We start from the raw sequence: 228,343 nt of genomic DNA, 5'->3' as shown, positions 1-228,343 counted from the left end.
CCACAAAGGCGGTTACCCACAACTACTAGTAAGGCCTGCCCAATACTCTCCCGTACCGCGAATCTGTGGATTCCAACATCACTTTACATTTTCTCACTAACCCGTCGCGCACTCTCCAATATACCAGTGACCGCATTGCATTTCCCGCACGCCAGATATTCAAACATCATTCATGAACAATACCATCAGACACTTACTCACTATACCATGAATATCGGCCTTTCTATAATGTCATAAGCGATATGGCGGGTCAAGAAGTGCTTCCGTTCCCTGTCAAGGCGGGATGCTCTGACTTCCCTATGATGCCATGTTACAAGTAGCCATTCATCGACAGGCCACAATGTGCTAATAGCTTGCTCAGTCGAGCGAAACAACTTGTTAGAAGCATAGGTCGTTCTAGCCGTCGTCCTATTCTAACAGAGACCTTCGTTAATTCATGGAGCTTGGTGTGCTTTAGTATGTCTGTACCATATTACTCATTATCGTCAGGCTGTGCGTCAGGCTCTCAACACACTCGAATCATGAATCCTGAATCCCCTGCCGCTTACAGTGGAAACCATGAATTTAAATAGACCAAGGCCATCCAGATGCTCCTCCCACCCTCGTGACAGACTCATCCTACAAGTTAAGTGCGTAACCAACTCTACCAAACTCTTTTACGATCCAAGCACCGCTCCACGAACGACATCGAATAAGCCACAGGTCACGCCATTGAATTTACATACTCATACAAAGTGATCTGATAGGAGTACTACATCACGCCGTCGAATTTACATACTCATACAAAATGATCTGTTAGGGGTACTGCATCATTTGCAAATGACATGTTGGACATTGGCACGAGGGTGCTAGTAGTGTCGTTTGGATGTCGGTTCACCTCCCAAAGATGGAGGTGCATGCGCGTGGCAAGGATTACAAGCATGATGAACTGGAAACTGTACGTTTCGGTTATTATTAGCAGGAATATGCAGCAGGATGTGGAGGTGCATACTCATACAAAACGATCTGATATGGGGGGTCCTGGGGCGCATAACATCAACGGCTCAAACATAAAAGGAATTTAAGATATTCACATACCTGGAGGAGTAGCGATATCAAGATATTCGTTACCGAGAGCACTTCAGGAAAGAGAATGATTACGGGAAAACAGCGCGAACAAGTGTAAACTCACCAAAACCGCATGCATAATAGGATATGTTATGGCTCACCAGGACACCGTACATGCGGCTCGAGTTCATCCGCCAGTTCTGCACGGCGCGTATGAGCGTGAGTATCATGAGTCCTGGGGAGAACACCTGTCAGCGCGTGTTTATACATATACATGCTCTCCTTGTTACCCACCCATTTGGAACACGGAAAGGAGAAGAAATGGTACGAAGGACTGGAAACTGGATGAACTCCGGGAGCACCCTGTGATTCCCGGGATTGTGCTAGTTGCATCTGCGAAAGTGAACAGAACATTTAGTTGTCATGGAACTCAGGGGGAAGGTGAGAGCATGTACATGTTGTGGTACTGTCGAAAGTAACGCTGAAGGATATTGCGATAAAAATCTGGCTGATGGCATCTATCACTAGCTTAGATATGGCGAGTAGAATTGGAACTCACGAAAGAGGTGCACACCATAGCTGCGAGCAAGATTCTATTTCTGTTCCAGAGCACATATGTTCTAAGGATAAAAAAAGCTGGATGAATCAGATCAGAAACACACATAATACGAAGGGACGAGAGATACTTTCGGAGACAATGACTAGTACTATTCCAAGACCTGTGAGAGGAAAGTAGTAGCCTTCAAAAAGGACATCCATACATGAATGTACCACGCACGCACCTGATTCAATATTTTCCAACTCCCGGCATTTCTGGCGAATTCATGCAGTAAGTCATTCGTTCTCATTAACTCGAAACAACATCACATACACCTGTGTTCTCATTCGGAGTAAAGTACACTGAAAAAAAAATGTTAATTCATAATCGGGGCGATGTATGCCGAAGCGGGACGAACAATATAGATCCGTGGCAAGAAAGATAAGGGGATGTATCGTGTGACGATATAGAGGCATTTCATCTTGCCCCAGCGTGACTGAAGCAAAAATGACCACTGTGCATAGCAATGATATTGTCGATATCAAAACCGAAGTGCATCATGGAACGAACAGGTGTATTACCTCTTCATGAAGTGAACATGCATAATCATAGGTCTGCATAACGAGTTTGGCAGCGGACGTGTATAGATCAGAATAATCCTACCCAGAATGTAGCCATCCACACTGGGCTGTGTTAGGAAAAAGAATGTGGAGCTCGCACAGTACGCACCATATATGTACTGATAAACACATGCTTTGTCAATTGTGAATCACCCTCATATCAACGAAGGAGGCGCACCGAAAGGAACTGCAAGCTCCTCGCTACTGCGATATCGTCAGTCGAATACGCCATCTGGAGGTCAAAATTTTGTTTCACACATACATAATGCGCCTTCTTAGCTCTTATGAATGAGTCGTGAACCAATCAGGGTGGCGGCGTAAACACTGGATACGATTATTGGATTTAGTTAGGGTTTAATCTGGGAGCTTCTTGCTGTGGTCGTGATAGAACGTTCCTCGGTTCACCGGATGTACGTGCTGGGGAGCGCTTGATAAAAGATACAGCTGCACCTCCGATGCCCGAGGCAGTAATTTCAATACTAGCCATACTTCAAACTACATGATACTTGCCAGATTCAAAACGCGTGGCTGGGCGGGTACAAATAGCCAACCCCGAGTAAAGGGCTATAAGTCCGTTGAACATAGTAGGGTCTACCCCAGAGGACAATGAATACAAATAGCCAAAATTGGCAATCGATTTCGATATTTATTTGGCGCCGTGGCTTTTTGTTTTACCGAGTAGCGCTTAAGACTGTCACTTGACAGTTACGCCAAGACGCAGCGCTCGATGAATTCATGATTATGGGAACTCGGGTAAGCAACGAGCTTACAGCAGCATTGACAGGAATGTTATTGCGTCCTGACTCGATAATTTTTTTTTTCCATTTTGCGTTCTGTCTTGTTATGACCGCCCGCAGGTACCGCCGCACATCGTGCATTTATTTGTATGGGTTGATTCCTGCTGACGTAGTGCCTCGGACTTTCGTCCTTACCTCGGAATGTGCATGTGAGTGTTCGTATATGTGCTCAGATTTGAATTTATTTCTCTGATAATCTTGCAGACTTTGCTGTTCGTGATGGAAATACTGCTACCCAAATGTGGTTCTTCAAGTCTTGTGCAACATGGTGAGACTGAGCGATATCTTACAGATTTATTTATGGAATCAAATATGAGTTTTATCTTTGAAGTAGAGCACGTCCACACCGTTCGCAGGCGGGTGGATCGTTGCAACACTGGTTTACCGAAGTGCTATCGCATTAAAGATGGAGAAGTGGATCCTTGATTACTAGATGAGTCAACTGTCAACTTCTTCTCCGGCGCCGCGTCCTCCTCCCAGGTCACTGATTTTTGTTCCAGTTCAGAGAACGTTCAAGGGAGACCAGGCATTGAGCGCTCGAGCTTGAACGTCAGCTACACTTTGTTATCCGACACGATTCTGTAATGCAATGGCACCTGATGCTGACGATATGGGTAGCAAGTAACTTGTATTTTCAAGGGCTCAAAAAACCTTGCGAGGGTCACAACAGGTCTAACTTCTTTAAGACGTCGTCATCTTTCACTCCACTAGAAGAACAGCCGTTCATTCCACCATCTCCACGACCATGTAATGCGCTGGATACTTAGAACCTGACCCAACCCTTCATTTGTACAGACTGAGACTGCAGTCAAAGGCATGTACAGAAACTCGAGTTGAGGAGCGTACAACTTTGTCGTGAACAACTCCATGGTTGTATGCGATCAAGTCAAATTTCTCGTAATACAAATATACATGATTATGTGTAGCAGGCAGAATTAGATCATCCTTTGATTTTGGGTCCAGTACACTTAATTGCAAAGTCTGGATCCCTCCGCCGCCACCGCTTATACTGAAAAACACAGGTCTCAAATAGACCAAGGACATCCAAATGCTCCTACCACCCTGCGACAGATTCATCCTATAAGTTAAGCACGTAACCAACTCTACCAGATCCACTCCCACCAGTCATCTTGTACGATCCAAACCTCGCTCCACGAACGACACCGAATAAGCCACTGTCGCGATGAGACAATCACGCCGCGGGATTTGCAAAGGAAATGTCGGACATTGGAACATGCACGAGGGTGCTAGTGGAGCTGTATGGATGTCGATTCACCTGCCAGAGATGGAGGTGCATGCGCGTGGCAAGAATTGCAAGCATGATGCACTGGACGCTATATGTGGGTGTACATTGCGGGTATTGCTAATAGTAGGATGTAAAGGTACATACCCATACAAAATGGTTTGGTAGGAGTAGTACTGGGACGCAGAACATCAACGGCTCGATCATAACAAGCATTTAATAGATTATCGCACCTGGAGGAACAGCGATGTGATGATGATGTTCGTAACCGAGAACACTTCAGAAAAGAGAATGATAACGGCTGAGTACGGGAAAACGGCTCGAACGATTGTAAACTCACGAAGACCGCATGCGTAATAGGATATGTTATGGTTCACCAGGACAACGTACAGACCACCTGAGTTTATCCGCCAGTTCTGCATGGCGCGTATGAGTGTGAGCACTATGAGTCCTGGGGAGAACACCTGTCAGCACGTGTTTGTGGATGTACATGCTCCTGGTTACTACCCACCTAGTTCGAACACAGAAAGGAGAAGAAATGCTATGAAGCACTGGAAACTTGTCGAATTCTCGTAGCACCCTGTGATTCCCGGGATCGCGCTAGTCGTATCTGTGAAAGAGAACAAAATGTTTAAGTGGTCGTGGAACGCCAGAGGGTGAGAGCGAGTACATGTTGCGGAGACGCCAGTGGCGAAGACAATGCAGAAGGATGCTACGAGAAAAGTCTGGCTGATGAATTTACCACTAGCTTAGGTATTGTGAGTCAATTGGGGACTCACGAAAAAGGTGAACAAGATGGCTACGAGCAAAATTTTATGTTTGTTCCAGAGCACATATGTTCTAAGGATAAAAAAAACTGGATGAATCAGATCAGAAACACGCATAATACGGGGGGGGGGATGAGAGATACTTTCGGAGACAATGACTAGTACTACTCCAAGACCTGTGAGAGGAAAGTAGTAGCCTTCAGAAAGGACGTGCATACATGAATGCATTACGCACGTACCTGATTGAGTATTTTCCAACACCCGGCATTTCTGGCGAATTCATGCAGTAAGTCGTTTGTTCTTTAACCTTCCACCACATCACATACACCTAGGTTCTCATTTGGGGTAAAGTAAACTAAAAAACACGTGTCAATTCACCATCAGGACGATGTGTCCTGGAGCGGGACGCACTGGATAGACCCATGGCCAGAAATATAAAGGGGAGGTATCGTGTGATGATATAGAGGTATTTCATCTTGGTCCAGCGTGATCGAAGCAAAAATGTCCACTGTGCACAGCAATGATATTGTCGATATCAAAACCGAAGTGCATCATGGAGCAGGTGTATTACCTCTTCATGAAGTGAACATGCATAGTCATAGGTCTGAATAAGCGAGTTTGTCAGCGGATGTGGACAGATCAGAATAAGCCTACCCAGAATGTAGCCATCGATGCTGAACTGTGTTAGGACAAAGAATGCGGAGTTCGCACAGTACGCACCATGCATGTACTGATAATACATGATTTGTCAATTGTGAATCGCCCTCATATCGACAAAGGAGACACACCTTAACGGACTGCAAGCTCAACGCTTCTGCGATATCGTCAGTTGAGTACACCATCTAGAGGTCAAAAATGTGTTCCACGCACATCATGCGCCCTCTTAGCTCTTGTGAATGGGCTGTGAACCCATCAAGGTGCTAACGCTAACGCGGGGATATCATTATAATCAGTGAGTTCAAACTTAGTTGACTTGCTGTGGTCGTGATGAAGCGTTTTACCGTTCACTGGATGTACCGGCCGGGGAGTAACTTGATAAAAGATGCATTGGATGACCAGTGCCAGAAGACTTCGCACAGCTTTTAGAACGACGTTCTTGTTCTAAACAACTGTTTCAAACGCCTCATGTCAAGCTGAGGACCCCGTGTTTGTGACCATCCTTTTTGTATTCATGGATGAAACTATCTAAAAACAGGCGAAGTGTTGGTATCAGGTTGTTAGTATCAACCACAGCCACATGACAAAACTCCATCTTCACTTGAATGTGCACACACACATCATGACTATAGGTTTCGACGCCTGTGGTTTCGCGAACGAGGTCCGTGCAAGGGAGGCCAATCTCAGGAATCTAGATTCAGAGATGCTGAAGGGGAGCGTATAGGTGCTCCTGAAGTTGACGCAGACTTTCGCGCCAATAGGGAAGGACAAAGAGACCAAGCCGTTCCCACGAAGAAAACCCCAGGCCCTGCGGGGAAGTGGTCGATGTTGGGATTGAAACATGATGAAAGCGTGATGCCCTGTTCTTGCCATTCCCTTGACAGAATCGTGCCTTATGCACAAGCTTCGATCCATACGTCCTCCCCATCATCGAACCCTTGAGCAGCGCTCCATTTGGTAAAGCCACTTTAAGCACTGGAACAAACTGCAAACAAGCACCTGGGTCCTCGGGTCGGAGGCTGTGTAGTAAGACTGTTCTTCCGTTGCGACTCGTTGAAGAAGTTCTGGTGACTTGTCGACGAGTAGATCTTTAAGGCTGTGTGCGCTTGTTTGTTATCGAGTTAGAACGGCCGACGGTCCGCCCTATACGCTGATGTCGATATTTTTACTTGCTCACGGTATTATGCTACTAGTAGTACTTATTCTTGTATATTTTGATCATCTCTGCAATGCTGTACAGATCATACTGATGTCTCCCAGTCTGTTTCCTGTGTACCTCCGTTCCCTGGATCACCACGACCGCCACGGGGGTTGCAGTTGATGACCGGTGGTGCAGTTGTGTGATGGTGTGATGAGTGTCTCTGGCAGTGCATGAACGTTGAACGTCTATGAGAAGCACTGCATTGAATTGAATAGTGAGTTGCATCTCGTTGGTCAACGATTGAACGAATTTCAATTCCTTCTCCACACGTGCAAGCAGTCTTGACAACGCACAAAACTTCTGATCATACAGGACGGCAGCAGGTTCTCAGGCATTGGGCCATCTGAACAGCCGATCACCGGTATAAGTATATTGAGAAGTGAGGTTGGGTCTTTACAGATGAGTGGCCTTGCGTTTGTGCTGAGAACTTCTTATGCTCCGAATGTATCGAATCTGATAGAGCAAGGTGAGTAAGATGATGGTCCCCCTAGGTAGGCCGACGACAGTGCTCTTCTGTATGCGATGAGACAGATTTCCCATATGGGTGTGTTCTGTTACTGTCGCGCTGGCGTATTCTTCTTCGAGTTTATCAACTTGACAGGCATTTTCGATGTATCTGCGATATGCCCTGTTCCATCACCTTATCATGTCCAGGTTGAAGCGACGGTCTCCCGACCCGACACGCTGAAGGAGGTATTAGTCTGATAGGGGCCCAACACCCGCAGTTCGACGGCACGTTGCTGATTGGCTGCCAATCGCATGAAGCTTAAAATTATCTTTACCTGGGAGAATGTGTTTAATACGCAATGTCAACCAGGGAGCCCATTCACGTCTGCATCGCCTGACCACATAATCGAGATTAGGTGCCTCCGCACTTCGCATCGGATGCTCGAGCCTCGGACATATCATGTAGGTATGATCCAAGAAGCTGGCCGTGGGTGATATGCGTCGGCTTGCACCTCAGATGGGCAAGATTTTTCTTCATTTCCGTAAGAGAGATCTGCGCGTGGCTGATTCATTCGCAAGCTTGACTTACACAATGATTAAGATTACCGGCATGACGACTGAGATTAGCTGAGACTCCGCTGGACGCAGTACGTGGTTCGATTGGTTCACAAGACCCAATGACCGCCGAGCTCCTTATCGATAGATATGGAAAACGTAAGAGTCAATCGGAACACCAGGGATGTCTTTGATTCGGATATGAAAGATAAGCTTGAAAAGATTTATCGTTGGTAGAGAGAGCGGGCTTGGTGTACCGTTAGCGACGCGAGTCAGATCTTTGATGTGATTGGGATTAGGTATCAGAAGAGTAAGAGCTTATCAGCGCGAATAGGAGGTAGGCGCGGAAACCGGGACACCGGCGCCCGGCCCAGGACGTTGATAAGGGCAATAAAGCCAGACACACTTGATGACCCTGCTCTCATGTGCCCAATCCAGATTCTGGGTCGTTTCGATCTAAAATTTACCACAAATGCTCAGGCTATACTTGATTACGAGAAGTAGTCCATTACCCTGCAAACGTGAGGCGTAAGTACACAAAATGAATGACCAAGGGTCAGGAACATACTGCAATTGATTCAAACACTCCTTAATCCAGTTTGATTTCTCCATTGCTGATATTTTTTGATCACATCTGGCGTAATTTGCCTTTGTATGGCACCTGCGGCTGCGACAAAGGCGCTTTGGGGGATCTGCAGACAGCTAAGAGGAAAGTTCGCCAAACTAGGGACTTGGAAGAGCTTACAAATGGGGCATTGATATCTTTCTGCATAGTCAGCAGAGCAGCCTCCTGGCACAGTGAGCTGATTTCTGCGCCACTGCAGCCGTCGGTCTGGATGTAACGTTATACTCTGCTCAGATGCAACCGAACCGTACTCACCATGGCTGCTATTGCACGAAGATCTAAGTCAGATTCAACGCTCATCGTTCTTGTCCTTATCTTCAAGATCTCTTCACGTCCGGCGTGATCGGGAGGTCCAACGTACAGGATACGATCCAGTCTTCCGGGACGCATCAGAGCCGAGTCCTGGCAATCCATGGTCAGAAATACAACAATGATGATCAAAGCAGATAGACTTGCAATGACGTCGGGGCGATTCGTGGCTGCAATAATAGTCACCCCCACAAGCTCCTGAACACCGTCCATTTCGTTCAAGAGGCTGGTCAGAACCCCTTCATGTGCAGTTCCGGTATCCGAACCTGAGGAGCGCGACGTTCCAAGGGCATCAATTTCATCCTGTATTTGTCAGCAACGACTCCTTCATAATAGGACAGCGCTTACGAAAAAGATGATTGACGGTGACGCAGCTCTGGCTTTACTGAATATATCTCGCACGGCTCTTTCCGACTCTCCAACATATTTGTTTAGAAGCTAATTGACAACAGTATATCGTGAGTATGTTGCCTGAACGCGGAATCAAAATCTGCACCTCGGGACCTTTCACAGCAACAAAATTAACACCACTTTCTGTTGCACAAGCTCGAGCCAGAATGGTTTTACTACACCCTGGAGGTCCGTACAATAGCAGGCCCTTTGGTGGTCGGACGCCCAGCCTGTGGAAAGCCTCTGGGTGTAATAATGGCCACTCGACTGCTTCCCGAAGTTTTTGTATGATGTCGGCTTGCCCACCTATATCTTCAAACAGAATGGGCGGTGTCTCGATGAATAGGGAGCGCATTGCGGACGGCCGCACAGTAGGAAGCGCTTCTGAAAGGTCCAATGGCGTCAATTTCAGGGTCATTAATGTAGTTGCTGGGTCAGCATTGAATGCCGGTGGAGTGTATGTCATCCATCGTTTGATGGCAAGGGTTCCAGCCTCTCGAACTACAGCACTGAGGTCCGCACCAACATATCCATGAGCGCGGCGCGCGATAGAATGGAGTTCTGCGTCTGTTATACAATGGGGGGTTTTGGAGAGAAGAACGTTCAGAATGGAGTGGCGAGCGTCTGCGTCCGGTATACCTGAAAGTAATAGCCGTTAGTTAAAGTTCGGTGGTACTGTCGGCACTGGTGCTGACCTATCTCAAATTCTCGATCGAATCTCCCGGGTCTTCGTAGCGCCGGATCGATGGCATTCGGCCGATTGGTTGTCCCGATAACAACGACCCTATCATCAAATGTCGTGCTCGCATTGTCAATACCATCCAGAATCGTCAAAAGTGTCGCCACAACTCGTTTTTCAACCTCGCCACCTGCGCCCTCTTCCCTTCTCGGAACAAGAGCATCAACCTCGTCCAAAATGACGATACATGGGCTCTTAGCTCGGGCTTCCTTGAATACATCCCGGAGTTTTGATTCTGTTTCTCCGTGATAGGCTGAAGAAAGCTCAGGTCCGTTGATGACAAGCACCGATGAGTTAGTGGATGATGCAATAGCACGTGCAAGGTGTGTTTTGCCTGTACCAGGCGGACCATGTAATAAGATTCCCCGGGGCGGTTTGAGACCTGATTGAAAAAGGGTATGGTCATCAAAACTTCTCTACGGGGATGTTTGCCCATGCGCACCGAAATACCCAAAGAGCTCTGGTCTATTGAGCGGTATTTCGAGAAGATCCCGTATCTGCGTGATTGTCTTGTCAAGTCCTCCGACAGCCGTGTATGCATCAGAAATTGATGTGTGAGGCAATGTTTCGATGTCAGACTAAGTAGCCATCCGTGATTATTATCACAGATGTTTCCCAGAAGATGTTAGAACGTGTACCTTTTGCGTGAGGCTGACGTCATGGTCGGCCACATCTTCTAGTACGGAAACAATAGTATCCCACCCTGCCGTCCAAAGTGATGGCTTGACCTGAATTGCAAACGAGTTCAGGTCGCGTGTTATGGTATTCACGGAACCAACTGATGCCGAGTGATGGGCTGACACAGAATCAATGGAGAATGTTCGAATTTCGCCCTGATATGGGACTTCGATAATCTGAGTAGAAAGAATATATTTGAGACTGACTATAAAGAAATTCCACGCATTAATGGAACGGCGCTGTTAGTGACATTCTACGCCACCTAAAACTGACGTACTAAGGTATTCTCGCAGTAGTAGAGTGAGCCAATCTCTACGCTTTCCTTTGCCCTGTGAATCGGCCATATTTTGTATTGTCCGTGTTCTTATGGAAATTTCTCTCAAAGAGATGGTGCCAGCTTCTTGAACATCTCGTATAGTTGGTAAGCCGAGAGGGGGTCTTCCAGCGCCTTGATCGGACACGTCAAATACTTGTACCGCTGCACCTTCCTTTAGGCGTGCCGTAAGAAAAAGCGAGGACGATATCAGAATGACTGGAAGTAATGTTATGTAACCGCAAAGTCGAACTTAGCCAAAGATCTCGTGTCATCTGATGCTGTACATACCATCTTGCGGGATATCTAGAGACGGCCACAATGTCCCGATTGCAAAATCCTGCCAGAGATGATTTGAAGTAATTCACGATGAGATAGAATGACCGGATGAGCTGTAATGGAGACGCTAGCATGCAGGATAGATGTGATTCTCACCTTCTTGGTGATTTTGTCATCTGCACCTGATAAGGCGACCACATCACCAGAGCACAATTGTGAAGCTTTCAAAACACTTGCGTGCACCACAACGCGCCGGATCGCGCGTACCCCCATTCCAATGGCAGCAGGCGCACTGCACCGAACTGTCAACTTAGGCATCGACATGGATGCAGACGTATTTTGACGCATGAACCAGGAATCGCGACGTTATGGAGTTTTGAACTCTGTGATGATTCGCTCCAAGACTACAGGCGAGTGGAATGAGAGATGCCTGCACTCACCGCCTAAACCGTTTCTGCGAGCAAGCCAATTTTATCAGGTCAAAACAAAACAAAACAACAAGTAAACAATTTATGACAGCTGCAAGGCTCGATGGTGCGACGACTATTACCGCCACTGTCAATGCCATCTATTATTGTTCACATATCCTGTCACATCTCGTCGCATGCTGTATGACCTTGCAAGCAAGGTGCCGGTGATTTACTGTGAACCCTATAATAAGATTTAGTATTCAGACCACTGTGCAACGCGGGTATGATCCACTTGACATCCACAAACATCATGATTCTACCCTCAAAGACCTTCCTAGGATATGTTATTTTCACAAGCACCTGGATCATAATAATAATCTTCAACTCCGATGCATGTAGGTTGTCGACGTGGTTTTAATATCAGTTAATATAGGTTAATATCCGCTTAGAAACTCCGTTCCTTCTCCCCAATTGCACACTTGAGAAAATCAGCCAGGCTGTTTCAGATAACTCATCAGTGAGCGATCTTTTGAGCGACCTACGTACACTACGGTGAGTGCAATTAATGTAATTTAATGTGATACACCTAACAGTCGGTTTTGCTATTCCATTCAGGTATCTGTGTTCTGCACCACCATGTCTCGATCGGGCAGTCTGACATAGCATAGCCCAAAGTGCGGGATCGAGATGTTGGGACAACACTTCCCATTTTCATTATAACACTTCTCAAGAAAAACGAGGTGTTGTCCTTTTTGTGGAGCTACCCGAGATGGTATCGAACGGCAAAATCATACCGAGACACGATGCTCGAATCCATCATATAGCCTTTCTTCGATTACTCGTCACTCTGACTCACTCACTCGAGGATCAGCACACGGTATTTTTCAGCTCTTCGACGCGCAAAAATTTCGTAACGCATCTCCGAAGATAAGCAAAGATCGATGGTTTACGACAACAGCACAGCACCCGTCAGCAAGATACAAGACCCTCGAGAAGCAGGCCCTTGTATATGTGCGCTACCACGAGGCATGAACAAGAGAATACGGAAAAATCAATCAACAGAGATGTATTACATGCGTCGTGATATGACCTGCGGCAGTCCTGCTCCATATCTTCACCTGCACTATGGCAGCAATAACATTCCTGCTGACTGAAAATGAAGGTACTATCGCAGAATGTACATTCAATCTGTCCTTATTCTCTCAGCTGAATCACTCAGCAGGTACCTGGAATGACATTTGTTCCCGGTGGCCTCGGAAAGCAATAACGAATTCCGTTATTCCTACTGGTATTAGAATCAGTGTCTGCACCTGCGTGTGAGTACACTGTCTAATGAGACCTCGACGTTGACAACTTAAAATCAAGCTTTCATCTCTACCAACAATCCCATATTTCGCCAGATCTATGACGTACGGTGGACACATACGTGTATAGATTAAATCTAAAGGTACGACTGGCACTACTGAATTAAGACTTGGGCCGAGTCGTGGGTCATTTAGCATCATATTCCACATCCCAGACTACAATAACCTCAAACATGATCGGTCTGGCGATATCCGGGATTAAGTAGCATCTATGCGTTCCCTCGTGTGCACTAAGCTACTTCGAAACACTGGTAGACTAATTGCTTGGAATTCTGTTGATTGATAGCGTCAGCCCACATCACATCGTGCCCGTCCAATCCACAATTGTCTGTGGAGAAGGAAGTATGTACCGCATTCATGAACGTCTTCGTCGCCCGGTGCTTAGCCCTCAGGAAGTTCTATAATTCTATTTATGCGACTTAGGGATCAAGGAAGTGATGGGCCGTCGATGACGTTAGGGATAAGCCGGGCACCTAATAATAAGACAATAAGATGATCGATCACGCAAGAGATTTGATTCTGTTCGTGCAAGCACCTTGCAGTCACTCCGATGATGAAATTTGGGTAGTAGGTGGTCTTTCGAGCGGTCCGCCTATGCTCTTGTCACACAAAACAACGTGATCAGTGCTCACCTGCAGCATATTGTGGCGTAAGGGTAGGACTTGCCAAGAGTCACATCTTTCATTCTGCCGCCCAGGAACTGCCACACCGTGAGACTTCGGAGGGCGATCCATGCCTTACTTCGCCGGCATGTTCCCAAGTAGTAAATGCTGCCAGCAAAGGACACTATCACCAATATACACCAAGCCGTACTTGGACGGAGTAAATCTTATATCCTTCTATTGCACTTCGGATGTCATTTTACTGAGCGTCCCGGTAAGCAGCAACCACACCTGCCAAATCGGACGTGCATCCCTGACGAGGCACTCGCTTCTGTACCCATGGTAAATAGACGGTTTTACATCGAAGCCAGCTGAGGACAAGTACAGCTGTCATTGAATACTCAGCTGTATTCATTGGCTTATACACATGTGAAGGCTATGTGATGAGCTTTGAGATATTTCTGATAAAGAATTATCACGCACAGCCACATGACAACCTCGTCCTAATCAAGCTGTGAACCGAGAACCAAGGAATCCCAGAAAGAACCATCGCACATCGTCCCTCCGACCCGTCACACAGAAACCACGATATACAGCATGGGATGCTGGCATGTGGAGATCCTGCTGACAATCATCATACATGTACAAACCCTACTAGAACCTTTATGGGCTATTTATTCAGCTACTCTCTTTCTTGGTATTCCGACCTCGGGAACGTATAAAACCGGGCGGATTCAGCTGTAGGAGAACTATATCTGCCCATCGACATCAGTACACTCTTGTCTTATTGCATCTCAATCATCCATCAACCTATCTGACTATCATGTGCAAACAAGTAGCGTGAGCAACAGATCATATCTGCAGAAATTCTCGCTCACAACGCCCTGCGCAGTGAAGGAACGCGCTGGCTAAGATGCGGGGTACGAAGATAATGCAATGCTCTTTGTTTGGACAGACTTTGACGAGAGCCGCAGCACTTTCAAAGGCATCTCGTCATTGCCATCGTAGATTGCAATTCAACTCGCTGCGAGCGCAGTTACAGACATCCGCCAAACTGTCGGCAACCAAACTGTACTAAAGTAGGTGATGCGTATAGCAACATACCATGCCCATAGTTGATACCTTTCAAGAACTTCGGACCCGAAATCCAGCGCTCGATCGACGATGTCGATGAGATTTGTCTACAGTGTCGTACAGCACTGGCTCGCAGGCGTGGTTGACAAAGCTTGAGCATCGCATCCGTCCTTAGAGAGTGGACAAAATATCTTTCCCCACATTGATACTCTCACCTTATTCATGTTAGCATTATATTGCACCATACTTGTAACATATGCATTTCATACCTTCCGCTCTCGGGATTAAACTCTCCGCTCCCGAAGGCGTTCGGTTTAGACACCACTTTAGTCCGTATCAGGAAAAAGCAGGTAAGAGCCGGAAGGATGGCAACCTACTAAAAGAAGCCACAAGCGTAGGTCCCATGATTGCAAGAAGGCACAGCTCCTGCGTCACCGTGAGTGTGCCGTTATCGTGATAAAAAAGGACGGTCGCGGTCGTCCCGCAAACCCATGCGAACAATGCAGGCTTCAATCGGCAATTGTGCCTTGATCTCCAGGTAGTTATCTCGCTCACAATCGATTTGACATGCTCCAATGAGCATTAACAGCAACAACATTCCAGCTGTTTGGCATGACTCTAGAATAATCTGTGGAACCAGCAACAAGGTATATGCTTGTTCCTCGACCAACGACCAATCACCGCATTTATCTCGCGGACACATCGGATTGTTCAGACCCATCGACAAGCATCGAGAACACCACTTGAGATGAAATACCTGGGAAGTTGACGAAGCAAGGCTAGCACGTGTTATGGAGTCGAAAGAAGATCACGTCGACCGCAGGAAGGCTGTCAATAGAAACACGACTGAAACTCATGTTGAAGCCGGACAACGTGCCTGCGTTTTAGATCGCATGGAAATCTGTACCTTTTGAACCCCCGATGCATTCGCGGCGCCCAAGGAGTTTTGTATTTGATGAATATTCACTTTTCCATACAAATGACAGGGGTATCATGATCATCCCTTTGTCGCTGAGAGTGGTAGAAAGTTGAGATACCAATGCAATCGGGCACTTGTTCTACTCACCGGCGGTAGCTTTCACAACACCAGGGCGCTAAATATGGTCAAGTCCACACAAGATTTACTTTTTTTCTATGCACATTTGGGGAAAATGATAGTCTATTTCTCGTGCATACAGCAAGTTCTGTGGCAACATCTCCTTACTTCCGCGATCACGATTAGTGCGGGTGGTTCTTGTGATGTTCTGATACACGCTTAACGAAGAATATATTGAGGTGAACAACAGTGACTTACTCAAGTGCACTGAAATGCCATGCATCAAAATTTGAATACACGTGTAAGAATAGATTACTCACTCTGGTAGTCGATGGTGTATCCGAATGTGAAGAGACCCAAAATCGTCCAAACGAGTGGGGCAGCGGATGCGTTCTTGCCGTTGAAGTATCTAGCTTTAATTCCGCCACCAGAAACCGCGGATGCTGGACCCTTGGGCAGTTTTGAGTAGAAGTTGACAAGAGGCGTGAGGCTTGAACCAGAGCCCGACGTCTTAATTGCAGAGAAATGGGGAAGAGGTCACGCGAGGCGCAGCGCTGTAAGAATTAAGAACGCACCAAAAGTGACGGAGTAGCAATCTTGGGAGGAACGATACCCCCCAACTGACGACGAATAAGTGACGCGTGCATGGCGAGAACGAATGAATTGTCGACGTCGGGATGGCTCGGACAAACTTGGTTTTCATGTTGGAGTGTATTTGGTTGTCAACGGTCACATGACGTGATCACGTGTGTGAAATCCTATTCACGTCCAATTGTGAAACTTCAGGTTTGCACAAGTCCTTGACATACTTATACCCCATTAGAACCTGAAACCTACTAGACGCCACTAGCAAGACTCCTTGCGGTGCCCTTGATACCGAACTCGTGCCAACACGTGGGTGTGGAGGGTCAACAACCGGTTTAGACGAGTCCACTTTGGATGCAAACATTTAGTTTCCTCTGGACCATTCACAATCTCTTGGTATAATAGACCACGGACCAGTCAAGTTCGAGTCACCTCTTCTTATATACTCATCCTTGGCTTTGCAAAGTACTCGTCATGTACGGCAACACTAAACCATTCCTATCTATCACATCTGCCCACTTGTTGTCTGGACTCTTCGCCTTTATCTATGTCGGTTCCATTTATGCTTTCAAGAATGCTCGTCTTCGGTTCTCCAAGAGGAAGGTTAACCTTCCAGAAGGGCAGGCTAGGCTCAAATTGCAAAATGAACGTTGGAGAGATGATCCGGATGTTATCAAGGCGCGACTACTTGCCGTTACCAGCGCCACTTTGATCTGCTGTCTCATCGTATTCGTCGTGATGAAGAATTCAAACCGCGATGATGAATTTGTAGGTCATCAAGTTGCCTCAATGGGGAATGTCTGCCTCACTACCGTAATGTGCAAAACAGCATAACCTTACCACAGATGCGTGGCTTCACCTTGGATTCACATGGTCCAACGCACTTGCCCTCCTGATAACCCCATTGTTATTTTCTGGGCCGCTCTACGTTCAATTTCTCGAAAAGACACTACCATTCCAAAAGGACTGGAATTTTGAAGATGATGTCCTGTTTCGATTTTTCTCGATCGTCGGTCTTCGAAATTATTTTGTTGTGAGTGCAAGTCCTTTGCAAAGTATTGCTTGCAAATTACCTTACATTGATTGTACCAGGCTCCGATCACCGAAGAAATCGTGTTTCGCGCTTGTGTTCTCACCGTCTATCATTTGGCAGACGCCTCCAGGACGAAAATGATTTTTCTCAGTCCTTTGGTCTTTGGTGCAGGTATGCGTTGGAGTGATTTTTTTGGGCTATGAAAGTTGATCGTCATGTTCTCAAAAATTTTAGCACACATTCATCACGCCTTTGAAACATACCACAGGTATGGCCGTACGGCCACTGCGGCAAAACGTGCACTTATATCTACTAGTACGTACGACCGTCTCATTCCTAGCGAGTGGCACTGACACTTCACATATAGCCATACAATTTACATACACGAGCATATTCGGATTTTACTGCTGCTATTTGTTTCTTCGCTCCGGATCATTGCTCCCACCCATTGCAGCTCACATGTTCTGCAACATTATGGGTATACCCCAACCTAACTATGAAATAAGTCTGATGCCTCATCGAAAGCTATGTGGGTAGCTGCTGTTATACTGTCTACTACAAGTTGATTGCCTTCCTTTTTCTGCTTCTAGCCATTTCAGCCGCGTATCTTTTCGGTATTATCGGCTTCGTTTTCATGCTCAAGCCTTGGTCGTACACGGATGGCAGCTTATACTGGCAGCGAAACTAGTTTCCTCGAGCCTCCGACCTATGCGTGCTGTTTGACAGTGATTGCGCCCTTGTCCGCCTGCATGAACCTTAACCTACCTACACCCTACAGGATTGGACATATTTTATGCGGCTTGGTTGGATTCCACTATCTATATCAATAATCACCACCAGCTCTGATCATTTTGTATACCGCGACGCTCTTGAAATCAAGCGCCGTCATGATCACTCAAAACCCTTTTGACGAAAGTTGGGCCGTGCAAGGACTTGAAGTTGTTGTATCACTGACTTGCTACGTGTCACTACCTGGTCATGGGCTAAGCAGATTCAGGACAGCAATGGTCTAGTTTCCGGGATGCATTGCGGCAATAAATACAACAAGGTTCGACACCAGCAAGTGACCATCACATTGGCATACTGTGTGAATGTAAGTAACTTACTAAATATGAAACAGATGCTTCTTGGTCTGAATTTCCGATTGCCTCCTCGACATCGAGCGATACATTGAATTGATCTCGTTATTCGCTACCTTGAGACATGCACGCGGGACTGATCTGACTCAAAGTGTCCCAAAACCCATGTGATTACCACACTCAAGTTGCGAAATCGAGTTTTTGCATCATGTACAACCGCATACCATCATGACTTTGTTGCTCCAGGCCCTTATGTAATTTTGTGATCTCGTGCAAGTTGAGTGGAAGTACCAGACACTTTACTAGATGTACCCGAGTGTTCGTGCTTTTTGACGGTCTCACACATTGCTCTCGATCCACAACACAAAACAAATATCGGATAGTTATTAGTAGATAGAATACCATCTCAATAACATGGCCCAAATTTTTATATACAAAAAAGTTGATCTGTTGTGTTACTACAGCATGACTGAGCACCACTAGTCTATCACACCTAGTGTTCGTGCATTCGTCACACTGTGTCACAGGTTGCCGACATTGCTGATTAGAAGTCCGCTACACACACGCAAGTTCGAGTTCATGCTTTGCTTTTGTGGCATGGCGGGATTTCAAAATGATGTAATGTCTTGTAGTAGATTGTCATGCCAGATAACATATCCTTCACTTGCACATCAATTATAAGGCGTGTATTGAGTTCGATGAGGGAATTGCCTGGCTCAAGGGAAAGGACTGTCTTAGGATCTGGCGCGAGCTCATAGTGGGGAAATCAACCAACATTCAAAATGAGTCTACAAGGCCGTATTTTATCTACGAGAGAGTAAGGGTTCTTGGTTATTACGAAAGTGAAGGTTTAGTGAGATGGAGAGTGGTGGCGCTGAGCCTGACAGGGTAGGAGTAACGGAAATGAGTAAGAGTATGTTAGTTTTGAATAAAAGATGGTAATATGCAGCTCGCTGTGCACAGGAATGATGAGAACCATTGGGCACTTGACTGTTTTTGGAGCAAAGGAATGAAACTAAAAGAGAGTGACAAGAAAGAGTTTGGTGATAAGTCCAGGGTATAGTATGAATGAGGGTGAAAGACCGAGCTGGTCATTGAGAATAACGAGATAGTGAAGGTAAGAACAGAGAATGCGTCCGTGCGACTTGGACATGAAGCGTAACACTTCTTCGCGTCAGTGAGTTACACGGATGTCAGGATGTAAGTCCTTAAGTTTTATTATGAAGCGGTAGTCGGGGTGTAGAGGATATGGAATCCTTACACAATAGTCTACCAAATCAACCTCAGAAGTTGTTATTTTAGCTAGATATCTGTCAGGATCAATGTTCTAAGCACTTCCAAGGTTAAGATTGGTGTGAGTTTGCCTTCCCAACACTGATCAGTGTGCCAAATTGTCTTCAAATGGTGTATATTGCATCATAACACTTGCACAACACATTTATTCAAAAAATTAAAGACATAGAAATACTTATTGATAATGCAGGATCATTCCATTTCTATATACCAAAATGATTTGTGATGATTTGTATGTGCTGGAGCAAAAGCACGAACACTCAGGTACATCTAGTACTATGGACACTACCAACTGCCGCTTTGGGTGTAACTGATATAGGGAGAAAACCATGCCATGCTCCTGGGAACGAGCTGTAATGTATTTCTTATCAGGCTTTATGTGATAAATAAAAACTTTATTGAATAAAGAGTACAAATCTGGGATATACCAGGGAAATTTTCCTGATCTCCTTGTATATGCATAAATAATATCCTGTATGAATATTGTGTGGTAAATGTATGAGTAGTGTTGTTCCTGGCTTGGCTTGGCTCAAAAGCTAGGGCTTGGGCTCAGCCTGACATGGCTTAGGCTTGGCCAGGGCTCAGCTCAGCACAGGTCGAGGCTTGTCACCAGAAAACCTTCATTTAAATTTTGTCTAGTGTTAGTATGTGTACCTCTGCATCTTCGGTATCATCAACATTGCTATCTAAACCATCATCTTCTACATCTTCAATCATGGTATCCCAGCTTATATCAGTAACTTCAGTCGCAATACATCAGTCGCCTGAGTCTCGAAATAAGAGATCCCTCTTCATCATGCACTTGAGAGACTGGAGAGCTTCGACAATGTCAAATTTCAACCGGTTCTGTCACTTACTGATTGTAATGCCAGCAGACAAGAAAGGAAGGCCCACTCACTTGACACTGAAGATCCCATTATTGAGAGGAAGTCTCTTGCTATTGTGGCTCAGACAGGGTAATGAGGAGCATTAACTGCCCACCACTGGACAATAGATTGTCTGCCAAGGTGATCCTTCAAATTAAGGTAAGTATTGAAGTCTTGCAGCCATGGCTTTGCAGGATTGTAGGTGGAACTTGAAGCTGCAGAAGTGGATGACATTGTGTCATCATCATCATCATCTAATAGCTCCTGCATGAGGTTTGTGAGCCTGCGGCTCCCCCTGACAATATTGTTCACTGCTGCAGGTTTCAGAGCACTATTGCCTTACATCTCTTAATAATACTCTTTGTACTCATAAGATATGAGATGTAATCAAGCAAACATTATGAAAAACCTACTATCTCTTCCACATAAGCAAGAGCATCATAATACACATGTTCGCCCCAATACAATAAATATGATTTGCCTTTTGAAGAGGATCGAGCACTGTAGGTTTCTAGTTGAGCAAAATCAGCTTTACACAATATATCACATACACATTGCGATGATGTATGCATCAGAGTCTGCAGACTTTTCATAGTATGCAGAAATTTTGGCCACTCCCACAGCCAGTCCATTTTAAACATGAGGATACAGTGTTTGCAGCACCATGAGCCCTTCTGTGGGAATGCAATTCAAGGTCAGCAGTGTTATCTGCACTGATTATCTTTGCTGATGGCACAGTAACCATTTTGGTCATCTTGTGGGCACTTCCTCCCCATCAGAATTGATGTGTGGAGCCATGTGGGGCTAAGGGGACTTGGAATATTTATTTGCTATGGTGCCCAGAATAGAGGCATGATGAATTGTGCAGTTATCCAGTAATTGCTGTATAGATACAAAAATGAGTATGAAAGCCATGACCTGAGGGCCTGGCTCTGGCCTGTACATAACTGAGGCCGGGCCTTGAGCCCTACTAGGCTGCCCTTAAAGCTCAGCTAGGCTTGGCCTATATAGGCCCAGTCAAGCTCAGCTAATGGCTTGAGGCCAGGCCTTGCATATCACTATATATGAGGGGTATCAACACAAGTTATGTGGTCAAGATCAGGTGTGAGATATTAGTTAGACATTTGCCAGATATCCCACAGATATCTGAATGTCACTGCAGTGCTTAAGCTGTCCCTATAATAACACCTAAAGCCCCTAAGGCTGCAATGACATCACAAACACCTTCAATGACACAGCAGTATTTTTGATGCAGCTGGTTGTTCAAATTCTTAACCTTGTACAGTTGTGGACAAGCAAAGTCCACAAATTGTATGGGGCCTGCTAGTGATTTTTTCAGATCAAACTGAAGCCAGATCCAAACTCAGGCAGTGAAAATATGTCTAAAAACACTGCTCTGATGTTTTTCCCATGATATTTCTAGTGTTCTGGATTTTTGAAAAATTCAAGTGGTGTTGTATATGCTGATATAACAATAAAACTATGACAGTGTCTTCTTAGATAAATGATCTATAGATAAACTATAAAACCAAATATCTCCATGGTCAGTGATTCAGACAAATACTAATGACTGATTATATGGTTGTTCGTGGGTAGCTTGTCTTTGCTCCTAAGATACAGTCAACAATCAATAATCAACAGTCAATCCAACAGAATAGATATGAAACACAATGATAATGGAAACAGGACCCAATTGGTCAGCAATCAATAATAACAACAACACAACAGAAAAATATCAAGGACACAGTTACTCTAACAATATAGAGAAAACACAAAACAAACAAATACTCCTCCTAATACTTCACACAACAACAATGATTTGTATACAAACTTAGTGCAGCAAGTTGTGTGGAGTTATAATGACCCTCCTCAAAACAAAACAGGTAAGACTACTGTCAGACCTAGTCAGAGCTACCATAGCACTCTGAGCCTAATATTGAACCTGCTGCCAAGGAACTCACAATGAGTATTTAAATAGACTTAGGAATGGACAATGTAGAGACTCATGCCTCTCATGGCCTGATATGGCAGTTTTCACTAGGGAGTACATAGCACGAACTTGTAGTGTCACTCTGTGCACTACCCACAGCTATCTCTATATGAGGCGCAGCTTTCCCGCGCACACTTCCCGCGCTTCATGATGTATATGCGCGCGCACTTTCCTGCGCTTGATCGCCCTATAGCGCCAGCCATCCAGGAGCATCCATCCACTGTCCACCAAGCTCTCTAGTGCGTGTATTTCCGTTTCCCTTATTTGCATATCATTCCACCTTTATTTTTATCATGGACCCTTACTTATATATATCTTTACATACTAGACCTTACTCGGTAGTGCTTCGGCTCCACATGACAGCGCTTAGGTACCGTATTTAAGCGCCAGCAGTACCTTACCACTCCTCACTTACCACCTTACTTCACCTCTCACTTTACCTACTACTTACTACCTAGAAAGTTGCAGTAGAAATCTATTCCTTGACACTTTGCACTCTCATCTCTTGTCTTACATTATATCATCACTTAAGCTTAATCTCTCTCATTTCCGCATACCTGCGTGCACTTTCCCGTGCTTCGCGCATCACACACACACGTTCCTACGCCTTTGTGCCTTGCGCGCACCTGCGCTTTCTCGCTGTCTTCTTAGATAGATGATCTATAGATAAACACCTATAAAACAAATATCTCCACAGTCAGCAATTCAGACAAATACCAATGACTAATAACGTGGTCGTTCATGGGTGGCTAGTTGTATACTACCCAAGGTATGTTCAGCTAAGGATACTTCTGCAAGATCAGTAATACGATGGTCAATCCAATCTATGGACTTTGACAGGAAAACAAACAAACAATGGTCAGCCCGACAGTATGGCAATGACCAAAAGAATATACGGGATTCTTCCTCAAGTTCCCTTTCAACAACAGTGCTTCATACCAACTATACTCCAAAGAAATGGTGCAGAATTACAATGATAAACCCCCTCAGCACAAAACAGGTAGAATCAAAGGTCAAGACTAATCAAATGCTTTATTGTAGAACTCTTAGCTCAATATTGAACCTGCTGTCAAGGAACTCTTCTTTGAGTATTCAAACAGACTCAGGAACAGACGTCCTTGGGTTTACTACCAAGTCCCCTCTTCAATGGCTAAAGCCTAGCAGGCACAGAATATCTTGGCTCAGTATCGCTACTCAGATGAGTGAGGTCAAGCTTCACTATCAATTCCTAAAGTCTCCCCACTATGCTACTTCTGAGTCTTAGGTGGACGTAGAGACAACACGAATATTTTCGAAATATATTTCTGGACAAAGACCACCAAAGGTTAGTGAAAGTAAAAGAAAAGAAAAAGAATAATAGAAATCAGAATATAACTGTGGCTGTACCTTGCTTGCTGGTTGTTGCACACAGTGAGCTCACAGCTGGTCATTCAGTATGATGAGCTTGCAGTATTACTGTCTCTTGAGAATGTTCCTCTTAGTCTTAAGACAGTTCTTGACACTGGTACTGACACTTATCACACCTTACTCACAACTTAGTGTTGGATGGGCTGAAAAACACCCTACTATCTGCTGCTGTTCGCTTATTATTATTTCAAAAACTGGGGTCATTATATACACAATAAATGTGGCTGTGCTACTAGTGTATTCAAGAGTCATCAAGAGTCATAATGAGTCATATATGCAAGGTGAGTCATAGTGAGTCATTGGGTATTGCTAAGTCATGTGACCTGTCTAACCCCTGATGACAAATCCAGAAAGAGAGTAAGAAATGTCACATGATATGAATCCTGTGTGTGGCTGTCTTTGCTTTGCTTTGCTTGAAGGGTGAAAATGACGCAAGCCTAGTATTTAGGGGTTTACTAATGTTTTTCCAGGACAACATATGTGGGAAATATTTTTCACAGTCACCTGACATGCGTGGGATTTTGTCTGAGTCATCACCATGGCTGACTAAGCAAAACTCATCGCAGAATTAAATGTACTAAAATATTCAGGCTGCTGGCATACAGACTTGAAAAATAAAAAGAAAAGCAAAAAATATTCCCTTAGCCTCAGTCCAACTTCAGATAAAAGGAAAAGGACTTCATAATGGTATTTCAGGGTATATGACTCATGAAAGAGTATTGGTCATCCATGTACCGAACTGGTTTGGTGCAGGTCATCGCGCTTCGCTTTAGCGCACACTTCTAGATCCTTGCTGCACTCACTTCCCCTTTAGGGTCGAATGCACTTGTCTTCTCAAGTATAGCAGACTAGGCAATGCACGACCTACAACATCTACAGATACAGTCAGGAGCCTCATTTGCGCCTTGCTGTATTGTTGTTTCTACAACGACCTTAGACTTCAATACCAAGTTCCCTCTTCAATAGCTAAAGCCTAACTCGCAAATGACCACTTTGGCCCAGTATAACACACAGATGTATGAGGCCAGTGATTCACTGTCAACACCTAAAGTCTCCCCACAAGACTATCCTAAGTCTTCAGTAGACAAAAGAAACAACACCAAACTTCTGAGTAAGAATGAGACTGAAACTCTGGTACTTGAGAGAAAGTTGATAGAAAGAAACAACATCATAATTATGGAGACTGTTAGCAACAATGATTACAACACACAGAGACAGCAATCACAGAGATGGTCAGCACACACAGTCACCAATACCCCACACACACTTTGAAAGACAGAGAGAACGAAACAGAGAAACAGATATGTTAGTTTCATAGTCACAAATCTCAAACACATTTTCAGAGAGACAGAAAGAAAGAAACACAATCACAGAGACAATCTCAAAGGGAGACACAGACACAGACACAGAGAGAGAAAGAAACAGAGAAAAACAGAAAAACAATCAGGAGAAATAAAAGAAAAAGAAGACTAGTCTTACTAGTCATCAGACATGGTAAGCTCCGATATGTTGTGCTGGTTGTTGAACATAGTGAGCTCCAACCTTGAACTGCACTTGCTGAATGCCAATTCACACTTTACTCACAATTTTATTCTGAGAGAGGAAAAAGCATCCTTGGAGATTGTATTTATTGGGCAAGAAGCAGCTCCTTATATAGACAAATTAGTGGCTATACTACTAGTTTCTCGTACTTAAAGTTATAACTTTACTTTGATAGTACTAAGTTATACAATATCTTTGAGTCAAAAAGTAAGTATTCATAACTCTAGTTGGTATAATGATGAGTCAGCAAGAGCTGTGTATGGCCCATGAGTCAGATGACCTTGGATGACTCAACTAGACAAGAGTGAGAAAATTATTAATGTTTGTGAAAGCTATGGCTAATAAATTAATTAGTAGCATAATGACATAAGATGTGTATTTAAGGATTTGTAAGCTTTCCCATAGGGTAACCTTATGCAAACATATTTTTCACAGTCACCTAATATGTGTGAGAATATTTCTGAGTCATCCTCATGGCTGACTAAGCAACACTCATTGCAGAATCAAATGTATGAAAATATTCAGTCCACTAGCGTGCAAACTTGAAAAATAAAGAAAAATATGAAAAATATTCTCTAGCCTCAGTATGACTTTAGTTCGAAGGAAAAAATGGTTTCATAGTGAACTCTGGGGTATAGGACTCATGAAAAAGTATTAGTCGTCCATGCACTAAACCAGTTTGGTATAGGTCAACGGGACTACTTCAATTGCTATCATCACATACTATAAAACCTGATGGTGCTGTCTCTGTTTGTGCACAGCCCATTTGACCACTTTCCTTGTCAAAGCTATTCTGTATGCACTCATAAAATAGTATGACCTATCAATAAACCACTAGATAACCTCAACTGAACAGGAATCAAGGATTTCTCACACTGCTTTCTTGGCTGCTTCAAAGTTTTGTTTTGATATCTTATGGTAATGGTACTTGCACCAACCTCAGTACTACCTCAACAGTTAAGGCTATGAGTCAACCTTGTGTATACTGTGGACCACTTACTATCTCAATTGGATTGAGTTTGCAGTAAAACTTTGGCAGAAAAATACACTTGTAAGTCGTGACCCTTGCTTTTATTTAACTCCTTGAGCATTGATATTTGATATAGGAAATCATTTTATTGACTGAGGAGTTGCACTATGCAGCAGCTTTCATTATCAATTGGACAGACAGGATATCACTTGGCATGCAAGTTTTGGACATTAAATCTACATTTCTTAAAAACAGTTTTCAACCCCTTTGGTTCATCTTTTGCATTGGTCATCCTTTGCACAAGTTCATGCTTTGAGATATCAGGGTTATTCAGAGGGATAACTGTGTCATGTTGCCGACGCTGCTTGCCATCATTGAATTTGTTCATGCTGAATGCTTTGAGAACATCAGGAGAAAGAGATGCATAGGCTAACAAATTATCAAAAATGAATAGTGCTTGGCAATCTGGGCCACTAACTTCCTCATGGATTTTGATTGCTGATTTGATCTGTTCAAGTTGGTTATTGTGTGTCCACCAAGGATCACCATTGGCACTGGGATAGATGATTTTTCAAGCATCTTTTAGGATTGTGCTATCAGAATCATGCAAAACAAGCTATCCATCTTTCTCATTGACAAAATTAAACACATGAATCAGACATTCGTGTCTCTTCTTGCATAGAGGCTGCTCACCAGGTCTTAACCTGGTAAAGGAAAAATGAGCTGCAGAACAACCAAGACTATTGCAAAAGACTCACCAAGCATTTCAGACATTATTGTTAACATGAAAACAACATTCATCATGTCAGTATGGCTTGATTTGATGTTCTCCTTGATTCAGTGTTCACTCAACTCTTGTCAAATCTGGTCCTTCAAATCAAACCATCTGTCCCTCAAACTTTGCCATTACAGGCAGGTAAATCTCCTGTCGATACTTTACAACATCCTCTCACTCATGACTATCCATGTAAACACCTTTCCTTATCACAGTTTTCCATCATCTAAGCTTTATTAACCACTGCTAAGCTGTGTATTCACTGATTGGGTGCTTGAGAATTACACCCAGCTCAAGAAAGATTATTGTTGTAACTGCACTTTACAGAGCTTGTGCATGATTTTGCACTGACTTAGCATACAAGAAGGATTGAATATTCTTGCTACTACCTTGCCTTTCAACAGGAAGCTATTCAAATATTTGATAGTGATGGGCCAGTGCACAAACTTGATGTGCAAACCAGTTGCCATTGCTATCATGCCACCTCAGACTGAAAGTATTTTCCACATGCTTATTGACTTGAAAGCCAACTCATTAAGAGGATCAATGTGGATATAATAATTCTGATGGTGATTTAGAATAATATGTTAGGTCTTGTATGTAGAACCTAGCTGCTATTTGACCCTAAAGAGTTTTTGGACCAGACTCAAGGCTCAGAGGAGAGGAAATACAATAGCAACTTACTGAAGACTCAGACTCCTACTGGTAATTGGTGAAAAGATAACTTTATTATGTAAGCTACAAAAATGCAAACATAATACTAAGATAAGAATAGTCTCTGCAAGCCTAGCCAGGAATCAGTCCCTATACCAATAATCTGGAAAAGGCCACTTTTATAGATCTAAAAGAACTTATGAATTCCAAGGACTTCAAGGACACTATTATTTACTTTCTCAGATGGTATCAAACTAACTATATAAACTATAGTTGACACTTCAGAGTCGTCTAACAGTGTATCTCCTGTCACCTAACCTCACTGCATATATTGATGACACCCATATGAACATTATGGTATGTATACTTCCCCATTCATGCTACATGGGAATTGACTCTGCAACAGAAGTTCATTAAGAACCATCAAAAGGTATTCAAAATTCTAGCTGCATTGATTGATGTGGAGCTTTTGGCACAATTTCAAAAATTGCCAGTAAATTACTCTTACTACAGGCATTTCCCCATTTTCCTCCACCAAACATCCAAAAAACATTGATTGAGAAGATAGAATTTTCCCCTCATTTTGTCTGTCAAAACATTGAAAAAATGTAATTCATGTTTCTTCAAGGATAATGCTATATTTTCCATCTATTGTCATTTAAATGACAGGCTAAAATAATGTTAATTTTCTTCTCTATGTTTGTCAAATGTTCTGTGTGTATTTGAAAAATGCAGAGAAGAAAATTAATATCATTTTAAGCTGTTATTTGAAAGACAATAGATGGAAAATATAGCATTATCCTTGAAGGAACATCATAAATTTTTGCATTATATCCCACACACATTATTGAAACATGAATTACTTTTTTTCAATGTTTTGACAGACAAAATGAGGGGAAAATTCTATCTTCTCAATCAATGTTTTTTGGATGTTAGGTGAAGGAAAATAGGAAAATAGGAAAATGCCTGCAGTGTCTCTTCAATTGGTGGCAACCTCAAGGCAAAGATTTGTATGTTATCGGGCATGTAGACTATCATGATACTAACCACCCTTAAGTTGGTCATATCACTTGTTAAGTACATGAGTATCATGGACACAGCCAAATCACTTGCTCACAATATAATAGAGGTTGATTCAGCTCATTGGAACAGATATACATTTTTAGTATGTTTTCATCTTGAAGCAATTTGTCAAGTTCATAAGATAAGTCTAGTAGCACTGCTTGCATATCTTTCTTATTGGCATTAGCAACTACAGAGCCATCTCACACAATGACCTTTATTCAAGCTCACTTACTTCCTCTCTTCATAAAGACCTTCACATCAAAATCTCAGAGGCACTCGAGTGCAACATAGACATGGAGGTAAGCAAGAATGATGAGCCACAGCATGCAGATAATGCCAAAAACAACATGGACAATTCAGATGAATAACTCCCCAAAGAAGACTATTGTAGAGACTGGTATCTCTGTGGCCTTGCAGAGGCTATATATGCGACCTGTCTCAAAGTACAGTTTGATACACAACTTGTGCCAATACCTCTCCAATCATTCCCTATGCAAAGTGCAACTCTTCCATGCCAAGCGACAAGCACGCACTACCTTCCTGCACATTGGCTGCCCCAAGTGCTGCATTCTCTCGTGCATGCTAAGCACACTTTCCCACGCTTGAAGTGCCCTATGTTGCACATCCATCCATTATCCAAACTAGCCTCACTGGTATGTGTTCATATTATTTTCTTCATATCAGACCATATTATATTTTACAGCTGTTTTAATATATGATGGCAGTGACATCATTTTTTTGTCAACTACACGAATTAGGACTTAGAACAAATTTGACTGATCATATCAGTGCTTGACTTATACCCAATGCACAAACGTCTCATGCTCGCGACACAGAACAGTTTCGACAGTCTCGATGATGATACCAATAGCGACTTGCAAATGACACACCATCACAATACTATTCTTGATGCTCTCGATGAGCTAGAACTCATGGAAGTTGACAATGATCCCAATGCTGATCAAACAGATACCGACGATGATGAATCACAAGAACTCGAAATACTAGACTCTGCTACAGGCCCTGTTGTACCACCAAAGATTCCTACCCCCCCTCCGACAGTGTCAAAGAAACGAAAATGAGGTAAGTCGATGCATATAGTCAGTGTTTTGTGCTGACTCGGATCCCTAACAGATAAGAATGACGAACCTACTACTCCTGTCACAAGGGATATCTCATACATGGTCTCTATCCTCTCGGCTAGTGAAATGAAGAAGGCCAAGAGCAAACGAGAGCCAGTCAACACATCCATTGACCTTTGCACTGATGAACCATGGGACACTCTCAAAGCACAGATTCTTGTGAAGATCTCGACAGCAATCAATCCCTGCATGCTCCATTTTGACGACTACTCACTTACCTATCACATCTCTTGGGTTCTACCTAAACCTGGCCTATCTCTCTTGACTGAGGCTGACTACAATGGTATGATGAAACGGGTCGACGGAATGGCTGCGAAGGCTCCGACTGTCAACATCAATGTTATCCAAACACAGCCGGCTAGCAACAACAATGAAAACCAGGGCGAGGATGAATCAGAGCTTGCAAAGTCCAAGACGAAGAAATGAGTATGTATTCAATAACCTTATAGATAATTACTTCACGATTTTTGCACAGAAAGAGTCAGCTGTGATTCTTCCAGGAAACGAAAAGAAAGTAGCAAACATTCAGCTTTTACGAGATCGCTGGATCTGCAAAAAGACCGATTCTGCCTGTGCATCAACCCATTGTTATGTGATTCCTGGATCTGAAGAACACTTTCTGCTCGGACATCAGCAGCTCGACTGCTGTGCTTCTGCAATGGTTGATATTTCCTCTCTGGTGTTTCATGTGTAGTTGTGATACTGATTTTGAGCAGTGTAAGGAGGCGAGCAATGCAATGATTGATAAGCCCCCAAACCACTGACTCTTCGATCTGAAGGCCATCAGCCCAGTCTTACAGCGCCGACTCGATGCACAGGCCAAGACAGTGACAGAACCCGCATCTTCAACTCCTGTTGTCAATGTCACATTCAGCAATGAGTTTGCAAGTCTTTTCAAGTCGAACCACACAGCTCTGAACACAACAACCTCAGGAATTGGGCCAGCGCCAATCTCCACATCTTCGCTCATTCCCCCATTGCGCAAGCCTGGCAATGACATTTCCATTGTGGCTTTCTGTGCCCTGTACCAGCTTGACGACAGCATCGCTACAAAATTTGCTTCTCATTCATTCAAGGAAGCGCGCTTACTCTGTTATGTGACTTTTTCAGACCTCAAGGAGATGGAGTTCAAGTTTGGTGAGATAGCTGCATTACACGATGCTGTTGAGAGGTGGTCTATTCCTACTAGTATGGCATGATTGGACATTATATTGTATTATAGTATTCGTGGTGACGACGAAGGAAATGCTTGATCTTCGAAAATGCTTCTTCGATGAGATTGAGATCGGGGGAGTATGGCAAAAGGAATTCAATGCGAACACCTGGTATATGCATCCCATCATGATAATCATTGTAGGAACAAGAGGAAATCACAAATAGACTGACCAAAACGGTCTGCAAGTTCAAGAACATCAGCACCATGGTGAATTGAAGTGTTGTCCATCACAAGGACACTCAACGGGCCTGGATATGCAGAGCACTTCGGTAACTAGAAGGTTATCAGACTTGTCAGATGTCCAAGAATGTAGCTTGATAACTCACAACAGTAAATTCCAGCCACTCGAGAAAGAGCTCTTTCATCATAGAACCCTCGACAGCAGTGCATGCAACAATGCCATCAAGAGTCAACAGTGCTTCCAAGCTGACACGACGCCCACAGACAAAGGGTTGATGTACATGTGCCCGTTTTCCTCTCAATGAGCGCCCATAATGCCGTCCGAGTGTCTGCTCGTCTTTTGAGACCTCGTCAATGAACCCTATTTCTGTAGCATCATATTGAGACATGTGAGCTACAAATGCAGCACAGAGTTCTTCATTGCGTTCCGAAGCAATATGTTTGAGTTTCTTTCGGCTCATACCAGCACGTTCGAGTTCATTGAAGACAGTGGTGAAATGAATAGATATGAAGCAGTTGGTTCTCGCGAGGCTGATGAGCTCGTCAAGGAAGTAGTCGGGGTTGTCATGAACAAGTTCTAGGAGATATTCAATGTCTTCACGTTCCAGATGATGCACGTGGCCACAAACTCCCCTCGGGTGATTGGTGACATCACCAGTGTCTCTCCACAGCCTCAAGACACGGTACCACATCTGTTGTGAGAACCCGCAGCAGTCGAGAATGTTTTGGAGGTTCAGTAGGTTGTGTTCATAAAGACGGATGGCTGCTCGTTTGATGTCGTCACTGATCTTGCGGAACACCATGATGTGGCAGAGGCTATTCACTACTAAATCGTATTTTGTGTAATTTACAAAAAAAATGACGCCACTGCCATCATATATTAAAACAGCTGTAATGATTGCTCAATTCTCATGTCATGGACTCTTATTACATACTTTACCTACTTGCTTCAGGGGCACATTTTTAGACATATATAAGCGCCTGTAGTTCATATTTTACATCATCAAATCATATAGAAGCTCCCTGCACCTCACTATTAGTGTAAAGCTCATCTGTCACATGCCATAGTCAGTAGCCATTGGCAATAAGAATATCCTTAATGTCTATTATGAACCTCTCTTATAAACCCACCTTGCGCTTCTCCTATGCTTTGCACTGCTCAAGCACTCCATAACGCGCTTCGCAATACTCAAGTGCTCCGTAACGTGCTTTATGTCAGCTGACAAGTGGCACCCTCTGTTACGCACTCAAATAGATCTGTTATGCGGAGCCCTAAGAGGGGCGTCGTCCGCTAACGTTCGTGACGTAACCGGAAGGGTCCGGTGTAGCGACTGAGACTGGCGACGTCGAGTCGGCAGATATCAGAGACGCGCGTGTCACGTGACTTCTAAGACGGATGTCTTCAAAGTCACTGACGATCTCAAAGTAAGGACAGTCTTGTCCGAACGATGAGGTGGTCGATCGAGGTGGACTTAGGCGCGATGAGCACCTAAGAAAAGATACTAGAGACTGAAGCTGAGGGGGCTTCAGAGGGAAGTATGTTCGAGGGAAGATTGAGTAGATTCAAGTTAGGGAATCTAGTACAGAGTGACCGACTACTTATACTAAGTGGAAAGGGTTAAGGGCAAGGCTACCGTACTGTAGGTAAGGGCAAAGGGGAAACGGAAAGGGTATAGGTACGATGGTGGCAGAGCCTGATTAGTGATGTAAGGTCGAATGCGGAATGAGACCGAGAAACGTTGGAACAAGCCAACGGTAAATGATACAATGTGCAGCATGCACGAGTCAAAGGAAAGATAAGACAAGATAAGGAAAGCCACATTGGTGGCACGAGTCAGAACGAGTCATAGCCCGAAGGCACGTGCGCACGTTGGTGCGATGGGAGGGGGAGGCGAGGGACGGGAACGGTCCCGAGGATCCGGTCAACGGATAGTCGGTAGAGAAGTACGAGCCGGAGGCATACAAGGGCGAGGACGAAGGGGGAAAATGATAGGGGGGCCATGTAGCCGATGTTACTTGTAACACCCTCCACACCAATCTTTAGATCTCTACTGCACTTGCTTCCCCTTTAGGGTCAAACACACTTGTCACTACAAGCATAGCAGCTTAAGTAAGCAAGACCCAACATATAGTTCAGTATATCACCATCTGAATTGTTGTTTCTACACTGTGAAGTGGCTAATGATCATGGTAACAACCTTGGAGAAGGAGAGCACACCATAGATAGTGGAGAGCAATATGAGCTCCATGTGAACAGAGATGATCATGAGGAGGAAGAAACTAGCCAGCAAGAGCCTGAGGTCAGCAACAGTGGTTCTGGATTCAGCAAAAGGGAAAATAGCAAGGGTCCCAAATTCACCTCATCAAAATTCTGAAATTTATTGATTGCTCACTGCAAAGGAGGAGGTCTTAGATTGTGACAAGTCCAACCATAGAACATATGAAAACACTATGCAAAAGTAGGTGTATTATTATCATCATGTGTACTATTGCTGATTGTTCTATAGCATACTCATTAAATATTTCCAAATGGACCTTGCTGAATTTCCTGGTAGCATGGTTGCTCCAAAGCTCCTCACCACAACCAGTCCTTAATGGCAGGCAACTATTCAGAACTTGCTACTTTGGACCTAAGTTCCCTGGTAGCATGCTTGTTTCAAAGCTCCTCACCACAACTGGTACTATCCAGAACTCACTCATTTTGTGAATACCTTCACTATACCTGCCTTCTATGCATCCCCCATCACACATAACTATGTCTTAATTATCAGTGTATCTACTCCATCAGTATTAATGCAAAAGTGCTTGTGTTTCATTTGAATTTTTACCTGCTTGATTCTGAACAGCTGAGGTTTTAATGTGACTGCATATGAGACCAATACCCTTCCATCAAAAATATATACTCCCTACCTACATATGAAACAACACATCTGCTTGACCTATGAAATGAGATATCTATGCAGCCTATGAAACCAGATATCTATGCAACCTATCAAATGAGATATCTGGGTGACCTAGAGAAATCACCTATTGAAAATATCCTAGTCCGATATACCTAAGATAGGCCTCGCTCAAACACCACTAACATCACATGATGTGACAACTGTATGACCATTGAGTGACCATTGCGCTGAGATATTGTGACACAGTGTAGAAGTTAGAATCTAAAGGACTGTATCGTAAATAAGTAATGCTATGTATATGTTGTGTATATGTATGTATAACATAGATAGTATGGATGATTAATTGAGCTCACTGAGCTCATCAAAAACTGATAAAGGGAGACTTGGAGTGTGGTGACCACAATATTTCTTCATGACATTAAATACTGCTTGTTTCCCATCTAAACCCTTGTGGTGTAGAGACTCATGCCTCTCATGGTGTGATATGGCACTTTTCACTAGGGAGTTCATTGTACAAACTTGCAGCACCACTCTGTGTGCTGTCCACAACTATCCCTATATGAGGCGCAGCTTTCCCACGCCATGCACGCACACTTCCCATGCTTCACGATGTATATGCGCGTGCACTTTCCCACGCTTGAGCACCCTATAGCACCAGCCATCCAGACGCATCCATCCACTGTCCACCAAGCTCTCTAGTGCATATAATTCTGTTTCCTTATTTGCATATCATTCCACCTTTATTTTATCATGGACCCTTACTCATATATATCTTTACATACCTTACTCGATAGCACTTCGGCTCCGCATGACAGCACTTAGGCGCCATACAGTGGCTCAAAAAAGTGTCTCAATGTTTGTAACTTTTTATGTAATTGCTTTATTATGAGCCAGGGTGTGGGAATATGACTAAACTGTAGGGAGGTGTCATAAAGCTATACTTCTTAGCCTCATTGAAGTTCCCTATAGCGTGGGAAGCTGATGTCATCATGTGCATATATGGCTATTTTAATCTGGTGACTTATTGAGACACTTTTTTGACTTTCAGTTTAATCAACATCATCTCTATAATTATGATACTTCATGTGGCCTCCTGTTGCTCTAATCACTTCTGCCACTCTTCTAGACATGCTATCTATCAATTTTGAGTATTTCTTCTTAGCACTCCTTTCTCACTCTGCTGCAACTCTGTCCTACAGCTGAAATAGCCCCTATGATGAATTTTGATAGGCTGCAAGCGATTTCTTGAATATTTTTCATACATCAGCCCTATTGAATATCTCTGAAAAATATTCAAGAAATCGCTTGCAGCCTATCAAAATTCATCATAGGGGCTATTTCAGCTGTAGGACAGAGTTGCAGCAGAGTGAGAAAGGAGTGCTAAGAAGAAATACTCAAAATTGATAGATAGCATGTCTAGAAGAGTGGCAGAAGTGATTAGAGCAACAGGAGGCCACATGAAGTATCATAATTATAGAGATGATGTTGATTAAACTGAAAGTCAAAAAAGTGTCTCAATAAGTCACCAAATTAAAATAGCCATATATGCACATGATGACATCAGCTTCCCACGCTATAGGGAACTTCAATGAGGCTAAGAAGTATAGCTTTATGACACCTCCCTACAGTTTAGTCATATTCCCACACCCTGGCTCATAATAAAGCAATTACATAAAAGTTACAAACATTGAGACACTTTTTTGAGCCACTGTATATAAGTGCCAGCAGTACATACCACAAGGCACTTTTTACTTACTGGTTACTACCCACTTACTACTTAGCAGAACATAGTAGAAATCCATTTGTCTACACTTCACATCTCTCATCTCTTGTCTAGTATCTCATTATCACTTAAGCAAGCTTATTCTTACTCTCTCTCACTTCCGCATACACACACTGCACTTTCCCGCGCTTCATGCAGCACGCGCACGCATTCCCATGCCTTGCGCGCACCTGCGCTTTCTCATGCTTCGCATTGGCCAACCAGTAGCGCCTTCAGTGCCTACTTCTAGATCCTCGCTGCACTCGCTTCCCTTTAGGGTCAAATGCACCTGTCTTCTCAAGTATAGCAGACTAGGCAATGCATGACCTACAACAATTATAGATACAGTCTGGAGCCTCATTCGTGCCTCACTGTATTGTAGTTTCTACAGCAGTAGGCATCTATAAACTATAATGAACGTGCAGCAAACCTATGCATGGGAGGCCGAGTCTGCACGACTCCATTTACCCATGTCTGGCAATGTATTGATTCATGATAATGTACTTTGGCTCAGCTTAGTCAGCTAAAGACTCAGTACAACTCATCTTATTTCTCCATATATTGAACAGTAAATCAAATTCTGCTTCTGGGGAATGGTGGGGGAGTTATCTTAGTTGTCACGCCTGGAAACTGATTTTTGTCTAAGGTTGTGTAGCCTACGAAATTAGCCAATGTAACACTTTTCTCCCTCAAAATGCTTGCAGCATGACAATTTCTATCATGTGATGTTGGTGGTGTCTGAGTAAGGCCTATCTTACTAGCCCTGATTGTCAATATCACATCAAGGTCTCATAAATGTTGTCAGGTCTCTACTGAAGATCTCTTAGATCTGGCATTTACTGGCTCACTTGGATAAACATTCAAATTGTCAGCAATTGCTAGCGAAGAAACCCTTCAAGGGATATTATTATAGGTTTGCCACATGGTACTCGTTTCGGATGTGTCAAAGGTTTTCGGCAGTTTGCAGTGTAGGCGCGTAGTACCTGTAAGACCGTTATGGGAAATGCCGCCGGTAGCTGTCAAATTTACGAAACATTATTATTTGAAATCTTCCATCCAACTTTTTCGCCTTACCAATATCTTGTGCCGTCTACATGCCGCACAAACGTGCCAAACGAGTTGTTCGTGAACAAGAGAGATCCCTGAAGTAAGTGTTCATATTACATTATATGTACCTTCAGCTCACTTATGAGTCTCGAACTCAAAGAGGTCATAATCTGCCGCCAAAGCACCTTGGAAATGAGGAGACGGTGCCAAAGTCTGTAGCTCGCATTCTTAATGCCGAAAAAATCCGCCTGGAATTCAGGGAGAAGAAGCGGAAGATCGATGAGCCCAACGGCGATGAAAGCCCTCAGCTGAAACGAAGACTGGCCGTCCAGTGATGTAAACAGTCGGAAAGGGGAGATGCTAAAAATTCAGCCAGGGGAAACTATAGCTCATTTTAACAAGTGAGTTTCAGAACGAATCTGGTTGCGGCGTGTCACCATTAAGCACGCGTGCAGGCGAGTCGAGAGTAGCATGATGCCGCTCATTAGAACAGCTATGCAGCAGTCATCGGCCCAGGTCCGGAGAGTCCAGAAGCGTGAAATTGAGCAGGGAGTCGCCAAGCCTGGTGCACAGGTCAAGACGATGATTAATGACAGTACTCGTGCAGACGTTTCAAATCCATCGCTGCCCCCTTCGACCAACACACCCCTCAGCCGCACGGACGCTTTAAATCTATCACCGCTCGCATCGACTAGCACACTCCAGCGGCAGCATCGTGATAAACCTAAGGAGTTTCGTGTATCTTCAACCTCAGCACCGCGCCGCCTCAACGATATTGCACAAGAACCGCCACGATTTGACAGACTGCCTCGGGGTGCCCGATCAGGCAAAGACTCTTCGAAAGAAAAAGTTACGGGGATACTGAGCATGGCACAAAAGGCAATGATGGAAGAAGAGAGAGAAAATGTCATCAAACGTTACCGGGAACTTAAAGCTAAGAAGTTGCGTAGTGATTGTAGCGGCGCAATGGGCGAATGAGCTGAGTCGATCGCAGTTCTCATTGACTACGTTTCCGATCTGGCGCAGTAATTTTGCCTGTCGTCACTGTCCTGTTGAGTGTCCCGTGGCGTTGATTTGATCTCTACGTTGACGTTGACGCTTACTCTGCAGTGCGTTTCTCCGAGGAATGCTCGATTCCGTTCCCGCTCCCGTTCGCATTCTGACATACTAAAGAGATAATTCGTGTTTGGTTTTGCTGCCAATACGGCTTATCCATTTAATTCGTTCAGTGAGATAATCCTTTGGAATTCAAGATCCGCCCCAGCACTCCACAGGAAATCTTTTGTCCCAACCTAGGCGGCGGAAGACCAAATTTCCGAAGCCCTCGGATGACTCTATTTGAATCCCTTTCCGCTATAGACGGTCCCTGGTACTCCTCCATGTACCCATTCAGGGTATGCGGCGGTTAGTTCTTACCCTGAGAAAGGAGGAATTGTTATCTTTCATCAGTCCCTCTTCGGCTTGCATCGTCATGATGAACCACAGGGAGGCGCCCGATTGTATAGCGGGTGCTATGCTGTGCTGTTGCCATGATATAGGGTGTGCCGAAAATGCACTGATCACTTTAGTTTTTCTTGATAACTCGATTATGAGTCTATCATTAATCATCCATGTGCATGGGCACTGGGCAATGATGAAGCTCAAGTCGGCCCTGCGGAGACTCGTGTCCACGAACCACGGCCCCCACCATCATTCAACCGACTTGCCGCGATGCCTACGTGCGATCACGTTCCGCGCTGAAGACCGAAATTACGAGCTTCCTTTCACCATGCTCAAAAAGATACTTGCCTCCCTCATCCGGTATATTCGGAGGAGCCTGCGAAAGCGGGGATCTGATTTTCCGTACAGGAAGTCCTTTATAACGGACACACGATCAGTTGCCTGTAGCTGTCTGCTGATACCCTTCTTTCTCTGCCCACCTTACTTCGGCTCTCGTCGTGTTGGTGAACTGTATCCTCCATGGAGGACGTGGAGAAGCAAGCGGACTCCTCGTCGACTCGAGGGCCAAGCATTGAAACAAGTGCATATGAAAACCTCAATCGACACAGTGCTTTGCAGCCTACTGACGCGCTATTACTGCCCACAAACATGACAAACCGAGATAGAGGATGGGCTGGTTGGTTGGCTGTCTTCGGAGCATTTCTGGCCCTTTTCTGTTCGTTCGGTCAAATGAATGCTTTCGGAACATATCAGTCGTGGTATTCGCATCATCAGCTTTCAAGCCATTCGCAATTCAGTATTTCTTGGATTGGATCCCTCCAGCTGTGGACATTCTTCTTCATGGTAAGTTATATTGGCTAGCCAAGGTCGTTGTTGCTCGATGATATCATATGAGACTAGGGAGGACCTATAGGACGCCTTTTTGACGCCTACGGGCCGTCGCCCGTGATGCTATTCGGGACAGTGCTATTAACTTTCAGCATGTTGATGACAAGCATCTCCACGAAGTATTATGAATTCTTATTGTTCCAAGGCTTCTTCTTTGGCCTTAGTGTCGGATCGCTGTAAGTCCCTTCCTGAGCGCTGCGCGTCTACTTTTAAGTTTATCGCACAGCTTCTATCCCTCCTTAGCAGCGGTTTCCACTCACTTTGATGAGTACCGTGCATCGGCTCTTGGTGTTGTAGCCGCTGGCTCCGGTGTTGGTGAGCGGTCCGCTATTACCCGTCCAATCCAGCTGAGTTCGTCTAGGTGGTGTTGTTTATCCCATTATGCTCCGCCAACTCTTCTTGCGCACCGGTTATGCATGGGCCGTTAGAGCATCGACGTTACTTTCTGTGGCATGTTGTATCGTGGCCCTTGTTACCGTAAAGAGAGTAGAAGGTCCTAAGAAATGCTCCGGATGGATGGATGTCAAGATGCTCAAGGATGCATGCTTCATGTTACTCGCTACTGGGTCCTTCTTTATCTGCCTCGGTAAGAAAGCAAATTCTTTCATGGGGCTATAGCTTACAAGGGCAACCAAGGTATATTTACACCATTCTTTTACATTGTGAACTACGCCGAGGATCGAGCACTGGTTTCTCAGAATATCGGGTTTTACGTTCTGTCAGTAATGAATGCTGGAGGTGTATTCGGCCGCATCGTTCCCGCGATCCTCTCCGACAAGATGGGGCGATACAACCTCCTTATGCCCACATCCTTCTTAGCAGGCCTATCGTGCCTCGTATTTTGGATGCTTGCGAAGACCATGATCGCTGTAATGGGTTTTGCAGCGGTATATGGTTTTCTATCTGGTGCATTTATATCCGTCATTACTCCGTGCGTTGCACAAATATCAGATATCAACGAGATCGGGTCTCGAATAGGTGCATTGTATACACTCATATCCATCCCGTAAGATTATAGTTGGATTCGTTTGACCTGTGCTCACCGTGTTTCTTTCAGCTCTCTTATTGGTGGGCCCATCGCAGGAGCTCTCATTCAATGCCAAGGCGGTTCATACACGGGAGTGATTGGGTTATCAGGAACAAGCATCATCATCGGGTCATTGTTTATTCTAGCTTGCAGGCTCAGGATAAACCGAAACATCTGGGCAAGAGTGTAGCGAGTCGTATGCCTGCAACCCTCGTATCCTTATTTTCTAAGTTCTACGACTGGGAAAATTGCATCTTAACGACGGCTTTGATTCTTGCAATACTATGTATGGTGTAATTATTCTGTATTTTTATCATTGCGGAATGCACAGGGCGTTATCAATTTATCATGCCAGGGTCGGGTAGTGACTAGTAACTGCCGCACGTTCCATTGAACCATCCAATATTCGATATTACGTACGTGTCTTATGTGTGCACTAGGGTGTGAAGATGCACACTACGAGCGCTGTCACATGTCCACCATGAGCGGAGTGATTGGCCAAACTTGATACAACGATGGGTAAAATGCTCTGAAGCGACAACCGTGTCTGATTTCAACCGGTACTTATATATATGATTAGCTAATTGTAAATTTCCCCAGTTAAACAGATTCAAGTTTGGGTCTCAGTGAATCACACGGTAGTACCTCCTATAGTCCATAACCATGAACATCCAAAACCCAAGCGCTGAACGCGACTACATCCCTATCGCTGATCATGGTTTGTGCGTAGCTTCCTAATTAACGTTATACACATGTTCTGATAAGATCCTATTAACTAGGATCGGGAATCTGAGGACTGCTGCGCTGGTGAGTTAGGGCGCCAGATCGTTCATTCTGAGCCTCTTTGTTGATCCTCGATGTTCATGTAGGTCAGTCTCGATGGATCTAGTAAGTAATTCTAGTTTCAGATAGTTTGGGACAAGAAGAATGTTCTCTTGAAGTTGGATTCCAAGTCGGATGGCTTGGACAAGCGCCGGGGCTCGCTCGCCCGGAGCTTCTGTAGTTCATCCATATGAGTTTTATCTAATGCATATCTCGCACAGTCGAGAGTTATTGTGTCCCAAATTTCGACTCTCCATCCATCTTTGCGCGCATCTTGGACAAAAACAAGGTTTGAGCTTTATCATAATACTTAGGGGGCTTCCCTGATTGTTAATGGGGCTTACGGTAGGGCGGCCATTTCTCCATTACACCGACGGTTCCTTTCAGCACCAAACACAATTACTTGCCGAGCTCAAACGTATTACAGACTAAGTTTGTCTATCTCCTTATCCATATGCGAATCATGGCTGAACAACATGGGCAGGTTTCTCAACGAGAAGGGCGTGGTTAGTGTCACCGGTAAGTCACCCATGCCAACTTATACCGACAATTGCAGGAGCTCATTGGACACACCCAGACTTCCTTCCTCGCCTAGAAAATGGCGAATCTACGCACCCGTTACTGTTTTGGCTAATCAGACGTGTCGAGGTGAGCTGCTCTCTCTACAACATCCCACTCAGGCTTTATATCGCGATCTTCACTCGTTAGGTGGTCCGCGGTGCCGTCCCGCTGCGCGTCGAATGCGCCCCCGCCTTCAACTATGCTCGGGACCCCCACGCTACCCAAATCGTCCCCGACGATACCATCCCACTCCAATTTTCCAAACAAAACAAAGTCGTCTTCACTTCGAGGCCCGCCGCTTCCCAATATCTTGCGAAGGGTGCGAGCCCACAGAACATGTCGCATAGCCCGCTCACGCTCGATTTGCGATTCCTCCCCGAGTCTTTGCTTGAAAATGTTCCTGTACCTGAGGTCTCTTTGGAGACACTGGATCTCAGTGCAAAGGGTCACCTGGGCTTGGCCGCACAGGCGGAGTTGACGCTTGTGGAGGGTCAGCGGGTGACGTTTGTATTGCGGATTGCGCCTGAGCACAAAGGTAATGGTGGGTCGGGTATAGATGAAGAGCAAGCAGAGCAGCTAGGACTTAATTATCAGAGTGAGCACTTCTAGTCATTCCATATTAGATTGATGGTCATGGTAAGTAGAACTGATGGCGGGTGCGCACAAGATGAGGCCAAAGGATGATCCGGTCATTACTAGCGTGCGTTTTGGTGACCGTTAACCTTTGAGCTTGCTGACGCTCCCTTTTTAGGAGCTCCTCGACCATCTGTTTGTTGTACGTCTCTTGTTTGAATGTTGTTTAGTCTCTGTTTTACCCGCTCATCTGCGCTCGCAGTCTACCAATAATTACTGGAACTCTTGGATCAGGAAATCAACCTACCAGGGTTCTTGGAAGGAGGCCGTGCACCGAAGTGCATTAGCACTAAAATTACTCATATATGAACCCACTGGTACGTGTTTCTCTTGTTCGGATATTTTTGTATTTGGGTGCTAACATTACTTGTACTTACCTCTGCGCGTAGGCGCCATTGTCGCGAGTCCAACATTCAGCTTGCCCGAATACATAGGTGGGACTAGAAATTGGTACGCTTGTCCTTCTTCACGTACTTCGGTTTTCTCACTAACGTACGATATATAGGGACTACCGGTATGCATGCATGTAGTATCCCCATAATTCGGTGATTTATACCATGCTACTTATGCAGGGCCTCCTGGATCCGTGACTCTTCGTTCACGCTATATGCTCTGATTAGACTCGGGTTCACTCAGGAGGCTAATGGAATGTCTCTTCTTTACATGCTGCCCTCAGCCCGTGCTGACCCCGTTAATCAACAGCATATATGGACTTCATCTTTGAGCGGCTGAAGAACAAGAACCCAGATGGTTCCTTACAGATTATGTACGTTTCTGACCTCTCTCAGATCGCTTCGTAGGCTGATTGTACATGAAGGTACACGATCCATGGTATGTCTAATATGATACGATTCACAAGGCGACTCTGATCGCCCTTCCGTAGGTGGGAAAGATCTGGAGGAGATAGAGCTTCTCCATCTTGATGGACACAAAGATTCTAAGCCTGTTCGGTTCGTTCCGCTTATAACCTACGCAGTGCTCGCAATCTGACTAATGCCAAAAGTATTGGTAATGGTGCAGCTGACCATGTCCAACTGGTACGTCTCGCGTGTAGTTGCAGTATGGCCTGGGAAGCTGATCTGATTGACAGGACATTTACGGTGAATTGTAAAGTTTCCACCTATGCTCCTTGGTTGGTCAGCGCTGATCATGGTCAAGGATGGATTGTATTTACCTTGGACAGAAGGTATGCTCCGAGGCCAATCCAAAACGAGTCCATCTAATATCATTTACTTTCAGTTCGGTAGACCATTGGTGAGTCTTATTTAATTCCCCTTGCTGTATCAATATCTCAATTATTCTGGAAGTCATATGACACATGGTGCGTATTCGGACCAGGCCACTGGCGGCCATACTGACTAGGTTACATTTGATTGAAGGGTATTGGTTCGGGAACTGTGAGTTATCCGGGTTGATGGTTGCACACGGCTGCTGATTCTGCTCTGATTCAGTGTAGACTGTACGTCATCTATGATCTTTATTTTCCGACGTACAACCAATACTTTGTAGTCGTTGTCGCAAACTACAAGAAACCCGACTTGTGCGCCTCACATAATTTCTCCAACTATCCGATGACTCAACTTGTATTACAGATCCATATGGTCAGTACGCGTCAGGCAGGAGTGTTTTGAGACTAAGTGTCAATGTCCATGTCGCAGGGAAGTTCGGGGCAAGGAGCGCCATTTTACTGTGTGTATTCTCACTGCTACCTGGAAAAGTCGGTGCTGATCCATGCTCTTATTACCAGTACTCGAAGGTGAGTTTTTACTGTTGAACTGGACAATATTGAGATGGCATGTGGAAGATTATGCTCTGGTATGTCACATTGCCTTGAAATAGACACAGCAATATTCATTGAAGATGCAGGGTCGCAATTGATAGAGGTGCGAGTCACGGAGCATACAGATGCACTCACACGTTGATGAACACGCACTCGCACAGGCCTTCGGCTTGCGGACAAGCGTTCTCTCCCTTGTCCTCGCCGCCTAGAGTGGCTTGCCGCACGCGACGACCTCTACGAAGAGATCATGCACAAGGCGTGGAATAAGGACCTGCAGGTCTTCGGGCAGAGTTATGAAGAGACAGACGTGCTTGATTCGTCGGTGCTCATTATGCCCCTCGTGTTTTTCATGACGCCGGTATGTTTAAACCCTTATACCTGTCTGTTCAGGGAATGTTAATATGTTCGCGAAGTCCGATACACGGTTTGTGAGCACACTGAAGCAGATTCTCAAGACGCCTGAAAGGGGAGGATTGACCTCTAATGTGGGTCCCACCTCTATTTCACAATCAACATGCTGACTGTGGACCAGAACCTCGTCTACCGGTATGATGTGAACAAATCTGATGATGGCGTAGGAGGCGAGGAAGGCACGTTCTGTCTCTGTACGCTATGGTGCGTTGAGGCTCTAACTCGTGCCGGTGAGTACGAGAGGCCACTTTTGCAGCGTGCAGTGGCGATGTTTGAGGTATGTCCTATTTTTCTCTAGCCTATCAGGTTCAGTGAGACTAGTACTGAACGGGATGAAGGACTTCCTGTTGTATTTGAATCACGTGGGCTTGTGCACTGAGGAAATCTCGGAGTCAGGCGATGCGTATGTGAAATTCCTTTTTTCTTTCAACTGCGGAGCCTGACATCCTGCTACAAAGGCTTGGAAATGCCGTCCAGGGTTTCACGTACGTTCTCGTTCATTCATTTTGATTTGTGTTAACATTTCTGGATAGTCATGTAACCCTCATTTCCGCGGCGTACAATCTTTCGAGGACTCTGGCAAATCAGCGATCCGTATAAAAGTCGAAAAGAATTCTGGACCTCCTACATAGATCAGCGCAATGTTGTAATCGTGACTGTAATCGTTGTACTTATAGCTGTGGTTGTTCTTGCATTCCATTATGTAATAGATCAGATCATAAAATGGAAGTTCCAGCCAGGAGGAGCGGCTATCTTCCCTTTGTGTGCAGCACACCTTGAAAATTGCATTGAGCTTGCGGTTCTAATCCTTTAAAACTGCCGTTGATGACTGTTCCTTGTCAAAGAGATTCCACAAATGCATAGAGATACGAATATTAGAGCTAAGTGCAGGTAGACTCCGATTATAAGGAACGACAGGGATGGAACAAGAAAATGTGTAAAATGAGAAGTTAATGCTAATGGACACTTGGTTTTGAGATATCATAGGATATGACACGAAGACTTCTTCCTATACTCCAGCGGCATGCACAATCAGAAAGTTTCCTCTTCATCGACAGGAACATTGTCAGGAACTTCAAAACCATCCTGCTCAGGCCGGTGAGTTTCGGATAAGCTAAAGAAAGATGAAGATGATTATGAAGGTGGTGCCTACCTCTGTTGAATAGAGGATCTTTTGAATCTCTTTAAGGTTGTCATCTTCCTTGCCTTGACTCTCCAGTGTCTCTGTTTGTTGCTGAACGAGGATCTCGATATCCCGAAGCTATACAAACGTTAAACTGTGCGTCCGATAGGGATGGGTGCCGACCCACCTTTGCAAAGTAGAAGTCCCTTTCCTTCTCTAGGCCTTCCATATGCGTCGACATTTCGCGGAGTTGAGCCTGTAATGCCTGCATGGCTTCATTGGGTTGCGTAGAGCCTGCCCGATGTCCGCTGATGGGCGTCTTTCCACCGGATCGACCGCCAACCCCCAGAACGGCACTGGCGCTGCGCGCCCCAGTTGAAAGCGGAGCAATGGTCGCTGGTGGTTCGGCTGGTGCACCACGCCTACGTCCGACCGCATCATAGCCCTGTCCACCGTAATTGGAATCCCAGAATCGCTTCATCCATTGCAAGAACTCTAGATTGTCCCTGATGATGCGTACATTGGTCAGTATCAGGGTGATAATGTTGTAGGCTCCATAAATCAACGCACTGCATCTTGCACTTGACAAGCTTCTCGATGGGTATGGGCTACATTAGAAGAACGAAAGATGAGTTTGAATGACGCGTTGACGGGATGAAAAACACGCCTTATCGATCTTCTTTGCTTTGAAGACGTTTTGCATGACTTTGAAATTGGCGACAAATTCATACTCGTGCTTTGCGTTCATTTTAACTCGCGCCATTGGAAGATCGCCTGCAAAAGAGCTTTAGAAATCATGACGAGCCGACCTTCAAAACGATCTGGGTGAGGTTGATGATGAGGCTTGCACGAACCATAGATGGAGTCAAGGATTTGACAGTAGGCTCCTCCAGTACCACATTGTTCAATCTTGGTATAGTTCAGCTGAAGAAGCTCGTTCAGCCAAGCTAGCAGATCTGAGCGCGAAACAGCCATCATGATGTGAATGCAGAAATGTCTAGTGAGTGAAGAAAGCAAAAAGCGTGCAGAGGTTACGAAATCGTCCAAAGGACAAAAACGTGTGGCTTCGATTCTTGGGTTCGTCTGCCTTCCTTCTTCAGTGCCACACATTGCTCTTGCTCTTGATCACGACTGCTCATCCTCTTGAGTGATTTCCCTTCCAGATCAATTATCACAGTTTGTCCAGGTGAAATTACTTATTATTCCACTATCATGTTCTGACCTGCCACATCCGGAGCCAGGTTGACATTTCCCCTTGGGCCTTGGACGTCTGGACCTTGGTCCATCCGAAAGATACCATATTTTAAATTTCAGTCGCATCGTACGTAAATTCCAGTGTCGGGGTGGAGCTGGTTAGCTGACATGCATACACGCGATTTCAACGTTTGTCGCGATTAGCAGTCGTTCATTTGGCATTTGATGTCAAATATAACAACAATGACACTGCCTCCTGAAGCATGTCATCGAATAGTCCATTGGACGCGTCGATGCGATCTCACTGCGCTGTGCCTGACTAGCAAGTCGCTTCAGAAATCTGCAGAGATCAGGCTATACGAGGTTATCATGTCCGGTGATATCAATGTCATTTTTCGAGCGTGCGAGAGCATCGTATCGCAGGAGCGCCTGGGCCCATACGTCCGCTCCTTCTATCTCTACCTGAATGCAAGGCGCACTCAAACAGAGCTGCCCACTCGCTTCTGGAATATGGTACAGAAAGCACTTTGGAAAATGCGTTGTCTGGACGTGCTTTACATTGATGATCCAGCCCGTGCTAATTCTTGGATTTTGAATGACATCCCAAAAATTCCGTTTCAGCTCCGAGAAGCAAACTTTCGCCTCCCGTGGAATCGACACGTCATAAAGTTCCTGGAGAGCCAGAACAAGCTTAGGCAGTTCCATATTTCGGGCGGCATCGATGAAGATGCTCCACAATTTGAAGATGGTAGCTTGCCTGACCTGTGCACCTTCGATGGACACCTCGCTTCAGCCATGCATTTACTTTCTCTTCCTTGCTGCCTTCGCCATCTTCGCATACCTTTGGATAGAAGCACTAACAAGCAGCTTTTGGATTTTATTCCCAAACTCTCTACCCTCTCGCGAACTCTCCGTTCACTGAATATCATTCATATTCCCGAGGAATTGTCGGTGGAAGCGATCAAGCTCATTTCGTTTGTGTGCCCTGACCTTCATTATGTTGGAATTATCCCATTACCAATGACTTTTCCCCACGTAAGTTGAGTTCTTTACCTCTTTTATATAGCTTATCTTTATATCATTACCTCAAGCGCAGCATGATTCATGACGCTCTTTTGGCTATGCATAACCTACGAGATCTCGAAATCGATGTATCGCGATGGTCGCCTCTACCCAATACAGGTTCACTGCAACGCATGCTTGCAACTGAACTCCACACATACTGCCCTTCTATAGAGCACATCGTTCTCCGCACAGGAAGCAACCGAACATTGTGGTATTTCGACGGAAATGAGTGGAATATTCGTTCAGAAAACGGGCAACATCTGCTCGTCGATGGATTATGGAAGAATAGATGATGTACGGCAGCATGCTTGCAGTTAAAAATCTACTTACGTGACGAAATAATGTAATCACCAAGTGAGTTCATCGCCTTGGTGGTGCTTACATGCTTACATGCATGTTTACATGACCCAGCCACGCTGATACACACCCGGCGGATGTATTATAGAAATGCTTGCGAAATACACGCTATGCTTATGTATTCAACCTGATTTGGTAGGGAGTTGTCACCACCGAGTCAGAACGTTCTTCATAGGATGCGGCATTTCCAGGGCGCCTGAATCGAATTGACTACGAGTACGCATGAAACAACGTGGCCCAGGCCTAAATCTGTTCAAACCGAGTTAGCTTTTGCTGCTTACGTCTAGCCCCTCATTCCGCCCCTTGATCGCCTTTGCACGGGGAATTCATAATATTGACAAGATTCCCGTTTCATGGTCTAGTCAACCTGCATCATGGCTCGGTAATATCCGTGCCAACGCTAAGCTACTGTGGCAATACCGGCGTTCACCAGAATGATATAAACCTTGACTGGCAACAAATTTTATCCAAGCAAAAGTGACTTCTTATGCAGTACCAGCGTACCAACTCTAATTCATCGATGGCATACTCGGATAGGTCAATCTCATCGAATTCCTCTGTATCATCTCCTCCTCCTCAGCTTGTTGCATTACCGTCCATGACCCACTCTCTGGCGGCCCTGCCAACTATGTCTGCGGTACCACACGATATGATGCATTATTCGAATTCACATAGTAGAGCGAAGGCAAGTTCTTGAGATGTGCCTTGCGCAGCGCACAGCTGACACAGTTCCAATAGATGGAGTATGCTATGCAAAAACAGAGGCAGCATGCAGCCGCGCATCCCTTTGCAGCGCTCAACGTACGCTAGGCCCACCATTCATCTGTATAGATTCTAACACGTGTTCCCTCAGGCACATGACATGAGACGCACACCCAGTCCATCGTGTGAAGATGGGCACATTACTGTCCGAAGACAAACCAATAGCAGACGTTAGACAGCGACGTGACGGTGTGGATCATCGTTCTGATGCATTCCACGCCCACGCTGATTATGACTATCTCCCCAGACACGCGGCCGCTAAATTGTCAGTTGATTACTGCGCCGCCACTGCAGGACGGAATGGCTATGCATGGGACGATAGGATCTACCATAACTCCGGACGTTAATTTTTGGGACTTATTACTATTCGCGATCGAGGGAGGAACCCGAGATCAAAACAAAAGTACTGCGGGTTCATCAGCACATACCATACTAATGTATCTATACTTTATATACATGGCTCCTTTTTCAGTTTTCTTAGCAAAAGTTGTTCGTTACAGTACGGGTAGGATCGCAAGCCGGTCCAATAGGATGTTATGTAACATTTACTGTTCGTTGTCAACGAGAACACTCTCACTCCACAAGCTGGAAGAGGAGGTGAAGGCGGAGTCAGCAGACAGCGGTGCGCCGGCGACTTTGAAGTGCGATCTCAGCGGTAGAAGATCGTGTCCAGCCTTGGCGAATCATCGACTTGACTCCGCCTGACTGCGGCAGTAGGTCCGAGAACCAATAGAAGAAGAAAGCAGTTTGATGAAGCCTTGGTCATCAAACTGACTCATCTCATTCGATCCTTGCTAATACCGTCGGGCGCTCAAGCGCTCATTGATGTATCATCACTGGAGTGAACGCCACTTCCGATGGACGGAACCAATTTTGGGGTGCACTGTACGACAGCTTTAGTTTGTCACGGTAGTCTCTTGTGGCTGCAACACAAGTCTTACACGTGAAATTGTCCTGGAACGTGTGAGAGGTATGTTTTGTGTGTGTTGCTGGTCTCCCTAGATACGTGACAGTCGATTTACATATTTCAAACTAAAGTGGGCGCAATAAAAAGGAGGCTGGAGTTGCCTATAAAAAAAAGTTATTTGTTGGCTGCAAGAAAACACGTTTCTTCTATCCGGGGCCGAATCTGGGGTATGGAGTTGAGGTGAAATACAGAGGGGCTGGTCTCGTCTTGAACCACATTGGCAGGCGAATAGAATTATAGGCCGGACCTGGACCAATGCAACGCGGTGAAGTAGCTATAAAGGAAACTTAGACCCAGAGAAGTAGAGAGGCGTTTGATTGGACCGGACGGTGTCACCGTGGGATCACTGAAGCTTGATGAATCGATCGATGGCAACTGGGGTAAGCTGATGCGGCTTCTTCTTGACATCGCGCCCATGAAACCAACCTGAAATTTTCAATCGGGCGTCACGGTCAACTAGCATATAGATTGTTTAATACTGTTTACGTCTGTTTGACAAAGACTTCAGAATCAAACAACCATCTCCCAATTGGCAAGTTAGAGTCCAGACTCCTCTATGACCCGATATTATCATTGTCAATACAATCCTCTGCGATGCTCCTTCCTCTCACATTTACCGCTTATGCAAGCATTCGGGATGCTAGCGGCCCTCCAATAAACCTCATTGAGTCTGACTTTAATTCGGAGCAGACAACTTCGTTCGTATCTTGGAGAACCGAGAATGGCCTAGATCATACTGCTGTTGGCAACTCTAAGGGTTCCATTAGCATCTTCAGCTTTCACCCTACCAATACCCCAAATTTGGACTCCCGTGCAAGACTCACTATCACACCACCTTCTGAGCACAATCCACCCACGGTCCCATCTTCATCTCCCTCACACTCTCGTCGGCACTCTCGATCACTCCAGTCACCCTCATCCTTATCATTCAATCAAGTTCTCCTCAATGTATCCGCCAGGGCGCGAGTGGTTTCTGGCGTATCACATGAACAAGTAGAAGCCCCAAAGAATTACGTTGACTTCGAAGACGAACCTGAACGATTGAAGGACATGCTCAGGAGCAACAGCAAGCACAAGCGCACTCTCGCAGACTCAATTCTTCCTAGCTTTGATAGAGGCGTGGTAATAGAGCAATCGCCTGCTCCAAATTCTCCAACGCTTCTGCCCACTTTGTCAAACTCACCTTCAGGTGCTGCTAGCACGAGCAAAAATAAGGATGATCCCAGATCGCTACTTCCAGAGACAAATTTCCCAACGTTCTCTCCGGGATCATCTTCGGCACCACCGTCTCCTCGTCCGCTATCCCCCTTCGACGGCTCGCCGTCTCGCGGAATAGTTAAAGCAAGTATCATCCTTGAACCTTGCGGACATGGGAATGCACCATCTGCCATGCGGTATATAGAGACGATGGACCTATTGGTAGTTCTTCAGGAATCAGGGTGCGTTTTATCGCCACCAACCTACATTACTAGCCCATTGAGCCTCCTAGCAATTTATCTGCCTTTGACATGCGGGACAGTACGTGTGTAGCGACATGTGGATGCATGACCACAAGATCATATCAGGATCAGCTCTGGAAATGGGAGAGTATTCGGATAGTGCCTGCGTGGGATGTACGTCATTTTGTTGTTATTTTGTGCCTCCACCGCAAAATTCATTTGTACGTCGATGTAGCAAACATACCTCATTTTGGCATGTGCATCACCTTCGCAGCCTCCTTTTGCAGAGACCTTTGGCCTTGCAGATGAACTTTGTGATTCCAAAGCGCGTCTGAATTTGTTTGAGCTTTCTGTGGGGGACCCGCATGGTGTGCATCCAACAAGGTTCGAGAGACTTGCCTCCGATGCCTGGCAAGTCGATGGGCAAGCCACTGGAGTGGAGTTGCTTAGGAATGATACCGATGGTAGGACGTATCTTGCTGCTTTAATTTTGTTCATCCTATCTTCCTTCAAGGTTCATTTCAGTTAGTGTATATTGACTCAACGAACTGTCTTGTCACTCGGTGCTTGACTATCATTCCTGCATATGAAATACGAGCTCGCGGACGGTCCTCTTTTTCGGCTCCCTCTCAAGAAGATAACAGATCATTGGTGATCCCGATTCCGTTCAAAGTGTTTGGTAGTAAAAGTGTCGAGAGTGTTGCTCTCCCAGGTCAAAATTCTAACTCTGGAGCAGAGCTGGAGAATGTCTCTCCTGCAATCACGACAAGTAGTCTTGGGCGAGTCCGGCTAGAGGAAGAAAAATCCCATGGTGCTGTGATCTCATCTTCAGAGTGTTTGCTTGAAGGCATTACTGCCCGCTATGCTGGTTTGAATGGGAGGATTGTAGGACTCGTATGGTCGAATACAGGTATCACGGTTAGTCTTTGGATCTCATCAGATGTTTGCACCGAGAATTGAAGGTACCGTCAAGGGATTCATCACAGGAGAGCAAGAGGGATCTTTTACAACTTTCGCTGTTCCTTTCAAGAGCCGAGCTGAGATCCAAGGCGTTCATTTCATGGATGACGAAGCGTTTGTGGTACTTAGTGTCAGTACCACCTGGGATACTATTTAATCAAACGCTAAATTAGAAATGTGCTGCAGGACACAATCTCTTACTACTGCTTGCAGCGTGTTGATGCCGATAATAACATTGCAACTACTTTTTCTGGAACGTCGATAATTACTCAGTATGTGTTTCCTCATATTTCTGCAGTCAAGAGCTCACCGCAAGAATCACAGAGCAATTCAAACGATGACGATTTCTGGTGGCCCTTCATTGATGCTGTCATGGTCAAGGTCGTCCCCTTACGATGTCTTTGCGCTTAGGCAGCCTCGATCAGGGAAGAAGGAGATTTTGGTTCATACTATCAATCCCAGGCAGGACGTATCGATTAAGCAGCGGCGCCGAATATTGTGGAGAGTACAGAGTCCGTCTAGTGGTACCATCCCAGGAGGAGCAGCATTGACATCTGTTCTGCCCGTAGAGCTCAACTTCGTCTTGCTGGGTTACAGTCGGTGCTGATTGCGCTTTCAAAGTCCTGCCTCCTAATTCTGGGTTCCAGGTGATGGCCATATTCGACGAACTTCATTACCGTGCCTTTTGCGCCGAAGGTACCATGCACAATCTGTGCCTCTCTCCGCCATTTCTTCCATATCTGGTAGTGATGTGCTATTTGACAAAGTATCAGACATGAGCTTGCCCTCATCTATATTGAACATGCATCTTGTCCGAAATGACCGCACGGGAGAACGATATATCTTAGGAGGAACAGATGATGGTGGCATTGCTATCTGGGCACTGGAGTGCGTTCATCACCTGCATGACCGGGCTATGGCTCAATTTTACATCTACCAGATCCCTGAAACTCCAGGCGCGATTTACTCCATTTATCGTACCTCTGATGCGTGTAGCGCAGGTGCTACAATCCAACGAAAATGCAGGGCCTCTGCGGGGATCGTTACTATGCGTCTCAGGCGATGGAACCATTGCTGTCGTATCGATAGAAGGTTTCGAAATGTAGGCTTCAATTGACCAGATACTAGTTCTGTGACCTCACGAAATCGATCTAGGCTTTACCTCATTCCTGGGGCATCCTCTCCGATAGCCCACATCTATGCTGGTGGGGATGATAACAATCGTGCAGTGTTGATCTACGCAGATGGGAGTGCGCGTGTATGGGACGTTGAGTCGGGTGAATTTCTCCGTGCAACGACTGAAGAAAAAGCCAAAGAACTCGTCGATGCTGGTGGCTGGATCAACATGTAAGTCACGCCTTGTCAGCTCAGTATAGACCCTGATGATGTCTCAAGCTCCCTCGACAAGTCGGAGCTGACCTCAATCTCCGTTTCGACGCTTAGTGGATCTGCTGGCCCTGTTTCATGTACGTGTTTCATTCAATCAGCGTTACTTTAGTAATGTGGCAGTGTTAACGATCTTTACCCCTCAAGTGTGCACCCTGTTACTGAGTCTAGATCGCTTTCTAAAATACACCTCCGTGAACGTTAAATCTTTGGGACTTGCGACGTCGTCGTCATCTGCCCCTTCAAACGCTACACTTTCGCAGCTTCGTGCTGTATTGTCTGTGTTGTTGACACCTGGACTCAGTCCCGACATAGACGAAATCTGCGAAAATAGGCTTGGTACCAGCCCATCGCTGAGCACGGTAGGGTTTGCATCGTATGTCAATCATCATTCTGCGTCTGCATAGAATCATCTAATTCATGCATTATATCTAGTGCGCTTGCCACCACTATTTACCACCATGATCACCCTATTCACGTTTGGTCGATGTCAGCAAAAGTTTCTGCCGATCGCGTCCTCGCGATCGTCTCGGTCTTGAAGACTTTGTCACTTGCCGAAGGTTTGTGTGTTTCGTTGATGCTGCTAAATCTGCCTCTGAATCAGCTTGTCTAGAGCTTTCGCATGACTGCCAGACAGTAATAACATTCTACTCTACTTCCCTAGCCCACGTAGTAGGTGCGTCGTACCAAGCTCCGGACGTCGCATATTTGGCTACGCAGTGGTTCAACTCATCCAGTGGGTCATCTACTACTGTCTTAAAGAACTTCGAATAAAGCGTTTTGATCTTGCAGACGACGTCCGGCAAGCCGCAAAGACTCTTTTTGATGCAGGGATTGTGCGTCTTTCGGATGAAGAGAGCGGTGCCCTTGTTGATGCATGGCAACATCATCGTAAGTTGGCGCACATCTACATCATTTAGGAATCATTTGACGTCCATGTAGTGCCATGCTTGCAACCTTCCATCGAGAAGGAATCTGCGAGATCATCGCTCGCTTTATTCATCTGCGGATACATGGCAGCTGAGAAATACAGTCTATTATCCACCAGGTAACAATGGCTCCTCTTCGTGGTAGCCAATCTTAATGACTTCCCAGTTCACTCATCGACATCTCCAAGTCCATAGCGTTGTATTTGCATGACGAATCATCTGCGTACCGTGGTTTAGCCATCGACTTGTGTGCACGCGGATTTCAGATATGGCAGCATTACATCGATGCTATGGCGATGCTCCGTGCATTGTACACCCTCGCTACAAACGCACGCAAGGAAAACATCCCGGCTCAGAACATCGGGCCCCAAGCAAGATTGGCAGTCTTGCAAATCGCATCAAGTAACACGCCTTTGTTCATGACCACGCTTACACTAGACATCCTCAATCCAAAGACGCTGGACCAACGGAAAGCAGTCATGCAACTGGTAGCGTTCATGATCAGGAAGGTGCGTGTTGGGACTGCATGATGGTTCGTAGGGTTTCTGATGTTCGGTGGTTTATCAGAGACCCCTGATTCTGTACCCAAATCTCCCCAGGTTGATGGAAGCTGTGGTCAAATCGCTAGATCCCAATTCCACAGCGAGCCGGGACGCCGTGCTTGATAGTGCAACCGAGATCATCGGCCATGTGGTTAAGACGTGAGCCAAATGTTCCATAGGCTTCTGTCATATCGTGACCCCTATAATTCGACCAGGTTCCCCACAGTCGACTTCCACATGGCGACTCAACGTCTCGCCGTCGGAACCAGTGAAGGCGCTTTCATCATGTATGATCTAAAGACAGCAACACAGCTATATGTTCTCGAAGGACATAAACGGCGACCGGCGGCATGCACGTTTTCACCTGACGGACGCCGCCTCGTGACTGTGTCCCTTGAAGAAGGCGTTGTGCTTGTCTGGAAAGTTGGCTCAAGCTTCACGAGTTTCTTCAACCCTGGAGCTCCACCCAGGCAAGGTCACGGTGGATCTTTGCCGTTCAAAACACTTAATTTTAATGTTGGAGACGAAGGCATGTCACGGCGTGTTCGTTTTCTTTCTTTGCTCACGCAATCTTTCTAGCTAACATGACCGTCACGGGCACGTTGGAGTGGGTCAAGTTTGAATGGCCGGCCGAACGCACTGTCCGTCTTCACATACGAGAAAGTGTCCTAACGTTCAGTACTTGAGCCACGGAATGTCTATGTCACATTGCAAATCAAGACATCGTTGTAACGTTATCGATTGTTCGTGAAAGTTCTAACTATCAAGCCGTCAGGTCGCATGCGTCAGGCCTGATCGCACACCAATAAGGCTGGAGTGCGATGGGTCTGAGCCCGCGCTGTACCATCCTAAAGCGGAGGTCCTGGATTGTTCATGTGCAATCAGTCATCTGAGTAATGAACTAGAAGCAGTACTGACCTGCAAGCGAGGTAGTGCCTCTGTGACGTTCAACGGGGCGCCTGTAGGCTGTTGAGCGCTCCAGAAAATCTCTGCTGAAGATGCAGCACGGGGCCACACGATAGGGTCGAGATTATCGGGACTTGACTGCTCACTCCACAAACATTGCTCGCCTGCGAATTAGAAAGTGTCATTTGGCAAAATCTCGAGACTTTAGCAAGCGTGTTTACCTCCGAGGACGAGTTCGTACTGTGCCTCCGTTAAGTTTGCCAAGGGATCGAAGGTGTATGACTAAAATGTTATGAGATGTACGGTCATTGGAAACAGTCATGAGGCGGTACCTCAGACCAGGTCTTGAAGGGGTCGCACCAGCTATTTCTATTCTCCCAAGACGTGTCAGTTCAGATTAAACAATCGATATGATGGGAACGAACCCAGTTGGGTCACCTCCCAGCCATGCACCGGCACCACAATCCTATGATGATACGATAAGGATGTTTTGACTATGGGAAGAATGCAGGGACTAACCAAGTAGAAGTAATTAGATGGTGCTTGGACGATCCTGAAGCCTTTTTCTGCTACCGCTAAAGCATCCTCAGAAGAAATCCAGACCCTGTCGGGTACAGTTGAATCAGCGGAACCCGATCATACTATCAATATGCTCACATTACAATAGTCTCATTGGAGAGTGTAATGTTCCAGTCGAGGACCATCTCTGAGTGGCCGGCTTCATCGAGTGCTATTATTCGAAAGGAGAAATGGACGGACCTTCCCACACAACCGGTGTCTTTCCCTCGGCGATAAGTGCGCCATGTGTCGCCAGCGTAAACGTGTTCAGAGCATCGTTCAACGTCGTGTTCGGTACTATTGAGCTGTAGCTGTGTAGGATAGTCGTTGGTGTAACATGGCGTATTCAGTTCATCACCCCCCGTGCTGAAGTAGGACGAAGACACGGTACTTGCGATATCGGCAAGCAATGACGCAGTGAAGTTCACAACCTCGGGGAGTGCGAAACGAAGCTGGCCGGCGGGGGGCTCGTTGGCATATGTGGCCCATGGAGTTTCATCAAAGCATGCAACGTAGTCGGGGTAAGTGGCCGCAATTATGGAAGTGTGGCCGGGTGTGTCGACTTCCTGGTGAAACAATGAGCCCATTTTGCGAAGTTGACTAATAAATACCGACCAGCAGAACATCGATACCTCTCTGCGAAATAATCATAAGCAGCCAAAAAGGATCGATGGAGAGAAAAACATACTGCACCAGCATACTGAATGATATACTGGACATCGCTAGGGGTGTAAACTTCTTGCGGAGAGTATGCACCGTTGATAGCAAGCTCGGGATACTGCGCAACTTCAAGCGGGAAGCTCTGACTGTCTGTGATATGCCAGTGGAAGGTGTTGATCTGTCTAGGTTGTAAGCGATCATGAGATGACAAATAAGGAAAACACTCGCCTTGACCCAGCTCATTGCATCCAAAGTTCGCAGAATGTCACTCACGGGGTAAAAGTTCCTTGCGGTGTCCAACGCGAATCCTCGGAAAGGCTACATGCGTGGGTTTCAAGTAACTGACATCAAAAATAGCTGCTCACATATGCAGGAGTGTCCGTAATAGCAATTGGGGCAAGTAAAGTGTAGGTTACACCACTGTAGTAGTAGAAAAGCTGATTGAAGGTTGTGAGCCCTCTGTACAGACCCAACGTCGAGTTCGCCACCAAAGTAGCAGCCGAACCGTCTGCTGGGATTGTCAATGTGTACTCCTCGCTACGAGTGCCCAATGGCTTCACAGCTTCAGAAGCAATAGGTTCTGCAGTAGCCCCGCTCATGAGAGACAGGGTCAACGTCGAAAGCGTGTTCGCGCCAACAAGAGCGGTAGTATCATTTGCGCCACGGCCGACGACAAGACGTCCAAGTTTATCATTCGCAAGATAGAATTGCGCTTGGGAAACTGCCTCGTACAAATCCAGTGGCGCGCCTTCGACCTGCACATCAAAGTAGAAGAAAGGGGAGACCGTGAGGGCGGTGGTCCCTGTCTCGAGTTTATTTGGGATGGGCCAGAGAGCCTGGACACCAGAAGGCAGAAGGCATCCCGCGACAAGCGCGAGTATGCCAACGTAACGAGAAGGGGCCATTGATACTGTGTGGGTCAAAGACGCGACTGATTCAACTGCGGCTGCTTATAAAAGTTCAGCTAGAGTATCATGTGGATGTGCAGCACGCGGGTACATGGCGCCAAAAATATTCAAAATCGCCGCTGTGAGAGCGGCGCCGAGTGGGGAGTTACGTGATAACCGGAAAATCAGTACCTGCTTTGCATTAGCTGGCAGTGTCAACCATTGATCATGGACTTGTGATAGGACACTGAAGGACAGACGGTCAATGAACCCGGCAGACTTTACTGAAGCAGGATAAAGTTTCCATATTTCAAGTTGCTGGCAGCGAATAGGCTTTGCTTTGCAACGCTGAACTGGGGCGAAGGCTATGGACTGAGATCTCTGCGAGAATGGATGGTGTGCTACTACAAGAGCTGTGCGTGTGAGTGCATGCTGTCAGACTAAGACCTCGGATAGCCCAGGGCTGCCTCGGGACCCCTGGCTCGACGTCGCGATCTCGAGTTAAACGCGTCTGTGGCGGGTCCCCACATAGATCACGTGAGTCTGTAACAGTGAGAAAATCATTCCGGAATCCGCAAGTCTCCAGTTCTCAGGGAAGGACTGATGGAGGCAATGTCGTATGCGTCAATGCGGTAAGGAACAGATACGTGGAACTTATCGAGCAATGCACATATATAAACTGCAAACCTCATGGCTAAACAGAGCGATATCGATGATGACAGCTCAGTGAAAACAAGTACTATTTACGAAAATAACACTCCCAAACAGTTTGCGCTCCCACAATGACACTCCGCATAGACCGCATCTTTATTCTTTTTCGCATTTTTGGCCTTGGATATCTTAAAAAAGGCTGTCAGTTTGATTGGATTGGATGCTTGTAATAAGCGGCATACCGTGTCTTTATCTATGCTGCCAATGTAGGAAAAGGACAGCTCCTCGGATGGTTCAACATCTCGTTTGGTAAAGATCGTCAACAACGGCTTCTCCATATTGGCTTCGTTGATGTAGCACGGAACAATTTCACAATTCGGGTCGCAACTGTGGTTCTGCAAAAATCACGTCATCTCTGTGCAAAGACTTGAGATAAAGTAAACGTACAAGAAAACGAGTGAACTAAAGAAAAATCGTCAGAGAATGAAGGAACAATCATTAGGGAGACGAACATTTCCGGCGTGATAAGCATCCACAGAGTATGTTGCTACTGCACCCATATGATGGAAATCGATATCGAAGAGGTAAGTTCGTCCGAACTTGTTGTATAGCCTAGCCAACAGTCAAGACCCCATGTCTCGCGCATATACTGGGCACTCACACTCCACGGCGGTCAGACTCCTCCACGGTCAACAACTCGCCAGCATAGATGCCGACAAAGGATCCTCTAGGAATTCTCTTCGGCCCATTAAAGACACCTGGAAACAGTCAATAACATTGCACAGGGGAGCGACAATACCAAAAGCGCACCCCATCCTTTGAATTCTGTCCTTTTAATGTTTATGGCATATCTTCTGCCCCTCTGAACAACCTGAAAAATAAATAGTCAACACCATCAAGAACGCACAAACAAAGGGTCCTTACTCGGTTGGGACAATCCTCATCGCACCCACAAAAATCATTACACTCAAAGATCGGGATCTCGAAAAACTGCAGAGACCCCTTGTTGTCATACAAGAACGGTACACCGTTCCAGGTACTAGGTATAGTACCGTTGGCAATATACCGCTTGAGATGTTGGCGCTGCCGCTTCGCGCACCCGCACGTCTTCGACTTGGGATCGCATCGCCCAACACAGCCACAGCTCTTCAGATTCTTGATATCTGGCGCCGGAACGCCTTCGCCATACCACATCTGGTTTGTGTATACGAATTCCCAAGGCGGCGCACCTTCATCAGTCACCTCGTTAATGATTGAGATGGGAGGGGCTCCGAGCTCGTCATCCATTGCTTCATCAATCATAGCCTCGAAGAGCACGGTTGCCTGATGCGAATGTCTATACGACTGAGGGAGGGCATTGACGCGGTCCTGGAGCTCATGCGGAAGGTCCTTTGCGAGACGGTACTTGGGAGGCAGCAGCCGCTGTGCTTGCGAATACGAATTCCACGTCACAACAGGATATCCATCCATATAATAGTCGACACCCTCTTCGAGCTGCTTCATGGATGCAACATCACCCCCATCTACCACACCGGAGACGCCCAAGGAACCGGCAGACACAGGAGACCGAGAAAGCTGTCTTGAAGAAGTGTGCGAAGATACCGTCCGGCTGCTGTTGATGGAGATAGGATGATCCGCATCTCCTGCCTGCGATTAGAGGATAAGAAAAGGTCACATAGGCACCCTGCCATGAACAAGTAACGCACCTCTCCATCTGAAACTTCCAATTGCATGAGCACTGAAAGGCACTCTTCGTCGCTGTCTCCTGACACAGCCATCGATACAGGTCTTGAACTTCCCTTCGTGCGTTTTCTCGCCAGTTCCCGTGTTCCTCTCATACCTACACCACTGTCGTCTTCGTCAACATCGAGGCGCTCATGAACAGTGACCGAAACTTCCTCCACACTCTCAGCCGAAACGTCATCTACCAACATCCCCAGTGACTCTGACTCCTCGTGTTCCATCAATTCGGCAGACACCGGAATGCCTTCAAGGTACCCGTCTTTACATACACTCTCTAGAGGCGAATCGGCTACCTAATGAAGCATGTTAGATTGTCAATTCGCCTGGTGAATTCCATGAGGGCTATACGTACCTGATTGACATTGATATCTACTTCAGGGGATCGACCGTGTTCATGTAGATCCAGCGATCCAATACTCTCAGTGACACCCTGCAAGCCTTCCGATGGAATCATGTCGTCCATTACGTCATCTAGGGGGACGTCCTGATGCACAGAGGTGTTCTGGACTTCCATCTCTCCTTCTGCAGGGATAGCAAACGGTGAGGTGGTTGGTGTAACTCTGGGACCCTCAAGTGGTTCAGGCAGTACATGAGACTGATCATCAAGTTGCGCGGCAACATCACCAGCGCCAACACCTAGCGGACTGGATGGCCGAACAACACGCCTGGTTCTCCGACCCTCAGAAGGAGACCATGAGGGGCTGCGCATAGATATCTCTGCCGTAGGTGTAATAATGCGCCTAAAAATATCCGCATTACATGAGGTTCTCTTCACAGTAGGCGTCGTCGTCTTCTTCGTCGACGCGGACTCGGACTGGGACCAGTTCGGGATGGGTGAGATGAACATTTCAAGGCTTGCCATGCCTATTGAGCGGGTCTTCTTGCGCAAGCTAGATTTCGAGCTGCTTTGGTTGCTGGATGATGTTGAATTGGATGTAATGGAATGAGGTGGAGATATGTTGGGAACGAGGGCGCTGGCGGCGGATGCTACAGACGAGGTGCTTGGATTGCTAGGCTGCTGAAGATATGCTGAGTTTACTGCTCAACGGACGCTGACGCATTAAATCGCGAATTTCTTGTATACTCGGCGTACGGGTATCAACAGTTGGCGCCGGCTGACTGGCGGGGACTGGGGCAGGTAATGAAGATGCATTTTGAGATATAGTATGTAGAGATTGGACAGATTCCTGAGGCTTGGACACACCGGGCGCCTGACTACCATCACGTGAAAGGAGACACATCGTCCGTGAGGTCGATGCATTCGCCAGAAGGATGTAACCTGAGGTGCTCCTCTCGTCTCTTGTTAATCAACTCGGTAAGCGAGAGTCCTTTAACGGGCCGCTGCACACGTGGTGGGACAGGGAGGGGGGTGGATGAGGGAGGGGCGGTTGCTGGTGGTGGTGGTATGTCCGATATGGAGATAGGGACCTTCACGGTAGTAGATTCACGGGTGGAAGGCTGGTCACTGCGAGTCGGAAGAAGCCCTGATATCGTCGCGAGAATCTATTTGTGGAAGCTGTTGGAGTGCCTCTACCGTAGCTTCATCCACAATGGGTGAAAAAACACTCCTATCACCATCACAAGATAGCAAGTGATCAGGAGAGGGTGATGAGGCTGGGTTGTTTCTCGCTGTGGGTGCGTCAGAAGCCTGCTCGTCCATCAAGGGCTCGGGCAGGATCTTTGCTATGGACGACCCAACAATAGCTGGTGAAGCAGCTGGGGCGGCGAAAAAAGTAGTTGCGTTCGGTTCATTGGATACCTGTGCAACTAAGGGTAAAGGTTTTTTCAGCGCCTTTGCATTGAAAGCAAGCGCCCTAGCGAAGAACGGGTTGGTGGTGGGAGGTGTATAATTCCACGTGATCGAGGGTTTAGCTATGGTGGGCACGGTAGCATGCGTCTGGGAGGGAACTTCTGAGGCAACCATTGGAATTTTGGAGCTTGGTGAAGACTCTAAATGAGAAATAGTGTCGACTACAATACGTTGAGAGGTTATCTCGACCGGAACAGCGTCACTTGAAGAAGTCCCACTTGCTTTCTCTGAGGATGGAAGAGTGGCATGGGTAAGTATGTCAGGGGCTGGAACATGTGTGTCCTGAGCAGTGTTGCAGTCATCATAGGCAATCAGACTGGTAATTGGGTCAGCGAAATTTGGTTCTGGGGGGTCCAGATTAATGTACGAAAACAATTCTTCCGCTTGACGCTGGAGTTCTGATCTTGCTAGTTCTTCGTCAAAGTTGGACTCGGGTTCCATTAGTTCATAGTACGAATTTTCTGGAACTTGCTGTTCTAAATCGACCACGATTTCATTTTCTGATTCCACGATAATCGAAGGCGCCGAAGGCAACGTAGGACTGGGCTCTAGGATGTGAAGGACAGCAGTCGCTGGCGAAGGAGCGGGAACATTGTCGTCATCACTGTCAGATATGCAAATAACTTCAGCATTAGAAGGAGGTGGAAGTTTCGGGCCTGCTTTGCGGGAAATTGGCGTCTGTGAAGGCCGGGGCTGTCTCGGAGGAGTGTCTGCATCTGAGCTCGAGATAATAATGGGATCGTCAACGCGAGCCCTTCTTCGTCTTGCAGAACCCGAAGAGTCAGTGAGCTCGATGACGCTTGTACTGGGAGGTCGTCGACCGCGCGGAAACCTTCTGACGGAAACTAGGTGGAGACATTAGCGTCGTGTAGTAAAAAAGAAGGTCATGAGTCTGACCTCTTCGCACGCGAGTCGCAGCGGAAGAAACTTCAGAACCGCCTTGACACGCCGCATACTAGTTAATACACCGAAGCATAGATAAGGCGGGTAAACGCACTGCTGGGCTTCTGTACAGCACGAATAAGATCTGAATTAGATACTCTGCGACTTCCAGTGGTCTTGCGAGCAGTTTTGCGAGCTATCTCTGCGCGTTTGAGCCGCGCAGTCTGCTTCTCGAGCATGGTTGATATATGATCACTCAGCGAGGAGCTTGACTGTCCACTTGACGCACGATCCTTGCCTTTCTCAGGACGCACAGGCTGTGCACGCGCAGGCTGGGACAAAAATGAAGGACGGGATGTCTTGGCGATTTTAGGAGGTTGCGTTAGACTACTAGGAGCGGTACCATTCGTTCGTTTACCAGACTGTGATACCTCAGCCCGTTTCTCGTGTTGATTATTATCATTGAAACGCGCAAGCTTCTGAGGCCTCGGAACAGAAACAGGGCTCTCGATAGCCTTCCTCTTTCCTGGGGGTGCGTCAAAGTTATCCTCTTCGTCGTCACCGAGATCACTGGCAGGGTCGGATCGTGGTGTTGGTGCAGGGGAAGTGTTTGGAGGCTCTTGCATCAAATGAGCTGTAGAAATTTTGACGGTTGGAGGACAATTACCTGGAAGGACGGTCCAGCTAGGGCCAGGGCTGAGTCGCGACATCAGCACTACCAAACTCGGTCAAGTATTCCGATCCAGTGCAGAACAAGTCCCGCGCGTATCAATTTCTATGGCGTTTAGCCTTGAAAAAATCGAACAGCGCGATTTCAAAATCTACAACAAACACAACTGAGCGGTCCAAATCGTCGAGCTTGAAGGAGACTATAAACAACATTTTCGAAGCGACTCATTGCCTGGACCTACATTATGTAAGTAGCCCATGTTACATGTAAACTGCTCATCCAAATTTAGATATCCTCGATGTTGAAACGTACCATATCGACAGTACTGATGGCATGACCTTCCATCGCATTCACTTTTCGCTATAACAAACATGCCGAACTTACAGTCAACGGGTACTGATGCCAATCACACCGTGAATCCGCAGTCGCCAGATGATGCCAACAGTAGCTTTGACGCCCTGATAGATCTTCTCGCATCGGACGATATACACGATATTGCGGTAGCAGGTTCACATCCCATCCCGACATCCTGCTACGGGACGCATCCGGCAAACTAGCTTTTGATAAGATCCGTCTCATGTTCGCAACCAAAAATTTAGGCCCTGAAAGAATCGATAACAAATCGCCCGATATCCGTCCAGATACCTACCATTTGGATGCGCAGCATGCGAACGATATACAGGATGTACGTGCGTCCATTGCCACAGGATTTTTCCGTTGATGGTCCAATCAGGTTCTTAGAAGACGCGGTCTCTCTAGGTCCGAATCGCCGTCAAGCCAATCGTCTGATCGGAGACGGCAGGGATCACGCTCAACCCCAGCCGGCTCTTCCGCGCGATTGGATCAAAATATGCGGAGTGCGAGTACACAGACACAGCACTCCACATTTTCAGTTCACACATTCCCGGACGAGTTGGTTCGCATCAGATCTGACGAACAAAAAATTTCATCGCGGGCGTCGGACGAGCCAGATGCGCAAATAAATTATCTGCCCTGTCATGATATACCGCTCCCTCCTCAGGTACGTTATAAACGAATTTAATGTGGACCCCCAATTCATGACAGTAGGGTAGTTCCACAGAGAAAGTCGTGACGAAGCCCACAGACCTAGCTACACCGCTCACGGAATCTTCATCTCTACGTGCGGTACGTTGATCACAGTCCATTTTCACGCCTGATCCTGATTCTCCCCATTTGCGGTCTGGTAGGGTACGGTCAAAGATTTCACTGCACCACTTGACTTCGAAAAACTGAACAGCGCGCTCTCACACTACTACCTCTGAGATCCACTCCCTCCGCGATCACTATGAAAAACTCCGCACCTTGATCACGGAACGGCATCTTCCGCTAAATGGCTTACAAACAGCAAAACCTTCTGCTCAACCCCCTCCGGCAATCACGCCATCCCCTTATATCAGGCACAGGGTTCTGATCTACAACGAGGTCTTGAACCCGCTCACTTGGAGGAAATCTCAAACCTTTCCGAATATGAGGCAAAGGATATTCTCGCTGTGAGTTTCTAGCTTAGGTTTATTGTAAAGCTCACGCTGACACCGCAATCTCATCAGGGACTGATCGCATCACTACGACTGTCCCCTCGTTCTGTCAGAAACCTAGATTTCTAAGTTCTTGGACGAAGGTCCGATTTGTCCATACCCCAGTAGTGTTGACGACGTCAGGTCTTCTATGGAAGTTCCTGGCGCGCATCGATGAGCTAGTGTGGAGACGCTCTGTGCCTATGAATATCGATGGTCCGGATCCACTGTATTCGAGAGCGAATACGGATGCCCTCGTTCAGCGGTTGGTTTTGTGGGAAAAAACTATCAGAGCCCATCACAAAGGCTAGAGCTGCGGCCCGTAATGGCGTTTTCGCAAAAGGACCGTATCTTACTCGGTTGCGTAACAGCTGCTTCTCTATGCAATTTTTTATTCCGCGAGTCAGGCTTCTCGCACCCCTCCTGCGTTCTGTCAGGCTGGTGCACAGGTTAGTTCTTCTCCCGCGATACATCGTTCCTATTATGAACAAACTTGTCATATTTTTGGAGGGTCCGGATCAGTATATCACTGCTTTTATGTCAGTTTAAAACTCAGTGCAGTCACCCCCTTTTAAGCATATAAAAGTCTACTGAATGCAACTCACTCCCCACATATCGATCATGCCCCCCGTTCGTGCCCCCCTCCTTCGTGTCATGCTCAGCACTCGCCTTGCCGAAAACAATGCGGCGCCATCTAGTAGTGACCTGCAGTGGCAGCCTGTTATCGGTATTGTAGCCGGTTTCCGTAAGTCACCGCTGTACTGCCGAGCATCAAAGCTGACTCTGTTAATGTGCCGATCCCATAGTGTCTATTCTCCTTGCCGTCTACCTCATTCATTTATTGTTCCAAATCCACGTTTCAGGCATCTCCCCTCGTATCCTCGGTGAATTGTCATGTTCCTTATTGATGTGTGTGTACGAACTAATACACCCATATATCTTTTGGCGCCAGGATACGTACTCCCTTCAGGCGCTCGTCGTGTCTCGCATGCCGTCACTGACAGCGGAACGTCAGGCTCGTGGCCCGACCTTTCGAGTCCAGCTCCACCTCCCCCCTACACAGCAAGATCAATCGCAGCTCCCCTCTACACAATTACAGTACCACCTCGGTCACTGCAAGGTGGGCCAGTCCGCCATCCGCCGAATTACCTTCCTCCGCCACGCCGCCATGTAGATGAACCAATTTCAAGAGGTTGACAATGTGCTCGAACAAGCTGCTGCGGACGCACAGCATGTCCGATTTGTGACGAGTTTTGAGATGCTGTGGATCCGTCCGTTATGCTGAGCGAGCTCTCGCTCCCTCTTTCCCGAGATTGATGATTCTCACTGGGTAATACTCACCCTCGCCACAAGACCAAGACCATCATTATTAATGATCATGTATGGACACGGATTTCGTCGGATCCTACTAGATGGCCGGTAGATGCCTTGACACGTTTCATTCGTTTGCTTCGCAAGCGTTGTTTGATGGCACATGCGCGTCGGGCTTTTTCTTCCGCGCTCCACAGGCTTCTTCTCGCCGCATACTCCAATTTCTTGCACTTACATACTTGGCCGGCTGACGCCGCATCAGAAATGTCACGTATCTGATTCTTTTTGTTTCTATACACTATTATGGGACTGCTCTTGATCATTATGTTCCGCTGTACCCTAGCCGAACGAGGCGTCTCTTTGTCGGACGATTCGGGAATTTCTTTCAATATGATCAATGTCAGTATATATTGTGGGAGACGGTTCCGACAACCCTGTGCATTATGACAGAGCGCGTTGTTCTTAGGATTCGACATGTAATACGGAACATTGTCAATTTCGCGATCACAAATAAGATAAATCTCGTATAATTCTCACAGGAGTGATAATAATGCGACGTGAGTGCGGCCTATTCGTAAGAATGGGTTCTTGCTGTTGTCGAATAAGCTTACTAGTACATATATAGACACTATCTTCGCCTGAGCCCCATTCACCGGTGCACCCCCCATTTACTCGGTTAAATACGCCATGGAACTTCCCTCGACATGTGCAAAGGATACGGAGGCATCGGTTAGCCCCGAACTGTTGCTCCTGGAGAATATTCTCAAAACATCAGCTTGACATTTGAACAGGACTCGTCATCGGGTCACCGGTTAATAGTAGTGGCCGCTGTTGCCGGATGGTGATTCAGGGTCACATCGAGGCAGCAGTCCCTAGCGTCGCACCTCGAGGATCTAAGCCAAGTGCCAAATGAGGTGCACGTCTAGTTATATTCGAAAAATAAATCAGAGCTCACGATCGCATGCACGGATTACACATTGCTAGGTACTAGTATTACCAGAGAGTTGATAATGCTAATAAACTAGGCATACTAGTATCCAGCCGGCGCAAGACAAAGATATTCTGTTGAGCCGGTCGAAACAAGTTCTGCGATACTGTCTAAATGTTAGCTTCAGGGTGAATCTTATTGTGATCCAAAGGGAGTCTTTTCACCGCGAAAAATCAAGTCCAAGGCCGATCTTGGATGTAGTAGTAGTTTCTAGTGACAATCTGTGGCGTCGTGCTGTGTCCGCTTCCATTCTTGATAAGAACAGTGCAGTGCCAGTAAGGTATCTAGTGGATAAGCCTGAACAGGTACACCGCACGATGAGTGTGATGTGATAAATGAAAGAAAAGACGTGTTTCTGGCTAATGGTCCCAGGGTAACTCTTTGTGCTTTTGATAAATTTTAACGTACCTCAAATGGTATAAGTAATGCCGCATTGTCATCGATTTCACCGCAATTCATGTATATTGCAAGATGATTGCCAGTGACCGGTGTTTAATTGTGAATAACCTCCACGTCATTTGTGTATGACGAACTGCACTAAAAACGGGCAAAACATGCCGATAATAACTTATATCCCATGCACTAAGGTGGACGACATTTACATTCAACCACTGCGCTCATGTGATCACGTGACCATTCCCACGGCCAAATCTCAAAGCTCGAAAATTCAAAACCACCATTTGCTTTGAAAATCACTTTGGCAACATCAAAAAAAATGATTTTTTCAATCAAATTAACTTTTGTTCACTCTGATAATACAACCACACTTGTAAATAACCATGCAGCAAATAGTACTTAGAGTCTGGTTACAACTGATTACCGGCAAGTAATGCTAGCTTGAGGCCAGGTGTTATGTAAGCTACCATATATGGTTATATTAAATCACGTGATGTGGCCAAATCCACAGGGTAAATATTTTATTTTCCGCCTATAGTGTCGGAAATGTATTTGGGGAAGAAATAAAACAAATACAAAAAGCAGAAATAAGTCTCTCAAATCTTGGTTTTGAGAAAATTTAAGACCATCGGTCTATGCAGGGAGGTCTTAGGAACAGATTAGTGCAAAAAGAATGTCCGGAAAGTGGATGAGGAAAGTGCAATAAGTTGTGCAAAACGGTGTCTCAAAATGTGGTTGGATTTGGATGTCTTCTACCTTAGTAGAAACTGATCTAAATCGCGAGTGTACTCTGACGGAAACAGAACAAGACATGAAACTAGGTTGTATGTACCACTGGAGCAAACGGTAATTAAGACCCAACCAAGAATCAAGTCTACACAGTCTCGCCAATCAAAGCCACTGACTTTATTTTTGTTCCGCTTCAAATCAGCGCGAGGTACATCAATCTGATCACACGATCCCGGATAGGGGTGTAGAACGGCTGACGGAAACGGCGGACCGGGGGAGAATATCCAATGAGGCGGTTCACGAAGAAGGGCCGGGAGACACAAGCATCCCCTTCTCAGCAATGATTTCCTATATGTGAAGGCACTATGACCCACAACAAGACGAATAAGTAGACGAGTAAGCAGGAACAAAAAACCCGCAATCAACGTATCATAGGATTCCATATCTGCATTTCGATCACCATAGGCGTTATCGGTCGCTACTTCTCCTGAAAGTGCACCGCAATGTCAGCACCAAACATATTTCTTTCGGAGTAGAGCACTGTGTCTATCCGATCATCAGAGGCGCTCGGACTATAATAGCTTGAGGCCCCACCGTAGGAAATAATATAGACCATGACAGCCAAGTTAACCGCCGTCAGACACACGAACATCTTGTAGCACCCCCAACCAATTTTCGAGCACCGAATGGCCAGCTTCTGGAACACAACGGTTGACACAAATGTTCTGGCCATCAAGAATGCTGGTCAAAATATGTCCACAGTACTGCAGAGACTTACAACGCCATCCCACGAGAAGCCCCGTGAGGAAAGCGAAGGAGCCTCCGTTCCCAAAATCGGAATAATTTCCGACCATCACACCTGCTGCCCGGCCGGATGTGAAGCGCACCACAAAAAGCATGGCGTCAATCACGGACCCTGCAAGGAGGACATTAGCTAGAATTGAGAACACGGAAGCGGTTGCCATCGTTATTTATCTGCTGTATCAGTTGCACATCCAACCATCAGCAAATGCACCGCAAACACCACTTGCAGAGAAAATTTCATGGATTGTGCCTATCATCGCATTTGAATATGCTGTATATTTTCTGCCATGTTGAAGTAGGTCAGGAATCCTGGCTGTCCGAATGCATATGTCAGAACGCTGTTCGCATTACCATGTCTTATTTATGTCAGACTGCCCAGCGTCAGGATAAGGATCCTTATGTTATATCACGCGTAGTGAGCAGTCGTGGTGGATGTAGGCAGTGACTAGGGCGTCTAGGATGCATCTATTCCAAAGCATATTATTTGTCCATGATGGTCAGCTAGATAGGCGAACCTAGTATTTTTGGATAGAACTTGTCATCTCATGGTGCACGGTGAGTCGATATAGTCTGACGTGTTGCTAGAATATCATTATCAAGTAAAACTTTCTTCCTTGCCAAGGAGAAACACTCACAAAATCGATATTAATAATTCACAGTAACCATAAAGGAATCCTGAGTCTTGCCGCAGAGCTCCTGGTTGACCTCAGACAAGCAAGACACTGTAAAATGGTATGTGGTGTTGAAGCCAGGCTAATTGATCCAAACAGTACTGCTGAAATACTAAGGGTAAGCTCCTTTCGAATTCGTGATGTTCCATGCTTTTGTCCTCAGCTAAACAAAGATTTGTAGCGAAACAGCGAGCTCGAGGGTATCTCTGAAATGGCTGGTCTGGGCCAAAGTACCTGGAACATCGGCACGTCCAAGCGGAGTATGAATGTTTCTGTGTCCGTCCCTGTTGCAACGAAGATATCTTGGCAGTTATTACCAGTCAGGGAGCGGGAAAAGAACAGAGTGTTGGTGGGCACGAAAGAAAATGGACAGCGAGAAAGGAGGGCGGGCAGAGTTGAAACGCCGCGAGCATGAACATGCAGCGATGTTAGGCGGAAAAGCGGGCGCGGGATTGATTGGCATCAGCTGACAGTCGTTCGAAACATCGAGCGGAGTTTAGACTCTGCTTAGACAGTCAGAGCGGCGACGTCCGCCGGCGTGTGTTCTGATTCAAACTAACCCTAACCCCATAAAACGTCTGACATGGTAAGCGCGGGGTTCATGACCCTTTGGTTGGCACTTCCCACCTAGCCACCCTTTTCTTCGTTTCCTTCGTTTCCGTTGCTTCGTCTCTTGCCATGGACTACGACAGAAAATCGACGGTATCTTCGTTCTATGGAGGACGCAGAGGCTCATTTGATGCCCTAAATCATTCACAATCTCCCGATTACGCTCCATCTGGTCGTCCACGAGACGATACTTCTTCTTTCTATGCTGATCGACAAACACGGACGAGCCATGATATGTTAACGGGTGGACAATCCGCAGGATACAACGCATCATCTTTTTTTGCCGCTGGACGCCTAGAACCGCTGAAAGGCGGACGTGATGAGGAAGAAGAAGCTCCGGAAGCTCAGACCTGGGATGTTTTTGCAGACTTTAACAACGCCGGCCCAAGATACAGCACCGCTTTCGGCATTGGGCAACATCAAGAAGCAGGGTATGCACGTGAAAGAGCTAACATGTCCTACCAAGCTAACCAATACCCAGCTATCACCAGCTTCCCCCACCTCCGCCTCCGCCTGGTGCCAAGACAGACGGTGATGCCGACAGTGCTCATACTCCGGTCGAGCTGGTTACAGTACCTGCACTCGGTCCAGAATGGCAGCTATCCGAGATGAAAAACATGACTAAATCGGGTCGACGAGAAATTAAGAGTGAGAAGCGGAAAGAGAAGTGGAAAGCCTGGCATCGTGGGGAGACGGGTTTGTGTGGAAAGTGGTTCACCAAAAGGTTCCTTGCCTTCTTCATATTTATATGGGCCGCCATGTAAGTCATTCTTGTCTGCTCGAGCACGAAGATATTGAAAGATTATGTAGCATCGGCTCTATCCTCGCAATCACCATCCCTCGAGTACCTGGTCTGTCGATCAACAACTCCACACCTCTAGTTGCTGCCACTGGGAGTTATAATGCTTCAATTCCAACTCAATTTTCGCGGTACCCAGCCAATTTCTCATTTCCAGCCTACGCAGATATTCAAGTTGATACCACCGCCAATATTATTCCCCTTACCTTCAACTACATCTCCGCACAAGTATGGGATCCGACCACGAATCTGCAAGTCGGCACCGGTTACTTTGGAAAAGACACTCTCCCCGCCAAGGCATATCCCAAGATTCAGATCCCGCTCAACTTCTCGTATGTTGCATCAAATGACACGGATCCGACGTGGAATGAGTGGTATAATGCCTGCAAGAATGCTGGGATTTATGCTAACGGGACAAGGCCAGGTCAGTGGTACAATGTCATGATTGCTTCTGTTTGCTCATCAGAATGACAGGCGTAAATTTCCAGCTCATTCTTACGATGGATATTGCCGGGCTGCCGTCAACGCAGTCCCAATCCACACAGGTGGATGCGGCCCCTTGCCCTATTGAGCTGCCCATCAATGCAGACTGATGGCTATTTACTGGACTCATTTACGTGTCGCCGCTTGTCTACCTGCTTATTCTGGTTCTCCTGTGTCATGGGACGTTGCACTATCTCCGCTATTACATAATCTTGAATATCGGACAAGATGACTATCCGTCGTTATTTTACGGTCTGCGCATTCGCCTTACCACAGTCTGTCTTTATTTTGTCTTTTCATTTTAGTATTCGTGGCGTTACTCACCATCACGATGTGCAAACAGACTGGTATTGGATTATAATTAATGCTGGCATCGATCAATGATTCTGGTTCTATTTACTGATTCTCACTTTGGTTTTCGTGGTGGCTTCAGGTTGCCAGCTTATAAGGCAGGTCCCAGGGTTTACAACTCTGGATGGTTGAGCACAATCGCTTATCGCAATACCGCACTATACGTACGCCTCGCACTCAGATTGACGTCGGTTACTTTCCAGAACTGGAGCAGCAGAAGCTTCGATTCTCGATGACGAGACTTACGCACTTGACCTTCTTCCTGCAATACTCAGTGCCCACGTTGCGCCCGGAGCTTGCTCGTTTCCCTGATCATGTATAAGAGATAAGAAGATGCATGCCGTGGAATTTTTACGCGCGAAACCCATTTTCCGCGTCTCAACCAGATGCAAGCGGCGTATTCGGCCAACGATATCGTAGCGGCAAGGAGTTTGCAGGTCTACACGGTGCGTTCCCTTGTCAACCCGACAGTCGTTGATAATAATGGATAACATATGCACCGCTAGTGCCTATATAGTGCGTATCACTGTCCAAAGTTCTTCCATGTTCTAAACACAGCTCAGCGTCAATGGCTACATTCTGGGTAGGATTGTCCCAATGTATTGCGGTTCCGTTTGTTGTTAAACTCTCTTGCTCAGATCTACGATTATGCTTGTTCGTTTCATCAGGAGGTGATTTACTCGTTCAATTTCATTTTCATATTAACAATCCTCTTATAGTGGACGTTCCTGTTTCGGTCACGCTGGTCCAAGGTGAAAGGCCTTTATCTCGTCGCACGATACGTGCCTTTTCTCCTCTTAGCCGGACATTTATATAGTGCGTTCGGCTCCTAAACTCGTGTCATGAGTTGACCTGTCGTGCTGCAGTGAACTTCATCCCAAATGAGAACTCTGATGTATGTGAACGCGCAGTGGATTTGTTACCTCAATGACGCCGACCGCATGATTTGGCCAGAAATGCCAGTTGTTGAACAATATTTGCTCATGTGCGTGTATCGTGCATACATTCAAATACATCTCCGCTGAGCCATACCTCTCACAGGTTTCAGCTTGATATCAGTCTCTTGTTCTGAATGTATATCTCCCTTCCCGGCAAAAGCCTCACGATCCTGATCACATCCATACAGGCTTTTTTGTCCTCAGGACATATACGCTCTGGAACAACAACAAAATTGTGCTTGCCACCATGATCGCTACCTTCTTTGTGAGCCCCATCTTCATTGTACCTCGAATTTGTGTAAATACATTTATCAGGCTGTTGTCGTATCATCTATAAGCTATGCTTTCGCCACTACTGCTACTGCACCATGTACGCGCTCCTACCTTTGCCTTGGCGTTTTACTACTATTCACATTGCTCTTTCACAGGGACGACCAGCGGGATCCCGGGCATTACAGGCTGCTACCAGAGCTCGTCCGTCGTCCAGCTCTTCATACCATTTCTACTCTTAATTGGGCTTGAATTTGGTACGTTACCTGGGATGGGGTGTCTACATGCGCAGACGCGCGCTAACTGACGCTCTCTAGGTCTCTTGTCCCTCACCCTCATACGCGCTATACAGAGCTGGCGGTCGAGCAATAGCCGTATCTACGCCGTCCTGGTGAAGCATAACATATTCTACTATGCATGCGGTCTGTGTGAGTCAGGACATACACAGGTTTTCATGCCATTATCCTGTGCTCATCAACAATGTTCCTCTTTACAAAAGTTTTCTCGGGGGTAAATGTCCTCACGTTGCTGCTCTTCCATGTGCGTGAACCTTCAAATTTCGCTACCACCGAGTCATTGATCACCAGTACTCATAGTACGGATATCAAGCCATGTTCCAAGAGTGCGCATTTTTATCATGCCATGCGCAGACTTATTAATAGCACCCCTAAACTATATGCAGTTTTCAATTCGTCATTCTTGCGATCCTTGCCACGCGCATGCACCTCCACCTGTGGCATACAGACCGACATGCACATGGCTCTAGCGCCTTCGTGTGCATTCCTATGTCTGACATTTCATCCGCGGGCAGTCCGACGTGACGTTCGGCGTCGATCAAACGTTTATGGAGTGGTATTTGAACTGTACGAGGTTAGCAAAACTGAGCTTAGTCAGATCTGGGATCCGCGCGCTTAAAAAATGCAGTTTCTGTTGTGGGCGGGAGCTGCAATGGACTTCAAGTGGATTTGTTAATAGATATCGAGCTTCCACTGCTTGCAGTGGTAGATAAATGTATTCAGATCAAGATTTTGGGTGTGCTGAAGTCAGAACTTGAAGCACTCCAAACTCGAGCAATCGAGAGGGCGATGAATGTTTACATTTTGACCGGTGACACAGGCTATGATTTTGAAACGTCGGTGTCATTCATTGATCGTTTGACTTCAGAATTTGCTAACCTTCAGTACCCAATCCGATTCTTTACGTACTCACTTCCGGCGGGGTGAGTGCAAATTCCGATGGGACTAGCTCTATTCGATCGACACTTGACAAAGGGAGGTCCAAAGGGGGGAAACCAACTCAGGGCAGTGCAGTGGTTAATTTATATTCGCCAATGATGTTGGTTGCATAACACCGCACACCGTTTCAAGTTTCAATGTCACTGAAAGTGAAACTCCGGGGGTTTTCAGCTGGAGATATATAAGCAGGTGCATGTGTATCCTTTGCGTGCAAGACCAAATTTCTGCCTCTTGACCGAATGGAGACGAAGTACTCATCTGAAGATATCGCAGCGGCGATGAGTTTGCAGATTTACGCAGTGCGTCTCTTTGTTTTCGATACTTTGAAGGGCTAATAATATCACATGTCATCAGCGCGTATACAGTGAGTACTTATCTGGATCACTCTTCCTTGTCCTTACACAACTCAGCGTCGATGGCTACACTCTGGGTGGGCTTGTCTTGATGTCTTTCCATCCGCTGTTAAACTTGCTTGCAGATCTATGAATATGCTTGTTCACTTCAAGAAGAGGTAACGCTTCGTCATAAGCCTTATTTTTTGTATATATTGATCATCATATGTTGTTTGAAGTGGACATTCCTGCTTCAATCGCGGTGGACCAAGGTAAAAGGTCTTTATATCGCTACCCGATTTGTGCCTTTTCTCCTTTCGATCGTACATCTATATGGTACGTTCGGCTTCAGCTTCAGCACAGATTGTTCCGGTGATAGTCTGATTTGCCATACTTCAGCGAACTTCATTCCGAACGACGACCCTGCTGTATGTGAACTTGCGGTAGACTTACTGATTACCATCTGACATTGCCCTGCAGAAATGTAAGGTCTTGAATAGTGTTTGCTCAGGTATGTACACAGCACAAACATTTATGCACATCTTTGCTGAGAGTCCCCCTTTCTCCTACAGTTCTCGGCCAGATATCAGTCGGTTTCTCCGAATGTATTTCTCCTCTTTCTCAACATGCCTACGTTCTTAATCCAATTCATTCAGTCTTCTTCCTCCTCCGAACATATGCACTCTGGAGACATAATCGATTCGTGCACGTTTTCATACTGGCTTTTACCCCCGTGAGTCCAATGTTCTCGCGCCTCAAGGCCATTGTAGATGTATCAGTCAGGTTGCCATCATAGCATGCGTCGGCACTACCTATGCCTCTATTGTCACCGCATCTTGTACGGGCTCTCGCCTCCTAATCCTGCCTACCATTCACATTCTCTCTCCACTCTCACAGATGAGGTCAGCGCAATCCCAGGCATCACAGGTTGTTATAGCAACAGCAACCTCTTCGTATCTTTTCTTCTCTTTTTTATATTTGAACTGGGTTTGTCAATTGGGACATATGTATGCACAGATGCCTGACCAATGTTTCTTTAGGTCTCATGTGTCTTACGCTCTTACATGCCATACAGAGCTGGCGAATGACCAACGGCCGTCTGTACACCATCCTGGTGAAGAGTAACATTTTCTACTATTCATGCAGTATGTGTGAGTCAAAACACACATATGTCACCCATCTTTCCCTGCTGAAACGATGATTCTGGTTTCGGAAGTTTTATCGGCAGTAAACGTCTTTACGTCGCGATATCTCCATGTGCGTAAACCACTCATACCCTGTATGGCCAAAACACTGATATTCCCCATACCCAGTACCAGTACCACGTCATATTCCAAGAGTACGCATATCCAAATTTGTCTGTGCATTCATACTGATGACACCCCAAACATACAGTTACCAGAGTATCATCCTCGCGATCCTTGCCCTGCGCATGCACCTGCATATTTGGCAGATCGACCAGCAGTCACACAACATAGATGCCCTCGTTTGGACTTCTCTGTCCGATATATGATCTGTGGGCAGTACGTGGAAGGGATTAACATAGGATCTTCAGACGTCGGTCTTTAATGAATCAATAGTGAAGTGCACACATCAAACGGATATACAATGTGGATACAAAAGAAAATACACGTGATGTCGGGATAATCGCACAGAAGATGTTGGTGTCAAAATGCATATGCAGCCGCTTGCAGGGAGGGCAGGGTCGCTGTTGGGAGAATATATCACCCTACATTCTACCTGAAAGCTAAGTGGAAGGCGGATGAGAACCGTAACATGGGTGACATTACTGCAGACTCACCAGCGAACCAAGCACGTGTGCTAGCTTTTGTAGCTTCATCGCTTACCTCCATCATGGATAGGTACAATTCGAGGCCTTCTGCATATTTACCTGTCCGAAGGAGTACAGTGCACAAATGCCTGTTGGCGGATTGCCACAGCGACTTGAGGTCCCAGCCGAAGAGCTGTAAAAATACGGAGTTGAGCAGGAAAAATATTCCCGGCTGCATCGAAAAATGTACCATTGTGAATTCCTCGTACATAGTATGGATTGGCAGGTTGGCAAAGAACTTGCTGGCCTTCGCAGCGGCAATGAAAATTTCAACAGCTTCGTTGTAAAACTTGTTATTGAAGGCAATGGTTCCCAGTTGGACTTGCAGATACGCCTGATGCGCGAAGCGCAGACGAATCAATTATGCACGAACCAGTGCATGATCAAATGGATGATACTCACCTCCACGACAAGACAGGCAACCTGATCTACACTGGGACCGGCAGCTAGCTCTTTGACACGCATCATTGCCGCTTCGTGTTCATTTGCATTGAACAATGCGATAGCCTGAAACCATTTATGAAGCTTGAAGCGTGGTGGATCCAAAACAAATTTAACCTGCCTTGATCAAGAAAAGGAGAAGGGTGGTCTTCGAGTCTCCGTTTGCGAACGTGAAAGCGAAGTCAAAGGCTGCCCCGGCGTCGTGGACATTCTGTTTGCCGCAGAAAGCCATACCTTTGGTAATATATCCTATCAAGGAAGGCTTTATGCTGAGGGACTATGTCGAGATGATGGTTAGCATATTTTAAGGAGGTATGATGCGTCATTGTCACCTTGGCCGCATTTTGAAGGGCGCGGTCCCACTCGAGTTTGCGAGCCATAATGAGCGAGCAATTAGCATAGGAGATGTGGTTGGTGGCATCAGCTTCGATCTCTTGCGTGAGTAGCTCTTCAGCCCTTGACAAGTCTCCCGTGATAAATGCTTCACGGACGGCCGTGGTGACAGGGAGGATCTGCATGAAGTATGCTCGTATTACAATTACATTATACGATCATAGGGTGGTAACATGCCTTTAGATCAGTGCCTTGGTCTTCAGGGCCTCTCTGACGATTTTCGAGGCTGTAAATGTGCTGATCCTCGATGGAAACCCGCTCGGTAAGTTCCCAGACCTGACTGTCACCAGCGCCACTTTCCCAAATGTTTGTGTTCTTTGTGGCGGATAGGTCTAGGCTGAAATTCGTGCCATGGACCAATATCCTGCCGAACAAAAATATGACAAGAACAAATTCACATCCAGACATGTGCTGTATGAGAGACGTGCGCACCTGATGCCTTTAGCGTTTTTGACGTCTGAGTCTTCGATATCCCACTTGAAGGGGTTTGATACGGCAACAACTACAAGGCCATTTTTGGGGTTGCCTTCGATCCCAAGATATTTTTCAGTGCGGCAAGACTTTATGAACCACCCGTTCTGGTCGCCATCACGCTGGAAGGTCCACTGCAAACCAAGAAACTAGTCAACGCATAGCCTGTCCGCGACGGAATGATAAATTACCCCCTGGTTAGGGCCATCGTAGGGGGTAAAACCGATGACTAAGGTTTATGCAATGTCAGTGATTTTCCCCTGTAACCTGGAACAGGGATGATGCTTACTGGAGTAGCTATCATTTCCCGAGAGGTCGACAGCAGTGCCTCTCCGACAATTTTTAAGGCTGTAAGTGTGCTGATCCTTAATGGAAACCCGCTCGGTAGGTGCCCAAATCTGATTGGCGTTATTCCCACTTTCCCAAAGGATAATTTTCGTGTGATTTGCTGATTTTCCATAGTCTAAGTCTAAGCTGAAATTTGTGCCATAAACCAATATCCTGCCGACAGAAATCAATTTATGACCAGACATGCGCAGTATGAAAGACGTGCGCACCTAACGCCTTTAGCGCCATTGACATTTGAGTCTTTGACATCCCACTTGAAGGGTTTTGATACAACTACGACCAGGGCGCCATTTTTGGGGTTGCCTTCAATCCCAAGATATTTTCCAGAGCGAGAAGACTTTATGAACCACCCGTTTTGGTCGCAATCGCGCTGCTGGAAGATCCACTAAGAACCAAGAAGCTAATCAGCAAAACCTATCCGCAGTGGGATGGAAAGTAAGCGCATTACCGCCTGGTTGGAACCGTCGTAGGGGCGAAACCCAGAGACTAAGTTAAGGGAACATTAGTACTGGCTTGAGATATCCTGAAGCAGTGATGATGTGCTTACTGGAGTAGTTATCGTCACCCGAGAGGTGCATAGCAGTACCTCCCTTACAGTTTCTCAGAGTGTATGTGTGTTGGTTTTTGACGCGAGCCATCGTAATGTTTGCTTGCTGGAATGCAACTGTCAGCTTCAAGTGGAACACTGTACTTATACCAAGTACCTGTCCAGGGAATAAGGAAGCTCAAATTTTCAACGCCCGATGCCTAATACCCCAGCCTCAGGCTCGCGGCCGAAATGAGTATTGACACGCATCGTTGCATCCTCGTGTTCATCCGAGTCCGGATTGAACTTGAATGCAACAGGCTGAAACCCATGATGAAGCTCGAGGCGTAAAGGATGCAAATCAAATTTACATGACCTGCCTTGGAGAAGTTTGCACAAGTTAGATTTCAATCAATCTAGATTTAAGGTCTACTCGCTACTTACCAATTCATCGATCTCCGTCCGAGGGTGATGCCCAGTGAGAACCGGACCTCACCGTATCGACGGAAAACGATGGATATATTTACAAATATTGTCAAAGCTACGCAAATCGTGAATTCAGCATATTATCGAGAAAGTTGACGTGCGTCGTCTCGATCAAAAGAAGCAAACACACAATTTTGTCAATATTTTCTTGCACATTTTTGCAGACATAGGTCAATCAATCAATCGAACACAGCGAAATTCGAATCACTTGTCACTTGTTTGTGTTGTTTTTAACTTGATAAGTGTACGCGACGCGCGTCCTTACTTTCAACCACATACTAGTACGATGGCTTCATCCCAGGTTGATCTGGTCCTGGGCCCGTGTCTCTTCCTGTGCCCTGTGTTTTGCTGATTATCAATTACTCATGACGCGAGCAACTCTCTGGAAGCTTCATACATGCAAACACAGCAGATACCACTCCCCAAGACCGTCTCGATCATGGCAATGACACTGTCGACACGAGCACCGAGGACACAGAAACACCTGTATAAGTAACATGTGCAACCATGGTAAGTCGCCAACTCGTGCTTGTATTATGTTCACAGATACTGATGGGATTGTAGACCTCCTTCCCCATAACAAGAACCCTCTGTAAGTCTTCAAAGACCTTGTTCAAACTGGCACTGACTTGGGTACATGCAGTGCGAAGCTTGCTGAGCGAAAACGCGAATCTACTGTCCCCAATCCTGCAGTGACCCAGTACATTGAAGAATGGAAGGTATGTCATGTGTTGATCTAGAACATTGTATCAACCTTTGACCTGGAATTTTGGGCTTAGGTCACTCTGCGCACACCGATGGTTGAAGCAGATTGTCGCAAATGGCTCATCAGCCAATTTCAGGATTTACTGGTCTGGCCTGATGAAAGAGAAGCAGCTGGTACGTACTCCTATGCTACATGTTTCACATGATTGATTTATGTCTTGCAGGATTATGATCCTGACGCGCTGAAGCTGGTAATGAACTCAACTAAATGCGCACTCATCCTGATACAGCTGTTTACATTTTTTTTCTCAGGTCAAGGACAATATATGGAATGGCAATGCAGTCGACATCATCAGCAAGATCTCTTCCGGCAGCCTATACTAGTTGGCATCCACCATGGGTGCAGCGGTTGACATCAGGTGGGTTGCTGGCGAGGACCAGGTGGACAGACTGCAGCAGGTAGTATAGTTATGTACAGTTGAAATGCTCATAATGCATATGCTAACAATGCATAAGTCTCATAATGCATGGACTTTTTTGGATCCCGACGGCGTTCCCATGTAATTGACCGCATAATGCATATTGCATAATGCATAACCTTTGCATAGCCAATATGCATTATGAGGTACCAAATTGATAGGATGGGACAATAGGTACAACAATGTATTGCATAAATTTATTGTTCTGCTTCAGTGGTATTGTCTCGTTCGACTATGTATAGAAGCTAGCAAGTAATCATGACAGTACGATACCACACAACAATGTCCGTAAACCCAAAACGCAAACCCCATGACAAGCCCGCTGTCTATAACCGACCTGCGAAGCGGCAGAAAATCACCAAGGACACTCCTCGAACTTCAGCTCATTCTCCCAAATGCACTTCTTGCCGCAATCTTACACTCTCTGACTGGTTAACAGTCTATTCATTTGTTGATTCTCATCCTACTGTATCACAGATTGAAATTGTTGAACACTTTAAATCTCTCAAGTCGGGTGCACTCAATTTCACGCAGTCAACCTTATCACGCAAGTTGCGGGAACATCCAAAAATGGAAGCACGGATCAACGATAATCCTAATGCATTGTCATTGAAGCAGCCAAGGATTGTCACAAGGCCCGATGTTGAACGTGCCTTAATTCTGTGGGTTAGGCACATGGAGAGTAGACATGAAACAGTGACTGGGCCTATGCTGCGAGAGAAACGGAAAAGGTTTGAAGATGAGTTTGATGTCCCGGAAAATGAAAGGCTGTCGGGGGAATGGCTCCAATCATTTTGTACTGCCTACAAGATTCGCGAGTACCGACGGCATGGAGAAGCTGGGTCTGTTGACATCGAAGCTGTTGATAAAGAACGAGAGCGTTGTCGTAAGATCTTGGCGAAGTTTGCTCCCAAAGATCAGTGGAATTTTGACGAGACATCGTTCTTTCCATAGTGAGTGTTCATTTATATTAATCTATGTCACCTAATTTTTTTTTTCATTTTAGTGCACCTCCAGACCGTGGTCTTGCAACACGACAAATGAGTGGTAAGAAGAAAGAGAAATTCCGTATCTCCATCGGATTAGCCTGCAACGCAGATGGAAGCGAGAGGCTCGAGCCTTTTTTTATTGGCAGGGCAAAGAAACCCCGATGCTTCAAGAAGCAGACACCGGAACAGCAGGGATTTTATTATCGGAATAATAAGAAGGCTTGGATGACAGCAGTCATATTTGAGGAGTACGTGGACATGATGATATGATTGCTGTTAATATCTAATCAGTGGCCTAGATGGATCAAAAAACTCAATCTTCAGATGAAGCAACAAAACCGGCACATTTGCATGTTTATTGATAATTTCTCTGCCCACAGCATCTCGTATCAACCATCAAACATTGATCTTGAATTTTTTGGGCCCAACATGACACCATTTGTCCAACCATGCGATGCTGGAATCATCCAATGCTTCAAGGCACTATATCGCCGTAATTTTTGCGCGCGCGCTATTGATCTTGATGAAGCTGGCGAACGGGATATTTGTAAAATTAATATTCTCGAAGGCATGACAATGGCGAAGCAAGCATGGTATGCTGTCACGTCCGAAACCATCAAACATTGTTGGGATCACACTGACATTCAAGTGTAAGTCATCTTTTGACCTCATTTTTTTCGGTGCTCAAGTCTATCACAGTGATCCAACGACTAACGCTGACACATGGCCTCACACAGATCCACTTGCGTGGAACATCGTCCACAAATTCGCAACTACCGAAATGTCCCTTCCCAATGCGGAGAACAAGCTACAGGCTCTTCTTGGCAAGCACTACATAGATTCTGATTGGAGACCGGCCCTCAAAGCTGTAATGGATGCTGAAGGAGATGTGGAGATGGCTTTAAATGCCATTGATGCACTTATGCAAGCTGCATCTCGTCGTACCGGCCTCAAAATTCGTATTCCTGCGCGCTCACAACAAGCTGCCCAGCTATCTTCTACCGAAGCTGCGCTTATGCAATCAGTCCGAGAACTCCAAGCACGCAATCGCATTTTTGGTACCTTGCCAACTATCGATGAACTTCTGGACCCCACTGAGGAGAGAGATAAGGGAGAATTCTCTGCTTTTGAAGGTGGTGACTCATCCATTGCAGACACGGTCCGCCACGAAATTGCCGTTGCAAATGGTGAAGTTATCGAGGTTGATTCTGATGATGATGACGACGACGAAGCGGATCCATCAATCACTCGTCAAAATATTCTCAATTTGTGCCAGCAGCTTGAAGTTGGATGCATGCAATATGGTGATCCTCAATTTTCACTTGATTTATCATCACAACTTCGAAAGTTTTGCGCGAACCTACGACGCGAAGAACTACTTAATGCCAGACAAACTTCTTTAGAACAATTCTTCTCGGTATAATACATGTACTTCTGTAGGACTATGGACGATTTTCTGTCACACTTTTGGCGGAGGTCACATGCGTCACAATAGTGTGACACATATGCTATTGCATATGTCTCATAATGCATAACGTTTGGGCGGTCCCAACGGTATGCATTATGAGCATTTCAACTGTATATTTCATTTTTGCAGTGTCATTCGTTTGTTCTCGCAATGTATATTAGCGTCGTTTTCATGCGATTTCCGTAGTTTCATTGTGCAATACGACTACATTTAAGAATCTATGATAGTCGACGGAAATATCATATGCGAGAATCGGTGCGAAATCGTGTCGAACAGCATCGCTAGAAAATCGACTATAAGTCCCATTCTCTACGCTCATCTACGGAAATCTTACGTCTGTGGCTCATCAATATTTCGGCCGTTTTCCGTCGATACGGTGAGGTCCGGTTCTCACTGGGGGTGATGATCCGACGGTTCCGACTGGTTTTTACTGATTTTTATTATTCAAGCGCTCAGCTCTGTTGAACACAAAAAAATTCCCACCACCAGCAGAGCTGTGCTGTTTTTTTCCACGGCCCGATACTTGTCGATTGTCTCCGTTGCACGTACTCACATCGTTACAGTCGAGCTAGAAATTTGAAGCACTTGGACTCTTTATCGCGGTGAGTATGTCGGCGTACGTGCTTACTATCGGGGCATGTCAATCGTGTGCTTATGCTGCTGACAGCAACTACGGTGGGTCTACTTGTAACCGGATGATGCATGACAAATTTAAATCACTGATCCATCATGCATCAGATCTCAGCCTTGAGCGACACCACACGGGGCAAACTAGTAAAATCAATCAGCGATATCGGGGAGTTGAGGCGCAAGCGCCATTACAAATCATTTAAAGCTGAGTTGAACAGTCCAGTGTCATTTGTCCCCGTACGATAGGACGTCGACACGTCATCCCAAACCACCTTCTATGCCGCAGCTGGCATCATAAAAATACTAAATCAGCTTCAGTGTTACCAGTGATTGGCATGATCGTAGCTCTCCGCCCGGTAAGAAGTTCTCACAACACAGATGGACAGCCAGTATCAACACACTAGTCGTTCATCTCAAATTTCAAATGACATCGTAGCTCCGAACAGTGCATCAGCATCTCTCATGTCATGGACCCCTCCGAGATAACCACTAACCAGAGAGACAAAGGATAAAGCCTATGACTGGATAGAAAGATTTGAAAGAACCGTCAAGTACAAAGAACAACGACCAATTTTTCGGATGCAAAGGTGTGGGCTGTGTCTGGCGTTATCCAAGCACACTTAGATCAGTTGGTCTAAAATAGCGTGCGCTCAACTAGCCCGCATTATTCAAATGCATATACTACCTGAAGAAGCATGACGTTCGGTGAGGGGAGGAAACAAGGTTTTCTGAACAAATGCTAGAATGGAGTCATGATGGCGAGGACAGTTAGGATTCGTGATAGGCATCGGCGAGGTTTCCACTGACTCGGAGGAGCGGTTCGGAGGCGCAGGAGGTAAGGCAGCGACTCTAATGCTATGATGCTATACTTAGCGAAATGATGAGATGCCATAATCGTCCTAGGCCTGCTCAAATCGGTGTGTCAGTGGTGAGCAAGGGTTCAGGTGAAGGGTTCAGGACAGACTGGATAGCAAAAAACATTTCATCTCAGTCGATGAAGCGCATAGTGCTGATAGTGCACTGGCCAGTGGATATTGTGCACGTTCTCGTATGCTGAACGGCCATCCTGAAATTAAAAGTTACAATATTTTGTACAAGTTATTATTTATTAATAGCTCGACTTTTACGACCACTTTAAGTTTGTCAAGCTCCGTAGTACTGCGATCACTGTGACCTGAACCTATGTTCCTAATAATGATGTCTACGCCCCCATCTTAATCTGCTCCCGGCTCATATATAAGATAAAAAGCTCACGATGTACATTCTGCAGAACCCTTTTCACATCTCGAACGAATGGTGACAGAGACGGAGCATTTGACCAATGCTTTCGCAGCAGGGAGAAGTCTGCAGATCCTCGCGGTGCGTCTTTTTCTCGTCAATACGAGGATCGTTGATGATAAAATGAAATACATGTATCATCAGTACATCTACAGTACGTTCTGTCTGAAATCCTTCTCCTCTGTCCTAATACTACAGCTCAGCGTCGATGGCTACATTCTGGGTGGGCCCTTCCCGATATATTCTTTTCCGTTGTTAAACTCGTTTGTGCAGGCCTACGAATATGTTTGTTCACTGCAACAAGAGGTAATGCACTTGTTCATAACAAATGTCGATTTTTCTTACTGATACTCTGCTCAAAGTGGACGTTCCTGCATCGATCGCGTTGGACCAAGGTAAAAGGCCTCTATATCCTTACACGATATGTTCCATTTCTACTCCTCACCACGAATCTATATAGTGCGTTTCGACTCCCGAACACACATCTCAGATAATGAATTGATATGTTATGCTTCAGCGTGCCTCGTCCCATATAATAATCCAGGTGTACGTGAACTTGCAGTGCTGACCAGACGAACGACGCTCACCGTATGATGTCGCCAGAAATGTCGGACGTGGGTCAACATCTGCTCAGGTACGTACATCTTACATGCCCGTATGCACACATCCTGATCGAGAGCTATCGTTTAGGTTTTAGCATAATATTAGGCATTTGCTCCCAAAGTACATCTTCTTCTCGCAGCATACACGTCTTTCTCATCCGATTCATCAGGCTTTTTTATCCTCAGAACGTGCGCGCTATGGAACAACAATAGAATCTTGGTCGTATTCATGCTGTTAGTATCTATCGTGAGTCCTCACGTGTTTACTACACCCAAGCTGGTGATAGATTCCTCAGTCAGGCTTTTGTCGCATCATCCATCAGCATTTCCTTTGCTGCTACTGCCACAGCACCATGTACGCGCTTTCATAGACACCTTGCTTATCATTACCATTCACCCCACTTTCACAGTTGCAACCAGCCATATTCCAGGCATCACAGGCTGCTACCAAGTTATGAGCAGTGTCTCACTCTTCATACCGTTTCTTCTTTACTTTGCGCTTGCACTGGGTGGGAAACTAGGGGCATGTCTATGTTCAAATCGGCGCTGACAGATACTATCCCCAGGACTCATGGCCCTCACACTCATACGCGCCATCAAGAGCTGGCAGACGACCAACGGCCATCTCTATGTTGTCCTGCTGAAGCACAACATATCCTACTATGCATGTGGTCTTTGTAAGTCAAAAAGCGCGCACGCCGAGCCATATTTTCGTGCTCATCCAAAATCACTCTCGTTCCTACAGTGTTCTCGGTGACGAACATCTTCACATCGCTGCTCCTCCATGTGCGTAAATCCCCCACATGCCTTTATGATCGAGCTGAAAACATTGTTATGCATACCCAGTACGCATACCACGCCATGTTGCATGAGTACGTACTACCGCAATTTGCGCATTCTAACTAGACATGCCCGAAACTTACACACGTGTAGCCTCCAGTTTATTGTTCTTGCAATCCTCGCCACAAGCATGCACCGCCATCTCTGGCAAATGGACCTGCATACACACGTGTCTGACGCCAATGTGCGTTTTCTTTTGTCCGAATTTTCAACCGCAGATCGTATGGCGGAACATTTTATTCCATGGGGCGAACTTTGAGCTGCACGATGACTGGTGGGGGTTAACTAGATCGGTTCCGGGATACGTTCAACTTATAGGAATATATTTTCTGTCGTGGAATGTATTTGGGCGGCTTTGGTATTTTCAATACCGATAGGTGTCAGGCTTCCTCTGCAAGCAATGGCGAATCAGTAGATACCGATCAGTACTAGTATTTGATTGTACTAGTTTAATCAGAAGTAGGGCCTGACGACGATGAGAATCAATGCATTGAATATGAGCCCTTGCGATAAGTAGTGCACTCATCAAACAGGGCAGTATTAAGGTTTGCACATCCAAAAAGCTGTGACCTGCACAGATCAGTACTTAGTCTCCAGGGTCGACACTAGCTTAGGGCAGAGCTCAACGTTGCAACCGCCTCCGGCAGGTCACGTAACATTTACAATCCATTTTTGCCTTTCAAACGAATAGTCTCTGATGCAGTTTCTGCTGATGCGCGTTGCTACTAACAACGTCACTCACGTACAGTTCCCAGTTCGCCACCTCGCTGCGCGCACTGGCATGCATATCCATCTCTGGAATCTGGACCGGCACAAACATGCCCCAAGGCCTTCGTGTTTATTTCTTTGTTAGACACGCCCGCAACGGACCGTACTGCGTAACCTCTTATCGCCCGGCTTATTCGGTGTTTGCGGAGGAAGGTCCAAGCTGTCGATGTCACCTTGGATGTATTCTAGAGACCTGGTTAGGGCGCATGGGTCAGATTCGGGATCCACGCGCTTCAATGGAGATTCTGCTGCGGATCATGGACGGGAGGTGTTGGGGAGTTGCGTTGGGATTGAGGTTGTTTTGACATCGATAGGTACCAAGACGTGAATCAAGCACAATCGGGGTTTGAATGTGTTGGAGTATGACTTGCGAGCAAGCCCGACGGCAACAAGTGTTAAGTAGCTTTTGTTTGAGTACAAGTTACCACTGTGCATTGGGGCGCTTCATTCCAATTCTAATCAGACTTATTGACGCCGACGGATGCTCCCGAATCCGGTAGCACTTCCTGTTGCTCCTAGTAAGTACCCTGAGACAACGAATCTCATAATAGCCCTATGATATAAAGGAAGCTGTTCAAATCTGGCGCCTTCATTTGCTTGTCTGCTTGCGATACTACCATTTACCCATGCCTCCCCATGATCTTCCGCCCCCGCCACCTTGGATAATCCCCAATTTCGTGTTGAGGGTGGAAGACTTATCACATCCTGGGGCATCCGTCTTCTTCGATTGCGTCAAGCCCAAGGAAGCACTCAAGCTCGCAGTTGAAGCATCTTATACCTGGCTGTATACCCCGCTCACGGCTCCAACACAGTGAGCACTACGCGTTCTCAATTCACTATAAACATGTTGCGAATCATCTGTATTTCCAGCGTCAAGACAATCACACTCGTTCTCAGACCATTCGATGGCGTAGCGTACACTTGCGGCACGCATGAGATGAAAGAGATTAATTTCTCCCTAGATTGGATCAAATCATCAGAGGCTCGGGCACGAGATGAAATACTAGGCGTGCTGGTTCACGAGGTCGTGCATTGCTATCAGTACAATGGAAACGATACATGTCCGGGGGGTCTTATCGAGGGTGTTGCAGGTGTGCACGTTTTGATACTATCCTTTGAGTTTTGTCTTCAGAACTACTCGTAGATTTCGTGAGGCTACATGCTGGTCTTGCACCACCACACTGGAGGCGTAGAGCTGAGGAGAAGTGGGACGCAGGGTACGATGCTACGGCGTACTTCCTCGACTGGATTGAGGAGCGTTGTGGCGAGGGGACTATCCGAAAACTTAATGGATCCATGAAGGATTCGATATACAAAGTGGAACTCTTTGAGAAGGTGACCGGAGAGAGCGTGAGTTCCCTGTATGCACTGTATTGTGAACACGTGAAAGAGACGGGGTAAGGTATCTCATGCATGAACCTTGATATATAATATGATACTAGTAGAAATATTTCCGTAGAAGCTACGGAGAAGTCGTAGTGATAGATTTTTACATATAATGAAGTGCACTATATGATTTGTTGTACAGGAACCACGATAACCTCTATGGATGAAGACCCCGTACAATCAACACGCTTGAAGGATCTGACGAGGTTCCATCAAGGTTAAGGATTTGTCACGTGTTTTCCGGTAAGCACCGAAAATAATTAGAGACCAAGTAAGGCCCCTAACTTTCAGCTGAAGAATACGAAAGTGTCCCATCACAAGACCAACACACTTTCCCTTAGTGATTCGCGCTTCTCTCCTATCCACATGCATTACTCTGAGTCGCACATACACCAGCTGCCCGTGGAACTTTTACAGCACATATTTTCACTCATCGTGAATGACATCTCAGACTGTCCTAGTATCTTCAATTCGAGCAATCGCCGTATCTCTGGGAATTTTTCCAGCCCTCCCCTAGTCTTCACCCGGGTGTGCCGCCTTTGGCGAGTCACAGCACACTCAACACCGGACCTTTGGTCCCGCATCCAGGTTACGCTTCCCGGTGGAGACGAATCATCGGAGCCATTTCTTCCATGTCTCCTTCAATCGTGGCTCGCCTGTTCTGGTGGCCAGCCTCTCACCCTTCGCATCGATAGAGTCTGGGTAATCTTGGATTTCTATATATTTGATGCCATTTGCGGATCCACACAAAGTTACAGGTCACTTTCACACGCAGATTATCGACTTCTCGAGATTCTTCAAGCCGAGAGCAGGCGGTGGGAAACGGTCGTCTGTGCGTTACGCGGAGACGAATGGCTCGATTCCAAGTTGGATACGCCACACCTGGGAACTCTGGAATGTAGCTGGTCAGGTCTTAACAGATTCAATGCACCAAATCTCCGTCAGCTGCGTATCAGCAAGGGCATCGAGGATATCGCTACCAGTCCTACTCTTACCTGCAAAAATTTACGACATCTTCGTGTCCAATACACTTCCTCCAAGATCATCCGTTCCATTTCCATGATTTTCCCTCTTCTGCAGACAATTACGGTGGCGGCCGTAACTGGTGATCACGATGACGCTAGAAGCCACTCGGTCACGTATCCTTGTCTCGAATCATTAACTCTGCCTCTGCCCTCGTATGATGATGTTTCGGACTGGCTTACCGAAATATTCGACGGCCTTCATCTTCCTGTATTGCGGAAATTAACTCTGGTGGGATACCCATCCAAATGGATGATTGATCGCACTATGGCTGCGTTGGCAGTCACCGCAACTTGCAACTTGGAAGTGATAGACTTTCACACGTCCGCGCTGCAGGGCGAAATCGACGTGGATGTTGTTGAGCCGTTGCTCTCAGTTGTGAAGGAGATTTCGGTCGAATCGGTGTTATTCCGATGTCGCTCCCCGCGCAATTAGCCAACAGACCATACACGCCATACTGTGTTGAAACATGTTGGGGACTGGCAACAATCTTCTTGTGAGGGTGAGTGGTGGATTGTTGCATGCATAACGTAGTTCATGGCGAGTCTAGGATAAAAAGGCACTCCAGTTCATCCAGGTCTTTGGCATGTATCGGTACAAGGACACCCCTTCAGTTGGCTGCAAGAAAAAGGACATTGACAACAGTTGGAGTAACTCTTACTATATATCACATCGCAAGAAACTCTAAGATCAATGGAGAGTACTCCGGGAACACCGATTTAATTGCGAATTTAGTTATTAGCTTTCCTTCTAGTTTCGTCATCGTTTATTACCAACTCAGGAGCGCCACAGATGCGTTTTATAGCTTTCCAAGGAGTTCCTGGTGATACTTCTTGACTTCTTCCATGACGTCAGACTTCGCGGGCCATCCAATAACGAGCCCCTCCTCATCTGACGCATCAGGTTTGGGAATGACATGAAGTGTACGTGGTCGACGACCTAGACGTGTAAAACAGTGTCAGTCGATACTGTCTAAGCCCAATAAAGAAGGCGTAGACAAACCTGGTGTGCGATGCGGCCGTTATTCTTAGTGGTGGGGTCAGCTCTGCAGTTTAAACAGCAGGGAATGGGGAGAGGGGACGATAATTGTATATGGGAACGCACCTGGAGGATGTTGTAGTTCTCAAGTCCTTGTGCAGTGGCGATCTTCTTCGCGATAGGGAGCACGTCCGTAAGGTATTCATCTGGGAGCTCGTGTAGCTTTGCCGCGTGGTCTATTATGCACATTAGCGCCTTCACTCGCGACATAATCCTTTTTTCCCTTTCCGATCACGGCTGACGCACCTTTAGGGATGATCAGAGCATGGCCCTTGGAGAGGGGGCCAATGTCAAGGAATGAGTAACTGATCTTTGGTGAATGTGTGCCAATGATTTGACGGAAGAAAAAGGACGAACGAAGTTTCTGTCTCGAGGAGCTTGAAGCTTGGGATCTCGCCTAGAACACAATAGCGCCGTGAATCGTGATAAGGTGGTGTAGTTGAATGACGAGAAGAAGTCAACATACCCTTGATGATCTTGCAAAATATGCAGGTGCTGAGTGATCTAGAGGATGTTTATTATACCCCAAAAGTATAATGGAAGGGAAGAATCTGACCGTGCTGCTGCCGCCATGGTAGTTTGAGTTGAGGCAAATAGCGAAGGCTCTGTTATGGATGCCAAGGTGGCGTGACGCGCCTTGATCTCACACGTGACCAGGCTGACAAAGCACGCGTCTTTCGGTTCCTTGGTTAATTCTCCAGTTTTCGCTTCATAACTTCAGTATGCAAGCTGCCCAGTTGAAGCGTCCACAACATCACGGTCCCGAAAACCTGCATCCCTGCGTTTCTCTATTCGCTCAATGCAGTTTTGTGATTTTTTTGTCTATCTTCTCCCAACGCTTTCATTGAACGTCTACTTACTCCTCTTTCCGACCTTGGTTCTCAACATCTCATCTGCTTCGTGTCCCTACTGGTCAACTCGTAATCTCAGTACCCTGATCACATTTTCCGACTCTTCGTCCAATCACTCATTTTATATATCTTTCAGATCCACTGCCCATACTCATAGGAACGTGTCGAGGCAGACTAAATCTCGTTTACCGTTCGTCAGCGCTTGAGAGCAATGGGAGGCACTGGAAAAGTGTCTTGGTGCGTGTAAGGCGGGTCTAGTGAGCGTGCTGGGGGTTGTTACTAGTGCACAAAAGCGCAGTAATGGTTCGGCTGTGAGTGAAGTTGTGCAGCAGGTCACGCAGACAGGTGAGAGCGTTCAGGTTGATGCCGTGTAGCCTACATTGGGGTTCCTCCGTTCAATGAATCAAAGTCATGGATGTTGACCGCAATTTGTGGGAAAGTGTAAGCACGCTGGCTTACCTGAGTTCTCATAATCAGTACATATACCGTTGCTGATACTGAAAGCTAAGCTTTCAGTATTTCACCTTTTGGTGTAACGGTTATGCGTGGCGGCGGTCTGACCATGTTACAGAAAGCTGACGAAGTTCGTTGTCGTTCATTTGAACATGACTTTGGCTTTGATATTGAACGTTCAAAACTCTCTGCTTATTAAGACGGGAAGACAATATCAACACCCGGGGATGTTCATTATAACAATATTGTGCAGCCAACTCGTCAAGCGACTGAAGGTGAGCAGCTACCTTGTGATATCCACCAGCTTATTCAATCAGAATCAGGTGGGAATGAAGCGCTTCCTCCTATGTGGCAGCAGTTTAAGACGTCCTCGGATGGTGGAACACTATATCAGGATGATACGCTCATGGTTGCCTCGGGGAACCGACCTTTACCAGGAGTGCGACTAGGTGAGGGATAAAATTGCGACAAGGAGCGACAAACTCACCGTTGAACATAGATGATCCTGTCGCTCAGGGTGTTCCTGGATATGAATGGCACATCTCACCACTCGGACGGTCCTACTTTGTCAATCACAATACTCGGACCACATCGTGGAAGAAACCAAAGCCAGAACGTCCGGCAGGAAGCTTAATGCCGGAGTGCGTCATAGAGGGTCACTCCGAACGCATATGGAACCTTGCCTACTTGGGTACCAGTGGCAATATAATGAGTGCGTCTGAGGATAGTTTGATCCGCCAGTGGAAAAGAGACGGAGACCCAGTGGGAAGAACTTTGAATAGCGATGGGGGAGGGATATTTTCGATGGTAGTATCCCCGGATGAAACAATGGTCATTTGTGGAAGGGTAGACGGCAGACTGCGGCTGTGGAATATAAACAGCATGATCGGCGACCTGTGGGAGGGGCATAATGATACAGTGAGGTGCCTTGATTGGTCTCGCAACTCCCTGGAGATAGCAAGTGGATCGCATGATGGCACCATACGACGCTGGAATCCGGATACTGGTCGACAAATAGCACCACCCATAGAGACCAGTCACGGATGGGTCAGAGCCGTCAAATACTCTCCAAAAGGCGATAAATTCATGAGCGGTGGGAACATTGGTCCAATCTGCATATGGTCAAGGGACAGCAAGCTGGTTATGGAGATCAGGGGACATGACGCGGACGAGTGGGTGATGTCTTTGTGTTGGTCGAAGGACGGCGCACACGTCTTCTCTGCATCAGCTGATCGCACCATTCGAAAGTGGCGGGCTATTGATGGACAGGAACTCGTTGTTCTTCGGGGTCACACGTACAACATCACATCGCTCTGTCTTACTCCTAATGAAAGGTATATTGTTAGCGGATCGTATGACTACACGATTCGCATCTGGGATCTCGAGACCAATCAGGCTGTCGGAGATCCACTCTTACATGATGACCAACTCTGCGCTGTTGCCATGTCCCCCGATGGAAAATACATTGCTCGCGCTGGAATAGACAAAAAAATATACGTGTGGAATCTGGAGGCGGCGCTCAAAAACGTTCTGGTACGTATGCCCTTTGTTGTCTAACTTTTCTCCCCAACGGTTTTCACTATCTAGGGCGCAGATGATGACAATGTAAAGCTCAAGGCAAGTATTCTCTGCCTCTCTTTCACACTACATCTCACTTTTCACTAGGGACGTTCAGCCCAACCGAGAGTTGTGCGCCCACCAATCGTGAGCATCCCCCCCTTTCCTCATATATCTCGCTAGACCTTTGACCCCCGTCTTGCGTATAATCAGCATCCCAAAAAACAGGGCTGGCAAGATATGTCAGTGTACTTTCTTGTTCTTCACCTTTCTCGCCTGACACCCAGATATAGGGCAATGATTTCTTTGGCGACGAATCAGACCACGCAGTCTCGTCATGCAGCTCCTCCCGCAAGCCCATCGTCCCTTATTCCGTTGGCGTCGTTTGCTCACTTCCATACATTTCGGTGCACGACCTGTAAATGCATCCCAACCAATAAAACGACAGTCCCGACACTGGAACTTCAACTTCAAGTTGTTTTCTGGAGGACATTCCATGCGCACCGTCGATGTACCTCTTGCTCAAGATGAAGATGTGAGTGACTCATCGTCCCTCCTATTTCATTCTATTAAAATACAATACAGAGATACGGCATTGTTCATGAAACTGATGCAGGAAGCAGCTGCTGCTATGCAACGTACGAACAGTAACCAGACCAATAGTGCAACGCAATCAGGCCAAACAGCTGGGGCACAAGGGTCTCAACCACGACCAACAGAAACACACCAGTCAACCGGTGCGAGGGGAGAATTTCCTACGAAGTTACATGTTGTTGCTGCGGATTTTACTTTGGTCGTCCTCCCACCTTCGCGTCAGTCATAGAATCATCTAGAAACCCTGTGACTCGATTGTCTCTGACGCATCATGTATCTTACATAGCTCGTTCCGTCCCATGTACAGGCGCACAAAATTGATATATTTCTACGCGCGATAGATCAAATACAAACAGGGTCAGTGGATGCAAAAAGGATAAGTGCTGGAATGACGATATATACCATAATTATACATCGATGACCGTGTGATCAAGTGCAATTTGTCGTAGTATACATGATCATGTGCAGTAGCTGAAATTACAGTGATTAAGAACATCCAAATGCTCCACCCGCCCCGCGACAGACTCATCCTGTAAATTAAACACGTAGCGAACTCTACCAAACCCACCCCCACCAGTCATCTTATGCGGTCCAAGCCTCGCTCCATGAACGACGTTGAATAAACTACAGCATAAGACATCACGCCGTGACATTCGCAAATGATATGTCGGACAATGGAATATGAACCAGGCCACTAGAGCCGCGTACTAGATGTTGGTTTGTCTGCCAGAGATGGATGTGCATGCGCACGGCAACAATCGCAAGGGTCAGGAACTGGAAACTGCACGTGGGTGTACATTTCGAGTGTTATTAGTAGGAATACGCAGTAGGATGCGGAGGTGCATACCCATTCAAAACGGTCCGGTAGGTGTCCTGGGGCGCAGAACATCAACAGTTCATCATAGAGGACCTTCAGAATATTCACGCACCTGGAGGAGCAGCGATGTAAACATGTTCATTACCGAGAATACTTCGGGGAACAGAATGACCATGGATGAGCACAGAAAAACAGCGCGTACGAGTGTTAACTCACGGAAAGCGCAAACATAATAAAATATGTTATGGTTCACCAGGACAACGTACAGACGGCTTGGGTGTCTCCGCCAGCTCTGTATCGCGCGTATGAGCGTGAGGATCATGAGTCCTGTGTAGAACACCTGTTAGTGCGTGTTTGTACATATATATGCTCCTAGTTACCCAGCCCGAACACAGAAAAGAGTAGAAATGGGATAAAAATCCGGTCACTGGTTGAACTCTGGTAGCACCCTGTGATGCCCGGGATCGGGCTAGTGGCATCTGTAAATATGAACAGAATGTTTCAGTTATCATGGATCACCAGAGGGAAGGTGAGAGTGCATACATGCTGCGGAGACGGTAGTGTCGACGGTAATGCTGATGGATGCTGCGAGAAACGACTGGCTGATCGATCTACCACTAGCTTGTGTCTGGCGAGTGGATTGGAAACTCACGAAAAAGGTGCCCAGGATGGCTGCGAGCAATATTCTATTTCTGTCCCAGAGCGCATATGTTCTGAGGATGAAAAAACCTGAATCGGATCAACGACTTGCATATCATAGGGAGGAAGTAAAGATACACTCGGAGCAAACTGATAATAGCATGCCGAGCCCTGTGAGAGAAAGTGGGCTGCCCTCAGCAAGGCTGTACATAGATGAGTGTACTATGCACGTACCTGCGCTAATATTGGCCAACATCCCGCATTTCTGGCGAAGTCATGGAGTAAGTTGTTCGTTCTCATTGACTCTCTACCTCATCACATACAACTGGGTTCTCATTCGAGGTAAAGCTCACTGAGAAACAAGTGTTAATCGATTAATCAGGGCAATGCGTGCTGGAGCGGAACGCACTATATAGATCTGTGATGAGAAGGATAAAGGGAAGGTATTTTATGACAATATACAAGCCCTTCATCTTGCTCCAGTGCGATCGAAGCAAAAATGTCCACTTTGAATATCATATTGTGTGTCAAATCTAAGGCGTATCATGGAAGAAGCGTATTACCTCTTCATGAAGTGAACATGCATAATCATAGGTCTGGATAAACGAGTTTGACAGCGGACATGAATAGACGAGAATAAGCCTACCCAGAACGCAGCCATCGATGCTGAGCTCAGGTATCAGGACAAATGATATGATGTTCAGACAGTAGTACGCACTATATATGTACTGGCGTACATGACTTGTTAGTTATGATTCATCCTCGTATCGACAAGGAGACATACCGTGGCGAACTGCAAACTCCTTGCTGCTGCGACATCGTCAGTCGAATACTCCATTTAGAGGTCAAAAAATGTCTATCATGGGGTCTTAGTTATTGAGGTGCAAGCGCATCACGGTGGCAGTACAAACACTGAATTAGCTCGAGTTTAAATTTAGTTTACTGCGGTCCCGATGAAGCATTTTATCGTTCACCGATAGGCTACCGGCGACTTGACAAAAGATACAGTTGCACCATCGACGCCTGAGGCAGTAGTATTGTAATGGTCATACTCTAATCCGAGGCACATAAGTTATTAATTTGGTCTTTGGTCAACATATATAATAAATAATCCAGAACGCACCTATTAGTACCAGTACTTACCTCGGTGGTCGTTTTTTTGAGGTCCCGTTTTGAAGTAATCACCCTCTTTGGATGACGAGCATATCGTGTGGCTAATAGAATCTTTGGCCTCTACCTTGGTTCAAATCTTCGACAGACTTCCGGCACTTTCCGGACAACTTCTGCCACCGACCAACTTCATCGATTCATCTCCCACAGCACAGACAGTTGAGACGTAGCGCTGTTTTATTCACCTTGTAATTTGAATCAAAAAACGCTTTTATGGAGTCACTAGATTCTTGCGTGTCTCGCTTAAGCAGCCCCCTCTCGCTATCAATCGCACCTGACTCGTGTTCGGGTATATCTACAAGTCACCTAACCCCCATCAAAAACATGCACTCACCGCTTATAACTATCCGGACACAACTCTTCATCAGTACAAGTCTTAGACGCAGGATGCTCAAAATCTTCCCTAACAAAGTTTCAAATTTGGTCCCTCGCGGCATTTCAAACCCGCGGTAGTGCTTCAAAACATTAGTCGCTCCGAATATCCCTGCTCCACTGGATCAGACGAAAAGCTTGGGCGATGGATGAGAACAAGGTGCGTCCGGAGATCCTCAGCATTTTGTCCAGCGAATTAGATCTGATTTTGAAGTGCAGAAATCGAGGGTGACTTTAACCTTCTCTTCTCCGACTCGTCTCACCTAACACTATGGCATGGCCGACCAACTTACTGGAAATTAAACATCGCGTTTCCTCGTTCCTGCGTGTTCTTACTTCATCACCTTCCAAGCATCCATCAGTGAAGTACCGCGTGTGAGTACTACATTTTTATGCAGGCCATGTGCTCAGTTCTTAAACAGTATATCAAAGTTGTTAAATGCTACTCCCCGCAATTCAGCCCTCCGCCTACCTCGCAAACAATGGAGAGCTCGAGACTTTGCGTTTATCCAGAAAATACGTCGAGCAGTGGTTGCAAGAACGGGATATCTTTTGGGAAGAGCGCAGTCAATTCCCCAAAGTCCATTGTTGATGCATTCATACAATATGGTCAGCCGTACGTATTATTCCATTTGACTGATCAAGGTTATGGTTGACATTTGACTCATACAGCGAAACTGCTTGTCATCACACGCTTTCTTACGTTTCTTCATCACCATCCTCTTCGCCTGACGGTCAACTCGCGGCGGTAAGATGCCATAGACTCATCATCGTGCTTGCACACCTTGTTCGACTTTGGTCCGTTGTTCAAGTTGGACGCTGTTGTATCAGCAAAGAGCACGAGCCTTTCTCGCTTCTGCAGGTGTTTTTGAATAGTGGTCTACCAGAATTACATTCATGGCTTGAAAGTCATCCCGCTGTGCTCGAAAAAATATGGCAAGTCGGTTCATTATGGTTGATGCCACATATTTTAACCATTCACATGCCTGCAGAAGTCGACCGAGCACAGCTTGAGCGGAAGATCGGTCTTCTGCCATGTGGATCACTGGGTTTTACACATGTCGGGCACGATCTGCCGTATTCAGAGGTCCTGTTGACGCTGCAGATTGAACTGAGTCAAATTGAGAAATGGGCGATCGATGGTATGCTTTGCTTGGGAGTGTTGCTACGTACTATGCAGCGTACAGATTCGATGTGTATGCACCACCTCAAACAAACATCATATAATTCCGCTCGCTGACAAGAGGTGCACAATAGACCAATGTACATCGAACTGCCTCAAAAATTTAAACGGACCAAGGTAGATGATTGATCCGGTGGTAACATTGACATGCGCTGGCAGCAAGGCGCCTGCAACTACAGCATGCAAAACTCACTCAAATAGCAGGTCTCTTCATCACTTTCGTCCCGTATCTCTCCTTCCTCTCGATTGCTGACTTTACGCAGTATCTCACGGTCCAGTCTGTCTGTACAACGCGACATCCTCGTCATGCCACACAAAGAAGCCGAGTCAACCATGCCAACGAGACGAGGAAAAGTGCCATTGCACTCATCGATATATCAGACAAGTACAGAAGATCCACCACCATATGGAGCACAGCACCGCCAGGATGCACTGGAAAGGTGAGCAGCTGCCTTGTGAAACCTACCAGCTTACTCAATTAGAATCAGGCGGGAATGAAGCGCTTCCTCCTATGTGGCGACAGTTTAAGGCGCCGGGTAGTCCAATAGTATATCAAGATGACACGCTGTTGATGGTCTCGTTCAAGCGACTTTAGCAGGAGTGCAACTAGGTGAGGGATGAAATTGCGACAAGGAGCGACGAACTCACCATTGAACATAGGATATCCCGGGTGTCTCGCTGTTCCTGGAGGGGAATGGCACATTTACCACTCGGTCGGTCCTACTTTGTTGACCACAATACTCGGACCACATCGTGGAAGAAACCAAAGCCAGAACGACCGGCAGGAAGCTTGATGCCAGAGTGCGTCATCGAGGGTCACTCCGAACGCATATGGGGCCTTGCCTACTTGGGTACCAGTGGCAATATACTGAGCACGTCCTGGGATAGTTCGATTCGTCAGTGGAAAAGGGATGGAGAGGCAGTGGGAATACCTTTGCATAGCGATGGGGGAGGGATAGGTTCGATGGTAGTATCCCCGGATGAAACAATGGCCATTTGTGGGAGTAAAGACGGCAGACTGAGGTTGTGGAATATAAAGGAGGGCAGCATGATTGGCGACCCATGGGAGGGGCATAATGCTCCAGTGACATGCCTTGATTGGTCTCGCAATTCCCTGGAGATAGTAAGTGGATCGTTTAATGGCACCATACGATGCTGGAATCCGGATACTGGCCGAGAAATAGCACCACCCATAAAGACCAGCCACGGATGGGCTGTCGCCGTCAAATACTCTCCACAAGGCGACAAATTCATAAGCAGCGGTGCGGACGATGTGATCCGCGTGTGGTCAAAGGCCGGCAAGCTGCTTATGGAGATCAAGGGACATGACGATGTGGTGACATCATTGTATTGGTCCAAGGACGGCACACACATCTTTTCTGCCTCAGTTGATTGGACCATCCGAAAATGGCGGGCGATTGATGGGCAACTTATCGTTCTTCGTGGTCACACCCACGCCGTCAGATCCCTCTGTCTTACTCCCAATGAAAGATTCATTGTTAGCGCATCAGCTGACTTCTCCATTCGCATCTGGGATCTCGAGACCAATCAGGCAGTTGGAAATCCACTCTTGCATTTTGACAACATCTATGCTGTTGTCATGTCCCCCGATGGAAAATATATTGCCAGTGCTGGACTAGACAAAAAAATCTACGTGTGGGATCTAGAGGCGGCGCTCAAAAACGTTGTGGTACGCATGCGCTTTGTTGTCCAATTTTCCTCCCTAACGGGTTTCCCCCAGGATGATGGCAATGTACAGCTCAAGGCAAGTATTCTCTACCTCTCTTTCGCACTACATCTCACTTTTTACTAGGAACGTCCAGTCCAACCGAGAGTTGTGCGCCCGCCAATCGTGAGCAACCCCACCTTTTCTCATATGTCTTGTCCTTTGACCCCCGTCTTGCGTTTAATCAGCAGGCCAAAAAAACAGGACTGGCAAGATATGTCAGTGTAATTTCTTGTTTTTGACCTTCTCGCCTGACACCAAGATACAGGGCAATGATCTCTTTGGCGACGAATCAGACCACGTGTCTCATCATGTAGCTCCTCCCGCAAGCCTATCGTCCCTGATCCGTTGGCGTCGTTTGTTCAGTTCCATACATTTCGGCACACGACCTCTAAATGCATCCCAACCAATCGAACGACAGTCCCGACATTGGAATTTCAACTTGAGGTTATTTTCTGGAGGACATTCCACGCGCACCTTCGATGTACTCCTTGCTCAAGATGAAGATGTGAGTGACTTATCCCTCCAATTTCGTCTCATTAAAATACAATGCAGAGATATGGCATTGTCCCTGAAACTGATGCAGAAGCGGCTGCAGCTATGCAATGTACGAACAGCAATCAGGTGAACAGTGCAACGCAATCAAGTCAACTAGCAGCAGGTGTACAGGAGTCTCAAGCACAACCAATCCAAACAGAAGCACAAGGCTCAACTGGCGGAGCGGAAGACTTTGTGTATACAGGAGTGACCTGCTGCGGATGGTTCTTTGGTCTCCATCGTCCTGCTTCAAGTCCTGCTTCGCATCAGTTATGAAGAATGGAAGACATGTGGCACGCGCACACTTAGTTCAGCTCTCTTTCCCCCGCACCTGTGTCTAACATCAATATTCGACGCCATAACTATCATCCACGCACTTGGATCCATCTCTCATCGCGCACCTCCTTTCCCTCGCGCTACTTTCCTTGGATCCACACCGCGTGTTGACAACACTACCGGGGAAGTTGGCCCCATTTTCTGGAATGCAGCCCTTGGTGATGCAACGACCTTCTGCGCGGGGGGTGTAATGCCTTTTCTCTGCAGATCTGTCTGTAAAGTTGATGTTTTGATGGTCGTTCAGTATTCAAATCTAGACTTCCGCGTTCCTCTTTTCTCGCGAGTACTTACTACCCATGGTAACCCAAGCACCTACTCTATCGCCATTTGTAGATCACTATATGGTATCTCTTCAAACGATTGCATGCAAGAGAGCTGGATTTGAGCGTTTTGGTACATCCAGAGCGAACCTGTCTTAATGATTATGATATAATGTGACAGGCTATAGCAAAATACATGAAGTGTCAAGGGTGGGTCGGAAAACACGTCAAGTTGATAACCCTGAACCAAAATGTAAGCTCTTGAAAAACGTCACTACAAGATGATGTCTACCTCAGCGTTACAAAGAAAATAGCTCTGTATGTAGAGCAATCCCGCCCACGTCCGCACCCACTGTCAAACCCAATCGTTACTGCATTCTGCACATCTCTCGTCAAGCTCTCTGAGCCATGCCGTGTAGCCTACATCAGGGTTCTTCCGGTCAATGAATCAAGGTCACGACGGACTGCAATTTGTGGGAAAGCTGGTGAAGTTTATTGGCGTTCATTTGAACACGACTTCAGCTTTGATATTGAACGTTCAAAACACTCTCCTTGTTAAGACGAGAAGACACTATCAACGCCCAGCGGTGTTGATTACAGCAATATTGTGCAGCCAACATCAAGGGACTTCTGTATCAACATACGTTCCCGTCAGTCATGCAATCATTTGTCACTACCGGTAGTGCTTTGCTTGGGAGTGCTGCTATGTACTATGCAGCGTACAGATTCGATGTGTATGCACCACCTCAAACAAGCATCATATTATTCCACTCGGTGACGAGACGGTACATGACAGACTAATGTACATTTGAACCAGACGAAGGTAAGTATTTGATCCGTAGTAACACAGCGATTGACATGCGGTGTCAGCGGCCCGCAAGGCGCCTGCAACTACAGCATGCAAACATAAGAAATATAGTCAGATTTTTCATGTCTGCTTCAACTTAAAGTTCAATTTCCATGTAAAACTTTGGAGAAAACTTGAAGTTTTACAGATGACATGACATTAAAACTCGATTTAAATGTCAAGCTTTGGCAAAACTTCAAGTTTTCTCCAAAGTTTTATGTAAGAATCAAACTTTAAATTGAAGCAGACATGGAAAATCTGATTATATTTATTATATTTGTTGACATATTGTCTGTGGGAATATGGTTGTGAATATTTGATATTTTGGATGACACACAAAACACCACCAAAATTTGAAGTCGTGCACCCATCTTTATGTTAGTTTAAATATCAAATATTGTTTTCACATTTTGTACAACATATAAACCTCTTTTAAATATCGTTCACCCCGATGTGTCACCCAAACAGCAGGCTTCTTCATCACTTTCGCCCCGTATCTGTCCTTCTCCTCGATTACTGACCTGGCGCAGTATTTCACCGTCCAGTCTGTCCGTACAACGAGACATCCTTGCCATGCCACAGAAAGAGGCCGAGTCAAGCATGTCAACGAGACGAGGAGAAGTGCCATTGCACTCATCGATATATAGGACGAGCGCGAAATATTTACCACCATATGGTGCACAGCACCGCCAGGACGCACTTTGTCGGCTTTATGGTCAGAGAATTTTCATACAATACTGTTTACCTCTTTGCAGCTCATTCGTTCCGTTCTGCTACGGCTCGCCCTTACAAGATAATTTAGGCTGCACGAAGATTTCATTCACTACGTTTACAGTGTACCCACTGGAACGGGCATGGACTGTAAGGGAAACCAAGGTCGATACTCTATAGCGGGAGGGTACAGCTCCATCTCACATCGAGGACCGACTACAGCAACACAACGTTGGACTACCGACTACGAGCCAAGATTCTTGGCGCTCCTGAGGACCTGCACCAGATCACCCTGGTAAATCTGCCACTCCTGCAAATGCAGCTGTCCGCGGTTGCACCATGAAAGACGAATGTGAGGGAGTGCGAGGAGCCGCGCCAGACTACCCTGGTACAACACGCTCTATGCTATATTGCTTGCCCATTTACTTCCTGCACGATAAAGTGCGCAAGTCAGAACTCAATGTGAACTTGAAGCATTACTCGACGAGGGTCATTCTGCCTCATCCAGCATTATCATCTCCTCGTTTTTTTTTTTTTTTTCCTTGTTTATTGTCCGGTGGGGCTGGGCCCTATGCTGGACAATACCTACAGTGTATGTACTCTGTGTCTAGTGTTCGTATGTGCATAGTTTCTAAGTGTGTCTATAGTACTGGTCCAGGCGGGTGCGAGGACGATGGGCGCCTGTTTAGACGCGAATTGGTATACATATGGCTTCTAGTCCTGCCTTGCTCGATGCGGTGGTTCTGATCATTTTGGGGGGGAGACGTCTCCGAAGGTGTTGATGAAGCGGCGGGTACAAGCAATGTACTTGAAGAGGGGTTTTATGCATTTGGTGTCGTTCAAGAGATGCTTCATTTGATGTGCCTTGGAGCCGAGTTCTGTTTTTAGGGCGAGTCTCTGTCTTGCGTATGTCGGCAAGCGAGCAGATAATGGTGTACTGATTCTTCGCGCTCTTGGCAGGATGGGCACAGCGGTGAGGGGACTTTGGAGATTCTATGAAGGTGCTTGTTCAGCGGTATGTGGCCTGTTCGTAACTGAATTAGGAGGGATGCATGGCGTCTAGGGAGGTTGTCGGCAAGGATTGCGAAACGTTTGGAAGGGAATAGTGGGTCTATTTCTTTGAACCTTGCGTATCTTGTGGACTGATGGAGGATTGTCTTCGTTTCTGTCATGATAGCTGCCCGGAAAACTTGCTTCAGCGCTGATTTGCTGTTTGGGAGGGAGATAAGGTTGTTTGCGGTGCGGAGGGATGGGGGGAGTTTATGGAATTCTGAATTTTCACCTCGAGCAGCGCGCTTTGCTTGTTCATCTGCGGCTTCATTGCCGGGGATTCCTATATGGCCGGCTGACCATCGAATGATAAGTTTTCGATCTTCTCTCCTCGACAGCAGGCGGCGGAGGTCGTCGTGGAAGAGGTCTAGCAGGTAGTGGCCTGGTTTCGATTGGAAGCCTCCTGTTGCGCGAATCGCTGCTTGGTTGTCCACGCCAAGTGCCATTGTGGGTCTGTCTCTCCTCCTCCTCGTCTTTTCCTTAAGAAGCTCCACCGCCAGAATCATTCCAACTATCTCCCCTTCATACACCGTATGTTCCTCGGTCTTTCCTAGGTAGAATCTTCTCTCATCTACTACTTCGTCCCCTTCCATGAGTACCGCTGCCCCTCCTATTCCTCCGTCAATTGCTGATCCATCTGAATACACCCTTATGTCCTCGTCCGCTACTAAATCCTCCAAGTACGCTTCGTCCGGCTTATCTCCTCGTCAGACTCCATTGCCTCCTGATCTAAACAGATGGCTCGTCGCAGTTAACTTCTTCACTCCTCGAAGCCGTGCCCGCCAGTATAGACCATTACGCCATCCAGCCACCTAAACAATGCTTAAAGAATACCAGTCGCAGACAGCGCAGACTTAAGCAGCTGCTCGTCTGCAATCAGCCTCTCCAAGCATATCAAGGAATACCTTGCGTACGATGCACATTCACCGGGTCACCGGGAAGAAGGGCGAGTAAGGAGGTGAGGCGAAGAGGCCGCGCGTGGAAGTTGGTATTAGAACAGAATAGTTGTGGGCGCCGACTGGGGCTTAAAGGTATTCCAGACGTTAGGACTGTGTAGAGAGCCACGAAGACGAGACCAATCGCCGTCGCGTATATCTTTGAAATTAATAGGCTCAATCACACATTGCAATGCTTTGCGGTGCCATTTCAAAAGGATTTTGGTTTGCAAGGGTTAGCAGGATATCAACATGTCGTGATCAACTTAGCTGGATAAGTTACCAGGGGCACAGTGCTGCCGTTTTCGGGTGGAGATGAGCTCTTGCTGGCACCTGGTGATATGATACCTCGAGGCAGGAACAACCCACCTTATGTGCAATGTTCAGAGCCTTCTTGAGCTAAGAATATGGTTGAAAGATGAAGCGGAAAGGCCGGAATCAATCAATTAAAACACATACACGAAGTGGTAGCACTGAGAACGCAGACAGTACCTGATGTTGAATTGTCGCAAATCCACATTTTTCAGGATGGAGCACGATAATGATGGGAGGAAGGCCTCGTGCACGTTGAAGATGGTCTCACTTACGAGTGGACACGTCAGTTGTGAACACAGAAGAGGCATACACGTGTTTCGACAGCGCGTTGAATTACATGTGTTCCCATCGTGGATGATGAATACCGGGAATTCAGTGATTTGGCCGTTATCTGCAGCTCCCAGTTGATGGTTGCCTTGTCCCTCCCTCCAGGTGACTAGAACCGTGATGATAAGTTGGCAAGGATCACGAGATTGGCATTTAAGACATCCTAACCAGCAGATGTGATGCTATTGCACACCCGACCGAGGAATGAACCTCTATAGCCTATTTAAGAAGAGTCCGTACAACCACCAAATCCGTATGCTACTTTGCGCCTGAAATCCAATTTTTTGTGTACTTGGGCAGCTCCATTTTAGTTAGTGGTAGCATCGGTATACGGGGTTTTGGCAAAACCGACGCGGGAGTGGGAGACATCGTACACAGAGTAGAAGCGCTCGAGGAATGCGTAACCATTAACGAAGTCAAACCCTTGGCCACTTGGCGTACCAATGTCGGTAACGACGAGATACAAGGCATTGCTACTACCACCAAGGGCGGTGTTTAGAACACGAGGCCAGAGTTGGCCGTTAGGGGTGAGAGCGTAGGTTTCCTGTGCAAATAGTAAACAAGGGATGTGAGGACTGACAGAAACGGCGTACGCTGCCAATATTGAAGTTCAGGTTCTGGAGGGCTCCGTATTGGGTAGAGGAAATGGAGAGAAGACCAGTCGCCGCATCTAGGATACCACCTGTCAAAGACTGGTACTGGTCAAAGGCATCTATCTAACGATTAAACCATGATTACTCGTTGCACTCGAGATACACACCGGTGGCGATGTTAATAAAGGTGGTTCCAGTATCGACGATACCAGCAGTGGAGGACAAGATTGTCGTGGAACCGTAGGAAATGCTCTGGTCGATACCCCAATAGGTCGATGAAGGGTTGGTCTGAGTGATAGGACTGAAACACAACAATTGCCATCAATCTAGATTGATATAGGAGCTGAGGTAGCTTACTAGTATGTGATGGGGCCGACGTGCCCGTCAGCGATAGTTCCACCAAAGGTGAGCTTTCCATTGGTGACTTCCATCGAAGTGGTGGGCTCGAAAGAGATACTAACAAACTCATGATGAATGGTGCCTTGGCTATGCAGGGTGTCAGTCACAGTCGGGATCGTCGTTGACGGTTCATCTACTAGGGTACCCGCTGTCAAGTCTACAGGCCCGATGCCAAGGATACCGTCAACACCAGGAAAGCCCGACGAATCAGCAGCAACACCAATCGACTGATTGGGGATGGTGATCCCACCGAGAGTCAGAGTGTCGGTGTACTCAGTTCCTATAGATAATCATGATTATTTTCAACAACTTATGATATCTTTATATGTCATACCAGCGAAGTAGCCAGAACCGTAGCTGACCAACACAGACTGACCAGTGTTGACGCTGGTTGTGGTTGCCACGTACCCAGTGGTGGCGCCAACCCATGTGTTCGAACTACCAGTGTCGATAATCAAATTGTCTTCAATAATACATCAGCAACTGCACATTTTCTCAGTGTTGAACTCACAGGTTGTGGGGGGGCTGCCAACTCCAACTGCTATGAGGTATCCATTACCAGCATTTGTCACAGGAGTGCTATGGCCGCTGCGCCTCAAGGTGGGGTCCTTGAGGGTAGCCATGCGATGTCTATCCTGCTGCAAGAGGTTAATAGCTCCATTGGAGACATTTAACCTTCTGGCAATGGGGAGGGTGATGGGGGAATTGACAACTTCAACGGGCGATGCCGTGATTGACAAAGCCAGGGGGATAATTGTCAACAAGGATGCAGCGGGGAACATGGCTGACTCGAAATTAATGTCATACCCAGCGGTCTGTTATATATGTGCTGGCGAAGTTCGAACGCGAATATTGGGCACCTTGGCCACGTATGAAACGTTCCTTCTCGCAACAGTGATGACGACATATTGGCGGTCCGAGGTATTACGAGTGCAAGGATTCGACTTGCTGATAAGACAGCAGTGACAAGATTTGTTTTTTTAATCCAAGGTGGCATTACAATTTGCTTGTTTACCTATGGTCCATTGGTTCATTGACTTACCCCACGCTCATTTCCGTAGAGACCCTCGCTCATCAAGAATACACCTCTGCAGAACGTCAATGTCAGGTCGGTGTTGCTGAGAAGAACAGTTGTCCCCTGGTTGCCCCGGGCCTATCAACGATCGAGTTGTTGAATTGAGGTCATTTGGGATGATTTGCCAAGTCGGCCCGAAACCATGACAGTATTAACAAGATGAAGCAGTGACGAAGCTAGCCATTTTATGAAGCACGTTGGCTGGTTACACATGGTTCAATAATTCATTTATGCAGATGAAAAAACTTTGCTGGAGGTTGCATGACTACAGAGTTGGTGCCTCGACGACGAACGGAATCATTGCACTGTCCTGTAGCGGCGCACACCAGTCTCAGGCTCCTATCGGGAATCAACAGACATGGCCCAGATATTGTCTAAGGGACAGGAAGTCTCGAAATGATTCATGGTCTCCAAGTGTTGTCCTGAGAATTGGAAGTCCACTGACAGATTAATTTGTCGACATTGGTTTGATGAGGTGGTGGAGGACGCGGCAACTTCCTCATAGACCTGTTTTTGTCTCACGTGACAAGCTGCTACTTAGCAAAATCGTTACACCAAAGAAAAATATCTTTATGACCTTGCTCTGCAAGGTAACGATACACGATTGAAAACCTACTTATCCATGTGGAGTTACAAGCATGAAACTGTGTACTACGAACAAAGACACTTACCATGGCTCCTTTGCGCTCCATCCCCCGGCCGCGTTGCTTTGTTCACTACCACTCAAATAGTCTCATGGAGTGGCGTATTTTCAATACCTTCTAGCCATCTGGTTACAAAATATGCTCTCTTATTCGCGCGAGCCAAGGCAAAACCCACTGCAGGTAAGCATAGGCAATGTATCATCGTCAAAGTTTACCGAGCCATCCAAGCCCATACAGAATGATAATAGTATCGAACAAGTAACCCGTTCCGTGCCTCTACCAAAGTATCGAGTTGTGTTCGTCAGCCCACTTGGTAATTCCATGATTTTATCCAAAACACCAGTATCACTGATAAAATCCAGTTGGTGCAAGGTCCAAAATAGCAAAGGCGTTCTGTCCAACGCCAGCTGACAGGCACCCAATGGACAACAGAAAGTTCCGTGAGTGCCCGATGGGACAGAAACATTATTTGTTCATCCGCTGATCTCAATTTGTGCTGCAGCTCGCATCAGGGAATGTATAGTGGATGGTGAACCAATAACGATCGAGTTGATCGACACCCTCGGTCCAGGCGATGCGGATTACTACTTGTGCGTTACGTCTCTGTTTCGTGGCTTATAACACCGGCCAACATCATATATGTATAGCGAGAAAGGCCTCATGAACTCATACATTGAGCAAGGAGACGGGTTTCTTTTCATTTACTCTGCCGAAAATCGCAAGTCACTGGAGCTAGCGAAAGAGAATTATGGTTGGGTCGTGAGGAGGAAGCAGCATGAACGAGACAATGGGACGAACCCTATTCCTGGTATGCTCGTGGCAGTAAGGGTCGAAGAGGAACACAAAGCGATGTGGATGGAAGTGACTTGGGAAGGTGAGACTGTCGAAGTGTGCCAAGGAAATGGCTGACAGATGGTGTGGAAGAGGGAAACAAAGTTGCGGAGGAAATGAATCTAGCATTCATGCAGGTATCGCTCAAGAACGGACGCAATGTGGAGGAGGTGTTTATCCATATAGCTAGATTGATCAAGAAGTACCAGGAGAGGGTGAGTCGAAAGATTGCTGTACGTGACATAGCTGACAAGGCATGAACAGAAGAAGCGCATTTCGTGCATGCATTGGGCGTATTACGACCAGAAGATACTGGATGACCGTTATGAGAAATTGCAGGCGAAGAACGAATGCAAACATATAACAACTGCAAGAGAGAGAGAAATGCTTGGGAAAGTTGATTTTGATGCCGAGTTCGAGAAACAGCAGCGAGCTGGATGCTGCGCAGGGTGTACAATTACTTGAGGGTCAAGGGAGGTCGACCATTGTATTTACCAAGTTTTATTGTTGAGGTTCGGAATGTCGGAGGGCCTCGCCCCCGTGATCGAAACATCATTATAAAGGACAACAGTGTTTTTTTTTTCAATATTGTCCAAGTGAGATGTGCTGCTCAGTGCACGAATGTTGCTTGCATGATGAAATTATTAATTAACTGTGGTTTCGCCGAGGCCCCGGCCGCCGGAGATCAGATTATCTCTAATGATTAGTAATCGGGCGGGCGTCAGCCGAATTCAATTATACTTCTGTAACTTGAACACGCTGTCTTCTCGATTTCACTTTCTGAAAGCCCTACGGGCAATTCCTCTCGCAGCCGCATCTGTATCCCTTCCAGATCGCACATACTCAAGAATGGCCCCACTCGCAAACGCTAGTGTCCCAAAGAGCACAAAGATGCATTCAAAAGTCGTCTGTATCATTTACTTTGGTTCCATCATTCCCCAGTACTCACCCATGGGCAGGTCATCATCGGTTCAGGTCCTGCAGGTCACACCGCCGCCGTCTATCTTGCGCGTGCGAACCTCAATCCTGTCCTCTTCGAGGGCTTTATGGCAAACGGTTTCGCTGCCGGTGGTCAGCTTACAACGACCACAGATGGTGCGTACACGCCTTATTCCACCCGTGTCTTCACTATATCTCTTCTCTCATCGCAGTCGAGAACTACCCCGGCTTTCCATCCGGCATCCTTGGCCCTGAGCTCATGGACAAATTCCGTGAACAATCCATTCGCTTTGGTACACAGATCATCACAGAGACCGTTTCCAAGATCGATCTCTCTGCACGCCCCTTCCGTTACTGGCGAGAGAGTCAGGAACACGAGGAACCAGAAACTGCTGATACGATCATCATCGCAACTGGTGCGAGCGCGAAGAGGCTAGGACTCAAGGGCGAGGTCACATACTGGCAAAGCGGCATCAGCGCATGTGCAGTCTGCGATGGTGCCGTCCCCATATTCAGAAATCAACCACTGGCTGTTATTGGCGGTGGTGATTCTGCAGCAGAAGAAGCCACCTGTAAGATCTCTTGACTCTCTTACCAAAGACAGTCCAATAACCACACTCTAACAGATTTGACAAAGTACGGCTCTCACGTCTACGTCCTCGTCCGCCGCAGCGAACTCCGTGCTTCTAAAATTATGGCCAAGCGTCTCATGAACAACCCTAAGATCGTGCGTTCCCTCTATCACCATACCCACCAATTGCTACAACTCACACGCTTGCACAGACTATCCTGTGGAATACCGTCGCAACCGAATGTCAAGGCGACGGCGACCTCCTCAATAACCTCCGCATCAAAAATGTAAGCACAGGCCAAGAACGCGATCTCCCCGTGCGCGGACTGTTCTATGCGATTGGGCATGAGCCAGCTACGGCGCTCGTGCGTTCGCAACTGCAAACAGACCCTGATGGCTATATCATCACTGTCCCTGGAACGACGCAAACAAGTGTCAGGGGCGTGTTCGCTGCTGGTGATGTGCAGGATAAGAGGTACAGACAGGCTATTACTAGTGCAGGGAGTGGATGCATGGCTGCCCTCGAAGCAGAGAGGCTTATTGCGGAGGAAGAGGAGGGTATAGAGGAGGATTAGAAAGTGGGGAAGAATTTAGATGTATATACCAACGCAATGATTTCTCCATTCACTATTCAAGCAACGGCGTTTTGGATTGCTAGAATTGGACGGCAAGCTTGAAGAAGACTGGTTCTATCTACTGTTTTTTATCGACCAATGATCAAAGACTTACTAATGGGACCCACCAAAGACCCACACGTACCCACACATACTAGCACGACAAGATCCCCGCTGATCTCAAAGATGCGCAGTCCTAGCGTTACCCTCTATTCTGGAAGTTCGTAGACTGAAGGAGGTCCCTTATAATACATGATGCATGATGCATCGATGTTCGGTGCATGACGAGCATATTATAATAGACTGAGATTTTGTGTCAACTAATTGATTGACCATATCTTGTACGAGAGGCTAGCGGATCCTCAAGTGTCCAAATCAGTTTTAACAATTCGTCCCTCTCGTAGCTACTACATGCTATGGCACAGCTTGCTATCATCTCCACGAAATGTCTAGGGAAAATATGGTAATAAACATCGCACGCCACCAACACGCTGCGCATGTCTGGCTGGCGAGAGAAAGCAGCGTGGAACCGGTTTGTTCACCCCGATCTCTCATGCCAGCCGACATACTCACCGCGTCGGTCAGAAGAAAAGCAACAACTGATTCAGGATCAAAGACGAAACTGTCCTGAAATCAAGAAATTGGCAATGGGCCAATTCTTCCCGAGCAGTGGCTACGACCAAGTTTACTGTTATGAGAAGCAGTGAGGTTTAGTTTGCTTGATTTTTTGTTGCAAACGTACCAATGACAACTGAGCATGATAGAACATTTGGACAAGAAGCACGTTGGGGTCTGGGGATGGTTGAAGGAGAGAGTTGACGGAGGGCGTGCGAATACAATTTTGAACTTAGTCAAGTTGTCTGTTGGTCTGTCGGAGTCCTCCATCAGGCTGGCATGATTCTCTGATGCGGCGTCTTGATGACATACATCGCGGTGGAAACATGGACGCTGATATATCATCACATCGATGAACTTTACCGCTCTCGTCGCTAACCAGTGGAAGGGGCGTAGCTATTTTGACGCGGTCCTGCCGCGCCTGCCGCGGCCGTGACGCAGCGTGACGCGCATGTGACGCGGCACTGAGCCTTGACGCGGCACTAACGATCCTTGACGCGGCCACTGACGCGCCATTCCTATATTCTACATTCAACTTCCAGATCAAGTTGGATGAGTTCACGACCATTCTTTTGTTATTTTAGTTGCCTCAGAGCCATGTACAACTAGGTATACATAAGCCAATGACTATTTTCTTTTCCTCCCTCTCTGGACCCTTCGAGCCTGTGGAGCACATCGACGTTTAACGGGCGGACATTCTTCGGCCGGCAGAGAAGGAATTACAGCTTCGGATAGCTCGTCTGCAGACTCCAAAGATTTAGCATCAGAGTTATCACTGAATAAGGGGCCGCGCTGTCAATCACATAAGTTAGATATCTATCGAACGGAGCAGGTAGTGTCTTCCTCACTTCAAGTTCACTCTCGCTATAATCTCTTGCAGAAACCCATTCATCAGGAATTCCGAGATACACATTCCATCGCCTGTGATGTTGGCCAGCATCCAAACCCCACTGCTGGTTGCCTGCAGGTCCTGCTTCTTCGGAATCCTCGAACATCCTTGCTTCTAGTGCGGTCAGACACTCGAGGTCGACATCAGCCACGAAGCTATTGGTAGGATAGCTTATCATGAGATCAGCCCAAGCCATCTTTCTCCGAGCTACACAATACTTCGTGTCAAGAGGACTGCGAGTATAACCAGTCACTGTCACTCACGCGAATCTCACGCCTCTTAGCTTGGTCCTGCCAAAGTTCATCCACGAGATCTCCTTGCTCAACATCACCAGGAGGTGATCGATGTGACACCGCAGTCGATGTGCTTGAGCTGACTACCACAAAGGCACGATGCATTGAGTTGTCCCATGATACCAGCCCGGCGGGTCTGCGGACGTGTGACTACCTCACAGGTAGGTTCATCGCAAGTAATGACACCCAGGCAAACACGTCTCGTCTTTTTACCTTGCGACCACACAAGTGCTGACTCTGACCCCCTCTTGTCTCCTCCTCCTGGCTGACAAGCCCAATGTTCACTAAGATTGTCAGTTCTTAATACCTCCTCCCATGTTAATAACCTTTCAAAGTCACCGTCCGGCCATGGGTCCCATAACTCATCTCCACCGCCAGATTTGGGACGTAGGGAATTGGAAAATTGATCCGGACCACGGCGTTGATTTGTTCGGGCTGCAGAGGGACTAACACTTCGGGCACGCAGGCGTGGTATAGACTTTGTGTCCGTGCAGAGTTCGAATAACTCCTGAGTGGTGTTTCATGTGTTGAGGGAGGGGTGGTGGATTTGGACGGAGTGTGCAGGGTCATGTGATGGCTGAGTGGTCTGCACGGAGGCCGGAAGATAAGCTATTACATTGCCTGTTCTATTTGTCAAATCTGAGTTCACAAGGAGAATATGTCGGATGACGCACCTGAACGGTCATAGCAGGGTATGAGGTCCCCAAAACTCAGCAGCGGACCCGGCCGATCTGGATCATTTTGATTCTCTGTCTCGTTGGGATAGAAAAAGTTGAATATATGTTTGATTAATTGCTAAAAGATGATTATAACAAGTTTACTCCGTATTTTAAAGAACTCACAAAGGCCATGATACGATTCACAAAAGCGCGATAATAAGGGTTGTTTCTCGAGCCCAGAGGAGACAACGAAAGAATGCTCAGTAAAATAAATTTATTACTGCCTATGGACAATTACAGTGTACGACGTCTAATTCTGTCAGGATGAAAAGGAACACTGTTGGAATATCAATTATTATGACAGATGTAAAGTAAAATATACCTAAGTTATACGGACAGTGTGACAGTTGAGGTGGTGAGGTTTGACGCGGCATGTGGAGGTGGTGAGGTCTGACGCGGCATGTGCTACTTGTGACGCGGCATGAATGAAGTTTGACGCGGCAGTGACGCGGCGTGACGCGCGGGTGACGCGGCAGTGACGAGGTTTGACGCGGCGTGACGCGCCTGTGACGCGGCATGGAGGAGGTTTGACGCGGCAACTGACGCGGTATGTGCTATGGTTGACGCGGCACTGTAGTAGGCCTTGACGCGGCATAGAGTGTGGATGTTGATATTAGTACAGAGACTGCGAAGATATTTGGGAGAACTTGTCGTGGTGTGAGTAGTGCTTGACGCAGCCTAAACGAGGCTTCCGACATGCCATGGTTGGGGCTCGACGTGTTGGTGCAGGGTATAGAGAGGGGATCAAACTTGGCAGGGTGAGGTCGAAGCTTGACGCAGTGAGACAACATTTGACACTGCATCTGAAAACCAACATAGATGAACGAATTAGAGGTAATGCAACAATATAGGACTGACGCGCAAGATGCATACTAGTAGTATGAACGCAGAGGACAAGCACTGTAAATTTGGTGAGAGGTGAATACAGCACTATAGAGCCTGTACGCAGGCAGACACTCATATGTTGATCATTAACGATGATTCAAAGTGTTTGGAATGCGATATGAAGTTGTGTAAACATGATCTGTGAGTAGGAATTTGTTACAGTGCCGCGTCACAGGCGCGTCACGACCGCGGCAGGCGCGGCAGGGCCGCGTCAATTTCACCTGGCCCCAGTGGAAGGTGCTACACCAATGCGTGTGCAAGATCTGGTGCAACAAGACACGTACTACTAGCCACTAGTATTCAGGCCACGGCGTTGTGGAATGGTCAACGAGCGCTCGAAGAAGACTGGTTCTATCTGCTGTTGTTCTATCGTCCAATGATTGAAGACTTCACCTTCACTGATACGATTCGAAAGTACCACCATAATGATGATCCCAACGGATATCAATTGAAAATGCGAAGTTCCAATTGTAACATAAGTTGCCCTCTATTTCCCTCCCTATACTGCAAATGTCCCTAAGCATATACATCGTTTACAGTGCATGAGGAGCATAGTAGATTCTGTCGAGTGATCAGTTGATCGCAGGTTGTCGATTCTCTTGTTTGTGGAGGCTAGCTAGCGCCCCGTATATCCTCAAGTGTCCGAATCAGTTCGCCCCTCAACTTGTTACCGTCAAAGCTTGTAACCCTCGTGCGCCACCAACACGCTGCGCATGACGGCTGGCACAGAAACCAACGTGAGGCCGGCTCACCCTGATCGCTCGTGCCAGCCGACATACTCACTGCGTCGATCCCAGGAAGAGAAATTACCAATTCAGAATCAAAGACGAAACTGTCTTGCCATCAGGAGATCAGGAGACCAATAGGCCAATCCTCCCTGATCAGTGGCTACGACCAAACTTACTGTCATTTACTCAATCGTTTGTTGCAAGTGTACCGGCGGCGAATGAATGATCCAGGGAGATGAACAAGAAAGGAGATTGCTGATGGAGTCGACAGAGAGTCGATGGAAGGCGTGCGAAAATAATTTTTGACTCCATGCCACTTACTTATTTCTTGGCTGTTATGTCCAAGACTCGGAATTCTGTCCCCCATTAGGCTCAAGGGTTTGTGGGCGTCTTGATAACACACACCTGTGGTACATCGAAGCGGAAACACAGACACCGATATTATTGATGAACTTTACCGCATCCGTCACTGGTCAGTGCTAATGTGTGTCACAGTGTGTGCAAGATCTGATGCAGAAGGACGCACTGTACGATATCTGGACAATGATGAGGCAATGAGGCATCCATATCATTTCAGGGTCGAGACCAAAGGTGGCACTATGAGTCTGATCACGTTGCCTATCACGCTGCGCAAACTTGAAGTTGTACGGAGCGCAGCGAAGAGGTTTGGCGGAAGTTTCGAAGCCGAGGTTGTGAGTATGTTGCTAGGATGGAGGGTTGATTGAGGAATGTTGAAGCTAGACAATTAAGTTGACGCACTTTGATAAGCAGACTCCACAGGTTGCTTTCCCGCTCACGGTGCATTAAACTTTGATCCTGCAGGCATGATCTTGTTTGGGATCTAAATTACTCTTCAAGCAAATGCCCGTGTATAGCCTCAATCATTATATCGATGGGCACGCGTGCGATGGCATGTTGATGCTTCTGTCAGTTTGCAGGACGAGCGCTTAGGCAAGCTTTATTAACCTGGCTGGATTCCCGAGTCACCCTCACTACACTCTTCTTTCGTCCTAGCAACATGCCTGAAGATTCGACGGAATATATCATTAATCACGTTTTTTGCCCCCTCAAATTACCACAAGCAAGCGATCATACCCTTGAGAACGAGTTGGCCTTATCTCTGGCGGTATTGGATGCTGCTCAAGCTTTCAACAAACAGCTACCGTCCGATAAGCAACAGCTTTGGGCGAGCAGCTTTAAAATGCTCCAGAACCTTCACCATTCAATCAGATTCAGCGACATGTCCCCAAAGGAAGTCCAAACTCAGATTAATGCCATGAACAACAAAGGTCTGTAGTTCTCATTTGCATTTTCTCCCGTGCTGAAACTATTATTTTTAAAGACGTCTTGGTATTTATGATTCGCGCGCAAAATGCTGCGGTGGTCATGAGAAAACTTAAATCTGAAACCATATTCGAATCATTCGAGATCTCTCCTGACCCCACCGCAGTGATGGGTGCAAAGGGAAAGCTGATCTGTTCGTATCCTGGACCTGCTATCACGGTCCCAGACACAATTGTCAATGACGCTACCTTTCCTGCCGCGCTGGCGAATTTTCTCACACGCATGGATCATGATGTCCTTGATGCGGCAGCGACGAGGAAAAAAGCTGATTCCACTGTTCCCGAAGAGAGGGATACAACTCATCCCCGGTATATCACCGAACTCCTGACTGGTATACTCCGTGGCCTTGGGAGCATTGCTGATGTTCCTCGCATCCGCAAGCGCATCGGAGATGACGTGCTGTGGAACAACGCGAAATTGCCATGGAGGCGGATCTCCGCTTTGGCTCGTCATTCGCGTTGCTTTACAGACGACTCTGGAGCGCAACGCTCTCGGACGAACGACCTATAAATCATTCTTATTGTTCCTGATGGCTAGGGTCACAAACCTCGCTATCGACAATAACTTGTCGAATGACATCCTACACTTCATGTCGGCAAAGATAGCACGACGTCTTTTCAAGCTTGGAACCTCTGCTTCTCTAGAGTTATCACATATGGTCGTTACAGTCACGAGTGAAGTCAAGCGTATCCTAGAGGGAACGATGGAAATATGTTCAAGGCGTGCGACAAACCTCACCTCATTGGGCTCCCGAGACCCTCTCGGTCTCGCAGGATACTCACCTTTCCTTGAACACGAGTCGAGAGTACATACTCCAAGTTTTGCTGAACCAGCATTCGTCTTCCACATCAGCATCGTTCGAACCCAGTCACCACGCACGCGGCACAATTGATGATTTCCTTGACGCTGATGCAAGCTTCCTGATAGCTTCTCATGCTACAGAATCATCCCTTTCCTTAATCGACTTCGAGACGGTCGTTAGATCAGGCATTGATGACTGGGTAGCGCGTATTTCACTTCAGAGCATCGATTCAGCATGTATCTCAATTGAGGCATGTGCCTCCGCATACTCCTCGCGAGCGCTGGAAACTTACAAAGGAAACCCGGAGGATACGTCAATCATGCTTCTTACTCTTTTCGAGCTCTGGGTCGCCATGGATAAGGTTGTTCTTAAACAAATCCCCCTCTTGGCAAACTATCCCCCTGAAGTTCCATCGACCCTTTGGATGAATCTCCTGATCCGGCAATCCTCAGCCCTTGATCGTTTAAGGAAGTTGTGCGCCTACTTGGAAGAACGTGATTTCCGGGCTTCCAACCGTCTGTCGGTATTCTCGTCCACCAACAATAACGGATCGTTTGCAGTGCAGTATTTTTACCAGACATCCATGTTGCAAAATTTGAAGCAGGAAATCGAGGCAGATGCTCAGAAGGAGCGGGACAAGAAGTTGGCTGAGCTTCGGACCCTCAACGAGAGGTACGGTGAGCTCCAGAGGAGCGCAGCAAGCTTATCACATGAATACCATGTCAACTCCTGGGGTCACGAGTACCACTATCGGTGGTGTAACAAATGTGACCTGGAGCAGCAGATGCGATCCATGACCATTGCAGTTCATGAGTGGCCACTACCGCGGCATGAACAGCAAGCGATCACGGTTGTGTTCGAGCTAGCATGCCCCATTGCGTTTGACATGTGGAGATCTTTGACATTCCATGTTCTCGTTGACATCTGCACTCCAGAACAGATTTTTCCCACTCCCCCCTTCATTACGCTGCCTGATTATGGCGCCTTACAGCAATACCGCAAATCTCATCCAAGACAAAGGCTGACTTTGGCGTCAGAAGCCAAACCTTTCGCTATGTGTCATTACCATTACCAAAATATTCCCACGCATGCCGACCTCATCTGTGTGAACAACGGTCTCGTATATCAACCTTTCGATATAACCACAGATGCATGGACAGCCGACGCACTGCTGCACTGGAATTCTAGTAAACTTTGCACTTTCATTCTTCCCAGGGGGCCATACTATGATCTGCAGCAGTACCTCGCAGGAACGTCGCACACCTCAAATGAGGTTATCGCCAATCAGGCAGATTGTCACAAGGACATGGCCATTCACGAATTTATCGCCTTCGGAGTCTTACGGAGTGGGCCGCTACTGCAATGGATGAATGTGCTACGTGAACTCCGTGCGAGGACGCTCAATTTTCGATGCGAAGAAGTCCATTTATTATTCGCGCAAGCCGTCTCACAAGTTGGCCCAATTTCCAAGTCATCTAATGAGAGCCTTCCGTGGCACGAGGAGCTGAATAGCATACCATTTCTTAACGCACTGCTCGGAGAGCTCGAGTCCTTGATTGCGAACGTCGAAGAAAATTGGCTGGAAGGCGTCACGATAAGCATTATCATCATGATTGTGTGCCGTGTCTTGTCCTCGACACAGGAAAAGAGTATCAAAAGTCGGGGATATTTGTTGCTTCGAAGGATACGAACAGCGACCTTTACGTTTCTGGAACAGCTTTCACAGAAAATGCAAGCCAGTGACGACGAGAAGGTTAGTCGGGATTTGCAAGGACGACTTCGTGATATGGCCATCACCTGTCGGAGCACTTTTGGTGTTGACGAAGATCCTTTGCTGCTCTTTACATCAAATGACGACATCAAGGTATTTGTGTACTGTGGGGTCACGATTTACGACAATACTCCAAGCCACCTGGACAATCTATCACAACATTCCAAGCTACTGCTAGAACGAGACAAGAGATGCTGCCACGCATCGGAAGCCGCTGTTCGTCGATATGTAGAGAATCACAGGGAAGGTCTCGATTCTGCGGTGAAAGCAATATGGGGCAGCTACAGACAAGGAACTTCTTGGAAGACCCTGCCGGCTCCGTGCTCTCGTTGGTTTGTGACGAAGACGGCACCTTCTGGTTCTCAGTCGCCGCAAACTGTGCATTATAACTTAATTGATGGGTGTTTGCTTGTTGATGGGAAGCGGCTGGGTAGGCTTCCATCGACTATAGTGCAACATCCCACATATCAGGCAATTTTCGGTGATGTTAGCTTTTGCAAGTTACGACTCTGTTGGTGCATGCTCACTCGTTAATCACAGCAAGTTCTGGATATTGTTCCAGCTGATATTTCTGGAATGGAGTATGCGACACGCGGGAACCCTTACGGCTATCAGGTTAGTCACCCTCATTGTCATCGCTCAGCAGCTGAGACAATACATTTACATGTCAATGAAGGTGTCTTTTTCTCTCCGCGACTCAAACGACCTCATTATCCGTGCGAAGCATATCAAACAAGACTCGCCTAACCTTCAACTCATTCCGAGCCAGAAATTTGTGGGGGACCTACCGACGACCTTGATAGAAAACCATACTCATTGGCTTAACCTGGACGCATACAAAATAGAGATTCGGCCAGCAGAACGTGCGTGGCAGTCTTCACGTGACAATTGGGTCCTGGAATTTGCTGTTTCGGGCCCCTCGACGCTGCAGAATGCCAGCGGTGCCACTCTTCTCGACGTACGTAGCCCCACGTGGGACATGATCTCCGAGAGAATGCGTCCTCTGGAAGACGCCTGCAACATGATGGTCACATACAACAAGGGCTCCAGTAACACGCAATTGTTGAAGGCTGATTTACCCCGATATGGTCTGGAATTCTTCGTCAATGAGGATGGGGAACTGCAGTCCCGTAACCTGCGCAACATGGTCGTTGATGGCATTCAGTCTACTGGAACGATGTTGGGATTGGTCAATCAACTCATCATGCGTCCGAAGTCGCAAATCATGGATGAGCATCCCCGTACCGTCATCATCCCATATGGTCGTATCTCATACGCTGTTAATGAGCATCACGTCCAGGTTACCATTACGAGTAAAGGCCCCCGAGTGGCGTATCACTTGTACAGGGTTGACACAGATCTATGCTGTCTTACTGGGCGTGTAGGTTTGACGAACAAGCTCTATCAAGCACTTCTCCACGCTGTTACTAGCAGCTGTCTCCCTGATCCCCTGACGGGTCGAACAGGAACAGAGGAAGCGTTGCATCTCATGCATTCTGCGGCTTGCCGGTCTTTTATGAAGCTTCACCCTCGCGATATATATCTTTTGCGCGAGATCAGTTCGTTGTCAACCATGCGCGTATGGTATCCCACACATCTTCAGAAGATGCAGACAGTCTCATGGTCGTGTCTTTCACCCCTCGCACAACACCACGGTTTCCATCCAGCTGCAAAATCTATTATGGAGTACGGCAAGCAACTTGCAGCTTTCTCCGAAGGGTCTTCAGACCTCAGTCTTACATTTCATCTTCCTCCATTCACCAACCACCTTCTCGAGCGTGCATCCATCCGTGCCTCTGCGGTCTACCCTGACCAGTTTTCTCTTCCAATTCTCCTCAGTGACACAGATGTCGTCTATGCTTCACGCGATGTACCCGATAAAAATGCAGAAGAGAGGGCGTTTAATACCGCCTTCATGACACTCCAGTGGCCACACGAACTTCCGGTGCAACAGAATATCCTCAGTTTGTTGACTCGGTGGAAGAACGTCCAGGGCATTGGTGAACCATCGTTCAGCTTGCAATATTCCAAATCTTGGCTTCAGCCATTCCACCACATCTTCCTTTCTGCATATGACCACTGTCGCAGTGCTACGAAGGACGATACATTCCAGCTCGTCTTCACCCTAGCTTCAGTGTCGTATGGCTTGTTGGATGAGCATGCACTCGTCCCAACACTCCTAGCCTTCGCTACTGTTCCCAACATTCGCACCCTGGGTGACCCACCGGAGTTTGCGTCGTATAATCTCTCGGATGGTTTTATGCCTTCCAGTGTAGTGTTGGACAGCATCATCAGTTCGTGTGTCAAAGACTATGAGACCAGCCAAGAGAGATACCTACCTGCAAGGAGAGGGGAAGATGAAAAGGCTCTTGGGATACGTCGTTATTCAGCTTTTGAAGATAGGCGTCGTTCTGAAAAGGATCTCATTCTTCATACCGTTCAGGATGCTTGGCCGCGCGAAAATCCTCCGGCTCTGAATACGCTGCAAGCGAACTGCTACGATCTCAACGAACTGTTGGGGGAACTTCGCCCACTATACCGCAGCTGTTGGGCAAACCATTGTCTGAAGCAACACTTGGATGTCCTGCAAGAGACCCTCAACTCGTTCCATGCCACTCATGCCCCGTCGAAACTACCCTCACAATACGATCTTGATCCCCACCTTCAAAGTTCGGTTGTTGCTTCACCAGCCTCATTCGTTAATGCCAATCACCTCTTCGCTAGAAATCCGCCTGTTATATGCATGAATGGGTCTTCCTATGTTCTGCCCAATTCCGATCAGAGAGATTTGGTATTTTATTTATTTTTATATTTTTATATTTTATATTTTCTATTTTTTGGAGATTTGGTATCTCCAGACACCATAGTCACAGCGAAGTTGCAGCAGCTTATCAACGGCTTTCGCGACCGAGCAAGCAACAAGTTCCGCCGTAACTACGCCAATGATCTGGACCAGAGCAGGCTGGTATTTTGCGAAGAAAAGATTGTTGCCTTACCATATTCTGCGCCATACACGATGGAAGTACTGCGAGAGTACCATTCTCTTCATCGCCTGCAATTCCAAGATGCACTCGAATCTATCGTACGCATCCTCTCCCCTGTCTCTCCCGCCGAGAATGCGTTATACAATGCTGGATTGTGGCCTCGAGTCACACCAAATCTCCTCTTCGCTCGCATGGCTTCTGCATCGGGATGTCGTTTGGAGACGGAGTGGCGTACAGCTCTTGTCTCCCTGTCGCAGATGCTTTTACGACTGCAACGTTCGAGAAGGCTGTTTATATTTGCCGCTAGCAAGAACTGGGGCGAATTTTTCAAGGAATTGGACAATGAAGAATGCGAGCGATCTGATTCGCAGCTGTACCCGGATTGGCTTCTCATACAGGTAAGCTTCAGAGAGAAGTCGTTCATTCACGACTGTTGACGATAAGTGTTGCAGATTGAGAGTCAGTTCTTGGCACGGCCTGTTCAAATGAAGGTTGCGCGGGAGATGATAGCACCCCACGAGGGGCGAAATACTTCTCTCCAACTGAACATGGGCGAAGGGAAATCCTATGTGATCGTTCCTCTCGCAGCAGCTGCGCTTTCCGACGGCCATAAACTGGTTCGAGTAATCGTGCTGAAGTCGTTGTCTACTCAAATGTTCCAGCTCCTGGTTGAACGACTAAGCGGCCTTGCGCAGAGACGCATCTTCTATATTCCATTCTCCCGCTCTCTTTCCATCGATTCATCGAAGGTTCAAATGTATCGTAACCTGATGCAAGAATGCATAGACACCAAGGGCATCTTGCTCGTGCAACCAGATCATATCCTGTCATTCCAGTTGATGGCCGTTGACCGTCAGCTACTCCAGTCTGAAGCTGCTGAAGATATACTGCAGACTCAGCTGTGGCTCGATAATCATACACGCGATATCCTAGACGAAAGTGATGAAATTTTACACGTTCGCTACCAACTGGTGTACACCGTCGGCCTGCAAAGGTCGCTTCAGGGGCATCCTGACAGGTGGACGACTACGCAACAAGTGTTGAGTCTTGTCACAAAGCACGCTACTCGACTCATCAGTAAATTTCCCTATCACTCAGAAGTGTCTATTCGCAAGCACGGTGCATTCCCCTTCATTCGAGTTCTGCACCCCACAGCAGGCGAAGAACTGGTCCAATGGATCGCACAGGATGTCATTCACAGCGGGGCACTTGACAACATCAGCTTCGATCAAGCTCCTGACCGCATCAAACAAGCAGTCCACCAGTTCATTGCAACTGAGAATGTATCCAACATCGATACCAGCTTGGTGACGGAGCACTATAGAGACACCACTGTCTGGCCTGGTCTTTTAGTTTTGCGTGGACTACTAGCATGTGGTGTCTTGGTGTATGCCCTCAGGGAACGTCGCTGGCGCGTGGACTATGGCCTTGCCCCCCAACGAACGATGTTAGCTGTTCCATTCCGCGCTAAAGACATGCCCTCGCTGCGGGCAGAATTCGGCCATCCAGATGTTGCTGTCACTCTTACGTCCCTATCATACTACTATGCGGGCCTCACACTCCAGCAGTTGATGTTATGCTTCGAGCTCCTGCTGAAGCAGGACAATCCTGCTCTCGAGTATGAATCCTGGGTAATTGGACTTCCCTCCGTCCCAGAAAGTCTACGGCGCCTTAACGGAATCAACACGGAATCCACAGACCAGCTAAATGACCTTCGGCAACTGTTCGCAACCAACAAGGCAGTTATAGATTTTTACCTGTCTCGAGTTGTTTTCCCCAAGGAAGCCAAGGGTTTCCCCAGTAAGCTCACCTGCTCCGGATGGGATCTCGCCCAAGAAAAGAATCATCTCACAACCGGCTTTTCTGGTACAAATGACAATCGATATCTGCTACCAAGCTCAATTGTGCAGCGCGACCTTGACTACCAACGCAGCACGAATGCTCGAGTCCTAGCCTTTCTTCTGCGCCCGGAAAATGATCACTACGAAGGCATACCACCCGGCCAAAGCGTGCATAACTTCATTAATACTCTCGTCACAAAAAACCCCGAGGTCCGCGTGCTCCTAGATGTGGGGGCGCAGATGCTGGAATTGAGGAATAAAGAGTTGGCCGAAGCATGGCTTAGAGCCACTTCCAACGCCAAAGCTGCTGTCTTCGTGAATGACGACGATGAACTCGTTGTTGTCAGTCTGGATGGGAGGATCGAGCCCCTTGTGTCGTCCCCTTTCGCACAGCAGCTTGACCAATGCGTAGTGTATTTAGACGATGCCCATACGAGGGGAACAGACGTCAAGCTGCCTCACGGTTTCCGAGCTGCTGTCACGCTTGGCCCCAAAGTTACGAAGGATCGCCTAATGCAAGGTTCGTGATTCCAGAGGTCGTGCATGTCGGTTTTGATATGAATTATTGATGATAAAGGATGTATGCGAATGCGCAAGCTGGGCAATGGGCAATCAGTCATGTTCTTCGCTCCAGCTGAGGTTGACCGGAGCATTCGTTCGGCAACTCAGAAAGCTGATGACGACCCTGTCAATGTGTCAGATATCTTGCACTGGGCGATGCTTGAAACTTGCAATGATATTGAGATGCGCACACTATCCTGGATCCAACAACGATCAGATTTCAATACACGGCATTCCGCATGGACTCAATTCTCGCACACCTCTACCGCTTCAATTTCTACCCTAGAGACAGCCTGGTTGCAGCCAGAGGAACGTTCATTGGAGGAATTGTATGCGCCACGCAGTTCTTCCGAGGTATCGCAGGGTTTCGATTCAGACATCCAAAGGAAGTGCGAGGAGCTCGGAATTCTATCAGTTCACAAAAGGAGCATGGACGAGGAACAAGAAAGGGAGGTGATCCATGAGGTAGAGAGAGAACGTCAAGTGGAAAGACCGCCCAAGGTCGAACCCGCAAAGCCGAACATGCATGCACACGTTCATCAATTCGTGAAGTTTGGCCAAATTGCCGCAGATTCTCCCGCGTTCATTCAAGTGCTATCCAGCCTTGTTGACACTACTGCTGAATTTGATGAGCGCGATCAGTGGGCACACAATGTTTTAGTCACCCGCGACTTCGCTCATACGGTCAACTCTGGTACCCAAAAAGTGGATGATTATCTGCGGCCCGTCAACTGGATTGTATCCAGTAACGTTGGCCACCCAATGCTGGTAGTCATGAGCCCGGATGAAGTGAACGAACTACTACCTGATATCCGCACGAGCAAGGTAGTTCACCTGTGTGTCTACACTCCTCGCATCATACAAACAATGCAGGCATGCGACAACCTTCAACTCTATTGTGTTCCTTCGGCCCCACGGGTGACACCATCGCAACCGCTGATTTGCCAGCTCAATCTTTTTGCGGCCCAGCTCTATTTCTCCGATTACGACATGTATCTGCACACTTGCAGCTTCTTAGGACTCAATGCGCCGGATTTGAAGGGAGAGGATTTGGTAGCCGACAACGATGGGTTCATCAAGATAGACAATCGCCCTTTTGCGAGACTATCATGCATGTTCGAGCGATCCCAGCTTCCTCCATTGAGGAAGTTGTTCGAGATGAGAAGAAAAGGCATGGGGTATCTACCAACTCATTTCGGAAAGATGCTCAATGGCCGCATTCTGACCGAGAAGGACTTTCTCGAATGAACGCCAGGTCTATTTAGTGAGTTTTAGCGCCTCTCTATCTGCCAGGAACCTGGCTGACTGTGGTTCTGGTCACCAGCAACTAGATACGGCACCAAAACTGACATCCGAGTCAATGTAATATTAGCGTCTGTAATGTTCTCTGTAAATGTAGTCGAATCTGAGAGCTCCCAGTCTATGGCTGCCATGTCCTCCCTCCAGGTGACTAGAACCGTGACAGCAAGTTGAAAATGATGACGAGATTGGCATTTCACCATTTTAGACATTCTAAGTAGTAGATATGATACTATTGTTCATCATACGCAAACCCAACTGACCTCCATAGCTACTTGAGAAGATTCCATACAACCTTCAAATCCGTATACTATCTGAAACCCGACCTTTTGTGTGCTTGAACAGCCCTGTTTTAGTTGGTGGTGGCATCGGTGTACGAGGTTGGGGCAAACCCGACGCGGGAGCGAGAGGTATCGAATATACAGTAGAAGCGCTCGGTGAATGGGTAGCCATTAACAAAGTCAAACCCTTTGCCACTTGGCGTACCAAGGTCGTTAACGACGAGATATATGGCGTCGCTACTACCACCAATGTAAGTGTTCAGAATACGAGGCCAGATTTGGCCGTTAGGGGTGAGAGAGAAGGTTGCCTGTGCAAATGGTAAACAAGGGATGTGAGAGCTGACGGAAATGGCGTACGCCGCCAATATTGAAGTTCAGGTTCTGGAGGGCTCCGTATTGGGTAGAGGAAATGAGGAGAAGACCAGTCGCCGCATCTAGGATACCACCTGTTAAAGACTGGTACTGGTCGAAGGCATCTATCTAACGATTAAACCATGATTACTCGTTGCACTCGAGATACACACCTGTAGCAATGTGAATAAAGGTGGTTCCAACATCGACAATACCGGCAGTGGAAGACAAGATCGTCGTGGAGCCGTAGGAAATGCTCTGGTCGATGCCCCAATACTTCGATGCAGGAGTGGTGGTAGTGCGAGGACTGAAACAAAACGATTACTATCAGCCTGGATTGATCTAGGAGCTGAGGTAGCTTACGTGTACGTAATGGGACCGTGCTTGTTACGGACAGTTCCACCGAAGGTGAGCTGTCCATTGACCATTGACTGCGTTGAAGTGGTGGGCTCGAAAGAGATACTAACAACCTCAAGATGAATGGTGCCTTGGCGATGCAGGTTGTCAGTGACAGTCGGGACCAATATATCCGGGTCTTCTGTTAGGGAACCCCGTGTCAAGTCTACAGGCCCGAGGCCAAGGATGCCGTCAGCTTCGCCGAAGTTGCCCGATGTCTCAGTAGCAACACCAATCCACTGTTGGGCGATAGTGAGCCCATTACCGAAATCGAAGGTGTCTGTGTACTCAATTCCTATAGATAATCATAGGTATCTTCAACAACTTGTGATATCTTTGTATGTCATACCAGAGAAGGAGCCGGCACCGTAGGTGACCGTCACATATTCATCAGTGGTGGCGCTGGTGCTAGTCGGCACGTACGGTGTGCGGGCGCCAATCCATGTGTTCGAGGTACCGGTATCGACGATCAAGTAGTCTTCAATAATACATCAGCAGCCGCATATTTCCTCAGTGTTGAACTTACAAGTTGTGGCGGGGCTACCAATGCCAACTGCCACGTAGTATACAGTACCAAGGTTGGCTATAGGAATGCTGTGGCTGTCGTGCTTCAAGTTGTAGTCCTTGAGCCTGAAAGCCGCCACGCGAGCTTTATCATGCTCCAAGGCATTAATGGTACCATTGAGGACACTTAGCCTCCTGGCAATGGGGAGGGTGATGGGGGAATTGTTGACTTCAACGGGCGATCCCGTGATTGACAAGGTCAGGAGGAGAATTGTCAACAAGGATGCAGCGGCCATACTGACTCGGACTCGAAAGCAATATCATACTCAGTGATCTGTTATATATGCGCTGGTGAACCCGAATATTAATCTTGGCCACGTATAAAACGATGACAAAATAATGGCGGTCCGAGTATTGTGAGCAAGGATGCCGAGTTTCCTGATACAACAGTGACGAGAGGTTGGTTTTCAATTGAGGAATTTATAATTCACCTGTTTACCCGAGGACATCCAGGAAACGGCCACTGGTCTGGGGCTGCGGCTGACGCGTGCGGAGCTAAATTCGGAGTTCTGATTATATTTGGTCACGTTTGCAATACCAGTGTGACCCGTCCATTGTGAGTCGTGACCCGCCCTTTGTGATCTCTTGCAGGCCGATCACACTGCGCTCGGTGACATCAGTGCCTGTCATGGATGTCGGCCATCTGTTCAACTCAATAAAAATTCATACAAATGTATTTTGATACTGTACTCTACTAATGCATTGCCTCCCGAGGCCTTTCAAAGTACATATCACAACACGTGTGATCTTATAAGGCCTTCTAATGCATATCAAGCGATCTAGCAAGGCCTCACTCGAGCGTCCAGCGCTAAAGGCGAAGCCTTCCTTACAGTGCGACAGAGGTACGAGAGGGTTCGACAGAGCCTAGAGGTGCGAGAGGGTGTGACAGACAGAGGTATGACAGAAGTGCAACAGAGGTGCGAGAGAATGTGACGGAGGGTGCGACAGAGGATGCATCAGAGGATGTAACGGATGCACGAGAGGGGTGCGAGATGGTGCGGAGGATACCAGTTAGTGTACTAAGAACTTGGGAATGATACGATCACGTACTTAGAGCAAAGCTATTGAAACACACCTGCAAAATTACCAATCTGGCCAGGAATGCGACATCCGCCTGTTGCAAGGAAGACATTGTGATAAGCGCTATCAAGAGTATGTGGGCGGGGGCGGGTAAGAGACAAGTTGGGCGAGGAGGAAAGACAGGCGAGAGAGATGAGGCAGGATGGGTGATGAGTTACCATGATATGGTCCATTTTGATTGGAGCACGAACATAGCATGCCAACTGCATGTGGTGGGTTGACTGGTGGGTGCGTCGGCAGCCATCTACGACAGGCACACCCACTGCTGACAGCAGGCGCGATGGCGGGCAGCTTTGGAATTGTCACAACGCAAGCAAATACAATTCGAACTCAGCCCGGGTCAGCCGCGTTTGCCGAACGTCCCAGACTGGCCAGATCTCTGACATTCACGAGTCAGACCCCCTACCATGAAGGAAATAAATGCATTCAACTTGAAGTCACTTATCGGAAATCAGCGTTCAACGTTCAACAGGCGTCGTAGCATTCAAAACCTATCTATGGCAAGCGAAGGTCATTTCATGACATACCATTCCGGGTCAACAGCCCTAGCAGGGTGACCTAGGCCTGCCCATCATGACGGGTCGTATATGCATAGATCGGGAATTGCTATTGAGGATCAATCACTCATCATATGCTGAATGTATGCTGGTTTCTCATCATGTGCTAGTCATTGCGAAGCCTTTAGAACTGCCGGGACGCTTGTAAGTATGCACTACCAGACTGATATTCCAGGGATAAGCACATCATGTCATTTTAATACCACATGGCGTGCATTACAGAAATCTACAACATGCATGATTGAAACTCTAAGGCGCCGAGCGACGAGAAAGGTCCAAATGATACAATGACACGACAGCAATACAAATGGAAAAACAGCGAGTGATGGCGTGCGGACAGCAACAGACAGCAATGCGAAAGCAAACGAAAATAGAGCCAGTGAATGCGGCGTTCCTGCGGGACATGCGAAATCGTGATACGGTAGAATCGAGTGGTGAACTAGTTTTCAAACAGTCAGACTAGTATGCAAGGAACAAGGAACGTCGTACCAGAGAACGCCAAGTTACTTTCGGCCCTTGCGTTTCTTACCAACGCTCTTGCTGCTCTCACCTGCCTTGGCCCGCTTGCCCGGTTTTTAACGTTTTGCTGGAAGAGGAGCAACTAATTCCGCGTCAGTCAGTGGGCTGTCGCTATCAGCCAGAAACTCCGCAGATGGGCGCTTTTTGGACACTACGCTAAGGGACATAGTGGAAACTGATGCGAGCTTCAGCAAATAGTCAGTAGGAGTCAATGCTCGTGCAGGAGGTAGAGTGAGTGCAGAAGGAACATGAGCACTCGAACTTGAAGAAACATGTTGAGTGGTACGTTTGATGGGGCGAAGTCTAGGAATGGGACTTGCGGGTGGTGACACAATCGAGTCTTCGGGAGGAGTAGTTGGGAGAGAGGATGGTTCCCTTGTTGATGTAGACGCAGTAGTCGAAGCATCCATCATATAGGGACGCTCAAAGTGCGCACGTCGCACATCGAATTGTCATGCAATTTAGAGGTGAGTAGGCTAATCCCATTTGTGCCGACGACCAAGCTCGCAGCAACAAGAAGCGGTGAGGTCGACTCGTTCGAAACGACTAGCCATGCTTATGCCGCATAGTCACCTTGTTTATACAAGGTCACTCTCAACTGACAATTGTGGCTGTGGTGTTCCACAACAATTAAGTAAACATGGTGGCCTCCTACCACATGCATTCCATTTGTTCCCTAGGCTAAAAAAATTCGATAAATGCACAGAGTATGTAGCGACCTATTACCACTCCGCCACCGTTAGGCTGCCAAGCCGTGGCGGAAACAAGGTACCAGCAGTGTAACGTAAAAAGACCTCAGAAACCTTGTCGACTCTAATAATTAGTAAGTAGTACCTCCGGAAAATACTCAACTCAGATATCCTTCAAGTACTTACGGCTCTGCATTCTTCGAATAAACGACAAATGGATTTAATTGGCTGAGACCTTGCGGAAAAAAATAAGGATCAAACTATGGACATATTGATTTCATCACTAGAAAATTGCCCGAAGCGGTCACTACCGCTCAGAATATGGCCTAATTTGGTAATTTCAAAATATCAACATGGCCAGCCCAAACCTCACTCTGCGTACAGCAGGCTTGCACAATAAATAATAGCTAGGATACACTCAACAGGACATACTGAACCAATATATACTACCAATATCAGAGGGAGTGCAGTTACAATGCTCTGTATCTCATTCGCAAGAAAAAGAGCAATGGACTTATTATGTGAGGTCTATGCGGTGAGCGAGGTCTTCACTGAGTTTTTGCTCGTACCTTGCTGTGGGAGCCGAACAATTTCCGAGTAACAGGTCACTAGATTCATCACCGTATTTAAAATGACATCGAAACAACGAAGTTTACGTAAAATACTCCTGCTGCGGTGTGCTACTGGCATGGGTTTGTTTGTTCCTTGATCTGAGTTCCACAGCCTTGTCACTCGTATCACAATCTCCCTTGATCCCTCTACTGATAGACATGGGCGTTGATCCGTGTTGCAACACTTGGCGTATCTTAGCATGAAACTGCCAATGTGTAATTTGTAAACATTGTAACACAGCGGCTGTCAGTTGTGTGTGCTTAAATAGTAAACTTGGGCGTAACTTGAACGAACAACGAGAGTGTTGATTTTCTTTCCACAAACTTGACGCATGATGGATGATCCTACTGCTTTGTTCGTCGACGCTGGCATCCAGGCATCTAAGGTGCGCAACGAGTCGAGCTCCAAATAACTCTGATTAACCCTTACGCCCAGTACTTCAATGGTACGGAGCACGGAGCATATCTAATGTTTTTACAGATATCGTGGCTGACTGAATACTCAGTTGGAATGTTTGCTATTTTAGTGAGCGCATTAGCTGACTTGAACTCGGAGATATGTGATGCTGATGTCCTTACTTAGATTTTTGATTATCTCATTACCCTGGAGACAGAGGTGCGTGTAGTGCGCTGATTATTGAATTATTTGATGACTGTCCCAAAGTCACAGTGGGTCTGGCACCGCAGGTGGAATTTCGTGCGATTTGTGTTCACTGTATCACGATACTTGCCATTTTTCGCCGTTGGGATGACATTCACGGGTGAGCTACACATGTTCTGACTCGCTTTTTGTGACAACCCTCACTGACGGATAGGTGCGCTTCGAACACAGTACTATCCTGGTGAAAGTGTGAGTGATTACAGCCCTTCAATACCCTAATAATATTTATAACATTCGTGTAGTGTGTTAGATTTGGACAAGCGTCCACCGGTTAGCGTGCACAGTCTACGTTACATTACTTTTCTCATCCAACCCTTACGCAGTGTTGCATATCATCTGCATTCTAGCCGCAGAAGGTATGTCATGTCCTAAATGAGCTCCCGGTATTGACATTTTACCTCTAGGCTTGCTCATAACGAGGATTTACGCTTCCTGGAACAGTAAGCGTCTGCTGGCATTCCTTATTGTATTTCCCCTCGTATGTTTTTCGTTCACCTTTCACTATAAAAGGCTTGGTGCTGAACCACTGCCAGATGTGTTCTGCGGTCTCTTATATCATATCGGACACTACCTTGATCTTCAATTCCGAAAACACGACCTCACTTGATATACGTTTGTGATGCAATCTTTGATTTTCGTGACAATCATACTCATGCAAGGTGGACAGCGAATCCGGGCGACTGTCTTTTCGTGGGCGGCAGAAATAACGTCTATGAGTACTCTGTTCTGTTACTGTACGAACTGGGTCAGGCGTCTCGTCTTTCAAGAATGTTCTTAGGCTCATGCATAATCAGTCCTCTTTGGCTTGATGATGTACATCAGATTCAGCAAGTACGGCAATGTCATCGGACTACTTCAAAGAACGTTCTTCAACGACTCAGCAAAATATATGATCTGTTTGATGAGTAAGATGGTTTTGTTCGCCCAAACGTGTGCTGACATCCTGCTATCGAGTCGTATCATCGTTTAACATAATTTTGACCATGGCTCCTCCGGTGCGTTGCAGTATACCTGGCCAGCCATCCGTGTGCTTATTGTTGAATACAGGTCACATGGGTTTCCATCACAGACTCGTGAGTACATTAACTTGAACGACCGCATCACCAACTGATTGTGTATCACGTCACCAGTCCGCAAATTGTCATCCACAGTGTTCTAGCCTCTCGGATTCTTTTCAACCTACGAGCGAGTGAAGGACAATCGCATATTCACACACTGACGGATATATCTGAGTTGCAGTTTGGAGAAGGTCAATTTTCAATGGTGGTACATGGTGTTTAATCGACTTTATGTATGCAGTGCAGGCCTGGTCCTACTGCTTTTGTATCCTATGTCACATACTAATTGTACCTACGAACTACGATGTCTGCTTGTCTACTCGGAACTTGCGGCCTAGCCTCTGCTTTCGAACTGAGTCGGCTATTGTGAGTTAGATGCGGCTCATCGGGGAAGGAAATCAGTAATCCACTTGCACCGCACACCATACTCTGTTGGAATAACAATGGTCATGTCACGTTCAATGTTGTATCCACAATTCGAGGATGTTCCCGAGACAAAAAATCCACAACAGCTTGAATATAAATCCAGGTAGTCGATGGGCTTAAACCTTGAACCCACTTGCTTGTGATTTCCGTCGTCTGCTCTCTTGGTAAGAACATGGAATAAGAAACTCAGCCGACTGCAACTGACCTACTTCCAGAGCCATATCTTAATATGTCTACCGAAGAAACATACTATAACGTCGAAGTTATCCAGTTTTGGCGAGGCGAGATAGAGTACCTTCGGCCCCATCCCCTTCACTGGGTCATCTACGTCCCAATCGGTCCTGGTGTCGGAAACACGTACCACCTCCTGGGAGACACAGAGACCTACACCGTGGAGTTCAGGCGCAACCAGCCACATGTAAACCCTGATGACTGGCGCGGAAGCCACACCATGGAAAGAGTGGCTGCAAGTAAGCTGGCCCTTTTCGAATGGAACCTCGCGAGCGTTCCGATCATGCATAACGACCCCCGATGGAACAGCCAGAACTGGGTGTGGGACGGTCTTCGCCGCCTCCGCCATCAACGTTTTGAGATCAGCTGGGAGCTTAGGCAATGCGACCTCCAAACAAAGATGTGCTGCCTATTGGAGGACTGGGATTTCGGTCGAATTTAGAGGTGGAGATCTGGCGTGCCTGAGTGGTTGATCGAGTATTTAATGTTCTTATTCAGAGTCATTGGGAGCACTCGCCATAAATTCAAGACATTTGCAATCGCCATGTGAATCAGCATTAGCATCATAGACATCTTGGGTGAAAGTGAGTGCCCTTCATTGTCCTGACTGAATAAAGACTCAAGATCCACTCAATTTCTGTCACTCTGACAGACAGAAATGATGCGTGAAAAAATGACATCCCATCCCTTCGTATTGCCGGTTGGAGATGGGCACTTGCGTGTCGCCCGCGTGTGAGTCGGGCGAAGGAGGCGGCGATGAAGTAAATAGTAATTTGCATTCCTTCAACATGAGCGAAGCGCTGCTAGCAAGACGCGACGGTAGACCAGGATTAATGACCCCATTATCTCAGTTTGACCTGCAGTGATCCGAGTCGACAGCAATGGATCTGGAAATTCAAGCTTCAAGCTTTCAGGCTTGGGCTGCAGTGACGCGATGCCACTTGAAGTCAGACGCACAGTGAACAAGCTAAAAACATTTGTCAGTACTTTGCCTTCCAAGGGGACAAATTTAAACAGCCTGTTGTGAGCACGCTGGTTTACCTGAGTCCCATACTCTGTACTGTACGTACATGAAAGGTAAGTTTTCCAGATTTCAGCGTAACGGTTATGCGCGTGCGGTGCCAGGCACTAGTAATTAATGGACAGAAATTAGCAGCTGACTAAGGCGGAGTGCTTGCGCACGGACTTTCATGCAAGCAGAACCCTCATGCCAAGGACTATATGCAACCAACCTCGCAAGGCCCTTTTCACTGCATTTCATTGGACATCCACACAAAAATTTTGTCAGTGAATGGACCCGCTGAGCATCACTGAAAACCAAGATCTATGATAAACCCTTATATACACATTATAATCCCAACAATGTGTATAATCGTATAAAATATGGCAGTGCAGAAGCCATAGTCTTGTATAGAAATATATTGTTATCCCTTGCGACCAATCTTTATCATGATTACCTGTGCCCGGCATTAGTTGAATGAATTTGGCTGTGTAAAAACTCAAACGGATTGATAAACACGCTAATTGCTGAAAACAAGATATATATGTGTAGAACGCTATCCCCTATGACCAATAATCATCAAGATGGTTTTCATTTAGCATTAGCTGCATGAATCATGTTGTGACAGTACTAAAACTGTACTGAAGTGGTGAAGCATGTTCGAAAAAGTGTCTCTCATTTAGCATTTCTAGCACAGAGGCTCTCCTGTCCAATAAGTAAAAGAGATGGAAATTCTTGCCATCTGTACCATCATATGGACAATTGTTTCATTGGCATCATGGTATTGCGGGTTTTATACTTGATTGGCCAGGAAGTCACATTGGGTTGTATAGGATTATACAGAGACACTCGGTACAATACATGTAGTTTATCAATGCCTCGCCAATTCTCTACCCTAATCTCATCATCAACACCATCTGCAGGAACAATAACATGGGTTGAACCACAACAGATATCGTTAGTGCCTTGAAGTCCAATGAAAGCAAGGTGTCACGGCAACTTGACACTATTGTTTCCTTATGCAAAATTTGCACTGCTCAAGTGGTTGACTGAGTTTGGCGGTGCCAGTATACAATCAAGCTCGGTGGTGCCAGTATAGGATCAAGTTTGGCGGTATATAATCGAACTCGTGGTACCATAGGATGTAACAGGATCGAGTTCAGCCATAGGATCGAGTTTTTGGCCATGGAATAGAAGTTGGTTGCAGGGATCAAATCCAAATATGAGATCGAGTTCAGCCATATCATCGAAGACCAGTCATCCTTAGACAGAAACATAGACCACGACATGACATATCCTGTTGCCAGACCATGTAGTACAGTGCGACTTTCTGGATGGCATCCTGTCGAGAAACTTGCAGGAAGTAGCGTTAATGAGTGATTGAAGGCAGAGTAGGTGATAGTGGGGATTGTAAATAAAATCTGAGTCGGATCCTTACTTATCAATGACCGGAAGATATGCTCGGCCAGTGGTGACTGAGGTCTTGACCCTTCCCAAGGGAGTTGTACCTCGTTCGTTTTGAGATCCGGTGGTCAAACTATTTCAGAATAGGAAAAGAGAAGGAGCAGGGTCGGAGCCGGGTAAGGCTGCGAGCTTCGGCGTCAGTTGCAGACAGCTAAAACCAACAGAGATAACGGCAGTTTCGAGCATCGGTCGAGGACACATGGCCAATGTTGACTTTGAAGAAAGGCCAAAATGCAGAATAGGTTTCAAGTGGGATTGAGGGATCATCCAGACCACCATTCACTACTGCCCGATCCCAACAACCGCCAGTGCTTAGCGCACATGCCCAGCGCATGTCAGCAAATGCTGACGTGGCTCGAACATATGCGAACCACACCGGAAGGCGCCAGAATGAGAGGAGTGGAGGAGGGCGAGAAGGAGATGAGGGAGAGGTAAGTTTAAGTCTTGAGTACCTATGGAAATGAGGTAGTTAGCAGCATAAAAATGCACAATACATATTACACGCACCTCTGCAGCTTAGAGAAAGGTACCCACAATCCCTCGGCCGCGTTCAACACCATCAATCTCCAGTAAAATGTCACAGCTCATTCCAAGCACCACATCCCTTCGAGCTTTTGACAGACTGGCAGTGCCTGTTCGAAAAGTCGGCTCAATGTCGAGTAAGAGATGTTAGGACCTCAGAAGCGAAGAAGGAATCTGAAGGATGGCACTGACTGCGTCTTGAGATGAATTGTTGAATCAGAAAATATGACAATGACAAGCAAATGTAGCGAAGCCATGGAGGACGAGTGCAACTCACAGTGGTGTGTGTGAGTTTTGTGTCTAGAATTTTTGAATAGATCAGCGCCATATACGTTGAGCGTATGCCTACAGCATCGACGTCTTCCTATCATTCTGCACTGCTATATAGTATTAAGCAATTTTTACGCATGAATGCAAAAACTATACCACCAGCTTAGAATTCGACATACTGTTAAATTAATGTGTCGAAACGACAAACAAGCTCACGGATCAGGAAAATGATGCTTGATAAGTAGGCCAATACATGGGCATATAAGGTCTTTGCGAGTCGCTGAGATGCGAGTAGATGCATAAGGTCACAATAATCATTGCTACTACTACTTCGATACATGAAAGACTAAGACCCGACTATAGAGACGATTCCGAGCTATTTGGGCGAAGGCGCGCAGCGCCTTCCGGTCCCGATCTGCTGACCCTGTGAAGGAAAGGTGAGCTGCGAGGGTGGGCGGGCAAAACCCTCGCAGGACGCCTATGACAGGTGGTTTGGTGCAGTCCGGACCACTGAAGAAGGTGTGTGCGAGAAGTGGCGTTGATCGCTTGCGAGAGGTGCCACGCGGTATAAGGGAGCGGAAGGGTGGGGAAAAGAAAAGGATGGGATACGAAGTCGTTGAGGACGACTAGGCTGAAAACACGAGGACGTCGCAGTACGAAAGAAAGAGTTCGTACTGCATCCGTCGCTTGCGCAAAGACTACATTCTATTCCTCCGCTCGTTCCTCGTTACGTAATAGAATAATCAATCTTTGCGAGTCGCTGAGATGCGAGTAGATGCATAAGGTCACAATAATCATTGCTACTACTACTTCGATACATGAAAGACTAAGACCCGACTATAGAGACGATTCCGAGCTATTTGGGCGAAGGCGCGCAGCGCCTTCCGGTCCCGATCTGCTGACCCTGTGAAGGAAAGGTGAGCTGCGACTCCCAAGTTGATAGGAGTCCGGCGACGCATCGAGCGAACCGCGGATTCCCATGATAGTAGGAGGTGGACGAGGACTCACGCGTTTGTTCAACGTACGCGCGGCATTGAAAGGCGCAAGTATTCATTCTGGATGGCTGGGTTGTCTTGTAAGTAAGGCGCGAGAATCTGGGCGTGATTGCGAAGATAGAGCTGAAACGCATCACTAGCCCAACGCCCCATCGTTTTGACGACGTCAAATGGGACGTTTCGAAGGAGGTATTCAAGTGTGGCTCCGATCCTAATGGCGTGGCCTTGCAAAGGGTTCAAACCAGCGTCTTTTGCTGCCTGAGTGAGACGCGATATGAATTTTGCCTTTGTTAGAGGCCGGTGCGTGTTCTTGCATCTGTAGGAGAAAAGGGCGCCCTGATGCGGAGGATCGTTAACGCGAAAGTGATTCTCCAGAGCTGCCTCTGGGTCTGTGATACCTTGCTGCTTGGCCCAGAATACGTCCTCGCCGTTGTGCGACGTTTTTGTGCGAGGGAGGTGAAAGACGGTGGTGTCCAGACCATTGCGGTCTTTCTCGTGACGGATGTCACTGCGTTTCACGTGGGCTGCGGGGTCGAATGAAGTTAGGTTGGGAATAGTGAACTCTCCGGCTCTAGCGATGGAGTAAAAGGCCGTAGTCAAGCAGCTGGCTACAGCTGCGTCGATGGGATCGTCCGGATTCAGTTTCTGCAAAAGATTGGTTATGAAGACTATCGTGTAAGGTTGCCGTTTCCTTCGTTTCGACGATGCAGGAGTGAGATTTTTAGCTGCCTTTAGCAGCGCATCAATCTGGTCTTCTTCGAGTGACCACTTTATTCCATGCAGAATATGCCATGCCCGCACTCCGTGGACGTAACCGGTGATCGTTTTGCCTGAATAACAGCCGGCTAAGTCAGAGATGAACGCGGAGACTAACTCAGATGATGCGGGGGCTCTCAGATCCTCTGCGATTGACTTGGAGTCGCAGTAGATGTGGTATGCGAGGATGCCGCTGCCATACGTCTCTTGCGTGCTGCGCGCCCAGGCGTGTATCATAACGTTCTGTATCTGCTGGGCGTCCGCGTGAGGGAGGGACGTCGTCGCTAATCGAGGGTTCGAAGGAAGCCAAAGACGGAGCCGATCTTTGGCTGGGCAGTGCGGACGTAGGATGGAGGTGTTAAGGGCAGGATCAGTAGCATAGGCTGTGAAGGGAGTTGCCCCTTCAGGTGCTGCGATGCATGATGAATGAAAAACGTGCTTACTAAGTTTGCGCCGCTTTGAGGAGTTCTTCGCCTTGGCGCCTGAACTCGTCATTGAGCCTTGTTGATCGGTGATGCATGGGACCGCGCGAAGCTGGAGGTGAGTACGTTTTGACCTCTGCATCACTAGAGCTGCGTTCAGAAGGGAGTAAGGGGTCATCGAAGTTGGCGATGAAGAGTTCGAGCGCTGTAGGGATTTGGATGGGAGGGAGGAGGAGGCTAAGGGACGGGAAGACGCCTCTAGAAGGGCCGTCGGCAGGATTGTGCTTGCTGGGGACGTAGCGGGTGAGTATGGAACACTGTGCCGTTGCGACGCGCTCATGGATCCGTTTGAAGACGTCGTTGGTGGCTTTGTTCCGGCTCCGGCCTTTCCACCAGCCTTCGACGACGCCGCGATTGTCGCCGAATACTTTGATGCAGCTACCTTCTGCGCATTGAGTAAGGATTGCGCTGACGAGAAACTCCATCCCGACAGCCTCTGCCCAACCAATGTCCCTGCCGTTGGCCTTCCAGCCGGGGAGGAGACGCCATGCCTGCCAGCGGCCATTGATCCATATCGCGACGCCAGTGCCTGAGCTAGCGTCCGAGTAAGCTGAGGGGTCGATGACCTCAATTGGACCTGGGATGTCGCGGGATATGATTGGTTGAGTGAAGTTGGCTTTCCACCAGCGAAGGTCGTCGCTGGTGGTCTTTGGGGGGGTACGTGGCATGTGCGGACGATCACGGAAGGTAGGTAGCATGGCTTCCAGCGATACGAGGTACGCTCGTCCTGCTGGGAGTACCAAGGAAGCGTGCAACAACTTGCCATAGAGTTGCTGGACCTCTTGCAAGGTGTGCGTTCGTCGTGCCTCCCATTTGAGGATGGCGGCCAGATACTTCTCTTTCTTCTTGTCCGGAATTGATATGGTGCGTGCCGAAAGGTCCCAAAGGAAACCAATGAATGGTGCGCATGGTGAGAAGAGAATGTCTTTTGTGAGCTCCCACGGGATGCCCAGTAGCTTGGATAGACGGTCGATGTCTTCGAAAGAGTAAGTGAATAAGGCGTCCTCGGGAGAACGAGGCGATGATGATGATAAGTCCAGTATCGGAAAGGATAAGTCTTCATCGAATTCCTCCACTCGTCCATCTGGCATGACGGATCCCTTGTACCACTTTCTACCCCCATCCACCAGTAGCCCTCCGTTTCTCGCGATGATGGACGCTCGAGCCTCGCGAAGGTTATTGTAGCTGTTAAGGTGCTCACGAAGAATACGTATAAATAAATGATCGTCGACCCACTTTGAAATTGGGCCGATACCCTGAGAACGAAAAATGTCCGCTCCTGCATCTGCCACCTCGCCATAAGTTCCGGCGGAGGCAGTGAAGCCGAAGCAAAAACTAGAATCAATGGCGAAGTCGTCAAGTCCGGTTCTGACGACCAGTCCCGGCCATTGGGATGGATGGAGTGGGATCGTTCGATAAGCTTCGGCGACGTCGCGAACTGCGGCCTGGGAACCTGGAGGAAGAGACCATACGAGAAGACAGATGGTGGCGGCAGTGCCCCATGTGCATGGATATAAATCAGAGTCGATAGATGAATTAATAGATGATATGGTTGGGGATGGGTGCAAAGGGAATGAAAGATTTTGGACCACGCGGAACCTGCCTGGCTTACCCGGTTTCGGCACCATGGATAACGGTGCCGACTGAAATGGTCCAATAAGAGTTTCGGTTTCTGACTTAGATAGCGGGCCGATGTATCGACCAGTGGAAAATTCACGATGGAGTATGGTGGCGAAAGCAGAGTGATGTTCAATGAGAGAAGGACTATTAGAAGGAGTGTAAGTGAAAGAAATAGAAGGGACGCTTCCCATGAAGCCAAACCGTAAGCCATTGGGTATGTGCGCGTATTTATGCAGGAGGTTTGCGGACTTGAGATGCCAGAGCCATACCTCTGGGTTATACGGCGTGAGTGCTCTGGATTCTCTCTCCCTGAGGACAGTCTTGAGCGCCGTGATCCTTGGCTCCGCACCCTGAACACTCGTGTACGTGAGATTGGGAGCTGCTGGAGCATCCTCTGGGCCTTTGCCAGTCGTAGCATAGTTCGCGCCCTTCGGGATTGGTGATGTGTCCTTCGGCGTTGCGACAGCAGCGAGCTTTGGTTCGTTTGTCCCAAAGGAACTCGGACGTGCATTTGTGGATGTTGTGGCGGAATCGACCAAGGCATAGAGCACAGGCGGCTGGTCCGGACTGGCCTGTGCTCGACGGAAAAGACTGCTGGTTGTTTGATGGCTTCCTGCTGGACTGACCTGCAGCGGGTGTGCGGTATGGGTGGTAGCGATTGTCCAAGGTAGGAGGAGAAGGTTCTTTCCCTCTGCTTGAGTTCACTTCACGACCATGGGATCGAGCGTGGGTGTTTGGTGCAGCAATGGAATTCTGCAGCTGGTGGATGATGAAGTCGGGTAGCGAAGTGCGTGAAAGAATGCGATAACGGTGGGAGCGAGCAGCATGATAAGCAAGTTTGTTGATGGCGAAGAAGCCGGAAGCAAGAAGGTTCCAAAAGGATAGCGTAATGGGCGGCAGCATGGAAGAAGGAAGCGAGCGTGGTGATGAACACGCGCAGATGGGAGCATGGAAGAAAAGAAGGCATGAATTTGTTAGTCATGAAGTGATGACTCTGCAGAAGTATATACCAATTTGATGCTCTCATCACGTTCCGCTTCCCAGACGTCATCCGAGAGGGTGTTGTACAGAGCGCTGTTGAAAATCCCGATGTTGAAGCCTTGGTTTTGAGCCAGACGGTCATGCCATTCCCGTCTGACGAACCCTGCGTAACGAAGTAAAGTCTTCTCGCCACGAGTTCGCATTCGGTGCTCGTGGTTGGTAATGAGAGTGAAGAAGAGCGCTAAGGCTTGCTGGTGCTTGTCTGGCCAGCCGCATTTGTCTATATGGATCAAGAAGCTCGTTTTTGCCATGTCGAATTGACGCCAAGATAGGTCATGGTCTTGTAGCGCTTTCTGCGAAGCTTTGAATGATGCCATCGGCTTGAACGCGACGTACCCATCAACCTTTGCCAGGCCAAAGGAGTCCTCCGCCGTGGACCTGCAACTGTCTAAAGCTTCCCGGCACCCTTCTGGACTGAAGTACCACAGCTCGACATATTCCATGCTTTTGATCTTCTGCAGTGCATACTGCGAAGGGCGAGGAATAAGAACGTCTGCCACGACGGCTTCGGCATCGAAGTCGTTGATCTTGGGCTTCTTCTTCTCTGCTTCTCGCTGTTCTTCGGCCGCTTCGGCTTCTTTCGCAATGCGTTCTTGATCTTCTTGCTCTTGCTGGACTCGAAGATCTTCTTCAGATTGCTGCTGCCATAGAACGAAGCGTTCTTGGCGCTCCAGCCTCCAACTCTCTGCCATTTGCTCCAGGGCCGCCTCTCTGGTAGGTCCTCCTGCAACGATAGCATTGAGCCAAGCCGCGTAAGCTGGGAACTCGAAGTTCGGCTGCGCTTCGAGCGCTGGGTCAGCCAGTATGCGGTTCATGTGCGATTGGTGTGAATCGGAAGGTTGCTTGGATTAGTTTATCTGTAAAGTACAGCGACCTAAGAGAAAGTAGAAATCAATAGCTGATGATAAAGAAAAGAAAAGGATGGGATACGAAGTCGTTGAGGACGACTAGGCTGAAAACACGAGGACGTCGCAGTACGAAAGAAAGAGTTCGTACTGCATCCGTCGCTTGCGCAAAGACTACATTCTATTCCTCCGCTCGTTCCTCGTTACGTAATAGAATAATCAAACAACACAGATTTCGCCAACCTTATAAGGTAAATATTGTCATACCGGGTTATCCGGTTTTCAGTGATGGAGCGCCATAACGCCAACTCCCAGACAAATAAAACAAGCACGTCACGTCATTTGTCCTCCCATCAATCGATGGAAAGTGCAGATTCTTCAAGGCTGAATGAACTTCCGATATCGACGAGTTGGTGAGGGTGAAGACCCGCAATGTCGAGCTGATTGTCGGCCTGCGTCTCCTTGGTGCAGATAATATTGTCACCGTTGTTCTTCCGTTCCTTTTTGATATTCCTGATGCCAGCGTACTCTACAGTGCATAACCGTATCCAGACACGACAGCTGCTGTATCGCTATTTTGTGCGTAGCGCTCCGATCATCCTCAGCTTTGTACTCATTATCCAGACACTCGACATTGAGCTTGTGTTCTTGCAATCTCATCTAGATAACTTCGCGCTGCTCAATCCTGCTTCGATATTCTTTGCCGTATCTATTGAACTTCATGATTTTCAGTACAAAGCATAGCAGATGATGTCAAGAGATGACGACTCAGCGATCTTGCAGGAGGGTCTTTCTTGGCTCTTCTGATCAGTCAATGTATCTGAATAATCTGGCCTTCAGTCTCCAAGCCAGACTCAAGCAACAGGGTGCTCTGTCTGACCTGGATGAGGCCATCGAGCTTTACAGAGTTGTACTTCCATTCCGTTCCCCTGGTCATCCTGGTCGATCCATGACTCTCAACAAACTTGCCATCGGCCTTCATGACAGATGGAGGCGGCGGCTCCCCGTCTGACCTGGATGAGGCCATCAAACTCCACGCTGCCACCCTAGCACTGTGTCCCCCTGGCCATATTCCTCAATTGGAGTATATCAACAACCTTGCCACCAGCCTTTGTGACCGATTTCAGCAGCACGGAACCCTGTCTGAACTGGAAGATGTCATCGAGCTCCACAGAGCTACACTCATATTCTGTCCACCTCACCATGCTCTTCGATCCAATTATATGAACAACCTTGCCGTCAGCCTTTGTGACAGATTTAGGCAGCAGGGCGCTCTGCCTAACTTGGACGAGGCCACCGAGTTCTACCGGGCAGCACTCGCACTGCGTCCCCCTGGCCATTCTCTAATTCATGTCTCAACGACTTTGCCAGCAGCCTTCCAACCGAATTCGTGGAATGTGCCGCCCCATCTGACCTGGGCGAGGGAGGCCATTAAGCTCCATCTAGCTGCAGTCGCACTCCATCCCCCTGACAATCCTAGGCGATTCGTATTTTTCTACCACCTTGACATCAACCCTGAAACCATGTTCGAGCAGTAGGGTACGTAGATGAGGCCTATAGGCTGTATATGCAGCTCTCAAAAATCTCATTCAGTCTCTCGCCGATGAGGTACACCCGATGAACAGATCAAACACCATTTTACCTTGCTTACCGTATTCGTTCACATATGGCGCTTAGTTTGAGACTAATTCGCTGATCTTTTAAACATTTTCAGTGCCGAACTTATACTCATGTCGGCATAAAGTACCATATAGTTTTCTTGAAACAAATTCAAGTGATTCTCGTATATGTGTATAGATGCCAAGATACTCAATCCAAACGGTTCAGCGAAAACTGCTCCGTCTTCTGGAGCAGCTCGCTCATGTCGCATCGCCCAACTGGCCTTCCGTTGCCTCATGCGTGGCTTACTTCACCAATTGACCATCTTCTTCGGTCTGGGTCTTCGCCCGTTTTCAAGGCACTTCCCTCGTCGTGGGATGCATCCGAAGTTGACGTCGTTCGCGCGTCGCTGCTGTTTATCAAAGCCACGCAAGAAATTGTGGTGCGATATAGCTTAAACTAGTTCGCTCTGAAGCGTTCAGAGATGGTTTCTGCTTGCATAAAAGTGTTCATGCTCGAACACGGCCAACAGCAGGAATATCCCTCACCGGCAACAGGAGACGGAGAAGAAGTGTTCCGAGACCTCATTGTTTCGAAATTATTGTCTGACCTCCTGGCACCGTCCACCCTCAGTGCTGCTTCTGCTTCGTCGCCCTCATCCAAATTGCCTGATATTGACCTAGAGCAGGCCTCTCTGCCATTCCTCGGATCGGGCACACTTTTTTACCAATTTCACACAGACTTCCTGGCACTATACGACGCTATCTCTTTCTCACACCCAACCTTCGCATCCCTTCTCCTTCCACCTCTCGCGCTAACCTACCCCATCGACTATCGTCGGATACTATGGGCAGACTTTGCGCATGTGTTGTGTACTGTACGTACCCCTGTGGACCAGGTCATCGCAGGGGATCTCAGAGATTTCCTGTACCCGATCGAAAAAGGCGAAATGATCGGAAAATACGCCGGTGCGCTTCTCCAAGGATCAGTGGATGGATTCCTGCGCCTTGTTGCGGTACACCACGTGGCATGCAATATCTGGCCTGATCTTCGGTCCGAGGAAGTTGGGGCTGAGCAAGAGGATGCGGCCAAGATGCTGTTGAAGATGATGGTAGAGAAAGGAGATGGACGCGTTGTGCGTGAGGTGCTGAGGTATCGACAGGTTCGTGAAGAAACGGTTGTTTATCCCCCTGCTTGTTTTGAAACAAGTGGGGAATGGATAGCAGACCGAGCAGAATTTGCCCGGCAGGCGTTGGGCAGCGAGTTGCATGCAAGACTTGAGGGCGTATTTTATGGCTAGTGTGAGTTCTTTGACGTGTATACATTGCTGTTGCATATTCTAACGACCAGATAGAATTTTGAATGTTCAAATGAGGTATATGAATTACATCCGGGTATCCGTGTAATATTTATCACACAGCAAGATGTATTGCATCTCATCTATGCTTATCGTTCAGAAGCTGAATGTGATCAAGGGAAAGAACACGCGAATCATATTATTAAGTGCTGACTAGCGAAAGGCAGACAACATATTAAACGAGAGTTTGAGCAAAACCCCGAAGGGGTTTTCGACCGAAACATGAGACAGGTCTCTTCTTAGGAGGGGCAAGAGTGAGCTGAGATTCCCTATAATTAGGAGCGTGACGACGCATCTAGCGTCAGCTTGACCCCAAGCTTTAGGAGACAACGCGGAACTTACGAAAATTAAGGTAGCGCATAGCGCATAAACAGTTCTAAGACTGGGCGGTCCTGTAAGTAGGGCACTAGTATCACTGCATGTCAACGGAGATATAGAAGGAAGGCGTCGCTTGACCAGCGTCCGATTGTTTTTACCGATTCGAAGGGTACCTAGGGATTAGCATGGGTATCCTCAACCCACGTGGGTCGTGGGTGTGGGTACCTCTGGGGTATGGGTGGGGGTAGGCACTTAGGATACCCACACCCCTACCCACACCCACACAGTGGGTATGTAGGCAAAAAAATTATCTTTGCACTGTGATATGTGATTCAACTTTGTCAAATATGCTAGTAGTGGTCTCAGTGAATGGTATGCCTAGGTTGAATAGCCAACAACTTCATTTTCAATAATACTATCTTTGTCATCTATGTTGATTCCATCTATCATGTTACATGTAGACTATAGAAATACAACTTTGAACTTTGGTTCAGTAGTGTTCAATCCTTAGGTTACTGATATGTCAACTAATTGATAAGATAAACTAGCCATAGACTCACCTTACATAGCACTACAATTTTCATCAAGATACGTAATGATAATAACAACTTGTGTTTGGCCAAACTCATCAATATGTATTTTTATTTTGCTCAAATTACTACTGATTAACAAAATAAGACTCACAACAGACTTGTCTCAACTAGTATTACAAGGATAATGTCAACTTTTATTGTTGCATTTTTCAGAGACTTACTGGTGTTGGGTTTTTATTTAGCTTTATCTCTCTCAAATGACTGCCAATTAACAAGGTGAGACTAGCAGTATATTTGTCTCCAGTACTACTACAACATTCATTAAGATATCTAAGTGTGTAGTACCAATTGTTCATGTCGTACCCATGGGTATACCCTCTATGGGTATGGGTATGGGTAGCCATCCCTGGTACCCATGAATAAACCCACACCCACCAGTGTGGGTGTGGGTTTTTGGTGGGTGTGGGTGGGGGTATCACCACAGATACCCATGGGTATACCCATGCTAATCCCTAAGGGTACCCCCCTCAATAGGTATTCCAAGGTCCCTCCGATGCGGATGCCATGGCCTTTGAGAGCTCCTCCACCCAAACTATCACTGGCTGTCTGCAAGCATTGCAGGAATTGCGACCTCGTCAACGGACGTAATCCTGACTGATGTCTCCAGCTAAATAAGGCATCTCCGGTGGACGGTTTGTTAATGTCGAGGTGATTTTTCATGGCAGCAAGGGGATCAATCGTGCCCGTTTGAGCAGCCCAATAGACATCTTCACCAGCGAGTGCGACCTTGGTACGAGGTAAGTGGAACACGGTTACACAGAAACCATTGCGATCGGTTTCGTCTCTCATGTCGCTTACCCATACGTGTACCAGTGGATCGAAGCTTCGCAGAGAGGGTACCGTAAACTCGCCAGTGCGCACGAGTGTGAAGAAAGAAGTGGTGAGTCATCAGTAAACTACTTGGCGCTGTACAGTGCTGTACAGCGCTGCACAGTGTGCAAGCTCTACAGCTTGGTCCCAATTAGTCAGTTCATCACAGTAACACTTTGCGCTGTGGATCTCTGTACAGACACCCACAGACCACACAGTAATTACGAAATTCTACCTAAATTGCAATTTTTTTTGCTGTCCATCTTTGTACAGACACTCACGGCGCATCCAGAGAATCGGAGCTGTACAGACATTGCTCACTGTACTGCTTACATTACACTGGACAGAATTTAAAACAAAAATCATATTGAATCACATGACTATGACAGACGGTACTAGATCACGATCAGGAATACAATGATATGGTGCGCTAAAACAATAAATGCTCGGTTGATATAAAACAGGACGAAACGTTAGTCGAGAAGAATCTGCAGGTGGTCGTGCCTCGCCTCAACAACTCCTTTGAAATTCATAGCTGCAGCCCTGTACAAATGAAAATCAGTATGAAAATTTTCACAGAGTCAAGATCCTTGCCATCCTGCTGCAGCCCATTCTTGCAGTTGAGCTAACAGTCTAGGCCCATGATACGCATCCTTGAGGATACATTTGAGCAATTCCAGCATCTGACAATAGATAGGTCCGTAGTCCTTCATGGAAAAATTTGGGTATGACTTTCCGTGTCCATTCTTTGCAAGGCCATTGAGGACACAATTGAACTAATAATAAAATGCAAAATTAACATACAATATCGGTAAAGGAGAGAAAGTTACCGCTGCAGCAACCAAAGCCAAACATGAAAGTGGCAATTCCATGCGGAAGATCTCCGGCATCCTTCGCGCAATTTGGTATGGTCCTGTGTAGAAGAATGAGATGACGGTTTCACGAAGGGCAGGATGAGCGAAGTTTCGTGTTCTCCCCTGGCAATCTTCCATTAGTACAATTGCAATCAGCACCAGATCACTTACCTGTTCATCCACCCCAAACCGTAAGAAAAATGATCCTTTGATTAATTCAGCTGCAGCATGTTCGATCCAAGCAGCATGTTCTTGAACGGGGACTGAAAGCGGAGGAACAAGCAAATATGATACTGGTACAGTGCTTATGGCAGTGAAGGTACAACAATTCAGAGGGTGAGTCTGAACAATGTGTTGGGTCTTGCAGAACCTAGCTGCTATTCGACCCTAAAGGGTTTCTGGACCAGGCTCAAGGCTCAGAGGAGAGGAAATATCATAGAAAACTACTGAGCACTCAGACTCATACTGGTAACTGGTGAAAAGATTGATTGCTTATGTAAGCTACAAAAGTGCCAACATAAGGTAAGGTAAAAACAGTCTCTACAAGCCCAGCCAGAAATGAATCCCTACAGCGGTCTTCTTCAAGTCAGATCGCCAAGTTGAAAGATTGTCGTACAGCTTTCAGTATAGACCGTCATTGAGGTATCAGCACAAAATGAATTATACACCTACCAACCGAGTCATATTGAATTTTTGCTCTGGCCAAACCCCTGCATCACAATATGACAGATGAGTTCAAGAACGAATAAGAACGAATGAGTACTTGCCAGCTTCAAATTGTTTGCCGTTTGTATCCCACACGACCAACACTGCACCAAGAACTTCAGTTATTGTTCCTGGTAGATTCTTCCCCAAAGTTGGAAACGGGTTCTCCAGGGCGTGTTGCACACGACATTCTGCTTTGGCATCCTCCAGAAAACTTTTCCAGCGCAGCCTGTACCAAGATAATTGATTGGGCATTGGCCCACCATGCGATGACCTGGATTTTTTGTTTTTCGATGGCTGAACACTAGACTCGGTCACTTGATCCAATAGTTTGAGGGATTCAGGCTCAGGAAGGCGGGGCTTTCCATTTTTCTTATGGTGGCATTGCAATATGTTGTCGGGCTTTGAGGTAATGGTCTGCTCAATCATGAGTGTCAATTAAGATGATCTCCCTGATCTTACCTCCATGTGTTGGGACCGTTGCCCTTGCAGTCCTGGTGAGCCATCCGGAAGGCCCTTAAAAGAAAAGCAATGTAAGCATGATACAATTGAATGATTGGATCATACCTTAGAGCTTTTGTTCCGCTGAACAAACAATTTAAAATGAGAATTGGTCTCGGCCAGACTAGAAAACTTACTGAGGTTTTATCAAGGCTCGTTTGGGCAATCACGTCATCTTCATCACGTGAGTACTGGAATTCAAATTCAGGTGTGAGAGCGCGAGCGACTGCAGGTTGTGAAGGTAGTGCATCTTCTAAAAATCCTACAAAATTGAATTAGTGAAGAGAAAAAAATTGCTATGAAATATTTACCTGGATGTTCTTTCTGGCATCGGCCAACCTCCCCCCAATCAAAATCCTGCGAGCCCTTAACCGTGTCGTTGTTATCGCCCTCCTCTTCGTCCTTTACGTCATCCTCTTCATTGGCATCTTCATTGTTGCTGTCATCACTATCATCACTTCTGCTACTGCCTTTGGAGTCACTGTGCTCCTCGGATCCTAGCAGCCTCAAACGATACTGAGCCCTAACAGCATCATCCTCCTGGCATAGGGCTGGATCCAAGTTCTGCTCCAAAAACACGGACCTTGGCAATACCGGACTTTCAGGGACAACATTCTGGGCGTGCCGTTCAGCGATAGCATCCCTGGCTCGCTGCACTGCGACTGTGTTCCTAGCTCACTGCTCTGCGATTGCATCCCTAGCTCACTGCTCAGCGATTGTGTCCCTAGCTCGCTGCTCAGCGATTGTGTCCCTAGCTCTCTGCTCAGCGATAGCATCAGGAGCGCGCTGCTCAACGACCTTTGTCCTAATGGCGACATATGGGTCGTTCGATGCCTGAAGATTGAGCTCGGTAGTATCGGAATGAGCGATTTCTGTAGTGCTTGGAGTAGCAAATCTGAACCTTCCACCAGGTTGCTGCGATGTAAAGCTGGGCCCTGTGTGAATGATATCCATGGCTGGGACATCTGGATGGGTATCTAGATGTGAGCTATATGGTGGAGGAACCTCCTGCAGGCCAATCAACGTAAGTAACAACATTAATTAGATGCTTACCTTTGAAGACTTCTTTCGACCTTTACGACACGGTTCTGGGGCTTGAGGATTGACTGGAATGTCGGGGCCAAGAGACATCGTCCTACCTCCAGTTCCAGCATTAGGGTGGCCAGAACGCCGGGGTGCATTGTCTCCCACTTCTGCTGCAATGAGGCCAAGGGATACAAGAGGTACCGCACCGGGTACTTCAGCAACGTCTGCAGCCCGAGTCTTCTTGGGCAAGCCAGCCTTTGAAGCATCAGATCCTTTGCACTTGGACCTTTTCTTCTTGGGACTGGTGATGGTGCGAGGAGGCATGACTGCAAGAAAGAACGCAGGAGAAGGCGACTCTAACAAATTAGATCAGACTCACAAGGGTTTTATATCATGCGCGTACTGTGCGATATTCACATGGCTAGCAAGAGAAAACTTCATCATTTGTAAGGCCAATAGTAATAAGGAAACACACCTAAGTCATCACGAGGATTTAATATCATGTCTCGTGCTCAATATTCGCATGACTAGCGAGAAAAACTTCATCATTAGTAACAGTAACAGTACTAAAGAAACACACCATGACCTGAGCCGATGTGCAGCCGTCAGGTCATCTTTGGAGGAGGAGAACTGCACATTTTTAATGTCCGAGTCCAGCCTGCGGTCCGCTAGAAAATGTACTAGAAAAACACGTCAGTTAGTAGTAGTACTCTAGTAAGTGCCAGACTCAGATTGCTGATCACATGAGTCAAAATCTTATGTAATCATGTCCAGACGTCACATAGTAGTAATCCGGCACAGAGACTAGTAATAGATCGATTGTGAGCTTGAGAGAATGATATACTAGTAGGAATAAATGAGGTGCTGGTAAGTAAGTGTTGTAAGCACATCTTGCCCCAATCTCCAAGTCACTGGCAGTAGTAGACGATCAGCGAGGTTCTAAAAATACTAAAGTCAAGCGGCATGCTATCCATACATCAATAAAGAAGAATGACAGCTGAATATGCGTAATGAGTGGGTGCCCAAATTAAACGATCTTTCATACATACAAGCTCCATGTCTGGTCATGTGTCACTGCCTGATGCTGAGGAGTCGGACTCGGTATCACCATGGCGAGACTTTTGCTGCTTAGGTGTTGTGGCTGCCACAGAGAAAGACTCTGAAGCAATCTGTTTGCCCTTGACACGACATGTGAGAATGACAGCATCATTCATGAACATGTTCACAGTAGATACGAGCTCCTCGTCGTCAGGAAGCTTGTCGAGATGAGAGTTGAGTACACCAAGAATGGTGTCAAAGGTGACGGGGTGGATCATGTTGTCCACCAGAACTCTACACCACTCTATTGTGAGGGGGATCAGGGGGTTGAAGTATGGGTGAAATTCGTCTATAAGATGCTTTCCATCTGTCGGATTCGCAAAAAAAGTGATCTTGAAGGTGGCGCATGACCCCAGGTCAAGGTTGGTCCATTGATTTAGTAATGAATTGGGCGAGCATTCCTTGTGCACCATGCTGTTGGGACCACAGAACTTGATGCAAGCCCATGCGAACACAAAAAAAAGGGACTCCAGGTCATCCGAAAAAGTTTGAAGGACGTATGATACAGGTAGCGCTTTAGAATCAGAGGACGATTTCGGGGTTTTCAGTTTTTCGACTGATTTGCGTCCCCGAGTCGCTTTTTTCTCCTGAGATTCCAACTCAGCTTCCTGCTGGATGACTGAGACTTGGTTAAGAAGCCCGCGTGACATGAAAGGGACCGTGCCCTGGCAAATGAATCAATAAACTGAATATCTAATCAATACTAAGTATACTTACTGTACCACCAAGGGGATATTTATGATCTGCAGCGATGCAAACCGCAAACTCCCAGTCAATAAGAAAGCCTTCCCTGCCACTAATGTCGTCTAGGATCATTGCGTTGTTAAGACTACAATCCTGATGCAAAATCTGATGTTCCTCCACCGCAGTTTGTTGAACTAACATTAGAAAGCATCAGTTCAAGACGCCCCATGAATTACTAGATAGTACTTACTCTTAACAATATCTCTTAGTGCTCGCACAAACTCCTTAAGTGTTCGGAACATGTGAAGGGGGCGACCACATGGCTTCAAGACAGGACGCACATGAGTGCGACTAGTGCCCTGGGTGCTCCGGCATTCCTTTTTCCGATATTTTTTGGTAACATCAGGCATGCCATCTGACCGTTCAACGATCCAATAATCTACCAGCTTTGGAATGCCAGGGACACCATCCATCAACTCCAGCATCTTGATCTCGTTCAGGACTACCCGATCATCCTTATCCACAACCCAATGGTCTTTGATGATACAGTCTTCATCATCTAAGGTGACTAAGTAGCAAATGGTGCCACGACCAACGAGGCCCTGGCTTGTAAAAAGAATTCTCTTTATGGTGTAGATTGTCTGCCCTATGTGGATCTTGCCGCAGGGTTCAGGTGATTGAGTAGAATAGGGGAATTGGGAAGGGAGAGGGGTAACGGAATAGATGCTCTCGGTCATCTCAGCCTGGGGTACTTGGGATGCGAGGCTAACAAGGGGACCGCTGTGGGTTGCAGTGGGGTGCACTGGGGGGGGAGGGGCGGGGAAGTACCCTTCATCCATTGAGTCATGTGTGGGAGAGCCGCTCGGATTCCCTTGCATTGAGTCATGAGTAGAGTCATTAGAAGACTCATCAGAGTTATCGGAGATTGATGATTCAAGAGCATTGCTTGACACTCCGTCGGGATCCTCGGAAAATGAAAGAGAATCGGAGGTGGATGCAGCAACAGCATTATCTGTCGTAGTACATCGGGCAGAAGCATTTTTGATGGGACGATAGACGCAGATATCTTTGCTTTGGGATACTGCAACAGTCCTCGAGAAGGAAACAGTGGGATCATAGCCGACACACTCCAGACTCCCAAAAGTAATAGCCGCGATGATATGCGAGAATATGTCAGGTTGTGTGTAGATATTGAAGCGAGGGGACACAGCACCACCAGAGTGATCATACATCAAGACTCTTAGGTGGCGATATTCGTCTGTGAATGATAATATGAGAGCAAAGCGCCTCCAGGGCTGCTCACTCATCATAAGGTAGGCATGGGTATCTGCAGCCTTCCCAAGTCGCATCGCAGGCTGGTAGCGACTGTGCGTGAGTTCAGCTGAGACTCTGATGTTTCCCCACTTTGCTGATATGTTGTCAGATAGAACGATATCTGGCTTGCACTTGATGTCACTGCCGGGCAATGCCTTATGTGCATTGGCTGCACTCCATGAGCTAGTTGCAAAGCGCATGGCTACTAGTTTGGGCTGTGACGCTGCAAAGCAGCCAACCAGAGCATTGAGAAATGCTGCAAAAATTTCTTTGTGGGTTGCTTCCTGTGGATTGTTGCTCTCTGACAACTCAACCTGACCCAGAAGGCTGCTATCATCATCTCCAGGTGGGTCGACTGGAAGAGCCCAATTCCAAGTCTTCGCTTCAGTGTCGTACAGTGGCACTAGGGTATCTGGTGATGTCTCGCTGAATTTCTCATTGATGTGATTGTTGCGATGAATGATTTTTCCAAAAGGTATTTTAAGGTCGCATACATTGGGAAGAGGTTCTGTGAAAGGCTGGAATATTTCAGAAAGTAGGTGTCCAAGCAGTTGTGAGGCCTCTGGTGAACCCTCGTGAGTGACTAGACGATTAAGCTCGTCGGACGTGATCTTGTTCATAGTGTGAACGTCGGTGACTTCTGGGATAGACACCAATGACAATAATTTGATTCCGTTGTCAATGGTCCTGAAAAAGAATGCCATTTTTTGTACTTGAACAATGGACAAATGATGGGCGCTCAAGCTTATCGCCACATAGTGACAGAATTCTCAGAACTAGTGATCTAAGAATAAAACAGACTAGAATAACCAAAGGCTAGACCGCTCAACCAATCCGTTCATTGCACAGTATGAAAGTCATAAGAAACAAGGTAACCCCACATCAAAAGCTACATAGAAAGAGGAAGATACGTGTTCTTGTCCCAATACTTGTTGAGCCAAAATTGTGAAGCATGCTCCATGCTGTTATACAGGGTGAGACGGTTGTCCGCTGTAGAAACAACAATACAACAAGGAACAATGATGCTCCTAACTGTATCTAAAAATGTTGTAGGTCAAGCATTGCCTAGTCTGCTATGCTTGAGGTGGCAAGCGCGTTCGACCCTAGGGGAAGCGAGTGCAGCAAAGATCTACAGGTACGCGCTGAAGCGAAGCACGAGAAAGCGCAGGTGCGCGCAAGGCACGGGAACACGCGCGCGTATTAGCGCGAAGCACGGGAAAGCGCGCGCGCGTATGCGGAAATTGATAAAGACTAAGCTTAAGTGATAATATGATGCAAGGTAGGAGAAGAGAGATGCGAAGTGTAGACAAATAGACTTCTACTATGTTCTGCTAAGTAAAATGGTAGGTGGTAACTAGTAAGTTAAAGGGAAAGTAAGTGAAAAGTAAGTGGAAAACTTCCTTGTAGTATGTACTGCTGGCACTTATATAGCGCGCCTAAGTGCGGTCATGCGGAGCCGAAGCGCTACCGAGTAGGTATGTAGAGATATATATAAGTAAGGGTCCATGATAAAAATAAGGTGGAATAATATACAAATGAGAGAAACAGAAATATACGCACTAGAGAACTTGGAGGACAGTGGATGGATGCATCTGGATGGCTGGCGCTATAGGGCGCTCAAGCGCGGGAACGCGTTGTAGAGACTCGTGCATCTCATAGTGTGATATGGCACTTTACACTAGGGAGTATACAGCACCAACTCGCAGCATCACTCTGTGTACCATCCACAGTGATTCCTATATGACGCGCAGCTTTCCTGCGCAACGCGCACCATGCGCGCACCATTCCCGCGCTTCACGATGTATACGCGCGCGCACGTTCCCATGCTTGCGCGCCCTATAGCGCCAGCCATCCAGATGCATCCATCCACTGTCCACCAAGCTCCCTAGTGCGTATATTTCCATTTCCTTTATTAGCATAGTTCCACCTTTATTTTTATCATAGTTTCTCACTCATATATATTTTTACATACCTACTCGGTAGCGCTTCGGCTCCGCATGAGCGCGCTTAGGCGCGCTATATAAGCGCCAGCAGTACATACTATTATGTACCTTACTTTTCACCCAACTTTACCTAGTACTTACTACTTAGAAAGTCGCAGTAGAAATCTATTCATTAGCACAACACATCTCACATCCTTTATCTTGCTTATATCTTCACATAAGTTTAGTCTCTCTTATTTCTGCTTACACGCGCACGCTTTCCCGCGCTTCGCGCTAATACGCGCGCGCGTTCCCGCGCCTTCGTACCTTGCGCGCACCTGCGCTTTCTCGCGCTTCGCTGAAGCGTGTACCTCTAGATCTCCGCTGCACCTGCTTCCCCTTTAGGGTCGAATGCACTTGTCCTTTCAAGTATAGCAGACTAGGCAACGCACGACCTACAACTTTTTAGATACAGTCAGGAGCATTTCTTTGTTCCTCTCAGTATTGTTGTTTCTACAACTGGAGCCCACCGCGAGGGGAGCAGTCAGCAAGATCTAGTTTTGCGCATCTTAACACATACAGGTCAATCTCTTTGCATTTTCACAAGCTAACCAGTTTCTAGTCACGCATTCTCGCGCCTTGCGCGCGCGCTTTCCCACCCCTGTGCGCCTTGCGAGCGCACCTTTGCACTTAGCGCAATTCGCACATATAAGGTCAATCTCTTTGCAAATTCAGAAGCTAACCATTGTATAGTCACGCACTCTCGCGCCTTGCGCGCACACAATAGTTCCCACACCTCTGCGCCTCACGCGCGCGCCTGTGCCTTTTCACGCCTCAATGCCTTATAGAATGCCCATCCGCGGCACCGCAAATGCGCCCAAGTTCAACGGCACTACAGACAACCTCGCTGAATTCATTGACACATATGAGCAGCTCGCTGATGAAGCAGGACTCCAAGGACTTGACCGCATCAAAGGTATTATCCGCTACCTTGCATGCGATGATCGAGAACTATGGGGAGGCATGCCAGAAGCGGCAGTAGATGATTACAGCACCTTTTTAGATGAGGTGAAGGTAATGTATCCTGGATGGGATGGTAAAAGACGCTACGCGCTCGCGGACTTGTGCGCCATCGCGTGCGAATACGCTAACAAACCAATGCCTTCTTGCACAGAACTCAGCAATTACCTGCGCGCATTCAGGAAGGTTATGCAGCCACTCATGGACGAAGACTGTATTGGAAAGGCCGAACGCGACCACTTATTCATGGAAGGAATCCCTAGCGATGCTCAGGCGCAAATCCGCTTGCGCCTTATGATCAAGTTCCCTGACCACCACCCATACGACCCATATCCATTTATGGACGTCTTTGCAGCTGCGCAGTTCCTATTATCTGGGCGCGCTTTTCCCGCGCCAAGCGCACCAGTAAGCGCACCAATTAGCGCGCCCACTATAGCGCCAAACACGCCAGTTAGCGCACCAGTGGCTAAGTGCCAAGATCGCTATCACGCGAGCCACGCAACCCAGGATACGACCACCAGTACTAATGCGACAGCAGGACTCTTCTATTGCGCACCCTCAGAGGTTGCACTTGACAAAAGGCCACCAGTTCCTATTCTTGCGCCTCGCGCACGCGCCTTTCCCGCGCCTTCGCGCAATTCACACACACCTCCACCATCAACTATGCCAGCATGCAAAGCTATACCAGACTGTATCACTCTAGATCACGAACTCGAGCGCGTGCTCGCGAAGCGCAACCAGACGCGCACTGCAGGCGCCTCTTCACCATCATCCTCAGCAGCACCATCTCCTTCACAATCCGCATCATCACCATCACCATCAATCGCGTCAGAAGTCAGGGATGACTCTAAACATCTATTGCACACTAACGCGCCAGTTGAAACACGCGCACCTATCGCTATCGCATCGCACGCGCCTATCGCTATAGCCTCGCCATTAGTCAGGGATGACTCTAAACATCTATTGCACACTAATGCACCGCTAGAAACACGCTCGCCCCTCGCTATCGCATCACTTAAGGAAGAAACCTCGCCAATCGCACCATCACCATCACTGCTCGCATCATTAGAGGTCAGGGATGACCCTAAACATCTATTGCACCTTAGCGCGCCTATAGAGGAGCCTCCTACCGCATCAGAGGCTCAAGTTGCACCTTGCATCAACCAGAGTTTGTCTCTGGAAATTCCAGATGTCACTCGCGATCACGCGCACATCGCACTTTTTGCTTCCAGTGACTATCGCATGCCAGTAAAGCATCCATGCATCACGCCATCTAACCACCAAGCAGAGCATGTCTCAGGCGACCCTGGCGCGACTCAGGAGCACCATATTGTGCCTGAGGACGCGCAATGCGCGCGCCTAGAGGCACGGTATATTTTTCCTCATCTTGTTTCGCATTTTTTGTCTTTTTCATGTTTGAAGCTCTTAAGGAGCTATATGACGCTTCCAAACACTTTAGGTTCATCTTTGCACCACCCCTTGTTCACGCGCCATGATTACGCGCATCGCGCAATACGCGTGCGCATTCCCGCGCCTTGCGCACTCATAATTTTAGCAGAGTTTTCACGCTACCGCATTTCTATCGCTTCTCCCCTTCTAAACCGCATTTCTATCATTCAACACAAAGTATATTTCAATCAGCCATCCAGGCGCGACTTAGGCGCGCGCCTGACACATACATATGCGCCTAACTCCCCTATCATCATCTTTAACTTTGCACTTCCCACATTTATTCACATTCTGCGCGCTTTTGCTTACCATGTCAATTTCATTCCTGCGCGCCTTGATGCGCACTATTCTCCTTCACCTATGCGCCTATTGCGCCTTGATATACCACCCTTACAGCCCATTGGCGCAACATTTGCGCCTAATTCTTCACTATACATGTCTCTCGCTAATGCATTTGCAGAGAAATGGCCGTTCCTCGCGTGTTCGGCCAAAATAATTAAATTCGCGCGAAATCGCACCAAGGCGCGCACATCGCGCGCATCCTATCAGCTTGTAGGGCGCCCCTACACCCCTTGCAGCGCCTCCCATTGGCGCGCCTTCAACCTGCAGCGCATTGTGCAGGAATTCATTCTGCCAGTTACAAGCCCCCCCCAAGCGCGCCAGCCTCGCTCATTCCAACCCTACCTTGGGTAAAGCGTCAGCTCGCAAGAGACGCGAAGCGCGCTAGTCACGCGCACTCGCACGCGCTCAAGGAGGAGGATCAAGCGCCTCAGCCGCGCATCAAAGGAGGAACATATACCAACACTGTTTCATAGGATATTGTTTGTTTTACCCTGGGTTTCGTCCAGCGCTCTTTCATTTCATTTTCTCTCATTATAACACTGTCCAAAAGACTAATAACACACTGATATATATGCATATAGGGATTGCCTAGAAGAACATAGAAGAAAAACAACCATAGATCGTGCCCACCTAGCTCAATAGTATTATTTTCTCTTCGCACGCATGACGCGGCACCATGCCCCTTTTTACCTTAGAACGCGCACATATGCGCGCAGTCTTCCCACGCTCACACGCACATACGCGCGCAATATTCACGCGCCCATACGCCTCGCGCGCGCACACATGCGCGCTTCCCGCGCCTTGCTCATAGGAAGGTGTAGATGTTGACAGCTGCACGAAGAAGACAAGTCGGATAGGACATCCGCAAAGTCTACCATTTTCCCTTCATATTTTCACATATAGTTTTACTCACAATGTTCAAACCTTTAGCATCTAATATTTAGCGCGCCTAGCAGGACTTGGTCTGGACATGGATTGGATCGCTCTTGGACCGCACCACTTCGCATCATACGCACAATACAACACATGCGACACTCACGCGCTTTCTCGCGCCTTGCGCGCGCGCACTTTCTCGCGCTTTATGCCATATGCGCGCCACATCCATATCACTCTCACATCATCGCCTCACACCCAGGGAACACTATTCACACCAGAGTCACCCTTGCAATTCGCCATGCTACGCTTCATTCCCGCGCCTTCACGCATAGCGCGCGCACATTCTCGCGCCTTGCGCGTACCATGCGCGCAACTTCCCACGCTTCACGCACATCCACGCAATAATTCCTGCACTTGCGCATTCATCGCCCAACGACCCAAGCATCATACAGGCATCGCGCACACATACTATCACGCAAAATCCTCACCATGCGCGCGCTGAGTGGGGACACTCAGAATTTAAGTCCCTGGGAGATGTAGAGACTCGTGCATCTCATAGTGTGATATGGCACTTTACACTAGGGAGTATACAGCACCAACTCGCAGCATCACTCTGTGTACCATCCACAGTGATTCCTATATGACGCGCAGCTTTCCTGCGCAACGCGCACCATGCGCGCACCATTCCCGCGCTTCACGATGTATACGCGCGCGCACGTTCCCATGCTTGCGCGCCCTATAGCGCCAGCCATCCAGATGCATCCATCCACTGTCCACCAAGCTCCCTAGTGCGTATATTTCCATTTCCTTTATTAGCATAGTTCCACCTTTATTTTTATCATAGTTTCTCACTCATATATATTTTTACATACCTACTCGGTAGCGCTTCGGCTCCGCATGAGCGCGCTTAGGCGCGCTATATAAGCGCCAGCAGTACATACTATTATGTACCTTACTTTTCACCCAACTTTACCTAGTACTTACTACTTAGAAAGTCGCAGTAGAAATCTATTCATTAGCACAACACATCTCACATCCTTTATCTTGCTTATATCTTCACATAAGTTTAGTCTCTCTTATTTCCGCTTACACGCGCACGCTTTCCCGCGCTTCGCGCTAATACGCGCGCGCGTTCCCGCGCCTTCGTACCTTGCGCGCACCTGCGCTTTCTCGCGCTTCGCTGAAGCGCGTACCTCTAGATCTCCGCTGCACCTGCTTCCCCTTTAGGGTCAAATGCACTTGTCCTTTCAAGTATAGCAGACTAGGCAACGCACGACCTACAACTTTTTAGATACAGTCAGGAGCATTTCTTTGTTCCTCTCAGTATTGTTGTTTCTACAGCGTGCGCGTGCATATACATCGTGAAGCGCAGGAATGGTGCGCGGGAAAGCTGCGCCTTGTATAGGGATAGCTGTGGGTAGCACACAGAGTGACGCTACAAGTTCGTGCTATGCACTCCTTGGTGGAAACTGCCATGTCACGCCATGAGAGGCATGAGTCTCTACACCGCACTTGCACCGAAGCGAGGGACAAGGTTCACAGGTGATCTAAGCTGCATCACGGGTATGATGTCACCCACCCAAGTACCATTTGAGCGTTTTGCTCGTTTGAGCAAGTGGAGCTGCGTACTTGGCTCACGATCATTGGTGCCGGAGCTTTGAGGAACAATGTCAAAGCGATGCACGTATACCAGAAAACGGTCCTTCCATGACCAATTCGTGCCACTCTTTCCAATAGGATGCATGATAAGCCTGATTTGACCAATAGTATGACCTGTGACTTGACAATAAGTAAATATTCAGCGCGACATGAGAGCATAATGTACCACGAAGACCACTTGTGGGCCATAAGCATCCCGCATCGTTGTTAATGATAACTGTATCATACCGGCCAGAGGTCCAGGGATCAGAAGGGGGTGCACAGTTGAGGGTTTGCGCAGGCCGTATGATGCTAATGTCGTGGAATTCAGTGTCCTGCAGCCGAAGTTTAAACCAGACCTGTAGCGTGTCAAAGGGAAGTGAAGCAGCGGGTCCAGCTCTTCTAGCCCCCCCAATAGTATGGACATGATCTCTCCCATGAGTATCCTCACAATGAAGAAAATTGGTAATGGCTGGTCGTAAGTCAGCAAGGTCAAACTTGATGGCAGCATCATCAACAGATATCTTTCTAATGGAGGGGTCATAAGCGAAGTGAAATCCTGTGCGTTCGACAACAAACAAACACAATGGCATAAGGACCATCCTGATTTCCCTGTACTGGAGGAACTTGGTGATTCCGAAGTAATTCGTGATTGGACGTGAATGTCCAGGGTATTTGATCGTTGCCAGAAGGTCTATTGGGATATCGTGATCGTCGTCTGCATCGAAATCGACATTTTCATCGACATCTACATCTGAACCATGCTGCTTTGAGTCTGGCATATTGTTGAGCAGACTCATAGCAAGGTCAAAAGCGGCCAGCATCATGGCCTCTGGGGTGTCAACAATATAGCTCGCGAGCGGTGTAAAGCAATAGCGACTGTGCCCAACAGGGTCTGAAAGCATGATCCCTTCGCGAGTGGCCAACTTGAGTGGACGTAGAACAATATCCAAGCATTCGTGAATGAGGTGATCTTCAAGTATGCCTCACATGCATTTGTTCTTATGGATGAATCTTGGGACAGGAAGTAGAGCGGTGAGTACAAAGGCATTCGAAGACGACTTGAGTCGCATGGACATGTGTATGTTAGCAAGACTAACTAGAAGGGGGTGTGCAACTCTGTCGCCCGTCATGGTCGATATATTCGTCTTGTCAGAAGATAAAATGGTCCTGAGGAGTGTTGCACCTCTTGGTAGGGCTGACTGTCCAAAAACAGATAAGTATAATGACTCGCACAAATGAAACAATATGTACCTGCATATTCCACACGTCATCGCTGGTCATCCATTCTGAATATACACGGCACAGCTGCTGCGCAGTGGTATACACCCTGCGAGGTGTAAAGTCTAGCTCATCATGAAAGGCAGGGTGGTTGAGAAGACTTGAAACACAATCTAAGGGATCACACCAATACAAGACAACAGGTGATTTCGTGGGATGCATTGTAGGTATTGTTTGAGACATCCAGCGTGGACCGCTGGGTAACATTTCCGCTCTGCCGCATAGTTCCTTGGCCGAACTGAACGACAACGGAAGGGTCTTTATCTGAACGAGACACTTTCAAAAATTATATATTATCGAAGAATTTATTACTACTCACCATCTCGAGCGAAAGGAAACTATCTATCTTCCCCATGCTTAACCCTGAGTGAAGCAACCATGACCCAACCTCCCAGTCTCTCTGGCCACTGAAAGGATAATATGGATTCGTAACACGGTGTTTGCTGTTCTCGTCCATATTGAATAAGTCCAGGAACGTGTAGCCCCTGCCGTATGATTGTGCACAGTCAGGATATGAGTCCATAACTTCCGAATCGCGAGTTGGTGTTTGCTCGTCATGAACCTGGTCCTCCATTCTACTCCCTTGGAACACCTTATCCCAATTTTCAAAACCACCAGACTCCATGTCAGAATTATTTACTCTGATGTCTGACTCATCCATATTCACAGGATTATTCGATTCATCCAAGCATATCAGATTCTGCAGCCAAGTATTGCAGCCAGAGCGAGGTTGGCTCATATGTCGAGCGACAGCGACATGGTCCTTGAAACTGCCCTTGCCGCACGAAGGACATTCTAGAAGTTGGAGTGATGACATAGTATTGATGTGCATGTGAGATTCTGAGTTCAAAGTAAGCTATGATATCCGGAATCAATAAGCCATATTAGTTTTTCCAAAACACTCATGTCCGAGTCAAGCCACACACCAATTCATCTAAACATTTCCAGTGAAGTACCATCAGCGTCATGTATGTGCCCGCAATACTCCAACAAGAGGCAATCAAGCCGAACTCTGGGTGACCCTGGCAGTGGTGGTATCGCTGACTTGTATGATGTCATTGACGCTATTGGGTTAATGGTAAGTGACTGATATGCGAGTCTTACAATGCTTGTTAACGTGCATACAGACCATCGATGATGTTGACAACCTTGAAGCAAACCTCATCATGGACCTCGCAAGGGCCCGACACGATGTATTTGTAGCAGAGAAAACACTTGCGGATTGTGTTGTCCGAGAACACGAGGTCATGACCAATCTTTCGAAATATAAGTCCGCCATTTCTAAGCAGAAGCTTGACAAGGCGGATGTAGGACTAGGTCATATGTGCATCACATTCAAAAAACACGGACTTTCTCACTGCTCAACGCCACCCAGTTTCCATGGTAAGTGCGCTGTAGGGATTCATTTCTGGCTGGGCTTGTAGAGACTGTTTTTACCTTACCTTATGTTGGCACTTTTGTAGCTTACATAATCAAGCAATCTTTTCACCAGTTACCAGTATGAGTCTGAGTGCTCAGCAGTTTTCTATGATATTTCCTCTCCTCTGAGCCTTAAGCCTAGTCCAGAAACCCTTTAGGGTCGAATAGCAGCTAGGTTCTGCAAGACCCAACATATTGTTCAGACTCACCATCTGAATTGTTGTACCTTCAGCGCCTTCGTGTACACAGCACTACCAACTAACACTTGTATCGTAGACTCATTCACCGCATCTCAGTGCCATGTAACCATACAGTTGGACTAATGTTGAGTATCTTACGTTGTATCAAATAGCTTGTATTTTGTGGTACTGGTAATATAGTAAATATGGATATAAAATTCTGCTTCATGCACTTGACTTGGTGGATGCTTCAAATTGTGTGACTTTAAATTTTAATTCTAAGTACTTTGAGGATTACGAGTTGAAGTAATACTTAGGCCTAGTAGCGCTCATGACTACTAGTAACTATAATAGTATCTTACTGACAGACACTGTGAGGCTGTACGTCCTGTGAGTGCTGTGCCTCTGTGGGGAACTGTGGGGAACTGCAGAAAAGTGTCGATACCTGGGAGAAATTTGCTGTGAGCGCTGTGCCTCTGTGGGTTACTGTGAGAACTGTCGAAAATGTTGATGTCTGTGGAGAAATTTGTAGTTTACTGATGGAGACATGTGTATACTGCAGCATGTAGAGGTGTGGATAGATCTAGTGCTGAGTGGAGGCGAATGATGAGTGATGTGGTGAAGGGTTTTCGTTTTGGACGTGTGGAAGCTGCAGGAGTGAGACATTTGCCTCCTTCTAGTGCTAAGGATATCTGATCTTGTTCAACTCACCAAGCTTGGCTGTGTAACAGGTGCCAAGCTCTCACAGAATATAAGTAGTTCTCGAATGTCTTCCCAGAATATAACCCGGCACAGGAAGCGATGAACATGAGAATCAGGATTGAAGATGCTGGGCAGCATTGGGACTCTGGGATGTTTCTGGAGTGAGTTACAAAAGACATGGAACACCAGAAGACCTGAGCTGTAGGATTCTCTGGTGCTGGGAGCATGGGAGTGCACAATCACGGTCAGTATGCGGTCGAGGTCATTCTCGGATATTGTTACTGGTGAACCTGCGTGATCTAACAGCGACCTTGATATTCCTGGTACCCATAGCCTTAGCCTATCCCGCGCTAAACAATGTGGTCTAAGAGGCAATGTGACGGGTGTTAAGTCTGGTTTGTAGGGATGAACTGATGCTCTGGCAGAGGAGACAATGATGGGGGGTGGTTTCATGAACTTGGTGGGTCTATTCCTGCCAGAAATCTCGTAGTTGGAGGAGTTGTTCTCCCCAGTATCCATCGTTCTCTGTGTCAACCACTTCATCAACACTTTGCTGCATATCAACGACACGGGGATGATCAGATTCGGTGGAGGGTTTGACGTCAATGAGAAATTGACAGAGATCTCCTGGGAGGTCGATTGGGGGTAGGAGGAACCGACGTGGAGGGAAGATTCCTCGTGATGGGTCGTCTGCTGGGTCGTCTGTGCTAGGTACGTACTGCAAATGGAAGGAGGTTTCACCACCAATTGACTCCAGCAAGCTGTGGATGCAACGAAACATGAGGTTGGTGGCTCGGTTGCAGCTGCGGTGGTTCTTCCATCCATTGACCACTCCCTGGTTGTCACAGAACAACCGGAAGTGTTTGTGGATGTTGGGTTGACGACTGTGGAGGATGGCATGTACGAGGAGTTCAAACCCCACGCACTCAGCCCACCCGATGTCATGCTGACCTCTGCACATTTGCCATCCGGGCAGCAGACGCCAGGCTCGCCAATACCCATTGAGAGTAATTGCAATGCCGAAGGATGTACTTACATCTGAGAAGGCCTGTAAGTCGATGAGGGAGGAGGGTTGTGTGATGGGGCATCTCACGAAGGAACGATTGAGACATTCTTCCCACCACTCGAGCTCTTCGTTGAGATGATGACTGGAGTGACGTGGCACGAAAGGGCTATTGTGACTGACTCCGAGCATGGTCTCCAATCTGCTGAGGTACGCACGTCCTGCTGGGACCACCAGACATGAGTGCAACAATTTCCCGTAGAGCCGTTGGATGTCGAGTAGTGTGTGCATCGCGTGTGAGCGCCATTCTGCAATGGCAAGTAGATACTTCGCTTGTTTCTCTGGAGATAACCGGACTGATAAGTGCGAGATGTCCCAGAGGAAACCCAGATAGAGTGCCACGAAGCTGAATAGCGTGTCTTTTGTGAGCTCCCACGGTATTCCCAAGAGACGAGACAGTCTGGTGATGTCTTCGAATGCAAACGTGAAGTCTGCGTCGATGTCAGACCTTGGCAAAGAATCAGAAAGATCACATAGGGGAAACTTGCAATTTTCTGCATGGATGTCAAAGCTGCCATCATCCAGAGACCCACTTTCATACCACAGACACCCTCCTGACTGTGACTTCCCATTGGCCTCCAGGAGATCGTGCAGGTTTTTCCGATGTTCGTTGTAAGTAAGAAGATGCTCACGTCATATGCGAAAGAATAAATGATCGTCCACCCATTTGGCCAGGGGTCCGATTCCAGCTGCACGAAGTAAGTCTGCTCCAGCATCAGCAATGTGTCCATAGACACCAGCTGATGGACCCATACCGAAGGATACACAAGTGTCAATGCACAAATCGTCATCAGGAAGGTGAACCATGGCTGCTGCCCATTGTGAGTGATGTATAGGAATGGTACGATAAGCTTCAGCGACGTCGCACGTGGCTGCTTGAGAGCCAGGTGGAAGAGAACGAATGATGGTACATATGGTATCGAACGTTCCCCAAGTGCAAGGGAAGTCATCTGAATTGACGCTGGAGTTGATGGAAGCATTAGGATGAGCCAGAGATGTGTTGGTGGGGAATGAAAAATTCTGGATAACACAGAACTTTCCAGGTTTTCCCGCTTTGGGGATGATGGAGATCGGAGATGATTGGAAAGGACCCAGAAGAGCATTGAGGCTGTCTTGTGAGAACGGGCCAATGTATCTTCCGGTGGCAAGCTCACGTTCCAGAATTTTGTCGAAGGCAGTGCGAAAGATGGTGAGTGATGCACTATTTGGGGGAGATTGTGTGTGAAGAACGATGGGTATGTGCAGGTTGAATCCAGACCGTAGACCTTCTGATAGATCGGGATACTCATTAAGAAGATCGTATTTATGAAGTTGAAGCTCCCATTCCCGATGATTGTAAGGTGTGAGTGGGTGAAGTTTTCTGAGCGCGAGCGCACGACTGAGCTCCGTGTGATGTGGCAAGACACCCGGAGCACACATGGTGTTCGTCATGATGCCGACTGCTGCATCCACATGATCTTTGCCAATCGACACAAAGTGTTTTGTACGAGTTCCGTACGAGCAAGGACTTTCCAGAGCACGTTGACGAGGCAAGAAATTTGTTGTTCCATAGGCGTTCGGCGACACATTTGATGAATTTGTGGCCATGGGTCCCCAGACAGACGGCGCACACAGCTGGGGCGCAATTGCCATGTGCACTGTCTTGAAAACCCAATTGGTTGCCAGAGGTGTTGTGATTGTCCCTTGGTGAACGCGAGCGCCTTCTGGCAGATTGAGATGGTGACCTCTTCAAACATCTCGAGCTGTGCTGCAAGGAGTTATCTCTGTGGTTGCTGCGCGACTCTTCCCTTGAGTGTCATGGCTGGAGATGGTATACACAAAAGGCATAAATGCAAACGCAGACGCAAGGTATCACAAGGATGAGTAAACACGTTGATGGGTTCAAAGGACCAATCAAGGTAAGGCATTACACGAAAAAACACCAATTTGAATATTTTTAAACACGATTGGTTCGATGCAGTTGTGAGGTGAAAAGGGAATGCAATTAGAAAGATTTCAAAGTAATTGAAAAAGGAGGTACTAACCTGAATATCCTGTCTGTGCACATTGGAACGAATGAGCGAGGCACGATAAACTCTCTCGAAGGTGCACGCAAGGGTTGGCTCGTCGATGACTGAAATATCCCAAGCACCTTTTGAGGATGGAATAGCATTGTGCCACGCTCTGCGTTGCTCTTCCTGGAATAGCATGATGGCTCGTTGAGCTAATAAGTCGCGAGAGTTTTAGTAACGATGTAGCATGATGGCTCCCCAGAATTGGGCGAGCATCAGCACACGTTGTTGAGGCCAGTCACGCTCTTCTAGAGCCGCAACTATGCGAGGAATAGCTTGTGCGAAATCTGCTGGGGATAAGTGTCTATCCACTATGACGCCTGATGCTGGTTTAGAGGATGCAGAGCTTATCCAAACTGTGGAACCGTCTTCGCCGGTGGTAGGAACTAAGCTATCGTCATCACGAGTGCGGTAGTTGACCATTGCATCATCGAGTCCATGGTTCGTCCAGTAGTACAGTTCTATATACTGACCTTTGTCCAGTTTGCGTATTGCAAACTCTGAAATTAAAGCTTCTTCGTCATTGGCGAAGGGACGCGGGCGCATGGGTATTGGAATGTGTTTTAGACGGTTTTTCTTCTTTTCATCCGCGCGCGCTGTAGCTTCTTCAAGTTGCAAAGCTGCTTGTTGACGTTCCTGGTCTTCTTTGTCTAAGCACTGCTTCTCTGCTTTCAGTCTGTCGTCTTCGGCAAGTTGTTGTTGCCATTGTAAACACAAGTCTTCGTTGGTGGTCACCCATATGTTGCGAAGGGTGTCAGCAGCCTGGGCTTCGGTGACGTTGGCAGTCACCATGCTGATCCGACTGACTCGATACCTTTCGGACATGAAGTCGGGGCAAACTGAAAACCTAGGATCCGAATGGAGTCTATCCATTGTAAATTTTTGCGGTAAAACTGCTGTGGCTGTTTTTCGATGTTTTTAAAAGTAGACTAGAGCAGAGTATGGCTAATGATGATAGCACGAGGCGAAATGCTCAGTGTATGAGCAATGATAGGGAGAGGAAGAGAAAGCGTGAGTTACTCTTCTCGAAATGGCATAGACTTCGTTCTAATCACGTGTTTGTTCCTCACACTTTGAGAGAACACGACCTTTGGAGAATCCTGATGCAGGCGATGGATCGTGGTGATAAGATGAATCGGAATCATTGCTTGGGAAGAATGTCGTCGTGAGATTTCGAGGTCAACGCACGAGAACAACAAGAGCTGTAACACTCGCTCCTTGATGATCATGATGAGCACTCCGCACTGAGCCCACCCCTTCGAACTTCCAAATTCAAAGATGTAATGTCAAATGATGACTTTTCCGAATGCCGAGGTGAGCATGCTGTGCAGCGGGCTGTGCATGTGATGGTTTCATTTGATGTCTAACCATGCACAAGTACTTCAGAGACACTGCACATCCAAACGGCGTATGATATTGCAGGTAGGCTAGCCCGCATCTCAAGCTGAAGACGGTCGGCGTGATTCGTAATAGCTGAGTTTTTTTTTTCCTCTTAATTGAGTTCATTATCCTCAAGTTGGCCCATTCGTGAGCCGGTTGAACCTGTTTAACCAAGTTGGATCGATTCGCGACGCTGGGCTGCCGCGTCATGTACTGCTGTCTGTTCGAGCATGAAGCTGAGGGGCTCCGCTTGTCTTATCACCGTGAGATTTTGGCGTGAAATTGATTCATCCGTCGTTATAGCTGTAGTTTAGTTACCGTGTTCCCGGATCTGATTATATTCCAGCGTCAGTCAGAAGGCACAGGATAATGAAACAGATTCCAACTACATAGCGCATCGTCATGAATGAATTGATTATTGATCTGGGTTCCACAGCCTTGTTACTCATATCACCATTCACAATCACCCCTTGATTCTTAGGCTACTGATCGACATGGGCGTTGATCCGTGTTGCAATACTTGGCGTATCTTAACATGAAAGCGATGTGTAAACGTTGTAACACAGCTGTCAGTTGTGTGTGCTTAAATAGTAAACTTGGGCGTAACTTGAACGAACAGCGAGAGCGTTGATTTGCTTTCCACAAACTTGACGCATCGGATGGATCACCCTACTGCTTTGTTCGTCGACGCTGGCACACAGGCATCTAAGGTGCGCAACGAGTCAAGCTCCAAATAACTCTGATTAACCCTTACGCCCAGTACTTCAATGGTACGGATCATATCTGATGCTTGTACAGATATTGTGGCTGACTGAATACTCAGTTGGAATGTTTGCTATTTTAGTGAGCGCATTAGCTGACTTGAACTCGTGGATATGTGATGCTGATGTCCTTACTTAGATTTTTGATTATTTCATTACCCTGGAAACAGAGGTGCGTGTGGTGCACTTATTGTTGAATTATTTGATGACTGTCCCAAAGTCACAGTGGGTCTGGCACCGCAGATGGACTTTCGTGCGATTTGTATTCACTGTATCACGATACTTGCCATTTTTCGCCATTGGGATGACATTCACGGGTGAGCTACACATGTTCTAACTCGCTTTTTATGACAAGCCTCACGGTTGATGGATAGGTGCGCTTCGAACACAGTACTATCCTGGTGAAAGTGCAAGTGATTACAGCCCTTCAATACCCTAATGTTTATAACTATCCCGTAGTGTGTTAGATTTGGACAAGCGTCCAACGGTCAGCGTACACAGTCTACGGTACATTACTTTTCTCATCCAACCCTTACGCAGTGTTGCATATCATCTGCATTCTAGCCGCGGAAGGTATGTCATGTCCTAAATGAGCTCCCGATATTGACATTTCACCTCTAGGCTTGCTCATAACGAGGATTTACGCTTCCTGGAACAGTAAGCGTCTGCTGGCATTCCTTCTTGTTTTTCCCGTCGTATGTTTTTCGTCCACTTTTCACCATAAAAGGCTTGACGCTGAACCACTGCCAGGTTTGTTTCGCGGGCTCTTATATCATATCTGACACTCCCCTGATCTTCAATTCCAAAAACACGACCTCTATTAATATACGTTTGTGATGCATTCTTTGATTTTTGTGACAATCATACTCATACGAGGTGGACAGCGAATCCGGGCGACTGTCTTTTCGTGGGCGGCAGAAATAACGTTTACGAGTACGCTGCTCTGTTACTGTACGAACTGGGTCAGGCGTCTCGTCTTTCAAGAATATTCTTAGACTCATGCATAATTAGTCCTCTTTTGCTTGATGATGTACATCAGATTCAGCAAGTACGGCAATGCCGTCGGACTACTCCAAAGAACGTTCTTCAACGACTCGGCGAGATATATGATCTGCATCATGAGTAAGATTAATCTATTCGCCGAAACTGGCCCGTGTGTTGACATCCTACTATCAAGTCGTATCATCGTTTAACATAATCTTGACTATGGCTCCTCCGGTGCGTCGCAGTATACCTGGCCAGCCATCCATGTGCTTATTGTTGAATACAGGTCACATGGGTTTCCATCACAGACTCGTGAGTACATCAACTTGAACAACTGCATCACCAACTGATTGTGTATCATGTCACCAGTCCGCAGATCGTCATCCACAGTGTTCTAGCCTCTCGGATCCTTTTCAACCTACGAGCGAGTGAAGGACAATCGCATATTCATACACTGACGGATGTATCTGAGTTGCAGTTTGGAGACCAATTTTCGACGGTGATATATGGTGTTTAGTTATGTGCAGTGCAGGCCTGGTCCTACTGTGTATGTATCCCATGTCACATACATACCTACGAACTACGATGTCTGCTTACCTACTCAAGATCATTGACCATCACTAACGGCTTTTCAAAAGAGTGTCGGGAAACGTTGAGTCGCGCACCGCGGTCGCAAGTCTAGTTGCGACTGCACAAGAACTTAACGCAGATACAAGTTCGACGGGGAATATATGCACCTTCGGTTGCCGCTACTAAGTCATCAAATTCACTAGACCGACGCTGGGCAGTATCTAAGAAAGCAGGTGCATGGTGAATTTCATGTTTGCTGGCCTGGAAGCCTACAATTGGTAGTATACTCTGCTTTAAACCTCGAGAAAATCCGCGAGGTTTTCAATGAGTGCGGTCAGTCGAGCAGCCTCATGCTCGGCAAGTTCGCGATCCTCGTCATAAACAATAGCTTCTGTCAGGCCTGGCAGTGTAGTTGGCGCATACCCTGTTTGAAATCATTAGCCAGACTGCACAGCAGTACCACAGAGGCTTACCAAGGTGTTTCCCGGGAGCAACGCCCAGATGTCTGTACCATTCCCTATCCTTAATGCCATCCTCAGAGATAAATCCACGCTCAAACGCCATGAGTTTCTGATTGGCGGTTCTGACTCTCTTAGCTGCCCGTATGAAATCAGATAACGGGCCTTTGCCACGCGACTCGCAGATATGCGCTTCCGAGAAACTCGACTCTGTCATAGACGACATCCATTTGAATGCGCCAAACCTCAAGTCCTGGACTTCCGGTGCACTAATACCGAGATGCTCCTTGATCCATTGAATGATCCGCCGAATAGCACGGGGATTGCGAGCACGACTGATTTTCTTCAAAGCCTTATGGAAAGCCTTCTCGGCAGCAGCTTTCTCCTCATCAAGCTTAAAGCTTGCGTCCTGCAGCTTTGCAATGGCCCTTCTAAGAGGGAAAAGGTCTGGCAGAATCTCTTCACGGTAAGTAGACTTGATGACACTGGAAAGGATTAGCAAGATATATAATGTGACTTCATTTGCTAACACTCACGTGTCGACGTAGGAGTCAAGCTCAAGTGCATACTGAGTGGTGTTTAAAGGGAGGATTAAGGAATCCGTAAGACGCAATGTCAACAGACCCAGATTCTGCGCGACAGCAACCTAGTCACAGGTAAGATCGGGGAGTACGAGGATAAATGTATAACAAACATGCTTGTAGAAACCAGGATCTGCGTACACCTCTTGCCACATCTGCGAGTCATAGATAGAGTGGTAGTGGTAAGGCGCGTCTGTCGGAGTATTACCGAAGCCCTGGTCGGAGCTGGCAACCTGCAATGGCACAATGAGTGGAGTTCCCGGAAGGGGTATTAGATAAGAGACGAACGCCGAGTCTCTGCAGGAAGACTGTGTAATCACTTCCTGATCCCAGTGGGCCAATTCGTGGTTCATCGGAGGTCATTTTGTCCCACATACGAGCAAACTCGGCATCTACAGGGCCTTCGTAAGGACCAATATCAAAATGAGCATCCCATAGGGTCTTTTGGGCATCAGTAGGGTGAGGGACGTCTCGGGCGGAACGCTGGATAAGGTGGGCGAGAGAAGGGGAAGCAGATGTAGACCAGCGAGAACCAGAAACCGATACGTCTATCGTCAACTTTAAGCAGAGAGCACATACACAAAACGGACGAAGAACATACCGACATTGACGTAGGAGACTACATGCTCTTGGATCCAGTCGGCAAAATCCTCGCCCCACTCAGTACTTCCAACGAGACCGTACTGTGACATCTATGGATAAGGAGAGCTGCTGATGATAACTGATCACACTGACCTCCTCAGCATCCCAGCTGGCAATGACAATGGTACGCAGTGGTTTCCATCCACGTTTGTAAAGAGCCCCAAGTCCGCGAACAACTTCGTGAAGAGAGACAGTGCCAGATGTGGGATCCGCAGCGCCCATAACCCAAGCTACGTTGAAGTATGAGGTGCGTACTACACAGGCAGATTGCACAACTGACCGTCACGGTGGCACCCAAGGAGGACGACTTCATCTTTAATGTGACCAGGAATTGCAACCATGGTATTCCAGATAGGCGTGACCTTGGCATCCACTGCACGACTATGCTTAGTGACAATCCGACTGGTAATCGCAATCGCATACCATCGTTGACCATCCTGACTTTTCTGCTTCCAACTCTCCCGTTCAGCTTGGTACCCTCAGGGACACCGCCGAGTTCCTCTTCAAAAAGAAGTTTGGCGTTGGCCCAGGAAAGTGGCAAACTTGGAATATTCGGAATGTTAGTTGGCTCAACACGAGTTGCATTCTCATATGCAGGGTAGCCTGGCGTAGTGGGATCGCCAGCGTAGATAGAGAGGTACATAACTGAGCCACGTTGAATTGATGTGGGATTTCTAGCAGGACCAGCGGGATATGGCTCATATCCGTTCTCAAAGGTGACACTCCCATCGTCTCGAGGGTCAGAGTAAATCAGGACACCGACTGCGCCATGCTCTGCCGCGCCTTGTACCTTGTCGTCTGAGATTAGCAATCTGTTGTGTCATTATTATATGCCACACGGCTCACCTTAAGACCACGGAAATTAGCACCGTAGCGAGCTAGGATGATCTTCCCTTTGAGGTCCACTCCAGCACCAATGAGCTTGTTATAGTCGTCATGGGTACCATAGTTCGCATACACCAGTTGGCCGATAGCCTCTCCAGCAGCGCTGAAACCGTGGAAGGGTGGAACGGAATGCTTGTACTTGGCAGCAGTCTCGTCACGAGGGTCACCATCCTCAACCAGGTCGGCTTTCCATATGGGCTGGTCACTCTCACTGAGCAGTTCCACAACCATGCCATCCGCGTTCCCTGTGTTCATGACTGGGTAATAGATATCGACCCATGCGGCCGGTTTGCTAAGCTTAGAGGTTGTGCTAAGAGTTGCCTCGCGGGACTCAGGGGAGCCTGCTGGGTATATGGGCTCGGTAGTAGGCGTAGAGATACCAAACTCGGACTGGAAGAGCGCAAGAATGTCCTTTGCGTCCTGGAAGTCTTCCACCGCGCCAGCTAAATGTGGGTGTGTGGCGTAGTCACGCGAGGCCGCAAGCGCAGACTCCGCAGATGGAACGGCACTACAGACCACAATAAATTAAGACCCGGATGGCAGCATGAAGTTCGTACTCACAGATAGCCCTCCTCGATCCGCTTTATGTAACTGTCATACGATTCAGAGTACTTCTTGTCTTTCTTCAAACCAAGGAAGGAGATAGAGTGAGTATTGTAGAGTAGGAAAAAAACAAGGGAAAAGCTTCCAAGAACCAGGAACTTGCGGAAGATGGGCCCCGTTGAATACCTCCGGGCTTGGACTAGACCTGGAGGGTGCGGAAGCAGCTCCTTACTAGTAGAAGGTTGATAAAAACCTCCCTTCTCACTCTTCTCTGTGTTCATCCTGGAGATGGATGAAAGGACGTGAGACTCGAACTCAGAATCTGAGATTTTATGTTAATATATATATGCGGGCTACGCCGATTCGCATACTAGCGTTTGATCATGAGGCCTTCGAGTTGAGCTAAGGCCTCCGAGCCTGACTAATACCTATTAGGCAAGGTTCTTTGTGCAGCTTATGTAATTAATACATCTCCATGCAGCACGATGATCATCGTCCACAAGTTTGATGCGCTTGTCAAGATTCCGCAGTGGCGCTGTTCCACCATCCGATGCGCTCGGATTCCGGAAGGAGGCTTGTGACCCTCATCTACTGGTACCAAGTACTAGCGGTGTCGAATATCTAAGCCATGCGACGTGGAGGCATTTGATTTTTTACCGTGTTTGACTCTGAAGAGCAGTTTTTACCTGTCTTTGCATCCCAGATCTCGCTGTGTTCTCCTTGTATTCGTCTGTCACAAACTCTTTTTTGAGCCGGGCGAGTACATCGCTGCGAACACAGACGTGTTCTTTGCTAGTCTTGATTGGAGCAAGGACGCATTCACCGACCTGGACATCCGCATTTTTGCTGCTTGGTTCAAGGAATCAGGATACACTCAACACTCGCTCATGAGTCATCATCAGCATTCCAGCACAGTGACTCCCCATACCGAGCGTGTTCTATCTAATTCATGATGACCTTCCCCGTCTCACGGCCCACAGCCTACTGTCCTATCATCACTTCCGCTCGCAAAGTGAATGGTTGCCCAATATCATGGTCATCACTGGGCAGTCTTGTCCCTCTCCTTCATCCAGTCGTCGCCTATCTGTGCGTTGCTCCCAAAGTCCCATACTTGTAGTGAGCTGCCCCAAGAACATGAAATGGTGCGCCATCCAACAAGCAGGTGTACTTACATCACATCGTACCCGGTCAGTATGGCCATACATCGTCTGGTACTAGTAGAGCGTCACCGTTGTCTGTTGCATAGTCGGGATCCAAACTCAGGAAGATGGTGGACCGTGTATGATTTCCGGACCACTCAAACAGGTTAATCCACGTGAGCCGACGTGCTTATCTTCTTTCACTTTAGAGATCGTGACTCACAGGATGTTGTCACTCACGATTAGCGTTGTTCAGACGAACTCAGCACTCTAATCACCAGTGAAAGGCACCGACCATAAGTCATGCCAATGGATACTTGATTTTGAGAGTCGAGGAAGGCATAGTATGCGTCTATTTCAATACAAGTTGTCGACTAAGGTGCGTCCCATACATTGTACAACACCTTGTGTTCCTTTCAGCAGACAACTTTTTGACACAAACAGCAACAAGTACATTGTTTCTGTCACTCTCTTCCTTTGATGTTCTAAATGCTTGCCACTCGCTTAACACTCCACGCCGTACCCTTTGACCGTAGTTCGACGTATATAAATCCATCTCTGGTCGATGCAGTCCAGTCATTCCCAAGCATTCTGTCGCTTACACCGAGTTGAAAAGTTTAACCGTGCAGTCCAGTCGATCTCATTCCATTCATAGAGGAACAATCCAACCTTATTATTTGACCACTAACGATCTGCCGTCGGCCAAACTTATTGCCTAGGTACGAACTCACTACCATTATCGCTGTGCACTCTGTAGTTAACTTGTTACACAGCCATAATTACTCACTCCAACTCGACCTCAACTAAAGATGACCCTAACTCCACAACCACAGCACTCGATGGGCAGTGAATCCTCCCGCACGGTTCAACCCTGCTCGTACTCCACCTTCGATGAGTTCTTGGAGGATGTGCAGACCGTGCCATCTACGAGCGTTCCACGAGAGCACGTAGAATTGGCAACAGATCGTACTGCAGATCCAGGCCCTGCGATTCCAGAAACACAGAGCGTTGCTACACCTGACAGTTCTGAGGAGGACCATGACATTGACGGGGGCAAAAAGTCACCCCCACAATATCTGGAGACCATCTTGAGCACAAGGTACGGCATAAAGCCTTGTCCACAGTGGATTTTGGAGCTTCTCCCGAGCTATGAGGATATGCATGATGAAACAACACCCGCCATCTCTGAGGTGCGCAGGTATATGGCAGAGAAAGATGCCCAATTACAAGATGAAGACAATGTTGCATCCATTCGGCATATCTTCTTGCATGTGAAAGAGGGCACCCCTATACCCCCTGCACTATGGGACCTGCATGACTCCAATTATTCTTTGAAGAAAGTCTTATATACTACCTTCAGATTTGTCTATGAAGCCAAATTCACTCCGCCTGTCTACTCCATCATCCCTTCAGACAAACGTTACATCCGGTCATGGACTCTCGTCGTCCCGCACGCTACGACAGTCGTTCAAGTTGTTAGGAACAATTGGGGACCTTCGTTGGAAGACCTCATCGGAGAATTCGTCGATTTGGGGATCCCATTCTTCACGCTAGCGCTATCCCCTAATCCTCCTCATGAACTGCCCCGTCCTGAGACTGTATTCGAAGATTTCAGTCGACCATCCTCATTTCAGCCCAACGCATACACCTACAAAACCTACGAACTACAACGTGATGATTTTTTGAAGCACCCCCACGCACGTGCTGCACTTCTCAGAGGAGGCATCCTGTGGCGGTTATGCAAAGCGTCTTTTGAGGAACGTCTAGGCCTCGTCAATGGGCCATCCTCAGATGTAAGGCTTTTCGGAGAAGCTAAACGATTTCCCTCGTCCACCAGCGATGGAGTAACCTGGACAGCATGGGATGATATCCTTACCGATGATGAAGTGGACCTGATCTGTGGTGTATATTACGTTGCAGGTAAACCTCAAAATTTCATGTGAGAACTCGAAACTTATTCTGACCTCTCGACGACCTTTTAGTGGAAGACGGTAGACGAAAGCAGTGGACGACGATGTCCTGGTGGCCACGGCCCAATGTATTCGATAAATGCGGCCCGTGGACGGGCTACTGGAATACTTCGTGCGAGCTCTGGTTTCAGCGACGTCTCGATTCAATTCGCTGTGGGAAAGCCAGACCTTTTAAACCGGCAGAGTGGAAGCGCGTTTTCAAGAGGTGCTCTCAAGACAAAACGAGACTTCTCTGTAACCTCACGGAAGAGGCAAGTGCTCTATTCATTGGCAAGGTGCTTGGTTAAGCCCACTCGGTGATCATTGTACGCGCTTCCAAATTGTGTCTGCAGTCGCTACTCGCAATGTACATTCGGTGACATAAATCAAAGGGGGTGAATTAAGGAATGAAAGTACCTTGCTGCCTACGATGACTGTCTGGTTGATAATATATAACTATGCCTGCCGTTATTGCCGCTTGATTCTCTGTACCCGGCGTGAATTTCGAAAAATTCGTAGTGGTTGATTGATGTCTTGAGGTGGGACTAATATCAAGCACGCACACACGGTTAAATACTCCCTTTGAATGAACGCAGGGTAAGGAAGTCATCCAAATACAAGAATAGAAAGTGAGGATGGGTATTGACATGCCAGCGATAAAAATTACAACATAGCAGTAGAAAGAACGAGGTATGAACATAAACTACTCGTCCATGTACTGTCTTCATTGATGACCATCAATGAGTTCAGCAGATACACAGCAGACAGAGAACAAGAAACGAGTCCACCATGTGGGCTTTCTGATGATAAGAGCGGTTTCTGAACGTGCACCTGTTGCACCTAACGTAAAAGTACTAGTAGCAGACGGAGGACGTATGGAGGTGGCGGCAGGCTGAGAGCGTGATGGTAACGCCGGGGGTTGATTTTGAGATGAGCCTGGCTGCTGTGCTTGTTTCGTATTGTCCCAATGTAGCTTCGGCTGTGGGGCAACAAAAAATGCCTTCAGAGATGATTCGACTTCGGCGTTGGGAAACACAACTTAAGAAGTACACATACCTGTTTGGCTGTGACTACAGCAACCTCATTGACACTAGGATCATAGCGAGGGGTAGTAGATGGCTTTTGGTGGTGCTGGATTTCGATTTTGTTTGGCTGAGAGCGATTGAATGGCAACGAAATGCCATCAAGGAGTGCATGTGGACTCTCCGAAGGTGTGAGAGTGCGGTGACCAGGGAAACGAACATAGGTGTCACGTATCGCAGGCGACTGAGAAAACGGAGGTGAGAATAAGAACCAAACGATTGAAATGCTGATAGGCGCACATGAACATCGTCTTGAACGTCATCAAAACAATCTCGTGGTATTTGAAGAGTATTTTTGAGCTGGTCTGGACGCCGCCGAGCATCGGACTAGATTGTGGACTTGCATTAATATCTACCAGGAAAGTTGAAAACGTGTCACATACATCTATCAACGACTTCCCAACTGCGACCTGCGAGCAGGGTATTAGCGCGGTCTTTACCAAAGAATGATGGGACGCTATGAACCTTTTTTTCGTGTCCACCCTGCAATTCCTAAGAGCAGATATCAACAGGAATCTAAGGTGGATAACTGTTTTCACTCACATCGAAATGAGACAAAAGGTCTTGAAGGCCCGCTTCTTCGAGAATTGCGTAGGTGTCCCATACATACGCACTTTGGTCCCAGCAACCAGTGACTAGCAGCTTTCCATTAGCAGAAAAGGCCGCACATTCTACACGATTATTGTGTGGGAGGGGTTGATCAACTGGTAAGTTGGTGTCGAGATTCCACAGACGCGCCGTTTCATCACATGATACACTCGCAAGTAGGCAATTGTTCTGAGACACGGACATGGCGTAGACAACGCTGTTGTGCCCTTGGAGAATTGCCATTTGCTGCCATGTGGCGGTTTCGAAGACCCTAATTGAACCATCGAATGACCCGGAGATAAGTTTCTTTTCATCTGATGTCCAGGCAAAGCTGTGGACTGCCAATGGGTCGTGATCGAGTATGGCGAGCAGCTCGCCTGTCTTGGCCTCCCAGATTTTGATTGTACTTTCGTTGAATCCGCCTGTCGACGTCGCAATTTTGGTTGAGTCCGGTGAGTACATTATAGCCCACACCCACTGATGTCCAGTCTTGATTGGGCCAAGGATAGTTTCTGAGTCGCCGGTCTCAAGGGCCCACATCCTTGCCGTCCCATCATGATATCCACTCGCCACTCGCGTACCATCTGGACTCCAGCACACTGCCAGCACGAATCGAGTATGTCCTGTCCACTTAGCAGTGACCTTCCCCGTTTCGACATCCCATAATCTCACTTTCCCATCAAGGTATCCGCTCCCAACAGTATCACCATTCGGAGACAATGCTATGGCAGTCACTCCGATCTCATCGTCCTCATCCTCACCATCTCGCCAATCATGACCTATCTGTGTGCCACTCTGCAGGTCCCATAGTCGGAGTGAGCCATCACCAGAACATGTGATGATCCGTTGCCCACAACGCAGATACGCGACACCTCGTACGCCGTGGGTATGGCCTCGCATCTTATGGCGGGGAGCGACGGCCGGCGTCTGTTGCTTCTTACTGATTGCTGAGGTCATTTTCAGCGTCCGGCGCCTCCACTACAAACAGATCGTGGACAATGTATGTGAGAGCGCCTGCCGTGATTTTGGATTAGAACGGGCGATCTTGCACTGAAGGAAAAGCTTGCTGGCTCAGGGGAGGCCTGTCCTCGACTCTCTTCGATACAGGACAGCTAAGTATGCGGAAGGTGGCGTCTTTCAAAGTTTTCTGATGATCTTTGCGATGAAGTGAGTGGCCAAACTTTACCTAACAGAAGAGCACTCACGAATTGAAACCAACTTACACGGAATGCATACTCCAAGCACCAATGTGAGTGGTTGACGCTGAGACGGTGGGGGCTGCTAAGACTCGGAAGTGTCAAATCAAATCAAAATTTGATTTGAGGGTGTACTTAACGTGTATGCAAGGTTATCCTCGTGTTTGATGCACAGACCAAGTGCTGTGACACAATGATGCGCTCGGCTAAGACCTATTTGCCAACTTACGAGATCCTCGCTTCCACATTTTCTTCATTCGAACCCGAGGTATTCAACCCTTCAATATGTCTACGTTGCAACTTGAGCTCGAAGCTGAAGCTCCTTGCATGTACTCGACCGGTAGGCTCATCTTTTTCCCAATTTCAATGCTGTATTTTGAATCCTCACTAGTCCCTAGTCCCTTGAGTCTTAACTTCCACATATCGAAGTGGTACGAACTTGAAGTTTCACGAGCGACAACTGGCCCTGCGACTTTTCACCCTGGTGGTACCGGTGACTGGAAATTGGTTGGCGAGAGCAATCCTCGGTCGCCGTTTATCAAAACGATACCGTTCGGGATAAGCACGGTGAGTGTTGCAACTTGCATAATCGGTTCAACTTCCTGTGTCTATTACATCAGTATACTGGCGCACCGACACAAATAATCATGCTGCCGCATGGTGGACTTTGTCCCTCCACGCAGCAAGCATATAGCAAAATTCTCTTGTGCAGGACAGCATGAAAGACTCAGGTGTCTTGAATAGCTTCGACCCCATATACATCATGCAAGTCGCCAGGAGAAATGTACAACCTGCACCTTGATGATGGTACCAGTCACACAGGACTACTTACACATATGACACAAGCGCTGGTTAGTCTGTACACGTGAGTAAAAGCAAAACACTGTCAAGCATACGAGTACTACAGAGGGTAAGTCAGAGTAAAATTTATCAAGTACTCCATCGACTCCTTTCTGTACGTGTCCTGAATAATAGTGGGTGCAGACCAGGGCCACTCACCCAACATCAGCATATCCTTCGATTCAACAGTGTATTCTGGCCAGAAAACACTATTAGGAATCCAATTAGGATCGAGGTGTGCTGCAAAATGGATCAAGAGATGCAACAAGCTCCCTTGCATACCCCACTTCTCGTAAATGAAGTCGGAGCTGTGATACTACGACGAATTGAGTAACACCTCCATTACGTCTTGACTGAATGTCCACGTACCGCACCTAGAAACGGAACTACCTTGAGACCCTTGCTGACTGAAAGGGGTGGTTATGTTTGTTTGAATGGTAAAGAACTTCCACGCACGATAGGTCCATATCTTTTGTTTCCCCGACCGCTCATATATAAGGAACCGCCTCGGAGCTTGGAAGACAGCATCTCCTTGAAAAGCAGCTATGCGCTTGAACTGCGGGGTCAGCTGGTCATGAGTCCCGGTTCCAAATGGAGATCCTGCTGTTGGATCTTGAGGATACATGAGCAGGATTTTGTCGATCTCCTCGTCTGTTGCATTGCGTGCCCAATACGCTTTCAAATATTCATGAAATTCCTCACTTGTCCTAAAATAAGTGAGGTGAATTAGGGCCCTCGACCAAGAAAAAGTAGGTTTCAGTACGTGATGTTAGTGGTACTGAATGCGAAAGCTGTCCCCTCGTCATCGCAGTCACCTATACCCCAAGTTAGCCACATGTGACTCAAAGCGACAAAACACCCATACCTGTGATAAAAGGTACATTTGCAATTTTCCCCTGTTGGACGAGGCGCTGGAAGTTGCCCGTCAAAAATATTCCATCTGCCCTTGGCATCCAAACCAAATCAAGTGACTGCCATAATGATGTTTGTCAATGTCAAAATATTGATGCTGAAACCTAGTTAAGAACCTGGTAAGAAAACATAGACGGTGTTTTATCCACAGCGGCTTGCAGAATTTCCTGAGGTACTGCTCGCAAGCATTCCATTGTATCGATTGCCTCCTTGCAACCTGTTACATCAACAAGAAAGTCATAATATCGTTGACCATTGGTGATGTCACCCATAGGTGTCGGGGACCCTGACTGCATAAATGCCGCGCGAAAGAGACCGTCATTGTGACCATCATAAGCGAGCATCTGGAGAGCAACAGATATCGCTCCGGCACTTTCGCCCCATCTTTGTGGTGTCGAGGTTCATCAAAGTCATACATACACCATTCAAGGACGCTCACATAGTCACCTTTGCTGGATCTCCACCAAAGGAGCTAATGTATTTTTGGACCCAGTGAAGTGCAAGTCGCTCTGGTTGAATTATTAGTTCAAAGAAAGTCAAAGGAAATAGGACCCACGATCTCGGAGGCCTAAGTTTCCGGTCCCAGCCTGCTTAACTTCTTTGCTCGCTAGGAATCCCCAAGCTATGCTGATGTGAGAGTAGTTCAATATCTATGAGGTAACCTACCGCTCAACCTGCGACACGTCGCTGTCAGAACAAGTATGTGAGATAACAGAACAACCATCACGGATAGTTCATGCTAACGTAGATAACTGGTTCGTGCATTTTCAATGACTTGTGGACTGTGATATTACCGAACTCTCTGTATGCATGGATTGTAACTCATCATCTCGATGCACAGATATGTTTGATAACTCACGATTGACTACTCCCGGTTTCAAAACCACCACCGAATATATACTGCAGTTGGGTCTCAGCCACATTGAAACAAGATGCTACTAAGACTGACCACGACTACCGGCAGTTTTGATCCAGGGAGTATGACGGCAGGCGTGAATACATTGAGCGTAAGACCTGAGAGTAAATAGTCCACATAAATGGCATCAAGCTGGACTTTAAACACTCACAATCTTCGCTCGATTCAGTGATGACTTGGCCTATCCCTCTTCGTATTGGTAACTTCTGTTGGGGGCAGACGGGACCATAGGCTACTGCAGTGTGTAAACCCTCATAAGAAGGCACCGGTTGAGGTACCTGGAAGCGAAGGCTCCCGATACTGCCACAGACATTGAGTTAATAAATATCTGATCGTGATGGTCATACTGACGGGGGTTTAGCGAAGGGAATGCCTAAGAATTGCGCTGCATCGCCAATGAACGTGCCGGTGAATAACGGATCATCTAACTTCACGATTGGCACAGATGGAAGATGTTGAAAGGCCTGCTGTGTCATGCAACGAACTAAACTGGGCAGCACGAGAACGGCCAAAAACGTAGCCAACAAGAGACCCATGATGTGCAGAAGAAACGACCAAGAAAGAATGGAATAGATGAGTATTTATCTCATCACGGGTACATACCAAGCGCTCGTGGAGTCGGGCTGGAAGTAACTCGTTCCCGACAAAGTCTGAAAGATTTTAACACGCGGATAAAAAGGTTCTACGTACAATGACACCAGCGCCCATGGCTAGGTTAGGGCTAAACGTGCGATGTCCTGCATCGATATGACGAAAGCTAGGAGGGAGACTGAGAGTCAAACTTGTACTTACATAACTGGGTTGACTGAGGAATTAACAGGATTGGGCAAGACTCGGCGATGTTGTGATCCCGTATGCAAATGTCCCATATATTCAAGCATTGGCATCACGCTAGCCCCGTTCCTATTCTGCCGAAAAACTAGCTGTACCAGCAACGTTGGCAATTTGGCATCTTCGTGCTGGAAGGATTATCCAAACGAAAGATTTGCGCCAAGATTCCGTGGTAACGATCAGCGCGGCTCAAACACGACACCGCCACACCACCTGCTTGCAAACCTTGAGTTTTCCTCAAAAAGCAAGTGAAAACAACTTGCGATAAAAAAAAATACACGTGTTCTGGAACTTCTGGAGCTATCATTAGACCAATAAAACTCGCACCACACAGTATTACAGTGCTGCTCACCGCATTCTGAACTTCACACCGCGGCACCAGGGACTCAAAAGGATTTCGTCACGTTGGAATATATGACCAGCGCACGAAGACGCCATATTCCCTTTCGGTTCGGAAAAAAAGGGTCCCGGTGAGGTTTTAGAGTCTTGATGTGCTAAAGTCATTTTCATTACATAACATTGCCATCATGCCGTGCTTCTGGCGAGTCCAGCACGTTTGAATCCTAAATTCTGATTGTTATCTGCTCGCAGTACCCATGGATGATAAATAGACAAGTCCATCCAAATGTACCTCCCGCCTGTGTACGACAAAAAAATGCAGTCCTATAACTTAAGCGCATCTCGACCCAACCCAACCCACCCCACGATCATCTCGTTCTCGTTCAGTTCAAGCCTCACTCCACGAACGACGCCGAATAAACCGTGCGATGAGACATCACACTGTAGTAACCGTAGAGTCTGCAGGTAACACGTCGGACATGGGAATATGTACGAGGGTGTCAGAGCCGCGCGTCTGCCGGTCGGTCTGCCAGAGAAAGAGGTGCATGCGCGTGGCCAAGATCGCGAGGAAATAGAATTCGAAACTGTAGGCGTGATTGGTGTTGTGATAGGAATTCGCAAGCAGGTACATACACTTTGCAGACAATGGGGTATGCAGTCTGGGTGTGCAGAAAATCATTCACTCGATCATATTGAAGGGTAATTGGGTTTCACGCACTTTCGGCAACAACATCTGCGTTAGGATGCTGATGGCTGAGAGGACTATCGGAAAAAGAACCATCATTCGGTGAGCATGGAAACATGCGTCCTAACTTACGCAGACCGCATGTATAGTAAAATATGTTATGCTTCACTAGGACATCGTACAGAGGGCAATTGACCGCCCGCCACCTCTGTACGGCACGTATGATTGTGAGGAAGGCGATTCCTGAGGAGAACATCAATCAGCGCGCATGCTTCCGGTTTCCGGTGACAAACCTAGTTGAAACCCAAACAAGAGAACAAATATTGTGCCAGCCTGAACACTGGATGGGGTCTGGTAGCAGCCTCGGATGCCTTGCATCGTGTTGATCGCAACTGCGAAAGTGCAGTGAATATGCACAAATAGTGGTAAGAGGTAGGCGCAAACCATGTGAGACCTCGACAGTGACAACATCAACGATGATGAACGCAACTGCCACAACCTGTACTGCATCTAAAACGAGCCTGAAGTGATGTGATACTGAAGGGACTCACAAACAAGGCGGACAACATGGCTGCGAGTACAATTCCATTATTGTTCCAGAGCGCATATGTTCTGAGCAAAAACAAGACTGGATGAATCGGATAAGGAGCACGTGTATATGTCAGGGAAAGGAGACATACATCCGGAACAAGCGAGCGATATGACGCATAAACCTGTGAGAGGACAGAGAAGCGTTCGGTAAGAATGTGCATGCAGCGTGTACCGTGCACGTACAGGATTTGACGCTCACCATCATCCGGCATGTCTGTAAGAGACGATGAGCAATCATCGCTGGGGCAAGTTCACTGCACGTTCACATACATTTAGATTTTCATTCGGTGCGAGGTACGCTGAAGCGCAGTAGGTCAACTCATAATCAGTGAGATGTGTACTAGAGTTGAACGTACAATACTGGTACACGATGAGGAAGAGAAAGGGGAGATATCGTGCAATAACATAGAGGCCTTTGACCTTGGTCCAGCGCGATTGAAGCAGGAACGTCAACTTTGAATTCAAGCATAGTATGATCAGTATATAATAATTCGAAACATGTACGAACTAGTGCATCACCTCTTCGTGAAATGAACAAGCATAATCATAGATCTGGATAAGGAAGTCTAGCAGCGGATGGGAATAGTTTGGGAAACCCTACCCAGAATGTAGCCATCGACACTGAGCTGTCAAGTTAGAACAGCAAACCAAGAAGAGTTCAGACGGTAGCACGCACCGGATGTGTACTGGTAGCATATCGTGATAGAATCTGTTGTTGTATTACCCTTCTCACATCAGCAAGAAAGTGACGCACTGCTAAGAATTGCAGTTCCTTCGCCGTTGCAACATCATCAGCTGAATAGTAAGAGTCCATCTGCATTCGTTCGAGAGGGAAACTGGGCTTTCGTGCACACCTCAGACTCATGAACTTTCTCATCTCTTATGAGCATGAACGGCGAACCCATCAAGATGGGGCTATAGAGAGTCCCTTCGAATTGCGCGCATCTTACTCATTGACGTTGATGTTGACGTTGAATAACGATGATCAGATCCTCTGGTCAACCTGATCTCGGCTTATCCCGGTTACCAAAAATAGATTGCTTTATGTCTCAGGATCTACGACGATTTTCATAAGGACTTCGCTTGGTACTTGAGCTAAGCCTACCAAGGACTCAGTACTAGTACACTACATCTTATATAAATCTATGATCATCATATGCTTATAACTAGTATAATCAATCAAACTAAGCCCCCTGCGCACACGACTTGGAGATGGCCCGTTCAATCTGTAATGGACACTGCACAACCTAGTTGGAATCTGTTTCATTATCCTGTGCCTTCTGACTGACGCTGGAATATAATCAGATCCAGGAACACGGTAACTAAACTAGAGCTATAACGATTGATTACGCCAAGATCTCACGGTGATAGTAAGGCAAGCGGAGCCCTTCAGTTTGCTCAGGGGCGTGTTATTGCGTATCAAGAGACAGCAGTACATGACATGCATGACACGGCAGCCCAGCGTCGCGAATCGATCTAACTTGCAATGGTTAAACAGGTTTAACCGAGAGTAAGCCCCTCACGAATGAGACCATGTCCAACGTAGGGCCTTCAACCCTAAAGGACAATGAACTCAATTAAGAAGAAGAAAAACTCAGCTATTACGAATCACGCCGACCGTCTTCAGCTTGAGATGCGGGCTAGCCTACCCGCGATATCATACGCCGTCTGGATGTGCAGTGTCTCCGAAGTACTTGTGCATGGTTAGACATCACATGAAGCCGTCACATGCACAGCCCGCTGCACAGCATGCTCACCTCGGCATTCGGAAAAGTCATCATTTGACATTACATCTTTGAATTTGGAAGTTCGAAGGGGTGGGCTCAGTGCGGTAGTGCTCATCATGATCATCAAGGAGCGAGTGTTACACCTTGTGTTGTTCTCGTGCGTTGACCTCGAAATCTCACGACGAACATTCTTCCCAAGCAATGATTCCGATTCATTTTATCACCATCGTCTACATCAGGAATCCCCAAAGGTGGTATGCAATACATCTTGCTGTGTGATAAATATTACACGGACACCCGCATGTAATTCATATATCTCATTTGAACATTCAATATTCTATCTGATTGTTAGAATATGCAACAGCAATGTATACACGTCAAAGAACTCACACTAACCATAAAATACACCCTCAAGTCTCGCATGCAACTCGCTGCCCAACGCCTGCCGGGCAAATTCTGCTCGGTCTGCTATCCATTCCCCACTTGTTTCAAAACAAGCAGGGGGATAAACAACCGTTTCTTCACGAACCTGTCGATATCTCAGCACCTCACGCACAACGCGTCCATCTCCTTTCTCGACCAACATCTTCAACAGCATCTTGGCCGCATCCTCTTGCTCAGCCCCAACTTCCTCGGACCGAAGATCAGGCCAGATATTGCATGCCACGTGGTGTACCGCAACAAGGCGCAGTAATCCATCCACTGATCCTTGGAGAAGCGCACCAGGCGTATTTTCCGATCATTTCGCCTTTTTCGATCGGGTACAGGAAATCTCTGAGATCCCCTGCGATGACCTGATCCACAGGGTACGTACAGTACGCAGCACATGCGCAAAGTCCTGCCCATAGTATCCGACGATAGTCGATGGGATAGGTTAGCGCGAGAGGTGGAAGGAGAAGGGATGCGAAGGTTGGGTGTGAGAAAGAGATAGCGTCGTATAGTGCCAGGAAGTCTGTGTAAAATTGGTAAAAAGGTGTGCCCGATCCGAGGAATGGCAGAGAGGCCTGCTCTAGGTCAATATCAGGCAATTTGGATGAGGGCGACGAAGCAGAAGCAGCACTGAGGGTGAACGGTGCCAGGAGGTCAGACAATAATTTCGAAACAATGAGGTCTCGGAACACTTCTTCTTCGTCTCCTGTTGCCGGTGAGGGATATTCCTGCTGTTGGCCGTGTTCGAGCATGAACACTTTCATACAAGCAAAAACCATCTCTGAACGCTTCAGGGCGAACTGGTTTAAGCTATATCGTACCACAATTTCTTGCGTGGCTTTGATAAACAGCAGCGACGCGCGAACGACGTCAACTTCGGATGCATCCCACGACGAGGGAAGTGCCTTGAAAACGGGCGAAGACCCAGACCGAAGAAGATGGTCAATTGGTGAAGTAAGCCACAAATGAGGTAACGGAAGGCCAGTTGGGCGATGCTCGTCAGGGACAGATGATAAGGAGCTGGACGATGGAAGGCGAAGAGTTGTACACCGCATGATCGACTCTGGTGTGACATCGCTGGGGGCAATGTATACTTCCCGGTTCGGGCGAATTGTGTAGTCCAGAAAAGGCTTGATGACGCTCCATCCGCCCTTCTCCCAAATGCTAGGGTGTGCCATTGCGCCGAGGAACTGTGGCGTGAGGATTCCTAAAATAGCCCCAAGGATCTGAAAAGCGTGCTCTTCTTCTCCAGGGAGCTGCCTTTCGAGAATTGCCACACCCTGCGCAACCCAGAGGTCAGGTGAGGTCCCTGGGATATGTCGAGATAACCTATGGAAATACGCCAAAAATGTTGCCAGGTGCTTGCAGGCAGCTCGCTCGACACCCGTAACAAGCGACCAAAGGGAATGCGAGACGACAGAGGCACAGAAGGACGATAGCTCGGTGAAAGGAAGGTTAAACGGCGGGGCACCAAGCGGAGAGGCAGCGTTTGCGTCGGTATTTGTGACAGGCATACATGCAAGCCAGAGGCGGACTACAGAGGAAAGCACGCGCGCATGCATACCAATGCGCTGCAAACGTTCGGTGTCGCTCTGGTAGTGGCGTGTCGTGTATCTGTGCGAGTTCAGCGCGTAAAGCCTCTAGGGAAGCTGTTACTACGCTATGTTCAACTCCTTTGCTAAAGCCGTCCTGGATTGTGTTGAGAGTCTCTGCACGTTCTCCCTCTCCTCCCCTTATGCCGTTGACCTGAGCACCCTCGAGCCATGCAGATGAAGCACTCCAGATGGCTGCCCATACTTCTCCTTCCTCTTCCGTTATTCCCTGGCGAAGCTGAAGCACCTCGGCACCCCACCCCCAGCTAGTCACCTGGCTCCACAAGATATCATGCGGTGGAGTCGTGTGATGCGGATCCGTTGCGCAGACTATCCATGCTTCCACAAGTCCTGCCCATGCCACTTTCAGCGGTTTCGACTTGGATGAGACGATATAGGTGAACAAGGAAGCAAAGTAGGAAGCGGCAGATGTCGCTATATGCGAATATAGACCGTAGGAGGCAAGAGTGGCATATAGGCGGAGGGTTTCTATGAGAAGATGTGCGGCAAGAGACTCGGGGAAGGGCGAAGTAGGAGGCAGCATGGTAATAAAACGGAGAAGGGCATCGGCTGGCTCACATAGTGCCATAGCGTTAGTCCGAGAGGATGACGCAAGGACAGTGAGGCACTGGAGAGCGACAGGGTTAGGCAGGGGTGTGTCTGATGGGGGCGGTATAGGCGTAAGAAGGAATGTCTGTACTAGGGCGGGGAGCAATCGAGGGGTCTTTAAGATTGAATCAGCAATAGTATTCGACTCCTGCGATAACCGAAAGACAATGGACAGAAGTTGAGCCAGGGATTCAGGGGGCAATGATGCTTGCGTGAAGATTTCTGTGGCTTGAGTGAGGAAGTCGGGCACTTGCAAAACGGACATGATGGCAGGAGCGAGATCTAACTCGGCATGCTCAGCGTCAAACACTGCGTCCCAGTCGACGATACACTCCCGGACAACCTCAATGGCCCGGACACCGACGCCACCCTTCTCGTTCATTGCGGAGAGGCCGGCGGCGAGAATACGTTTTCGTAGTTCCTCCTCCTTCCCCTGAAGTTCCGAAATCCTGTCTGCGTAGTTGGGGTCCCTCGCTTGCATGCCCAACCGGCGCGCAATGCCAACTAAGATATTAAGCATCATGGTGCGTTGCGCAGGGACAGTGGAGCGAGACAGCAAAAATATATCATCAAGAGTGTACCCTGCGTGATCTCCATCTGCATGGTGATGCAAGCCAAGATGAGATGGCAGAGCAGCAGAGATTTCTGCAGGTATAGGAGCACCCGTCAGATCGAAGCGAAGCAAAACCGGCTCCGAAATGAACGACGAAGGTTTCATCCAAGACATGGATGGGTTGTCTGCAGGCATATTCGGGAAATATCGTCTCCGAATATATTCTGGAGTGCCTTCCTCGGGCTCTGATCTATCATCCGTAATCTTCTGCGCAGGCCCTGTCGTCACCCTTGGGGCTTGCAGGAGAAAGTGGTCGCTTACGCGGCAAACCATTCTCTTTAAAGGTACCCAGAGAGACAATCGATGGGTCTGGAACATCTGGAGGCGGAGGGAGCGCAATGGCCTTTCGTTTGGGAGACACTGGTGCAGACTCATACACGTAGACATCACCAGGCGTCAATGCCGCAAAGCGAAGTTGACGACTAGCTTTATTGGGTGACGAAGGTCTAGTACTGCTTTTCACCAGGATTGGAGGAGCTAAGATGCAGCCTTCGTGTTAAAATACCCGTTAAACCCGGGGAGTGACATGCCTCTTTTCCCGAAATCTTCCAGACTCTTGACCCTTGAAAGGTTGCGTCCGGTGGTAAAACCAGGTAGGGAAGAAACGATCGGAATTTCGCGGGAAGCTTCGGGAGCCTGCTCATTTGGTACAAGTATACCCTCAGATATAGCGGGAGCCTTCGTTGTATTTCTTGATCTTGCAGCGCGTACACGCTCCAGAAGGTCCGCTGCACCACTTCCCAGTTGCTCTAAAACCTCGCATCTCTCTTGTTCTCGCTCCTCTTCAGTCATATTAGCCACTCGGCGCTCGTTTTCGTCACTAATCTGTTGACGCATAGCATCATCGGCTGTGTGTGAATCCACCTCAAGGTCTCGAGATCGAGGTTGTTTGGCGGGACTCGCAGGGTTTACGAGAGGTACAGTTGTGTGCCTGGCATTGCTACTGCTCTTTTCCTCTTCTTTGGCGCGAGCAAATGCGCTCTTTGACCTGTGCTGGACAGCTGGAAAACCTGAGCCAGGAGTTTTTGCGAATCTTGGAGAGGGTAGGCTCTGGGCTGTAGATGTCTTGCGTTCAAATACAGAGCCAATCAGCGAGTTTTCAGTGGAAGACATTCGCAGTTGCAAAACGCCAGGAGATCATAAGTAGAAGGCCAGTTTATCAGGCTTGGTGGGCAAAGGGACAGAAATTTCTGAAATCTGCTATTACGTAATAATAGCCGACATTACATAACAGTTGCCAACTCAATATTACAATGCCGAGTTTTGAGTCAGTTACTCCGAGTCAGTCACTGGCAGTACTCAGTGCTACTACTGTGGCCAGGAACTCTAATCTTGGACCATGTCTTGCGAGCCTGTACGTGATGGAGCATTCGAAAGTATTCCAATCATGTACGGTGGCTTCCGTCGTATTTGTCTGAAAATTTGATGGCGTTTATACTTTCGAATCTCAGTGATCTGGAGGATGCGTTTAATGAAGACGAAGCTCTACGACGTGCCCTGGCACAACAAATTCGAATGGCGTGTATGGATGTTGGATTCTTTTATGGTACGTCCAGCTCAGTATCTGTCTATCTTTAATCTCACATGTTATGACGTGAACTTCAGTCAAGAACCATGGCATAGCACAGCACTGTCTTGACGAAGTCTTGAGAGTGAACAAGGAGTACTACTCGCTTCCAACCGAGGAAAAGATGAAAGTGTGTATCCAAATGCTGCACTTGACTGACAGAATAAAGCATCATGATCCATGACTAGCTTCATCATAAGACTGTACCAAATTTTAAAGGCTATAGCCCTCCATTGGAAGCAAACATCCAGCCAGGCAACAAAGGTGACTTACATGAAGGTTTCCGCATCGGGTGGGAAGAGAAATATGAGGATCCGGTAGTGGAAAATGCTTCTCGCGATGGCGTGATGGCAGGTGCGAATGTCTGGCCGGATACACCTAAAGATTTTAGGACCGCTTGCATGGATTATTAGTCGAGTTGATAATCGCTTTTCGATTCATCGGAAACTCACGATGCATTCTTACAGTCATGGTGCCCTTACTGTCGGAAAGAAGTTGTTTTGCCTCTTTGCGCTGGCGCTCGACCTGCCCGAAACGTACTTCAACGACAAGGTAGGTGTTTACACGATCTAGTGTGTGAAGCACAGGTTCATAGTTTATTTAAATAGACCATGTATTCGGCCGCTACCATGCGTACCCTCCACTATCCGCCTCAGCCAGATGCTCCAGACGACAAAATACTGGGAATCGGAGCTCACACCGAGTAAGTTGTTTCGAAGTCATCCTGTCTATGCATGATCTCGACGCCATTCGGGTTTATCAGTTTTGTGGTGAGTCCAAATGTCTGAGCTCGTAATATACTGAACCATGGGCAGTGTTTCACGATTCTCTGGCAACAAATAGGCCTCGAGGCTCTCCAAGTTTTGAACTCTCGTGAACAATGGATCAACGTACCACCGCTAGCAGGAACCCTTGTCATCAAGTACGGATATTTCGCGTGGTTCCTATTCAGTTTTTCTTGATCTAATCACCAACACTGGACTATCAGTCTTGGAGATCAGTTTGCGCGTTGGACAAGTGCGTAGATGCACTGCCCTTGGTGATTTACACAGAGAGCCAACCACGTTGTACAGACGACATTTTCAAGTCTACCGTGCATCGAGCCATGAACAAGAACATTGTTGATCGGTATTCCATCGCACTATTCTTCGGCACTGACTACGAGGTTAACATTGAGGCTAGTCAACTAACATTGTTTATACTATCTGATGGGCCTCATTCGATACATCACAGCCAATCTACACCTGCGTGACAGCAGAAAAACCAGCGGCATATCCGGCCATCACTGCTGGAGAATATGTGAAGCAACGATTGAAAGCCATGTATAATAACAAGTAAATTGTAGTTGGTATTATTGGAGATGATTTCGGATGCAGATTTCGGATGCAACTTAAATATTTATCTTATCTTGTTCGGAACATTGAGGGGAAACACTTGTGTCTTCTTCCTTCCCGCCTTCTTCATCGACGGTCATGTCTTTAGCAGAGTCGGCGTCCATTATCGATGGCGCTTTTCAAGACATACCCGTAATGTCTGTTCATTGGTCAAGTTCACTTACCAAGAACGACTTTGCTGACTTCATTGCAGCGATCTTTCCCGTGCAGCGAGTCCGGATGAGAACGAGAGGAAAGCGCTTGCGTATCAGATACGCGATGCATGTATGAATGTAGGGTTTTTCTATGGTAAGTCATCTGTAGACACATCATGATAGAATCTTTCAATCCTTCTGTAACGTCACGCTGACTTTGCATTTATTGGCAGTCAAGAACCATGGGATACCACAGGAATGTATAGACAATGTCCTTGAAGCCAACAAAGAGTACTTCAAGCTTCCAACGGAGGAAAAGCTGAAGGTGTCGATTGTGCTTTCACCTCTGTTCGAATTACTAATCGACAGCGTTTTTGTATAGCTCAACCACAAGATCGTCGCCAACTTCAAAGGGTACACACCACTACTCGATGCCAATATTGAACCCGGGAACAGCGGCGACCTGCACGAGGCGTTCCAAATCGGTTGGGAGGAGCTCGAGGCAAGGGCCCATGATGAGAAGCGTGCAAATGATGGTGCCATGGCGGGCGCTAATGTTTGGCCCGAACATCCTGAAAAGTATAGAGAAGGCATGTTGAAATACTAGTGAGTGCTTCTGCCTTGTTGGGTGATATCATGATATCAACTTATAGTTTCGTTAGCCATGCGGCAGTAGCTGTGGGAAGGATACTTTTCCCACTGTTTGCACTATCTTTGGATTTGCCAGAGAGATATTTTGATGACAAGGTGCAGTGTCGTTGTAATGAATGTTATGTGATCTTCGGACATTCATTGAATGTTTTGTAGACGAAGAACTCGGCTGCCATTATGAACGCATTGCACTACCCCCCACAGACAGGTCTTGCAGACGACCGTATCGTCGGCATCGGTGCCCACACGGAGTGTGTGATTCGTTGCTAACTTTTTCTTTAACCATGTTGATGTCTTGCACACATTTAGCTTTGAGGTGGGATTCACTTACCTCAGAACTCTACCATAACTCTCATCGATTGTGTTGCAGTGTTTCACGATACTCTGGCAACAGCCAGGAATTCAAGCGCTGCAGGTGCTGAATTCCCAGAAGCAGTGGATCAAAGCCCCACCCATTGACGGAACACTGGTCATTAAGTGATCTTATTTGCTTCTAAATTCGGTTTCAATGGCTGATTGTCTTGTATAAGCCTGGGTGACCAATTCGCTAGGTGGACAAGTACGTTTGTCGCACTACGCCATGACTACATCTCAGCTTCCAATTTTCAGATGATATTTTCAAGTCTACGGTCCACAGGGCTGTCAATAGGAATGGCGTTGACCGTTATTCTATCCCCCTATTCTTTGGCACTGATTATGATGTTAACATCGAGGTTCGTGCTTATTTATTGGCCGAATACTCGACAATTGAGATGGTTGAGCAGCCTATTGCAAGTTGTGTATCTGCTGAGCGACCCGCGAGGTATGGGCCCGTATCAGCCGGAGAATATGTCAATCAGCGCTTGAAGGAAATGTATTATTAAACGATCTGAACTTGTAACTATATCAATGTCTCAGCACTTAGTCTCATATGAGCACAGATGATGAGGGTTAAGCACAGAGAGATATCTCATGACAATGAGATTGTATATGATGTGTCCTGTGATGAACTACCAATACAATTGGACTCAAACACGAGCACTATACAACAACACGCGCGAGTCGCGACAGAATCTATATAGCTCACGAGAGTAGTACAAGATGTAGAAACTTATTTGGCCGCAGCCATTCTTTCACAGTTTTTGCGAATAAGACCCAAAGCTGCCGACTATACTGCATCATGCCGCAGCAGGGTGAGTCGCCTGCCATCCGCCCTGTAGAAAAAAGTCATCTTTAGAAAATTACGCAACCTAAGAAGGATAAACTCAGGCTTACGCCGAAGATACCATCGTGGTGCTGCCAGTCGCATATGTAAACAGGACGATCCTTGTCCTCTCCGTGTTCAGCAACAGCAGTCGACACCAGAGAGATTTCTAGAGGAGTAACATTGCGAGAAGTGGTTTGGTGGCCTGGTACCTGGGGGGCCTCCAGGCCTCCCTCAGCCCTGGCAAGCTCTGAACCAGTAGCATCCACAATCTTTCCAACGAACTCCCCCTTGATGTGAGCGAGCGTCTGATCGAATGTAGCCACCGTTTCGCCGTCGGCGTTTGATTTCATGATACTCTCGATCAATGCGGGAGGAATGGGGATAACGCCGTGAATCACAGTTCCTGCCTCACGACGCAGAGTACACGCTTTACAGGGGGAATGGTCTGGCCGTGCAAAGACTGCGACAGTACCTATGAGCTGCGAAGCCGAATTATCATTTCCTTTATGGTAGAGCTGGAATGAGTAGGAGCCATTGAAAGCATGCTCCAGAAGTTTCACATGCACAGCAAATGTGCGATATTCAGGAATAACGGCGTGGTCGGCTGGCACGGCAGGATGGTTGTTGTCTGGAACAGGAAGTTGCGTCCAAGCGGGCGCCGCCACTTGTTGCGCCGTGGTCTGTGGATCAAACCCGTAGTAGGCCGCAATTTTCTTACGCGCCAAAGCACGCTCGTCGGATGACATGGGAGCTTGATTAACTTTAACGCCTGCCAACTCGGGATACGAATAATCTGACTCAGGTAAGTTTGTGTCATCCCATAGACAAGATTGCTACGTACACTTGGGGTAGGCGTCTGCATGCAAAAATCGAGCTTGAGAAGAGGTCCAGTAGTCTCCTTGTTCCGTTCGGAATGGTTGGAGTGGCCCGTCTGGAAGGAGCTGTGCGTTGTAAACTTGCGCATATGTACCGAGTTGCTAAAAGACAACGACTGAGTACTTGCGTCGGAACATCGTCCAACCCAATACCTGTGCCCAAGGGTATGATTGCCCTTTGATTTCATACCCGCTTTCCATCCAGTACTCGGTGTAGCACCACTCCCATAGAGCCACTTGGGGGATTCAGTCACGAGAAAATATCCTTAAACCAAATCGCACATACAGTCTGTCCACATTCGAATGGTGAACTGGAGAGGAATAAATCCATGTAAGTGATGCATGTAAGTAACTTGCACCTAATCACGTACGGAAGAACAAAGGATCGAAGGCGGCCTATTTGAAGAGAGGTCAGCATCATTGTGGTGAGTCAGAGGAGTTACTCACGTAGTCTGGGGCGCTCTGCAAGTGTTTAATGAAGATCAACAGTATCGTTTGCACGCAAGTATTTACAACTAATCATGTGTCCGGTTCCACCCTAAGTCATTGCTGCAGTAAGCATATTTCAAAGATTGAAACAAATGGATGTCGCCTACACCCAATGTATGAACAGCATCGTGGACTCCTTCAAGTGACCCGAAATTGTAATTATCCATTTCTCTCTTCGATTGCATCGTATGATTGGAAAATTCATCCCAGCTATCAAGATGTCAGTCGGTGCAAAAGACTAGCAGGAGCTAAGACATACGCTAATGCAGAATCTTCGTTATCATTTACTACAAAGAGCTGAGCGACTTTGTTTCTGAGATCCTTTGCCCCGGCTTTGAACGCCCTTATAAAGTCTAAATCAGTTCCTGCCTCGCGTAACATGTCTCGATCAATACTTGCTTTTGCAACTGGTCTACGTTACTACCTTCTGGATTCGCAGTACTAACAGCATAGCGGTATGTCCTGTGCCACTTGGAGAAGTATGCCACTTGTCCCGTCTACCAACCACATTTGAGCAAGTTCTGCGTTATGAAAAAGTAAAAACAGCATACCCTGAGCATCTCATCGCCGAAGTCCGATGGGATCCCATCGACGAACGAGAAAAACGAGAGAGGATTGTCAATGATTTGTTTTTGACCTCCAGCGGCCATGATTTCCACTTTATCTTCATACAGAACAGGAGGAAGGCCATTCTCAGAAACATCCTTCTCGGCCCAACCCCAGTATCTGTGCGAAATATGATCATCTAAATAAGTGTCGGAAATGACTTGATGCGTACGGAAAACGCAGTTCCTTGGCAGCCTTGACCCACATTCCACATTCATGTGGGTTTTTAGCTTCGATGTCGTGGGCCAATTGGTCGGCGATGTTTCCGATGGATTGCTACAAAGCAATTGAGCAACATGCCAGTCATAGTCATTGGGTTCGTATACCTCAATAAGCATGACATATGGACGGTGCCAAGTAGGAAAAACAACGGCACCATGGCTGAATAAAGGTCTCAAAATCGACAGAGCGAAAGAGTGCATGCTAGCTTACTTGCAATAACCTGTCACAAGCAGCATTGTCAGGCTACGGAAAGCTGCGAGGGAAAGGACCAAATACCTCCGAATCTGGCAGGGACGGGATCGGTATCTTTCTTGTCAGTGGCGCTGTAGTCAGTTGAGGTGTCATTGTTGCGGTCACCTGCCCATTCAATGAAAGGCCTTCCGTGAATCGACGCAATTTCCATGAACGTGCCCGCAGGCTCTTCCATGCCAACTTGGAGAGCGTCGGGACGCTGCTGAATTGCGGCAAAGGCAAGGATGAACAATGCAAATTGATAAGGATGGTCCTTCTCCAGCGTCTCGATAGGCAATCGATCAAATACGCCTCCAGTGCCCTTGCGGCCAATCACGGGATAGTGGTATTCGACAGTGTTCATTGTTGAAGTAGATCACAGAGCAGCGAGAGATTAGAAATGACCTGGCGTTCCATCGTGTGGTAGGAGTGGTATTTAAATACCCACTGCAGGTGCACAGACAGAGTCCAATTATGTGGAGCAGTCAGTCAGATATCGCGGCCTTGCGGGAATTGCTGAAATATAATCAATTGAAAGCTGGCTGGATCGGGTTTGTCAATTCCTGACGCCTTATCTTTGAACATTCAGAACGACATGAACAGAGCACCCGACTACTGGAGCGTCAGAATCGAGCACTGTGCGCACCATCGATGTATTAGGGAGGATTTGTACAATGATGGTTCCTGCGCGAACTAAGAACCTTATCAGTAACTTCAGTAGAAATATAGCTCGAGTACTTGTGAGGACAATTAACATAGACGTTATAAGCAGGTAAAGTGGCCAAGAAGTCTACTGCGGAGAACATCTCTTCCGTTAGACAGTTACGGTATGACCGAGTCATTGAAATTTTTCCAGAATCATCTTTGGTGCGAGTCAATGAAGTTTGTCTTCAACTCTCGCAAACTCTTAGCAGAATTTGGGGAAGGGTCACCGAGATCTTTCCCATAGTCCTCTAGTAATGTGGAGATAGAATCAGTCAGGGAGAAAAGGGGGGGTCGAGATGACCGTCGATGTTTCAGATTAGGCAGAATTGTTGCCAGCAGTGACCACAGCGAAATGTGAATATTTGGACCTCAATGATTGAGTTGAACACTGTAGAAACGTGCTTGTGACTGGCACTCTTCTCTAGGTCTACGTGTCAGGTATTCAGTCATGCCTAGTACTCTTGGTGTGCTAAGGTGCGCGAGCGTGGAGATCAATGTAAGGCGCCTGGCGGACTGTCGCGACGGACTACTCGGATTCCAAAAGGCTATAACGGCCACGGTCACATTATCTCTCGGTTACTGCATCCCGGGCCTTGCATGACCTCGTCTTTGCACGTGTTTTTTCTTTCTATATCAAAGGTCACTTTGATTCTGCAACCAATTAATAATTCCTTGATACAAGTGGTATCTCTGCAAGTGGTTGGGCGAAGCATAAATTTGTGATTGTGTCATCGTGGGATTGACGCAGGAGTACAATGCTAAACGACCATGTATATGTACATAAATCATTGTAAAAGGTTGCTGAGCTCAGAGAGCTCAACCCAGCCCGTCGTGTTTGTAAACATGCGTAAAGAACCATCGATATCTTCTAATTCCTCATCATTGCCTGGTGCCATCGTTATTAGCTTCTCGAGGCGGAGACTAATTCGATGGTCGGTATCTTTTTTGAGCACAATGACACACTGCACAAGGAAACGCCATATACGCGGGTCTATGTGCGAAGGGCGGTCTGGTGGGTGGCCCAAGAAATAATATTTCATCGTCCCGCACATCACAGCGTCAAATCTCACCCAATCATCCAAGGGGCGCGTTTCCACTGGTAGAATGACTCCCTCCCCATAACGCAAGCAAATCCAGATAAAAACCCACATAAACGACTCCAGATCGTGGCGATATAAATGTTTGACTTCGCCTCGTTGAGCCTTTTCAGTTAGGAGGTCGAGTGCCATGAATGGTACCGTCCCCGTACGCTCGTTGCCCTGAGGGCCAATGACATTCGCCAACGAGGATAGATCGTAGTCGTTTAAGACACCAATCAATTTGTCGTTTTTCTTGTACCACATCAAGTTTCCAGGGCTGATATCTCGATGATAGACCCCTTCTTTCCATAAAGTGAGGTGGCCTGCACACTATGTCAACGAAGAGCAACATAAATTCAATCGAACACGTACATAGGACACACTGCTGCCAGACGTTGAAAAGTTCTTTGCCGTGAAGCTTCGTGATGGGTTGAAGTTTGCGGAATACGAGAATGTAGAGTATGCGACTGCCCGTGGTGGGTTCCGGAACGCCGAGCGCTTCTCGGATGGCGGACGTGGGATTTGTGAACGTGTGGTGCCAGAGCAGCTCGGGAATATGGTTTTTTACGGTATCGTGCGCCTCAGCGATCTCTTCGACTCTTTTCAGAATTTCTGGCTCGCTAGTGCGATTCGCCTCTCCCCAAAAGACCTTGGCCACCATCCCATCCGGGAGGTTGTCGTATTTCTTGGCAAGCGCTTCGCTAGTGACAGGGATCACATTGGTGGCTCGGCCTTGTAGTCCGTAATGCGTCACTCTATCGTTGTGGCTGGTGTGAAGCAGCAGATCCACCTCTCCAAGTTCTTCATCTTTGATCTTGAATTCGTAGCATTTTTTCCTCTCAACTTGAACTGGGAGGAAGTCCTTGTTTCGGCCCCAATCGTGGAGCTCAAAGCGTTGTAAAGCGTACAATAACACCATGAATCGCGGGAGATCTTGAATGAAGTTGATGCCTGAGCTTTGGATAATGCCCTGGCGATCATAATACCAGATCCATACAACATCGTCTAAAAAGCTGTGGTAAGAACGAGACTGATCTCGACAGCCGAGCGAACCCACCGACGACGATAAGATTGATTAGATAACTGACGGCAAGATTGGCCGCAAACATTTCAGCAGCATACAGACCTGTCTGGACAGTCACATCAGGCTCTTCGGAAACGCCCCTGGGTTTTTTCGCGGCGGATTGCAAAGTGTCCGTGGCCTTACGCTTGGAACTAGACCCGCCCTGGGAAGACTGGGCAGCATTCAGGCCGGAAGATAGAACTGCTGCTCGGCCGAGTTAGTTTGATCTTGTAATCAATAATACAATCACTTACGTGCAGTGTCGGGCGTTTGGGTTGCTGGGGTCTGCGTAGGACCTCCCGCCGGATCTTCAGCCTTGAGATGATCCACCGGCAAATACTCTGGTTTGGTAGGAACATAGTCTTTAATATGATACGAAGAGGGCGGCAGCGGTTGAATCCCTGGCTTCCTCCCTGCCGTCTTTCTCTTGAACTCGATGCAAGCTAGAATATCTTCCCAGGGGAGTGACGCTGGCGGCTTGGACAGCGCATTCTTCATCATGTGAGCCTTGCGCTTCTGTTTGCCCTGTTTGCCGCCCTTCTCATCCTCGAAAGGAGCACATGCGCTCTTCAAAGGAAGAATGACGCAGTCGGGTTTCCGAATTGATTTCACGTCCTGGTGGTTTTGATACATGGGCATGTCGTTCTGCTGACAGATCATGTCGTTCTGCTGACAGATCATGTCTACAGCGGGGACAGGAGCCCGCATCCCGTCAACCTTGATCTCCTCAAGACAAGCGAGCGCGATGTTGGTGGCTTCTATAAAGGGGCCGTAGAAGTTGTTTTCTGCTCCTGGACCAGCGCTTACAATCATTGTGAGCAGGAAAACGTCCGATCAGCAAGGGGACGCTCACTAATTTTTCAGGGCTGTCTCAATACCCAAAGAGTGTATGCCTCTAGCGGAGACCTGTCCATTGCAAACCGGAAGAACTGCCTTTAGGCACTTTTGCAGGAGCTCAGGCTGTTTAGTCTCCAAAGCGCAAGAAGCCCGCTGCAGGAGGGCTTGTAGCATTGCGTCTGCCTTGCATTGCTTAACCTGCTCAATGTCACGCCGAATCCATGGACGGATGTCCCTAACCCTTGATGGAATGTTAGGTACTACTTAATACAAATAAGAAAGGTGCGCACCTGACACCGACCAGGCCGATGTTCTCGCTCACCACGGCAGCCCCACGGCTGTTTGGAGTGGATTCTATTTTGCTAGCACCATGAGCTGATGCATTGGCGCGAGGTGGAGTAAACGATGTGCTTGTCTCGCCGGCAGGGGACATGACGCTAGGTGTTGTGGATGGGACTGGTGAAACTAAGAAAACAAGAAAGAGCGACCGCTTCCTCTCCCCTTATATCTGCCTGGCAAATGTGGCGCAAATATTGTGGCAGCCCATCCATCAATCTGATGTGGACTGATGGGCGGTTGTGGACCTACTCAGGCAGTGACGACGCGTTCCCATCAACACGCGCACGTGACTCTGACTTGCCGCATAAATCAGGATCATCCCGGTCAGGCAGAAAAGAAGTACAGCCACAGCTTCCTTCGGCACTGGACGGAGGTTCTGAGACTCCACATGTAGCTACAGGCTACAGCCAAGTATTCGTGCAACGACGTCCCGAGTCCCAATACATCGACATCACATGTCTATTTGCGTCAGAAAAGGTAGAATGAGTAGCAAATAACTCAACCGATGTCGAGTAACTGTAGAATAACATTATGAACAGTTGAATGCGCGTAGTTAGGAAGTCTGATAGAATCATCAAAATCGGCGACAGCGAAGCCGTTAGAATCAGACAAGAGTAAAAATGGGTATAAAGACAACTGCCATATATCACAATGGTACCCAAAATCACACGAACTTCTTTTCAATAATTGCATCCTTGACGAAATCTTGGAGAGCCAAACTCCTGGCAGCGGATGCCATAATGAGATGAAGGGTATTTGACACATCGAAGATGGTCTCATGAACATGCTCTGGTCGGAAAGGAGTGGATGAATTGACCTCGGAAGAAATTAGATAATTGGCGCGGATTGTGGTCAACAGCATTACCTCGCATACACTTGCATTACCTATACTTGTATATCCTTGTGAAAGAATTGCTAGAGGAATGCGATCGGTCAATGACTACAATGATCACAAATGCGTATTTCAATGGCTCACTGAAGCTTGCATAAGTCTGATTCAAATCCATAGGCCCCAGGCATACAACGGAAGGAAGAAAGCAATCTATTGCGACAGCAATATTCATAGACACAATACATACAATGCAATTTACACCTGGAACTATTTTTTTCCCTTCTTGCCACCTTTCCCTTTCAAGTCAATCGGCGCATTCGCAAGTGCAAGCGCCCGAGGATGGTGCTGCAGCAAAAATTTCTGGTACAAACTAATGATAATGTCTGCTCCATGGGGCAATTGTGAGTCGGTAATCCTCCTGAGCAGCGCAGGGATATTCTGGATGACAGGAACAGATGCGATATGCTGGAGTAGGACTTCTACATTCATTTGCAGGATTGCAGGATACCTGACACCGCGAAGCTGGTTAACACTGTGCTATGCCATGATCAAAAAAAGACTGACTTGGATGTAAATGATGAAGAAAGCTCTTGGAGAACATTTTTCGCATCCAACCTATTACGTATCTCATAGAAAGCACGATCACGAAGGTTGTCGAGTCGAACCTGACAATTGTGTATTAGGATGCGTGGAGAGTACCAGGTAAATTTACTCGAACCTTGGAGGCTAAACGATACATCGACTTCGGTGAGCAAGGCCACGAAGTGCTAGGGTTTGGGGTCTGCCCATCAGTTCCGGGCGGTCCCTGGGACTTGAGTGGGGAGAAGGATATTGTGTTCGTATATAGATACAGTAAGAATGCTTTCAATCTGTATATACGAAATCAAAGGCCCGCCACAATTGTGAATACATGAACTTACGTCCTGAAGGCCGTGTCTCGCATGAGTATGTTCCGGTAGTTGACAACTTGTGGTTGGTGTTGAATGAGAGTAGGGGCGATAGGCTTTTCTGCTTCTGATGGGCCGGTCAAGGCATCATTTTCGGATATAGTGTCTGCCAAAACCAGTATGTCGTCGTCTTCATCATTTTCTGATTCACTGATGTTTCCTTGCAAAAGGTATGAAGATTCACGTTGCCGATATTGCTTTGAACCACTTACTGTCCTCTTCTTCATCTTCGAGATCACTGTCAGATGCATATCCGTAGTCATCGAGTGTTATTCCATCTTCGAATTCTGAGCCACCATCGAAGTCAACAAATGTGGCGTCAGGTGATCCCGTTCTCGACAATACTGTCAACTCTAATGAGCGAGGTCACCACCCTTCGTGAGAGAAAAAGCTTACGCTCGGCAAAAAACTCGGAACGTGCTATCAGAACAACGTCGTTGGCGAACAAGGCTTGAGGTCGGATGACTTTACGTGGATGTGCTGAGCGGCTTGAGAACGTGTGGAGCTTTGTATCCACAAGCTGTTGGCCAAGAATTGATTTCATCAAGAGCGCTTCGACAGGTGCTTGATGGTTCGACATCGTGAAGTGCTGGAGAGTTGTGGGCTCGAGTCTTTATTCTTATACTCACTCTAGGCGCCAATCAAATTGTACGTATGGCCATGTGTTCCCAACGTGAATCTGCGACACCTTTGAAGCCGTGTCAACACGATCATTATGACACTTCAAGTTATAGAACATCAAAAGGTCCAAATAACCGCAAATATCGGACAGTGATCATCGTTCCGAACAAAGCATTCACACTGGAAGTATCGCTTGACGACTGAGTCTATGGTGTTGCTGAGATATCAATTCAGAAAGTTGCGCATAGGAACACCACATACATATGCTTCCTCGGACCATAAGTAGATACTCGTTGTGAATCTGGAGGCGTGTTTTGAGTGCAATAACGCTTCCTTTGACATCTTCAAGTTCACTCGTGAAGATCGAATGTCCACACTCGGTCTGAAAATTGAAGGCGCACTTCATTCATATTAGTAGGTATTATCTCCCTTCGTCTACAAAGGTTTGTCAGGTCTCGGGTAGTGGTTTCCATGATCTGTGCGAGGTCCATGTGGGGGCTGACAGGTCGAAGTAGTTAAATCTAAGTGATAGATTTGAAGTCATATACATAGCAAAGGACCAGAGTGTGAGGCCCTGCAGATCGGCAGTTTCAACATTGCATAGTGAGTGCTTCGTACTCAGTATTCGGTGAGTGTGGGGGCTATATGTAGGACGCGAGAATGTTAGCAGCCACACTAGTACTGGTTGCTGGAGTCGACCCGGAACCCTGACTCGATATAGAGATTGGAGTTGGCACTGTATAACTCGTGCCTTGGCCGTCTGCGCTGATATGAGTCTGAATATGTTACCAACTCTGCGGAAGGCTTCGCTAAAGGCGAGTTTCATTGCACCAGAATCCAGATACGTTCGCTAACACTTTGTTGCAGCAGCTCGGGCGTTTGGCAAGTTTCAAGATTTCTTTTTGATCGAACTAAGTAGGTATTATAACCAATGGTGTTACAACAAGGTGGTCCAGGAGCTAATGTTACTTACAGCAATCAAGCCACTTGGACATGCTCAGGATGGTGCGAGACTCTTGCCTGCTATGCTCTCATGCCAGCTCTTGTAGCGCGTGAAAAACCCAGTATGATGATAACCCCCAAGGAGCTGTCTGGCGTTGAGGCAGAAAAAGAAGTACAGCCACGGGCCCACGGCTTTGTACCAAGCTAGGCCCTTCGACAAACCGCGACATCTAGCGAGCCTGGGAAAGTATTCGTGCGACTGCCCAAAACGTCTGGTCGAGGCAAGACAGAAACGTCAACATCACATGTCTATTTGCGGGGAAAAAGGTAGAACGGGTAGCAAAGTACTCAACCGATGTCAAATAACACTATTAACAACTCCACTCTCGCGGCCGAGTCCCTGTTTTACATAATTTGGGTTTATTCTCGCTGTCCAGCTCGGACAATTAGCCTAGAACGTTCCTTGTTAGAGGCGTAAGGTCTTACATAATCATTCCTCGATGTAAGTTCCAATTTAAAAGTCATTTATCGCATATCTGTAGAGTCTAGTTGGGCGCAATGTCGAACTCGAAGGTGATATACTATCATGTGCTAGTCAGCAACGAACTTGGGGCTACAGACAGCAATAATATGTATACGATATTTTACAGCAAGCAACGAATATCATCGTACTTTATATATCTGAACGACAGTCTCTCCAACTGCCGTTGTCTCAGCATTCTGTCTCACAGAATAATGAATCTCCACATCAAGTTCGCGGGAGTTAGTAGCGCTTTTCTTGCAGTAGAATGACCCTGTCACAATGGTGCCTGTATTCCTTGAGCCTGAGCTATATAGATTCAAAATGGAGATGTACAACATACCGTCTTCTGCATGGATCGGATCTCTTAAAAGGAAGATTGTTTGCTTCCAGTGCGTTGGCTGGCTACAAGGCCCTGTGCTGAAGCTCGTCACTCTCCTATCCTCCTTTTGCTTGAGACCAGGACCCGTGCTTGCACGGCGTTGCGGGGGTGCTTTCCCGCCCACAGGCCACACTTCAGCGAGTGTCACATCACCCTCCTTTGTCACCTTGACGGGCACTTCAGGAGGAACTGGTTCGCCCGTCGTCGTGAAGAACGTGTCAAAGTACAATACAAACGCGTGAATCTTGGTGCGTTTTGGGGTAGTTGAGACGAGGGTGAATTGGGAAGTGAAGTCAAGTTGGCGGGATGTGACGTCTTTTAGGTGGAGGTCTTTGAGGAGATAAGGTTCGCTCGCCATTGATTCTGGCCCGACGACGTCGACGATGGCGTCCTCATAAACATTGTTTGCCATGATCGACAAATCGAAACCTGCGACGTATTTTGAGAATCATGCGATACGATGAAACAGAACGATACACACCGTAAACATCACTCCAGAATCCTACGCGCTCCTTCAAGATTTCACTACCTTCACAGAGCCCGAACATGATCCTGCACTGGCTCGGGGCCATGACGCCTCTCTCTGGTTTCAAGAATCTGTCGCGCGCTTGCAGCACAGAGTCGAGCATGGATTCGTATAGCAACGCGTAGCCCATCCATTCGGAGATGATGATATCAACGTGCTCGACATCATCCGGGAGGGAGATCTCTTCAACTTTTCCACGAATGACGCTGGGCTTGCGTGAGAAATCATGGAGAGCGGACGGGGAGAACTAGCAGGTGGTCTTACGTGATGACATTCTCTAGCCCATTTTCTTTGACGATCTGCTCAGCCTTCTCTGCGATGTCGCTTGCATCGACTGCGTAAACGTGCTTTGCCCCTGACTTGGCGGCGAAGAGGGAGAGTATTCCGGTACCGCATCCGACATCGAGTACGACAGCATCGCGGAATAGGATGGGGTTTGTGAGAATGAACGACGCGTAAGTGGAAGTGCGAACTTTGTCCTGGATCATAACAGCATGGATGTCTTTTCACAATATATGAGATATTAAAATGTTAACCCCTGAAAAATTACGCACCATTTTCACAGTAACTGGAGAAATAATGGGTGTCGTCGTCTCGCGGTGACGGTCCTGCTGATGAAGAACTCGGTTCATTGATAATCTCTGCAAAACGCCCCGCGTCAAACTGTTGACCAACGAGTGAGCGGTATTCTGCCATGTCCTGATGAGCCTGTGCGAGCTTCCTCTCAAGGAGCTGCATCTGCCGAAGCGCGCTTGGTAGATCAGCGGGTGGTGTTGGGCGTTGGTTAGTACTGGAGAGGTCTTCATCGTCTGACCAGTCATCCATTTCTAGTTCTTTGGATGACTGAGCATTGTACAAAGAATAAGGGAGACATAATGATACGCACGAAGTAGCGGGTCATCTTCGATCTGTGGGATCAGGTACTCATCTGAAGAGAAAAAAGTCTCCGCCCCTGTTAGGTTCCCGATATCCTCTGATGTAGATGCCTGAAGCTGTGCATCAGTCGACGACACGTGAGGGATCGAATAAAATCGCACATGTTTTCTGATGAAGTTGATTAATCGTATGCGTTGATGAAGGTCCAGTTCTAGGCTTGATCGTCACTAATTGAAAATTCACGATAACTTCGACACTAACCCAGTTTCGCGCTTATGGTGCGTAATTCAAAGTTGTGGACATCCTTATCGTGTGCACGAGCAGCAGCAGCTGAAGGAAAGGCCTTGTCCTCGAAGAGTGACCGGCAAGACTGATTTTGCGCTTGATCTGATACCCAATCTTCAAAGTTGTTGTCCTCCTCGGCGTAATCTGAGTCCGTTTGAGATGATACTGATCGATCGTCTACGTCCTCCCCTGTTGTATGGATCGTGGCTGCGGCAAAACGTATGGTCATAGTTTTTTTTGGTTGAGTCTAGGCAGGCGCCAGAACTTCGAAAGGAGGACCCAAAACTATCCGGTTACCGATATCACAGGAGGCAATTTGCCTGATATATAAGTCCATACAGGTATATTACGACGGACTCAAGAGAGCACAATATCGTTGATAGGCACTTGGATCAGGTTTATACGATTACATGAAGTCCTCTTCGATAGCTTTCCCGGTCAGCTTCGGTGCATCAGGATCTTCCTCGACTTCGAATAACAAATCGTAGGAGCGGGAAGCCTTCTCCGCTTCTCTAGCCTTGGCTAGCTCTGCTTCAGCTTTTTTCTGTGTTCTTAATTAGTGTTTGATTTGAAAGCGAGATAGTGTGAAGCGAACGTTTTGAGCAGCTATAACTCTTTTCTCTGCATTCTCTTTCTTGATGCGCTCTACGCGCTCTTGCTCATGATCCACATCCCTCTCGACTTTTGTCTTGTTAAGACGGTTTACAATTACATTTTCTCGCTTTGGAATGTGAACTGAGGGGGTATTGAGCCATAAAAACGATTGAATGGGGAAATCGAGAACCTCTTTTGACCTATAAAACAACAGCATTTAGTCGGCAGCGATGATCGAGATATAGGCACACGTACTTGTTTGTCACTATGAAATGACACCTGACCGACGGCCATGTCTCCGGATTTCTGGTATGAACATCTTCAGGTGGACGGCAAGTACGTGCGATGGTGGTAGACCTACCTTGAGGTTACTCCCAGGAGTATAAATAATGGTGAGGTTGTCTTTCTTATTTCCTTCACATCCAAGATCGATCATCTGGCGATAAATGACCTGAATATGCTCACGAACCTTCGATCGAGTTAGCTTTCACCAGCTGCGCACAATCGGTCAAAAGCGCCTGGGGAATACTGTCCCAGGTCATGGTCGGTGGCATGCGAATATAGACGTGCGCAGAAGACAGCTTGTCGACGTGGAACCACACATCCTGAGGCCATGCATATTTGATCAAATCTTCGTCTGATCTGGTATGGTGAACTTCAGTGTGTTGTGTGATAGGTGTTGCTGGGCTCACTCTCGACTTTATCCTTGCCCATGTAAAGCATCACTGGCGGATCAACCACTATACCAGATATCAGTATTGCCGCAACTTGATATGATAGAAGGACTTACCAGTGGAAGTGAAGAAGAGGACCATTGCGCTCGCGACTTGAAGCAGGACGATGTAGGAAACTAGATTTACAGACGAAAGAGCGTGGGAAATGTCGGGTGCTGCCCTTTCACGCGAACCACAACGAGCGCTTACTTACGCGGTGACATCCACTAGCTGCAAGCTTGCCTCGAGCCTCTGCCTTCTTCTCCTTTGCTTTACTGTTCTGACTGTTTATCAAAACGTTTAGAGTATCTCAATTGTGCGTCTTAATATTATTTTCTGACAGAGTCTTACTGATTCTTCCAAAGAATCAATTGCAAAGTTTCTGTTACTTCAAGATACATTTTCAATCAAAATGCAACCCATTCCAAATCGGTTAGGACTTGGTCTGCGTCCACCTTTGCCATCATACGGCCAGGGGCCCTCAATGTCGGCTCTCGCACAGCAGCAACAGATGCTTCACCAGGGCTTTGTCCCTCCTCAAGCACAGAAGTTGACGTCTCTGTTCGTCGGTTCAATATCTGGCGGTGTCACCGATAGCTTTCTGAACAGACTTCTTGTGGTAAGGATCAGATGTCCAAATCCTCTCATGTCAATCGCTTACAGCGGCTTCTCAGGCGTGTGGCCCCGTCAAGTCCTTCAAACGCCTTATCACCCCAGCGAACAAGCCCCAGGGTTTTGGATTTGCTGAGTTTGAAGATCCTGACTCTGCCTTACGATGTCTTGCTCTTTTGCAGGGTGTTGAGTTACCGGCACTCGAGGATGGATGCGCGAACAAGAAATTACTGGTGCGTCGTGCTTTGTATATCTCTCCTTTCAAGCCTACGTCGAATATCCAGATCAAAGCCGATGAAAAGACGAAGCTTTTTCTGGATGCCTACTCTGCACAAAAAATGAAAACTGATGTAATTATTCTCCACTCTCCTTACCTGACCGTCAATGAATTAACGAATCATGCGCTTAGGCCGATGAGACAATGTTGCAGCAAGCAAAAATCAGGGTTGATGAATTAGTAGCCGAGATCAATAAACAATCACAAGAAGCAGCCAACAACGGTCTCCTCGACAAAGAAAAATATGTTATCCCACCACATCTACACGATCTTCAAGAAGCCGATCTTCCTGAGACACAGCGTGGTCTTGTCATATCTGAAATCGCCCAATTTCGTGAACGAGCCGCAAAGCGGGAGCGGGAAAAGTTACGTGACGTTCGTGATGCCATGCCACAGCTTGCACCTACCCCGAGCGGACCGAAAGTCCGCGAATGGGGAAAGCCACAAACCCCACAATCACCGCAGGGTATTCCTGGTAAATCAGCTCCCCGTGGAAAGGATGCTCAGGGATACAGCAAACCTGTGGGGTTTGTAAAAGCCGAAGATGGTGCCGCTGCAATGGGGTCTGATGATCGGAGTATGCCGGGCAAGAGCGGAAAGACAGACGAGGAACTTGAAAAGGACCGCAAGGAAGCCAGGCGGCGAGACGAGGAGGTTTCTTTCCGGGACGTAAGTCATGGTAGTTATTTCGTCAGGTAGAATCATCGTACTAACCTTCACAATCTAGCGCGAACGTCGCTACGAGCCTCGAGAACGCACTCGCATAGCAGCTCTGGAGCGTTCGATAGCCCGCCAGAACGCAATCAAAGAGGCAGAAGAACGGGATCGTGTTGAGATGCAAGCTCGTTTGGATGTTTGGGATGATGACGAAAGTGATGAAATGTTTTACGTCGACAGGTACGTTTACAAGTTTGTGCTCCGTGGTTTCGCTCATAGTCTATCAGAACACGATGGAGACAGACTCGTTCCCGTAGGCTTGCTGCAGAAGAAGCAACGGATTCTGAGTCCCGCATCTATGAAGAACGTGAGACAGAGAATCTTCGTGTCGAGTCTGAGAAATTCCTCGCACGCCAGATGGAGGACATGCAAGCTCTTGCCGAAGAGCAGCGGAAAGCAGGCATGCTTCTTGATGACGGTGCGCCAGTCAAGCTTAGCGTATCACTGAATCCCCCGCCTGTCAAGGCAGAACCTATTCCCAAGGACACGAAACCGACTGTGTTTGGACAGGAAGAGGAGGAGGAAGAGGGCATCAAGAAGCGGAAGGTGCCTCTCGTTAAGCTTGACTTTAGCGCCACCGAAGGCGATAAGGCCAAAGAACGCCTCCAGATGATCAAGGAATCTGTACCCCACAATAAGGAGGTGCTATTCAAGGCTAAAGTCAGGTGGGATGGTGTTTCAGATGTAAGAATTTGGTTGTTCGTGCACAAGCTGCCTGCTAATAATGTGCCATAGCCCATGATTGACCGCAAGCTGGAGCCATTGATACGCCGCCGAATGGTCAACTATCTCGGTGAACTAGAGGATGACGACCTTGTCATGTTTGTCGTGGAGCACCTTAAGGATCATAAGGGGCCTCACAAGCTTATCGAAGGGCTGGAGCCGGTGCGCCTTACACATAATTGGTGTACCTCTCATTCACTAAACATCCATGAACAGGTTTTGGAAGAAGAGGCACAAGAATTCACCATCAGCATCTGGAGACAAATCATCTTCGAGAGCATGGCATATGGCGAAGGCCTGCACACGGAAAAGCTGATGGTCGATTGAACAGAGAGTGGGCTTTTCACGCTGGGGCTGCTCTGCTCAGGGGGCAGGTGCGTTGTAGCATTAATATCATGTCTGCTGAGGTGTATGAGCTTCGAGAAGCAACTACACTACGCCAGATGAGGATTTAGGATGCTTGATAGGCTGCGGAAGGGCTAAAAGGGTGCATCCGTAAGTACGTCATTGACCTATTCCCGTGACGAATGATACTTCTTTCTGAGCGTACGTGTATCAATCGATCGGTGAAGACCTTCGGGATGTTTCAAATTGCACATGGCACCTTGCTGTTGAGTTTCCAAGATCTGTTTAACGGTTTGGAGCTATTAATTGACGAGGGAATGAGTAATGAGATATACACCTAGACCTGACTATTTCTGCTGTCGCCGTATCAAGGTGCTATTGTTGAATAAACGCACCCTTGGTAGCCTTCGACTTGTTGAGTTTTACCCTTTCCTCGATGCTGTCGGTCTCGTTGACCCGATCTAAGCCGCCTGCTCCCGATCACAGTAAAACATCATTCGACCATGGTTGTCAAGATTTCCTCCGACATCTTTTCGACATCTTTTTCTGTAGCTTTACCGGTGAACGAGAACTTCCATTCTGAATCCTGATGAAGTTCGGCCCGACTCCATCGCTGTCGCCAGCTGAGGGATTTTCAGGTACGTCCACGTGCACAACTCTTCACTGAACTATGAGATGGGCGGGTTGAAGCGTTTTGTATTTCATAAGCGTCGCGGGTTTGCTGGCTAGTTGATACATTGGTATATGCTGCACTATGGGGAATTTGCTGGCGGAATGAGTGTGTCACATTATGATTATGAGTGACTAACTAGAAGCGTACGGGCAACTCCGCGCCAATATTAATTCTGTAACGTACGATCGTTGTTAGCTGTACCCAACTCCATCACTCGGAAAATTCCCCTAGCGATGTCCTCGGATGTTTCATGGCAGTTTAACGGACATCTGATGAGAATTGAGAAATGTACTTGCGGGTTGAAGTGTTGTGGGAGATTTGCAAGACGCCGGCCCAGTCAGCAGACCTATGATCCATATGCATCATCAACAATGCCAGGATTTGTCAATGTTTTGTAGCCAGGGTAGCGCTATTGTGCATGGGACTCCGGAGGGCGCGGCCTATAAGAACTCCCATGAGCTGGCGATTATTAGGCTGCGTCGTGGCAGGCTTCAAGAGCTCCTGGTATTTCTACGACATCTCGTCACGCTGCTCGCGTCGCTGGTGACTAGGACATACATATCCCGCGCTCATGATGGTGTCGAGCTTGAAGGTTGTGGTCGTCGCCGGCCTTGTCCAAACCATATTGGCAGCTACTATCAGTAGTACCACCACTACGCCTGGCACCGCGTTGCCAACATTGACCATTTCGACAGCGGTAGCTAGCCCTAGTGCATCACTAGGCGCGACTCTACCCGCGCAGGCACCACTACCCCCAACCCAAGGATGGTGCATTGGTCAAATATTTTGCGCTGGTTCAGTACGTTTCAGTCTACAATGATTTTGAGGGTCCTAGTACTAATCTTTGCTCAGTTGTTGCAGACAGTCAATATCGCTCAGGTGTACTCTGACCCGAAGACCTTCGTGGATAAGCCAACCGGCAAGTCCTCTCAGCAAGTTCTTGCAGACTTCAGCAACTTCAACTTGTCGACGGCTACCGAAGGGGAGATTGTGAATTTTGTTGATAACGATTTCCTTGGAGAAGGTCTTGAACTGGAGGCTGCCGCTCTCACGAACTTCAATCCTACTCCAGCATTCCTCAACAACGTGACGGACCCTTTGTTGAAGGCGTTTGCGCAAACTGTTCATGGTTACTGGACTCAGCTTGCCCGTAGTACTAACCAGTCTGCTGTCTGTGACGATTACCCCGGCGGCACGTGCGAGGGCTCGTTCATTCCCCTGAACCATACATTCGTTATTCCTGGTGGTCGCTTTAGAGAACAATGTTCGTGTTTCTCTGTGTCTCTGCTCAGGTGGATATCGATGATATCTGGTGGCTTTCGACAGATTACTGGGACAGCTACTGGATCATTCAGGGTCTATTTCAATCAGAGTTATATGAAACTGTAAACACCACTTTGCAAAACTTCATGGATGAGATCGAGGACTTCGGTTTCATTCCGAACGGTGGTCGTATCTATTGTGAGTAGATCGTCCTGAATGAGTCGGCGCATCTCATTGTTGGTGATATAGACTTGAACCGGTCACAACCACCTCTCTTTATCCATGTGAGTTCTGCCGAGATTTAGATTTTTTCGATGTGATCATGACATCAAATCGTGACACAGATGGTGTATGACTATGTTAACGTGACTGGAGATACTTCGATTCTACAACGTGCTCTTCCTTTGGCTGAGGTCAGTAGTCTACTCCGTTTGTAGAGTATACATTCTGAAGATCTGTGCAGGCTGAGCTTGCCTGGTGGGCAAATAATCGTACAATTAACGTCACAAGCCCATACACCAACCGAACCTACATGATGGCACACTATGCAGTCACCAACACTGCTCCTCGACCCGAATCATATCTCACTGGTGGGTTATTCTGGTGAATCCGACTCTCCTACCTTTTTTCTCAATGTGCCAATATTTAGATTATCTGACTGTTCATGACCCAACTCTTTCTACGCCCCTCACAGATGATCAGGCTGCCGAGCTTTACAGCGAGCTTGCATCTGGCGCTGAGACCGGATGGGATTATAGTTCACGCTTTGAGGCTATCCCTCAGCTTGGCAACCCTGGCCTGCGCTCGCTCAATGTGAAGAACAACATCCCAATCTGTCTTAACAGTATTCTGTGTATGTCAATTTGTCGTTGTGCGTTTTGGTTGATGGGAACTTTGGGATGACAGACAAGGCCAGATTGCTTCTTGCTGAGCTTTACGGCACGTCCAATGCGACTGCGTCAAGCAACCATCTCCAGGTCGCTGCCGGTATTCGTGAGGGTATCCTGGACCTCCTTTGGGACCCAGCCAAGCTCGCTTTTTATGACTTTAACCTGACTTCGAATGCCCGCAACGATATATTTACGGCCGCAACTTACTATCCTGTTTGGAACGGCATCATCCCCGACGAAGTCCTCGCTTCTCAATCCAATGCATTTGGTTACTTCGCAGCGGTCAACTTGGCGGTGAACAAGTACAATGGTACAATTCCGGTCACTTTTGTCGATTGGACTGGCTTGCAATGGTAGCTCTCTATGTCTTTTCCATGCAAATTTTATGACACGTATATTACAGGGACGCCCCGAACTGTTGGCCTCCACTGCAGTACATAATCTTGCAGGCACTCCAGGCTATTCCGTCTAATCTTACCACCAACGGGTTGCCTACACCCAGCTCTGATCAGTCTACATATGATCTCGTCCCGGCAGGCCAGCTTGGCTTTACGGAAGCTCAACTTCCTGGTCAACCGATCCTCGGATCACAAACCAATCAAAACGCGACCGCAACTGGTCCAGCGGCGGATATCAACAAGTTAAGCGGTACTGTGATTAATGGCGGAAATGCCACTGCGGGCGAAGGGTGGAGGGACACGCTTCAACGCGAGCTGGCTAACAGATATTACGTTAGCGTGCTCTGCAGTTGGTAAGTGGGATATACCTATTCTTCATTGAAGCACGCTGAGACTTCCTCAGGCATGCCACTGGTGGTTCAATTCCAGGATTGCTGCCCCAGCTTCCAACTAGTGAGCTAAATATAACCGACAGCGTCGGCAACACTGGTAACGTCCGTCATTCTCAATCTGATTCTTCAGACCACATACTCACGTGTAATGCAGATGTTTGAGAAGTTTTCCAACCTCAATGTCGACGCTTCTGGTGGTGGCGGTGAATACACCGTTCAGGCTGGATTCGGATGGACGAACGGCGTACTCCTTTGGGTTGCCTCTACATACGGCGAGCAGCTTGTTGCTCCGCAATGTCCACCAGTCGTCGCTGCTACTACTGGCACTACTACCAGCACGAGCGCGGCTGTCGGTCTACAAGCATCGTCGAGGGGCATTATCATTGGCGTGGTGATGGCTTTTATGGCATTTGTGATCTTGTAGATGTTGCGGATGCCGATTGTTGACTCTGAGGTCCAAAACCTCGCGTACATAGAGTATGGCGCAAACCTGTTACATCAGTACACTTTTATTGTTATTTTTCCCTTTGTGGTGTGTAGAAATCCATCATAACTCTTACCAGACCCTCTAAACTACTTGTGTCTTGCATGGCAAACCCCTAAAATTGACATAGTGCCGTAGCTGAGTACAATCACCTGTGATAACTTTCAGCCTATCCACGGTGACATATAGCAACCAGTTCAAATCTATGAGTTATATCTTCAGTTTCCTCTAGTGTAGATAAAAATGGAATGAACATAACATCATGTTCACTGTCATTCAGCATCTTATTGGGCCACCAATCATACTAGTACATAGTGATGTCTCAGCTCCAAGCTGCATTTTTCAGAAAATGAGCATAACATGCTGAATAAAATTCCTAAATTCATGAAAATATTCATGGAAATAGATTGAGCCAAAAGCCGAGAGGCATCTATGTCGGATTCTGGGGAACTGGAGGGAGCAGAGAAGACGATGGCCGAAGAATCCGAGAAGCCAGGCATGAGGGGGAGAAGTTGAGGAACGTGGTTCGAGCGCAAGCCCAAAGAGACCAATAGGATGCGCTGTGCTGACGTCGGCCGAGTTCCTGACAATATGTCAGATGAGTTATGTTTTATTTTCGTTCCTTACTTACCAGCTATAAAGTCAAGCGCCCGTAGACGCGAACATCTCAGTTCTTGAGCAAAGACTGAGATGTAAGTAATTAGTTTTGCGCATGTCAGCGTTAGCTAACAAAAGCCATAGCGTACCTTGTTTTCTAGGTAGCGCACATTGTTAATAAGAGTTCTTGAGCAAAGACTGAGATCGTACCTTGTTTTCTAGCTCCCTCTCTTCTTGTTCGCTCGCCTGTTATCACCACAATCTAAGGGGAATTTGTACTATAATGCATCATTGTCTTGCTATGAAGCAGCTCAGAAAATGACTCAAAATCCAAGCCATTTGCTGAGCTGCTTCATAGCAAGACAATGATGCATTATAGTACAAATTCCCCTTAGATGCCTCCCAGCTTTTGGCTCAATCTATGTCCATAAATATTTTCATGAATTTAGGAATTTTATTCAGCATGTTATGCTCATTTTCTGAAAAATGCAGCTTGGAGCTGAGACATCACTAGTAGTAGTACAGCAGTAGGGCAATAGCGGTCCTCAAAGTTAAAATCGTAGAAATTTCAAGAGGTAAGAAATTTGCGACTTGCCGATAATTAGAACTCCGACGATGACAAATCAAGCTCATATCTTACCACCGCCCATCATCATCGTACCTTACCGTGACCATCATATTGATAACGTTCTGCAACGACATCGGAAGATGCCTCGAGAATTGGATCGCAAAAAACTACTTCGTAGTCTGAAGCAAACAACAAATGACCTTACGATTGCGCGATACATGGAGTTGATTGAATTTATGGTGGATCAGCTCCTCGAGGAGGGCTCTGACAATAGCTCTGATAAGGGATCGGATGGTGATAGTGGGTCAGATGTCAGCATACGGACCGCATCGCCAACTTGGCCTGAGTCCCCGACGTCATCCGTCATATCCACGTTGTCCATCAGCTCTCTAGTAACCTCGCTTTCAACAGCATATTCTGATGTCCTATCACTCGATATCCCAGACATGTGCGATCAAGTGTTTATGCACTTTATTGATGCGATCGGGGCACTGCATGATGAAGTGGAGAAGTGTCGGGTACTTGACGTGCGTCCATCTCTGACTCGCGCACCGCAGTTACACCTGCTGCAAGAATGGGCGCTGCTCTCACCTGAAAAGTTTCGCCGCAAGCTTCGCGTTGATGCAGAGGTATTCAACAAACTCACAACATTAATCCAAGCCCACCCCATTTTCCATAATAACTCGAATAATCCACAACTTCCTGTCGCCGTCCAGCTCGTGATCTTTCTCAATGGTGTTGGCCATTATGGCAATGCTGCGACTACTGAAGACATATCCGATTGGGCTGGAGTGTCCGTAGGGACCATCTACAACTGCTACAAGCGAGTCATGATCGCGATCTTGCAACTGCATGATCGCGCCATACATTTTGATCCGCTCGATCGTGAGGACCAGATTGAGCGAGAGCGGGCAAAAGCGTACGTGGAGCAGAAGACATGTCGTGAGTGGCGCGGCGGTTTCCTTTGTGTAGATGGGACTCCGTCCCCTCTACACAAGAAGCCCGGTTGGCACGGCGAAGGGTTCTTTGACAAGAACTCTTGACTACTCTCTAACAGCCCAGGTAAGTATCTACTATCGGCTCAGTGTGCAGCGCAGCGACTTACAATCCAAAAGGTCGTCATATTCCCTCATAATCTGCATATCGTTGACTACGTCATTGGCGTACCCGGGAGTCTTCACGACTCGAACGTATTTGCACGAACGAGGGTCTCCCGGCATCCCAAGTCGTTTTTTGGTGCGGGAGAGTGGTTGTGGGCGGACTCGGCGTATGCTGCGCGAATTTGGTGTGTGCCGCCGTACAAACGGCCAGCGGGAGGGTCTTTGACGGCCGAGCAAAGGACATTCAATTATAACCTGTCAACAGTGAGCATCAGTACTAATATACTTTTGTCGTCCTCACCCAGTGTCTAGGTCCGCGTTCGTTCAGAGCACTTCTTCGGCTCTATCAAGGGCCGGTTCCAATCACTGCGGGAGCTTCGCATCCCAATCCAAAGCCAGAAGGACCTCGACTACGCGAACATGTGGATCCGTTCGTGCTTCATTCTGCACAACTTAATTGTTGAAATTGAGGAAACAGAAAACCGCGAAGACTCAAACATATGCTTCTATCAGCAAACTCGGAGATTGAGGCGAGCTGACGGTGACGGAGGAGAGGATGATCAGCAACAGGGTGGCGCAGTAGGTGATCAGACTTACATTGGAACTGTGGGGCAGGATTTTCGTAACACGTTAAAGACGCGGTTGCTTTCGTCGTTGGAGCGAAGGTAGTTAGTATTATATTAAATGTACTTGTACCTATACATATTCCTTTTGGCTCGCAAGGTCACGCTTGAGATTTTCTCGAGAAAGGAGCGTTTTAGCGAGCTCTAGGAGGGGTCAGTAGCGCTTGAGATTTTCTCAAGAAAGGAGCGTTTTGGCGAGCTCTAGGAGGGGTCAGTAGCGCTTGAGATTTTCTCAAGAAAGGAGCGTTTTGGCGAGCTCTAGGAGGGATCAGTTGTGCTTGAGATTTGCTCGAGAAAGGAGCGTTTTAGTGAGCTCTCTGAGTTGGCACCATCGAGTACAACATGGAATGCATTTCCTGAAAACCTGTTACGTGACAACATAGTGCAAACCTACTTAGTTTTGATCAAGACCACGCTCCAAAGCAATACGACGAATTCGAGCCTCCTCCTCCTCCCGACGTGCACGAGATAGCTCAATCTCAATTCTTGCAAATTCCATCTGTTGAGTCATCCTCTCCTGCTGGTGCTGATGATCTTGGTCAGATAGAAGCATCGCATGCTCCCGCTCATCACGAGCACTGCGGGCCTTGAGATCACGAGCCCAAATTTCGGTCTCAAGTTTCATGCGTTTATAGCGTTCGTGCTCCACACGATCCTCACGTTTGCTGTTAAGGTGCGTCATTATGGAATCTGCCGTCTGAGACATCCTATCTGCAGCAGCAGAGGTCTGATCGAGAGTGCTGCCACCAGGGCGTTTGCGTGATGAAGAGGGGGGGCGACTAGATTGAGGTGAAGCACTCTGAGTAGGTGCACGTGCACGAGACTGCTTTGTAGAAAGAGAGGGTGAACTTGCGCGACTTCCTTTGAGTGAGCTGACGCGAAGAGACTGCAGCGCTCGGCTAGCACCAATGTCCGAATCTTCCGAGTCAATGGGTGTGGATTGAGGGCTAGCTGATGACTCCTTGAAATCAGAAAAGAAAGGTGAATTGTGGGTGGTGCTTTGATTGGGTACTGGTGAGCGCTCAGGAGAGTTCAGCGATATCACGCCGTGTGTGTTGGAAGTTGTGATGGGAGGAGGTTGGGGTCATTGGTACCAGTGTGGTAATGGAGCGAGTGAGAATGAGTTGGGCGTGTCGCTAGGACCATGGTCCGAAAATAACAGTGGGGATGGTGCTGACAACGGTGATTCGAATGACTCCATGGAGGGGGGCTGGTCAACCATCATATCATCTGGTGCATCTATAATGCCAGCATCACCTGTAGTATGAGCGCTGATCTCAACTATTTCTCCGTCCTCGGCATCCTCATCTGTGTGAGTGTCATCGTCGCCTGCGGCCGGTGCTTGTGGTTGCTTTGAGATAGCGAAATGTTCTAATGCAGCGGACGCAAAATCTTGCCCTGTATCCGCTGTAGAGAAGGCGTAATTGAAAGCTGGGTTTGTGCGCCACCAGCCATGAAGCTCAGGCCACCAGGGAAATTTTTTGAGCTTTGTATCTAACAGAGATACGATTAAGACATGTGCAGTTCAACAGCGGCTAAAACTTACCAATCAACGACTTCATCGTTGGATCCTCTTGCAGCTCTGCATATGTCTTTCCGGCTCCTGACTGCTTGAGCTCCTTGTTGAACTCGTTATATTTTTTCTTGAGCCTAAAACATCTGATCAGTGATTCTAGTGGGAGGAGAAACAATGCAGGAACGGGATACATACGTGCCGAAACGAGTTGAAACTGGTTTGATAAATGCCTTTGGGTCCTCCTTGAAAAGTCGTTGGACCTCCGGATCCTCGTCATTCGAAAATACGGCTTGTGCGACCTGTGAATAAAAGGTATCTCTCGAAGTTCCGCTCTGTTTCTTCTTCCGACCTTGCTCCTTCGCATCCTTTGCAGAATCGGAGAACAGCTTGATCCGTGCATCTTCGTTTTCCTTGCACCAGGCAAGGAGACGTTCCGTACGAGCGCTACGAACCCCCTCCCAATGAATAGTGCATTTCTTCCCAGTGTCCGTACTGGCGGACACACCGGCTCGAACTCCACCACCTCGACCTCTCTGTCCAGAGCGTGACATGATTCAGGGCGTTTATTATGACAACGATTGGTGATCGGATTGAATCTTTGGCACCATCGACGCCAGTAATGACGATGTCGAGTGACAGGGCAGGGCGGAGTTTGAACATGCCGTACCGGCAACGCAAAATCTTGCTGTGAATTTTTTTCTACGTTCGACTTTGAGAACCGTTAATGTCTCAGCACTTAGTCTCATATATGAGTACAGATAATGAGGGTTAAGCACAGAGAGATATCTCATGACAATGAGATTGTATATGTGTCCTGTGATGGACTGCCAATACACTTGGACTCAAACACGAGCACTATACAACAACGCGCGCGAGTTGCGACAGAATTCATATAGCTCAGGAGAGTAGTACAAGATATAGAAACTTATTTGGCCACAGCCATTCTTTCACAGTTTTTGCGAATAAGACCCAAAGCTGCCAACTATACTGCATCATGCCGCAGCCAGGTGAGTCGCCTGCCATCCGCCCTGTAGAAAAAAGTCATCTTTAGAAAATTACCCAACCTAAGAAGGATACACTCAGGCTTACGCTGAAGATACCATTGTGGTGCTGCCAGTCGCATATGTAAACAGGACGATCCTTGTCCTCTCCGTGTTCAGCAACAGCAGTCGACACCAGAGAGATTTCTAGAGGAGTAACATTGCGAGAAGTGGTTTGGTGGCCTGGTACCTGGGGGGCCTCCAGGCCTCCCTCAGCCCTGGCAAGCTCTGAACCAGTAGCATCCACAATCTTTCCAACGAACTCCCCCTTGATGTGAGTGTGTTAAGGTCGTACTCTCGTAAGATCGGATCCGAAGGACTTCGGCCTCAGCTCGTACGCTGTGCCCCTTTCCCAAGTACTGTCCCTTATTTCAAAGTACTAACGATAACGCGTCCGAAGGTCCGGACGGGTCTCGTAGTATATCCGGAAGTCTTCCGGATATCGGAAACGCGTATAAGGCTAATCCGGACGTATCCGAACTAGAAACTAACAGAGTAAAGACTACCCGAAGGTAGAGCCGAGGATATAGACTATCGGAATCTATCCGAAGTCTCGGAGAGTGACAAGAGTAAGGAGAACTCAAGTCCGGAGGACAGAAAGAGGACAAACTAAGATGATATTCGAACTGAGGTACTACAGGACATATACACGAGTTTATATACTATGAGGATAACGGAAGTATCAGTAAGCAAGGGTCCGAGGCTATGTACGAAGCATGTGCAAAGGTTATCAAACGCGAGTCGGAAATGAGACATAGGTTAACGGATCAGTAATCATACCGGTAATAAGCATAACCGAAACACCGGGAAGAGGAAATACCGAATAGGCTGTGTTTAACGTTATATGAAACAGGAAATGAATTAGAAAGCTTATCGTAAATCGGATCGGAAGCGGATCTATACATCGGACCGGACCGGATCTCAGGGTCCGAAGTCCGGAAGAGAAGCGTGAATATATGGGATATGACAGTATCCCCCCCTTAGGGCCGATCCCTAGAGGCACAAGAACCATCGGTCCGGACCGGACGAGATTATCGCGAGATGATGGAGAAGCGTCTGAGTTCGGAATCGGACAGGTATACTCAAGGGCGGACGTCCCAGGATGATTCTTCCTTTCCCACTTTTTACTTCTCTATAACGCTCTATCGAAAATGTCTGGCAACACCTCCGGATCTCAGAAGACTGCTAAGCAGAAACTGCTGGAGCTTCAACAGCAACTAGCGGACGCTGAAGCTGCGGCTCGGAAGGAGGAGGAGGAGATTCGGAAGCGTCAGGAGGCGGAGCGGAAGCGTGAAGAGGAACGGAAGATTCAGGAGGATCTTAAGAGGATTCGAGAGTCCGAAATTCGGGTGGAGGCAGAAAACAAACGGCGCAGGGAGATAGTAGAGGAAATGGTGAGTTTCGGATGGTTATGATGGCTTTGCCTGACGGATGAAAAGTCTCGTGCCATTTCCGCTGACAAGGACGGATCCTGCAAGCGTTGCAGCGACAGAGGCCGGACTTGCCTTTGGACGGATGCGGAGAGCAATGCTCTGGTGAGTTAATCCGTGTTTTTTTTTCGGATCCGAGTGTTTTGACGTCCGGATAGGTCAAGTCTTGCGATATCTGCCGGAAGGACAAGGCTACGTGCCCCGGACGACCCGGAACTGTCAAGGTGCCCAAGGGCAAGAAGAGGAAGCATGCTGCCGGATCTCCATCTCCGAAAGGTAAAGGTAAGAAACGTCAGAAGAGTCCGACTCCTGAAGATCCGGAGGAGATGGAGACGGAATACGATGATCAGGCTTGGGTGGCCGCAGCCAACAGTATAGTGGCGGAGCTGGCTAGGACTAACACCCTTTTGGAGAGAAGTATTCAGGCGGCGGAAGGCAGCAGGGCTGCAGCGGACCGGATGAGCTCCGGAATTGAGCTGTTCCTTCAGCAACAGAGGGAATTTCAAGCCATGTTGTTCGGACATATTCGGAAGGGATTTCGGACGTCTCCGGGTCCGGAGGAGGAAGATGAGGTGATGGAAAGGGCGTCCGGAAGTGATGCAGGCGGATCCGGAGAGGCGGATGGGTCTATGGAGATGTAGGAATTTCTGGTCCGTTTATGCTTCTTCTCTAAATGTACTTGTATTTCGTATGCACACTATGTACTTCAAAGTTGAATAGGACCGGGTTTGTTCGGATATGCAGCGTGGAAGTCCGAAACTAGTTCGGATGCGTTACCGAGCTCCGTAGCAAGTAACCATGAAGTCTCCTCGTCCGTTCCTTCATATCCGGACCATCGGACGAGGTATAGGAGTTGACATTGTCTTCTCCGACGGTCTAATTTTGAGTCCAAAACTTCGGATATCTCATATTCGGGTTCTCCGTCGACTTCGACCGGAGGCGGAGGCGATTGGATACGATTAGGAATGGCATTGAGTGTGGCTGGTTCTAATTGCGAGACATGGAAAACTGGGTGTACGGAGCGCATGGAATCCGGAAGTCGGATGGTGAAAGAATGCGTACCCGGACGAGCTATGATTTCGAACGGACCTAAGTTCTTTTCCGAGAGTTTCTTGGACGGACGGGTGGATCGGAAGTATTTTGCTTTGACGAAGACCGGATCTCCGATTTTCATATCCGGAGCAGGTTTCCGTTTGGCGTCCGCAGGTCCTTGATATCTTTCTTGTGCGTGGGCCATTTCTTCTCGGAGGAACTGATGGAGTTCGTCAAGGTCTACTGCATAGTCTCGTGCGCGGGCGGATGAGAGGTCACGTTCCGGATGAACGGATAGGTTCGGATGATATCCCTTATTGGCGAAGAAGGGTGATACTCCGGTAGTAGCACTCGGAGCGTTGTTATAAGCGAATTCTGCCAAGGGAAGTAGTTCCGACCAGTTATCCTGCTGATAGTTGCAGTATATCCGGAGGTATTGTTCAAGGGTTTGGTTCGCTCGTTCGGTTTGTCCGTCTCCTTCCGGATGATATCCGGACGTGAAGTGGAGGACCATATCTAATGCTTTTCCTAAGGACCGGAAGAAATGCGATACGAATTCTGTTCCTCGGTCCGAAGTGACATGGGATGGAACTCCGTGCTTGGAAAACACGTGGAGGACGAATAGACGAGCGAGATCCGGAGAGGTAATGGTGTCGTGGGTAGGGATGAATATAGCTTGTTTGGATAGACGGTCGATTACGACGAGGATGGCTGTAAAGCCGGATGAGTCCGGAAGGTGCTCGATGAAATCCATGGATATAGAATTCCAAGGCTTTTCCGGTATGGGTAACTGCTTGAGCAATCCGTAAGGTTTGTGTCTCGGAACCTTAGCTCGGCCGCAGGAAGTACAAGACTTGACGTAGTCTTTGACATAGGTACGGATTCCTGGCCAAGTGTACTCGCGTCGGATGATATCTAGCGTCCGGTTCTGTCCGAAGTGTCCGGACAACGGATGATCATGAGTATTCTGGAGGACGCGAAGACGGAGATTATTAGATTCCGGAACATATATACGGTTGTCGCAGCGGAGGAAACCACTATCGTCCACCGTCCATCTCGGATCCGAAGGTTCCGGAAGATGTTCGGATGCGATAGGGTCATTAGGAAGTGCGGTCAGGATGTCTTTCCGGAGCTGGTCGATATCAATCAGAACGGCTGCCCTAAGAACCGGAGTTACTAGAGTTGAGGCTCGGAGGGACGAAGCTAACTGTTCCGAAGTGAATACCGGACGGAAATTGTGAGGGTTAACTCGAGCGTAGTCCTTATCCCCCTCTTTGGGATAGACGTCCCAGCGTCTAGTAAGGGAATCCGGTTTAGCTCCGAGTTTTCCGGGACGGAAACGGATGACTAGGTTAAACTGATGGAGGAATTCCGACCAGCGGGCCTGACGGCGAGAGAGGAGTTTTGTGGTAGAGAAATACTCAAGGTTCTTATGGTCCGTGACAACGTCTATCGGCTCGGCAGAGCCTTCAAGGTAATGTCGCCACGTCCGAAAAGCTTCATGGATGGCTAGAAGTTCCTTATCGTGAGTGTCGTAGTTGAGTTCCGGAGCGGTAAGCGTCCGAGAATAAAATGCCACCGGACGAAGCTCTGAGTCCGGACATACTATGGAAAGTATTCCGGCTATAGCGTAGTCAGAGGCGTCGGTTTCTACGACTATCGGAACATTCGGAATCCAGTGCGTAAGCACCGGAGCGGACGTGAAAGCTTTCTTGAGTGTTTCAAAAGACTTCCGACAATCATCGGAAAAATCCCAAGTAACCCCCTTGCGGGTAAGACGGGTGAGCGGAACTACGATGTCCGAGTAATTGAAAATGAATCGACGATAGAAATTTGCGAATCCGAGGAAGGATTGAATATCCTTAACTTTCCGAGGTTCCGGCCAGTCAACGATGGACTGGATCTTCTCGGACGACATGGTCAAGCCGTCCGGAGATAGGATGTAACCAAGGTATTCAACGGATGTGGTATGGAACGCGCATTTTTCGGGTTTAGCATAGAGTCGATGTTTTCGGAGACGGAGAAGGACTTCTCGGACATGTTCCTTATGGGATGCAAGGTCTTGGGAATAGATGAGGATGTCGTCCAGATATACGATAACGCATACATCCAGCATATCAGCAAACACGCTATTGACAAAGCGTTGGAATGCAGCCGGAGCGTTAGTGAGACCTTCCGGCATTACCAACCATTCATATGAGCCATAACGCGTTCGGAACGCGGTCTTCCATTCGTCTCCGTCCGCTATCCGGACGAGATGATAAGCGGATCGGAGGTCGATTTTGGTATAGACTTTAGCGCGGCTCGGAGAGTCTAGGAGGTCGGTAATGAGAGGTAACGGATATCGGTCTTTCTTGGTAATCTGGTTAAGTCCACGGAAATCTACACAGAGGCGAAGGGAGCCATCCTTTTTCTTGACAAACAGGACAGGAGCTCCGTGAGAAGAGGATGATGAACGGAGGAGTCCGGAGGAAATATTTTCATCAAGAAACTTCCGGAGGGCTGCAAGCTCAACTGCAGATAGAGAATAAATGGTTCCGAGGGGCGGACTAGTTCCTTCCTCTAACTCGATTTTGAGATCATAGGGACGATGAGGAGGAAGTTGGCTAGCTTTGCCCTTATCGAACACATCCGAGAATTCGTGATATTCCGGAGGAATTCCGGACAGGTCCGGAGGATCGGATGAAAGGGAAGCGGACCGGAGGTCTACACCGGTCGGACGAAGGTAGATGCTGAACTGTTCCGATCCTTCCAATTTGCAGGCCCGGCAAAAGGCAACCGCATTGATCAAGGAAATGTTGGGGATGGTTTTATCAGCGGAGGTTCCGGATGTAGTCGGAGGAGGTAAATCTTCCATCGGAGGATGCGGATCCGGAGACGGAAGCGACGTCGGAGGTGTCGAAGGCATTCCATGAGAAGTCGTTCGGAAATCGATGCTGCCCGAAACCCAGTCAATCAACGGATTGTGTAGGGTGAGCCAGCTATATCCAAGAACGATAAAACAAGAAGAATCCAACGGAGTAACGTAAAACGTATCGGAGGTAACTACACCGGACGGAAAACAGATAGGCAAATCTATAGCTTCGGAAATCATATTATTACAAGTACCATCAAACAAACGGAGAGAAAGCGGAGATATCGGATATGTAGAAATTTTATTTTTTCGGACGAAATCAGAGTCTATAAAACAGTGAGAGGAACCACAATCAATTAGTGAAGGAAAATCAGAAATATCAGGAAAAGTAGGAATAGAAACGTATGGACAAAGAGAGTTCGGATCGGAAAGAGAAACAGCATTGAGACGTAGCTCCGTTGCACGGGTAGAGTCAACGCAACCCTCATCCCGTGCGGAGTCGGGAGGGTTGCGGACTATTTTTTTGCTTCATCCGAAGCCTCCGGTTTGTCTTCCGGAGTTACTACTGCAGCGCGGCCTTTGGCAGCGCGCGAAGTAGACTTGGTGCATTCCCGAGCCGAATGGCCGGGTCCACCGCAGAATAGACAGAGTTTGTTATCCATCCGTCTCTTACGTTCTTCGGACGTGAGCTTCCCGTCCTTTCCTAACTTGGAGGTAAGGTCCGGAGGTTTAGAAACGGAGGATGATGCGGAAGTAGCGGGTTTGTCGGATTTGTACCTCGAAGGTCCGGACGAGTTGGAATTCGTCCGATCGGACGTGGTTTGCTTAGGAGGAATGGAGGTGGTGGGTTTAGTTTCGCGGGCGACTTCTCCCTTCCGTTCCCAGTATCGAGCGTCGATAGTCTGGGCAAGGATCTTGTATTCGGAAAGGGTGGAAGGTTTACCCATGCGACTGATTTCGTCTTTGATACGAGCCGGAAGTCCGTTATAGAATTGGCGTCTTAGGGCACCGTCACCCCAGCCACGGACTTGTGAAGCAAGACGCTGAAATTCAACAACATATTTATTAATGCGTTGTCCGTCACGCATATGAAGTTGCTCCAATTGCATTTCCGCATCTCCGGACGGATCGTGCGGTCCGAAATTGGTTTGGAGTTCAAGCATGAACGCGGAGTAATCATCCATCCAATCCGGACGATCATCGTCCTCGTCGGCTAGGAGATCCGGTTCGAACCACTCGAGTGCCATACCCTTAAGGTAGGATTGGGCGAAGTTGACTTTTGCCCGTCCGGAACGGAAGGCTTTGGGTTTGCTTTGGAAGTGGAGCTCGCATTGGACGAAGAATGCACGAAGCTTCCGAGGCTCAGTGCCATCGAAAGTATCGGGCTCACGGATCTTGACTTTAGAATCTTCGGACGAGGTCGGACGACGATTGTTGCGTGCGAGATTGTCGATGGCTTGAGAAAGCCGAAGCATGACACGGTCTTGTGGGTTTAACCCGTCAAATTCATCATCGTTGTCATCCGGTTCATCATCCGGATCACCTCCGAAGTCATCCGGAGGGTTTCCACCAGGAGTATCTTCATCGTCCGGAGGTCCTTCGTCATCCGGATCACCTCCGGCAGGAGTGCGCGTAGGGGTTTCCGGAT

General features: G+C 47.4%; 69 protein-coding genes across 69 annotated transcripts; 33 read left to right on the top strand and 36 right to left on the bottom strand.

Annotated features, from left to right (window-relative positions):
• Window positions 1-778: 778 nt before the first annotated feature.
• On the bottom strand, window positions 779-2,437 carry F5891DRAFT_980916 (uncharacterized protein; the record flags this gene model as incomplete). The annotated part of the gene is made up of 10 exons (XM_041377056.1): window positions 779-928; window positions 1,078-1,118; window positions 1,172-1,295; window positions 1,342-1,440; window positions 1,607-1,683; window positions 1,710-1,766; window positions 1,830-1,860; window positions 1,919-1,947; window positions 2,315-2,324; window positions 2,384-2,437. The coding sequence occupies 10 exons, from the start codon at window positions 2,435-2,437 to the stop codon at window positions 779-781; spliced, it is 672 nt and encodes a 223-aa protein (XP_041225256.1).
• Window positions 2,438-4,194: 1,757 nt separating this feature from the next.
• Window positions 4,195-5,854, bottom strand: F5891DRAFT_1278744 (uncharacterized protein; the record flags this gene model as incomplete). Its single annotated transcript, XM_041370331.1, has 13 exons — window positions 4,195-4,336; window positions 4,393-4,421; window positions 4,479-4,696; window positions 4,757-4,970; window positions 5,025-5,101; window positions 5,156-5,188; window positions 5,252-5,282; window positions 5,339-5,367; window positions 5,424-5,520; window positions 5,584-5,616; window positions 5,667-5,686; window positions 5,733-5,742; window positions 5,801-5,854. The coding sequence occupies 13 exons, from the start codon at window positions 5,852-5,854 to the stop codon at window positions 4,195-4,197; spliced, it is 987 nt and encodes a 328-aa protein (XP_041225255.1).
• Window positions 5,855-8,113: 2,259 nt separating this feature from the next.
• Window positions 8,114-11,696, bottom strand: F5891DRAFT_392297 (P-loop containing nucleoside triphosphate hydrolase protein). The gene is made up of 13 exons (XM_041371668.1): window positions 11,362-11,696; window positions 11,218-11,266; window positions 10,891-11,145; window positions 10,574-10,818; window positions 10,378-10,513; window positions 9,892-10,317; window positions 9,303-9,835; window positions 9,155-9,244; window positions 8,954-9,109; window positions 8,753-8,899; window positions 8,618-8,704; window positions 8,441-8,564; window positions 8,114-8,385 (listed from the first exon to the last, which is right to left on the bottom strand). Exons 1-12 carry the CDS (start codon window positions 11,551-11,553, stop codon window positions 8,451-8,453), a joined length of 2,430 nt encoding a protein of 809 aa, XP_041225254.1. The 5' UTR covers window positions 11,554-11,696; the 3' UTR covers window positions 8,114-8,385; window positions 8,441-8,450.
• A 1,993-nt stretch (window positions 11,697-13,689) lies between these two features.
• Window positions 13,690-14,119, top strand: F5891DRAFT_1037809 (uncharacterized protein). Its single transcript, XM_041361879.1, has 2 exons — window positions 13,690-13,855; window positions 13,932-14,119. Exons 1-2 carry the CDS (start codon window positions 13,712-13,714, stop codon window positions 14,097-14,099), a joined length of 312 nt encoding a protein of 103 aa, XP_041225253.1. The 5' UTR covers window positions 13,690-13,711; the 3' UTR covers window positions 14,100-14,119.
• Window positions 14,120-14,979, top strand: F5891DRAFT_1037806 (uncharacterized protein). The gene is made up of 4 exons (XM_041361878.1): window positions 14,120-14,421; window positions 14,474-14,501; window positions 14,556-14,660; window positions 14,712-14,979. Exons 1-4 carry the CDS (start codon window positions 14,405-14,407, stop codon window positions 14,799-14,801), a joined length of 240 nt encoding a protein of 79 aa, XP_041225252.1. The 5' UTR covers window positions 14,120-14,404; the 3' UTR covers window positions 14,802-14,979.
• Window positions 14,980-15,662: 683 nt separating this feature from the next.
• Window positions 15,663-16,511, bottom strand: F5891DRAFT_392238 (mitochondrial F1-F0 ATP synthase subunit F of fungi-domain-containing protein). The gene is made up of 3 exons (XM_041371667.1): window positions 16,267-16,511; window positions 15,722-16,201; window positions 15,663-15,666 (listed from the first exon to the last, which is right to left on the bottom strand). The coding sequence occupies exons 1-2, from the start codon at window positions 16,336-16,338 to the stop codon at window positions 16,004-16,006; spliced, it is 270 nt and encodes an 89-aa protein (XP_041225251.1). The 5' UTR covers window positions 16,339-16,511; the 3' UTR covers window positions 15,663-15,666; window positions 15,722-16,003.
• Window positions 16,468-18,283, top strand: F5891DRAFT_392183 (CAAX protease self-immunity-domain-containing protein). Its single transcript, XM_041371666.1, has 6 exons — window positions 16,468-17,044; window positions 17,106-17,309; window positions 17,369-17,480; window positions 17,544-17,624; window positions 17,677-17,838; window positions 17,900-18,283. Exons 1-6 carry the CDS (start codon window positions 16,751-16,753, stop codon window positions 17,995-17,997), a joined length of 951 nt encoding a protein of 316 aa, XP_041225250.1. The 5' UTR covers window positions 16,468-16,750; the 3' UTR covers window positions 17,998-18,283.
• A 4,973-nt stretch (window positions 18,284-23,256) lies between these two features.
• Window positions 23,257-24,111, top strand: F5891DRAFT_1173549 (uncharacterized protein; the record flags this gene model as incomplete). The annotated part of the gene is made up of 4 exons (XM_041365631.1): window positions 23,257-23,306; window positions 23,612-23,739; window positions 23,802-23,861; window positions 23,949-24,111. The coding sequence occupies 4 exons, from the start codon at window positions 23,257-23,259 to the stop codon at window positions 24,074-24,076; spliced, it is 366 nt and encodes a 121-aa protein (XP_041225249.1). The 3' UTR covers window positions 24,077-24,111.
• Window positions 24,112-29,756: 5,645 nt separating this feature from the next.
• Window positions 29,757-31,291, top strand: F5891DRAFT_980910 (uncharacterized protein; the record flags this gene model as incomplete). Its single annotated transcript, XM_041377055.1, has 5 exons — window positions 29,757-30,013; window positions 30,119-30,499; window positions 30,568-30,572; window positions 30,787-30,809; window positions 30,872-31,291. 5 exons carry the CDS (start codon window positions 29,757-29,759, stop codon window positions 31,289-31,291), a joined length of 1,086 nt encoding a protein of 361 aa, XP_041225248.1.
• Window positions 31,292-37,247: 5,956 nt separating this feature from the next.
• Window positions 37,248-38,178, top strand: F5891DRAFT_1128878 (uncharacterized protein; the record flags this gene model as incomplete). Its single annotated transcript, XM_041364328.1, has 4 exons — window positions 37,248-37,300; window positions 37,361-37,526; window positions 37,558-37,601; window positions 37,656-38,178. 4 exons carry the CDS (start codon window positions 37,248-37,250, stop codon window positions 38,176-38,178), a joined length of 786 nt encoding a protein of 261 aa, XP_041225247.1.
• Window positions 38,179-39,159: 981 nt separating this feature from the next.
• Window positions 39,160-40,745, top strand: F5891DRAFT_953419 (MFS general substrate transporter; the record flags this gene model as incomplete). The annotated part of the gene is made up of 6 exons (XM_041375182.1): window positions 39,160-39,483; window positions 39,541-39,704; window positions 39,755-39,843; window positions 39,890-40,114; window positions 40,165-40,534; window positions 40,586-40,745. 6 exons carry the CDS (start codon window positions 39,160-39,162, stop codon window positions 40,743-40,745), a joined length of 1,332 nt encoding a protein of 443 aa, XP_041225246.1.
• A 324-nt stretch (window positions 40,746-41,069) lies between these two features.
• F5891DRAFT_1278737 (glycoside hydrolase family 15 protein) lies at window positions 41,070-45,541 on the top strand. Its single transcript, XM_041370330.1, has 36 exons — window positions 41,070-41,100; window positions 41,156-41,277; window positions 41,335-41,362; window positions 41,425-41,443; window positions 41,599-41,666; window positions 41,727-41,809; window positions 41,862-41,896; window positions 41,955-42,025; window positions 42,086-42,533; window positions 42,583-42,638; window positions 42,690-42,713; window positions 42,774-42,888; window positions 42,961-43,021; window positions 43,077-43,085; window positions 43,144-43,217; window positions 43,274-43,337; window positions 43,389-43,402; window positions 43,455-43,521; window positions 43,575-43,608; window positions 43,662-43,678; window positions 43,730-43,757; window positions 43,811-43,825; window positions 43,879-43,892; window positions 43,951-43,968; window positions 44,023-44,030; window positions 44,081-44,111; window positions 44,164-44,260; window positions 44,319-44,327; window positions 44,376-44,386; window positions 44,438-44,454; window positions 44,513-44,709; window positions 44,765-44,836; window positions 44,884-45,039; window positions 45,101-45,165; window positions 45,221-45,247; window positions 45,296-45,541. Exons 2-36 carry the CDS (start codon window positions 41,219-41,221, stop codon window positions 45,360-45,362), a joined length of 2,178 nt encoding a protein of 725 aa, XP_041225245.1. The 5' UTR covers window positions 41,070-41,100; window positions 41,156-41,218; the 3' UTR covers window positions 45,363-45,541.
• F5891DRAFT_1037771 (microtubule-binding protein) lies at window positions 45,531-46,947 on the bottom strand. Its single transcript, XM_041361877.1, has 6 exons — window positions 46,740-46,947; window positions 46,553-46,659; window positions 46,456-46,493; window positions 46,073-46,391; window positions 45,916-46,023; window positions 45,531-45,848 (listed from the first exon to the last, which is right to left on the bottom strand). Exons 1-6 carry the CDS (start codon window positions 46,861-46,863, stop codon window positions 45,795-45,797), a joined length of 750 nt encoding a protein of 249 aa, XP_041225244.1. The 5' UTR covers window positions 46,864-46,947; the 3' UTR covers window positions 45,531-45,794.
• Window positions 46,948-47,304: 357 nt separating this feature from the next.
• F5891DRAFT_953423 (uncharacterized protein) lies at window positions 47,305-48,437 on the top strand (the record flags this gene model as incomplete). Its single annotated transcript, XM_041375183.1, has 2 exons — window positions 47,305-48,114; window positions 48,171-48,437. The coding sequence occupies 2 exons, from the start codon at window positions 47,305-47,307 to the stop codon at window positions 48,435-48,437; spliced, it is 1,077 nt and encodes a 358-aa protein (XP_041225243.1).
• Window positions 48,438-48,691: 254 nt separating this feature from the next.
• F5891DRAFT_1037767 (uncharacterized protein) lies at window positions 48,692-49,452 on the top strand. Its single transcript, XM_041361876.1, has 4 exons — window positions 48,692-48,978; window positions 49,039-49,186; window positions 49,240-49,302; window positions 49,355-49,452. Exons 2-4 carry the CDS (start codon window positions 49,100-49,102, stop codon window positions 49,436-49,438), a joined length of 234 nt encoding a protein of 77 aa, XP_041225242.1. The 5' UTR covers window positions 48,692-48,978; window positions 49,039-49,099; the 3' UTR covers window positions 49,439-49,452.
• Window positions 49,453-50,663: 1,211 nt separating this feature from the next.
• Window positions 50,664-56,209, top strand: F5891DRAFT_1037747 (uncharacterized protein). Its single transcript, XM_041361875.1, has 20 exons — window positions 50,664-51,669; window positions 51,720-51,843; window positions 51,905-52,133; window positions 52,184-52,587; window positions 52,643-52,759; window positions 52,816-52,901; window positions 52,954-53,225; window positions 53,277-53,517; window positions 53,570-53,731; window positions 53,785-53,976; window positions 54,025-54,095; window positions 54,163-54,391; window positions 54,451-54,575; window positions 54,629-54,751; window positions 54,808-54,906; window positions 54,958-55,063; window positions 55,111-55,453; window positions 55,512-55,645; window positions 55,702-56,015; window positions 56,066-56,209. Exons 1-20 carry the CDS (start codon window positions 50,825-50,827, stop codon window positions 56,170-56,172), a joined length of 4,323 nt encoding a protein of 1,440 aa, XP_041225241.1. The 5' UTR covers window positions 50,664-50,824; the 3' UTR covers window positions 56,173-56,209.
• F5891DRAFT_1037742 (glycoside hydrolase family 20 protein) lies at window positions 56,210-58,892 on the bottom strand. Its single transcript, XM_041361874.1, has 12 exons — window positions 57,976-58,892; window positions 57,839-57,928; window positions 57,639-57,788; window positions 57,566-57,586; window positions 57,249-57,516; window positions 57,050-57,098; window positions 56,912-56,996; window positions 56,818-56,858; window positions 56,725-56,761; window positions 56,614-56,674; window positions 56,405-56,556; window positions 56,210-56,348 (listed from the first exon to the last, which is right to left on the bottom strand). Exons 1-12 carry the CDS (start codon window positions 58,513-58,515, stop codon window positions 56,250-56,252), a joined length of 1,593 nt encoding a protein of 530 aa, XP_041225240.1. The 5' UTR covers window positions 58,516-58,892; the 3' UTR covers window positions 56,210-56,249.
• A 348-nt stretch (window positions 58,893-59,240) lies between these two features.
• Window positions 59,241-60,618, bottom strand: F5891DRAFT_953344 (uncharacterized protein; the record flags this gene model as incomplete). The annotated part of the gene is made up of 7 exons (XM_041375174.1): window positions 59,241-59,327; window positions 59,391-59,543; window positions 59,596-59,610; window positions 59,661-59,760; window positions 59,810-59,906; window positions 59,959-60,019; window positions 60,073-60,618. 7 exons carry the CDS (start codon window positions 60,616-60,618, stop codon window positions 59,241-59,243), a joined length of 1,059 nt encoding a protein of 352 aa, XP_041225239.1.
• Window positions 60,619-62,242: 1,624 nt separating this feature from the next.
• Window positions 62,243-64,372, bottom strand: F5891DRAFT_391024 (uncharacterized protein). Its single transcript, XM_041371664.1, has 4 exons — window positions 64,251-64,372; window positions 63,699-64,202; window positions 63,599-63,640; window positions 62,243-63,546 (listed from the first exon to the last, which is right to left on the bottom strand). The coding sequence occupies exons 1-4, from the start codon at window positions 64,291-64,293 to the stop codon at window positions 62,354-62,356; spliced, it is 1,782 nt and encodes a 593-aa protein (XP_041225238.1). The 5' UTR covers window positions 64,294-64,372; the 3' UTR covers window positions 62,243-62,353.
• A 1,706-nt stretch (window positions 64,373-66,078) lies between these two features.
• F5891DRAFT_391046 (uncharacterized protein) lies at window positions 66,079-67,063 on the top strand. Its single transcript, XM_041371665.1, has 3 exons — window positions 66,079-66,237; window positions 66,299-66,533; window positions 66,595-67,063. Exons 2-3 carry the CDS (start codon window positions 66,383-66,385, stop codon window positions 66,960-66,962), a joined length of 519 nt encoding a protein of 172 aa, XP_041225237.1. The 5' UTR covers window positions 66,079-66,237; window positions 66,299-66,382; the 3' UTR covers window positions 66,963-67,063.
• A 4,138-nt stretch (window positions 67,064-71,201) lies between these two features.
• Window positions 71,202-72,977, top strand: F5891DRAFT_390866 (uncharacterized protein). The gene is made up of 4 exons (XM_041371663.1): window positions 71,202-71,727; window positions 71,778-72,056; window positions 72,107-72,519; window positions 72,570-72,977. Exons 1-4 carry the CDS (start codon window positions 71,366-71,368, stop codon window positions 72,686-72,688), a joined length of 1,173 nt encoding a protein of 390 aa, XP_041225236.1. The 5' UTR covers window positions 71,202-71,365; the 3' UTR covers window positions 72,689-72,977.
• Window positions 72,978-75,372: 2,395 nt separating this feature from the next.
• Window positions 75,373-77,349, top strand: F5891DRAFT_390750 (uncharacterized protein). The gene is made up of 14 exons (XM_041371660.1): window positions 75,373-75,671; window positions 75,727-75,802; window positions 75,851-75,883; window positions 75,944-76,040; window positions 76,104-76,132; window positions 76,185-76,215; window positions 76,277-76,309; window positions 76,361-76,437; window positions 76,488-76,542; window positions 76,602-76,691; window positions 76,745-76,855; window positions 76,921-76,961; window positions 77,018-77,043; window positions 77,100-77,349. Exons 2-14 carry the CDS (start codon window positions 75,788-75,790, stop codon window positions 77,215-77,217), a joined length of 756 nt encoding a protein of 251 aa, XP_041225235.1. The 5' UTR covers window positions 75,373-75,671; window positions 75,727-75,787; the 3' UTR covers window positions 77,218-77,349.
• Window positions 77,329-78,667, bottom strand: F5891DRAFT_390820 (uncharacterized protein). The gene is made up of 7 exons (XM_041371662.1): window positions 78,547-78,667; window positions 78,309-78,488; window positions 78,098-78,253; window positions 77,938-78,042; window positions 77,726-77,869; window positions 77,506-77,668; window positions 77,329-77,451 (listed from the first exon to the last, which is right to left on the bottom strand). Exons 2-7 carry the CDS (start codon window positions 78,354-78,356, stop codon window positions 77,441-77,443), a joined length of 627 nt encoding a protein of 208 aa, XP_041225234.1. The 5' UTR covers window positions 78,357-78,488; window positions 78,547-78,667; the 3' UTR covers window positions 77,329-77,440.
• F5891DRAFT_390819 (uncharacterized protein) lies at window positions 78,668-79,954 on the bottom strand. Its single transcript, XM_041371661.1, has 7 exons — window positions 79,893-79,954; window positions 79,736-79,841; window positions 79,637-79,674; window positions 79,398-79,573; window positions 79,130-79,341; window positions 78,802-79,069; window positions 78,668-78,733 (listed from the first exon to the last, which is right to left on the bottom strand). Exons 2-6 carry the CDS (start codon window positions 79,824-79,826, stop codon window positions 78,990-78,992), a joined length of 597 nt encoding a protein of 198 aa, XP_041225233.1. The 5' UTR covers window positions 79,827-79,841; window positions 79,893-79,954; the 3' UTR covers window positions 78,668-78,733; window positions 78,802-78,989.
• Window positions 79,955-80,736: 782 nt separating this feature from the next.
• F5891DRAFT_1189467 (uncharacterized protein) lies at window positions 80,737-81,289 on the top strand (the record flags this gene model as incomplete). Its single annotated transcript, XM_041367174.1, has 5 exons — window positions 80,737-80,792; window positions 80,844-80,919; window positions 81,011-81,079; window positions 81,130-81,156; window positions 81,218-81,289. The coding sequence occupies 5 exons, from the start codon at window positions 80,737-80,739 to the stop codon at window positions 81,287-81,289; spliced, it is 300 nt and encodes a 99-aa protein (XP_041225232.1).
• A 4,324-nt stretch (window positions 81,290-85,613) lies between these two features.
• F5891DRAFT_1278725 (uncharacterized protein) lies at window positions 85,614-87,691 on the top strand. Its single transcript, XM_041370329.1, has 13 exons — window positions 85,614-85,903; window positions 85,953-85,972; window positions 86,023-86,055; window positions 86,112-86,208; window positions 86,267-86,295; window positions 86,353-86,383; window positions 86,440-86,472; window positions 86,522-86,585; window positions 86,652-86,860; window positions 86,918-87,028; window positions 87,097-87,137; window positions 87,198-87,223; window positions 87,285-87,691. Exons 1-13 carry the CDS (start codon window positions 85,765-85,767, stop codon window positions 87,448-87,450), a joined length of 999 nt encoding a protein of 332 aa, XP_041225231.1. The 5' UTR covers window positions 85,614-85,764; the 3' UTR covers window positions 87,451-87,691.
• A 745-nt stretch (window positions 87,692-88,436) lies between these two features.
• On the top strand, window positions 88,437-89,512 carry F5891DRAFT_1037671 (plant basic secretory protein). Its single transcript, XM_041361873.1, has 3 exons — window positions 88,437-88,770; window positions 88,830-89,050; window positions 89,104-89,512. Exons 1-3 carry the CDS (start codon window positions 88,586-88,588, stop codon window positions 89,358-89,360), a joined length of 663 nt encoding a protein of 220 aa, XP_041225230.1. The 5' UTR covers window positions 88,437-88,585; the 3' UTR covers window positions 89,361-89,512.
• Window positions 89,513-89,651: 139 nt separating this feature from the next.
• On the top strand, window positions 89,652-90,902 carry F5891DRAFT_390573 (uncharacterized protein). Its single transcript, XM_041371659.1, has one exon. It carries the CDS (start codon window positions 89,712-89,714, stop codon window positions 90,801-90,803), a length of 1,092 nt encoding a protein of 363 aa, XP_041225229.1. The 5' UTR covers window positions 89,652-89,711; the 3' UTR covers window positions 90,804-90,902.
• Window positions 90,903-91,167: 265 nt separating this feature from the next.
• F5891DRAFT_1128868 (HIT-like domain-containing protein) lies at window positions 91,168-91,979 on the bottom strand (the record flags this gene model as incomplete). The annotated part of the gene is made up of 7 exons (XM_041364327.1): window positions 91,168-91,307; window positions 91,367-91,394; window positions 91,473-91,582; window positions 91,653-91,716; window positions 91,760-91,803; window positions 91,873-91,910; window positions 91,963-91,979. 7 exons carry the CDS (start codon window positions 91,977-91,979, stop codon window positions 91,168-91,170), a joined length of 441 nt encoding a protein of 146 aa, XP_041225228.1.
• A 3,316-nt stretch (window positions 91,980-95,295) lies between these two features.
• On the bottom strand, window positions 95,296-97,262 carry F5891DRAFT_390531 (uncharacterized protein). The gene is made up of 14 exons (XM_041371658.1): window positions 97,102-97,262; window positions 97,036-97,045; window positions 96,964-96,983; window positions 96,881-96,913; window positions 96,727-96,823; window positions 96,641-96,669; window positions 96,552-96,582; window positions 96,456-96,488; window positions 96,222-96,407; window positions 96,059-96,157; window positions 95,895-96,005; window positions 95,791-95,831; window positions 95,709-95,734; window positions 95,296-95,642 (listed from the first exon to the last, which is right to left on the bottom strand). Exons 1-14 carry the CDS (start codon window positions 97,153-97,155, stop codon window positions 95,501-95,503), a joined length of 912 nt encoding a protein of 303 aa, XP_041225227.1. The 5' UTR covers window positions 97,156-97,262; the 3' UTR covers window positions 95,296-95,500.
• A 707-nt stretch (window positions 97,263-97,969) lies between these two features.
• Window positions 97,970-99,194, top strand: F5891DRAFT_1037633 (uncharacterized protein). Its single transcript, XM_041361872.1, has 7 exons — window positions 97,970-98,019; window positions 98,079-98,234; window positions 98,282-98,390; window positions 98,422-98,475; window positions 98,532-98,799; window positions 98,852-99,055; window positions 99,117-99,194. Exons 3-6 carry the CDS (start codon window positions 98,299-98,301, stop codon window positions 98,954-98,956), a joined length of 519 nt encoding a protein of 172 aa, XP_041225226.1. The 5' UTR covers window positions 97,970-98,019; window positions 98,079-98,234; window positions 98,282-98,298; the 3' UTR covers window positions 98,957-99,055; window positions 99,117-99,194.
• A 7,079-nt stretch (window positions 99,195-106,273) lies between these two features.
• Window positions 106,274-107,860, bottom strand: F5891DRAFT_1146681 (aspartic peptidase domain-containing protein; the record flags this gene model as incomplete). The annotated part of the gene is made up of 6 exons (XM_041365032.1): window positions 106,274-106,630; window positions 106,680-106,798; window positions 106,847-106,980; window positions 107,037-107,358; window positions 107,413-107,541; window positions 107,590-107,860. 6 exons carry the CDS (start codon window positions 107,858-107,860, stop codon window positions 106,394-106,396), a joined length of 1,212 nt encoding a protein of 403 aa, XP_041225225.1. The 3' UTR covers window positions 106,274-106,393.
• A 1,257-nt stretch (window positions 107,861-109,117) lies between these two features.
• Window positions 109,118-110,216, top strand: F5891DRAFT_390325 (uncharacterized protein). The gene is made up of 5 exons (XM_041371657.1): window positions 109,118-109,237; window positions 109,300-109,387; window positions 109,445-109,671; window positions 109,722-109,843; window positions 109,893-110,216. Exons 1-5 carry the CDS (start codon window positions 109,219-109,221, stop codon window positions 110,091-110,093), a joined length of 657 nt encoding a protein of 218 aa, XP_041225224.1. The 5' UTR covers window positions 109,118-109,218; the 3' UTR covers window positions 110,094-110,216.
• Window positions 110,217-110,353: 137 nt separating this feature from the next.
• Window positions 110,354-111,981, top strand: F5891DRAFT_390281 (uncharacterized protein). Its single transcript, XM_041371656.1, has 5 exons — window positions 110,354-110,534; window positions 110,588-110,723; window positions 110,780-111,139; window positions 111,194-111,294; window positions 111,351-111,981. Exons 1-5 carry the CDS (start codon window positions 110,478-110,480, stop codon window positions 111,711-111,713), a joined length of 1,017 nt encoding a protein of 338 aa, XP_041225223.1. The 5' UTR covers window positions 110,354-110,477; the 3' UTR covers window positions 111,714-111,981.
• A 1,013-nt stretch (window positions 111,982-112,994) lies between these two features.
• Window positions 112,995-113,452, bottom strand: F5891DRAFT_1189456 (uncharacterized protein; the record flags this gene model as incomplete). Its single annotated transcript, XM_041367173.1, has 2 exons — window positions 112,995-113,159; window positions 113,216-113,452. 2 exons carry the CDS (start codon window positions 113,450-113,452, stop codon window positions 112,995-112,997), a joined length of 402 nt encoding a protein of 133 aa, XP_041225222.1.
• A 3,447-nt stretch (window positions 113,453-116,899) lies between these two features.
• Window positions 116,900-126,409, top strand: F5891DRAFT_980889 (uncharacterized protein; the record flags this gene model as incomplete). Its single annotated transcript, XM_041377054.1, has 9 exons — window positions 116,900-117,170; window positions 117,224-117,621; window positions 117,695-118,030; window positions 118,059-120,284; window positions 120,339-120,413; window positions 120,475-123,180; window positions 123,235-125,143; window positions 125,201-126,362; window positions 126,388-126,409. 9 exons carry the CDS (start codon window positions 116,900-116,902, stop codon window positions 126,407-126,409), a joined length of 9,105 nt encoding a protein of 3,034 aa, XP_041225221.1.
• Window positions 126,410-126,835: 426 nt separating this feature from the next.
• On the bottom strand, window positions 126,836-128,311 carry F5891DRAFT_1128864 (aspartic peptidase domain-containing protein; the record flags this gene model as incomplete). The annotated part of the gene is made up of 6 exons (XM_041364326.1): window positions 126,836-127,072; window positions 127,122-127,240; window positions 127,289-127,422; window positions 127,479-127,806; window positions 127,837-127,989; window positions 128,038-128,311. The coding sequence occupies 6 exons, from the start codon at window positions 128,309-128,311 to the stop codon at window positions 126,836-126,838; spliced, it is 1,245 nt and encodes a 414-aa protein (XP_041225220.1).
• A 277-nt stretch (window positions 128,312-128,588) lies between these two features.
• On the bottom strand, window positions 128,589-129,207 carry F5891DRAFT_980887 (uncharacterized protein; the record flags this gene model as incomplete). Its single annotated transcript, XM_041377053.1, has 3 exons — window positions 128,589-128,718; window positions 128,906-129,101; window positions 129,126-129,207. The coding sequence occupies 3 exons, from the start codon at window positions 129,205-129,207 to the stop codon at window positions 128,589-128,591; spliced, it is 408 nt and encodes a 135-aa protein (XP_041225219.1).
• Window positions 129,208-130,287: 1,080 nt separating this feature from the next.
• Window positions 130,288-130,641, bottom strand: F5891DRAFT_1189451 (uncharacterized protein; the record flags this gene model as incomplete). The annotated part of the gene is made up of 1 exon (XM_041367172.1): window positions 130,288-130,641. The coding sequence occupies one exon, from the start codon at window positions 130,639-130,641 to the stop codon at window positions 130,288-130,290; it is 354 nt and encodes a 117-aa protein (XP_041225218.1).
• Window positions 130,642-131,651: 1,010 nt separating this feature from the next.
• F5891DRAFT_390112 (uncharacterized protein) lies at window positions 131,652-133,827 on the top strand. Its single transcript, XM_041371655.1, has 15 exons — window positions 131,652-131,917; window positions 131,968-131,977; window positions 132,038-132,057; window positions 132,115-132,147; window positions 132,196-132,292; window positions 132,347-132,381; window positions 132,435-132,462; window positions 132,516-132,548; window positions 132,597-132,670; window positions 132,726-132,804; window positions 132,860-132,937; window positions 132,987-133,097; window positions 133,147-133,187; window positions 133,240-133,265; window positions 133,323-133,827. The coding sequence occupies exons 1-15, from the start codon at window positions 131,864-131,866 to the stop codon at window positions 133,471-133,473; spliced, it is 870 nt and encodes a 289-aa protein (XP_041225217.1). The 5' UTR covers window positions 131,652-131,863; the 3' UTR covers window positions 133,474-133,827.
• Window positions 133,828-133,891: 64 nt separating this feature from the next.
• On the top strand, window positions 133,892-134,531 carry F5891DRAFT_1278711 (uncharacterized protein). The gene is made up of 3 exons (XM_041370328.1): window positions 133,892-134,351; window positions 134,406-134,427; window positions 134,466-134,531. The coding sequence occupies exon 1, from the start codon at window positions 133,906-133,908 to the stop codon at window positions 134,347-134,349; it is 444 nt and encodes a 147-aa protein (XP_041225216.1). The 5' UTR covers window positions 133,892-133,905; the 3' UTR covers window positions 134,350-134,351; window positions 134,406-134,427; window positions 134,466-134,531.
• A 1,991-nt stretch (window positions 134,532-136,522) lies between these two features.
• On the bottom strand, window positions 136,523-136,931 carry F5891DRAFT_1189449 (uncharacterized protein; the record flags this gene model as incomplete). Its single annotated transcript, XM_041367171.1, has 2 exons — window positions 136,523-136,823; window positions 136,879-136,931. The coding sequence occupies 2 exons, from the start codon at window positions 136,929-136,931 to the stop codon at window positions 136,523-136,525; spliced, it is 354 nt and encodes a 117-aa protein (XP_041225215.1).
• Window positions 136,932-141,490: 4,559 nt separating this feature from the next.
• F5891DRAFT_1037545 (uncharacterized protein) lies at window positions 141,491-143,038 on the bottom strand. The gene is made up of 2 exons (XM_041361871.1): window positions 142,988-143,038; window positions 141,491-142,931 (listed from the first exon to the last, which is right to left on the bottom strand). The coding sequence occupies exon 2, from the start codon at window positions 142,870-142,872 to the stop codon at window positions 141,991-141,993; it is 882 nt and encodes a 293-aa protein (XP_041225214.1). The 5' UTR covers window positions 142,873-142,931; window positions 142,988-143,038; the 3' UTR covers window positions 141,491-141,990.
• A 465-nt stretch (window positions 143,039-143,503) lies between these two features.
• F5891DRAFT_390102 (uncharacterized protein) lies at window positions 143,504-144,456 on the top strand. The gene is made up of 2 exons (XM_041371654.1): window positions 143,504-143,689; window positions 143,743-144,456. The coding sequence occupies exon 2, from the start codon at window positions 143,883-143,885 to the stop codon at window positions 144,438-144,440; it is 558 nt and encodes a 185-aa protein (XP_041225213.1). The 5' UTR covers window positions 143,504-143,689; window positions 143,743-143,882; the 3' UTR covers window positions 144,441-144,456.
• Window positions 144,457-144,763: 307 nt separating this feature from the next.
• On the top strand, window positions 144,764-145,801 carry F5891DRAFT_1189445 (uncharacterized protein; the record flags this gene model as incomplete). The annotated part of the gene is made up of 2 exons (XM_041367170.1): window positions 144,764-144,898; window positions 144,965-145,801. The coding sequence occupies 2 exons, from the start codon at window positions 144,764-144,766 to the stop codon at window positions 145,799-145,801; spliced, it is 972 nt and encodes a 323-aa protein (XP_041225212.1).
• A 1,286-nt stretch (window positions 145,802-147,087) lies between these two features.
• F5891DRAFT_1189444 (uncharacterized protein) lies at window positions 147,088-147,558 on the bottom strand (the record flags this gene model as incomplete). The annotated part of the gene is made up of 1 exon (XM_041367169.1): window positions 147,088-147,558. One exon carries the CDS (start codon window positions 147,556-147,558, stop codon window positions 147,088-147,090), a length of 471 nt encoding a protein of 156 aa, XP_041225211.1.
• A 602-nt stretch (window positions 147,559-148,160) lies between these two features.
• F5891DRAFT_1189443 (uncharacterized protein) lies at window positions 148,161-150,989 on the bottom strand (the record flags this gene model as incomplete). The annotated part of the gene is made up of 11 exons (XM_041367168.1): window positions 148,161-148,355; window positions 148,410-148,556; window positions 148,605-148,696; window positions 149,106-149,143; window positions 149,197-149,555; window positions 149,601-149,654; window positions 149,706-149,723; window positions 149,777-149,901; window positions 149,951-150,309; window positions 150,346-150,647; window positions 150,693-150,989. 11 exons carry the CDS (start codon window positions 150,987-150,989, stop codon window positions 148,161-148,163), a joined length of 1,986 nt encoding a protein of 661 aa, XP_041225210.1.
• Window positions 150,990-151,729: 740 nt separating this feature from the next.
• On the bottom strand, window positions 151,730-154,465 carry F5891DRAFT_1189442 (uncharacterized protein; the record flags this gene model as incomplete). The annotated part of the gene is made up of 3 exons (XM_041367167.1): window positions 151,730-152,428; window positions 152,481-152,641; window positions 152,698-154,465. 3 exons carry the CDS (start codon window positions 154,463-154,465, stop codon window positions 151,730-151,732), a joined length of 2,628 nt encoding a protein of 875 aa, XP_041225209.1.
• A 6,406-nt stretch (window positions 154,466-160,871) lies between these two features.
• Window positions 160,872-161,832, bottom strand: F5891DRAFT_953478 (uncharacterized protein; the record flags this gene model as incomplete). The annotated part of the gene is made up of 2 exons (XM_041375189.1): window positions 160,872-161,143; window positions 161,196-161,832. 2 exons carry the CDS (start codon window positions 161,830-161,832, stop codon window positions 160,872-160,874), a joined length of 909 nt encoding a protein of 302 aa, XP_041225208.1.
• Window positions 161,833-161,994: 162 nt separating this feature from the next.
• F5891DRAFT_1189439 (uncharacterized protein) lies at window positions 161,995-163,106 on the bottom strand (the record flags this gene model as incomplete). The annotated part of the gene is made up of 3 exons (XM_041367166.1): window positions 161,995-162,210; window positions 162,263-162,553; window positions 162,609-163,106. 3 exons carry the CDS (start codon window positions 163,104-163,106, stop codon window positions 161,995-161,997), a joined length of 1,005 nt encoding a protein of 334 aa, XP_041225207.1.
• A 153-nt stretch (window positions 163,107-163,259) lies between these two features.
• F5891DRAFT_1189438 (uncharacterized protein) lies at window positions 163,260-163,687 on the top strand (the record flags this gene model as incomplete). Its single annotated transcript, XM_041367165.1, has 3 exons — window positions 163,260-163,367; window positions 163,417-163,606; window positions 163,665-163,687. The coding sequence occupies 3 exons, from the start codon at window positions 163,260-163,262 to the stop codon at window positions 163,685-163,687; spliced, it is 321 nt and encodes a 106-aa protein (XP_041225206.1).
• A 3,268-nt stretch (window positions 163,688-166,955) lies between these two features.
• F5891DRAFT_953473 (uncharacterized protein) lies at window positions 166,956-167,282 on the bottom strand (the record flags this gene model as incomplete). The annotated part of the gene is made up of 1 exon (XM_041375188.1): window positions 166,956-167,282. A coding segment is annotated over one exon (327 nt), but the record flags the coding sequence as incomplete, so codon positions are not given.
• Window positions 167,283-167,874: 592 nt separating this feature from the next.
• Window positions 167,875-168,576, bottom strand: F5891DRAFT_953375 (uncharacterized protein; the record flags this gene model as incomplete). The annotated part of the gene is made up of 1 exon (XM_041375177.1): window positions 167,875-168,576. One exon carries the CDS (start codon window positions 168,574-168,576, stop codon window positions 167,875-167,877), a length of 702 nt encoding a protein of 233 aa, XP_041225204.1.
• A 1,113-nt stretch (window positions 168,577-169,689) lies between these two features.
• Window positions 169,690-171,527, top strand: F5891DRAFT_390075 (uncharacterized protein). The gene is made up of 15 exons (XM_041371653.1): window positions 169,690-169,793; window positions 169,844-169,853; window positions 169,907-169,926; window positions 169,984-170,016; window positions 170,065-170,161; window positions 170,219-170,253; window positions 170,304-170,331; window positions 170,385-170,417; window positions 170,466-170,539; window positions 170,595-170,673; window positions 170,729-170,806; window positions 170,856-170,966; window positions 171,022-171,062; window positions 171,115-171,140; window positions 171,198-171,527. Exons 1-15 carry the CDS (start codon window positions 169,743-169,745, stop codon window positions 171,343-171,345), a joined length of 864 nt encoding a protein of 287 aa, XP_041225203.1. The 5' UTR covers window positions 169,690-169,742; the 3' UTR covers window positions 171,346-171,527.
• A 164-nt stretch (window positions 171,528-171,691) lies between these two features.
• F5891DRAFT_1189435 (Zn-dependent exopeptidase) lies at window positions 171,692-174,788 on the bottom strand (the record flags this gene model as incomplete). The annotated part of the gene is made up of 11 exons (XM_041367164.1): window positions 171,692-171,822; window positions 171,872-172,341; window positions 172,393-172,502; window positions 172,551-172,670; window positions 172,726-172,985; window positions 173,039-173,120; window positions 173,173-173,309; window positions 173,360-173,452; window positions 173,503-173,869; window positions 173,926-174,472; window positions 174,526-174,788. 11 exons carry the CDS (start codon window positions 174,786-174,788, stop codon window positions 171,692-171,694), a joined length of 2,580 nt encoding a protein of 859 aa, XP_041225202.1.
• Window positions 174,789-176,848: 2,060 nt separating this feature from the next.
• F5891DRAFT_953452 (uncharacterized protein) lies at window positions 176,849-177,903 on the top strand (the record flags this gene model as incomplete). The annotated part of the gene is made up of 2 exons (XM_041375185.1): window positions 176,849-177,566; window positions 177,635-177,903. The coding sequence occupies 2 exons, from the start codon at window positions 176,849-176,851 to the stop codon at window positions 177,901-177,903; spliced, it is 987 nt and encodes a 328-aa protein (XP_041225201.1).
• Window positions 177,904-178,198: 295 nt separating this feature from the next.
• Window positions 178,199-180,013, bottom strand: F5891DRAFT_389900 (WD40-repeat-containing domain protein). Its single transcript, XM_041371652.1, has 7 exons — window positions 179,744-180,013; window positions 179,221-179,687; window positions 179,143-179,169; window positions 179,061-179,087; window positions 178,918-179,004; window positions 178,652-178,861; window positions 178,199-178,595 (listed from the first exon to the last, which is right to left on the bottom strand). Exons 1-7 carry the CDS (start codon window positions 179,922-179,924, stop codon window positions 178,320-178,322), a joined length of 1,275 nt encoding a protein of 424 aa, XP_041225200.1. The 5' UTR covers window positions 179,925-180,013; the 3' UTR covers window positions 178,199-178,319.
• A 1,349-nt stretch (window positions 180,014-181,362) lies between these two features.
• Window positions 181,363-183,605, bottom strand: F5891DRAFT_953381 (carotenoid ester lipase precursor; the record flags this gene model as incomplete). Its single annotated transcript, XM_041375178.1, has 13 exons — window positions 181,363-181,617; window positions 181,671-181,708; window positions 181,758-182,008; window positions 182,065-182,116; window positions 182,167-182,272; window positions 182,330-182,597; window positions 182,653-182,722; window positions 182,770-182,840; window positions 182,941-183,015; window positions 183,073-183,113; window positions 183,163-183,227; window positions 183,281-183,429; window positions 183,481-183,605. The coding sequence occupies 13 exons, from the start codon at window positions 183,603-183,605 to the stop codon at window positions 181,363-181,365; spliced, it is 1,566 nt and encodes a 521-aa protein (XP_041225199.1).
• Window positions 183,606-184,735: 1,130 nt separating this feature from the next.
• Window positions 184,736-185,787, bottom strand: F5891DRAFT_1189432 (uncharacterized protein; the record flags this gene model as incomplete). The annotated part of the gene is made up of 9 exons (XM_041367163.1): window positions 184,736-184,883; window positions 184,933-184,958; window positions 185,018-185,061; window positions 185,117-185,227; window positions 185,278-185,376; window positions 185,429-185,483; window positions 185,536-185,596; window positions 185,665-185,697; window positions 185,759-185,787. The coding sequence occupies 9 exons, from the start codon at window positions 185,785-185,787 to the stop codon at window positions 184,736-184,738; spliced, it is 606 nt and encodes a 201-aa protein (XP_041225198.1).
• A 1,750-nt stretch (window positions 185,788-187,537) lies between these two features.
• F5891DRAFT_1037494 (uncharacterized protein) lies at window positions 187,538-191,706 on the bottom strand. The gene is given in 10 exon segments (XM_041361870.1): window positions 187,538-187,620; window positions 187,634-187,640; window positions 187,655-187,659; window positions 187,693-187,929; window positions 188,006-188,086; window positions 188,117-188,531; window positions 188,553-189,323; window positions 189,388-190,781; window positions 190,807-191,022; window positions 191,076-191,706. The coding sequence occupies 7 exon segments, from the start codon at window positions 191,656-191,658 to the stop codon at window positions 187,694-187,696; spliced, it is 3,696 nt and encodes a 1,231-aa protein (XP_041225197.1). The 5' UTR covers window positions 191,659-191,706; the 3' UTR covers window positions 187,538-187,620; window positions 187,634-187,640; window positions 187,655-187,659; window position 187,693.
• A 110-nt stretch (window positions 191,707-191,816) lies between these two features.
• F5891DRAFT_1037478 (2OG-Fe(II) oxygenase) lies at window positions 191,817-193,522 on the top strand. The gene is made up of 11 exons (XM_041361869.1): window positions 191,817-191,934; window positions 191,997-192,091; window positions 192,151-192,242; window positions 192,301-192,524; window positions 192,580-192,664; window positions 192,721-192,815; window positions 192,876-192,882; window positions 192,928-193,034; window positions 193,101-193,129; window positions 193,186-193,289; window positions 193,346-193,522. The coding sequence occupies exons 1-11, from the start codon at window positions 191,885-191,887 to the stop codon at window positions 193,448-193,450; spliced, it is 993 nt and encodes a 330-aa protein (XP_041225196.1). The 5' UTR covers window positions 191,817-191,884; the 3' UTR covers window positions 193,451-193,522.
• F5891DRAFT_1037473 (2OG-Fe(II) oxygenase) lies at window positions 193,523-195,229 on the top strand. The gene is made up of 11 exons (XM_041361868.1): window positions 193,523-193,643; window positions 193,700-193,794; window positions 193,874-193,965; window positions 194,023-194,246; window positions 194,303-194,387; window positions 194,448-194,542; window positions 194,601-194,607; window positions 194,662-194,768; window positions 194,822-194,850; window positions 194,901-195,004; window positions 195,056-195,229. Exons 1-11 carry the CDS (start codon window positions 193,585-193,587, stop codon window positions 195,152-195,154), a joined length of 996 nt encoding a protein of 331 aa, XP_041225195.1. The 5' UTR covers window positions 193,523-193,584; the 3' UTR covers window positions 195,155-195,229.
• A 319-nt stretch (window positions 195,230-195,548) lies between these two features.
• Window positions 195,549-198,505, bottom strand: F5891DRAFT_1232599 (common central domain of tyrosinase-domain-containing protein; the record flags this gene model as incomplete). Its single annotated transcript, XM_041369591.1, has 14 exons — window positions 197,946-198,505; window positions 197,880-197,889; window positions 197,774-197,828; window positions 197,620-197,723; window positions 197,393-197,567; window positions 197,221-197,338; window positions 197,101-197,173; window positions 196,932-197,051; window positions 196,800-196,812; window positions 196,724-196,748; window positions 196,625-196,663; window positions 196,506-196,588; window positions 196,319-196,454; window positions 195,549-196,270 (listed from the first exon to the last, which is right to left on the bottom strand). Coding segments are annotated over exons 1-14 (1,992 nt in total), but the record flags the coding sequence as incomplete, so codon positions are not given.
• A 738-nt stretch (window positions 198,506-199,243) lies between these two features.
• On the bottom strand, window positions 199,244-202,155 carry F5891DRAFT_1173516 (uncharacterized protein). Its single transcript, XM_041365630.1, has 6 exons — window positions 201,875-202,155; window positions 201,601-201,825; window positions 201,002-201,549; window positions 200,742-200,951; window positions 200,057-200,689; window positions 199,244-200,007 (listed from the first exon to the last, which is right to left on the bottom strand). Exons 1-6 carry the CDS (start codon window positions 202,015-202,017, stop codon window positions 199,391-199,393), a joined length of 2,376 nt encoding a protein of 791 aa, XP_041225193.1. The 5' UTR covers window positions 202,018-202,155; the 3' UTR covers window positions 199,244-199,390.
• Window positions 202,156-203,022: 867 nt separating this feature from the next.
• Window positions 203,023-204,282, bottom strand: F5891DRAFT_1189426 (uncharacterized protein; the record flags this gene model as incomplete). The annotated part of the gene is made up of 6 exons (XM_041367162.1): window positions 203,023-203,263; window positions 203,320-203,420; window positions 203,474-203,624; window positions 203,676-203,862; window positions 203,915-204,046; window positions 204,099-204,282. The coding sequence occupies 6 exons, from the start codon at window positions 204,280-204,282 to the stop codon at window positions 203,023-203,025; spliced, it is 996 nt and encodes a 331-aa protein (XP_041225192.1).
• Window positions 204,283-205,768: 1,486 nt separating this feature from the next.
• F5891DRAFT_1037455 (S-adenosyl-L-methionine-dependent methyltransferase) lies at window positions 205,769-208,120 on the bottom strand. Its single transcript, XM_041361867.1, has 8 exons — window positions 207,831-208,120; window positions 207,731-207,780; window positions 207,580-207,679; window positions 207,248-207,526; window positions 206,958-207,195; window positions 206,649-206,899; window positions 206,129-206,596; window positions 205,769-206,074 (listed from the first exon to the last, which is right to left on the bottom strand). Exons 1-8 carry the CDS (start codon window positions 208,081-208,083, stop codon window positions 205,929-205,931), a joined length of 1,785 nt encoding a protein of 594 aa, XP_041225191.1. The 5' UTR covers window positions 208,084-208,120; the 3' UTR covers window positions 205,769-205,928.
• Window positions 208,121-209,309, bottom strand: F5891DRAFT_1037450 (cytoplasmic protein). Its single transcript, XM_041361866.1, has 8 exons — window positions 209,239-209,309; window positions 209,141-209,188; window positions 208,918-209,085; window positions 208,810-208,862; window positions 208,704-208,754; window positions 208,639-208,648; window positions 208,450-208,589; window positions 208,121-208,398 (listed from the first exon to the last, which is right to left on the bottom strand). The coding sequence occupies exons 1-8, from the start codon at window positions 209,261-209,263 to the stop codon at window positions 208,261-208,263; spliced, it is 633 nt and encodes a 210-aa protein (XP_041225190.1). The 5' UTR covers window positions 209,264-209,309; the 3' UTR covers window positions 208,121-208,260.
• Window positions 209,310-209,339: 30 nt separating this feature from the next.
• Window positions 209,340-212,249, top strand: F5891DRAFT_1037447 (uncharacterized protein). The gene is made up of 8 exons (XM_041361865.1): window positions 209,340-209,477; window positions 209,527-209,780; window positions 209,836-210,006; window positions 210,058-210,123; window positions 210,183-210,719; window positions 210,778-210,947; window positions 210,995-211,451; window positions 211,503-212,249. Exons 2-8 carry the CDS (start codon window positions 209,574-209,576, stop codon window positions 211,815-211,817), a joined length of 1,923 nt encoding a protein of 640 aa, XP_041225189.1. The 5' UTR covers window positions 209,340-209,477; window positions 209,527-209,573; the 3' UTR covers window positions 211,818-212,249.
• Window positions 212,250-213,079: 830 nt separating this feature from the next.
• F5891DRAFT_1232589 (glycoside hydrolase family 37 protein) lies at window positions 213,080-216,138 on the top strand (the record flags this gene model as incomplete). Its single annotated transcript, XM_041369590.1, has 11 exons — window positions 213,080-213,307; window positions 213,361-213,772; window positions 213,835-213,969; window positions 214,021-214,055; window positions 214,116-214,184; window positions 214,235-214,361; window positions 214,421-214,624; window positions 214,678-215,014; window positions 215,065-215,412; window positions 215,463-215,553; window positions 215,606-216,138. 11 exons carry the CDS (start codon window positions 213,080-213,082, stop codon window positions 215,873-215,875), a joined length of 2,256 nt encoding a protein of 751 aa, XP_041225188.1. The 3' UTR covers window positions 215,876-216,138.
• Window positions 216,139-228,343: the final 12,205 nt, after the last annotated feature.

The sequence above is a fragment of the Suillus fuscotomentosus genome (genome assembly GCF_016647785.1).
Source record: "Suillus fuscotomentosus strain FC203 chromosome Unknown F5891scaffold_31, whole genome shotgun sequence".
Lineage (NCBI taxonomy): Eukaryota > Fungi > Basidiomycota > Agaricomycetes > Boletales > Suillaceae > Suillus > Suillus fuscotomentosus.
The sequence above is the reverse complement of the archived record's forward strand: the minus strand, read 5'-3'. Positions and strand labels throughout refer to the sequence as shown.

Excerpts from the sequence above, each read along its gene's own strand:
- F5891DRAFT_391024 (XM_041371664.1), bottom strand. The coding sequence starts at position 64,293 with ATGTCGCGACTCAGCCCTGGCCCTAGCTGGACCGTCCTTCCAG. Across the intron at positions 64,203-64,250 it reads TAGCTGGACCGTCCTTCCAG|AGCCTCCAAACACTTCCCCT; the intron begins GTAATTGTCCTC and ends ATTTGATGCAAG. Across the intron at positions 63,547-63,598 it reads TGCGACTCGCGTGCGAAGAG|TTTCCGTCAGAAGGTTTCCG; the intron begins GTCAGACTCATG and ends GTCTCCACCTAG.
- F5891DRAFT_390112 (XM_041371655.1), top strand. The coding sequence starts at position 131,864 with ATGATGGATGATCCTACTGCTTTGTTCGTCGACGCTGGCATCCAGGCA. Across the intron at positions 132,148-132,195 it reads TCATTACCCTGGAGACAGAG|TCACAGTGGGTCTGGCACCG; the intron begins GTGCGTGTAGTG and ends ACTGTCCCAAAG. Across the intron at positions 132,805-132,859 it reads CACGACCTCACTTGATATAC|CGAATCCGGGCGACTGTCTT; the intron begins GTTTGTGATGCA and ends CAAGGTGGACAG.
- F5891DRAFT_1037809 (XM_041361879.1), top strand. The coding sequence starts at position 13,712 with ATGCCTTACTTCGCCGGCATGTTCCCAAGTAGTAAATGCTGCCAGCAA. Across the intron at positions 13,856-13,931 it reads TCATTTTACTGAGCGTCCCG|ACGGTTTTACATCGAAGCCA; the intron begins GTAAGCAGCAAC and ends CATGGTAAATAG.
- F5891DRAFT_1037767 (XM_041361876.1), top strand. The coding sequence starts at position 49,100 with ATGACCCACTCTCTGGCGGCCCTGCCAACTATGTCTGCGGTACCACAC. Across the intron at positions 49,187-49,239 it reads ATTCACATAGTAGAGCGAAG|ATGGAGTATGCTATGCAAAA; the intron begins GCAAGTTCTTGA and ends CAGTTCCAATAG. Across the intron at positions 49,303-49,354 it reads ATCCCTTTGCAGCGCTCAAC|GCACATGACATGAGACGCAC; the intron begins GTACGCTAGGCC and ends GTGTTCCCTCAG.
- F5891DRAFT_1037771 (XM_041361877.1), bottom strand. The coding sequence starts at position 46,863 with ATGATGGCTGTTTCGCGCTCAGATCTGCTAGCTTGGCTGAACGAGCTT. Across the intron at positions 46,392-46,455 it reads CTTGTCAAGTGCAAGATGCA|GGACAATCTAGAGTTCTTGC; the intron begins GTGCGTTGATTT and ends ACGCATCATCAG. Across the intron at positions 45,849-45,915 it reads AGATCCTCTATTCAACAGAG|GATGGTTTTGAAGTTCCTGA; the intron begins GTAGGCACCACC and ends CGGCCTGAGCAG.
- F5891DRAFT_1037671 (XM_041361873.1), top strand. The coding sequence starts at position 88,586 with ATGCCTCCCCATGATCTTCCGCCCCCGCCACCTTGGATAATCCCCAAT. Across the intron at positions 88,771-88,829 it reads CCGCTCACGGCTCCAACACA|CGTCAAGACAATCACACTCG; the intron begins GTGAGCACTACG and ends CTGTATTTCCAG. Across the intron at positions 89,051-89,103 it reads TCTTATCGAGGGTGTTGCAG|ATTTCGTGAGGCTACATGCT; the intron begins GTGTGCACGTTT and ends AACTACTCGTAG.
- F5891DRAFT_392297 (XM_041371668.1), bottom strand. The coding sequence starts at position 11,553 with ATGCGTCAAAATACGTCTGCATCCATGTCGATGCCTAAGTTGACAGTT. Across the intron at positions 11,267-11,361 it reads ATGACAAAATCACCAAGAAG|GATTTTGCAATCGGGACATT; the intron begins GTGAGAATCACA and ends CATCTCTGGCAG. Across the intron at positions 8,565-8,617 it reads AAGATATCAATGCCCCATTT|ATCCCCCAAAGCGCCTTTGT; the intron begins GTAAGCTCTTCC and ends AGCTGTCTGCAG.
- F5891DRAFT_390075 (XM_041371653.1), top strand. The coding sequence starts at position 169,743 with ATGGATCACCCTACTGCTTTGTTCGTCGACGCTGGCACACAGGCATCT. Across the intron at positions 170,254-170,303 it reads AGTACTATCCTGGTGAAAGT|TGTGTTAGATTTGGACAAGC; the intron begins GCAAGTGATTAC and ends ACTATCCCGTAG. Across the intron at positions 171,063-171,114 it reads TCTTGACTATGGCTCCTCCG|GTCACATGGGTTTCCATCAC; the intron begins GTGCGTCGCAGT and ends TGTTGAATACAG.
- F5891DRAFT_390750 (XM_041371660.1), top strand. Across the intron at positions 76,692-76,744 it reads CTTTTTTATATTTGAACTGG|GTCTCATGTGTCTTACGCTC; the intron begins GTTTGTCAATTG and ends ATGTTTCTTTAG. Across the intron at positions 76,962-77,017 it reads TTACGTCGCGATATCTCCAT|TACCAGTACCACGTCATATT; the intron begins GTGCGTAAACCA and ends CCCCATACCCAG.
- F5891DRAFT_1037747 (XM_041361875.1), top strand. The coding sequence starts at position 50,825 with ATGCTCCTTCCTCTCACATTTACCGCTTATGCAAGCATTCGGGATGCT. Across the intron at positions 53,226-53,276 it reads CTTCGTCTTGCTGGGTTACA|GTGATGGCCATATTCGACGA; the intron begins GTCGGTGCTGAT and ends TCTGGGTTCCAG. Across the intron at positions 55,064-55,110 it reads TACAGTCTATTATCCACCAG|TTCACTCATCGACATCTCCA; the intron begins GTAACAATGGCT and ends ATGACTTCCCAG.
- F5891DRAFT_1037473 (XM_041361868.1), top strand. The coding sequence starts at position 193,585 with ATGTCTTTAGCAGAGTCGGCGTCCATTATCGATGGCGCTTTTCAAGAC. Across the intron at positions 193,795-193,873 it reads GAATGTAGGGTTTTTCTATG|TCAAGAACCATGGGATACCA; the intron begins GTAAGTCATCTG and ends ATTTATTGGCAG. Across the intron at positions 194,851-194,900 it reads CCAATTCGCTAGGTGGACAA|ATGATATTTTCAAGTCTACG; the intron begins GTACGTTTGTCG and ends TCCAATTTTCAG.
- F5891DRAFT_1278725 (XM_041370329.1), top strand. The coding sequence starts at position 85,765 with ATGGTGACAGAGACGGAGCATTTGACCAATGCTTTCGCAGCAGGGAGA. Across the intron at positions 85,904-85,952 it reads GTATCATCAGTACATCTACA|CGTCGATGGCTACATTCTGG; the intron begins GTACGTTCTGTC and ends ACTACAGCTCAG. Across the intron at positions 87,224-87,284 it reads TACCACGCCATGTTGCATGA|CCTCCAGTTTATTGTTCTTG; the intron begins GTACGTACTACC and ends ACACACGTGTAG.
- F5891DRAFT_390573 (XM_041371659.1), top strand. The coding sequence starts at position 89,712 with ATGCATTACTCTGAGTCGCACATACACCAGCTGCCCGTGGAACTTTTA.
- F5891DRAFT_1037478 (XM_041361869.1), top strand. The coding sequence starts at position 191,885 with ATGTCTTGCGAGCCTGTACGTGATGGAGCATTCGAAAGTATTCCAATC. Across the intron at positions 192,092-192,150 it reads GGATGTTGGATTCTTTTATG|TCAAGAACCATGGCATAGCA; the intron begins GTACGTCCAGCT and ends CGTGAACTTCAG. Across the intron at positions 193,290-193,345 it reads ACTACGAGGTTAACATTGAG|CCAATCTACACCTGCGTGAC; the intron begins GCTAGTCAACTA and ends GATACATCACAG.
- F5891DRAFT_1037494 (XM_041361870.1), bottom strand. The coding sequence starts at position 191,658 with ATGTCTTCCACTGAAAACTCGCTGATTGGCTCTGTATTTGAACGCAAG. Across the intron at positions 189,324-189,387 it reads AAGGAGTTGAACATAGCGTA|AGCGACACCGAACGTTTGCA; the intron begins GTAACAGCTTCC and ends CGCCACTACCAG. Across the intron at positions 187,930-188,005 it reads GTGCGCTTCTCCAAGGATCA|TTGGGGCTGAGCAAGAGGAT; the intron begins GTGGATGGATTA and ends GGTCCGAGGAAG.
- F5891DRAFT_390819 (XM_041371661.1), bottom strand. The coding sequence starts at position 79,826 with ATGGCTCGCGTCAAAAACCAACACACATACACTCTGAGAAACTGTAAG. Across the intron at positions 79,574-79,636 it reads ACGACGGTTCCAACCAGGCG|TGGATCTTCCAGCAGCGCGA; the intron begins GTAATGCGCTTA and ends CTTGGTTCTTAG. Across the intron at positions 79,342-79,397 it reads AATGGCGCTAAAGGCGTTAG|GATATTGGTTTATGGCACAA; the intron begins GTGCGCACGTCT and ends TTCTGTCGGCAG.
- F5891DRAFT_392183 (XM_041371666.1), top strand. The coding sequence starts at position 16,751 with ATGTACGGCAACACTAAACCATTCCTATCTATCACATCTGCCCACTTG. Across the intron at positions 17,625-17,676 it reads ACGTGCACTTATATCTACTA|CCATACAATTTACATACACG; the intron begins GTACGTACGACC and ends CTTCACATATAG. Across the intron at positions 17,839-17,899 it reads GATGCCTCATCGAAAGCTAT|CCATTTCAGCCGCGTATCTT; the intron begins GTGGGTAGCTGC and ends TTCTGCTTCTAG.
- F5891DRAFT_1037633 (XM_041361872.1), top strand. The coding sequence starts at position 98,299 with ATGCTACTCCCCGCAATTCAGCCCTCCGCCTACCTCGCAAACAATGGA. Across the intron at positions 98,476-98,531 it reads TTCATACAATATGGTCAGCC|CGAAACTGCTTGTCATCACA; the intron begins GTACGTATTATT and ends TGACTCATACAG. Across the intron at positions 98,800-98,851 it reads TGCTCGAAAAAATATGGCAA|AAGTCGACCGAGCACAGCTT; the intron begins GTCGGTTCATTA and ends ACATGCCTGCAG.
- F5891DRAFT_1173516 (XM_041365630.1), bottom strand. The coding sequence starts at position 202,017 with ATGTCCCCTGCCGGCGAGACAAGCACATCGTTTACTCCACCTCGCGCC. Across the intron at positions 200,952-201,001 it reads CCAAACGCCCGACACTGCAC|CAGTTCTATCTTCCGGCCTG; the intron begins GTAAGTGATTGT and ends TCGGCCGAGCAG. Across the intron at positions 200,690-200,741 it reads AATCAATCTTATCGTCGTCG|ACGATGTTGTATGGATCTGG; the intron begins GTGGGTTCGCTC and ends ACAGCTTTTTAG.
- F5891DRAFT_390281 (XM_041371656.1), top strand. The coding sequence starts at position 110,478 with ATGGCCCCACTCGCAAACGCTAGTGTCCCAAAGAGCACAAAGATGCAT. Across the intron at positions 110,724-110,779 it reads GCTTACAACGACCACAGATG|TCGAGAACTACCCCGGCTTT; the intron begins GTGCGTACACGC and ends CTCTCATCGCAG. Across the intron at positions 111,295-111,350 it reads TCATGAACAACCCTAAGATC|ACTATCCTGTGGAATACCGT; the intron begins GTGCGTTCCCTC and ends ACGCTTGCACAG.
- F5891DRAFT_390866 (XM_041371663.1), top strand. The coding sequence starts at position 71,366 with ATGGACTACGACAGAAAATCGACGGTATCTTCGTTCTATGGAGGACGC. Across the intron at positions 71,728-71,777 it reads GGGCAACATCAAGAAGCAGG|CTATCACCAGCTTCCCCCAC; the intron begins GTATGCACGTGA and ends ACCAATACCCAG. Across the intron at positions 72,057-72,106 it reads ATATTTATATGGGCCGCCAT|CATCGGCTCTATCCTCGCAA; the intron begins GTAAGTCATTCT and ends AAGATTATGTAG.
- F5891DRAFT_1278737 (XM_041370330.1), top strand. The coding sequence starts at position 41,219 with ATGAACATCCAAAACCCAAGCGCTGAACGCGACTACATCCCTATCGCT. Across the intron at positions 43,522-43,574 it reads AAAGATTCTAAGCCTGTTCG|TATTGGTAATGGTGCAGCTG; the intron begins GTTCGTTCCGCT and ends TAATGCCAAAAG. Across the intron at positions 45,248-45,295 it reads AATGCCGTCCAGGGTTTCAC|TCATGTAACCCTCATTTCCG; the intron begins GTACGTTCTCGT and ends ATTTCTGGATAG.
- F5891DRAFT_1037455 (XM_041361867.1), bottom strand. The coding sequence starts at position 208,083 with ATGACCATACGTTTTGCCGCAGCCACGATCCATACAACAGGGGAGGAC. Across the intron at positions 207,781-207,830 it reads CACCATAAGCGCGAAACTGG|AACTGGACCTTCATCAACGC; the intron begins GTTAGTGTCGAA and ends GATCAAGCCTAG. Across the intron at positions 207,680-207,730 it reads TCAACTTCATCAGAAAACAT|GCATCTACATCAGAGGATAT; the intron begins GTGCGATTTTAT and ends GCACAGCTTCAG.
- F5891DRAFT_390531 (XM_041371658.1), bottom strand. The coding sequence starts at position 97,155 with ATGGAGTATTCGACTGACGATGTCGCAGCAGCAAGGAGTTTGCAGTTC. Across the intron at positions 96,914-96,963 it reads CATCGATGGCTGCGTTCTGG|ACCTATGATTATGCATGTTC; the intron begins GTAGGCTTATTC and ends TCGTTTATCCAG. Across the intron at positions 96,006-96,058 it reads CTTTTCTGTGTTCGGGCTGG|GACTCATGATCCTCACGCTC; the intron begins GTAACTAGGAGC and ends TGTTCTACACAG.
- F5891DRAFT_390325 (XM_041371657.1), top strand. Across the intron at positions 109,388-109,444 it reads GGCGATGCGGATTACTACTT|CGAGAAAGGCCTCATGAACT; the intron begins GTGCGTTACGTC and ends ATATATGTATAG. Across the intron at positions 109,844-109,892 it reads TCAAGAAGTACCAGGAGAGG|AAGAAGCGCATTTCGTGCAT; the intron begins GTGAGTCGAAAG and ends AGGCATGAACAG.
- F5891DRAFT_1037742 (XM_041361874.1), bottom strand. The coding sequence starts at position 58,515 with ATGGCCCCTTCTCGTTACGTTGGCATACTCGCGCTTGTCGCGGGATGC. Across the intron at positions 57,587-57,638 it reads TCATTCAGTATGCTGGTGCA|AGAGGTATCGATGTTCTGCT; the intron begins GTATGTTTTTCT and ends ATTATTTCGCAG. Across the intron at positions 56,997-57,049 it reads TCCAATGAGACTATTGTAAT|GGTCTGGATTTCTTCTGAGG; the intron begins GTGAGCATATTG and ends TGTACCCGACAG.
- F5891DRAFT_389900 (XM_041371652.1), bottom strand. The coding sequence starts at position 179,924 with ATGTCGAAACGGGGAAGGTCACTGCTAAGTGGACAGGACATACTCGAT. Across the intron at positions 179,005-179,060 it reads TTGGGAAGTCGTTGATAGAT|TCCGATGCTCGGCGGCGTCC; the intron begins GTATGTGACACG and ends TCCACAATCTAG. Across the intron at positions 178,596-178,651 it reads CTGTAGTCACAGCCAAACAG|GCATTTTTTGTTGCCCCACA; the intron begins GTATGTGTACTT and ends TCATCTCTGAAG.
- F5891DRAFT_392238 (XM_041371667.1), bottom strand. The coding sequence starts at position 16,338 with ATGCACGCGTCACTTATTCGTCGTCAGTTGGGGGGTATCGTTCCTCCC. Across the intron at positions 16,202-16,266 it reads TTGCTACTCCGTCACTTTTG|ACGTCGGGCTCTGGTTCAAG; the intron begins GTGCGTTCTTAA and ends TCTGCAATTAAG.
- F5891DRAFT_1037447 (XM_041361865.1), top strand. The coding sequence starts at position 209,574 with ATGCAACCCATTCCAAATCGGTTAGGACTTGGTCTGCGTCCACCTTTG. Across the intron at positions 209,781-209,835 it reads TTCTGAACAGACTTCTTGTG|GCGTGTGGCCCCGTCAAGTC; the intron begins GTAAGGATCAGA and ends GCGGCTTCTCAG. Across the intron at positions 210,007-210,057 it reads GCGCGAACAAGAAATTACTG|ATCAAAGCCGATGAAAAGAC; the intron begins GTGCGTCGTGCT and ends TCGAATATCCAG.
- F5891DRAFT_390820 (XM_041371662.1), bottom strand. The coding sequence starts at position 78,356 with ATGGCTCGCAAACTCGAGTGGGACCGCGCCCTTCAAAATGCGGCCAAG. Across the intron at positions 78,254-78,308 it reads CCCTTCAAAATGCGGCCAAG|TCCCTCAGCATAAAGCCTTC; the intron begins GTGACAATGACG and ends ATCTCGACATAG. Across the intron at positions 77,870-77,937 it reads TTGCCTGTCTTGTCGTGGAG|GCGTATCTGCAAGTCCAACT; the intron begins GTGAGTATCATC and ends TTCGCGCATCAG.
- F5891DRAFT_1037545 (XM_041361871.1), bottom strand. The coding sequence starts at position 142,872 with ATGAACCGCATACTGGCTGACCCAGCGCTCGAAGCGCAGCCGAACTTC.
- F5891DRAFT_1278711 (XM_041370328.1), top strand. The coding sequence starts at position 133,906 with ATGTCTACCGAAGAAACATACTATAACGTCGAAGTTATCCAGTTTTGG.
- F5891DRAFT_1037450 (XM_041361866.1), bottom strand. The coding sequence starts at position 209,263 with ATGGTCCTCTTCTTCACTTCCACTG. Across the intron at positions 209,189-209,238 it reads CCTCTTCTTCACTTCCACTG|TGGTTGATCCGCCAGTGATG; the intron begins GTAAGTCCTTCT and ends TATCTGGTATAG. Across the intron at positions 208,863-208,917 it reads GAAAGCTAACTCGATCGAAG|GAAATAAGAAAGACAACCTC; the intron begins GTTCGTGAGCAT and ends TTGGATGTGAAG.
- F5891DRAFT_1037806 (XM_041361878.1), top strand. Across the intron at positions 14,502-14,555 it reads CGCGCTGGCTAAGATGCGGG|CACTTTCAAAGGCATCTCGT; the intron begins GTACGAAGATAA and ends CGAGAGCCGCAG. Across the intron at positions 14,661-14,711 it reads GGCAACCAAACTGTACTAAA|AACTTCGGACCCGAAATCCA; the intron begins GTAGGTGATGCG and ends ATACCTTTCAAG.
- F5891DRAFT_390102 (XM_041371654.1), top strand. The coding sequence starts at position 143,883 with ATGACAGATGGAGGCGGCGGCTCCCCGTCTGACCTGGATGAGGCCATC.
- F5891DRAFT_391046 (XM_041371665.1), top strand. The coding sequence starts at position 66,383 with ATGCAACTCACTCCCCACATATCGATCATGCCCCCCGTTCGTGCCCCC. Across the intron at positions 66,534-66,594 it reads CGGTATTGTAGCCGGTTTCC|TGTCTATTCTCCTTGCCGTC; the intron begins GTAAGTCACCGC and ends CCGATCCCATAG.